This window comes from Cherax quadricarinatus, chromosome 4 (assembly GCF_038502225.1).
Source record: "Cherax quadricarinatus isolate ZL_2023a chromosome 4, ASM3850222v1, whole genome shotgun sequence".
Taxonomy (NCBI): Eukaryota; Metazoa; Arthropoda; class Malacostraca; order Decapoda; family Parastacidae; genus Cherax; species Cherax quadricarinatus.
In genome coordinates, this window is record NC_091295.1 from 18,452,538 (window position 1) to 18,740,895 (window position 288,358).

The following is a 288,358-nucleotide window of genomic DNA, read 5'->3' on the forward strand; positions in this document are numbered from 1 at the left end:
CAGACCGATAGCACTAACATCCCATATCATAAAAATCTTTGAAAGGGTCCTAAGAAGCAAGATCACCACGCATCTAGAAACCCATCAGTTACACAACCCAGGGCAACATGGGTTTAGAACAGGTCGCTCCTGTCTGTCTCAACTATTGGATCACTACAACAAGGTCCTAGATGCACTAGAAGACAAAAAGAATGCAGATGTAATATATACAGACTTTGCAAAAGCCTTCGACAAGTGTGACCATGGCGTAATAGCGCACAAAATGCGTGCTAAAGGAATAACAGGAAAAGTCGGTCGATGGATCTATAATTTCCTCACTAACAGAACACAGAGAGTAGTCGTCAACAGAGTAAAGCCCGAGGCAGCTATGGTGAAAAGCTCTGTTCCATAAGGCACAGTACTCGCTCCCATCTTGTTCCTCATCCTCATATCCAACATAGACAAGGGTGTCAGCCACAGCACCATGTCTTCCTTTGCAGATGACACCCGAATCTGCATGACAGTGTCTTCCATTGCAGACACTGCAAGGCTCCAGGCGGACATCAACCAAATCTTTCATTGGGCTGCAGAAAACAATATGAAGTTCAACGATGAGAAATTTCAATTACTCAGATATGGTAAACACGAGGAAATTAAATCTTCATCAGAGTACAAAACAAATTCTGGCCACAAAATAAAGCGAAACACCAACGTCAAAGACCTGGGAGTGATCATGTCGGAGGATCTCATCTTCAAGGACCATAACATTGTATCAATCGCATCTGCTAGAAAAATGACAGGATGGATAATGAGAACCTTCAAAACTAGGGAGGCCAAGCCCATGATGACACTCTTCAGGTCACTTGTTCTATCTTGGCTGGAATATTGCTGCACACTAACAGCACCTTTCAAGGCAGGTGAAATTGCTGACCTAGAAAATGTACAGAGAACCTTCACGGCGCGCATAACGGAGATAAAACACCTCAATTACTGGGAGCGCTTGAGGTTCCTAAACCTGTATTCCCTGGAATGCAGGCGGGAGAGATACATGATTATATACACCTGGAAAATCCTAGAGGGACTAGTACCGAACTTGCACACGAAAATCACTCACTACGAAAGCAAAAGACTTGGCAGACGATGCAACATCCCCCCAATGAAAAGCAGGGGTGTCACTAGCACGTTAAGAGACCATACAATAAGTGTCAGGGGCCCGAGACTGTTCAACTGCCTCCCAGCATACATAAGGGGGATTACCAACAGACCCCTGGCAATCTTCAAGCAGGCACTGGACAAGCACCTAAAGTCGGTTCCTGACCAGCCGGGCTGTGGCTCGTACGTTGGTTTGCGTGCAGCCAGCAGCAACAGCCTATTTGATCAGGCTCTGATCCACCAGGAGGCCTGGTGGAACTCTCTCCAGGTAATCAGTCCCTCAACCTAGCAGTAGTTGCGAAGAGCACCATAGTTGTGGAATTTCCACGACTATGGTGCTCTTCGCACCTACTGCTAGGTTGAGGGACTGATTACCTCATCTTCTGTACATAGTTCTCCTGTCTTCAAGTTATGTCCTGGAATTTGTATTGAGAAAGCCACTGGGTGGCGAAACGTCTACAATAAAGATACCCAGATGTTGCACATGTGTCTCAATTTCATCTTGTCGGTATTGTATACCATTCTTGTACACAATAAGATTCATCCAACTAGGTAAATTTCTACACCATAGGAAGGTTAGCATAGGCACCACTGTGACCACAAATGCAAGAGTTTTGAGACTCTCAGATCGCGGCCCCTCAAGGAAGGTTCCTTGATGTTGGTGAGGGGCTCTTGATTTAGGGAATTGGATCTGTGCTCCAGTTCCCCGAATTAGAGAGAGAGAGATTTTGTTCGGATTTTTAACCCCGGAGGGTTAGCCACCCAGGATAACCCAAGAAAGTCAGTGCGTCATCGAGGACTGTCTAACTTATTTCCATTGGGGTCCTTAATCTTGTCCCCCAGGATGCGACCCACACCAGTCGACTAACACCCAGGTACCTATTTGCTGCTAGGTGAACAGGACAACAGGTGTAAGGAAACGTGTCGGAATTTCCACCCGCCGGGAATCGAACCCGGGCCCTCCGTGTGTGAAGCGGGAGCTTTAGCCACCAGACCACCGGGCCACCCTGAATGCCTTCCACATCCCCCCCCCCCAGGCGCTGTATAATCCTCCGGGTTTAGCGCTTCCCCCTTGATTACAATAATAATCTCAGATCGCGGGTTCTAACTCCACCCGTGGTATTCAAATTCAAATTCAAATTCAAAGTTTATTCTCTATAAAGATTACAATGTTGAATTTACAGAATTTGGTTGTTGTGTGGTTTACATGTAGTTAAATAATGATTACAGAGTGTACCACTAGAACACCTAGCATGGCTAGGCATTTCGGGCAGACTTAGTTTAATTCTTTATTTTAAAATATTACAAATTATGAGGTAAGTTGGTATTATGGCTAAGTGACTAAATACTAGTTTGTGAGTTTAGCAATGTGAATGCTTTTGTTTTGGCACAGTACATAGTTTCAGTATTGGAGTATCAATTTGTATTTTTTAATTTGTATTTTTATATTATTAGATTAAATTCAGTTGTACCATAGCTCATTCTACCTCAAGGCATAGTCAATACCAAATTCACTATATTAGACCACAGTGCAATTACTAGTGAGAGAATAGTGCTATTTTTAATTTGTACTTTTATATTATTAGATTAAACCTATTGTACTTTAGCTCACTCTAGCTCAAAAACAGAGACTCCACAAAAGTCATTATTAGACCTTAGTGCAATTACAAGTGAGAGTCTTGTTCTATTTTTAATTTGTATTTTTATATTACTAGTTTATACCTAGTTGTACTTTAGTTCATTCCAGCACAACACACAGACAACATCAACTTCATTATGTGTAGTAGTGACTATACCCTACATGACCAAAATACTCTAGCTATATACTTGTCCAAACTTCCAACCACTACAGATATCAGTAGTAGAACTCAACACACAATACAGGATATAAATAACCATAATTTTAAACCTAGAAGATGATTGATCACGTTGACCCTGATCTAAACCTCCATAATCTGACACCCAATCAAAACCTATTGGAAAGTAACTGCCTTTATTACACAGCATCACAAGCCACCACTATCCTAAACAATGCTAAAAGTCTATCAGTACTAAACTACAACATCAGGTCCTTAAGCAAACACTATGATGACCTCCTAGCACTCCTTGAATCACTAAAGACACCCTTCTCCTGCATTATTCTTACTGAGACCTGGCTTAAGCAGGACACAATAGATATCTACCCTCTACCAGGATACACAGCAATTCACAACTGCAGAACAAACCAAGTTGGGGGTGGTATTGCAATCTATTACTCTAACCAATTATCTTGTCTTAGCACCACTTGCTTTAGTGATGAATATGGGGAATACATTTTTGCTAATTTTACTGTAAAAAACCTTAAGACGCCTATAACAATTGGTGCCATTTACCGGATACCTCACACAAACATCCCAAATTTCAGTGAGAAATTAAAGTCACTAATAACAAACAGACAAATGAATAAGCACCACCTTCTCTTAGCTGGAGACTTCAACATCAACCTTGGCTTACTAGATGATCAGCCTGTAACTGATTTCATCAACAATATGAACAACACACTTCTCATACCAACAATAACTAAACCAACCAGGCTCACTGAGACAAGTGCAACCATAATAGACCACATATGGACCAATATACTAGCCCCCCTTAAATCAGGGATAATCACAGCACTACAGACCACTACCCTACCTTCCTCCTGACAAACATTAGTAAACCACCACTTGAATACAACAAAGTCTCATTTAGACTCCATGACGAGGCCTCAGTAAGGAAGTTCACAGCTGACCTAGAGACTGTTGATTGGCCTACAGAATTCTCCAAGGCCAATGGTATTGATGACTGGACAGACATCTTTCTTAACAAATTACTTAGACTATACAACAAACATTGTCCTATAAAAACAAAACAGATCACAAACAAACGGCTTGGTTGCCCATGGCTAACCAGCACCATTCTGAAATCCATTGACAAGAAACACCAATATGAAAAGCAATATAGACAGGGCTTAATACACAAAGATATTCTTAAACACTATTCATCAGCTCTCACCAAAGTAATAAAAAAAGCCAAACAACTATACTACTCCAGTAGATTCACAGACACTAGAGGAGATATAAAAAAGACCTGGAAAACACTCTCTCAGATTCTAGGGACCCACAAACTGAGAAAAACCAAGAATATTGTCCTAACTAAACCTAATGAAACACCACTACATCCCACTGACACAGCTAACAAGATAAACGACTTCTTCTCAAACATAGGATCTAATCTCGCCAGTAAAATCCCACATACCAATGCCCATGTCGGGGACTACCTAGATGGAAATTTCCCTAATTCCTTCTATCTTGCACCAACTGAGCCCACGGAAGTCATCGAGATCATAAAGTCACTTAAAAATAACTCGGGGAATCTGTCTCATGTCCCACCATTACTGTACAAGCGAGCGGCCCATGTCCTTTCGCATGCTATTTCATTACTTTTTAACAAGTCAATAGAGACTAGCACCTTCCCGAAACTACTCAAGATGGCAAGGGTTACACCAATACATAAAGGTGGTGACCCTACAGACTTAAACAACTATAGGCCAATATCTAACTTACCATTGCTATCCAAAATCTTTGAGAAACTTGTGCACAGGAGACTGTATTCATTTATAACGGCTCAAAACATACTCAACCCCTGCCAGTTTGGATTCAGGAAAAATAAAAGCACTAATGATGCAATCATAAAAATGCTAGATCTGCTTTACACAGCACTGGAAAATAAGGAATATCCACTAGGAATTTTTATTGACCTAAGAAAAGCTTTTGACACAGTAAACCACGAAATCCTACTCCACAAACTTGACCACTACGGTATAAGAGGCCATGCGCTTGCTTATTTCAAATCTTACATTACTAATAGGTATCAGTACGTCACCATTAAAGACACAGCATCAGCAACACGGCCACTTGATACTGGAGTTCCGCAGGGAAGTGTCCTTGGTCCCCTGCTCTTCCTCATATACATCAATGACCTACCAAACGTATCCCAACACCTAAAACCCATTCTCTTTGCTGATGACACGACTTATGTCATCTCTCACCCTAATCTTGCCACCCTTAACACCATTGTGAATGAGGAGCTGATTAAAATATCGACTTGGATGACAGTTAGTTTAATATGTTTATTATGCACCCCATACCCATCCTGTGGGCGGTAGTCAAAAGATTACAGAGGTACATAATTGGTCCAGGGACTGGACTCCAAAGTTTTGATAGCTGAGCAAGTTACAGAGGTAATGAACTCACAATTTACAAAGGTAATGAACTCACAATTTACAAAGGTAATGAACTCACAATTTACAAAGGTAATGAACTCCAGGTAAGTCTGGTCACAATCATGACAAGTTACAAAGACATAATATAGTAAGTTTTGTCAGTGTTAAGCGTAAGTTTGTTGGCTGTCATCCAAGTAACTTTGTAACTTGGATGACAGCCAACAAACTTACGCTTAACACTGACAAAACTTACTATATTATGTTTGGTAGCAGAGCAGGAGATGCACAAATTAACATTAAGATTGACAACACTCTAATTACCAGAAATAATGGGGGAAAATTCTTAGGCTTATACCTTGACAATAACCTGAATTTCAGCACCCATATCCAGCATATAGCCAAAAAAGTATCCAAAACGGTTGGGATCCTCTCCAAGATACGATACTACGTGCAGCAAAATGCCCTTCTCACACTATACCACTCACTTATTTATCCATACCTCACCTATGCTATTTGTGCTTGGGGATCAACTGCAGCAACACACCTAAAGCCAATAATAACCCAACAAAAAGCTGCAGTAAGAATAATCACTAAATCCCATCCCTGGCAGCACACCCCCCCACTCTTCAAAGATCTAAACTTACTCCCAGTTCAGTACATCCACACTTACTACTGTGCAATCTATATCTACAGGGCCTTAAACTCTAATATCAACCTTGACCTTAAACGCTTTCTTGATAGTTGTGACAGAACCCACAGGCATAACACCAGAAACAAACATCTCTACGACATTCCCCGTGTCCGACTAAACCTTTACAAAAATTCAATGTATGTCAAAGGCCCTAAAATCTGGAATACCCTACCTGAGAACTCTAGAACTGCAGATACATTCATCACCTTCAAAACTACTGTGGAAAATTTTTTAATTTTCCGAAACTATAGTGCCTAATAGGTGTTTAATGTGTCTATATGGGTCAAAAATGTATTTGAAAATAAGAGTAGAACCAAGAGCTCCCTTTGCGCATGCGCGGATGTGCGGGGGGGAGTGGCGGGTTTGTTTTGAAGGTGGAGAGGAAGCGGAAAAGGCATGGTACCACGAAATTGGCATTCACGGCGGCCTAAGGATTAATATAGGCCTCATTTCGTAATAGGAAGTGTCGTGACTGTTCCTAGTGGAGAGTGAGGGAACGTGATTTACGGGACCACGATAATAGAGTGGTAAAAGGTGATTACGGGTAGGACCGGGGGTGACTGACGCGTCGTCCTGGACTGAGCCCCGGGAAAATTACCCTTGGTTTAATCATCACTCATCGGTCTCAGATCTTAATGGAGTGATCTCTAATGTGTATAATAATTTGAGTCATTAAATCGTCTTGTGAATTGTAATGTAATTAAGGATAATAACGCTAAGTTAAGAGAATATGTGAAGTGAAATAAGTCGTTTGCTCCGAGTGAACACGCTAGACCTCGTTGTTAACGAGACGAGGAAAGGGAAACTCCTTGAGTCACGACGTCTAAAGCAGGACAAACCAGCGGATACCTCGTCCTGCTGGAATGAGAATCGTGTCGGTGTAGCAGGACATCGAAAATGAGATGGTGAATCAAGAAATGAGGAATATCAATCACCCACAGTTAAGTAACCCTTCTAGTTATAGCAACCTTAGACTGGCCAGTGGTGGTATGTTATAATTAGATAGGTTATGAGTGATCCAGCTACATCAAGTGACCACCAGAGAACATCTGGTAAGTAGTGGGATTATGTACAAATGTTTTCCTTGACGGATGTATCCAGGTGTATCCTACCCCCCTCCCCTTCATTCAGCTAAACTAATATAATCTATACAGTCCACAATTAATTAGTAGCACCGTACTTGTGGGTGCTACCCAATCCATACTGGTCTCGGATAGATATGGATAAGATTGTGAGGTCGAGGGGACCACTTGGTGCGACCAGGGGTGGTTAAGTTTTCTCACATGTCTACACGGGGTGACTACGGTAAACAATATGATTGTCTCCCAATGAGATTACTGGTATGTATATAATGTTGAGGTACATACAGGTAAGCACCCTAGAAAATTTTCCATATCTGCCCGTTGGTCCTTCGAACCGGATCAATCAGTGAAAAAATTAATTGAATTAATTACTTAATAATTAAGTGACTGATTGAAGGAAGTGGGTGTAGGGTGCACAAGTTTAATCGATCGTGTGATGGATGACAATTAGCCCAATTAATTGCTAGCACATGTGTGGCTAGGATTTATACAAGAGTAAAGTGCAAGAATTACTCTTATAAGGCGCCTACTTAAGTTGTATAATCAGTGATTAATAATTCTCTAACCATGACTGGATCTAATGGAGTTAATGTGGCTGACAAGTCCGTGAATTTTAGAGTAATGAAAGCATCATTACAGGCTATTAAAAGCCATGTGACGAAGGCATTTGATTTAGTGAATCAAAGAACCGTGAACCCTAATGAATTAAAGTTATATTTAGATGCTTTAGAGAGTAGATTTGATTGGTACAAATTGTGGTTTAAAGACTGTGAAAGAGATCTGCTAGAGAATTGTGCAGATGGAATGGAAATGAATGTTTTAATTAATCAACATTACGAATTGGAAGAAAAACTGTCTTGTAAAAGTAAGGCTTTGAATAAATTAAAGGGTGTAAGCCAGGCAGTTGATCAACCTATTAATGCAAAGGGTGTGTTTGCCAAAACCTCCGTAGTACGGTCTGGAGGAAATCAGACTAGGTCGGCAGGAATTAATTGTTCAATTGCAGACCAGTCAGCCAAACAGTTCTAAGGATATAACACATAATGACTCTGAAGTATCTGTCAAGCCTCAAAAGGGAAAAATAATCCCAGTGGTAATAATCATAGTTAAGAGTTAAATAGGCACATATCAAGTCAGGAATCAGTAATAGTGGTTCCTCACATCAAGGTAAGAGGAATAAGTACCTCAGTAAGTGTAACCCAGTTAATAAGAGGTCAGGCAAGGAAAAGAGAGACTGCCTCTTCTGCCAGGGTACTCATTTCACTAAAAATTGTAATGCCTGTAATTCATGGGATATTAAAGTGGAAAGAATGAAAGAACTTGACAGATTTATCAGATGTCTAGACAATCATAATGTAAAGGATTGTCATACCAAATTGAACAGTTGCTATCAATGCAACAAGGGAAAGCACCATACAGTTATGTGCAGGGTTGTATGTGATTCTTATAATAATGGTGACAATAATGATAATGTTAATAACCCTGACACTACAGTGACTGATGTAAAGGTTGCAGCTAATGGCAATAATGATGGCCTAGCTGAGGTAGCCTTGACGGTGTTGGATGTAAAAATTCAGGATAAAGGGCATAAATCCAAAACCATACGGCGTCACTCTCCTCAACACTGGTACGGGCCATGTAATATATGGCAGACTACCGCCTAGTAATAATGACTAGAGGAAGTAGTGAATACGGTCACGGTGTCTTACTCATGAAAGGTCAACCCAGTACAAGTATTCTTCTATCGAGAATGATGTTGAACCAGTCTAATTTGTGGGAGCTGGACAGCATAGGGATTAATGTAAATGAGGAAAGTCCAAATGATTCCTTTACTCAGGAACAATACCTGAAGGATGTTAAATGTGAATCTGGACATTACTGGGTGCGACTTCCGTGGAAGCTTGACCGTCCAGAATTACCTACTAATTATAGGATGGCGTATGGACAGTTAAAGGGCCCAGCTCTGCGAACTGAGCAAGACACCAAAATTGTTGACTGCTTATAATGATATAATTAATAAGCAGTTAAATAATAAATTGTTCTTACTTCAGGCGACGATAAATGCACACCTTAAATGCACAGGCGGTCCACTGAGCGAAGTAATTGGGTAAATAATCTTATGTGGACAATTTCCGGGTGTGACGTCAACTGAAGAGGAACTAATGAGGATATGTGAAGGGGTTAATGAAATAATGAAGAAATGTGCTGGGACTGACTTGGGATACTGAGAGACTTGTTATTGTTAAAGTCTCAAAATTCCAGTATGCCCAATAAATTAATCCAGGGAGCATAGGCTTATGCCCCTGAGAGAATGGAACACTAATTAGTCCATTTTGAGGGTTCAATAAATATGGATGGCCATGGAGTTGGTGCCTATATGCAGTAATGTGCTGGGGCTGACTTGGGATACTGAGAGACTTGTTATTGTTAAAGTCTCAAAATTCCAGTATGCCCAATAAATTAATCCAGGGAGCATAGGCTTATGCCCCTGAGAGAATGGAACACTAATTAGTCCATTTTGAGGGTTCAATAAATATGGGTGGCCAGTGAAGATGGGAAAATTGTACTCCACATTATGTAAGTCGTCTAGCAACGACCTCCGCCCGGCCGCAGTGTGGAAAATTTTTTAATTTTCCGAAACTATAGTGCCTAATAGGTGTTTAATGTGTCTATATGGGTCAAAAATGTATTTGAAAATAAGAGTAGAACCAAGAGCTCCCTTTGCGCATGCGCGGATGTGCGGGGGGGAGTGGCGGGTTTGTTTTGAAGGTGGAGAGGAAGCGGAAAAGGCATGGTACCACGAAATTGGCATTCACGGCGGCCTAAGGATTAATATAGGCCTCATTTCGTAATAGGAAGTGTCGTGACTGTTCCTAGTGGAGAGTGAGGGAACGTGATTTACGGGACCACGATAATAGAGTGGTAAAAGGTGATTACGGGTAGGACCGGGGGTGACTGACGCGTCGTCCTGGACTGAGCCCCGGGAAAATTACCCTTGGTTTAATCATCACTCATCGGTCTCAGATCTTAATGGAGTGATCTCTAATGTGTATAATAATTTGAGTCATTAAATCGTCTTGTGAATTGTAATGTAATTAAGGATAATAACGCTAAGTTAAGAGAATATGTGAAGTGAAATAAGTCGTTTGCTCCGAGTGAACACGCTAGACCTCGTTGTTAACGAGACGAGGAAAGGGAAACTCCTTGAGTCACGACGTCTAAAGCAGGACAAACCAGCGGATACCTCGTCCTGCTGGAATGAGAATCGTGTCGGTGTAGCAGGACATCGAAAATGAGATGGTGAATCAAGAAATGAGGAATATCAATCACCCACAGTTAAGTAACCCTTCTAGTTATAGCAACCTTAGACTGGCCAGTGGTGGTATGTTATAATTAGATAGGTTATGAGTGATCCAGCTACATCAAGTGACCACCAGAGAACATCTGGTAAGTAGTGGGATTATGTACAAATGTTTTCCTTGACGGATGTATCCAGGTGTATCCTACCCCCCTCCCCTTCATTCAGCTAAACTAATATAATCTATACAGTCCACAATTAATTAGTAGCACCGTACTTGTGGGTGCTACCCAATCCATACTGGTCTCGGATAGATATGGATAAGATTGTGAGGTCGAGGGGACCACTTGGTGCGACCAGGGGTGGTTAAGTTTTCTCACATGTCTACACGGGGTGACTACGGTAAACAATATGATTGTCTCCCAATGAGATTACTGGTATGTATATAATGTTGAGGTACATACAGGTAAGCACCCTAGAAAATTTTCCATAACTACCATTAGAAAACATCTTATCTCCCTGATACACCCCGTCAACTAACTTCACGAATACCACCTGGTGGTTCACACTTACACTCGCACACTCATTTGACCATAAACAGAAATATTAATCTCAGTCTTAATATAATGAATCCTGTGATACTCCAATACTGAAACTATATACTGTGCCAAAACAAAAGCATTCACACTGCTAAACTCACAAAATAGTATTTAGTCACTTAGCCATAATACCAACTTACCTCATAATTTGTAATATTTTACATTTAAGAATAAAACTAAGTATGCCCGATATGCCTAGCCATGCTAAGCGTTCTAGTGGTACACTCTGTAATCTCAATTTTACTACATGTTAAACCAAACAATAACCAAATTTCTGTAAACTCAGCATTGTAATCCTTATAGAGAATAAACTTTGAATTGAATTGAATAGGATTCATTATTTTAAGATTGATTGGTATGGTTTGTTTGCAATCGTGTCATTACGATTTCGTGAGTGATGTTGACGGCTTTGAGGGAACTTGAGCTAGAGTTCGTCACGGCAACGCTAGCTGGAGATTCGTCTGTAAAAACTTGCATTTATGGTCACAGTGGTGCCTATGCTAACCTTCCTATGGTGTAGAAATATACCTAGTTGGACGAATATTATTGTGGCTAGCTGGTCCAGTGGCTAACGCGACGGTCTGGAGTTTTGAGACTGACCGCGGGTTCTATCCCACCCGTGGTATGGTTTATGTTTATTAATGGATATTTGTTGATTAAACTTAATTTGAATTAATATACATAACTGAATACGAGGCTTACAGTCGTAGCTACGAAAGTGACAGTATACTGAGTTTTCTTTATACAATATAATTCATCATAAGTCTGCTGATGAGGGTCCCAGTGTGAGGCTGAAATAAACAATGGTCATATTTTTTTAATATTAGATGGTGCTCTTATGTTTCATCTCCTTCAGATGGATTCATTAGTGGCATCTGGGATAATGTAGACCCCGAGTGTGTGTGACTGAGCACAGTAGATGAATTATGGATGGTGTGGAAGGAAGAGTTGAGACAATATTGATAGTGTTGATGAGTGACCAACTTGCCACGTCCACCACCACCAACACTGCTGCTGCTGCTGCTGCTCTCACTCCCTCGCTGCTACTACTACACTCAATGTACTCTATATACTCCTACTATTTATTATCTGAGGTGAGGCTTGCATGTAGCTTTTACAACGACGTTAAGTAGATAACTTGTGGCAAATATGTTGATGGAGATGATAGCAAATTATAGCCCCAGTGGCACTATGTTAACATTGATATTGTTGGGTTATCCTTGGTTATATCTATATAATTCCTCTCTCATTCATGTACGTAAAACGTACGTTATTAATGCAGCTCTTGTAAAAAATTATAGAATCCGCTGTATTCAATCTGCATAAAGCTTATATTTATCTTCTTTTACTTCTTCCCATCACTAGGGTCCTAGACACTTTAAGGGAGCTACACTGCTGTGAGAGGTTCTAGATCCAAGGAACTGAACCTATACTTACCTATCATATATCTAACCTGAATTTGAATGCCACCTATTCCCCGGGCATTGTATGACCCCTGTAATATACCTGTGACTCGTTTCAAGAGTTCTGCTGCAGCTCAATCTGGGACCCCAATGGAAATGTCACTTTGACTTTTTTTTTTGTTATCCCAGGTAATTTAAACACATTACTATGAATGGTAATTTTTGCAGCTGTATTTGTGTACCTGTACCTAAATAAATTTACTTGCTGGGCTTAGCAGGTCCCTTCTGCTTAAAATAAAGAGTTCCTCAAGTGGTATATGATCCCTTCAAGTTTAACTATTCCCCTTGATTAAAATAAATGGAGGCCTGTAAGTTGCTTGTACAAGGGTATGTTAAGTTAAGCAATTATAAATGCTAGAGGTAATATACATGGTACAGTATTATGGAAGGTGAACATAATATTGCTGAATACATAATAAAATATTACAAGGACCCCAGTGGAAATGAGTTACTTTTTTGGGTTATCCTAGGTAATTTACACATGTTACAATGTATGATAATTATAGTCACCTAAATTTGTGTAACTATACTTGTGTATCTGTATCCAAATAAACTTATGTAGATGATAGACACAAAATCTTTGTAATAATTTCAAACTTTGTTCAACATGGAGAACAACTACTTTGCTTAATTTGTCTATTTATTTTTTAACTTAAAAGCAAAGTATCCAAACCCAGGCAAGAGTAATTATTTGTTGTGCAGATTATTATTTTAAGATATATTAACTGCAAGTACTTTTATGAAATGAAGAATGCGTGTAGCACAGTAAAATGTGTGTGACTTCCAACCAGAGACTAGAATCCAGTCCTCAGCATTTTAATAATATACAGTGGAACCTCGGTATACAACCAGCTCCCTACTTGAACAAAGCTCAGCACTTGACCAAACAAATACGACCTACCAGAACTTTGCTGACAACTATTTCGTGTTTCTTCACATTTTTCGTGTTTTTTTGTATTTCTATAAATAAGTCACAATGGGGCCAATGACAATTAGTGATAGCCAACCAAACAGAAAATTGGTTGGGAAGAACTTGTTCAATACTCAAACGGAGTGGCACTCGAAGAGCCTTCTGGAATAAATTAAGGTCGCATACTGAGGTTCCACTGTATTTGTTTCAAAACAAAACAGTGGTCATTGCACACAGTTGAGTTATTTAGCTGTTGTAAATTTTAGTTATAATAATGACTGACTTCTACTGTATCATACAGCTAGGGTATAAAAAATAAGATATTACAAGGACCCTAATGGAAATAAGTCACTTTGACTTTATTTGGGTTATCCTAGGTAATTTACAAATACAGTGGACCCCCGCATAGCGACCTTAATCCGTGCAAGAGGGCTGGCTGTTATGCGAAATGTTCGCTATGTGAATGAATTTTCCCCATAAGAAATAATGGAAATAAAATTAATCCGTGCAAGACACCCAAAAGTATGAAAAAAAATTTTTTTTACCACAAAAAAATGTTAATTTTAGTACACACAAACTGAAAAAGGCATGCACAATTACATGACACTTACTTTTATTGAAGATCTGGTGATGATTGATGGGATGGGAGGAGGGGAGAGAGAGTGTTAGTGTTTAGAAGGGGAATCCCCTTCCATTAAGACTTGAGGAGGCAAGTCCTTTTCTGGGGTTACTTCCCTTCTTCTTTTAATGCCACTAGGACCAGCTTCAGAGTCACTGGACTTCTTTCGCACAACATATCTGTCCATAGTGGCCTGTACCTCTCGTTCCTTTATGATTTGTCTAAAGTGGTTCACAACATTGTCATTGTAACAGTCACCAGCACGGCTTGCAATAGCTGTGTGAGGGTGATTTTCATCAAAAAAGGTTTGCACTTCAAGCCATTTTGCACACATTTCCTTAATCTTTGAAGTAGGCAATTCCTTCAATTTCTCTCTCCCCTCCTTTGAACCAGTTTCCGCAGGTCTGGCCTCTTGCTCTTGAAGTTGATCTATCAGCTCATCAGTGGTTAGTTCTTCATTGTCCTCCTCCACCAACTCTTCCACATCATCCCCACTAACCTCCAACCCCAAGGACTTCCCCAATGCCACAATTGATTCCTCAACTGGTATACTCCTCTCAGGGTTAGCCTCAAACCCTTCAAAATCCCTTTTGTCTACACATTCTGGCCACAGTTTCTTCCAAGCAGAGTTCAAGGTTCTCTTAGTCACTCCCTCCCAAGCCTTACCTATAAGGTTTACACAATTGAGGATATTAAAGTGATCCTTCCAAAACTCTTTTAGAGTCAATCGAGTGTCTGTGGTCACTTCAAAGCACTTTTGAAACAGAGCTTTTGTGTACAGTTTCTTGAAGTTGGAAATGACCTGCTGGTCCATGGGCTGCAGGAGAGGAGTGGTATTAGGAGGCAAAAACTTCACCTTAATGAAGCTCATGTCCCCATAAAGTCGCTCTGCCACGTCTGTAGGATGACCAGGGGCATTGTCTAACACCAGGAGGCACTTAAGTTCTAATTTCTTTTCAGTTAGGTAATCTTTGACATTGGGGGCAAATGCATGGTGTAACCAGTTATAGAAAAAGTCCCTAGTGACCCATGCCTTACTGTTTGATCTCCACAGCACACACAAATTATCCTTGAGGACATTCTTTTGCCTGAACGCTCTGGGAGTTTCAGAGTGATACACTAATAAAGGCTTAACTTTGCAATCACCACTAGCATTGGCACACATCAACAAAGTAAGCCTGTCTTTCATAGGCTTATGTCCTGGGAGTGCCTTTTCCTCCTGAGTAATGTAGGTCCTGCTTGGCATTTTCTTCCAGAACAGGCCTGTTTCATCACAATTAAACACTTGTTCAGGTTTCAGTCCTTCAGTTTCTATGTACTCCTTGAATTCCTGCACATATTTTTCAGCCGCTTTGTGGTCCGAACTGGCAGCCTCACCATGCCTTATCACACTATGGATGCCACTACGCTTCTTAAATCTCTCAAACCAACCTTTGCTGGCCTTAAATTCACTCACATCATCACTAGTTGCAGGCATTTTTTTAATTAAATCCTCATGCAACTTCCTAGCCTTTTCACATATGATCGCTTGAGAGACGCTATCTCCTGCTAGCTGTTTTTCATTTATCCACACCAATAAGAGTCTCTCAACATCTTCCATCACTTGCGATCTTTGTTTCGAAAACACAGTTAAACCTTTGGCAAGAACAGCTTCCTTGATTGCCGTTTTCTTGGCCACAATAGAAGAGATGGTTGATTTGGGTTTCTTGTACAACCTGACCAGGTCGGTGATACGCACTCCACTTTCATACTTATCAATGATCTCTTTCTTCATTTCTATAGGAATTCTAACCCTTATTGCTGTAGGGTTGGAACTAGAAGCTTTCTTGGGGCCCATGGTCACTTATTTTCCAGAAACAGCACCGAAAACACTGTAATAATACGAAATATTCCGATTGTATGCTTGAATGTTACCGCGGAGGCTGGCTGGTAAACAATGCCACCGGCGGAACATATGAGGCTGGCTCAGGCCGCACATTGGACGCGTCTCGGACGAAGGCCGCTGAGCGGGTTTTTGGGCGCTATGCGGGGCAAAATTTTAGCGATCAAAGCGTCCGCTATGCGGATTGTCCGTTATGCAAGGTGTCCGTTATGCGGGGGTCCACTGTATGTATGTTACTAGGTATGATAATTGTACAGTAGACCCTCGCCTAACGATATTAATTCGTTCCTGAGAGCTCATCGTTAGCCGAAATTATCATTAGCCGAATTAATTTTCCCCATAAGAAACAATGGAAATCAAATTAATCCATTCCTGACACCCCAAAACATGAAAAAAAAAAATTTTACCACATGAAATATAAATTTTCCTACACACAAAAAGAAGACCTGCACAATTACGTACTACTGTACTAAATAAAGAATACACGTCATTTACCTTTATTGAAGATCTGCTGATGAGTGATGGGATGGGAGAAAGGGAGATGGTGGATCTTGTTATTGTTTGGAAGGGGAATCCCCTTCCATGAGGACTTGAGGTAGCAAGTCCTTTTCCGGGGTTACTTCCCTTCTTCTTTTAATGTCACTAGGACCAGCTTGAGTCACTGGACCTCTGTCGCACAACAAATCGCGTTCCTTTAAGATTTGCCTAAAATGGACCACAACATTGTCATTGTAACAGTCACCAGCACGGCTTGCAATAGCTGTGTTAGGGTGATTTTCATTCATAAAGGTTTGCAGTTCGACCCACTTTGCACACATTTCTTTAATCTCTCTTTTTCAGTTCCATACTAATTCTTGCCCTTTTTACCACAGGGTTGACACTAGAAGTTTTCTTGGGGCCCATGGTGATTTATTTTGCAGTTTTTTTTTTTTTTTATTATCACACCGGCCGATTCCCACCAAGGCAGGGTGGCCCGAAAAAGAAAAACTTTCACCATCATTCACTCCATCACTGTCTTGCCAGAAGGGTGCTTTACACTACAGTTTTTAAACTGCAACATTAACACCCCTCCTTCAGAGTGCAGGCACTGTACTTCCCATCTCCAGGACTCAAGTCCGGCCTGCCGGTTTCCCTGAATCCCTTCATAAATGTTACTTCGCTCACACTCCAACAGCACGTCAAGTATTAAAAACCATTTGTCTCCATTCACTCCTATCAAACACGCTCACGCATGCCTGCTGGAAGTCCAAGCCCCTCGCACACAAAACCTCCTTTACCCCCTCCCTCCAACCCTTCCTAGGCCGACCCCTACCCCGCCTTCCTTCCACTACAGACTGATACACTCTTGAAGTCATTCTGTTTCGCTCCATTCTCTCTACATGTCCGAACCACCTCAACAACCCTTCCTCAGCCCTCTGGACAACAGTTTTGGTAATCCCGCACCTCCTCCTAACTTCCAAACTACGAATTCTCTGCATTATATTCACACCACACATTGCCCTCAGACATGACATCTCCACTGCCTCCAGCCTTCTCCTCGCTGCAACATTCATCACCCACGCTTCACACCCATACAAGAGCGTTGGTAAAACTATACTCTCATACATTCCCCTCTTTGCCTCCAAGGACAAAGTTCTTTGTCTCCACAGACTCCTTTTGCAGTTACAACCACTAAAAACACTGGGATAAAGTGAAATGTACCGAATGTATGCATAGATGTGACCGCACTGGCTGGCTTGTAAACACTAGTACCCATGGGGCAGCTGAGGCGCGCTCAGGCCACACGTGACGTGTCCCGGATGAATCGCGCTGGGCGAGTTTTTTATCGTTAGGAGGGCCAAAATTTTTACGCTCATACGCTTCATTAGGCGGATTTAACGTTATGCGATGCATTCGTTAGCCGAGGGTCCACTGTACTTGTGTACCTGTGCCTAAATAAATGTTCATACACATACTTGCATCTTTCAGTGCTTTGCCATATCATGTGGAATTTTTACAGATGTGAATACCACTGTATAATATTTTTTTATGTTATGTAATAGGTTATGTTTAGGAAAGGCAAGGTTAGGTTTGGTTTGGTTACATTGAATTTCATTAGGTTAGGTTCAGTTTAGCTGGGTTGGTTTTGACTGGAGCTGTAGCTATTTGAATAGCAACCAATTGCCTAGACAGATGTATTGTCAGTTATCTTGTTCAATTATTTAAAATTTGTTTGTGGTTACTGTATACATTTTAATAGGTTTATGTAACCTATCAGTAACCTAACCTATAAACTGGTCACTACCCAAGTGGCATGCAAATAACTTAAGCAAACTTCATTACCCTTAATGTAATGCTACAAATTACAGTGGAACCCTGAATTTCGAACTGCTTCCAACTTGCCCAGTTATGTAAGTGTATTATTGTAAGTGCTTTTGTAAGTGTACTTTTGGGGGTCTGAAACAGATTAATCTAATTTACATTATTTCTTATGAGAATAAATTCGTTCGGTAACGGCACTCAAACAGCCTTCTGGAATGAAGAAAGTTCAAAATTTGGGGTTCCACTGTACTTAGACCTTTTGAGGAGCAGCAGGATGAAGACTTGTTATTTTATACATACTATATTTTCTTTTCAGAATTGTTTATGAATTTTGAAATTCTCATGTCAAAGCCAACTGAAGAAATGTTAGATAATAGCAATATGGTGCTGGATATGAGGCAAGCGGTATTTAGCCGAACGCCTCTTTCGTATAGAGTTGGAAACTCCACTCTTCATGTTCAAGTAAGTTTTTTTTATATTGTAACTAGTTTGTGTTGTGCATAATTACCAGTTTATTATCAGAGTAGAGCTATGGCTGATGTCTACCATCTACTTCAATTAATTTTTCATACCTTTTTTTTTTTTTAAATTTTCATTGGCTGAAGAACACACTATTAGAATGGCAAGTTTTTTTTTTATACAAAGTCATATTAACACTTTGATGGGCTGCTTCTCTGGAAAGGGTGCCAGTCTTCCTGCTGGATGCTTTCATGACTAGAACACAGCATTTCTTTCGGCATGAAAGGTGGGATGTTTTCTCTTTTGTTTATATTTGCTGACATGGCCATTGACACAATGAGTTACGGATATGGATCGTGGTACGTGAAAAATACTTGGAATAGTTTTACTTGATTTCTGATTATAATGTATGTACCGAGAGTGAATTGGTCATGACAGTAGCTGTTGATGATTATGTAAATTTGATCATGTCAGACTTACATCCAGTGACACAACCCAGATTATAGATGTGGCTTTCAGAATGTGAAAAATACTTTGAATAGGTGTACTTATAGGTTATGAATGTATGTAATGTACTGTGAGTGTGAATTGGTTATGACAGTAGCAAACTGTTAAAAAAGCCCTTGTCTCCACTCACTCCTGTCTAACATGCTCACACATCTGCTGTATTGTTCTTGTCCACTGTTCCTTCTCATGGCTCTTCAGCTTCTGTTAAATCATTATTAACCCTTAAACGGTCCAAACAGATTGACGTTCAAATTCGTATTTCTAAAAAAGTAGATGTAGTTTTTTTTACATATTTTCAAATATAACAAAAAAATGTAGATAAAAGTTTTTTACACGTTTTCAAATGTAAAACAAAAAAGATCTACATTTTTTTACATACTTTCAGATGTTGAAAAAACGTATATATACGTTTGGACCATTTAAGGGTTAATTGTGTATTTCTTTTTTTCCTTAGAGTGTACTGTTTAATATTATTTCTTAAATGTTGCAGAACTTGTGCAGCTTTGCAGTAACTTGTTTATATCTATTTATTACTCTAAATATTTTATTCCAGTTTGTTTTTCTGAAATACTGTCTTAGATCAACATAATTTCCTATTGTATAATCCCATTTATTTTTTCGTTTATTTTTTCCTCTCTTAAGATGTGTTTAGCAACTTTTTTTTTCTTGTAGAATGTGATTTGTTCCAAGTAAGTTTAGATAGTTTATGTTGAGAATTTCTTCCTCTTTAATATTGAATAATAGGTGCAGTGTTGATGGTGTTTTGCCTTCTCTCATTCAAGGACCCAAATGGAAATAAGTCGCTTAATTTTTTGGGGGGGATTATCCTAGGTAATTTTCACTGTATGATAATTGTACTTATGTGTAACCTGTACTTAAATAAACTTACTTATTCAGTTAAGCAAGTTTATTTGGATAATTTAGTGAGTTCTTGTAATGTGCTGATGCATTAAAAATTAGTAATTATATTAAGGAATTTGGCCTTGTAGTCTGGTTATCTAAATGTATGAGAAATCTCTGATTACAAGAATTTTATTATTTCAGGAATACTTTTGCTTAATTTAATAGCTTTCTTTGTAAATTTTTCAGTGCATCATTTATCCCGTGAAATTCTTCCTTCTCTCATGAGTTGTTAAATTGTGGACTGAATCTTAATCTTTGCAACTTATAATTTGACAATCCAGTGACCTGACCCTCGTGGTGTAGCACTACACAAATAATAATAATAAAAAATGAAATATGTATTGATAATAATAGCTAGCATGTAGCTTGTAATACTTTTTAACAATATTGGCAGATCCTTCCTACTTTGTCTCTTCTCCACGTGGAGAATGCTACCTAAAAGATTTTGTGTATGTTTCACCATTATGGTTTCATTTAGATGCAGTATGTCACTTTTGTCTTAATACAGCCTCTCCTTACTTTGTGACGTACTCGCTAACCGACGACTTGGACTGACTTCTGATGATTTCTGTGGAAAAATATCAGCACTTCAGTTACATAGATGGTTTCTACATCTGCAGCAGGACTCAAATATAAACATGCATATGCATCACCCTGCCTCGGTGGGAGACGGCCGACTTGTTGAAAAAAAAAAAAAAAAAAATATGCATCAGTTATTGCAATGGAGTATTAATTAATTTGTAAGTGTGAGAGTTCTTGTAGTGTACCATACATGTAAGTCCTAATGGTAGAATTGCCAACAGAATTTTAAGTAAATGCACACTGATGCAACTAAAATGACATTTTATTGTGGCAGTGTTTTGCTCTCCAGGAGCTTTGTCAAGCCATTACAAACAACACAGGATTACAGAGGGTATATACAGCCTCTCCTCACTTAGCAATGTACTCGTTTACCGACAACTCGGACTTACGATGAGCTCTCTGACCAGTATGCATACCTATATAATATATATTAGAGCTGATTTCCTCTATTCTGTTTATTACAATATACAGTACACTACTGTATAAACATTTAAAAATTTATTAAAAATGTTATAAATGGTGCAAAGGTAACATTAAAACACTATCAAAGATGGTTGACACAAACCCACTACCAGTATAGTATGCTCCTTGCTTAGCGACAAATTCGTTTACTGATGTCTTAGGAACAGAACTCCGTCGTTAAGTGAGGAGAGGCTGTAATAATGTCTTTTAGTTCTAGACTTTGTGTGCATTTTCATTTATATTTAACTGTTATTTCATTGCCACCTCTGTCCATATTTCAGACAAAGTTTGTAACGTTAGTGGCAGTTGTTGGTCTAATTAGTCTCTTGGTGTTGTTTATGATTGTACCAACCTCTCGAATAGGCACAAGCAACCTCACCAATGATCTGTGGGGGCATGGAGAAGAGCATGGTCATGGTCACCATCATCAACAAAACTGGTTTACTTATTACAACAGGTAAGATTCAAGGATCAGACAGCTTTCCCATGAAGTGATTCATTTAGTTGGTCTGTTGTAGTTTCCATAAAGCTATTAGAATATTAAATCCTTTAAGCTGTCACAACAGTTCTTAGAAATTTTTGCAGATTAACTACACTAGAATAACCTGGGCTTTGTGAGGGTACATCTATGAAAGTTTAGTGGTGTCCTGTGCAGTGAAGCCTCAGTATTCATAGGGGTTAGTTACGTTGTGGTGTGGCAGATACCCTCCCTCCATCATGATAGCAAACATTACTTCCTTCTCCTCTCATGCATAGATCATAATAATAAAAGTTTGCAGATAATTCAGAAGTGTTGGATTATTATAGATGGTGGTTGTGAGTGTATTGTGGGGAGGGCTGTGTTAGGGCATTATGTGAAGGGCTGTGTCAGTGTATTGTGGGGAGGGCTGTGAGGAAATTGTGGGGAGGGCTGTGTGAGGGTATTGTGGGGAGGGCTGTGTGAGGGTATTGTGAGGAGGGCTGTGTGAGGGTATTGTGAGGAGGGCTGTGTGAGGGTGGTGCTTGGTGTACTGGAGCATGTGGGTACCTATTGCCTCCTCCTACTCTCCCTACCACCCAACTTCTCAATTATTATACCCATATTTCATTATCACTCACTACCATACAAATATCAGCCCACCACACATACATGAAATTAGCACATATAGAATATTATTGCATTTGATACTAACCAACCACCCATTATCTGGAGATCTGTTGTTCTGCATCAGTCATTATCTAGATTTGTTTTATTTAATTTTATTCTGTATTCTCCATTATCTGGTGGTCTTATTTGATGTAATTTTATTTATTTTTTAACAGTGAAATATACAGTACTCTTATGAGTCCCTTTTTCATTTCCTTCCTCCCCCATTTCCTCTTTCCTCTTCCCTTACCTCTCTCCCTCTCTCACATTCCCTTCCACTCCTTACATTCCCTCTCACTTCGTCTCATGAATCTGAGACGGCACTACAAGTTATAGCTGGTGGTAGTATTGGTGGCACCTATTAGGTAGGTGATGGTTATAGTGTGTGTGTGTGTGTGTGTGTACCTGACAGTGGTTGTGTGTACTGTTATTGTGACAGGTATTGAGCAATGCAGCTGTTGCAGTGGGGAACAGTGTCAGCATTGGGTGTTTATTCACACGATGCAAATTATAGCTGGTGGAAGTATTAACAGCAACTATATGGTGGGCTGTAGTTTGTTGGTTAGTTAATTGGGCTTAAAGCCTATTGACTACCTCAGAGTTATTGAAGTTGCATGTCATCTGTTCATCACCAGTGTCAGGAATGCTCGAGTCCCTTCAATACAGACCATAAAAATAATCTGGCATTTTAGTAAATCCATGTTCCTTTAACCACTAATAGGATTTCAGCCACCAGTACCCAAAATCATGGCCGAGGTAGCTGAAGATCTTAATTAGGAAACAAAGGGCAGAGCACTGAGTCAGGAAATTCTCAACCTGTTACATGGGTGATTTATGAAACTGAATTGTAAAATAGACCTGTCTGCTTGGATGGAGGCAGAGGATCTATTCTGTAGACTCTGGGCAAAGACTTGCCTCTTGTATCAGGGGTGGTCTTGTCAGAAAATTCCTGCATGCAAATACATGCAGACAGACAGCTGATGAAACATCAAGTACAATATTTCATAATCAAGTGCATGCATTAGGAGCTGAATTATCCTTGTGGAGTCAATATCAGAATTTAGAGAACCATCTGGTCAAGTTTTTTTTTTAACACATCAGCCTTTTCCCACCGAGGCAGGGTGACCCAAAACGAAAAAAAGAATTTAATCACCATTCAACACTTTCACTATCATTCACACATAATCACTGTCTTTGCAGAGGTGCTCAGATACGACAGTTTAGATTCACTCCAAACAGCCAATATCTCAAACCCCTCCTTTAACCCTTAAACTGTCCAAACGTAGATCCACGTTCACTTGCGTGGCACTCCGAATATTTTGAAAAATAAAAAATCGTTTATTTTTTTCTTTTAAAATGAAGAGCACATTTTTCTACATGTTATAGGATTAAAAAAAATTTTAGGGTCAGTACTTACCAAGATATAAGACCATGAAGTTGGCTCTGGATACTCGCCTGACGGCAACATTGACTCCTGCTGCTTGCAGAAGTGTTGCCGATATACCTTTTTTTCTCGTTTTTTAATTTATATATTTTTTATGTTCTGATAATTTCAATTTATAATAGTTCTTGTAATTTCATAGCAAATCTTTGTTCTGACACTAATATTAGGTACTGAAATAGTGCTCAAATAGTCACAATCACATTGACAGATGAACATTTACACTGTGTATAATAACTGTATACTTATGTGTGCATGTGAGAGAGACACAGATAGACAGAGATATAGACAGATACAGAGATATAGATAGACAGCCAAAGCCAGCCAGCCAGCCATGCAAGGTAGGTCCATGTCACCCCCCCCAGCTTAGACCAATGACCCACCTAGTCAGGTCACATCCATTGAAGGAAGGAGCACAACATCAGACCTAGTAGCACAAGCTAGTCAGGTCCAACTCACACCCACCCACACTCACTCTTGTATTTAGCTAACCCTCGCTGTACGTATTTGTTATCACTGTTATACACAAACATGTCTGTCTATCTGTCTGGCTGTCTGTCTCTGCTTATCTGTCTGCCTGGAGTATAGTATATCACACTCCTTGCAGAATGGTGTTATGACATCTGTTGACAGCCCAGTGACATTTGATAAATGGGCACTCGGGGGAACCCTGGCTTTATTTATTTTCACTGATACACACAAACATGTTTGTCTATCTGTTTGTCTGTCTATCTATCTGTCTATCTTTGCCTGGAATTTTTGGGTTATCCTAGATAGTTTACACTATGTATAATAACTGTACTTATGTGTGCATGTGAGACAGAGATGTAGATGGAGATATAGACAGATAGAGATATAGACAGAGAGACAGTCAGAGACAGCCAAAGCAAGCCAGCCAGCCTGCCGAATACATAAGAACATAAGAAAGAAGGAACACTGCAGCAGGCCTACTGGCCCATGCAAGGCAGGTCCATGTCACCCCTTCCCCCCCAGCTTAGACCAATGACCCATCTAGTCAGGTCACATCCATTGAGGGAAGGAGCATGACATCAGACCTAGTAGCACAAGCTAGTCAGGTTCGACTCACACCCACCCACACTCACTTGTATATTTATCTAACCTATTTTTATTTTCCTCTTAAAATGGGAGTGTTAATGCGACATGGCGTCAGTGAATCCCTGGTGTTTGCCACACTAATTGCTCTAACTGGTGCTCCCACAAGGTACTAAGTGCTCCCAGATTATTTTAATACTGCACACACCGAGTACACAGACCCATTCTTTCATGTCTAGGCAACTCAAGCCTATTGTGCCAAATTTGAAGGAATGAAAATAAAACACTGATCTGTGTTTGGAGCGCTACGTGTGCAAACGTAGATCTACGTTTGGACAGTTTAAGGGTTAAAGTGCAGGCATTGTACTTCCCACCTCCGAGACTTGAGCACGGCTAACCGGTTTCCCTGAATCTCTTGACAAAATATTACCCTGCTCACACTCCAACAGCTCGTCAGGTTCCAAAAACCACTCGTCTTGATAAAGCCACTGGATGGCGAAACGTCTACAATAAAGATATCCACATATTGCACATGTCTAAACTTTCATATTGTTGGTATTTTATACCTTTCTTGCACAAGTTGGTTACCACCTATAACCATCAGGCTTGGTTGGTTACACAGACGATAAGTGTAAGCCTTTCCAGTGCCCTGGCCAATGGACACCTTCACTCTTTTACTGTTGGGAACCCTGCTCGCAAACTTGCTCTCGGTGTCGAATTTAAAAAAAAAAAAAATTCTTATGAAATGATAGAGAATCTTTTCCAGATGATAATGACACCAAAAGTATGAAATTTGATGGAAAACTTGATCTCGGTGTCGAATTTAAAAAAAAAAAAAAATTCTTATGAAATGATAGAGAATCTTTTCCAGATGATAATGACACCAAAAGTATGAAATTTGATGGAAAACTTATGGAATAATCCTCTCACAAAGTTAGCAGTCTCGGCGATGTTTACGCATCACCGATTTTGTCCACTTTTGAGCCCTATTTTCGGGCTCGTAGCTATTTTGCTAGAACTCAGTTTGTTCTAGCAACTGAATACAAGAAACTGCCCATTTATAGATTTCAGCTACCCAATAAAGTGATCAGAAATTGGAAATTTGGCCAGTTTCATACACAATTCAAGTAAGGCCAGTTTCAAAGTAGGGTCCAGAATTAACAGTACAAACATTCTTAGGACTAAAATAATGTTTTCTCTGTTCATCAGTCATGTCTCCAGGTCTCTCTTACATTACATTTGCTCTCCATTTTGAATTCTTATTTGTACAAAAAATAGAAAATTTACTGTTATGCAGACTACTGCATTATGTAAAAATGGTGTAAATAATATCAGTACATTTGTGAAAGCATATTAGGCCCACCCGTTGACGTGTATTGGACACGTGACATGATTTGTTTACTCTCGAACATTGGCAAAAATCGAACATTTCCACTACTTTGAGCCCAATTTCAAGTTACTTTTAGTCCATAAACCATTCAAAATTATCTCTATTTCTGTAATGTATCTTCCATTCTGTCAAATGAGATCACAAAAATGAGAATACATTGTGTGTTGTGTGTTGTGTGTTGTGTGTTGTGTGTTGTGTGTTGTGTGTAGTGTGTAGTGTGTAGTGTGTAGTGTGTAGTGTGTAGTGTGTAGTGTGTAGTGTGTTGTGTGTTGTGTGTAGTGTGTAGTGTGTAGTGTGTAGTGTGTAGTGTGTAGTGTGTTGTGTGTTGTGTGTTGTGTGTTGTGTGTTGTGTGTAGTGTGTTGTGTGTTGTGTGTAGTGTGTAGTGTGTAGTGTGTAGTGTGTAGTGTGTAGTGTGTTGTGTGTTGTGTGTTGTGTGTTGTGTGTTGTGTGTAGTGTGTTGTGTGTTGTGTGTAGTGTGTAGTGTGTTGTGTGTTGTACAACTATAAATACCATACAAAAATACACTGCAAAGTCGGTGTTTTAAACCAAAAACATGGAGTTTTTTTTCTCTCATGCACTGCATGCTGCAGAATTTTTTTCATACTGCACTCACTAACCACTCGGATCCATTCTCTTATACATAGGCCTACCAGCTTTCTCCCACAAAATCTGAAGCCAGGATTTTGGCGTAATATTACGGGACCAACACTGGCTTGCAAGCCATAATATTACAGGACCGACAGTGAAAGGGTTAATCCTCACGTGGTAGAGGGAAAGTGATTACCATTCATCCCTAGTACTGTGCACTAATAAATTCAAATTAACACACAAACATTGCCCAAATACGTATATAAAAGGCCTGGTGACAAGCTGTGAGGGCAAGACACCAGAGGATTAGGTAATAATACAAGTCAGTTACCAAGGAAGATATCAGCATTGATATGGAGTACAATATCATATTGTCTGGAGAAGGTAGTTGTAATTGTACTTTATATTCCTCCATGACGTCCAGGGAAATGAAATACCTTTGCTTAGGACCCAGACCACCACTGGTGTTAAGGATCCTCACTTTGGGTGTAAGATATAAGGAATTGTTTCACCTAGCTAGAGACAAGTCTGGAGTAGGTGGTAAGACCTAAAGCCAGAGGAACATGGTGTGGATGAATGATCTGGACTTTCTGATCTTGTAAAGAGGCCTAGGTATTTTTCCTTTCATAAGGATGCAGAGCTTTGGGAATAGCTTGCAAAAGAGACCCTATCCTAGCAGTGTGGTTTGCATCTAAATGGTTTCTTAGAATGCTCCAAATTACAAGATAACTGTGATTCTATTATACCAATGATGTCTACCTTCCCACTACAGCTGTCTCTTATGTTTTGGTAATGTTGGTAGGAATTACGTGTACTTAGTAGCTCATCAGAACCAGTACAAAATACATACTACTGTTTGAAAAATGAAAATCTTTGTGACTCCAAGAAACTGCCACCTCCCTATGGCATCTTCATTCTCAAAAGCTGAAAATTGGTTGCTAAAGTCAAGGAGCATAGCTTTAACCCTTTCAGGGTTTCGGTCGTACTAGTATGGCTTGCATGCCAGGGTTGGTGCCATACTAGTATGCAAAAATTCTAGCACCTTCAAATCTAGTGAGGGAAAGCTGGTAGGCCTACATATGAAAGAATGGGTCTATGTGGTCAGTGTGCACAGTAAAAAAAAAAAAATCCTGCAGCACACAGTGCGTAATGAGGAAAAAAAACTTTGACTCTGTTTTTGGATTAAAACAGCAGCTTTGCACTGTATTTTCGGATGGTATTTATTGTTGTATTCTAGTTTTCCTCTTCTCATTTTATAGAATGGAAGACATATTACAGAAATTGAGATGATTTTGACTGGTTTTACAATGAAAAGTACCTTGAAATTGAGCTCAAAGTAGCAGAAATGTTCAATTTTTACCAAAGTTCAAAAGTAAACAAATCATACTAAGTGTCCAATACACGTCAACTGGTGAGTCTAATATTCTTTCACAAGTGCGCCGATATTATTTATACCATTTCTACACTAATGCAGTAGTCTGCGTAACAGTAAATCTTCTATTTTTTGTGAGAAAAAAAATTCAAAATGGAAAGCAAAAGAATGTAAGAGGGGCGTGGGGACATGACTAATGAACAGAGGAAATGTTATTTTAGTGCCAGGAATGTCTTTCTTGTTTATTCTGGACCCTATTTGGAAATTGGCATCTTTTGAAATTTGTGTGAAATTGGCAAAATTGCTGAATTCTGACCACTGTATTGGATAGTTGAAATCGGTAAATGGGTGGCTTCTTGTACTCTTTCGATAGAAAAATTGGAGTTCTGGCGAAATAGTTATGATTTTTGTCGACTACTACACTGGAATTGGCCGAAAATAGGGCTCAAATTGGGCAAAATCGCCAATGCGTAAACATCGTCGAGACCGCTAACTTCGCGAGAGCATAATTTCCTAAGTTTTCCATCAAATTTCATACTTTTGGTGTCATTATGATCGGGAAAAGATTCTCTATCTTTCCACAAGAAAAAATTATGTTTTTTTTTTTTTTTGAAATTGGGGAGACCCTGAAAACAAGTCTCTGAGAGGGCCTGTGGATCATGAAAGGGCTAATAGGTACATAAAATAGAAATCTATTAGAATTGAAAAGTAGGACGATTTTTGTAGTGGTAAAAATGATATGCTGTGATTCCTAGAGTGGGCCATTGAACCATTCACAGAAAAACTGGAGATGAAACTTAATTGACATTTTAGCCAATCTTGGACCGGTATAAAGTTGCTGCTTGGGTTCAGAATGACCTCAAACTGTGTCAGAATTTTTTATGCACTGGGTTAATTGTGAATTCTTCAAAAATGAAAATGATAATGTAGTATCAGTTGTTGTAATTGTATTTTTTAATGTAAAGTAAATGGACACAAGTGCAACTAATGTGACATTTTATTGTGGCGATGTTTCACTCTCCAGGAGCTTTGTCAAGCCGTTACAAACAGTACATGGACACAGAGGGTATATATAGGCTTAGAGTGAGGTGCAGTACTAGTGGCAGTAATAGTAGTATATCAGTTGTAGTAGTAGTGGTAATACAATATGGTAGAACAAATAACTTGCACATGAGTAAAAGGATATAAAAGCTATTACTTGGGTAACATAAAAATAAGTTAGATATTTCTGTTGGAGGCTGGATTAGAGAAGGCCTGTTTCAATGTTCATCCTCTGTAATGTGCTTGTGTAGTATTAGCAGGAGAGACGGCAGGGTTTACTGTTTTCAGGAGGATTCTTACTAAGACTTCAGAGATGGTGAAGCTGCCTTTTTGTTTAATTGTATTAGAAACGGCGATTAGTGCTGATTCAAGGCACTTGCGTCTGCGGAAATTAGTTTCTTTGACCACTAATCAGGTGTCCCTGAATTTCATGAGATGATTGGTGGAATTTCAGTGTTGTACGCAGGCGTTGTTCAAGTTATCACTCCTACATGCATAAATGTGTTCATTGAGGCGGGTTTTGAGGTTTATTGCTGTGACACCTACATAAATCCTGTTGCAGCCTCCACAGGGTATAGTGTAAACCCCTGCGTTAACTGGTTCATGGTGCTTGGATTTTGTCCTGGTTAGGTTTTTATTGAAGTGCTGGAAGTGATGGTGACTCTAGTGTTAGCTTGTACAAGTACGTGTACTTGAGAAACGTTCAAAGCAACCTGGCTTTGAACGTTGGGAAGAATTATAATTCTGTTAGGAGTGGTGTTGGTGCATGGAGAATTAATGATCTGAAGAACTCTTTCTTACAATTTTTGATGAAAAGGAAAGGAAAATGTAAATCAGTGAAGGTTTGGTGAATGTATGTACATTCCTTGTCAAGAAACTCAGGACTACAAATTCGGAACGTTCTTAGGAAGAATCCGATGATGATGCCTCTTTTGATCTTAGTATCTTGACTGGGATAGAAGTGTGTGAGATCATTTTTATTTGTAGGTTTCTGGTAAACTTAAAATCTTAGGTTATCTACTTTGTGAATGAGGATGTCTAGAAAAGGTAGCTTGTCATTGGACTCTTTTAATACGTCATTATAATAATGTCATTATTAATTTTAACACATTTTTACTTTGTAATTATTTGTAACTTAACAAATAGTAATTTTTTATTTTCAGCACTTACCCTCTAACATCACCAGTGTACAGTGATAGAGGATATATTAAATATCGTATTGCAATAGTTACTGATCTTGACACCAACTCTAAACACCCTACTGAGAAGAACACATGGATCAGTCATATGAAAAAGGTACTGTATTGCTAAACTAACAAATTTACCTGCTTTTTTGTAGCTTTATTTTAACCCTTTGACTGTTTTGGTCCTATATATACGTCTTACGAGCCAATGTGTTTGACGTATATACTATACTCAAAAATTCTAGCGGCTTCAAATCAAGCAGGAGAAAGCTGGTAGGCCCACATGTGAGAGAATGGGTCTGTGTGGTCAGTGTGTGCAGTATAAAAAAAATCCTGCAGCAGAGAAAAAAAAATCCGACTGTGTTTTTGGATTAAAACGCCAACTTTGAGGTGTATTTTCATATAATATTTATGGTTGTATTCTTGTTTTCTTGGTCTCATTTGATAGAATGGAAAACATATTATAGAAATAGAAGTGATTTTCATTGGTTTTTACTATGAAAAGGATCTTGAAATAGAGCTCAGCGTGGCAGAAATGTTTGATTTTTGCCGATGTTCAAGAGTAAACAAATTGTCCAATAAATGTCCAACTAGCCATTCTGATATGCAGTCACGAATGGGTTGACATTATTTATACAATTATTACAATATTGCAGTAGTCTGCATAACAGTAAATCTTCTATTTTTTGTGTGAATAAAACTTCAAAATAGAAAGCAAGAGGATTATATCAGGGGCCTGGAGATGTGACTAATGAATAGAGAAAATGTTATTTTAGTGCCAGGAATGTCTGCATTGTTCATTCTGGACCCTATTTTGAAAATGACATTTTTTATTTTGCATGAAATTGGCCAAATTGCCAATTTCTGACCACTTTATTGGGTAGTTGAAATTAGTAAATGGGCAGTTTCTTGTACTCAATTGATAGAATAAATGAAGTTCTAAAGAAATAGCTATGAGTTTGGTGAGCTGGAAGAATGGAATTGACCGAAAATAGGGCTCAAAGTGGGTGAAATCGCCGATGCGTAAATGTTGCCGAGGTTGCTAATTTCACGAGAGCATAATTCCGTAAGTTTTCCATCAAATTTCTTACTTTTGGTGTCATTACCATCGGGAAAAGATTCTCTATCATTTCATAAGAAAAAATAATTTTTTTTTTCAAATATTTTGCGACACCAGGAGACACCTCAGGATTTGGGGTTGCGACAGTCAAAGGGTTAATATGTACTATCTTTACTTAACAAAGAGCAGTTGCTTTCTGTTGACATACTGTACATGCTAAATATATTTGTGAATGTTTGTATTAAAGCTTAAATTATTATTTTTTTTTTTAACACATCAGCCATCTCCCACTAAGGCAGGGTGACTCAAAAAAAGAAAAACTTTTACCATCATTCACACAATCACTGCCTTTGTAGAGGCGTCCAGATATGACAGTTCAAATGTCACTCCAAACAGCCAATATCCCAAATTGCTCCTTTAAAGTGTAGGCATTGTGCTTCCCACCTCCAGGATTCAAATCTGGCTAACTGGTTTCTCTAAATCCCTTCACAAAATATTACCCTGCTCACACTAAAATAGCTCATCAGGTTCCAAAAACCATTCATCTCCACTCACTCCTATCTAACACATGCATGCCTGCTGTATATTCAAGCCCCCTTGCACACAAAACCTCTTTTACCTCCTCCCTCCATAATTTCCTAGGGTGACCTCTAGATTTATACACCCTCTAAGTCATCCTATTTTGTTCCATACTCTCTAAATGACCAAACCATTCCAACAACCCCTCTTCAGCCCTCTGAATAATACTTATAGTAACTCCACACCTCCTCCTAAGTTCCATACTACGAATTCTTTGCATAATGTTTATGCCACACTTTGCCTTAGACATGCCATTTCCACTGCCTCCAGCCTCCTCCTTGCTGCAATATTTATAACTCATGCTTCACACCCATTGTTGGTACTACTATTCTCTCATACATTCCCTTCTTTGTCTCCACAGATACCTCAGTGCACCACCCACCTTTTTTCCTTTATCAGTTCTGTGGTTTACCTTGTTCTTCACAAACCCATCCACTGACAAGTCTACTCCCAAATATCTGAACACATCAACTTCTTGCATACTCCCTCCCTCCAGTCTGATATCCAATTCTTCCTAATCTAAATTGTTGTATACCCTCATCACCTTACTCTTATCTACATTCACTTTCAATTTTCTTCCTTCACACACACTCCCAACCTTGTCCACTAACCTTTGCAACTTCTTTTTAGAATCTACCAAAAGTACAGTATCATTAGCAAAATGTAACTGTATCAACTCCCATTTTGTATTTGAATCTGCATAATTTAATCCCACCCCTCTCCCCAACACCCTATCATGTACTTCTTTTACAACCCGATCTTCCTTTCAACAAACCAACCGTATCCCACCGAGGCAGGGTGACCCAGAAAGAAAAAAGTTTCTCTTTTGAGCTTTAGTAATGTATATGGGAGAAGGGGTTACTAGCCTCTTGCTCCTGGCATTTTAGTCGCCTCTTATGACACAGCTTACAGAGGAAGAATTCTGTTCCACTTCCCCATGGAGATAAGAGGAAATAAACAAGAACTAGTAAGAAAATAGAAGAAAACCCAGAGGAGTGTGTATATATATGCTTGTACATGCTTGTGTAGTGTGACCTAGGTGTAAGTAGAAGTAGCAAGACATACCTGAAATCTTGCATGTTTATGAGATGAAAAAAATACACCAGCAATCCTACTATCATGTAAAACAATTACAGGCTTTCGTTTTACACTCACTTGGCAGGACAGTAGTACCTCCCTGGGCGGTTGCTGTCTGCCAACCTACTACCTAGACAACCCCATCTATAAATATTTTAAACAACTGTGGTGAAATTACACATCCCTGTCTAAGACCTACTTTTATTGGAAAGTAATATATCTCTCTCCTACACACCGTAACCTGTGCCTCACTGTCCTCATAAAAACTCTTTACATCATTTAGTAACTTAACACCTATTCCATACACTTGCAACATCTGCCACATTGCTTCCCTAGCCACCCTATCATCAGCCTTTTCTAAATCCATAAAATCAACGAAACCTTACCTACTTTTATCTAAATATTGTTCACTTATGTGCTTCAATGTAAACACTGGATCTACACATCCCCTACCCATTCTAAAACTAATAACCGTACCATACACTATACAAGATACGTATACTCAGTAGGCTTATTCCCCAATAATTTTTACTCTCTTGTCCCCCTTCCCTTTATATGAAAGAAATATACATGCTCTCTGCAAGTCCTTAGGCACCTTCCCCTCTTTCACATTTATTGAACAAGAGTACCAACCACTCCAAAACTGTGTCCCCCCTCCCCTGTTTTTAACATTGCTGTTATGATCCCATCAGTTCCAGCTGCTTTACTCCTTCATTATACCCAATGCCTCACACAACTTCCCCACACTCACATCTGGCTCTTCTTCATGCCTAAAAGTTCTTATACCTTCCTGGCCAGTGCATAAAATCACTGCTCCCTCTCTTCATCAACATTTAACAACTCCTCAAAATATTCTCACTAAACTCACAGGGGTTGTACAGTACCTATAGAATCATAAATATATTGGTATCAGTATTTTTCAGCAGTGTCTTTTTTCAGGGGTATCTTACTGTCAGTATAGAAAATCAAGACATCAGCGTGGACTGGGATAAGGACCTTATAACCTTGATGTCCAGCATGGCTTATGGAGGTCGCGGAATGGAACTATCAGAACTGATTGTTTTTAACGGAAAGTTGTATGCGGTGGACGACCGCACTGGCATAGTATATGAAATTGATCTTCACCATAACAAGGCTATTCCATGGGTTATCCTTCCAGATGGGAGTGGCAGAGAAAATAAAGGTAATGTATAATTGAGATGTTTGTTTCTTAAGTTATTTAGCATCATCTCTGTCTTGAAAAAAGGTATCAGTATTATGACATCTTTTAAGGATTTTGTTAAACATTTAACTTTTGTTTTGTTGTTGAACAGTAATAGCTTTTTAGAATTGAATGACTAAAAACTGCCAATAAATGGGGTGACATAAAACCTAGTGTTTTTTTTTTTTTTTCAGGATTATAGAAATTAATCTTTCCAAATGTTTTGCTTAATAGATATGGTACACATTTGTACTTGATATCATCAACACATTTCTTTTAGTACATTTACTGAGGTCAGTCAGGAGTGAATTTTGGTTATAATAACTCTACCCCTCTTACCTTCCACCCTCTATATATACAGTGGAACCTTTACTTACGGGTTTAATCCACTCCATGACCTTGCTCGCAACTGGATTTGCTCGTTTGCAGAGTCAATTTTCCTCATTTAAATTAATTGAAATTAATTCGTTCCAGTGGAATTCCAGGCATGAGAAAATAATTTAATAATTTCCCTAATATCAACTCTACAGCTTATTTATCTATCACAATTCATGTAATATGACATAATAAACAATATTAGTAACATAGAAACATGATGTATACACTAGAATGAATAAAATACGAGTCATTAGGTATGTGGCTAGTGGTGGTGACAGCAGCCATTGTTGTTGGGGTTTATAGAGCCACCACAACGGCCATTCCTGCTCCTGACTACATGTGTAGAGAACCTAGGATAACCCAAAAAAGTCAGACAGAGTGACTTATAAGTGCTACACTCTTAATGCTTCACTTAATTGCTACACTCTTAATGCTACACTTTGCCACTGCTGCTTCATGTTGTCTGTCAATGCTACCTCATGATGTCTGCCACTACTGCTTCATGTTGTCTGCCACTGCTATCTCATGATGTCTGCCACTGCTGCTTCATGTTGTCTGCCACTGCTACCTCATGATGTCTGCCACTGCTGCTTCATGTTGTCTGCCACTGCTGCTTCATGCTGTCTGCCACTCCTGCTTCATGTTGTCTGCCACTGCTGCTTCATGTTGTCTGCCACTGCTACCTCATGATGTCGCCAAATTCAATTTCAAGGTACTTTTCATCGTGAAACCAATTAAAATCATATTTCTTTTTGTAGTATATCTTCCATTCTATCACATGAGACCAAAAGAACTAGAATAACCATAAAACCATATGAAAATATACCGCTAAGGGGAGGCTAATGGCTGTGAAGTGAACTCCGTTATTTATGGTCCGATTTATTTAATTTTTGGTGTACGTTAAGAAGCATCTTTTCATCATGCATTGCCCAAGTGTCAATAAAATAGTCCAACAAACAACTGAGATCCAATTCCTTAGATCAAGAGCAAGAGCCCCTTCACCAGTGGCAATTAACCTCCCTTGAGGCCCGCTCGCATCTGGAAATTTTGCTCGCAACTGGAAGCAAAAAATCGACCGAGCAGCTGCTCGTATCTGGAAAAACTCGCACGTGGACGCACTTGTAAGTAGAGGCTCCGCTGTATATATATATTTTTTTTTTTTTTCAACAAGTCGGCCGTCTCCCACCGAGGCAGGGTGACCCAAAAAAGAAAGAAAATCCCCAAAAAGAAAATACTTTCATCATCATTCAACACTTTCACCACACTCGCACATTATCACTGTTTTTGCAGAGGTGCTCAGAATACAACAGTCTAGAAGCATACACATATAAAGATACACAACATATCCCTCCAAACTGCCAATATCCCAAACCCCTCCTTTAAAGTGCAGGCATTGTACTTCCCATTTCCAGGACTCAAGTCCGACTATATGAAAATAACCGGTTTCCCTGAATCCCTTCACTAAATATTACCCTGCTCACACTCCAACAGATCGTCAGGTCCCAAGTACCATTCGTCTCCATTCACTCCTATCTAACACGCTCACGCACGCTTGCTGGAAGTCCAAGCCCCTTACCCACAAAACCTCCTTTACCCCCTCTCTCCAACCCTTTCGAGGATGACCCCTACCCCGCCTTCCTTCCCCTATAGATTTATATGCTTTCCATGTCATTCTACTTTGATCCATTCTCTCTAAATGACCAAACCACCTCAACAACCCCTCTTCTGCCCTCTGACTAATACTTTTATTAACTCCACACCTTCTCCTAATTTCCACACTCCGAATTTTCTGCATAATATTTACACCACACATTGCCCTTAACCCTTTCAGGGTCCAAGGCCCAAATCTGGAGTCACGCACCAGTGTCCAAGATATTTAAAAAAAAAAATTTGTTATTTTTTCTTATGAAATCGTAGAGAATCTTTTTGTGAAGGTAATAAAACAAAAAGTACGAAAATTGGTGGAAAATTTACGAAATTATGCTCTCGCGAATTTTGATGTGTCAGCGATATTTACGAATCGGCGATTTTGCCGACTTTGACTCCCATTTTAGTCCAATTACATTATTCCAATCAACCAAATTCTTAGCTATTTCACTAGTATTACTTCTATTCTATCGATTGAGCACAAGAAATCGCCAAGTCAACTGTTTCAACTACAAAATAAAGTGATCGGAAATTGTTAATTTGGCCAATTTAACACAAAGTTCAAAATATTCCAATTTCAAAATAGGGTCCAGAATGAACAATGTAGGCATTCCTGGCACTAAACTAACATTTCCTCTGTTCATTAGTTATGTTTTGAGGCTTTACAAATAAATTCCATTTTGTTTTTTTATTCACATAATGAATTTTTATTCACACCAAAAAATAGAAGATTTACTGTTATGCAATACTGTAATAATTGTATAAATATCATCACCATATTTGTGAATGTATATTAGACCCACCAGCTGATGTGTATTAGACGTGTGAGGTCGTTTGTTTACTCTTGAATATCGGCAAAAATTTAACATTTCCGCTACTTTGAGCTCAGTTTCAAGCCATTTCCAATGCTAAAACCAATCAAAATCATCTCTATTTCTGTAATATGTCTTCATTCTATCAAATGAGACCAAGAAATCGCAAATACAACTATAAAAAACATACGAAAAAACACTGCAAAGTTGCTGTTTTAATCGAAAAATCATGATTTCATTTTTTTTCTCTCATTATGCACAGTGTGCTGCAGGATCTGTTTTATGTGGTGCACACATACCACATAGATGTATTCTCTCATATCTAGGCCCAAATGTACCACTCACAGTTTATCAGAGTGAGCTGAGCTCATGGCGTAGATCTACGGTTTGGACCCTGAACGTAAAGCCGTAGATCTACGGGACGGACCCTGAAAGGGTTAAACAGGACATCTCCACTGCCTCCAACCGTCTCCTCGCTGCTGCATTTACCACCCAAGCTTCACACCCATATAAGAGTGTTGGTACTACTATACTTTCATACATACCCTTCTTTGCCTCCATAGATAACGTTTTTTGACTCCACATATACCTCAACGCACCACTCACCTTTTTTCCCTCATCAATTCTATGATTAACCTCATCCTTCATAAATCCATCCGCCGACATGTCAACTCCCAAGTATCTGAAAACATTCACTTCTTCCATACTCCTCCTCCCCAATTTGATATCCAATTTTTCTTTATCCAAATCATTTGACACCCTCATCACCTTACTCTTTTCTATGTTCACTTTCAACTTTCTACCTTTACACACATTCCCAAACTCATCCACTAACCTTTGCAATTTTTCTTTAGAATCTCCCATAAGCACAGTATCATCAGCAAAAATTAACTGTGTCAATTCCCATTTTGAATTTGATTCCCCATAATTTAATCCCACCCCTCTCCCAAACACCCTAGCATTTACTTCCTTTACAACCCCATCTATAAATATATTAAACAACCATGGTGACATTACACATCCCTGTCTAAGACCTACTTTTACCGGGAAGTATTCTCCCTCTCTTCTACACACCCTAACCTGAGCCTCACTATCCTCATAAAAACTCTTTACAGCATTTAATAACTTACCACCTATTCCATATACTTGCAACATCTGCCACATTGCTCCTCTATCCACTCTATCATATGCCTTTTCTAAATCCATAAATGCAATAAAAACTTCCCTATCTTTATCTAAATACTGTTCACATATATGCTTCAATGTAAACACCTGATCTACACATCCCCTACCCACTCTAAAACCTCCTTGCTCATCCGCAATCCTACATTCTGTCTTACCTCTAATTCTTTCAATTATAACCCTACCGTACACTTTTCCTGGTATACTCAGTAAGCTTATTCCTCTATAATTTTTACAGTCTCTTTTGTCCCCTTTCCCTTTATATAAAGGGACTATACATGCTCTCTGCCAATCCCTAGGTACCTTCCCCTCTTTCATACATTTATTAAACAAAAGTACCAACCACTCCAACACTATATCCCCCCCTGCTTTTAACATTTCTGTCATGATCCCATCAGTTCCAGCTGCTTTACCCCCTTTCATTTTACGTAATGCCTCACGTACCTCCCCCACACTTACATTCTGCTCTTCTTCACTCCTAAAAGATGGTATACCTCCCTGACCAGTGCATGAAATTACTGCCTCTGTTTCTTCCTTAACATTTAAAAGTTCCTCAAAATATTCTCGCCATCTACCCAATACCTCCATCTCCCCATCTACTAACTCCCCTACTCTGTTTTTAACTGACAAATCCATAATTTCCCTAGGCTTTCTTAACTTGTTTAACTCACTCCAAAATTTTTTCTTATTTTCATTAAAATTTCTTGACAGTGCCTCTCCCACTCTATCATCTGCTCTCCTTTTGCACTCTCTCACCACTCTCTTTACCTTTCTTTTACTCTCCATATACTCTGCTCTTCATATAACACTTCTGCTTTGTAAAAACCTCTCATAAGCTACCTTTTTCTCTTTTATCACACCCTTTACTTCATCATTCCACCAATCACTCCTCTTTCCTCCTGCCCCCACCCTCCTATAACCACAAACTTCTGCCCCACATTCTAATACTGCATTTTTAAAACTATTCCAACCCTCTTCAACCCCCCCACTACTCATCTTTGCACTAGCCCACCTTTCTGCCAATAGTCGCTTATATATATATATATATATATATATATATATATATATATATATATATATATATATATATATATATATATATATATATATATATATATATATATATATATATATATATATATATATATATATATATATATATATATATATATATATATATATATATATATATATATATATATATATATATATATATATATATATATATATATATATATATATATATATATATATATATATATATATATATATATATATATATATATATATATATATATATATATATATATATATATATATATATATATATATATATATATATAATATATATATATATATATATATATATATATATATATAAATATATATATATATATATATATATATATAAATATATATATATATATATATATATATATATAAATATATATATATATATATATATATATATATATATAAATATATATATATATATATATATATATATATATATATATATATATATATATATATATATATATATATATATATAAATATATATATAAATATATATATATATATATATATAAATATATATATAAATATATATATATATATATATATATATATATATATATATATATATATATATATATATATATAAATATATATATATATATATATATATATATATAAATATATATATATATATATATATATATATATATATATATATAAATATAAATATTATATATATATATATATACTATATATATATATATAAATATATATATATATATATATATATATATATATATATATAAATATATATATATATATATATATATATATATATATAAATATATATATATATATATATATATATATAGTATAAATATATATATATATAATATATATATATATATAATATATATATATATATAAATATATATATTATATATTTATATATATATATATATATATAAATATATATATATATACATATATAAATATATATATATATATATATATAAATATATATATATATATATATATATATATATATATATATATATATATAAATATATATATATATATATATAATATAAATATATATATAAATATATATATAAATATATATATATATATATATATATAAATATATATATAAATATATATATATATATATATATATATATATATATAATATTATATATATATATATATATATATATATATATATATATATATATATGGGAGAGGCACTGTCAAGAAATTTTAATGAAAATAAGAAAAAATTTTGGAGTGAGTTAAACAAGTTAAGAAAGCCTAGGGAAAGTATGGATTTGTCAGTTAAAAACAGAGTAGGGGAGTTAGTAGATGGGGAGAGGGAGGTATTAGGTAGATGGCGAGAATATTTTGAGGAACTTTTAAATGTTGAGGAAGAAAGGGAGGTGGTAATTTCATGCACTGGCCAGGGAGGTATACCATCTTTTAGGAGTGAAGAAGAGCAGAATGTAAGTGTGGTGGAGGTACGTGAGGCATTACATAGAATGAAAGGGGGTAAAGCAGCTGGAACTGATGGGATCATGACAGAAATGTTAAAAGCAGGGGGGGGATATAGTGTTGGAGTGGTTGGTACTTTTGTTTAATAAATGTATGAAAGAGGGGAAGGTACCTAGGGATTGGCAGAGAGCATGTATAGTCCCTTTATATAAAGGGAAAGGGGACAAAAGAGATTGTAAAAATTATAGAGGAATATGTTTACTGAGTATACCAGGAAAAGTATACGGTAGAGTTATAATTGAAAGAATTAGAGGTAAGACAGAATGTAGAATTGCGGATGAGCAAGGAGGCTTCAGAGTGGGTAGGGGATGTGTAGATCAAGTGTTTACATTGAAGCATATATGTGAACAGTATTTAGATAAAGGTAGGGAAGTTTTATTGCATTTATGGATTTAGAAAAGGCATATGATAGAGTGGATAGGGGAACAATGTGGCAGATGTTGCAAGTTTATGGAATAGGTGGTAAGTTACTAAATGCTGTAAAGAGCTTTTATGAGGATAGTGAGGCTCAGGTTAGGGTGTGTAGAAGAGAGGGAGAATACTTCCCGGTAAAAGTAGGTCTTAGACAGGGATGTGTAATGTCACCATGGTTGTTTAATATATTTATAGATGGGGTTGTAAAAGAAGTAAATGCTAGGGTGTTCGGGAGAGGGGTGGGATTAAATTATGGGGAATCAAATTCAAAATGGGAATTGACACAGATACTTTTTGCTGATGATACTGTGCTTATGGGAGATTCTATAGAAAAAACTGCAAAGGTTAGTGGATGAGTTTGAGAATGTGTGTAAAGGTAGAAAGTTGAAAGTGAACATAGAAAAGAGTAAGGTGATGAGGGTATCAAATGATTTAGATAAAGAAAAATTGGATATCAAATTGGGGAGGAGGAGTATGGAAGAAGTGAATGTTTTTCAGATACTTGGGAGTTGACGTGTCGGGCGGATGGATTTATGAAGGATGAGGTTAATCATAGAATTGATGAGGGAAAAAGGTGAGGTGCGTTGAGGTATATGTGGAGTCAAAAATGTTATCTATGGAGGCAAAGGGAAGGAATGTATGAAAGTATAGTAGTACCTAACACTTATATGGACGTGAAGCTTGGGTGGTAAATGCAGCACGAGGAGACGGTTGGAGGCAGTGGAGATGTCTGTCTAAGGGCAATAAGTGGTGTAAATATTATGCAGAAAATTCGTGTGTGGAAATTAGGAGGTGTGGAGTTAATAAAGCATTAGTGAGGGCAGAAGAGGGGTTGTTGAGGTGGCTTTGGTCATTTAGAGAGAATGGATCAAAGTAGAATGACATGGAAAGCATATAAATCTATAGAGGAAGGAAAGAGGGGTAGGGGTCATCCTCGAAAGGGTTGGAAAAGAGGGGCTAAAGGAGGATTTTGTGGGCGAGGGGCTTGGACTTCCAGCAAGCTTGCACAGAGCGTGTTAGATAGGAGTGAATGGAGACAAATGATACTTGGGACCTGACGATCTGTTGGAGTGTGAGCAGGGTAATATTTAGTGAAGGGATTCAGGGAAACCGGTTATTTTCATATAGTCGGACTTGAGTCCTGGAAATGGGAAGTACAATGCCTGCACTTTAAAGGAGGGGTTTGGGATATTGGCAGTTTGGAGGGATATGTTGTGTATCTTTATACGTATATGCTTCTAAACTGTTGTATTCTGAGCACCTCTGCAAAAGCAGTGATAATGTGTGAGTGTGGTGAAAGTGTTGAATGATGAAAGTATTTTCTTTTTGGGGATTTTCTTTCTGTTTTGCGTCACCCTGCTTCGGTGGGAGATGACCGACTTGTTGAAAAAAAAAATAAAATATATATATATATATATAATTTTTTTTTTTTTATTATCACACTGGCCGATTCCCACCAAGGCAGGGTGGCCCGAAAAAGAAAAACTTTCACCATCATTCACTCCATCACTGTCTTGCCAGAAGGGTGCTTTACACTACAGTTTTTAAACTGCAACATTAACACCCCTCCTTCAGAGTGCAGGCACTGTACTTCCCATCTCCAGGACTCAAGTCCGGCCTGCCGGTTTCCCTGAACCCCTTCATAAATGTTACTTTGCTCACACTCCAACAGCACGTCAAGTATTAAAAACCATTTGTCTCCATTCACTCCTATCAAACACGCTCACGCATGCCTGCTGAAAGTCCAAGCCCCTCGCACACAAAACCTCCTTTACCCCCTCCCTCCAACCTTTCCTAGGCCGACCCCTACCCCGCCTTCCTTCCACTACAGACTGATACACTCTTGAAGTTATTCTGTTTCGCTCCATTCTCTCCACATATCCGAACCACCTCAACAACCCTTCCTCAGCCCTCTGGACAACAGTTTTGGCAATCCCGCACCTCCTCCTAACTTCCAAACTACGAATTCTCTGCATTATATTCACACCACACATTGCTCTCAGACATGACATCTCCACTGCCTCCAGCCTTCTCCTCGCTGCAACATTCATCACCCATGCTTCACACCCATATAAGAGCGTTGGTAAAACTATACTCTCATACATTCCCCTCTTTGCCTCCAAGGACAAAGTTCTTTGTCTCCACAGACTCCTAAGTGCACCACTCACCCTTTTCCCCTCATCAATTCTATGATTCACCTCATCTTTCATAGACCCATCCGCTGACACGTCCACTCCCAAATATCTGAATACATTCACCTCCTCCATACTCTCTCCCTCCAATCTGATATCCAATCTTTCATCACCTAATCTTTTTGTTATCCTCATAACCTTACTCTTTCCTGTATTCACTTTCAATTTTCTTCTTTTGCACACCCTACCAAATTCATCCACCAATCTCTGCAACTTCTCTTCAGAATCTCCCAAGAGCACAGTGTCATCAGCAAAGAGCAACTGTGACAACTCCCACTTTATGTGTGATTCTTTATCTTTTAACTCCACGCCTCTTGCCAAGACCCTCGCATTTACTTCTCTTACAACCCCATCTATAAATATATTAAACAACCACGGTGACATCACACATCCTTGTCTAAGGCCTACTTTTACTGGGAAATAATTTCCCTCTTTCCTACATACTCTAACTTGAGCCTCACTATCCTCGTAAAAACTCTTCACTGCTTTCAGTAACCTACCTCCTACACCATACACCTGCAACATCTGCCACATTGCCCCCCTATCCACCCTGTCATACACCTTATCCAAATCCATAAATGCCACAAAGACCTCTTTAGCCTTATCTAAATACTGTTCACTTATATGTTTCACTGTAAACACCTGTTCCACACACCCACTACCTTTCCTAAAGCCTCCTTGTTCATCTGCTATCCTATTCTCCGTCTTACTCTTAATTCTTTCAATAATAACTCTACCATACACTTTGCCAGGTATACTCAACAGACTTATCCCCCTATAATTTTTGCACTCTCTTTTATCCCCTTTGCCTTTATACAAAGGAACTATGCATGCTCTCTGCCAATCCCTAGGTACCTTACCCTCTTCTATACATTTATTAAATAATTGCACCAACCACTCCAAAACTATATCCCCACCTGCTTTTAACATTTCTATCTTTATCCCATCAATCCCGGCTGCCTTACCCCCTTTCATTTTACCTACTGCCTCATGAACTTCCCCCACACTCACAACTGGCTCTTCCTCACTCCTACAAGATGTTGTTCCTCCTTGTCCTATACACGAAATCACAGCTTCCCTATCTTCATCAACATTTAACAATTCCTCAAAATATTCCCTCCATCTTCCCAATACCTCTAACTCTCCATTTAATAACTCTCCTCTCCTATTTTTAACTGACAAATCCATTTGTTCTCTAGGCTTTCTTAACTTGTTAATCTCACTCCAAAACTTTTTCTTATTTTCAACAAAATTTGTTGATAACATCTCACCCACTCTCTCATTTGCTCTCTTTTTACATTGCTTCACCACTCTCTTAACCTCTCTCTTTTTCTCCATATACTCTTCCCTCCTTGCATCACTTCTACTTTGTAAAAACTTCTTATATGCTAACTTTTTCTCTCTTACTACTCTCTTCACATCATCATTCCACCAATCGCTCCTCTTCCCTCCCGCACCCACTTTCCTGTAACCACAAACTTCTGCTGAACACTCTAACACTACATTTTTAAACCTACCCCATACCTCTTCGACCCCATTGCCTATGCTCTCATTAGCCCATCTATCCTCCAATAGCTGTTTATATCTTACCCTAACTGCCTCCTCTTTTAGTTTATAAACCTTCACCTCTCTCTTCCCTGATGCTTCTATTCTCCTTGTATCCCATCTACCTTTTACTCTCAGTGTAGCTACAACTAGAAAGTGATCTGATATATCTGTGGCCCCTCTATAAACATGTACATCCTGAAGTCTACTCAACAGTCTTTTATCTACCAATACATAATCCAACAAACTACTGTCATTTCACCCTACATCATATCTTGTATACTTATTTATCCTCTTTTTCTTAAAATATGTATTACCTATAACCAAACCCCTTTCTATACAAAGTTCAATCAAAGGGCTCCCATTATCATTTACACCTGGCACCCAAAACTTACCTACCACACCCTCTCTAAAAGTTTCTCCTACTTTAGCATTCAGGTCCCCTACCACAATTACTCTCTCACTTGGTTCAAAGGCTCCTATACATTCACTTAACATCTCCTAAAATCTCTCTCTCTCCTCTGCATTCCTCTCTTCTCCAGGTGCATACACGCTTATTATGACCCACTTCTCGCATCCAACCTTTACTTTAATCCACATAATTCTTGAATTTACACATTCATATTCTCTTTTCTCCTTCCATAACTGATCATTCAACATTACTGCTACCCCTTCCTTTGCTCTAACTCTCTCAGATACTCCAGATTTAATCCCATTTATTTCCCCCCACCAAAAACTCCCCTACCCCCTTCAGCTTTGTTTCGCTTAGGGCCAGGACATCCAACTTCTTTTCATTCATAACATCAGCAATCATCTCTTTCTTGTGATCCACACTACATCCACGCACATTTAAGCACCCCAGTTTTATAAAGTTTTTCTTCTCTTTTTTAGTAAATGTCTACAGGAGAAGGGGTTACTAGCCCATTGCTCCCGGCATTTTAGTCGCCTCATACGACACGCATGGCTTACGGAGGAAAGATTCTTTTCCACTTCCCCATGGACAATAGAAGAAATAAAGAGGAACAAGAGCTATTTAGAAAAGGGAGAAAAACCTAGATGTATGTATATATATATGCATGTGCGTGTCTGTGAAGTGTGACCAAAGTGTAAGTAGGAGTAGCAAGATATCCCTGTTATTTTATTTACATATATATATATATATATATATATATATATATATATATATATATATATATATATATATATATATATATATATATATATGTATATATATATGTATATATATATATATATATATAAATATATATATATACACATATATACACATACACACACACACACACACACACACACACACACACACACACACACACACACACACACACACACACACACACACACACATACACACATACACACATACACACATACACACATACATACAGTGGACCCTCGAATTTCATAATCCCTTTTCTGAATGTAAAACTACAGTTATTCTCCATAAAATGTATTTTTTGTTAATATTTTTGGGTGTCTGGAATGGATTAATTGGATTTACATTTTTTCTTATGGGAAATATAAACAAAAAATACATTTTATAGAGGATAACTATAGTTTTAGGTAGTAGGTTGGTAGACAGCAACCGCCCAGGGAGGTACTACCGTCCTGCCAAGTGAGTGTAAAACGAAAGCCTGTAATTGTTTTACATGATGGTAGGATTGCTGGTGTCCTTTTTTCTGTCTCATGAACATGCAAGATTTCAGGTACGTCTTGCTACTTCTACTTACACTTAGGTCACACTACACATACATGTACAAGCACATATATACACACCCCTCTGGGTTTTCTTCTATTTTCTTTCTAGTTCTTATTCTTGTTTATTTCCTCTTATCTCCATGGGGAAGTGGAACAGAATTCTTCCTCCGTAAGCCATGCGTGTTGTAAGAGGCAACTAAAATGCCGGGAGCAAGGGGCTAGTAACCTCTTCTCCTGTATATATTACTAAATGTAAAAGGAGAAACTTTCGTTTTTCCTTTTGGGCCACCCCGCCTCGGTGGGATACGGCCGGTGTGTTGAAAGAAAGAAGAAAGATATATATATACATGTATATATATATACACACACACACACACACACACACACACACACACACACACACACACACACACACACACACACACACACACACACACATACACACATACACACATACACACATACACACATACACACATACATACAGTGGACCCTCGAATTTCATAATCCCTTTTCTGAATGTAAAACTACAGTTATTCTCCATAAAATGTATTTTTTGTTAATATTTTTGGGTGTCTGGAATGGATTAATTGGATTTACATTTTTTCTTATGGGAAATATAAACAAAAAATACATTTTATAGAGGATAACTATAGTTTTAGGTAGTAGGTTGGTAGACAGCAACCACCCAGGGAGGTACTACCGTCCTGCCAAGTGAGTGTAAAACGGAAACCTGTAATTGTTTTACATGATGGTAGGATTGCTGGTGTCCATTTTTCTGTCTCATAAACATGCAAGGTTTCAGGTACATCTTGCTACTTCTACTTACACTTAGGTCACACTACATATACATGTACAAGCAAATATGTATATACACACCCCTCTAGGTTTTCTTCCATTTTTCTTACTAGTTATTGTTCTTGTTTATTTCCTCTTACCTCCATGGGGAAGTGGAACAGAATTCTTCCTCCGTAAGCCATGCGTGTTGTAAGAGGCGACTAAAATGCCGGGAGCAAGGGGCTAGTAACCTCTTCTGTATATATTACTAAATGTAAAAGGAGAAACTTTCATTTTTCCTTTTGGACCACCCCGCCTCGGTGGGATACGGCCGGTGTGTTGAAAGAAAGAAAAGAACTATAGTTTTACACATAGAAAAGAGATTATGAAATTCGAGAGTCCACCGTATATAAAATATCCATCCATCCATCCTCTTAGGTGTCGTGTTTTGCTCTGCCCTCTCTAAATGCTCAAACCACGTCAAGAACCCCTCTTCAGTCGTCTGAATTTGTTATGTAACCACACACCATTTTCTAATGTCTATACGTACTCTGAATTCTCTATGTAACATTCATACTGCCTCCAGCCTTTAATGTTTAAAGTAAATGACTCACACCTATACAAATTTATTGGTACTACTATTCATTGGTACTGTGGTACATTTGCTAATTTATTTCCATAGATGAATTTTTTTTTTTAACAGATGCCTCAATACACTACCAACCTTTTACCCTTGTCTTTCATAGACCTGTGTACTGATATGCGCACCCCCAAATATTTAACCCTTTGGGGGTTTCGGACGTACTAGTACGGCTTATGACCCAGGGTTTTTGACGTACCTGGAGTTTACCTGGAGAGAGTTCCGGGGGTCAACGCCCCTGCGGCCCGGTCTGTGACCAGGCCTCCTGGTGGATCAGAGCCTGATCAACCAGGCTGTTGCTGCTGGCTGCACGCAAACCAACGTACGAGCCACAGCCCGGCTGATCAGGAACTGACTTTAGGTGCTTGTCCAGTGCCAGCTTGAAGACTGCCAGGGGTCTGTTGGTAATCCCCCTTATGTGTGCTGGGAGGCAGTTGAACAGTCTTGGACCCCTGACACTTATTGTATGGTCTCTTTAACGTGCTAGTGACACTAGTATGCATAAATTCTAGCACCCTCAAATCTAGTGAGAGAAAGCTGGTAGGCCTACATATGAAAGAATGGGTCTATGTGGTCAGTGTGCACAGTATAAAAAAAATCCTGCAGCACACAGTGCGTAATGAGAAAAAAAAACTTTGACCGTGTTTTTGGAATAAAACAGCGATTTTGCACTGTATTTTCGTATGGTATTTATTGTTGTATTCTAGTTTTCTTGGTCTCATTTTATAGAATGGAAGACATATTACAGAAATTGAGATGATTTTGACTGGTTTTACAATGAAAAGTACCTTGAAATTGAGCTCAAAGTAGCAGAAATGTTCGATTTTTACCAAAGTTCAAAAGTAAACAAATCATGCCAAGCGTCCAATACACGTCAACTGGTGAGTCTGATATTCTTTCACAAGTGTGCCGATATTATTTATACCATTTCTACACTAATGCAGTAGTCTGCATAACAGTAAATCTTCTATTTTTTGTAAGAATAAAAATTCAAATATAAGAGGGGCCTGGGAATGTGACTGACGAACAGAGAACTTGTTATTTTAGTGCCAGGAATGTCTTTCTTGTTTATTCTGGACCCTATTTGGAAATTGGCATCTTTTGAAATTTGTATGAAATTGGCAAAATTGCTAAATTCTGACCACTGGATTGGATAGTTGAAATTGGTAAATTGGTGGTTTCTTGTACTCATTTGATAGAAAAAATGGAGTTCTAGCAAAATAGTTATGTTTTTTGTCGACTAGTACATTGGAATTGGCCGAAAATAGGGCTCAAAGTGGGCAAAATCGCCGATGCATAAACATCGTCGAGACCACTAACTTCGCGAGAGCATAATTCCATAAGTTTTCCATCAAATTTCATACTTTTGGTGTCATTATGATCAGGAAAAGATTCTCTATCTTTTCACAAGAATTTTTTTTTTTTTTTTGAAATTTGGGGGACCCTGAGAACAAGTCTCTGAGAGGGCCTGTGGACCCTGAAAGGGTTAATGCTTGAAATTATTACTCTTTTCTTCAACATTAAACATTCTCTCCATCTTCCCAGCACCTCCACCACTTAAAATGTCCCCTCTTCTTTTTAACTGCCAAATATATTTGCTCTCCAGACTTTTTCAACTTCTTAATCTCCATCCTAAACTGATTCTTATTTTCAGTAACATCTGCTGATGGAGCATCACCCATTCTTTCATTGGATGTAATACTGCACTCCCTCATCAGTCTCTGATCTTCTCTTCTTCCTTCATATACTCTGCCTTCCAAATATCATTTCTGCATTGTAAAATCCTCTCATATGCTAACTTTTTCCCCCATGCCACTCCTCTTTACCTTATCATTCCACCAATCATTCCTTTTCCCACAAACTTCACTATAGCACTGCATTCTTTAATGTATCATTTCGACATTCTTATAACCTGTATTCTCTCTAGTCCACCTCTCCAAATAGTTGCATATACAGATGTATCTTCCTCCCTTTAGTTCTTTCACTTTCATTTCTTTCTTACCCATTAATACCATTCTTCATGTACTTCATTCACCTTTTACTGTCATTGAAGCTGCTTCTAAATAGTGATCTCACATATCTGTCACCCCTCTACAAAAATTCACATCTAGAAATCTTCTCATGACATATCTCATATACTTGTGTATTCACAAATAATCTTCACCAAAGAGACTGACACTTGTGACATTTCTCTGACTTGGACCATTAACTAGTCCAAGTTGGACCGAAACATCATCATAAGTTTCAGTTTCCTATGTGCAGGTTATTTGTGTATTGTTCCAATCACAGTATTGTCCCTTTTTATTATTTATACTTTTTTTTTTTTTCAATAAACCGGCCGTATCCCACCAAGGCAGGGTGGCCCAAAAAGAAAAACGAAGTTTCTCTTTTTAACTCCTTGACTGTCGCAACCCCAAATCCTGAGGCGTCTCCTAGTGTCGCAAAATTTCCAAAAAAAAAAAAAAATTTTTTTTTTCTTATGACATTATAGAGAATCTTTTCCCGATTGTAATGACACCAAAAAAAACGAAATTTGATAATAAACTGATGGAATTACACTCTTGCGAAGTTAGCGATCCCACTTTGAGCCCTATTTTCGGCTAATTCCATTGTTCCAGTCGACCAGACTCATAGCTATTTCTTTAGAACTTCATTTTTTCTATCGATTGAGTACAAGAAACTGCCCATTTACCGATTTCAACTACCCAATAACATGGTCAGAAATTTGTAATTTGGCCAATTTCATGAAAATTAAAAAATAGACAATTTCAAAATAGGGTCCAGAATGAACACTGCAGACATTCCTGGCTCTAAAATAGCATTTTCTTTGTTCATCAGCCACGTCTCCAGGCCCCTCTGATATTACTCTTGCTTTCTGTCTTGAATTTTTATTCAAACAAAAAATAGAAGATTTACTGTTATGCACACTACTGCAATATTGTAATAATTGTATAAATAATGTCAACCCATTCATGACTGCGTATGAGAATGGCTACTTGGACATTTATTGGAAAATGACATCATTTGTTTACTTTTGAAAATCGGCAAAAATCAAACATTTCCCCTACTTTGAGCTCCATTTCAAGGTTCTTTTCATAGTAAAACCAATCAAAATTACCTCTATTTCTATAATATGTTTTCCATTCTATCAAATGAGACCAAGAAAATGATTATACAACCATAAATACTGTACGAAAATAGACCACAAAATCAGAGTTTTAATTAAAAAAAAACGGTCGGAGTTTTTTTTTTTTCTCATTATGCACTGTGTGCTGCAGGATTTTTTTGTATGGTGCACACTGACCACACAGACCCATTCTCTAACATGTGGGCCTACCAGCTTTCTCCTGCTTGATTTGAAGCCACTAGAATTTGAGTATTTTTTTTTTTTTTTCAACAAGTTGGCCGTCTCCCACCGAGGCAGGGTGACCCAAAAAAGAAAGAAAATCCCCCAAAAGAAAATACTTTCAGCATCATTCAACACTTTCACCTCACTCACACATAATCACTGTTTTTGCAGAGGTGCCCAGAATACATAAGTTTAGAAGTATATACGTATAAAAATACACAATATTCGTCAAAAGCAGTGGCTCATAAGATGTATATATATGACCAAAACAGCCAAAGGGTTAAATTGAGTAATTTATACAAGAGAAAGGGTTACTAGCCCCTTGCGCCCGGCATTTTAGTCGCCTCTTACAACACGCATGGCTTACGGAGGAAGAATTCTGTTCCATTTCCCCATTGAGATAAGAGGAAATAAACAAGAACAAGAACTATAAAGAAAATAGCAGAAAACCCAGAGGAGTGTGTATATATATGCTTGTACATGTATGTGTAGTGTGACCTAAGTGTAAGTAGAAGTAGCAAGACGTACCTGAAATCTTGCATGTTTATGAGAGAAAAAAGGACATCAGCAATCCTACCATCATGTAAAACAATTACAGGCTTTCGTTTTACACTAACTTGGCAGGATGGTAGTACCTCCCTGGGCGGATTATTTATACATGTCTCTTCTTTTTTCTTTAAAGTATGTGTTGTCCATTTCCATATCTTTCCTATAAATAATTCAGTTAGAGGCCCCCTTTTTATTTTTTACCCCTGGCACTCCAACTGTTCCTACTGTGCCATCTGCAGCAGTCTCCTACTTTACCCTTGTGTCTTACACATCAGTTATCCTCTCATTTGGTTCAACATTCTCTTAACACTCCCAAAAATTTCTCACTCCTCCACATTCCCTTAATAACTTGTATGCATATTATTCACAAATCAATTAATTAGAGCAGTAGTTAAAGTTTAAGGCGTGACTTTTAAAACTTCAATGGCATTTATTATGTAGAGGTTACGTACATAATATGTTCTTATACAAAAAATATTGATGGAAAACTTCCAGGTTTCAAGAGTGAGTGGGCAACAGTCAAAGATGAGACTCTGATTATTGGTGGTCTTGGTAAAGAGTGGACCACGAGCACAGGGGAGCTGGTCAACCATAACCCACAGTGGGTCAAGACTGTTACTACACATGGCCACATTGAACACCACGACTGGACCAAGAATTATGAAAAATTGCGGGAATCGGTAGGGATAGCTTTTCCAGGTATGCTCATGACTTCATAGGAAAACTGTAAAAAACTTGTAAGCAGTGATGAAAGGGAAAGAAATTTAGAATGCTTTTATTATCTATTTGTCACATGTTCCCTGAGAATGTGATTGATATACTTTTTTTTTTTCCTTAACATGTTGGCCGTCTCCCACCGAGGTAGGGTGACCCAAAAAGAAAGAAAATCCCCAAAAAGAAAATACTTTCATCATCATTCAACACTTTCACCTCACTCACACATAATCACTGTTTTTGCAGAGGTGCTCAGAACACAACAGTTTAGAAGCATATACGTATAAAGATACACAACATATCCCTCCAAACTGCTAATATCCCGAACCCCTCCTTTAGAGATCAGGCATTGTACTTCCCATTTCCAGGACTCAAGTCCGGCTATATAAAAATAACTGGTTTCCCTGAATCCCTTCAGTAAATATTACCCTGCTCACACTCCAACAGATCGTCAGGTCCCAAATACCATTCGTCTCCATTCACTCCTATCGAACACACTCATGCACACCTGCTGGAAGTCCAAGCCCCTCGCCCACTAAACCTCCCTTACCCCTTCCTTCCAACCTTTTCGAGGATGACCCCTACCCCGCCTTCCTTCTCCTACAGATTTAAATGCTCTCCATGTCATTCTACTTTGAAATAAATACTAATAAATAAATAAATACAGTGGGCCCCCGCATAACGATCACCTCCGAATGCGACCAATTATGTAAGTGTATTTATGTAAGTGCGTTTGTACGTGTATGTTTGGGGGTCTGAAATGGACTAATCTACTTCACAATATTCCTTATGGGAACAAATTCGGTCAGTACTGGCACCTGAACATACTTCTGGAGTGAAAAAATATCGTTAACCGGGGGTCCACTGTACTAATATGTATTGGAATTTTTACTAATCTATGAATAAGAAAGGTAATGAGGAGAGAAAAAGTTGAAAAATGTTTTATTTTAATTTTTATCTAATCATGACGTTACTTGTATTCATTGTACCGTATTGTTGTATAGGAGAATCTTCTGTGTACTTTGCTGTACTTTTCTCTGTACTTATTCCTTCTTCAGGTAACCCATTTTTGTTGAGAAAATCCTAAAAGGCCTTCAGAAAATAATTATTTTATGCAAATATTATTTTTATACAGTACATTCCATTTAGCTATGAATTAATCATAATGTTGCAGTTTTATAACTGTAGTATAAGTGCACCTCTGGCAAAACAGTGATAGAGTGAATGATGAAAGTTTTTCTTTTTCGGGCCACCCTGCCTTGGTGGGAGACGGCCAATGTGCTAATAAAAAAAAATATGCTAATAAACCACAGAATGGGTAGGGTTTGAACCCATGGCAAGTGAGTTGTAAAACTCCATTATGATTACTTGAGTCAGAGTTAGTAATGTATTCATTGGAATGTTTTTACTGGTTCCTGTTGATAATGTACTTTGATTTCTTTCTACCAGACACCAACCATTTGTTAATAAATTCCACATCTTTATGAACAAGATTATTTCAGTCACCAAGCTTTTGTGTCCTTTCTAATATTTTTTTCTTTTAATGGTGAGTTTTATAAACAAAACAGGGTTGTAGCATGGGGAACTCTCTCTCCCTCAATCCTTTCTAAATTATATAAGGAATGTTTTTGACTCCTGTATCCTCCTCTTCATCAAACTAACTTATTTCATTCCAGAATGCTGTTCGAGTGCCAATACCGAACGAATTTGTTCCCATAAGGATTAACATCAATTAGATTAGTCCATTTCAGACCCCCAAAAATACACTTACAAATGCACTTACACAAATACACTTACAAAATTGTTCGAGTTGGGAGCAGTTTGAAAGTCGGGGTACCACTGTAATGCTTTCACTTATGGAAATAATGACTTGAGAAGGTTTGATACTTTTTTCAGTATTGTAATCTTATCCATGAGTACCAGCTATTCATTTCAAAGTTAATTGGGATATCAGTCACAATTACCCTTCCTAGATATTTCCATCACTAAAAACAATAATCAGTCATAATTCACTGTTTACAGAAAATGAATACATTCTGCCAATTATATTAATTTCTTTAGTTATCTTGTCACTCGGTTTAAGAAATGTGCTGTATCTTGTCTATTTTTAACCCTTAAATGGTCCAAACGTATATATACGTTTTTTCAACACCTGAAAGTATGTAAAAAAATGTAGATCTTCTTTTTTGTTTTACATTTGAAAAGTGTAAAAAAACTTTTATCTACATTTTTTTTTGTTATATTTGAAAATATGTAAAAAAAAAAATAATCTACTTTTGTAGCACTATGAATTTGAACGTCGATCTGTTTGGACCGTTTAAGGGTTAATGGTATTGAAATTTTGTGATCTGTACAAATAGGTTTACATAAAGCCAAGAAGAATTTCTGTAAGTCAGAAGACATCACCAAGAAAAATGCAAAGATGCAGTTGATCATTCCATTTTGACAAGGAATAGCACATATAGTTTCATGTGCAGTTTGTGAATCGGCTGCAAATTATTCCAGCTGTGGCACTGTGGCTTTTATTTTTTCATTGCATAGTTATTGTGTATCATAACAGCACATACACATATATGATCTTAAGGCTGTAATTGAGTCGGTGAATAATAAAACAAGTGTAGAACCTGGAAGGCGGGTGACCCCATGGCTTGGCTGGAAAAGCTCGGGTTCGGTTCTCGGCGGGTGGAAACATTTTGACGCGTTTCCTTACACCTTTTGTCCTTTTTCACCTAGCAGCAAATAGATACCTGGGTGTTAGCCGACTGGTGTGGGTCACATCCTGGGGGACAAGATTGAGGACCCCAGTGGAAATAAGACAGACAGTCCTCGTTGATGCACTCACTTTCTTGGGTTATCCTAGGTTGCTAACCCTCTGGGGTTAAAAATCCAAATGAAATCTTATCTTTATGGTAAAACATATCTATGATAAATGTGACATAAAAGTATGTGTTGAGTAGACTTCAGGATGTACATGTTTATAGAGGGGCCACAGATATATCAGATCACTTTCTAGTTGTAGCTACACTGAGAGTAAAAGGTAGATGGGATACAAGGAGAATAGAAGCATCAGGGAAGAGAGAGGTGAAGGTTTATAAACTAAAAGAGGAGGCAGTTAGGGTAAGATATAAACAGCTATTGGAGGATAGATGGGCTAATGAGAGTATAGGCAATGGGGTCGAAGAGGTATGGGGTAGGTTTAAAAATGTAGTGTTAGAGTGTTCAGCAGAAGTTTGTGGTTACAGGAAAGTGGGTGCAGGAGGGAAGAGGAGCGATTGGTGGAATGATGATGTAAAGAGAGTAGTAAGGGAGAAAAAGTTAGCATATGAGAAGTTTTTACAAAGTAGAAGTGATGCAAGGAGGGAAGAGTATATGGAGAAAAAGAGAGAGGTTAAGAGAGTGGTGAAGCAATGTAAAAAGAGAGCAAATGAGAGAGTGGGTGAGATGTTATCAACAAATTTTGTTGAAAATAAGAAAAAGTTTTGGAGTGAGATTAACAAGTTAAGAAAGCCTAGAGAACAAATGGATTTGTCAGTTAAAAATAGGAGAGGAGAGTTATTAAATGGAGAGTTAGAGGTATTGGGAAGATGGAAGGAATATTTTGAGGAATTGTTAAATGTTGATGAAGATAGGGAAGCTGTGATTTCGTGTATAGGGCAAGGAGGAATAACATCTTGTAGGAGTGAGGAAGAGCCAGTTGTGAGTGTGGGGGAAGTTCGTGAGGCAGTAGGTAAAATGAAAGGGGGTAAGGCAGCCGGGATTGATGGGATAAAGATAGAAATGTTAAAAGCAGGTGGGGATATAGTTTTGGAGTGGTTGGTGCAATTGTTTAATAAATGTATGGAAGAGGGTAAGGTACCTAGGGATTGGCAGAGAGCATGCATAGTTCCTTTGTATAAAGGCAAAGGGGATAAAAGAGAGTGCAAAAATTATAGGGGGATAAGTCTGTTGAGTGTACCTGGTAAAGTGTATGGTAGAGTTATAATTGAAAGAATTAAGAGTAAGACGGAGAATAGGATAGCAGATGAACAAGGAGGCTTTAGGAAAGGTAGGGGGTGTGTGGACCAGGTGTTTACAGTGAAACATATAAGTGAACAGTATTTAGATAAGGCTAAAGAGGTCTTTGTGGCATTTATGGATTTGGAAAAGGCGTATGACAGGGTGGATAGGGGGGCAATGTGGCAGATGTTGCAAGTGTATGGTGTAGGAGGTAGGTTACTGAAAGCAGTGAAGAGTTTTTACGAGGATAGTGAGGCTCAAGTTAGAGTATGTAGGAAAGAGGGAAATTTTTTCCCAGTAAAAGTAGGCCTTAGACAAGGATGTGTGATGTCACCGTGGTTGTTTAATATATTTATAGATGGGGTTGTAAGAGAAGTAAATGCGAGGGTCTTGGCAAGAGGCGTGGAGTTAAAAGATAAAGAATCACACACAAAGTGGGAGTTGTCACAGCTGCTCTTTGCTGATGACACTGTGCTCTTGGGAGATTCTGAAGAGAAGTTGCAGAGATTGGTGGATGAATTTGGTAGGGTGTGCAAAAGAAGAAAATTAAAGGTGAATACAGGAAAGAGTAAGGTTATGAGGATAACAAAAAGATTAGGTGATGAAAGATTGAATATCAGATTGGAGGGAGAGAGTATGGAGGAGGTGAACGTATTCAGATATTTGGGAGTGGACGTGTCAGCGGATGGGTCTATGAAAGATGAGGTGAATCATAGAATTGATGAGGGAAAAAGAGTGAGTGGTGCACTTAGGAGTCTGTGGAGACAAAGAACTTTGTCCTTGGAGGCAAAGAGGGGAATGTATGAGAGTATAGTTTTACCAACGCTCTTATATGGGTGTGAAGCGTGGGTGATGAATGTTGCAGCGAGGAGAAGGCTGGAGGCAGTGGAGATGTCATGTCTGAGGGCAATGTGTGGTGTGAATATAATGCAGAGAATTCGTAGTTTGGAAGTTAGGAGGAGGTGCGGGATTACCAAAACTGTTGTCCAGAGGGCTGAGGAAGGGTTGTTGAGGTGGTTCGGACATGTAGAGAGAATGGAGCGAAACAGAATGACTTCAAGAGTGTATCAGTCTGTAGTGGAAGGAAGGCGGGGTAGGGGTCGGCCTAGGAAGGGTTGGAGGGAGGGGGTAAAGGAGGTTTTGTGTGCGAGGGGCTTGGACTTCCAGCAGGCATGCTTGAGCGTGTTTGATAGGAGTGAATGGAGACAAATGGTTTTTAATACTTGACGTGCTGTTGGAGTGTGAGCAAAGTAACATTTATGAAGGGATTCAGGGAAACCGGCAGGCCGGACTTGAGTCCTGGAGATGGGAAGTACAGTGCCTGCACTCTGAAGGAGGGGTGTTAATGTTGCAGTTTAAAAACTGTAGTGTAAAGCACCCTTCTGGCAAGACAGTGATGGAGTGAATGATGGTGAAAGTTTTTCTTTTTCGGGCCACCCTGCCTTGGTGGGAATCGGCCGGTGTGATAATAAAAATAATAAAAAATAAAAGTATGTGATTACTGTATTATGTGCATCTTCCAAATTTGTGGGCTACCTAATTTACACATTTTGAATTTTCCAGTGCACAGTTAACCTGCACATAAGAGAAACTTATGACGATGTTTTGATCCAATTTGGACTAGTTAATGGTCTATGTCAGACCGAAATATTGTCATAAGTTTCTTTGCCTACGTGTGGGTTATTTGTGTATTATTCCAGTCACGGTATTGTCTTTCTACTCTTGATTATCCAATATTTTTGCTGAAAGGCCTCCCCACTAACAGCTTTGATTACTTTTTTTTTTTTTTTCGAGCGGTGCTCTATTTTTCTGGCTTGGCACATGGTCACTAAATTAAAAACTAATTATTCACTTTTGATCAGTATGTACTAAAATAGTTTTTTCATGACTACATCTTTCTCTCTTTCTGAATATTTTTTCTTATGAATGCCAATATGAACCAGATTATTTACTGATTCTAAATTCTTGGGATTTCTAGAAAATTATCCCTAGTGAATTTGTGTCTGATTATATTTGAGACCTGTAGTTAAGGTAATGGATTGTAGGGGAGACTCCTTGAGGGTATGTTAAAGGTCTTGTGTTTGTAAATCCTCGACTTAAACACATTGGGGACCTCCTGAATTGTGTATAATATTCATAATACAGAAGTCTTCAATTTATGAGCACATTGGGGACTTTCTCTATTGTACTTAATAATAGTATATAATAACATTATATACAGTAATGATAAAATAATAATATACACAATACAGAAGATTCTCAACGTACAGTGGACCCCCGGTTAACGATATTTTTTCATTCCAGAAGTATGTTCAGGTGCCAGTACTGACCGAATTTGTTCCCATAAGGAATATTGTGAAGTAGATTAGTCCATTTCAGACCCCCAAACATACACGTACAAACGCACTTACATAAATACACTTACATAATTGGTCGCATTGGGAGGTGATCGTTAAGCGGGGGTCCACTTTATTTGTAAGTTGAGGACTTACTGTATGTTATTTACTTTCTCTGGTTCCACCCCTTTCCCAAGCACCCTATCTACTGCCCCTAACTCCTTCCCAAAGCCTCAGGCCCTACCACCTTCAGTTAGGTGAAATGCTGTGATTATACAGTACATTAATTTAAAAATATTTAAAAAATGCAATGAATAATTAAAGGTAAAAAAAAGGGGAAGGGGGGCACTTTTAAACCATGTAACAACTAAGCATGGGTAATACAGTACCGTTACAAAAATTTTTTTTTTGAAGATAGCAAAGGGAATTGACAACTACACCACCAAGCAGAGATTAAATAAGAGAAATTATCAAGGCACCATGAGGAAAGTTAATTGTCAGTGAAGAAAATGGAAGAATAGATGAATTTATTTTCCTTTTTTTTTTTTTTTTACTCTACATATATTGTAACCCTTGGTGCCTTAATGCAATGCTTTATATCATTAAAGTTTTTAACTGTGCCAGGTTACATGATTCATGAATCATGTGCATGGTCTGAAGGGCTACAACGCTGGGTTTTCCTGCCACGAAGAGCTTCAACTTCTCGTTACGATGAGAATGAGGATGAGCATCGCGGCACAGACCTTATGCTCAAGGCCACTGAAGGATTTGAAAAGATTGAGGTAATTATAAGGTTCTTTATATCTTTAAATACAGTAATTATAATCATGTAAATTATCAACATCCAAAATATTTGAAGGTGACTGCTTATTCTCTCTTTATTTCAGTGTAGTACAGTAAAAGAAAAATAAAGTGGTCCCTCGTTTTTCGTAAGCATCGGAAGTCGTAATTTTAAAAAAATCGCAATTTTTTTTCGCCAAAACATTGACTCACGAATCGTGGTTTGATTCGCAAACAGTCATTTCTCCCAGATGCGTACACACGCCTCGAGTGGCCCCACACTTCATTCCCAGCCAGTGTGCCATTGTTTATTAGTGAGTGAGGACGATCCTATGTGTTCATACGATACATTTCATAATATTCCATTCGTTTTAGTGCTTGCAACTGCTAAATAAGCCACCATGGTTCCAAAGAAAGCTTTTAGTGCCAGCCCTTTGGTAAAGAATATGAGAAACACAATATAATTCAATAAAAAGTTTGTAGAAAAATACAAAAGTGGTAGTGGTAGAGGGTGGTAGTGATTGTGATAGTGGTAGAAGGTGGTAGTGATGGTGGTAGAGGGTGGTAGCGATTGTGATAGTGGTAGAAGGTGGTAGTGATGGTGGTAGAGGGTGCCTTCTTCAGTGATTCTCCTAACTCCTCCAATATTGTTGGAGTTATATAGGGCTACAGAAAACACCGCCGCCTCAGCTGCAGCCTTCACCAACATTATGTACGGCTTGTGCTCACAGTGGCCCTTATACACCCAACAACAACAACACAACACCAATCGTGACATATATAATGACTTGTTTTATTCATTCTGGAGTATATTCCATGTTTCTATGTTATTAATATTGTTTATTATGTCATATTACTGTAGTTGAATTCTGATAGATAAATAAGCCGTAGAGTTGATATTAGTGTCATATTCTCCAACAATAAACTTGCCTCCCCTCCCTCTGCCATGCACCAGCAAGAGTCTTCAGTAAAGGTAAGTGTGATGTTAAATGTTCATTTATACATTTTATTAGTGCTTTTCATTTATTTGTCATTCTTTGCTGCATGTAAATCTATATTTAAGCTAGGACAGTGGGTAGGGAAGTGACCCCTGATAAGGACTTGGTACCTAGAGTCCTTATGGAGGGGGATTTCCCTTCCAAACAATAACCTTTCTTCCCTCTTCCCTCTCCCCTCCTCCCTGTCTTCCATCCATCAACAGCCTTCAATAAAAGTAACTGTCATGTTGAATGTTCATTCTTTCGTGCATGTAAATCTATCTTTAAGGTAAAAAAAATATTTTTTGTTGATACTTCTGGGTGTCTGGAACGAATTAATTTGATTTACATTATTTCTTATGGGGAAAATGGTTTCTTAAATCGTCAGTTTTGATAATAGTCACACTGGAACGGATTAATTACGAAAAACGAGGGACCACTGACACGTATAAACAGAATCTAGGTGAGTCATCATTTGTCTGTGAAATCTTATTTCTAATTATATTCATTGTTTCATGTTACTTTCTAAAATACTGAAAACATATTTGGAAAGTAATGCTCCTTTGTAAAATCATGCAAAAAAGCTGGTATTTTCCTTCAGGTAAAGCATGTGGGAACAATTATAGACACGCACGGCTTCTCAAGTTTCAAGTTCATTCCTGGAACAAAGGAAAACTTGATAGTGGCTTTAAAATCTGAGGAGGTGAATGGAAAGGTTGCCTCTTATATAATGGCCTTCAATATGGCAGGAAAGGTGCTCTTACCAGAAACAAAAATTGGTGACTATAAATTTGAAGGAATTGAATTTGTATAATATTACAGAAGTTATCATGTATTATGATTACTTAAAGATAATGCTTTGTTTACAGTAAGTGATGTGCATTCTATATGAGATATTTAAAGGGGGCAAAGGGGAGTGGGGGGTAATACACAGACACAACATCCATAAAGTTCACTGATTTAAAAATAAAAGCTAACTTTAGTATGTACATGACACCTGAAGTTACAGAGATATCTCAAGAAATAAAATAATTATACTTGAAACGTGGCACCAACTTCTCCAGTTTGATGGGCCGTACTATCACCCTGGATGATATGCAATGTACCATATTAATGTCTTGCATATTATGCAGTCTAGCATATTAATGCCCAGGGCAGTATATGGCATGCCATATAAATTGGACTGTCTTGAACTGCATTAATATCATGTTTATTTTTCAGGAATAATTGCGCTGTCTTGTTTTTCCAAATTAAGATGGATAAAAAATCCTGCAGAAATGTGAAGATATTTATTTTAAAATTGTATCAAAGTTGATAAGTTAAAATTCTGCACTTAGCATGATACAGACCCATGATGCTTCTCTCTTCTCTCTGTTATGTATACATGTATTCAGCTGTATTAATTGCACTCAGTATTAAGTATGTCATACAAAAAATTTAAGGAAGCAAATTTTTATCAGACATGCATGATGCCAGCCCTAGAAAAATGGTGCATGTTCATGCTGTATTGTATTTTATGATTTATATTAACTCTCTTGGCCACGTTATGTGATCTCACGGTTGGCTCTCGATGTGTCATTTCACCATAAGAAAATTAAAGTACTGAATTTAATATTTTCATAGCTTTTTTTTTTAAAAGAAGATACAATAGTTTCTATAATTAGCAAAAATTTTCATTGAAAACATCCTTAGACTGAAAACTATAATATGATAAAATACGATAATTTTTTTTTTTAACACGTCGGTCATTTACCACCAGGAGAGCATATTTAAAAACTAAGTGCTAAACCCATAAATCATACAGCTATATGGACCTAAGTAGCTCATATTATGACTGAAACGTGTTCCAAACACGTATTGCTTCGTTACAAAATTATAGCTTTGTTATACTGTCATCCCCACAAATTCATGGGGTTCCTTATATGTGGAATTCAGTTTTCTTGTTTTATCTGATGGGGAACACACAAATAGATTGTTATCTCATGGTGGCCATTATTTTCTGTCTTGGTGCATGACCCCCATCTTTAAAACTACCATAGGATTTCATGCAGAATTTGCTCAGTGGTTTTCCCAAGCCCAAATCTTATAATTTTGGACATTGTTTCTTAATGTCAATAATTACCAGATTAAGGCAATATTTGAAGAGATATGGCCTTTAAAACTAAACAAAACCAAATCAGAATTTTTTTTTTAATGCACCAGCTGTCTCCCACAGAGATAGGGTGACTCTAAATAGAGGTAACACTTTCACCATCACTCATAACTATCTTGCAAGAAGTGTGCTGATGTCATAGTTCAGATGGCCCTCCAAGCTGCAACATCCTCACCCCCTCCTTTAGAGTGCAGGCACTCTACTTTGCAACTCCTGGACTCTAGTCTGGCTAACTGGTTCCCTGGATTCCTTCATAAATGTTCCTTGCTTACACTCCAGTGGCATGTCATGTCATAAAAGCAACTTGTCTCCTCTCACTCTAATCTAATGCTCACACAAGCCTGAATGTTCAAGCCCCTAGCACTCAAAGCCTCCTTTACTCCCTCCAGTCCTTCATAGGATAACCCCCATTTCCTCTCCCCCCCCCAGATTATATACTCTCTTAATTATCATCTGCCAAGTGCCAAACCCTCCAGGCTCTTGTGGATATGTGGGCTTGTGAGACACTGGCAGTAACAGCCTGGTTTATCATATAAATACCAGGCAAGTCTGGCCTGGGGCCAGGTGATGGGAGTAGGTGAACTTTTGAAATCCTTCAAAGGTATATCTAAGGTACTATTCTGTCCCATCAACAACCCTTCCCCAGCCCTCTGAATAATGCTTTTGGTAATACCATTCCATCTTCTAATATCCAAGCTCCAAATTCTTTGCAATAATATTCATACCACTCATTGATCTCAAACATGACATCTCCACTGCCTCCGGCCTCCTCCTCATTGCAGTGTTTAAAGCCCATGCCTCACACCTGAGATGTTTCAACCTTTTCCTCCCTTTATCTTGAGGCTCAGCTCATCTTTCATAGATCCAGTTACTGACATATCCACTCACAAATGCAGTGGAACCTCAAAAATCAAACTGCTCCCAACACAACCAATTATGTAAGTGTATTTTTGAGGGTCTGAAATGGACTAATCTAATTTACATTATTCCTGATGAGAATAAATTCATTCAGTAAAGGCACTCGAACAGCCTTGTGGACTGAAGAAAGTTCGATATTTGAGGTTCCACTGTATCTGAATGCATTCACTTCCTTCATATTTCTTCCATCTATTCTGATACCTCATCTTTCATTGCCTAGACTTTTGGTTACTTCACCTTATTCTTTTTCTTTCTTCACAAAATTTATTATTCAAGAGTTAATTTTGTATTCGCTAGTTTTCAATTCACAATTCACAAGACCACTAGCAACATAACGCACAGCAAATTTGTGGGGATGACTGTACCTATTATGTCTTCCAATGCTTATTGCTCTTATAGCACTGTATGCATTCTTAACTGTATCTAAAATATCCCAAACTTTTATGTAATTAGGGTAATCTGGATGTCATTGTTTTCAACAAAATTCAAATATGGAAAGAAAAACATTTCTAATGAGCATAAATTAAATGTTGATTTTTATTTCATATATATTATATGAACAAGATATTATATAAATTATCAATGTTGTATACCCATATTATGTTACTTATGGTGTAAAACAAATATGGGTCTTCTGGATAGCATCTTGCCTTCCCTGTGGCCACCAGATGGGCAGAACTGGGTCCCTAATCTCTCTGAAATACACCGAGTTTAAAAAATTAGAGAATCGATTATTATTTTGGGGGGAGGGGGGGCTGTTGCAAAAAATGAGTTTTACTTGCTTAAAAAGAAAAATATTCTCGTCACTTTCACCCAGGAAAAGTGTAAAATTCACAAATCTATATGTTATGAATAATTTTTTTTTAACATCAGCTGCTGCCCACCAAGGTAGTAATATTGCATAAGAATGTATCCTGAATATATCTGTACTGTAATCCTCTTTAAAATCATCATTTGTTACTGAAACACTGCTGCACCATCCTGTTTGATGGTAGTCTTCATATGGAAATGGCAAACTTGGAGGATATAAAGTTAAACTTGTAGATGCTGAATGTAAAGCATTAGACTCAGTGTATGGACAACCACTCAGCAAGATAGGTGTGCAAACTAAATGTAGCTCTTGCTCTGACCTTGTAAAATGTCGTATAGATCAGGGTAACCACATTTTGTGGTGTATAGCACTTGTTTCGTGAGAAACTCGTAAATTTGCCAAATTTCAAAATTTTTAGTATAGTCAAAATCACTGTCATCTATCCTGTATCAATAAAAGAAAGTTTTTAGATTGTGATATTGAGGTTGTGATGTATCTTGATGTTTTATTATTATTTATTTCTATTTCTTAGTACAGACTTAAGCTACTTTAAGGATTTTTTTTACATTACAGGTAATGAGATTTTTTAAGTTCATCTAATGAATTTAAATCTATACCTTAAAAGTTGTATTGTGAAATGAAATGTACCAAGTTTCATAAAATATAATTTGAATTGAAAAGGAATATATTTCAGGATGTTACATAGCAGAGTTATTAACAAAAAGTACTGATAGTACTGAAGTACCGGTGTTCATCCTTATATAGCAGTGTGTGAGTACCTAGTCTCTTGTACTGTTAATAATTTAACAGGTATTCTCACTTTAACTGTTTTGTGTAAAAAATGGTTTGGATAAATTGTGAGATATTTTGCAGTATAATTTTGTAATTTTAAGGAGTTTATGAACCTTTAGAAGGCATTTACAAACCAGTATCCAGAAATATTACCATGGCCAGTTATGAATGGGCTAACTCAGGGCATTGTGTTGCTCCAAATAAGGGGTTAAATCTGTATTACTGGTATTTGATTTTATAGATATACAGTATTTGTCATTTACTGAGAAAATGTAAATTATATTTTGTACCGCTTTAAAGTTCTTCAGGATTTCAAATATTTTTGTATACATTTGAGTGTACTGCTGTTTGTGTTAGTGTGTGCTAATGTGCACTTCACGTAAATTCCAGTAAATCTTTAAAGAACTGTTGGCATACCTAATCAAGAAAACATTAAGTTTGAATTTTTGCACATTAAAGCCAGAAAATGTAATGAACTGAGAAAGTAGTGCACTGTTACCTTTTCAGTGTTTGTGTGTTTGCATTTTTAATCAGTGATTTGTGTGTTGTTAATTTTAGGAATTGATGATACAGTATTTGTAATGAAAACAGCTCTATTTTTTTTATTAGAAAGAAGACCCTTATCAATTGTTATATGTTATTTATGAAGTTTTGGAGGTATTATTTATATACTGTACATCATATTAATTTTAAGAGTGAGATTGTCTAGAGAATATAGAGCACTGATGGCTAAGCTATAATTGGGACAGTATAAGTCTCTCATTTTAAAAGGAAACTCAAGTTATTTCTGTGAAATTCTGTTGGTAGCCTACCTTCAGAGGATTATTGACAATGATTGCTCAGTAACATGCACATAGGTGGCTTATTTATAATAATCTTTTATGTATTCTATTTAAGAGAATTGAATTTTGAAATCTTTATCGCACATCTTTCCTGTACAACATTCACTACTCACCTGTGTTTATCTCACGAGTTCTCTTGGTATTTTACGGTCTACTTTTTTTTAATCAACCCCTCTGATGGCATTATTGATTTAGAGATGTAGTAATTATGAACCCCTCTGATGATACAATTCTTTTTCTTTCAACACACCGGCCGTATCCCACCAAGGCAGGGCGGCCCAAAAAGAAAAACGAAAGTTTCTCTTAAATTTAGTAATATGATACAATTCTTGCTAGAAAATAATGATACAGTATTTTTACATGCTGACTAGTATGAAAATTTTCATTGCAGTTGGCAGAAAAGGAAATAGCAGAAATAGAAAAAAAAAAAATAGTTAAACATTAGAAAATTTTTGGGGGGCAGCTACCTCCCTTGGTAAGGGGGGGTTATAGTCCTTGTAGATGACATGAGCTACACTGGCTGGTGTTTTCTTGCCATTCCTATGACATTTGTTACATCTTTGTTTACCTTTACATTCTGTTTATAGTGCTGTATAGTCCTTGTGGCTTAGCGCTTCTTTTTTTTTTGATTATAATAATCTGTTTATAGTACTTTCCCTTTAATGCAGATGCTGATGTCTTAGATTGATTTATTGTAACAACTTTGACTTTTTTCTTGGGCTCTAAATCTAACCTTTACACTTTCTTACCCTCGCTTCCTTTCCTACCCTGCTGCGCTATTTAGCGCTTCTTTTTTATTATAATAATAATAATTTACACTTTCTAATGACATCACTTAAGGAGAGGGGGGCATTAATGCTGGTGAAAGGATCTTGATTCAGGGAATTAGAGCCAGCCTCCTCTTCCTTGGATCAAACTTGATTACATCCATTCCCTGATCACCCTTGAGACCCTCATTCTTCCTTTCTCCTGATGTCCTTCCTTCAACACTTCTACTATCCATTGCTGTATAGTCCTTGTGGCTTAGCGCTTCTTTTTGATTATAATAATAATAATAATTCTACTATCCATTAGCTGACGAATTTCAACAGTGTATGTAACCCATCCTGTGTGATGGAATATGACAGGTAACTATACCTAGGTTTTGTTCCCACTATGTAACTTGCAGAATAGAATAGCAGCACACTGTTGATGTATCCCATTTTGATAAATAGAAAAATTTTACCTCTGCTGTGCAGTGTTTTATGACCCTTATGAACATCATTTTCTTTGAATACATAATTTCTGAACTTGACACAGATTTGCTACAACTGTAACTCTTCTTCATTCCTCCTTTCAGCTGTCCTTCCCTCAATGCCTCTACTTTTTACCATTTCAAAGGGGATGCCTTGATGCTTGTAAAGGGGCTCTAGATCCAAGAAATTAAAGCTACCCTCTACTTCATTGGATTAACCCTGTTTGCTGTGTATTCAGTCTTCATGAAAGGTTTTGCAATAATTTGAGACTTATTTTACACTATTTTTGCCTTGTGCACAACACACATTCTCTCTACACAGCTAAACTTGATTGGCAGACTTAGTGAAGGTTAATCGCTGTATAGCCCTTGTGGCTTAGCGCTTCTTTTTGATTATAATAATAAGTGAAGGTTAAAAATATAAACAATTATTTCTTAAATGTTGATTGTTAATATATACAAAATCACTATTAACCAAAACAATAAATTGTATTGCGTAATATTTATTGGAGTAATTACTGCTACTTTCACAGAAGAAAATAATTTGAAAACATTCATCGTCTTAAACACTGTATTTTGCTCAAAGTAAAATGATTAACAACAAACTTTTTGTGTAATACTGTAGTATATAGTTATACTGTGCAAATTTAGGATGCAAAAAAAATGTAATTTTTTAACTTTTGTATGAAAATAAAAATATATATATATATGTATACACAGTACATATAGTATTCACTCTACCCCCCCCCCCCCCCCCAGTAAAAAGAAAACTGTCACTGAGGTAAACAATGAATGCATGTACATATGTAACGTGGCTTTCTCTCGACATTTACAACCATATACGGAGTGTGTGTTTCTTATCTGTGCAGCAGGCAGGTTGAACAGCATCTAGATACCTAATTTCTGGGAGTAGACTTGTATGGCAAGATTGTGGCAATACACCAGAAATGCTACGGCAACTATAAGATTATCCATATCATGCATGGATCAAATAAATACTCAGTATATATACATTACATTTTTACAAAATCACACGTTTGCCCTGCCTTGATTATACGTTTTCTGTACTGTGACAACTTTACATATTTAAAATACAAAATTAATAAATAACCTAGTCAAGAAGACTAAAAAATAACTTTAAAAATTCATTTGGTTTATCAGCATGTACCCAGTGTCCTGCTCTTTCTATATAGTGGAAGGAGGAGTGAGGAAAGAGCTCTTGGATAGCCTCTTCATCTTCTCTCCTAGAGGGGGGGAAAAAAAAATGTGATCACATAGAATTATACAAAAACTAGCACAAAAAATTTAATTTGCTTGGTATAAACTGCATAACACTGGCATCAACAAAGCAATTATAGTTAACTATGAAGCTAGGAATACAGTATCTTAAACTCAACACTGTCTATACAATTATTATAATCTAGACTAAGTGCTAAACCTACCAGGATCATACAGTGCTTGTCTATATACAAATAAATGTAGTATGGTCCCTATGGGTTTAATACTTCTTCATAAATATGTAGTAAACCCTCATTATGTATAAGTTACATTCCTGAAAACTATCATGATGCAAGAAATGAACAAGAGAAAAATAAGGTTATGTTCCACTCCACCTCATTCTACTGTACAGTGGAACCCTTAATCCGTTCCAGAAGGTTGATCTAAATCCAAAACAGATGAAAACCGAAGCAATATTTCCCATAAGAAATACTGTAAATACAATTAATCCATTCCAGACACCCAAAAATATTAACAAAAATAAATTTTTTAAAGAATAACTATAGTTTTACATACAGAAAACAATGAGAAAGAAATATAAATGACTAATGAAATGGATAAATGAACATTTAACATCACACTTACCTTCACTGACGACTTGTTGGGGTATGGATGGCAAGGAGGAGAGAGGGAGGAGGAGCAGAGGTTATTGTTTGGAAGGGAAATCCCCTTCTATCAAAGCCCTATCTGGGGTTACTTCCCTTGTCTTTTACTGGCACTGGGCCCCTGTTGCATTAAAAATCTGTCCAGAGAGCTGTTTCTGGCATCTCTTAAGATTTGCCTAAAATGGGACAAGGTATTGTCACTGAACATGTTACAGATACGGCCTGTATCAGCTTGGTCAGGGTGATATTTTTCCACAAATGTTTGCACCTCATTCCACTTTGCACAAATGTCCTTAATCACTGAAGAAGACACTTTCTCCCCTCTCTCTTCCTCCTCTGAAGCAATTTCCTCAGCTGTGGTCTGTTGCTGTCCCAGATGAAGATCTTGCAGCTCTTCAGTGTTAGCTCTTCCCTATGATCCTCCACCAACTCTTCCACATCCTGGCCACTCACATCCAACCCCATGGACTTTCCCAAAGACACAGTACATTCCACAACAGGCATAGGGTCGACAGGGTCAGCCTTAGACCCTTCAAAATCTTTGTCAAGGACACATTCTGGCTACAATTTTCTCCAAACACTCAATAAACAAGCACAAAAAACAATGGATTATTACAAAATGTTTTGGATGAATGCTCACTCAACCAGTGGCAGAACCAGACTGAGACATATACGCATGAGTGGCGGCATCCCGGGTGGGTGGACGTGTCTGATGCGGTCAATTTCTGGGGTGAGGTACGAAATCTGGAGCAAAATTTTGCTGAAAAAAGTGGTCGAAATCTGAATCGTATGAAACCCAGGGTTCCATTGTATAACTAAGAGCTGAATGATCCTCTCTGGTTGAAATGGAAGTAGGGAAGGTTGAGTTAAGCAGCTTTGGTTCTAGTGTTGATGAGGATGCTGTACTGTCAGTAGGTGATGGTTGTATTGGAGAACTAAGTATTTTGAATGCATCTAGGTTTCATGCATTTTTTATTTAACCCTTAAACTGTCCAAATGTAGATCTACATTTTTTCAACATTTGAAAGTATGTAAAAAACATAACCTTTTTTTTTTTTTTTACATTTGAAAATGTGTAAAAAAACTTTGATCTACTTTTTTTTTTTTTGTTATATTTGAAAATATGTAAAAAAACATAGATCTACTTTTGGAGCACTACACATGTGAACGTAGATCTGTTTGGACAGTTTAAGGGTTAAGCACAAACTGGGTCCCCTTTGTTTTTTCCTCAGTACACACATTCAGTAATATTTCTGGCTTATTTTCCTTCAACAGAGGTTTCTTGATAATGATGAGGAGCTCTTGATCCAAGTTGAACCTAACTTGACCTTCCTTGAACTGAGCCTAATAGCCTCCCATTTCCCCGGGTACTATATGACCTCTATGGATGTAGTGCTTCCCTCAAAGTTAATAATAAATCTATTATGTAGCTGTGGTCAACTCTGACATACTTTTGAATAGGTGACAATCTTTACTATTTTTCTCATCATTTATGGTATGAATGGTTGAACAATTCACATAAAATTTATGGGTAAATTCCATTATATGTGCACTACCTCTAGGCATATATGTACATCATACTACCATTTTTTTCAACAAAGCTCAAGATTCACTCTTATTTTTCTTAGCATCTTCAACATCACCAGTGTTCATTTTTGGGTGTTATTTAATAACCCTTTGAGAGTCGGAGCCCCTGATCTGAAACTTGCTCTCAGGGTCGGGAAATTTTCAAAAAACAAAAATTATTTTTTTCTTATGAAATGATAATCTTTTTTTGAAGGTAATTAAACTAAAAGTATGAAATTTGATGGAAAACTTTTGGAATTATACTCTCGCAAAGCTAGTGGTCTCGCCGATATTTGTGCATAGGCGATTTCGCCCACTTTGAGCCGTTTTCAGCGAATTTCATTGTTCCAGTTGACCAAACTCATAGCTATTTTGCTAGTATTCCTTCCAATCTATCAACTGAGTATAAGAAACCACCCATTTACCTAATTCAACTACCTAATAAAGTGATCAGAACTGGTAATTTAGCCAATCTCACACAAAATAAAAAAATTGTCAATTTCAAAATAGGGTCCAGAATAAACAATGTAGACATTCCTGGCACTAAAACATTTCCTCTGTTCTTTAGTCACATTCTCAGGCCTCCTATATTATGCTTGCTTTTCATTTTGAGTTTTTATTCACAGCCACCTAAAGTCAGTACCTGATCAGCCGGGCTGTGGTTCGTACATTGGTTTCTGTGTAGCCAACAGTAACAACTTTGTTGATCAGGTCCTGATCCACCATGAGGCCTGGTCACAGACCAGGCCGCAGGGGCATTGACCCCCAAAACCCTCTCCAAGTACATATACACACAAAAAATAAAAGATTTACTGTTATGCAGACTACTACATTGTATTAATAATGTCGGTGCATTTGTGGATACATATTAGACCGACCAGTTGATGGTGCACACTTACCACACAGACCCATTCTCTCATATCTAGGCCCAAATTTACTGCTCACACCTTATCTGAGTAAGCTGAGCTCATGGCGTAGAACTATGGGACCGACCCTGGCTTGAGAGCTCTACTACTATGGGACTGACCCTCAAAGGGTTAAAATCAAGACACCAGATAGTAGTAAAAAATGTTCAACATAGCTTGATAAACAGTGAGGGAGGCTCAAGATACTTCCAGAATGCAACTCTGGATGGCATGGACTGTCAGTAACAGGGATGGAGCTGTGTACTAGTGTTTAGTACCTAAATTTTGCACTTAATGCTACAGCATGTCATTCCAATATTTTGTGGATTAGTTGATTCTCTAGCATTTTATGATACATATCACTTTCATTGTGCACTATAAAAAATTTTTGGTCTTTTTCAATTGCCAAGGAAAGTGCCAACCTCTTAAGATATTTCAGATGACTCTATCATCAGTGCTATACAAAGAACATGGTGCCAATGAGGTACTCTTGATCCAATGAATAGAATTTGCCATGCCCTTCCTTAGATCAAATCTGAATGCCTCCAATTTCCCCAGATGATGTATGGCCCCTATGGGTTTAATGCTTCTCATGAATGTGATGCAGTAATAATAATATTAAAAGAATGAAAGCTATGTGCTTAACCAAAATTATACAAGTAGTACAGTGGTACTTCGAGTTACGAACTTAATTTGTTCCAGAAGGCTGTTCGAGTGCCGATACCGAACAAATTTGTTCTCATAAGAAATAATGTAAAGTAGATTAGTCAGTTTCAGACCCCCAAACATACACTTACAAAAGAACTTACAAAAATACACTTACATAACTGTTTGAGTTGGGAGCTGTTCAAAACTCGAGGTACCACTGTATACAGTATGTTCATATTAATAAAATCAAGGAACAAATGCAATAAAATACAAATTCTTAAACGTTGTTAGAAAGAAGATTTTCGGCTTCATTATCCAATAGTGGAAAACAATCATTTGGGTTACATAAAAATGTTTACTGTTGTCTAAAGTACACCACTCACTATCAAAATTTAGGTTTAAATTAAGTATTAATATTTAAAGAAAAAGAGCATTAATATATATTACAACACATGACAAGGTAGAATTAGTGAGTGGAACTGTGTGTGTACAAATACAACAATTCAATTATTATTGTATGTATTATATTCTCCTGTATACATTACTAAAAAAGAGAAGAAGAAAAACTTTATAAATTCAAGGATTATAGGGAGTAAAATAAGGGTTGGATGTGAAAAGTGGGTCATAGTAAGCATGTATGCACCTGGAGAAGAGAGGCATGTAGAGGAGAGAGAGATTTGGGGAGATGTTAAGTGAATGTACAGGAACTTTTGAACCAAGTGAGAGAGTAATTGTGGTACGGGACCTAAAAAATTTAGAATTAATGCAAAAAAAATGTAGGATTAATGCAAAAATTTCAAGTTTGACTTAGCACCCACACCACCACAATTTAAAAAATTCTGAAGATAAATTAAAAAAAAAAAAAAAGCAGCTTTGCATAAATAAAAAATGGAATTTCTCAAATTTCAAAAGATCACCAAAACTAGGACTACTGTGAATGCCAAAATATTCCAAAATTCTGTTTATGAAAAATACTGCATGTCTAATGTGCACTCGCAGCTAACGGTTTAACTTGGATTCAAATGCTGTATTATCTTTAGGACCTGCTAAAATACAGGTACCATCCAACTTACGACCGAGCTTGGTTCTGACCAACTGGTCGTAAGTCAAAATGGACGTAAGTCGAACCTTACTACTGAATATCAACATCACATTTTTGTAATGACACTATTTTGTTGTTTTATTTTGGTATTTCATTTTTTACATTACTTTTTATGCTGTTAGTACTGTATTTTATACTGTAAAGTTTAGGATAAACACTGTGTACAACACAAACAGTTGTTTATTTCCCAGAAATTTGGCATACAAAACACGGCCGTAAGTCGAGTGGTCGTATGTCGAGCAGGTCGTAAGTCGGATGGTAGGTGTACACAGGCAAGCCCCACTTTACAGTGTTTCGCTTTACAGCATTTTGGTATTTTAATGTGTGTACTGGATATGCATTTTTTAGGCCTAGCTATATTGCTCATCTTAATACAGTGGTGCCTCAGGATATGAATTTATTTCGTTTGAGAAGGCTGTTCGAGTGCCAATACCGAACAAATTTGTTCCCATAAGGAATAATGTAAGACCCTCAAAAATACACTTGCAAAAGCACTTGCATAAATAGTTACATAAATAACAAAAAAAGGGACAATACCGTGACTAGAACGATACACAAATAACCAGCACATAGAAGAGAGGAGCTTACGATGACGTTTCGGTCCGACTTGGACCCTTTAATATTTGACTGGCTCCTCCTTACTTCCCCACTACTACTTCCCTCCTCCTCCTCCTCCTGCTGCCGCCGCCACCACCACTACTACTACTACCACTACTACTACTACCACCACCACTACTACTACCACTACTACCACTATTTCTACTACCACTACTACTACTACCACCACTACTACTACTACTACCACTACCACTACCACCACCACCATTTCCTGCCGACATATACCCGTCCTGCTCTACTTCTCGTTAGTGTGACTGTAAATGGTCCAAGTTGGACCAAAATGTCGTCGTAAGCTCCTCTCTTCTATGTGCGGGTTATTTGTGTATACAATTACATAATTGTTCAAGTTTTGAGCTGTTTGTATCCTGAGGTACCACTGTATATGACAGTGTAAACATGTTATTAGGCTTCTATATGCATTTGAAAGTGAAAAAAGGCTATGATTCACTTTATAGTGATTTTTGTTTTACAGCAGTAGCCCAGAACCTAACATGCTGTATAAGTGGGTCCCTCCTGCATCCCAATAATAGTATAACTTTCATGCTTAGTCACTTACCTCAGATAATCTGATAATTCACCTCCAATGAAGGCTGTTTCTCCCTCGTACCTTTCATATTCATCTAATATTGGGAAGGTAGATATGAATGGATTAAAATTATTTGCAATAGCTTCAATATTAAGCCGCCATTTGTATCCTTCTTCTGTATTATTAAGATTGGTGAGTAAAAACTGACGGATGCTTGGGTCCTGAAAAGTAGAAAGAACTTTTAAAAACAGAATAGATGGAGGGGTGGATCCATGTTATGAGAGGTTTTGTATAGCAAGACCTCTCGTAAAATGGGGAAGGGGGGTTTTATATTTCTGAAGACAAGAATATGTGGGAAAAATAGATTTACATTCCAGACACTTCCAAATTTGTCAGTCAAATTTCTGATATTGTACTAGGTCAAAATTACTACTACTACTTCATATCCTGCTAGCCTTTACTAGAAGCATTTAAAGCATGGCAAGGGTTAACATGGGTCTACTGGGCAGAGTTAGATGTAGAAATGTTAATCCGCTGATACACATTCGGTGCATGTAAATGTAAAAAATAAAGCCAAATTTCCTTACCAAATTGTACTAGGCTTAATCATGAACATATTCAACTACTGTACAAATGCAGTTACGGTACATACGTAGGTCACTGTTAACCCGTAAACGGTCCAAACGTATATATACGTTCTTACCGCTAGTGCCCCAAACGTATATAAACATTTTATTTTTCCTGCCTTCAAATATGGCATGATTGGCCTGAGATGCCTTGTCAGCACAGAATGGGTCATAACACTCAGTGTGCACTGTATTAAAAAAATCTGGGACCACTTAGTACCTTGTGGGAGCACTAGTTCAAATGAGCGCCAGCTAGAGGAAACAGCTTGGCAAACACCTGGGATTCACTGATTTCACGTAGTATTAACTCCCATTTTAAGAGGAAAGTGATGTTGACTCCGAGTTTAGTGCCTTTGAGGTGGATGTGGCCATAAGTGGTCGAGGAAATATAAAAAAACCTCGATAATAACCCATGTGCAACATTTGTGCAACACCCTTTCAGATTGTCTTATAACCTATGCCCTAAGTAAAGAGAAACAATTCTGGAACGTAATTCAGGTCTCCCTAAACATTCGCGTTTTCAACTTTCACGGGCTTCACACATTCGCGAATTCCCGACCGCCAAATTCCCAACTGCCAAATTCCCAGGCGCCAAAAAATATTTAAGTTTCCCACGACCCGCGAGTTCCTACTACCCTCCCTCCGACCTCAACAGCCCTTCCACCACTCAGTGTGGTGAGTGTTGTGTTTGTTCATTATCTGCTATTGAACTACAGTACGTGTATAAATAATGTCAACCCATTCATGACTGAATATTGGACAGGTACTGGGCAGTGACATCGTATGTTTACTCTTGAACACAGCAAAGAATCAAACATTTTTGCTACTGCTAATAATAATAATAATAATAATAATAATACGATAGAATTGAAGGAAATTGTACAAAAGTACGAGGGTTGAAGCAGTGGTGGAAGAAGTGGTTGACGCACTGTCAGTCAGTGTGCCTTTGTTTATGCTGGAGTGAGCATTAGTCTCCACACTCTTCCAAACATTTCACAATAATTCATTGTGTTTGGTGCTTGTAGATTGAGTGCAACTGGAGTGGTAGAGGCAGTGGTTGAGGCAGTGGTTGAGGCAGCGGTAGAGGCAGCGGTTGAGGCAGTGGTTGAGGCAGCGGTTGAGGCAGTGGTATTTAATAAGATATATGTTATTATTAATAATAATACATGCTATTATTAATTAGTACATGTATTATTATTATTATTAATAACATGTTATTAAAAACCACTCCATCAACCGCTGCCTCAACCACTGCCTCAACCACTGCCTCAACCACTGCCTCAACCACTGCCTCTACCAATGCCTCTACCACTGCCTCTACCACTCTAGTTGCACTCAATCTACAAGCACCAAACACAATGAACTATTGTGAAATGCTTGGAAGAGTGTGGAAACTAATGCTCACTCCAGCATAAACAAAGCCACACTGACGATGCATCAACCACTTCTTCCACCACTGCTTCAACCCTCGTATTTTTGTACTATGTATTTCCATCTTCAATTCTATCAAATTAATAATAATAATAATAATACGATAGAATTGAAGAAGGAAATTGTACAAAAATACGAGGGTTGAAGCAGTGGTGGAGGAAGTGGTTGATGCATCGTCAGTCAGTGTGCCTTTGTTTATGCTGGAGTGAGCATAAGTCTCCATGCTCTTCCAAACATTTCACAATAATTTATTGTGTTTGGTGCTTGTAGATTGAGTGCGACTGCCACATAATTAACCATGGGCCCAAAGAAACTTGCTAGTGCCAGCCCTTTGGTAAAGAAATTGAGAAACACGATAGAATTGAAGAACAAAATTGTACCAAAATACGAGCAGTGTGCCGCAGTGGTTGAGGCAGTGGTTGAGGCACTGGTAGAGGCTGTGGTTGAGGCAGTGGTATTTAATAACATACATGTTATTAAACCATAACATATATGTATTTAGCACAACATTTTACGACATTTTCATGTATATTATGATTGTTCATGGTTTTACAAGTTAAGGAAGCAGTACTGTATTATATTTCCCTACAATATATTGGCGCACCAAACATTCGTGATTTTTCAACATTCGCGAGGTTCTTGATCCCCTAACCCTTGTGAATGTTGAGGGAGACCTGTACTTGTTTAGCAGGCTGGCTGATTGGCTCTGTTCGTTTGTCTGTGGCTATGTCTATTTCTGTCAGTCTCTCTGTCTCTGTCTATCTGTCTCTGCCTATCTGTCTGTCTATCTGTCTCTGCCTATCTGTCTGCCTATCTGTCTCTATCTGTCTCTGTCTATCTCTGTCTCACAGGTACACATAAATACAAGTATACATAGTGCAAATTACCTAGGATAACCCAAAAAATCCAAACAAAGTGCTATACTCTGCTTGAAGATATGAGTAAACGTGATGATGCAGTCTTGTGGCTCTCTCTGAGACAGAGAGCTAGACAGATAGGCATAGACATATAGACAGGGAGCTTGACAGACAGACAAATAGACAGACATATTTGTGTACCAGCAAAAACAAAGGGAGGGTGATGCTCATCAAATGTCACCTCTAATCTTATCTTATCAAGTCTTATCACCGCACCCTAGCATATGCTTATCAAATGTCAGCTCTTATCTAATGTTATCTCATCCTATCACGTCACTGTCAGGGGTGGACTGAGGCTTGTTTTTCATGCTTCTAGGGAACTTATTATTACATATTATTATTATTATTATTATTATTATTATTATTATTATTATTATTATTATTATTATATACAGTGGTCCCTCGCTTTTCGTAGTTCTCGGCAATCGTAAATTTCGCCAATCATAGGGGTATTTTCGTATAAACATGGACTCGCTTTTCATAAGTTGACTCGCGAGTCGTAGTTCGTCCGGGATGCGTACCCATGGCGTGAGCCGTGGTGGCAGCCAGTCTGGCATTGTTTACCAGTGAGCGAAGGTCCCCTCACGTGCTCCAGTGAAATATTTCATAATATTCCATTTATTTTAGTGCTTGCAAGTACTAAATAAGCTACCATGGCTCCAAAGAAAGCTCCTAGTGCCAAGCCTGTGGCAAAGAAGGTGAGAAATACGATTGAATTTAAGAAAATCATCATTGAACAATATGAAAGTGGTACAAGTGTGGCCGAACTGGCCAGGATGTATAAGAAACCCTACACAACCTTATGTTCCATAGTGGCCAAGAAAAAGGAAATCAAGGATGCTGTTGTTGCAAAGGGGGTAACTATGCTGACAAAAATGAGATCACCAGTACTCGAAGAGGTTGAGAAATTATTATTGGTGTGGATAAATGAGAAACAATTAGCAGGAGACACTCTTATGGCTTCGATTATTTGTGAAAAGGCTAGGCAGTTGCATGACGATTTGGTAAAGAAATTGCCTGCAACTAGTGGTGATGTGAGTGAATTTAAGGCCAGCAAAGGCTGGTTTGAGAGATTTAAGAACCGTACTGGCATACACAGTGTGGTAAGGCATGGTGAGGCTGCCAATTCGGACCACAAGGTAGCTGAAAAATATGTGCATGAATTCCAGGAGTACATAGAGGCTGAAGGACTGAAACCTGAACAAGTGTTCAATTGTGACGAAACAGGCCTCTTTTGGAAGAAAATGCCAAAGAGGACCTTCATTACACAAGAGGAAAAGGCAATGCCAGGACACAAGCCTATGAAAGACAGGCTGACGCTAATGTTCTGTGCTAATGCTAGTGGGGATTTCAAAGTGAAGCCATTACTAGTGTACCATTCTGAAAATCCCAGAGTGTTCAGGAAAAACAATGTTATGAAGAGCAAATTGTGTGTTTTGGAAATCTAATAGTAAGGCATGAGTCATGAGGGAAATTTTCGTCGAGTGGTTCAATGAAGTGTTTGGCCCTAGTGTGAAGGAGTATCTCCTGGAAAAGAAATTGGATCTCAAGTGCCTGCTAGTAATGGACAATGCACCTGCTCATCCTCCAAACTTGGATGACCTAATTTTCGAGGAGTTTGGGTTCATCACAGTAAAGTTCTTGCCCCAGAATACCACTCCTCTCCTCCAGCCCATGGACCAGCAGGTCATTGCAAACTTTAAAAAACTCTACACAAATGCAATATTTCACAGGTGCTTGACTGTGACCACAGACACTCACTTGACCCTAAGGGAATTTTGGAGAGAACACTTCAGCATCCACCATTGCATAACCCTTATAGGTATGGCTTGGGAGGGAGTGACTACCAGGACTTTGAACTCTGCCTGGAGAAAATTGTGGCCAGATTGTGTCGACAAGAGGGATTTTGAAGGGTTTGGGACTGACCCTGATGAGCTTACGTCTGTTATGAACTCTTTTGTGGCATTGGGGAGTTCCATGGGGTTGGATGTGAGTTTGGAGGATGTGGAAGAATTGGTGGAAGACCACAACGAAGAGCTCACCACTGAGGAGCTGCAAGAGCTTCAGCAGGAAGAGCAACACATTGCAGCTCAGAATCTTGCTGCAGAGGAGGAGGAAGAGAGATGGAAGAAGGTGCCTTCTTCAGAAATTAGAGATTTTTTTACTATGTGGGGTAAGATGGAAAGCTTTATGGAGAAACATCACCCTAACAAGGTTGTTGCAAGCCATGTTGGCAACATGTACAGTGACAAAGTCTTGGGCCATTTTAGGGAAGTGTTAAAGAGACGCCAGAAACAGAGCTCTCTCTACAGTTATTTTGTGAGACAGGACTCCAGTGACTCTCAAGGTGGTCCTAGTGGCATTAAGAAACAGAGAAGAGAAGCAACCCCAGAAAAGCAATTGGTACCTGAGGTGTTGCTGGAAGGGGATTCCCCTTCCAAACTATAAACAATTCACTCTCTCTCCTCCTCCAGTCTCCCATACACTAAGAAGAATCTCCAATAAAGGTAAGTGTTATGCTGTTAATGTTTCATTCATCATTTCCCATTGTATTGTTTATGTACTACATGTATATTTCATGTAAAAAATTTTTTTTGTTTTAATACTTCTGGGTGTCAGGAATGGATTAATTGTATTTACATTATTTCTTATGGGAAAAATTGATTTGCAAATCGTAAATTTCGTTTATAGTAGCTCCTCCAGAAACGGATTAATTACGAAAAATGAGGGACCACTGTACTTCCAAATATCTAAAACATTGCTGTGACATATAAATACTTCGTATACATTCCAAGACAATAGTAAATGGCCAAGGCAGGTGTATATGTCCACCTGTCAGTGTGTTTGTGACAATTTGAGTACAATTTCAGTACCTAATACTAGTGTCAAAACAAAGATTGGTTATGAAATGACAAGAACTACTATAAATTGTAATTATCAGAACATAAAAAATTATATAAAATAATATGAAAAATAGAAAAAAAAGGTATACCGGCAACACTTCTGTATCCGGCAGGACTCGATGTTGCTGTCACGTGAGCATCCAGTGCCGACTTCTCAGCCTCATATCTCTGTAAGTACAGACCCTAACTTTTCTGTGTAAGTGTTATTGTTGAGTTTAAGGGCTGCCACTGAGAGAAGCCGTGTTGGTGGCAGTGGAGGATTTTGCCAACACCACCATCACACTTGAACAATGTATGTAATTTATAAATAAAAAATATTTACATTTTAATTTATAAATAAGAAATACAGAGGTCCCTCGATAATCGTCGGGCTTGATAGTTGTCCTTTTCGGAAATCGTCGCGTTATTTTAGTCCAAACATTGGCTCGCAAATGGTCGGTTGACTCGCTAATCGTCGTTCGTCCTGGACGCGTACTCACGGCTCTGAGCCGCCTCGGCCTCCCTTCCCAGCCAGTGTGCCATTGTTTACCAGTGAGCGACGGTCCCCTCACTTGTTCATACGAAATATTTCATAATATTCCATTCATTTTAGTGCTTGCAAGTGCTAAATAAGCTACCATGGCTCCAAAGAAAGCTCCTAGTGCCAAGCCTTTGGCAAAGAAGGTGAGGAATACGACTGAATTTAAGAAAAACATCTTTGAACAATATGAAAGTGGCGTACGTGTGGCCGAACTGGCCAGGATGTACAACAAATCCTGTACAACTATATCTTCCATCGTGGCCAAGAAAAAGGAAATCAAGGAAGCTGTTGTTGCAAAGAGGGTAAATATGCTGACAAAAATGAGATCACCAGTACTCGAAGAGGATGAGAAGTTATTATTGGTGTGCATAAACGAGAAACAATTAGCAGGAGATAGTCTTATGACATCGATTATTTGTGAAAAGGCTAGGCAGTTGCATGACGATCTGGTAAAGAAATTGCCTGCAACGAATACTGATATTTGTGAATTTAAGGCCAGCAAAGGTTGGTTTGAGAGATTTAAGAACCGTAGTGGCATACACAGTGTGATAAGGCATGGTGAGGCTGCCAGTTCGGACAAAATTGCAGCTACAAAATTCGTAAGTGAATTCCAGGAGTACATAGAGGCTGAAGGACTGAAACCTGAACAAGTGTTCAATTGTGACGAAACAGGCCTCTTTTGGAAGAAAATGCCAAAGAGGGCCTACATTACTCAGGAGGAAAAGGGACTGCCAGGACACAAGCCTATGAAAGACAGGCTGACGCTCATGTTCTGTGCTAATGCTAGTTGGGATTTCAAAGTGAAGCCGTTACTAGTGTACCATTCTGAAAATCCCAGTGTTCAGGAAAAACAATGTTATGAACAGTAAATTGTGTGTGTTTTGGAGATCTAATAATAAGGAATGGGTCACGAGGGAAATTTTCGTCGAGTGGTTCAATGAAGTGTTTGGCCCTAGTGTGAAGAATTACCTCCTGGAAAAGAAATTGTATCTCAAGTGCCTCCTAGTAATGGACAATGCACCTGCTCATCCTCCAAACTTGGATGACCTAATTCTGCAGGAGTTTGGGTTCATCACAGTAAAGTTCTTGCCCCTGAATACTACTACTCTCCTCCAGCCCATGGACCAGCAGGTCATTTCAAACTTTAAAAAACTTTACACCAAAGCAATGTTTGAAAGGTGCTTTAATGTGACCTCAGACACTCACTTGACCCTAAGAGAGTTTTGGAAAGAACACTTCAGCATCCTCCATTGCATAAGCCTTATAGGTAAGAACATAAGAAAGAAGGAACACTGCAACAGGCCTACTGACCCAAGCGTAGCAGGTCCATGTTTCCCCCCCGGATTAGACCAATGACCCACACCCCGGATTATCCCAATGACCCACCCAGCCAAGGCTTGGGAGTGAATGACTGCCAGGATTTTGAACTCTGCTTGGAGAAAATTGTGGCCAGACTGTGTCCACAAGAGGGATTTTGAAGGGTTTGTGCTGACCCTGATGACCCTATGTCAGTTGTGAACTCTTTTGTGGCATTGGGGAGTTCCATGGGGTTGGATGTGAGTTTGGAGGATGTGGAAGAGTTGGAGGAGGACCACAACGAAGAGCTAACCACCGAGGAACTGCAAGAGCTTCAGCAGGAACAGCAACAGATCGCAGCTCAGAATCTTGCTGCAGAGGAGGAGGAAGAAAGCTGGAAGAAGGTGCCTTCTTCAGAAATTAAGGAGATTTTTGAAATGTGAGGTAGGATGGAAAGATTTATGGAGAAACATCACCCTGAGAAGGATGTTGCAAGCCATATCGGCAACTTGTACAGTGACAGAGTCTTGGGCCATTTTAGGGAAGTTTTAAAGAGACGCCGGAAACAGAGCTCTCTGGACACTTTTTTTGCGAGACAGGACTACAGTGACTCTCAAGCTGGTCCTAGTGGCATTAAGAAACGGAGAAGAGAAATAACCCCAGAAAAGGACTTGGTACCTGAGGTGTTGATGGAAGGGGATTCCTCTTCCAAACAATAACTAATCCAATCTCTCAGTCCTCCTCCAGTCTCCCATACACTAAGAAGAATCTCCAATAAAGGTAAGTGTTATGCTGTTAATGTTTCATTCATCATGTCCCATTGTATTGTTTATGTACTACATCTATATTTCATGTAAAAAATTTTTTTTGTTTTAATACATCTGGGTGTCAGGAATGGATTATCATACACAGCAGCATATGTGTAAAGTACCTAGGCTAACCCAAAAAATTCAGAGTGACTACGTATTTCCATTGGGGTCCTTTTATATTTACACTTCATATATTTACTTTTATGCTTACACTTTTATATTTACACTTACCTTGGAGATGTTAGTTTAATTAGTTAGTTTGATGGAGGAGATGCTGGCAGAGGTTTAGGGTAGTGGAAGATAGCAGACCGGCGTATGTTCAGCGGATGTACACACATCCAACAACATTGGAGAGTTACTTTAATGTTGTGTTTCTATTTCTTACTCGCTTAACTTACTTGCTACACTGTTAATTCTACACTTTATCGCTGGCTGGCACTATAGCCTTTATCGATACCTGCTGCTTTAGTATCGTACATATCATAGAATCACTGAATCACTGCACAAGGCACATTCTCCCCTCTCTTTGGTATTTTTCTACGAGCTTTTTCTTGATTTTATTGTTTCTTTCCTTCTTTATCACACGGCTGGCACTAGAAACTTGCTTTGGGCCCATGGCGGCTTATTTAGCGGTTACAAGCACTAAAACCACTGGAATAATACAAAATATATCGCAGGTACGGTTGGAATCGACCGAAACGGCTTGTAAACATTGGCACACTGGATGTACATGGAGTCTTGGAGTGGCTGGGCCCGCTCAGGCCACGCTCCGGCCCCATGGACAAGTTCGGGATGAATGTCGTTTGATGAGTTTCTCGCCGCCGGTAGAACCATTTTTTATGCCAAAGAGCGCCGTTACACGAATTTGCCATTACTTGATGCCGCCGTTAGTTGAGGGTCCACTGTACTAGTGTACTAAATGAAGAATAAATGACACTTACCTTTACTGAAGATGTGGTGATGAGTGACGAGACACTGTTTGTGTCCTGGGAGTGCCTTGTCCTCCTAAGTAATGTAGGTCCTGTTTGGCATTTTCGTCCAGAACAGGTCTTATCACATTGTGTATGCCACTATGATTCTTAATCTCTCAAACCAACCTTTGCTGGCCTTAAATTCACCAATATGAGCACTAGTTCCAGGCATTTTTTCCTGTTCACCTGGGTGTTAGTTGACTGGTGTGGGTCGCATCCTGGGGGACAAGATTAACCCTTTGACTGTCGAAGGGCCCAATCCTGAAGTGTCTCCTGGTGTCGCAAAATATTTTAAAAAAAAAAAAAAAAAAAAAATATTTTTCTTATGAAAATGTTAAGATTATTTTTCTGATTGGTTTAGTCCCCAAAAAAAAAAATTTCCCATAAGTACTTACCGAGATATAGAGTCCTGAAGTTTGCTGAAATTGATCTGCGAGCGGCAACAGCGGCGACTGCCGGTCACCCGGTAAACTTTGATTTACTTGTATTCGATGGTTTCTTGCTTTTTTCACTATTTTATTTTTTCACATAACTTTTGTGGCCTGTGAGACCAAATTATTGTGCAATGTTCAAATATACACTCGTTGAATGTAACACAATTATAGCAAAAACACTCGTATCATTATAATGTTGCTAAAACTTGTTTACACAAACAAACAATGTAAACAAATGTTTATTACGATTGTTTTATAATATATATACATATGTACAATCACTGGACACTTTTCTAGAACTGCTGCAGCTTGTGGAATTCTTTGAAACATGGGTATAAGCACAATGGTGTCTTACACTCCTCACACATAAAACGAGTGTCTCTGCGTTTTTGTGGGCGTTTTGTGGTATGTCCACAGACAAAACACCTCTTCTGAGCATTTTTCTTGGCAGTAGTAGCAGGCAGTGGTATGGGGTAGTGATCACCAGGCCTCAGACGAGAGGACATGTGTTGATAATTTCGTGGGCGCTGGTCTATTGCAGGTGTTGTTTCTTGGTACTTGAATATTATTTGTCTGATGACTGACAAACAAAATTCACCATATTTGGGTTTGTTCTTGGTCTTCAACTTATACATATTATAAGCATTCAGCATGGAAATGTCAAGAAGATGGAAAAACAGTTTTATATACCACTTATAACTCTTGCGAACACAGTCAGCAAACCCAATCTGCATGTCACATTTGTCCACTAAGCGCATATTGAGGTTATAATCCATCACAGCTGCAGGTTTTACAATGGGTTCATTGGTCTCTCTATTCTGCTTGCCAGTGTCTACCATTTCATGTCGGTGAACTGATGTCAGCAGTGTGACATCATGTTTGTCATGCCACCGAAATGCCATGATGTCATTGGCAGCAAACACCTGCACTTCACCTCTACGACTGCCAGCATCGAACCTAGGCATATGTTTACGATTTCTACGCACTGTGCCACACACATCTGTCATGTTCACTCACAAGAAATCACTGAGTATAGGGCTTGTGTACCAGTTGTCAGTATATAAAATATGCCCCTTTCCAAGATATGGCTCCATCATTGTTCTAACCACATCACCAAAGATACCCAGTAACCTCCTGGTATCTTCCATTGTTTTACCGCCAGTGTACACAATTATATCCAAAATCAGACCAGTTTTGCAATCAAACAGAACAAATAACTTTATACCAAAGCGTTTCCTCTTGCTTGGTATATACTGCTTGAATGAGAGTCTTCCTTTGAACAAAATCAAAGACTCGTCAATAACAAGCTTCCTGAAGGGATAAAAATACATACAGCACTTTTGTTTCAGGTACATAAACACACGTCTGATCTTATATAACCTGTCGCTTCTGTCAGGCCTGGTTTTGTCTGAAAAGTGTAACATACGTAACAGTAACACAAATCTATTCACTGGTATAATGTCACTGAAAGCAGGGGTTGAAATCAGGCGGTCTGTCGCCCAGTATGTGTTGACACTATGCTTATACACATGTGGCATAAGCATTATTGTGGCAAAGAACAGATACATCTCTGCCACAGTTGTGTCCTTCCACTGGTGTAGGCATGATCTTGGTGACAGAATAGTGTTTGCCATGGTGTACTCATAGTATGTATTGCTTTCCCTGACAATAATGTCCATCAGGGGTTCATCGAAGAACAACTGAAAGCATTCCAGTTCAGTGGGATTGTTCCCAAGTGTACATGATGGCCGTATTCCACTTTGTCCTCCATCAAAGTCATGGGGATTGGGAACAAACTCGTCATCTTGCTGCCAATCCCAGATGCGGTCAGCTGGTGCGTTCTGAATATTGTAATGTGGTTGTGGTTGTGCAGGTTGTGGTTGTGGTTGTAGGAGTGTGGGGTCAGGCGAGGCTGGTTGTAGTTGTGCAGAGTCAGCAGCGCGGGTAGTAGCGTGGCCCGCTGCTGGTGTCACATGACTCATGCCACCATCACTATCACCACCACCGCCTGCTGCCTCACTCACATCATTTATACCCATCGTAACAATATCGTCATCTTCACTATCAGGATGTGGTGTAGGGCCACGGGATGTGCTCCGAGATGTATTCCATCCTCTTGGAAGAGCATATGGCACACTACCAGACCGCATGCGACGTCGTATATACTGCCACTTCACTGGGGAATATTCACCCTCACTGTCACAACTAGAACTGCTTTCAATAACCTTGAAATCACTATCACTATCACTTGCACTGCTCATATCTGAGTCTTGTACACGGGCAAATAGTTTCCTCTTTCGTCCTGGTACAGGAGAACATGAACGAGCCGGCCCAGCACCAGAGGTGGAAGGTTGTGGGTCATCTGGGTTTTCATCACTAATTATGTTATCCTGGGTAATTTTCTCGGTCACACCCGCTTCAAAACCAGGGAATTCACTTTCACTGACACTATCATCACTGTTTGAGCTATCACTTGGGAACAAAAGACCTCCAATCCGCCGAGGAGTGAGGAACTTCTTACTGCGAGGCATGGTGAAAATGGACTACCAACACGGCGTTCCCACAATGCACCGCTGAGTCCCAGATTTTTTTCACAGGGTGCACACCGACCACTGAGACCCATTCTCTCTCGTGTAGGCCTACCAGCCCTCTCCCGCTTGATTTGAAGCCGCTAGAATTTATGCGTATAGATACGTCAAACACGGTATCTCCAATGACGTATATATACGACCGCGACAGTCACAGGGTTAAGGACCCCAATGGAAATAAGTTAGACAGTCCTCGATGACACACTGACTTTCTTGGGTTATCCTGGGTGGCTAACCCTCTGGGGTTAATTGTTTCTCGGTATTCTCGATAAGCCACACCAACAACAGTCTCTCCACATCTTCGAGTAGTACAGCTGACTGTGGTGCAGCAGCAGCTGTCCATGGTACAGTAGCAGCAGCAGCTGACGGTGCTACAGCAGCAGCTGACCATGGTACAGCAGCAGCTGACCATGGCACAGCAGCAGTTAACCGTGGTACAGCAGCAGTAGCAGCTGACAGTGGTACAGCAGCAGAAGCAGCTGACTGGTGCAGCAGCAGCTGACGATGGTACAGCAGCAGCAGCTGCTGGTGGTACTGCAGCAGCAGCTGACCGTGGTGCAGCAGCAGCTGACCGTGGTACAGCAGCAGCAGCAGCTGACAGTGCTACAGCAGCAGTTGACCATGGTGCAGCAGCAGCTGACCGTGGTGCAATAGTATTTCGGTAGTATTTCTCACCCTTTTTACCACAGGGTTGGCACTAGAAGCTTTCTTTGGGCCCAAGGTGGCTTATTGAGCAGTTACAAGCACTAAAAATACTGGAATACAAAATTTATCGAATGTATGCGTGCAACCATCCACCCTAGCTTGTAAACAACGTCACACTAGCTCAGCTGAGGTGCTCAGGCCAGAAGGCTGCATTTGGGGACGAATGATGTAAGTCGAGTTTTTCAACGTAGGTCGGGGTCAAATTTTTAAGCTGACAAGCATCGTAAGTCGGTTTTATCATAGGTTGAGGCCATCGCAAGTTGGGGGTCCACCATACCAAGGTACCTTGAATTTGGTGAATTCGTTCCAGAAGGCTGTTCGAGTGCTGTTACCGAACGAATTTGTTCCCACAAGGAATAATGTAAATTAGATTAGTCCATTTCAGACCCCCAAAAATACACTTACAAAAGCACTTACAAAAATACACTTACATAACTGCTGTTCGAAATTCGAGGTACCACTGTAGTTCAATTTCAATTACAGTAGGGTCCCACTTGTACGGCGGGTTAGGTTCCAGGCTATTGCCGGAAAGTAGACATCACCGGAAAGCAGAACGCCCTTTTTTCCATTTATAAATGCATATATATGCCAGACAACAAGTTTACACTAAATTATATTAAATTAGTAACAGAACTAGACATTAAAAACACACAAAGTAAAATACATTCAAAGTGCATTCATTACTTATCTTAGAGTATTTGTAATCTTAATGTAGGGAGAGAGGTGAGTAGTACTTATTTGTAGGAAGTCAGGTGTAGGTAGCCCTGGTTCCCCATCTCATACTTAATATATGATATTTAAAACACCCCAGAGTTAAAATACACATACAGTACACTCACTATTTACCTTAAAATATGTGTAGTCTTAATGTAGGAAGAGTGGTGAGTAGTATTTATTTGTAGGAAGTCAGTGTAGGTAGCCGGTAGGTGTAGCCCGCCTGGGCTACACCTACCGGCTACCTACACTGTGGCCCAGAGCCATATTATTAGCATTGACATACCTTGTTCACTGAATTTAATTGTTTCTAACAACTACCTTTAGATGCCATCATAAACGAAGGGAGAAGTAATGAATAATTCATGCCGAAAATTGTAAACAAAAGCAGAGTGGGGGAGTGGCTGGGCCAAACACAGATTCATACACGTTTTCTCTGGTGGCTGAGCAGAGAAAACGTAATGTCCCTCCGCCCGGCTACCACACAGGTCCACAAGTATTATTATCAGAGTACATATAAAATATGCAATAAATGCCAGACAACAAATTTACACTAACTTATATTAAGTTAGCAATAGAAATAACCCCCCCCAAAAAAAAAAATAAAAAATAAATAAATAAAAAAAATAAATAAATAAAAGGTAAGATACACACAGAGTACACTTATTACTTACCTTAACCCTTTCAGGGTCCGTGCCATAGATCTACGGCTTTACGTTCAGGGTCCAAACCGTAGATCTACGCCATGAGCTCAGCTCACTCTGATAAGCTGTGAGTGGTAAATTTGGGCCTAGATATGAGAGAATACATCTATGTGGTATGTGTGCACCACATAAAACAAATCCTGCAGCACACAGTGTATAATGAGAGAAAAAAATGAGACCGCGATTTTCGATTAAAACAGCGACTTTGCAGTGTTTTCTCGTATGATTCTTATAGTTAATCTTAAGTTAATCTTAAGTTAATTTTAAGCCAGCCCGTAATGCTATGCATAGTATAAGTGGCTTTGGCATGCTGCTCTTATCTGTATTTTTTTGTACCTCTGTATGTGTGCTCAAATTGGAAATAAATAAATAAATAAATAAATAAATAGTTGTATTTGCGATTTCTTGGTCTCATTTGATAGAATGGAAGATATATTACAGAAGCAGAGATGATTTTGATTGGTTTTAGTACTGGAAATGGCTTGAAACTGAGCTCAAAGTAGCGGAAATGTTAAATTTTTGTCGATTTTCAAGAGTAAACAAATGACCTCACACATCTAATACATGCCAGCTGGTGGGTCTAATATACATTTACAAATGTGATGATGATATTTATACAATTATTACAATATTGCATAACAGTAAATCTTCTATTTTTTGGTTTGAATAAAAATTCATCATGTGAATAAAAAATCAAAATGGAATTCATTTGTAAAGCCTGAAAACATAACTAATGAGCAGAGGAAATATTAGTTTAGTGCCAGGAATTCCTGCATTGTTTATTCTGGACCCTATTTTGAAATTGGCCAAGTTACCAATTTCCGATCACTTTATTCTGTATTTGAAACAATTGACCGGGCGATTTCTTGTGCTCAGTTGATAGAATAGAAGTAATACTAGTGAAATAGCTAAGAATTTGGTCGACTGGCATAATGTAATTCACCTAAAATGGGAGTCAAAGTTGGCAAAATCGCCGATTCGTAAATATCGTTGACACATCAAAATTCGCGAGAGCATAATTTCGTCAATTTTCCATCAAATTTCATACTTTTTGTTTTATTACTTTCAGAAAAAGATTCTCTACCATTTCATAAGAAAAACTAATAAAATTTTTTTTTTTTAAAATTCTTGGACACTGGTGCACCCTTTGAAATTTAGCCTCTGAACCCTGAAAGGGTTAAAATATTAATATAAACGTGTGAGAGCAAAGTGGCAGGGTGTTTATTGAATAAAATCAGAATGGCACACTATCATCCTCTAACTTAGCACTTAAAGCAAGAGGCTTACGACTCCTCTTTTTCTCACAGCTAAGCTTAGACGCCATCGTCAATGAGAGCTAACTAGTTAACGAAAGAGTAAACGAGAGAGAGAGAACGAGATACAGAGTTCAGACATTGTAAGAACACAAACTGAACAGGTAGTGGGTGATCACTTTGTCAGGCGAAATAAATGCATATTAATATGTGTCTGCTTTTAGTTCCTTCATGTACATTTGTAAGAGTTTATAAAACTTTTACCTCACAATATTTTTTCATTATAATAATAATTACCTCACAATACAAATACTCTTACAATGTCTACAAGTTGTACAAGTTAGTACAGAATAAACAAACAGCAACACTCCCATTCTCATGCAACATATCATTTTTAGAGTGAAGATGATATTATCATCATCATAATAAAAAAGCGCTAAACCCACAAGGGTCGTGAATTGCTATATATAGAGTGAAAGCATACGAAAGGAATATTTTTCTACAGGTGTCCCCTAGTGTTTGACTAGAGAAAACGTAATTCTTCCGACACTACCTACACAGCCACTTTGTAAACAAATCTCATATTTACATAAATTTTTATTCTGTGAGTGTATGTATCATGTTTATATGCTATGTAACGTGTTTCTTATATAATTTTGAGGAAAATATCATAGATGGATTAATGAAAATGTCTATATCAATGTAAAATAAGACATTTAATGTGCCCAAGAGTGATTATTATGTACTATTGGCATCACGAGTAGAGAGAGACTCTTTGCGATTTTAATGTGTACCTGCACACCAGCACAGTGTGTAAGTATATTTAGGTACATATACACATAAGTATAATTATCAGAGTACACATAAAATACGCAATAACTAAAAAACACTTGAAATTTTGGAAACTTTCCAGACATAACAAATGTGGTCACGGATAATGTAAACAAACCGGGTGGGGCACGCCGCATTTCAAAGACTGCTTGCCGTATAGCAAATTTTGGTCATAATTTGACATCGCTGTATTAGCGGAACACTATAAAGCGGGGCCCTACCGTATTTGTTATTTTAAGTTAAAAATAATAAAAAATAATAAAAATAAAAAAATAATAAAAATAAAAATAATGATTTTTGATATGGCAAGACTTTGGTAAAATTTGTGCCAAACTGTTAACATTTAGGACATTATAGTTGACTTTACATGAACAAGGTTAAAGACGAACTGTATAGAAGGAATTGAATGAAATATCATTATTCTGCATCCCCCAAAATTCTTAATTTATTTTGGGGTATTCTAAAATAAATAAAGCAAACGGTAAAGGCTATTATAAATTCCCTTCATGGGATTGTAAAACCATGATTCCTACCTTTCCTCAATCTCTCCCTAGTATACAACACTGATTTTTCACCTACATATTTTCCACCAATTCTACTCCTCTTTGCATCACTTCCTCACAAATCAATCACTTAACACATCACAATGCCTACACCATCACCTCATTTCATTTCATCATCATAGGCACTGTATCATTGTCGCATCATATCATCACAGCAACAACAAAGAACTGTGAAGCTGGTGAGTACCCACAATAGGCTAAGATATTTTATAATTAAGGAGAGGTAGCCGAGCTTGGGTGGGTATGAAAACCATCAAAAATATTTGGATAATGAGTTAAGGTTACCAAAAAACAGATCAGCAATCTGGCAATATTTAGTGTAAATCTCATACCTTCACCCACACCATCCCGACCAACAACCTACCCCCACACAATCTGTAGATACAATTCTCCCCATGGCCACAGGCTCACACCTATAACATTTCCCCCACAACCACCATTTCCTCATGGCCACATATCCCCTATGACCTTACTTGCACACCTTACCTGACCTTTCACCCTAACATGCTGTCCCCATATCCAATCACTTAGTTACCCACCATGCTCATTACCACCAGCTGTATAACTGCCTGCCCTGCCACCCATCATCCAATCACCACCCACACCAAGCCAAAGACATGCACACCTTTCACCCACATCACTCCCTGACAGCTTCAAGCCCACACCTTACTCATGATCTCACTCACCTCTCCCCCCACAGATTCTAGCCCTCACTGCCCCACTCCCACACCACCATGCCCCCACCTTACCCATGTTTTCATGGTCCACACACCCAAACATGCCATTGAGCCACCAGCCACCCTAATTACTGTCCACACCAACTGCACACTCACCCACTCAGTCTCCCATCTCCACACTACCACCCACATGGTCACCATCACACCACATTGTTGCTTCCAGCATCCATCCCTATACCCCTCCAAACATCATAGGTATGTACGTAAACAAAAAATGACATACAGTGGATCCCCGGTATACGATATTAATCCGTTCCTGAGAGCTCATCATATGCCAAAATTATCGGAAGGCGAATTAATTTTCCCCATAAGAAATAATGGAAATCAAATTAATCCGTGCAAGACACCCAAAAGTATGGAAAAAAAAAGTTTTACCACATGAAATATTAAGTTTAATGCACACAAACTAAAGAAGACATGCACAGTTTGTATTACTCTACTAACAATAGAATACATGACACTTACCTTTAATGAAGATCTGGTGATGATTGATGGGATGGGAGGAGGGGAGAGTGTCGAAGTTGTTAATGTTTAGAAGGGGAATCCTCCTTCCTGGCCATTATAGTAGCGATGGTTGATTGGAGTTTTGTATACAACTTGGCCAGCTCCGACATACGCACTCCACTTTCGTACTTTGCAATTATCTCTTTCTTCATTTCAATAGTCATTAGCACCCTTTTTCTCGAAGGGTTGGCACTAGAAGCTTTCTTGGGGCCCATGGTGACTTATTTTGCAGAAACAAGCGCCAAAAACACTGTGATAATATGGAATGTACCGAATGTATGCTTAGATGCAAGCACACTGGCTGGCTTGTAAACACTGGCAAGCACGGGGCAGTTCAGGCCACATGTGGATGTGTCCCAGACGAATCACGTGTGGCGGGTTTTTTAACGAGTGGCGAGGCAAAATTTTTGCGTTGAAATGAATCGTATACCAGATTTAACATATACCGATGCTATCGTATACCGGGGGATCCACTGTATAGGGTTCGCTGTTATCCGTGGTTTCAGTATCCACAGGTCTTGGAACTTATCTCAAGCGTTGATAAGTTAATTTAAATGAAAATTAAATATTAATATTTCTTGATGATTTACAAAAATTTCTGTGTCAATAGATAAGATTTTTTTTTTATTTTAAAGCCAGTTTTAGTCTCTCTTGCTCATCTTTCACTTTCCAATATATTCATGAAACTTACCATTTCATTTCTGATAGACTTTAAGAACAGATGAAAAGTTGCTCCACCTATGTTCTATTATTTCTTAGATCATAGCCATACCCACCATAAGTTAATTGTCTGCCAGTAATATCTAACTTTATTTTAGCCTTCACAGATGCCGTCTTGTTGAAATAGCCCATATATACAAAATTCTTTGCATAAATCTTTGCCCTGGTAATATTTCTGTTTATACTCGTCTTCCCAGTACACTGTCAAATGCTGTAATCACAGACTTGACCTGATTTTGGCTGCCTCCCCACCTCTTCACCTGACTTATCGTCTGGTTTTCTCTACCTCTTTGCTCTTGCTTGAAACTTAATAATGATCCAGGAAACACGTTCAAAGCGTCCTCTTCAAATTGTGAATTAGTCTTGAATAGTTCTAACATCAGCATTGTGACTTATTTTTTTATTATTATTATTACCATTACTATTATTATTAACAATGACTGGTACATTAAAATACGTAATGGTTATGCAAAATTCAAAAAAAATTGCACGATCTAAATCTGTATGAATCACAATGTTTCAATACTTGTTTTTAAAACACTGTACTAATAATACTGTATTATGATCAAAATATTGTACTGTAGACTGGCACTGATATAATCATGACATGAAAATAAAATTTTATCTTTGAACTGTTATCCGCATATATAAAATTTCACATAAAAAGTTAAACAAGTAAAAATATTACAGCATCATACTCACTGGAACAGCAGGCCTCAGAATTTCATCAGTGTATTTTCGTGCTTCCTGCATAGTAAGGTGCATCGGTACCTCTATTCTTTGCATAATTTCTAAAAATCGTGGCAGAGTTGATATATCCTTTGAAATACTTAAAGGTGATACGTCCAGCACAAACAGTTTGTCCACAACAGATGGCTGGAAAATTAGTTTACTAAAAATATTGTAGAGTACCATGAAGATGAACCAATTTACAAAGTGTTATGGTAATGTGACAACCCACGATCATCCTTGGAAAACATTCATAGAGAAAAGATAAAAATAGTGAAGGCATTCCTTTGAGGTGGGAGGCTAATATAAGCTCAAATGTCGAACTATCATAAAAGTTTAACATACTATCACGTCTGTAGTATGTGGAAAATGAAAGACTAAGTGTTATGAGATGAATTAACAGAGTTAAGAGTTATGCCTCAGTACCAGAAACTCACATCAGAACATAAGGAGGCCAAGTGATGAAATTAACAGTCTGAATAGATGTGTTAGTTCAAGTTCTACTTGAAGCACTGAGCATAAAATGGGTTTTGTATAAAGATTACTATGTAAGGGAAGAAATCACTGGAAAATGTTTGACTAAAAATATGAGAAAAAAAAAATTCAAAACATTAACTGCACAGAACCATCTGAATTCTTTGGTACATTTACAAGTACATCTTCAGAAGAAATAAAGATGTAAACAACTGCTTATGTAATTCATTATTTCCCAATTTCGTGAATTCCCAATTTTCCCAATTACAGTGGAACCTCAGCTTACGAACACTCCACCATGCAAATTTTTCAGGATATGAACTGTTGTTTGGATGATTTTTTACTTCTGGATACGAAGGAAATTTCAGGATGCGAACTTCCCCCTCAAAGGAGGTTCCTTAAATGAATAAATAAATAAATAAATAAATATCTATTTCTTTGCAAAGGTTACAATATGTGTTTACATATAATATGATTGGAGCAAAGAAAGCCACTAACAATGCTGAGGCATTTTGGGCAGACTTAACGTAATACTAATAGACTACTTAAGTCTAAACAGGTGAAAAGTGTACTAGTAGTGGTTACCATTGTTTTGCTGACGGGGGCACCAACTACTGGCAGCCTTTTGAAGTTTCTCCTTACTGTTATTATTATTATTATTTATATTATTATTATTATTATTATTAATAATAATATTATTATTATTATTATTATTATTATTATTAATATTATTATTATTATATTGTATTATACAGAATGGGTCACATAACCAGAGACCAAACAAAACATTACTCATCAATCCTAACCAGCCTGATAAGGGCAAAAAAAATTGTATTATGAGAACAGATTATCCAACTTAAAAGGTGATATAAAAAAGATCTGGAAAACCCTATCAGAAATTCTAGGAACAAAAAAGATGTCACGAAAGGGCGCAATTGAACTAACAAAGCCAGATGAACCCCAACTCCCACCAACTGAAACAGCAAACAGACTCAATGATTTCTTCTCCACCATAGGAAAAAACCTTGCCAATAAAATCCCAAGCTCAAATACCCCACCCAATGACTACCTCACTGGCAAATACCCGAACACACTGTTCCTAGCTCCGACTAACCCAACAGAAGTCTCCCTTATTATCAACACACTAAAAAACAAGCCAGGAGATTTAACTATCTTACCACCTTTTATATACAAAAAAGTGTCGCAAGTGCTGTCACCAATCATTGCAACACTCTTTAACAAATCTGTCGAATCCTCTACCTTCCCTACAGTTCTCAAAATAGCAAGGGTCACCCTGATCCATAAAGGAGGAGACCAAACAGACTTGAATAACTATAGGCCAATATCCAACTTACATCCTCTCTCTAAAATCTTCGAAAAATTAATTCATAAGCGAATCTATTCCTGTCTCATCTCCCACAACATACTCAACTCCTGTCAGTTTGGGTTCAGGCCTAATAAAAATATGAATGATGCTATTATACACATGCTAGAACAAATATACACTGCACTAGAGAAAAAAGAAGTCCCACTGGGAATCTTCATTGATTTATGTAAAGCTTTTGATACAGTTGACCACGACTTGCTCCACATAAAATTGTCGCACTATGGTATAAAAGGGCACTCCCTCAACTACCTAAAGTCATACCTCAGCAACAGAAGCCAATATGTGTACACAAATGGAGCAAACTCTTCTGCACAGCCAATTACAGTTGGTGTCCCACAGGGAAGTGTCCTTGGCCCTCTTCTCTTTCTCGTTTACATAAACGACCTACCAAATTCATCGCAACTACTCAAACCCATACTATTTGCAGATGACACTACATACGTCTTCTCTCATCCGAGCCCAGTCATGCTAGCCAATACTGTGAATACCGAATTACAGAAAATATCTACCTGGATGAGAACTAACAAACTTACTCTCAACATTGACAAAACCTACTTCATTCAGTTTGGTAACAGAGCTACTGATGTCCCCCTTAACATAATGATAAACGGATCACCTATCACAAAGCTCACAGAGGAAAAATTCTTAGGAATCCACCTTGATAACAGACTCAAATTTCAAACACATATACAACAAATTTCCAAGACCGTAGGCCTACTATCGAAGATACAGTACTATGTTCCACAGTCAGCCCTCTTGGCCCTATATCACTCACTTATTTACCCCTATCTCACCTATGGAATTTGTGCATGGGGCTCAACAACAATAAACCATCTCAGACCATTGATTACCCAACAAAAGGTTGCAGTCAGAATGATAACAAATTCCCACTACAGGCAGCACACTCCACCAATATTCAAAACTGTAAACCTACTCACCATACAAAACATCCATACCTATTATTGTACCTACTACATACATAGAACACTTAACTCGGATATAAACCCTCCCCTCAAATGTCTCCTTACCAACCTCAACAGAACACATGACCATAACACAAGGCACAGATCACTCTTTGATATTCCTCATGTCCATCTCACACTATGCAAAAACTCAATGCACATAAAAGGCCCAAAAATCTGGAATTCACTACCTGTGAATATAAAAGAAACACTGTCTGTTTATAAATTCAAGTCTCTTCTTAAAAATCACTTACTCACCCACAACCAAATAAATACTGAATAATTGTATCTCATAAATGTTTAACCTGTAACCCAAATCAAACTTTATTATTGTTAATTACATTATCTAACAGAATACTCCATTCTACTGAATGCACAGCAACACAGTAAATGACCATATGACCTGTCTTTGAAATACTAATTTGTGCTTAATTGTTAACTGTTTACAACAATGTTTACCACTGAATATATCATTGCTTAGTTAATCTTAAGTTAATTTTAAGCCTGCCCATAATGCTCTGCATACAAGGGGCTTTGGCATGTTACACTTAACCACTGTATTTCCTTGTACTTCAGTGTATCATGTTCAAATAAATAAATAAATAAATAGTTATTATTATTATTAGTAGTAGTAGTAGTACATATGTGGTGAGGGGCTCTTGATCTAGAGAACTGGATCTGTGCTCCAGGTCCCTAAATTAATAACAATGTACAGTGATCCCTCGTTTTTCGTAATTAATCCATTCCTGGAAGTATGACTATTATCGAAATTGACGATTTTCGAATCCATTTTCCCCATAAGAAATAATGTAAATCCAATTAATTCGTTTCAGACACCCAGAAATATCAACAACAATTTTTTTTTTACCTTAAAGATAGATTTACATGCACAAAAGAATGAACATTCAACATGACAGTTACGTTTATTGAAGGCTGTTGTTGATGAATGGAAGACAGGGAGAAGGAGAAAGGGAAGAGAGGTTATTGTTTGGAAGGGGAATCTCCCTCCATAAGGACTCTATGTCACTTCAGGGGGTCACTTCCCTAGCTTAAATATAGATTTACATGCAGAAAAGAATGCAAAATAAATGTAAAGTACAAATAAAATGTATAAATGAACAGTGGTAATAGGGGTAGTTGATGAGTGGAATGGTCTGCCTAGTAGGGTGATTGAAGCTAATATATTGGGTAGTTTCAAATTTAGGTTGGATAAATACATGAGTGAGAGGGGTTGGATTTGAATCATGCTTGCACATGAGTAAATAGGTTTATCAAAGCTTATTGTTTGGGTAGCAGTTATGCTGTTAGTGGGTTGGATTTGTGAACGACTAGCCTAGCATGGGCCAACAGGCCTATTGCAGTGTTCCTCCTTTCTTACGTTCTAAAAGCTATGGCTTGGTAGTTTCAAATTTAGGTTGGATAAATACATGAGCGAGAGGGGTTGGATTTGAGTCGGACTTGCACCTGAGCTTATTGCTTGGGTAGCATTTGTTCTGTTAGTGGGTTGGATTTGTGAAGGGCCTGCCTAGTATGGGCCAGCAGGCCTGTTACAGTGTTCCTCATTTCTTAAGTTCCTATGTTCTTGTTTAACATCACACTTACCTTTATTGAAGACTTGTTTGTGTGAGGGAGGCATTGTGAGTTTATTGTTGGAGAATATGATGCTAATATCAACTCTAAGGCTTATTTATCTATCACAATTCAACTAATATGACATAATAAACAATATTAATAACATAGAAACATGGAATATACTCTAGAATGAATAAATTAAGTCATTATGTATGTCACGAGAGGTGTTGCATTGTGTTGTTGTTGAGTATACAAGGGCCACTGAGAGTAAGCCGTCCACAATATTGGCGAAGCAGCAGCTGAGGCGGTGGTGTTTTCTCTAGCCCTATATAACTTCAACAACATTGGAGGAGTTGGTAGAATTGCTGAATCACTGAAGAAGGCACCCTCTACCACCATCACTACTACCCTCTACCACCATCACTACTACCCTCTACCACTATCACAACTGCTTCCACTCTACCACCACCACCTTCGTATTTTTCTACAAACTTTTTCTTCAATTATATGTTTCTCACATTCTTCACCAATGGGCTGGGCACTGGAAGCATTCTTTGGAGCCATGGTGATTTATTTAGCAGTTGCAAGCACTAAAACAAATAGAATACACCTACCATCCGACTTACGACCGAGTTTGGTTCTGAGAAACCGGTCGTAAGTCGAAATGGATGTAAGTCGAACTTTACTACTGAATATCAACATCACATTTTTGTAATGACTTTATTTTATTGTTTTATTTTGGTATTTCATGTTTTACTTTACTTTTTATGCTGTTAGTACTGTATTTTCTACTGTAAGGTTTAGGATAAACACTGTGTACAACACAAATAGTTGTTCATTTCCCAGAAATTTGGCATAAAAAACACAGTCGTAAGTCGAGTGGTCGTATGTCGAGCAGGTCATAAGTCGGATGGTAGGTGTATTATGAAATGTATCGTATGAACTCATGGGATCATCCTCACTCACTGTTAAACAATGGCACACTGGCTGGGAATGGAGTGTGAGGCGGCTTGGGGCTGTGTACATGTCCCAGACAAACAACTATTTGCGAGTTAAACGACGATTCGCGAGCCAATGTTTTGACTAAAATAACGTAACAGTTTTCGAAAATTATGACTATCGAGCCTTACAATTATCGAGGGACCACTGTAATTATTATTACAATAATATAATTATAATAATTATTATTAATTTATTATAATTTTGTTTTTTTTTTCAACAAGTCGGCCGTCTCCCACCGAGGCAGGGTGACCCAAAAAAAGAAAGAAAATCCCCAAAAAGAAAATACTTTCATCATCATTCAACACTTTCACCACACTCGTACATTATCACTGTTTTTGCAGAGGTGCTCAGAATACAACAGTTTAGAAGCATACACATATGAAGATACACAACATATCCCTCCAAACTGCCAATATCCCAAACCCCTCCTTTAAAGTGCAGGCATTGTACTTCCCATTTCCAGGACTCAAGTCCGACTATATGAAAATAACCGGTTTCCCTGAATCCCTTCACTAAATATTACCCTGCTCACACCCCAACAGATCGTCAGGTCCCAAGTACCATTCGTCTCCATTCACTCCTATCTAACACGCTCACGCACGCTTGCTGGAAGTCCAAGCCCCTTGCCCACAAAACCTCCTTTACCCCCTCTCTCCAACCCTTTCGAGGACGACCCCTACCCCGCCTTCCTTCCCCTATAGATTTATATGCTTTCCATGTCATTCTACTTTGATCCATTCTCTCTAAATGACCAAACCACCTCAACAACCCCTCTTCTGCCCTCTGACTAATGCTTTTATTAACTCCACACCTTTTCCTAATTTCCACACTCCGAATTTTCTGCATAATATTTACACCACACATTGCCCCCAAACAGGACATCTCCACTGCCTCCAACCGTCTCCTCGCATTTACCACCCAAGCTTATAATAATTATTATTATTAATTTATTATAATATTATTATTAATTTATTATAATATTATTATAATATTATTATTAATTTATTATTATAATAATACATAAGTACTAATAATAATGATAATAATACATAATAATATACATATAATAATACAGTGGGGCCCCACTTTACGGCGTTCCGCTAATACGGTCATTTCAAATTATGACCAAGACTCGCTATACGGCTCCCCCCACCTGACTTTCTAATACGGTCACCGCGCCCCACCCAGTTTGTTTACATTCTCTTTGAGATCCGTAAGCACTAAGTCTCTCCATTTTGTCTGGAAACTCCAAAATTTCAAGTGTTTTTAAAAGTTATTTCATATTTATATATACTCTGATAATTATACTTATGCATACCTGTACCTAAATAAACTTACATACTGTGCTGGCGTGCAGGTACACATTAAAATCAGTGTCTTATATCTCCAGACGTCATATTAGTAATAATAATAATAATCACCGAGTCTCATTAAATGTCGTATATAACGTTAATATACACATTTTCATTAATCCATCTATGATATTTTTTTGAAAATTATATAATAAACATGATGCATAACATATAAATATGATAAATACACCCCACAGTAGAATAAATAAACATAAATATGAGATGTGGTAGCCAGATAACTTGCACAAGTGACTGCAAGAATAACATTTTCTCTAATCTAACATAAGAGAAAATGTGTTACTGGGGGTAACTGTAGAAAATTATTCCTTTCATATGTATGTAAGTAAGTTTATTCATGTATACACAAATACAATTACATAGATTATCATACATAACAGCATATGTGTAAAGAACCCAAGATAACCCAAAAAAGTCAGAGTGACTTATTTCCATTGCCTTCACTCAGAGTGTCATTTCTTCTCAAAATGATGTTACATGAGAATGGGAGTGTTCTTCTTTATTTATTCTACCGTATCAATGTAGAGACAACTTGTACACAATGTAACTTGTACACAAACCAGACGTGTAAACTTTTTTTTGTTTACAAAACTTACATTCGCCTGGTTTGTTTACAAAACTCTGCGCCTGTCCTCCCTCATGTACTCATTCTCTCTCTCTCTCATTTATTCGTTTTATCTCATTTACTCACCCCTGACCCTACATTAAGACTACAAATATTTTAAGGTAAGTAATGAGTAAACTGTATATGCATTTTATCGCTCTGGGATGCTTAAATGTAATAGAACATTATGTGTAGGTGGAATGGCCTAGTGTGGTAGCCCAGCTGACTACCATACATACCACACTTGATTTCTTACAACAAATACTACTTGTCTCACACTAGATTTAGACTATAAATATTTTAAGGTAAGTAATGATTGCACTATGTGTGTATTGTACTTTTTAATTGTTTTTTGATGCCTAGTTCTATTGCTAACTTATTATATGTTAGTGTAAACATGTTATCTAGTATTTGTATGCATTTTTAAGGGGAAAAAAAGGGTGTTCCACTTTACGGCGATTTCTGCTTTATGGCGGTAGCTTGGAACCTAACCTGCTGTATAAGTGGGGCCCTACTGTACATAATAGTACAATAATAATAATAATAATACAGTGCCTGCACTCTGAAGGAGGGGTGTTAATGTTGCAGTTTAAAAACTGTAGTGTAAAGCACCCTTCTGGCAAGACAGTGATGGAGTGAATGATGGTGAAAATTTTTCTTTTTCAGGCCACCCTGCCTTGGTGGGAATCGGCCAGTGTGATAAAAAAAAAAAAAAAAAAAAAAAAACACTACATATGTACATGATCCCATGTATCAGAAATCTTCCCTATGAGGATAGACCGAGGGCCCTGAATCTGCACTCTCTCGAAAGGCGTAGAATTAGGGGGGATATGATCGAGGTGTATAAATGGAAAACAGGAATAAATAAAGGGGATGTAAATAGAGTGCTGAAAATTTCCAGCCTACACAGGACTCGCAGCAATGGTTTCAAGTTGGAAAAATTCAGATTCAGAAAGGATATAGGAAAGCACTGGTTTGGTAATAGAGTTGTGGATGAGTGGAATAAACTCCTGAGTACAGTTATTCAAGCTAAAACGTTGTGTAGTTTTAAAAATAGGTTAGAGAAATACATGAGTGGGTGTGGGTGGGTGAGTTGGACCTGACTAGCTTGTGCTGCTCGGTCTGGTGCAGTGCTCCATCCTTGAGTGGAGATGATCAGACTGGGTGGGTCATTGGGCTAATCTGGGGGGGCGGGGGGTCATTGGTCTAATCCGGGGGGTGACATGGACCTGCTCTGCATGGGTCAGTAGGCCTGTTGCAGTGTTCCTTCTTTCTTATGTTCTTACTTTAGTTTGAAAACACAACCACAATGGTCACCAGTGCACATGTGCTTATGGAGCTACCCTCGCAGTGCAAGGAATTCTCGTGATTTCCTTACATTTCGTGAAGTTAATTCGCCAGATTTCTTTCTTCTAACCATGGGCCATAAGGAAGCAAGTACAAAGGACACTGCTGAGAAGAAAAAAAGATGATGATGTTCTTGGAATTCAAGCAAGAAATGATTAACCCTTTCAGGGTCCAGAGGCTAAATTTCTAAGTGTGCACCAGTGTCCAAGAATTTTCAAAAAAATAATTTTTTTATTTTTTTCTTGTGAAATGGTAGAGAATCTTTTTCTGAAGGTAATAAAACAAAAAGTGCAAAATTTTGTGGAAAACTGACGAAATTATGCTCTCGCGAATTTTGATGTGTCAGCAATATTTACGTATCAGCGATTTTGCTGACTTTGACTCCCATTTTAGGCCAATTACATTATTCCAGTCAACCAAACTCTTAGTTATTTCAGTAGTATTACTTCTATTCTATTGATTGAGCACAAGAAATTGCCAAATCAACTGTTTCAACTACAAAATAATGTGATCGGAAATTGGTAACTTGGCCAATTTAGTGCAAAGTTCAAAATATTCCAATTTCAAAATAGGGTCCAGAATAAACAATGCAGGCATTCCTGGAACTAAACTAACATTTCCTCTGTTCATTAGTTACATTTTCAGGCTTTACAAATGAATTCCATTTTGATTTTTTATTCACATAATGAATTTTTATTCAAACCAAAAAATAGAAGATTTACTGTTATGCAATATTGTAATAATTGTATAAATAATATCACCACATTTGTGAATGTATATTAGACCCACCAGCTGGCGTGTATTAGACGTGTGAGGTCATTTGTTTACTCTTGAACATCGACAAAAATTTAACATTTTCACTACTTTGAGCTCAATTTCAAGCCATTTCCAATACTAAAACCAATCAAAATCATCTCTATATCTGTAATATATCTTCAATTCTATCAAATGAGACCAAGAAATCGCAAATACAACCATAAAAAACATACAAAAAAACACTGCAAATCGCTGTTTTAATTGAAAATTATGGTCTAAGATTTTTTCTCTCATTTTGCACTGTGTTTTGCAGGATTTGTTTTATGTGGTGCACACATACTACATAGATGTATTCTCTCATATCTAGGCCCAAATTTACTTCTCACAGCTTATCAGAGTGAGCTGAGCTCATGGCATAGATCTACGGTTTGGACCCTGAATGTAAAGCCGTAGATGTACGGCACAGACCCTGAAAGGGCTAATAAGCACAGACTAGGTATGAGGGTTGAGGCCTCGGCGAGTTGAGTACAAGCGTAGCCCCTCTACTATATGTACCTACAGGTCTAGCGCTCCCTATGATTATAATAATAATAATCTACTATATGTGCAATACTAAAGCAGGAGTCTATAAAAGCTATAGCGCCAGCAAAAGGCGCTATAGTAATTGTTGACATGGTTGACGGAGAAACAGCTCACAGGAGATACGTAATGTAGCGAGATAAACATAAAAATTGTGCATAGCAGTCCTTAACCCTTTCAGGGTCCGTGCCGTAGATCTACAGCTTTATGTTGAGGGTCCAAACCGTAGATCTATGCCATGAGCTCAGCTCACTCTGATAAGCTGTGAGCGGTAAATCTGGACGTAGATATGAGAGAAAACATCAATGTGGTATGTGTGCACCACATAAAACAAATCCTGCAGCACACAGTGCATAACGAGAGAAAAAAAAATGAGACCGTAATTTTCGATTAAAACAACGAGTTTGCAGTGTTTTTTCGTATATTTTTTATACAGTGGACCCTCGAATTTAGTCCTGCCTTTCCTGTATGCAAAACTACTTTTGTTATCTATAAAATGTATTTTTTGTTAATATTTTTGGGTGTCTGGAATGGTTTAATTGGATTTACATTATTTCCTATGGGAAATATTAACAAAAAATACATTTTATAGATAATAAAAATAGTTTTGCATACAGAAAAGGCAGGACTAAATTCGAGGGTCCACTAGTTGTATTTGTGATTTCTTGGTCTCATTTGATAGATTGGAAGACATTTTACAGAAATGGAGTTGATTTTGATTGGTTTTATTACTGAAAATGGCTTGAAACTGAGCTCAAAGTAGCAGAAATGTTAAATTTTTGCTGATGTTCAAGAGTAAACAAATGACCTCACACGTCTAATACACGCCTGCTTGTGGGTCTAATATATGTTCACTAGTATGGTGATATTATTCATGCAATTATTACGATATTGCATAACAGTAAATCTTCTATTTTTTGGTTTGAATACAAATTCATTATGTGAACAAAAAATCAAAATGGAATTCATTTGTAAAGCCTGAAAACGTAATGTTAGTTTAGTGCCAGGAATGCCTGCATTTTTTATTCTGGACCCTAGCCTGAAATTGGAATATTTTGAACTTTGCATTAACCCTTTGACTGTTTTCGACGTATAAATACGTCTTACGAGCCAATGTTTCTGACGTATATATACTCAATAATTCTAGCGGCTTCAAATCAAGTGGGAGAAAGCTGGTAGGCCCACATGTGAGAGAATGGGTCTGTGTGGTCAGTGTGCACCACATAAAAAAAATCCTGCAGCACACATTGCGTAATGAGAAAAAAAAAACTCTGATCGTTTTTTTGGAATAAAACGCCGACTTTGAGGTGTATTTTCGTATAGTATTTATCGTTGTATTCGCGTTTTCATGGTCTTAGGTGATAAAATGGAAAACATATTACAGAAATAGAGATGATTTTCATTACTTTTACGATGAAAACGACCTTGAAACTAAGCTTAAAGTAGCGAAAATGTTCGATTTTTACCAATGTTGAAGAGTAAATAAATCACACCACACGTCCAGTACACGTCAACTAGGGAGTCTAATATTCTTTCACTAGTGCACTGATATTATTTATACCATTTTTACAATAATGCAGTCGTCTGCATAACAGTAAATTTTGTATTTTTTTGTATGAATAAAAAATCAAAATAGAAAGCAATAATAATATAAGAGGGGCCTAGAGATGTGACTAATGAACAGAGGATATGTTATTTTAGTGCCAAGAATGTCTACCTTGTTTATTCTGGACCCTATTTTGAAATTGGCATCTTTTTTATTTTGCGTGAAATTGGCCAAATTGCCAATTTCTGACCACCATATTGGGTAGTCCAAATTAGTAAATGGGAGGTTTCTTGTACTCAGCTGATAGATAAAATGGAGTTCTAAAGAAATAGCTATGAGTTTGGTCAACTGGAACAACGGAATTGGCTGAAAATAGGGCTCAAAGTTGGCGAAATCGCCAATACGCATATGTCGCCGAGACTGCTAACTTCGCGGGAGCATAATTCCACGAGTTTTCGACCAAATTTCGAACTTTTGGTGTCATTACCATCGGGAAAAGATTCTCTATCATTTCATAAGAAAAAATAATTTTTTTTTTTTCAAAAATTGAGCGACATAGAATGACAGTTTCAGAGAGGGGCCTGAAACAGTCAAAGGGTTAAATTGGCCAAATTACCAATTTCCGATCACTTTATTTTGTAGTTGAAACAGTTGATTTGGCAATTTCTTGTGTTCAATCGATAGAATAGAAGTGATAGCTAAGAATTTGGTCGACTGGAATAATAATTGGCCTAAAATGGGAGTCAAAGTCAGCAAAATCACCAATGCATAAATATCGATGACACATCAAAATTCGCGAGAGCATAATTTCATCAATTTTCCATCAAATTTCGTACTTTTTGTTTTATTACCTTCAGAAAAAGATTCTCTACCATTTCATAAGAACAAAATAACAAAATTAATTTTTGTAAAATTTTTGGACCCTGGTGCACACTTTGAAATTTGGCCTCTGGACCCTGAAAGGGTTAAGAAAAGTGTGAACTCCTGACAGGATATGCCACTCTGCATTTCTTCTCCAAGATATGTAAATGTCGTATGTACACCAGATCTAATTCAGTTAGCCTCACAAACTCTGTTTTGTCTTATAAGACCTCTGACGTTTTCATAGCTAGAATGTTCGACCACAATCCACCTCCCTCTGCTGTCTACATAATGACACATTTTATTCATTATAGAGTGTACATGTATATCAGATTCCTCTCTTATTTATAATGCTTATTATGTCATATTAGATGAATTCTGACATAAATAAGCTGTAGAGTTGATATTAGGGTTATTTTGTTATGCCTCCTGAGAGCAGGAATTCAGCTGGAACGAATTAATTGCATTTCAATTAATTTAAATGAGGAAAATTGACCCAGCATATGAACAAATCAGGATACGAACAATTCCACAGAACAGATTAAATTCGTAAACCGAGGTTCCACTGTACATGATTTTGTAATAATTACAGTAGAATACAGGTACTCCTCACTTCCATGACCTACCTGTTCAACGACTGCTGGGACTTACAACCAGCTCTCCAACCAGTGTACTGAATGTGTATTTTACTCTTATTGTTTTTCATATCTAGTTCTACTGTACTAAAAATGTTATAAATGGTTCAAAGGTTACATTAACCCTTTCAGGGTCCGTCCCGTAGATCTACGGCTTTACGGTGAGTGTCCAAACCGTAGATCTACGCCATGAGCTCAGCTCACTCTGATAAACTGTGAGTGGTACATTTGGGCCTAGATATGAGAGAATACATCTATGTGGTATGTGTGCACCACATAAAACAGATCCTGCAGCACACTGTGTATAATGAGAGAAAAAAAATGAAATCATGTTTTTTCGATTAAAACAGCAACTTTGCAGTGTTTTTTCGTATGTTTTTTAAAGTTGTATTTGCGATTTCTTGGTCTCATTTGATAGAATGGAAGACATATTACAGAAATAGAGATGATTTTGATTGATTTTAGCACTGGAAATGGCTTGAAACTGAGCTCAAAGTAGCAGAAATGTTAAATTTTTGCCGATATTCAAGAGTAAACAAACGACCTCACACGTCTAATACACGCCAGCTGGTGGGTCTAATATACATTCACAAATATGGTGATGATATTTATACAATTATTACAGTATTGCATAACAGTAAATCTTCTATTTTTTGGTGTGAATAAAAATTCATTATGTGAATAAAAAATCAAAATGTAATTTATTTGTAAAGCCTCAAAACATAACTAATGAACAGAGGAAATGTTAGTTTAGTGCCAGGAATGCCTACATTGTTTATTCTGGACCCTATTTTGAAATTGGAATATTTTGAACTTTGTGTTAAATTGGCCAAATTAACAATTTCCGATCACTTTATTTTGTAGTTGAAACAGTTGACTTGGCGATTTCTTGTGCTCAATCGATAGAATGGAAGTAATACTAGTGAAATAGCTAAGAATTTGGTTGATTGGAATAATGTAATTGGCCTAAAATGGGAGTCAAAGTCGGCAAAATCGGCGATTCGTAAATATCGCTGACACATCAAAATTCGCGAGAGCATAATTTCGTCAATTTTCCACCAAATTTCGTACTTTTTGTTTTATTACCTTCACAAAAAGATTCTCTACGATTTCATAAGAAAAAATAACAAATTTTTTTTTTTGAAAATTCTTGGACACTGGTGCGTGACTCCAGATTTGGGCCTTGGACCCTGAAAGGGTTAAAACAATATCTAAACATGGCTGACACAAACCTACTACTGGTACAGTATGCTTGAAATATCAGTAAAAGCTGGCTCCTAACTTAATGACTAATTTGCTTACTGTCCTACACTTAGGAATGAAACTCAGTTGTTAAGTGAGGAGCACCTGTATATGTTTTTACAATTTGTTTTCAAGATTCTGGTGCAGGATGCTAAGTGGGTGCTTACAGCTCTCACTGTCATCTATTTTTTTACTATTGATGATGAAGATCTACATCACTGAAGCCACTGTCGCTTACTTAGATCTATGTCTTAACCCTTTCAGGGTTTCGGCCGTACTAGTACGGCTTATGTACCAAGGTTTTCGACATACTAGTACGCCTAAATTCTAGCACCCTCAAATCTAATGAAAGCTGGTAGGCCTACATATGAAAGAATGGGTCTATGTGGTCAGTGTGCATGGTATAAAAAAAATCTTGCAGCACACAGTGTGTAACGAGAAAAAAAAAACTTTGACCGTGTTTTTGGATTAAAACAGTGACTTTGCACTGTATTTTCAGATGGTATTTATTGTTGCATTCTAGTTTTCCTGGTCTCATTTTATAGAATGGAAGACATATTACAGAAATTGAGATGATTTTGACTGGTTTTACAATGAAAAGTACCTTGAAATTGAGCTCAAAGTAGCAGAAATGTTCGATTTTTACCAAAGTTCAAAAGTAAACAAATCATGCCACGAGTCCAATACACGTCAACTGGTGAGTCTAACATTCTTTCACAAGTGCGCTGATATTATTTATACCATTTCTACACTAATGTAGTAGTCTGTATAACACTAAATCTTCTATTTTTTTATGAGAATAAAAATTCAAAGTGGAAAGCAAAAGAATGTAAGAGGGGCGTGGGGACATGCCTAATGAACAGAGAACATGTTATTTTAGTGCCAGGAATGTCTTTCTTGTTTATTTTGGACCCTATTCGGAAATTGGCATCTTTTGAAATTTGTGTGAAATTGGCAAAATTGCTAAATTTTGACCACTGTACTGTTGGAAGACAGCTTCAGTGTTGGGAGAACTGTTATGTGCGAGCTGTGACTAAGGATATACCTAGTGAAACACTGGAAATAGTTTTCCTTTTTGCAAAGGCCCTCACAGGCCTCTGCTTCCCCTCTGCCTTTCATTTGACCTCAGCCTTTCGCCTCTATCAACATACAGTGTAGAGGCGAATTTTGCTAGTCCACTGCTACTCGTGCCTCTCAAAATGCTCACAACTCATCGCTTTACCAACCTGAGGAATAACGACGAGTGTGCAGTCCTACGTGAGTTGGTAACCCAGGTGTCCACACACTGAAAATTCGTCTTTCATTCCAAGACACGTGTGCTAGAAGTTCTGCAAGGTTGGAGTAACTATTTGTACGAGTATTGCAGTGTTTGGTAACTCTTGAGAAGTCTGCCTCAGTCAGTGACCTTGAGCGAGGCACTGCATCACCTGCCTGAGACTTTCACCCACATTGACTATGTGAAGAAAGGCGAATGTGCGTGCTCAGTTACCCCTGCTGTTCTCCTGTATCCCCAACTCTCCGCCTTTAAACTCAGCCGTTCGCCTCTATCAAGGTGCAGGGTAGAGGTGTATTTTGCTGCTCCGCTGGTACTCGAATATGCGAGTTCCGCAAGTGCTTCAGATTTGTTGTAACTATTTGCATGAGTGGATTACGCTTACTTAGGACATTGTGCTACCATCAGTACCTACGTAGGCTTAAAATGAGTGAGGAATGTCTGGCCTGCTGGCTGACCTTGAAAATGGCACTATAAGACCCGCATGCCACTTACACCCATACTGCGTGTGTCTAGTGAGGTGAATGTCCCTTCCTCGACTTTCCTATTCACCGGTATCCCTTAACTCGTCGCCATTATCTACATATGGGATACGGGCGAGTTTAGCTGATCCAGGCCAAACAGCTCTCCAAGCCAGCCAGTGAAGGCCAAGGCATTCTGAATCCCAGAATGCCTTTGTGAACGTTCTACAGTGTTCCGGCCGTACCTTCGGTGTTGTGAGAACTAGTTCTTATGTAGTGAAAATTTGTCTGTCATTCCAAGACACGTGTGCTAGATGTGTTAAGTGCTGTGGGTTTGGAGTAATTAACAAGTAGTACAGGGTTGGTAACTCTCGAGACGACTGTGGGCCCAGTGAATGACCTTGAAAATTGCACTGCGACCTGCAGGCCACTACACCCATATTGCCTGTGTCTAGCGAGGTGAATATCCCTTCGTTGTCCCTTCTCCTTCCTCGATTTGGAACTCAGCCATTCGCCTCTATTTACTTATGGTCTAGAGGCGGTTTTTGCCAGACCACATAAGTACTTGAGTGCCCGTGTCCTCTGTGCCGCACTCCACTCATCTTACGAATGTGTCTCCTGTGTGCCTACCTGCCTGCTACAAGCAAATATCCAGGTGGTTGACACGGGCTTAGCAAGCACAGTCAAGCAAGGTTGAAAGCAGCACTAAAAGCTAGCCAGAACAAGCTAAGGCAGCCTGCAGTTATAGCTGTCCTAAGGCCCAGCATGTCTATGTATACATCCTACAGTGCTGCTGGCATACCAGTGTTTCCTGTAGTGGCTTAGTTAAGAACAATTTAACGAGCATTGCAGTACTGACATTTTAAGTGGGACATGCCAGAGGTTCACTTATAAACCTAGTAAGTTTGTGGTGATTGGCTTGTACACAGTGAACATTCATCTGTCATACTTGTGCTAGAAGTGTTAAGTGCTGCTTTCCCCAACAGGTAATTGTCATTTGTAAACCTGTATTAAGACTTTAAAAGGCTCAGAGTGTGCTTCAGTGTAGCGACTCCTTACATTTGATAAATCAGTGTAATACATGCTCTGCTCAGTGTAACTGAACTATTAAATACGGTTACATAATTAAGTTGCTTGTCCTAGTGTCATTGCTGTGTTTTCTAATACATTTTCTCGTTCCAACTGAAACTTTACTGCTAAATTCCCAGTAATATTTCAAATTGCAGTGTTCATCTGTGGTGTGAGTGTGTAATTTATGTTCATCTGTGGTGTGAGTGTGTAACTTATGCTTTGTATTTTTACTGTGAACAAGCTTACTGCTGCATAATGTTCAGTTTCATGAATACTTTCTTACTTGAGTAATTCGGCTACCTTTCAACTGTGTTAAGCAAGAGTCAGCCTGTTAACATCTATGTTCCTTACCATCTCATCTAGTGGGTCTAGCGCCTAGTTAAAATTGTAATAGTAACAATTTGAAATCATTATACTTCTAGTTATACATTGTGTAAATTGTTTTAGACTATTTGATCAACTGGATTGTAGTGTTTAACTTCTGATACACCAATTTAATGACTGCAGACACGCACTGACACATAATAAACACATTAAAACGCTGGTACCTCTCCAGAAGCTGGGCCTAGTGTGTGACCTTGAGAAGTTGAGTGTGTTTATTACGGCCAGCGGTGTACCACTCTCACCTATATTTACATCAACACAAGTGTATTCTAAGTGATAAAGTGTACACTTGGTGTACTTGGTAACACTTGTCATACATAGTAACACGTGTGTAAGTGAGATTGTTTGGGTACTGGTTCATCTATCTACAGCTGCACACTTATGCTTGCATACATGTATAACATAGTAATGTGTGAGTTACCCAGGATGGACCAAGGAAGTCAACCAGAGTGATTTATCTCATTGTCATTGTAACATTACCTTTTTTTTTTTTTTTTTTTTTTTTTTTTTTTTTTTTTTTTAGTAATACTGTTTACAATCTATGGTTAGGGTAAGAGGTTGTCTTCAGCATTCATTGTGATGTCTGCTATATTATTATTTCAGTGAGGTACATTAGGTGGCAGTAGCCTGAACTAACTCAAGTGGAAGTTATCATTGAATTTGAACCTCTTGTTTAATGTGATGTATGTCAGAATTCTAATTTTATGCTCAATATTACCTACTTTGTCTCTCTCTCTCTCTCTCTTTTCATCTTTGTAATTTGTGATAAGGTGTAAGACCTCGCCTGTACCATCCATTATATCATTATATGTACCATATTATTAACACATACAAGAGGTCTCTGAGTGTGTTTTTGGTGGGGTGTGTGTCGTATTGAGTGGTGGTGGTCTGGGTTGAGTATGGTTGGAGGTGTTCATTGAACTTGAGCACTTGTGTCTTGTGATCTATTTTGGACTTCTGACTTTGTAGTGAATATTTGCTCTTGCATAAGCTATAAGGGAAAGATAAGCGAGGAATTCTTGTGTTGTGAGTCTTACACCAGATATCATCACTGGCAAACATGGCAACTGTTATAGAGGAACCTATTTCTGCAGGTGATGGAAATGATGATAGCTTCCAGACCTTTAAAAGTAAACAAAAGAGAAAAAGTGAGAAAGGGCTAGAGCATCGACGTAGTCAGACTCACTTGACTCGTACACAATGTGACACTAAACGTCCTTGGTGCACAGAGGCTGCAAGAAGTCTTTCTTCAAAGGAAGAATGTGTTAAGCTGAACTTCCCTGACAACACCCCGCTGCCCGCTAAGTGTGCATGGCTAATGGAAGCTGTAAACAAGCATCCTAACTCAAGGATCCAATTTAGGAAAAACACACACAACTTTGTGTTTGTGGAACAGAATGCAGAACTGATCAATGATCTACTTAGTACACCTTATGGGGATATTAAGCTGCTCCGACCTCCATCAGACATTCACCACTTTAAAAAATGGGTCAGTATCATAATCTTTGGATACCCTCACTGCATGGACCCATCCCATTTGACTCTCAGTGAGCATATCATCAAGCCTAAAAGACTTAAAAGGAAAATCCCAAATTATTGCCAGTTGGGTGAGTCCTGTGCCCCTCCCCCGGAATATTTGGGTGCATGGTTTACGTTTCCTAAACATCGAAGTGTACCTACCCCCTAAACGTAGGTGTTACAAATGCCAGCACTATGGCCATGTTGCAGTAGACTGTGGAATACTACATTCTTGGTGTGGTAAGTGTGCTGGGAAACATTCCACTAGAGAATGCACAGTAGGCCCTGACAGCCAAAAATTTAAGTGTATTAACTGTAAAGAAGTTGGGGTTACAGTTTCCCACAAGGACTGCAGTCAGAACCCAAACAACCTTCGATGTAAACCTGATAACAGCTCTTTAATGGTAACTGAGGATGAGGCCATCCAGTCTACCACAGCTAGATCTGAGACTGAACCTCTGCAAAGTGTGCAAGAACCCCACCTCACTGCAAATGATTCTGGTGATACCAGAATGCCATCACACACACCAGCTGTGGAGGAGCTAGCCATCCCTGCTAGCACATATGGAACTACTGGTCTGCCACTACAGATACCTATGGCTACACCTGAATATGGGGATGAGTTTGTCATTTCTCCCAATACACACAACTACAACAGTCAGACGGACACCACACAAGTAACCTCCCTGGAAATTGGAGATGAGTCAGATGCACAGGACCTACCTGCAATGAATGATGAAACAGAGAACACTAATGTAACCATGGTACCTGTTAAGGTGATAGGTGTTAAAGAAAGCACTAACCCAGAAGTGCCATCCTCCGGAGAGGCATTGGATTCGCCTGACCTTCCTCATATTATAACAAATTTCCAGAAAAAAAACTGAGCATCTTGAACAGATCCTGACAAGTTTAATAAATATATGTAATCAGGATGATGCTCTTGAGCATGGTGATGATGTCAAAAGTGCAGCAATCTCTGTTCAGCTTCCAGCAATTTGTGAGAAAGAAGCCCATGACTCTTGCCTTCAAGACTTGCCTTTTAACTGGCTGCCAAGATGCCGAAAAATGCTTAAAAATAAAGGTCCTGAAGATAAAGACGTACAAACTATGCTATTTGCTCTTAAGTGTCTGCACACTGTAGTCAAAGCATAATAGTTTTACCATCTTATGAGCAAGAGATTGTAATAACTCACTACAATAGATACATTACAAATCTTTTCATGGAACATTGCTTCCATCAGGAAGCAGTTGCCTGACTTACATCATTTTAGTGCAACCAAGAATATTGATGTCATCTGTTTGCAGGAATGTAGATTGAAAGATGGAGCACCTCCACCAAACTTGCCTGGATATGCAGCTTATAACCTAAGGTCAACCAACCGTTGTGTGATGTATGTCAGAAAGAACTTGCCACATTCACTCCTTTCCTTGCAGAGTTGAGTTAACATGCAGTATCATGGTGTCAAAGTATATGCAGGCGAATTTTCCATAAACATTTTTAATCTCTATGCCCCAGCGAACCAGCTTCGACCTGATGCTTTACCAGATCGCATCAATAGTGAACCTACCATCATTCTTGGAGATTTTAATGCCAGACATAAGAATATTGGTGGGTCTATAACAAACACCAATGGAACTAAACTAGTGAGATTGCTAAATGAGCATGATAATGTTCGAATTGTGGGCATTACTGAGCCTATTCACATATATGGTGGCATACTAGATCTGTGTCTTGGATTTAATACATCATATACGATGCATGACTCTGTCATAGTTGATGATCTTCTATCTGATCACTTCCCAAGACTAACAACTGTCAATCTTGATCACATCTCCAGCAATCAAGGAGCTAAATACAGAAGGAGGAAACTTATTCTCAAACCAGAACACAGAGACAACTTTATTAACCACTTGGATCAATGGTATAAGAATTATGAGCCCATTGGCACACAAAAATTTAATGATGATTTAATTACCACTATTGAGAGTGTTCTCACAGATCAAGTGGGCAGGAATAGGAAACAAAGACCCTCCACTATAAATAACAATAAAAACCAATGTAAATACTATAATGATCCACAGCTACGCAATCTAACACATGCAGCTAGGAGGATTGGTAAAGCATACCGTGAATGTAGAACCCCAGACCTGCTCAGAACGTTCCAAGCTGCACTAACAAATGCAAGGAACAGAAAGGAAGAACTTAGGCAACAGGAATGGGAACAGTTTGTTAGTGGATTAAATAGGTCCACCCCTTTGAGTTTGGCTTGGAAAGGTATAAATAAAATAACCAGGAAAAAGACTGGCAATGTTGCTCATCCCTTTCCTCTTGAAAAAGCAAATGACCTCATAAATGACTGGTCCAAAATATCCAGGCATGAAAGCCTTCCATCTCATATTAGAAAAAATTTAGAGAGTACTTCTGAAGAAATGTTGAAACTGATTAATTTTATGAGCCAAAATATTGATGAGAGTGATTGCCTCTTTACCGAGTATGAATTAGATAATGCATTAACCAAAGGTCGATCAACTGCTCCTGGAGAGGATGGTATAACCTATGATATTCTCAGAACTCTAAGGCACGTGCCTGATAACCCTTTGTTGGCACTGTATAATCTCAGTTACATTGAGGGCGTTCTTCCTACTTCCTGGACCAATAGTCTCATTGTGCCTATCCCTAAGCCCCAACAGCCTGATACATTTAGGCCGATCTCCTTAACTAGTTGTCTTTGTAAAACTTTTGAAAGAATGATGCTTAATAAACTGTACTACAGAATCAGACACCAACTTTCCCCCTACCTCTATGGGTTCATGAAAGGTAAAAGTGTGCAGAACTGTATTTCCACCTTTCTCACTGCACACACCTCTACTAGTTTTACCACTTTTCTTGATCTAAAATCTGCATTTGATATTGCGAACAGAACCGTTATACTACATGAACTAGCCAAAATGAATATTGGTGGTAGCTTACTCTGCTGGATAATAGGATACCTGTCAAATAGAGTATCCTCTGTCCTTTACCAAGGCTTCAGAAGTGATTCTAAAGAAATGTTTTTAGGTACACCGCAGGGAGGAGTTCTTAGTCCCATGCTATTTAATATTCTGATTAATGCTCTCCTAAATGCTCTACCTGCCTCACCTAAACATATAGCTATAAGCTATGCTGATGATATCATGATCCATACAACAGGGCATAAGAAGATGAATACCATTCTTAATGAAGTTCAAGCAATTTGTAATCGACTAGGCCTCATAATATCTTCCTCTAAAACAAAGATATTAACAAGCAAACGACATCCCCCACCCATCTATTTGCAGGGTGAAATCATTAGCTACGTTAAAACTTACAGATATCTTGGTGTAGATGTACCCTTTAACAAATCCACTATACCACAACTAAACAAGAAATGCAAAGCTAGGCTAAATGCTCTCAAAGCTGTTGCTGGCTACAATCCCAACTATGGTGCTAATGTGAGAATCGTGAGAATGATGTACATAGCCTATGTTAGGTCCTTAATTGATTATGCTGCTCCCATGTTGATATCAGCTGGAGAAAGTTCTCTCCGACCCTTGGAGTTAATGCAAAATGAAGCTCTCAGGATTATTCTTGGCTGTCCCAGATCTACAAAAGTTCTTAACATGAGGAAGGAGCTTGGTATTTCTAGTATCAGTGATAGGATTGTTGAAATTAACACTGTACTCGGTATTAGAATGTTGAGAAATGAACCAGACACTGTCACAGTGAATCTTACCAAGTGTCTAGAGGTAAATACACACAGATCTAAATGGATTGTGAAAACGTGCAATTGCATTAAGTTTTATAACCTACATGAACTGTATCACTGTAGGCAACAAGAGCATTTCACCCCTCCATGGAAGATGTGTTCATTTAATATCACATACCTACAAGTCCCTCCCAAGAAGCTCACTGCTAGTAATCCCTTCCTTAAATCTCTTGTTAGAGCAACTGCTCAAGAAGAAATTTCTCACCTAGCCGGTAGTAATAAGTTATCACAAGTTATATACACTGATGGATCTAAACAGGAGTCTTCTGGCAGGGCTGCATCTGCTCTTGTTGCCACCTCCCTAGTTAAGAACGATAATAAATTTGTTGAGTTAGGCATAAGAATTAACAACTGGGCGTCTACACTGCAAACTGAACTGTTTGCAATCCTAATGGCACTAAAGCTAACCTATGACACTGAGCTTGACTCTATCATCATTACTGATTCTATGTCATCATTGAAGGCTCTTGACTCATATAATGACTCCAACAACATGCTCATTGGGGAAGCCAGGTATAGATACTCAAAAATTAGGGACAAAGGAATTAATGTACAATTGCTATGGATCCCATCACACATTGGATTACTCCTTCATGATAAAGTTGATATGTTAGCCAAGAAGAGTACCCAGAAGGAGAATGTAGAATATAACTTTGGTATAACTGTGTCTAGCATTAGGAATAATATTAGGAGAGAAGTAAATAATGAAAATGATTGTTATAGAAATGCAGTTAGAAGCCTGAGTAGATCTATAACCCACTATGATAACATGAACATAGTAAGTATGTTTATGGAGCAACTTGCAATGTGAACAGACTGACTGATGTTGTAGTGGCCAGGCTTAGGCTTGGTTACAAGTACTTCTGGCAGTTTGGGAGACACACAGATGATGATCAAACTAAATGTAAATTATGTGATCAGGCATATGGTCACTCTCTTGAACACTATGTGCTTAATTGTCCACTTATTGAGGAATACAGAGACAGACAGTATAATAACCTATGTGACATGTCAAGATATCTTATTAATGAAAATAAGATACCAGATATACTAAGCAAATTTCCTAAATTTGCTTGTAACAGATAAGTGAACTACAGTGGACCCCCGCATAACGATGGCATCGCATAGCGATTTTTCCGCATAACGATTACTTTTATCGCAAAATTTTTGCCCCGCATACCGATTAAAAACCCGCATACCGATTTTCGTCCGAGACGCGTCCAATGTGCCCTCACATGTGCCGGCCGTCCCATTGTTTACCAGCCAGCCTCCGCGGTAACATCCAAGCATACACTCGGAATATTTCGTATTATTACAGTGTTTTCGGTGCTGTTTGTGGAAAATAAGTGACCATGGGCCCCAAGAAAGCTTCTAGTGCCAACCCTGTGGTAAAAAGGGTGGGAATTAGTATGGAAATTAAGAAAGATTTTGAAGGGTTTGGGGCTAACCCTGAGAAGCCTATGCCAGTTGTGGAATCCATTGTGCCTACTTCAAAGATTAAGGAAATGTGTGCAGAGTGGGTTGAACTGCAAACCTTTATAGATGAAAATCACCCTGACACAGCTGTTGCAAGCCGTGCTTGTGACTATTTCAATGACAATGTTATGGCCCATTTTAGGAAAGTCTTGAAGGAACGGGAGGTACAGAGCTCTATGGACAGATTTGTTGTGCGACAGAGGTCCAGTGACTCTCAAGCTGGTCCTAGTGGCATTAAAAGAAGAAGGGAAGTAACCCCAGAAAAGGACTTGCTACCTCAAGTCCTAATGGAAGGGGATTCCCCTTCTAAACAGTAAGAAGATAATGCTCTCCCCTCCTCCCATCCCATCAATCATCACCAGATCTTCAATAAAAGTAAGTGTCATGTAATTGTGCATGCCTTTTTCAGTTTGTGTGTATTAAAATTAACATTTCATGTGGTAAAAAAAATTTTTTTTCATACTTTTGGGCGTCTTGCACGGATTAATTTTATTTCCATTATTTCTTATGGGGAAAATTGATTCGCATAACGATTATTTCGCATAACGATGAGCCCTCTTGCACGGATTAAAATCGTTAACCGGGGGTCCACTGTATAGATATGTAGATATAAATCCATATGTATTCCTGTTAACCCTTTGGGGCCTAGTTCCTGGGCCTTTTGTGTATCCATATGCTCTCGCACTACCGTCCACAGGATGGATATGGGGTGCACAATAAACTAGCCACTTCGGTGGCAAAATCTAAATCTGTATTGGATAGTTGAAATCGGTAAATGGGTGGTTTCTTCGACAGAAAAAAATGGAGTTCTAGCGAAATAGCTATGATTTTTGTCGATTAGTACACTGGAATTGGCCGAAAATAGGGCTCAAAGTGGGCAAAATCGCCAATGCATAAACATCGTCGAGACTGCTAACTTCGCGAGAGCTTAACTCCGTAAGTTTTCCATCAAATTTCATACTTTTGGTGTCATTATGATCGGGAAAAGATTCTGTATCTTTTCATAAGAAAACAAAAAAAAATTTTTCTTGAAATTTGGGCGACCCTGAGAACAAGTCTCTGAGAAGGCTTGTCGACCCTGAAAGGGTTAATCATAACACCCACAAATATACTGTAAGCGGTAAATTTTGACCTAGACACGAGAGAAGGGGTTTGTGTATTGGGTGTTCACAGTATAAAGAAAAAATTCTGTCCCATACAGTGCCTGATGGGAACAGTCAACCTCTGCCTTGTGTTTGGGTTAACCCGTAAACGGTCCAAACGTATATATACGTTTTTTCAACATTTGAAAGTATGTAAAAAAAGTAGATCTTCTTTTTGTTTTTTTACATTTGAAAATGTGTAAAGAAACTTTGATCTACTTTTTTTTTTTTGTTATATTTGAAAATATGTAAAAAAACGTAGATGTATTTTTATAGCACTACACATGTGAACGTAGATCTGCTTGGACCGTTTACGGGTTAAAATAGCAACATTGAGGCATTTCCTTGGGTGGTTTTCATGGTTTCATTAGCCGTTTCTTAGTGCCATTTGATATACCAGAAGACCTACTAGTGAAATGGACATGATTCTGTTTGGTTTCTGACAGGAAGTGGCCAGAGATAGGTCTCAAAGTGAAAGAAATATTCTAGTTTTGGTGATTTTTCTGAGGAAAATTAAGAGGCTCCCCATAAGGTTTGTTTTGTAGGTTTTTACTAGACCTGTTTCAGTTACTGGTAAGGTCTGAAGCATGACCAAACATTCTTGGTTATATTTCATTTGCTAAGAAATAGGGAAAAACTTCGATTTTTCTGTGTGAAGATGGACTCCAAGAAGGCAGGGGGGTGTTTGGGGATGTGATTCACTGACTGGAATGCCTACACTATTTGTATTAAACTGTTTTTAAATCATTATTTGTTGAATTTTGTATATAACTGGCTAAATTACTGAATTCTGTGCACATTGTGGGTAGTTTTTTCTACTTAATCAAAAGTATAGAAGCCATACTAGTGAAATAGCTGAGAACTGGGTCTGTTTGGGTATTAGAATTGGCCTAACACAGACCTCAAATTGAGCAAAATCATAGTTGCCTAAGGCCAACTTTGAACCTGTGTAATTCTGTAATTTTTTGTGTGTTTTTGGTGTCATTATGTTTATAAAAAGATTTCTACCATTTCAGAAGATAAAATTATTTAAAGAATAAAAAGGCACAATACCGTGACTGGAACAATACAGCCTCTCCTCACTTAACGACAGAGTTCCGTTCCTAAGACCACATTGGTAAACGAATATGTCGCTAAGTGAGGAGAATACTAATATAATGGTAGTGGGTTTGTGTCAACCATCTTTGATACTGCTTAAATGTCACCTTTGCATCATTTATAATATTTCTGGTATACTATTTTTAAATGTTTATACAATAGTGTACTGCATATTGTAATAGAAATCAGCTCTAATATACATTATTTAGGTATGCATACTGGTCAGAGAGCCCGTCATAAGTCCGAGGCGTTGGTAAACAAGTACATCGCTAAGTGAGAAGAGGCTGTACACAAATAACCCGCACATAGGAGAATGAAACTTCTGATAATATTTTGGTCTGGACCATTAACAAGTCCACTGGTTAATGGTCCAATTTGGACTGAAATGTCATTATAAGTTTCATTCATTTATGTGCGGGTTGTGTATAAAATTACAGTAGGGCCCCACTTATACGGCGGGCTAGGTTCCAGGCTGTCGCCGGAAAGTAGACATTGCCGGAAGGCAGAACGCCATTTTTTTCCATTTATAAATCCATATAAATGCCAGACAACAAGATTACACTAAATTATATTAAGTTAGTAATAGAACCAGGCATTAAAAACACACAAAGTAAAATACATTCACAGTAAATTCATTACTTATCTTAAAGTATTTGTAATCTTAATGTAGGGAGAGAGGTGAGTAGTACTTATTTGTAGGAAGTCAGTTGCAGGTAGCCCAGGTGTAGGTAGCCCTGGCTCCCCATCTCATACTTAATATACCATATTTAAAACATCCCAGAGAGGTAAAATACACATACAGTACACTCATTATTTACCTTAAAATATGTGTAGTCTTAATATAGGAAGAGAGGTGCTGGGATGGAGGATATTGTTAGCCGTCTGGATGACATCATGAGAGGTAATGGGAGCAATCCTATTATCTGTCTCAGTGCTGGAGGCAACGATGTTGGCAGACGTAGGAGTGAAGACCTGATTAGCAGGTATAGGTCAGCAATAGAAATAATTAGGAGGAAGGGTGGGAACCCTGTCATATGTGGTATTTTGCCAAGGAGAGGAGTTGGAAATGAATGGTTGTCCAGGGCAATTGGTGTCAATTGCTGGCTGGACAAATACTGTAAGGAAAATGCGGTAACATTCATTGACAACTGGGACCTCTTCTATGGCAGAAATGACATGTATGCCAGGGATGGGGTTCACTTATCTGGGTCTGGGGTGGGAGCACTGGCAACTGCAGTGGAGGGAGCTGTTAGGACTTTAAACTAGGAATAGTTAGTGGTATGGGTTTTGGCAGGAAAACAGTGAAGTCCCAGTGTAGTAATATTATGAGTTCTAGGGGAACTAGTAATAAGCAGAACGAGGTAGATATTGAAAAGCCAGAGACACTGGGTGATAAGGACAGTAATAGGTTTAGTAGAAAAACAGAAATGAGCAGGAAGGGTAAAGAGAAAGGAGAGTCTTTCAATGTTTATTATGCTAATAGCCGTAGTGTTAGGAATAAGATGGACGAGTTAGATTAGTTGCTAGTGCAGGTAACATTGATGTATTTGCCTTAACTGAGATGTGGTTTAATTCAAAAAGTCGGGACATGCCTGCAGAATGTCACATTCAAGGTTTTTAACTGTTCCAAGTAGACAGAAGTATTGGGAGGGGGGGTGGGGTGGCATTGTATGTCCGAGATCACTTGAACTGTTGCATAAAAACGGGTATTAAGTCTGAAGTAACACATACAGAGTCTGTTTGGAGAGAATTTTCAGATGGGCATGAAAAACTGATTTTAGGAGTGATATACCGTCCACCAAACTTAGATAGGGACCAAGGGAGTCTACTATGGGAGGAAATTGTTAAGGCCACAAGGCACGATAATGTAGTAATTCTAGGAGACTTTAACTTTAGTCATATTGATTGGAATTTCTTAGACTGGGAATTTAGAATCATACGACTTCTTAGAAGTAGTTCAGGATTGTTTTTTGAAGCAGTTTGTGACAGAACCTACAAGGGGAAATAACCTGCTTGACTTAGTTCTGGCAAACAATGAATCCCTTGTTAATAATTTAGAAATTTCAGAGGAACTGGGTGCTAGCGACCACAAATCAATTACATTTAGCATTGAATGGAAGTACGATAGTAGCGATAACTCAGTAACAGTCCCAGATTTTCGCTTAGCAGATTACGATGGGCTTAGAGAATACAGTGGACCCCCGCATAACGATTACCTCCGAATGCGACCAATTATGTAAGTGTATTTATGTAAGTGCGTTTGTACGTGTATGTTTGGGGGTCTGAAATGGACTAATCTACTTCACAATATTCCTTATGGGAACAAATTCGGTCAGTACTGGCACCTGAACATACTTCTGGAGTGAAAAAATATCGTTAACCGGGGGTCCACTGTACTTATCATCTGTTGACTGGGGTAACGAAGAGATCTATCAATATGACAGTTTTCTGAACACTATACATGCTGCTCAAAGAACGTTTATCCCATATAAAGAAATTAGATCAAATAGAAATGACCCAAAATGGATGAATAATAGGCTGAAATATCTACTAGGGCATAAGAAAGGAATTTATAGGCATATCAAAAGAGGAGAGGGTCATCTTATGAATCAGTATATTGACATTAGGAGGGACATTAAAAAGGGGATAAGAAAAGCTAAAAGGGACTATGAAATTAAAGTTGCTAGGGATTCTAAAACTAACCCAAAGAGTTTTTTCCAGGTCTATAGAACAAAAGTTAGAGATAAGATAGGTCCCCTTAAAAATAACTATGGGCATCTTACTGACAAAGAGAATGAAATGTGCTCGATTTTAAATAATTATTTTCTCTCAGTTTTTACACAGGAAGACACTAACAATATTCCAGCAATTAATTTTTATAGTGGGCTAGAAGAAGATAAATTATGTAACATCACAATCACTAGTGAAATGGTCGTGAAGCAGATAGACCGACTGAAGCAAAATAAGTCACCGGGTCCTGATGAGGTTTTTTCAAGGGTTCTTAAGGAATGCAAAATGGAACTCTGTGAACCATTAACTAATATTTTTAATTTATCTCTTCAAACAGGTGTAGTGTCTGATATGTGGAAGATGGCTAATGTAATTCCTATTTTTAAAACAGGGGACAAGTCGTTACCGTCAAATTACCACCCAATAAGCCTGACCTCAATTGTAGGCAAATTACTAGAGTCAATTATAGCTGAGATTATAAGAAGCCATCTCGATAAGCATAGCTTGATTAATGATACTCAGCATGGATTCACAAGAGGCCAGTCTTGTCTAACTAATTTATTAACTTTCTTCAGTAAAGCTTTTGAGGCTGTTGACCACGATAAAGAATTTGATATTATTTACTTAGATTTTAGTAAGGCTTTTGATAGAGTTCTGCACCATAGACTGTTAAAGAAAGTGGCAGCTCATGGCATTGGGGGAAAAGTGCTCTCGTGGATCGAGTCATGGCTCACAGACAGGAAGCAGAGAGTGTCCATAAATGGGGTTAAATCCGAGTGGAGATCTGTAACAAGTGGCGTTCCACAGGGATCAGTCTTGGGCCCGTTGTTGTTTATAATATATATCAATGATCTTGATGAGGGAATTACTAGTGATATGAGCAAATTCGCCGATGACACAAAGATAGGTAGGATAATTGATTCAAACGTAGATGTTATGGAACTTCAGGAGGATTTAAACAAACTCTATTCTTGGTCAGAAAAGTGGCAGATGCAGTTCAATGTAGATAAATGCAAGGTTCTGAAGCTCGGGAGTGCCCATAACCCTAGTACTTATAAGTTAAATGATGTAGAACTTAGCCATACAGATTGCAAAAAGGACTTGGGGGTTATGGTGAGCAGCAACCTTAAACCAAGAGAGCAATGCCTAAGCGTACGTAATAAGGCAAATAGATTACTGGGATTTATATCAAGAAGTGTAAGCAACAGAAGTCCAGAGGTTATACTGCAGCTTTACACATCATTAGTAAGGCCTCAACTAGATTATGCAGCTCAATTCTGGTCTCCATATTACAGAATGGACATAAATTCGTTAGAAAACATTCAGCGTAGGATGACTAAATTAATACATAGCATTAGAAATCTTCCTTATGAAGAAAGATTGAAGACTCTTAAGTTACATTCACTTGTTAGACGAAGAATGAGGGGAGACATGATCGAAGTGTGTAAGTGGAAGATAGGTATTAATAAAGGGGATATTAATAAGGTCTTGAGGATATCTCTCCAAGAGAGAACCCGCAGTAATGGATTTAAATTAGACAAGTTTAGATTTAGAAAGGACATAGGAAAGTATTGGTTTGGAAATAGGGTAGTTGATGAGTGGAATAGTCTACCTAGTTGGGTTATTGAGGCTAGGACTTTGGGTAGTTTCAAATTTAGGTTGGATAAGTACATGAGTGGGAGGGGTTGGATTTGAGTGGGACTTGCACATCAGAGCTTATTTCTTGGGTAGCATTGAAAATTGGGTTGGGCAAATGTTTTGTTAGTGGGATGAACTGTAAAGGACCTGCCTAGTATGGGCCAACAGGCCTCCTGCAGTGTTCCTCCTTTCTTATGTTCTTATGTTAGTATTTATTTGTAGGAAGTCAGTGTAGGTAGCCGGTAGGTGTAGCCCAGGTGGGCTACACCTACCAGCTACCTACACTGTGGCCCAGAGCCATATTATTAACATCGACATACCTTGTTCGCTGAATTTAATCATTTCTAGCAACTACCTTCAGATGCCATCATAAACGAAGGTAGAAGTAATGAATAATTCATGCCAAAAATTGTAAACAAAAGCAGAGTGAGGGAGTGGCTGGGCCAAACGCAGATTCATACATGTTTTCTCTGATGGCTGAGCAGAGAAAACGTAATGTTGTCCCTCCACCCGGCTACCACACAGGTCCACAAGTATTATTATCAGAGCACACATTAAATATGCAATAAATGCTAGACAACAAGTTTACACTAACTTATATTAAGTTAGCAATAGAAATAGGCATTAAAAACACAATAAAAGGTAAGATACACACAGAGTACACTTATTACTTACCTTAAAATATTAATATTAATGTGAGAGAGGTGAGTGGCAGGGAATTTATTGAATAAAATCAGAATGGCACACCATCATCCTCTAACTTGGCACTTAAAGCAAGAGGCTTACGACTTCTCTTTTTATCACAGCTAAGCTTAGACGCCATCGTCAATGACAGCCAACTAGTTAATGAAAGAGTAAACGAGAGAGAGAGAACGAGATACAGAGTTGAGACAATGTAAGAACACAAACTGAACAGGTAGTGTACGATCACTTGGTCAGGCGAAATAAATGCGTATTAATATGTGTCTACTTTTAGTTCATTCACCTCCATTTGTAAGTTTGTAAAACATTTACCTCATTATTTTTTATTATAATTATATTTACCTCACAATACAAATGCTCTTACATTGTGTACAAGTTGTACAAGTTAGTTCAGAATAAACAAACAGCAACACACCATTTTTAGAGTGAATGAAGATAATAATAATAATAATAATAATAATAATAATAATAATAATAATAATAATAATAATAATAATAATATTATTTATTATAAAAAGCACTAAACCCACAAGGGTCATGAATTGCTATATATAGAGTAAAGGCATATGAAAAGAATATTTTTCTACAGGTATCCCCAGTTTGACTAGAGAAAACATAATTCTTCGACACTACCTACACAGCTGCTTTGTAAACAAATCTCATATTTACATCAATTTTTATTCTGTGAGTGTATGTATCATGTTGATATGGTATGTAATGGGTTTCATATATAATTTTGAGGAAAATATCATAGATGGATTAATGAAAATGCCTATATTGATGTAAAATAAGACATTTAGTGTGCCCAAGAGTGAATATTATTACATAGTATTGGCGTCATGAGTAGAGAGAGACTTAGCGATTTTAATGTGTACCTGCACACCAGCACAGTGTGTAAGTATATTTAGATACAGGTACACTTAAGTATAATTATCAGAGTACTGTACATATAAAATATGCAGTAACTTTAAAACACTTGAAATTTTGTAAAGTTTTCTGACATAATAGATGAGGTCACGGAAAATGTAAACAAACCGGGTGGGGGCGCCGTATTTGAAAGACCGCTTGACGTATAGCAAATTTTGGTCATAATTTGACATCGCTGTATTAGCGGAACGCAGTAAGGCGAAACACTGTAAAGCGGGGCCTTACTGTATGTATACTTTTCAAAGAACTGCAACACTGATGGGATTTTGAATTTTGGGGGTTGCAACAATGAAAGAGTTAAACATGGTATAGTACCTTGGTTTTGCTTAGCCACGAAGAATTACCTATTTCACACAAGCTGAGAGAGAGGAATTCCCTGACCTCATTTAAGATTTTTTTGCAATTTAACATTACTGTACACAAATCCTGTTTGATAGAAACAATACAGTGCAGCATTTTTAATACATTTCTGGCAACAGAAACGAGTAGGGTTATGTTTCAGATTAAGAAAAATTTTGCACCAACCTGACATTTAAAATGGATTATAATCCTATTACAAAAACAAAAAATTTAATTGTAAAAACAAAACTATTTTGACTTAAATGTTACATATCATATTACAGTACTGCAGCTATTTGCCATAATTTTGCTACAAATTTAAATACCTGAATGAGGTGTTAAATTTGTATAATAAAATGATGAGTACTACTATACCTGCATCAGTGCCACAGACATGACAGCTCGACCTCCCATACTGTGGCCCATAAGCACTGCTTTAGAAATGCTGTGTTCTTCAAGGAAGAACAATATATCTTTGGCTAATAAGGGATAACAAAACTGAGATGTGTGAGGACTGTCACCATGATTGCGGGCATCTACTGTGTAAACCTGAAAAGTAATTTATCACATTACAGAATTTATAAAACACATCTTATGTAAGTTATATGTTATATTACTGCAATCTGATCAAAATTTTAAAGCTAATGAGAAAAACTGTCAGGTTAAGCACTTGTATATATAAATAAACAACAATTCAATATATCTGTTAATGATTGTGGATATCACTGGTCAAGGTTGGTCACAGACAAAGTCTAAGTTGAAAAGGAAATATTATAGCAATAAGAACTGGAAAATAAATATAAGTACTATAGATGTTTATAAGATTTACTTGCCACCTTACATGCTCATGAGACAGGAAAAAGAAGGCCAGCAATCCAGCCAGAGTAGAAAATATTTAGCAGGCTCCCACTTTACACTCATTATTACGGAGTACTGTAAAAAACAATATTTTATAAAATAATGCTCCATACATCGTCATTTTCCATGTAGTATATGGAAAGTGGACATGTAGTATTCCCGGAAAGCGAACCCGTTTTTATTCCTGTCAGTCAGGCAGTGGCCAGGACAGGAGCAGATGTGAGGTGTGTTTATTTCAGTACCAGACGGGTGGTCACGGGGTGAAGTCATCATGTTTGGGCGGTAGTCTGAGAAGGTAATTTTGGCAAGTGTTTTAGTGTGTACTATAGGTGTTTGTGTTTAAGTGCTCTCATGTTTATTTGTAAAGCCCTAGTATGCAGGGGTCTGTGTTTTGGAGAGTACATTTCCACACTAGGCTAAGTAGCCTGCAGAAAGGGGGAGTGTCATGGAGCCTCCCTGTTCATAAATGTTCATTTATTTTGTTTAACTCATTAGCAGCAGTGCTAGTGAGCTAATGTGAACTAGAGTGGTGGTTTATTGTAGTAGTTTATAAGTTGTATGTAAGTTACTTTTAATATATGTATATTTTTGTATAAGTGAGTTTTTGTGCCCTTCCTTATACAACATTAATTATTTGCACTCATGCTTAATTTGTATGAGAACATGCTGGCCCAAGGTTTGCTGTTTTCAGAGTAATTTTATAACCCCTAGACAGCAGTGTAAGCAGCCTTTAGGAGCCAGGAACATTTTATTTAAGTTACAACATCAAAGTCGTAACACTCTTGACAAGACAGTAAAATCTGCCTAGATAATTGCTGTCTACCAACCTACCAAGAGTATACAGTAATGTGAAAAGCATTTCTGCTACAAGTACACTTTCTCAAATTTAGTTTGATTGTTTTTCAATATGCAATACTTCCTCCATATAAAAAAAATAATGTACATTAGAACATCAGTAATCCAGAATCAAGCAAACCATGCCAAGATCACTAATAATTCTGGACAAGCACTCAAACTTAATACAGTAAACTGTACATATAGGAACATCTGAGTACAGTGTAAGTGTACAAAGTACATACAGAATAAAAATATTATACATGTACACATATGGTACAGTATAAGACACAAAACAGTATCAGTTGAAGTTATTTGAACAAATAATCCTTTTCATGTCCACTTTCAGAATACAGGACAAGTACAAAATTATAAGATACCAAGGACAGATAATTTAATTATGTGAAGTGTCGCAAGTGATGTCTTGGAAAACGAAGTGGGTTTAAAAAGTTAAAACCATGAAGCATCTTATCATGGCAGGAATACCCCAAAAATGGCAAAATAATGTGCAGTACTCACATGTCTTCCAGTTTTTGCATTTATAGCCTTGCCTAGTGACTTCCAATTAGTTTTGGAGCCCATCAAGCCATGCATAATAATGACTGGGGGCTCCTTGCTAATTTTTTCAGGTCCAGTTTGTTGAAAGGAAGTGTAAGCCATACTAATTGGTTCATAGCTAGAAAGGAAATGTTGAGATCAGCATAAGTGATTTACACAAAAACAAAGATAATTTGCAAGCATTTTATTAACCAAATACAATAAAGGAACATCTAGTAAGTAAGTAAGTTTATTCAGGTATACACAAATACAGTTACATAGAATTATCATACATAGCAGCATATGTGTAGAAAACCTAGGATAACCCAAAAAAGTCAGACAGAGTGATTTATTTCCATTGGGGTCCTTACTCATCAATTAACCTGCAATGATCAGAAACTCAATCACTTTTGGTGGTCAAATTCTGAGAAAGAGAATCCATGAACCCCAATGGAAAAAAAGTCAGTAGTTTTTCTTGGGCAAGTTAATCTTCCTTGCTTATTGCATTTAAAATTAAAATTATCTGAAAAATTCCATAATTATCCATTTATAATTATCTTCAGTATTTGAGTCTGAAGGTGATGTGAGCATTAACTCTTAAGTCTCTTTTCTTTCATTTCCAATAGTTGACATTCACATTCTTTCAGGTTATATCATTACATCACTGATATACAATACTAACAAGATAATGAATGAACACATGTGCAACCCTGAAGATACCCAGGCATTAAGTAAATAAGTTTATTTAGGTACAATTACACAGATTTTTGAATGATTGCAATTATCTTGCATAGCAACATGTGCAAATTACCTAAGATAACCCCCAAGAAATCAAACAAAGTGACTTATTTCCACTGGTATCCTTGTAATACCTTACTATTTAGCAGCCTAAGTATTGGATAAAGTAAAAATCAGTCACGATCAACAACAATAAATACAAAATAACCAGAGCAAATACTGCACAAAAATAAATTACTGTACAATAAAGAGAGATTCTATAGGAATAAAATATCATAAATATCAGAGAGAAAAAATCAAATGAAAATAACTTATGTTAATGTTAACTATACAAGAAATCATTTTCCTCCCTTTCTGTAGACTCCTCTATTAGGAAATTTTTAGTTTTCTTCCCAAACTGGTTTATACTATGACTGGCCTTGATATGATCAGAAAACCCCTTCCATTCTTTTATGGCTGTATATGATGTTTGAGGCCTGGCCACCTACTGAAGGTACTCCAGTAGGTACTACAGTAGGTGGTCAGTTTATAACATTGACAAAATTTGCAGGAATATATTTTGGACACTGATTGTGAACAATTTTGTAGACATGATTTAATGACTAAACCTATCTTCAGCATTAAGCATTTCCAGTAGTTGTAATTCATCCTGGACCACATGCTCTCTTGGACTCAGGTCCAGGATGAGTCACCAGGCTTGCTGACACTAACAATGCTCTTTTCTGTCACGTCAGAGATCACAGCCATCCTATTGACTGGTCTTCTGCTAAAACTGTCTTCCCTACTTCTAACTTTCACAGTCACCGTCTAGTTGAATCCTCCCTAATACACAACTTTCCTTGTATGAATCTTAGTCCTGGCTTTGTCTCTGTAGATGTCTTACTTTCCCACTACATTGTAAAAATGCTCCAAACTTCAGAACACCCGAAACTTAACCTGATTCCTCGTTTTTTCTTCTTCTCCTTCTTCCCTTTCCTCTTTCCTTTTTTCTTCTCTGGGTTGTCTTTCTTTCTTCTGTCTTGTATTTCTGTTCCTTCATTATTTATTTCATTATTTTCCCTCCCCCCACCTCTGTGTTCTTGTTCTCCCTCTGTGGGCACCTAGGTCCCTTGTGGGCACCTAGGTCCCTTGTGGGCACCTAGGTCCCTTGTGGGCACCTAGGTCCCTTGTGGGCACCTAGGTCCCTTGTGGGCACCTAGGTCCCTTGTGGGCACCTAGCTCCCTTGTAGTGCTCCCCTTTCTTTGACTGGCTCCTCCTTACTTCCCCATCACTACTTCCTTCCATCTCTGCCACTACTACTACCATCACCAGTACTACTACTACTACCTCTTCCTGCCTGCTCTACTTCTCGTTAGTGTGACTTTGTAAATGGTCCAAGTCGGACCGAAACGTCGTCGTAACCTCCTCTCTTCTATGTGCGGGTTATTTGTGTCCAGTACCTGAGTGTTAGTTGACTCGTGTGGGTGGCATCCTGGGGGGTAAGATTGAAGGGCCACAATGGAAATAAAACAGACAATACTCAATGACACACTGACTTTCTTGGGTTATCCTGGGTGGCTAACTCTCCCCCGGATTAAAAATCCCAACAATTCTTATCTTTATCTTATTCTGGGAAATTTACAGTCAATGTAGCACATGTTTTATTCAACAAATTATATACACACGATAATAACTGAAATTCGCACCAACCCTTGTGACTTGGTTGATAACTGCCTGTTTTTTGGCTGAGTGACGGCAAGTCTAGTAATATGGGAGTGAAAGGAGAGACATCTTGATGTGGACCTCAAGACACACTCCATGTTGTTATTGTTGTTGTTAAGGGCTGCCAAAGATTATGGCATATTGAGCCCTGCAGCCTGGGAGTCAAGGAAAAATAAGTTGATCATATATGGATAAACATTATATAGAAACAAAGTTTCCTCCGGAATGAGAAACGGAAACAAAACGTTCCCAATTAGATTAGGTTGATCCTCTTGCCTAAATCCCCAGAGAGCCAGACCCCCACAAACATCTGAGTCAACAGCAACAGACTTTTCAATGGCCTAGAAGCTGACGTATGGCGGCCCCACCAACTGAAAAAAAAACACAAAATATAATAATAATAATAATAATAACATTATTTACTACAGGTACATGTACAAGGTATACAGTCCTAGCTGACATCTGTGACATACTACTATATAGAAAACCTTTTGTTATGCTGTGCATTTCCCAAAAATTAGCTCAGTTTTGTTTTGCCCCAGGATGCGACCCACACCAGTCCATTGAAAAGGATAAGATTCCTTCTGATTGGGGTCCTCAATCTTGTCCCCCAGGATGCGACCCACACCAGTCGACTAACACCCAGGTACCTTCCTGCTTCGAGGTGAACAGGATAACTGGCCCAGTGGCCTGGTGGCTAAAGCTCCCGCTTCACACACGGAGGTCCCGGGTTCGATTCCCGGCGGGTGGAAACATTTCGACACGTTTCCTTACACCTGTTGTCCTGTTCACCTAGCAGCAAATAGGTACCTGGGTGGGGGACAAGATTAAGGACCCCAATGGAAATAAGTTAGACAGTCCTCGTTGACGCACTGACTTTCTTGGGTTATCCTGGGTGGTTAACCCTCCGGGGTTAGAAATCTTATCTGATCTTAACTGGTGTAAGGAAACACGTCGAACTGTTTCTACCCTGCTGGGAATCGAACCCGGGCTCACCGTGTGTGAACCGAGAGTTTGCCAGCCAGGCCACGGGGTTACTAACACCCAGATACCCATTTCACACTGATGGGTGAACAGGGACAACGGGTGTCTTATGGAAACACGTCCCTACTACTGTATTCCACCCGTATCGGAGGAGATTTGAACTCCGGACCTCAGTGTGTGAGGTGGGTGCGCTAACGATCCAGCCACGGACCCGTAATGAAGCATATTCTCTGCCTTTACACCCCTCAGGGAAGGTTCCTTGATGTTGGTGAGGGGCTCTTGATTTAGGGAATTGGATCTGTGCTCCAGTTCCCCGAATTATGCCTGAATGCCTTCCACATCCCTCCCAGGCGCTGTATAATCCTACGGGTTTAGCGCTTCCCCTTGATTATAATAATAATAATAATAATCTGCCTTTACATCCACAATTTACAATCATCACCATAATGCATCAGAAATATTTACAGATGGATCACGAATCCTTAACAATGTTACACCCTCTGGAGCACTGTAGAATTTATTAGGCGCTTATGTTATTATTATTATTATTATTAAAGATTAGCCGGTATTCTCCCGGCCCGGGCCTTTTCCAAGTGGTGGCCCGGCCTTGGCTCCCTCTTTAGGGAGTGTCTGAGACCCAAGTCTCCCATGGGAGGAGGCACAAGTACCTCCTCATCTTTGGGACCAACTGTCCCCAGGCCTAGCCACAAGCTAGGCCTCTCTGGTCTGCCATCCCCGCCCCAAAGGGGCAAATGGGAATGACAGTCTTATGAGCTAAAGGCTCGGGCTCAGGCACCTACCCTACCCTAGAAGGGTTAGGCGTGGTGTCGATGAAAAAAAAGGGCGCTTATGTTAATTAACACACTCTTCCGATAAACAATTATGTAATTTGGAATGACTCAGTAACTACTATACAGAATGTTACTTTAAAACATACAACGAGCTTTCATGACCCTGCGTCACCTAATATGATTAATGTGTCACGTTAAATATATCTATGGAAAAACTAACAAAGGCAGTAGAATGCAAGAAGTTGTTACAACTAGACTAAGGCTGGGTTCAAGTATCTCTGGCAGTACACTTGTATGGAGATGTTAATTATGTCTGGATAGAGACCGGGCCATACACTATCTTAATAATAATTAATAATAACAACAATAATAATAATAGTATCTTTATTTCTACAAGTACATGTACAAGGTATACAGGTCTGGCTGACATCAATGACATATTACTATAGAGAAAGTTGCTTGTTATGCACAGCATTTCCCGCAAATTAGGTCAGTTTAGTCCCAGGATGCGACCCACACCAGTCCACTAACACCCAGGTACCTGTTTTACTGATGGGTGAACATGGACAGCAGGTGTCTTAAGGAAATAAGTTATAATGTTATCACTCGTACTGGGAATCGAACCACGGACCTCAGTGTGTGAGCTGAGTCAGCTAGCAACCGAACTACCGGACACCAAAACTACATTCCAGAAATAATACAGCATATTTATTCCATTGTTTAAATCATCAGAATGTAAGAACCATCTTTGAACATAAACTTAGCAATGCACACCATGCTAGTGGCTTTCTTTAGTACCTAACAATATTTTGTTTCATGTAAACTACATTACCTGTACACTGCAGAAAAGAAATAAATTGTTTCTTTGTTTGTTTAGTGTCCAAACATTCAATTTATGACATATTAGTTCAGCGAGTACCCGCACACTGTGAATAGTACACAGTGAAATAATTAATAAATTAGCTAAGACAATGCACAATGCAACATTCACAACCTAACATAACAACCTGTCGGTATTGTATACCATTTTGATGTTCATTCACAACACAGTTATCAACTTCACATACTGAACGTACACAAACTCTGAAAAATATCATCTGTAACATTTTCATTAAAAAGTGGAAATTCATGTTCATCAGCACCCTCTGGCCCGGTGGCCTGGTGGCTAAAGCTCCCGCTTCACACACGGAGGGCCCGGGCCGGGTTCGATTCCCGGCGGGTGGAAACATTTCGACACGTTTCCTTACACCTGTTGTCCTGTTCACCTAGCAGCAAATAGGTACCTGGGTGTTAGTCGACTAGTGTGGGTCGCTTTCTGGGGGACAAGATTAAGGACCCCAATGGAAATAAGTTAGACAGTCCTCGATGACGCACTGACTTCCTTGGGTTATCCTGGGTGGCTAACCCTCCGGGGTTAAAAATCCGAACAAAATCTTATCTTAATAAGTAGTAGTAATTCGTTCGGGTCTCGAACCCCGGACCCTAGGGTAAGAGTCGCGCCTCTCACCACTGGGGTGCCCCGTGCCCCGGTGGCCTGGTGGCTAAAGCTCTCGCTTCACACACGGAGGGCCCAGGTTCGATTCCCGGTGGGGTGGAAACATTTCGAGGCGTTTCCTTACACCTGTTGTCCCGTTCACCTAGCAGTAAGTAGGTACCTGGATGTTAGCGGACTGATGTGGATCGCATCCTGTGGGACAAGATTGAGGACCTCAGTGGAAATAAGACAGATAGTCCTTGATGACGCACTGGCCTTCATGGATTATCCTGGGTGGCTAACCCTCCAGGGTTAAAAATTTTATCTTATTAAACAAGAGTTTAGACACAGCTCTGATGAAAACTCACACTCACACGAGCTTTTAAATCTCTGCACAAAATTCAATTTAAACCAGCAAATAATAGAGCCTACTAGACTGGAGAATACACTAGACCTCATATTCACTAACAATGATGATCTGATAAGAAATGTCACCATATCAAAAACAATATACTCAGATCACAACATAATTGAGGTTCAGACATGTATGCGTGGAGCCCCAGACCGACAAAATGAGACTAGTCACGAGGGAGCATTCACCAAATTCAACTTCAATAACAAAAACATAAAGTGGGACCAAGTAAACCAAGTCCTAACCGATATAAGCTGGGAAGATATACTAAGCAACACAGACCCAAACTTATGCCTAGAACAGATTAACTCGGTGGCACTCGATGTATGCACAAGGCTTATTCCTCTAAGAAAAAGGAGGAGTAGATGTAAAATAGAAAGAGACAGGCGCTCCCTTTACAGGCGACGGAAAAGAATAACAGAGCGGCTAAAAGAGGTCAATATATCTGAAATGCGCAGGGAGACACTGGTCAGAGAAATAGCAAGCATCGAACTTAAGCTAAAAGAATCCTTTAGGAGTCAGGAATCGCGGGAAGAACTAAAAGCCATAAATGAAATCGAAAGAAACCCAAAGTATTTCTTCTCCTATGCCAAATCAAAATCGAGAACAACGTCCAGTATTGGGCCCCTACTTAAACAAGATGGGTCCTACACAGATGACAGCAAGGAAATGAGTGAGCTACTCAAGTCCCAATATGACTCAGTTTTTAGCAAGCCGCTAACCAGACTGAGAGTCGAAGATCAAAATGAATTTTTTATGAGAGAGCCACAAAATTTGATTAACACAAGCCTATCCGATGTTATCCTGACGCCAAATGACTTCGAACAGGCGATAAATGACATGCCCATGCACTCTGCCCCAGGGCCAGACTCATGGAACTCTGTGTTCATCAAGAACTGCAAGAAGCCCCTATCACGAGCCTTTTCCATCCTATGGAGAGGGAGCATGGACACGGGGGTCGTCCCACAGTTACTAAAAACAACAGACATAGCCCCACTCCACAAAGGGGGCAGTAAAGCAACAGCAAAGAACTACAGACCAATAGCACTAACATCCCATATCATAAAAATCTTTGAAAGGGTCCTAAGAAGCAAGATCACCACGCATCTAGAAACCCATCAGTTACACAACCCAGGGCAACATGGGTTTAGAACAGGTCGCTCCTGTCTGTCTCAACTATTGGACCACTACGACAAGGTCCTAAATGCACTAGAAGACAAAAAGAATGCAGATGTAATATATACAGACTTTGCAAAAGCCTTCGACAAGTGTGACCATGGCGTAATAGCGCACAAAATGCGTGCTAAAGGAATAACAGGAAAAGTCGGTCGATGGATCTATAATTTCCTCACTAACAGAACACAGAGAGTAGTCGTCAACAGAGTAAAGTCCGAGGCAGCTACGGTGAAAAGCTCTGTTCCACAAGGCACAGTACTCGCTCCCATCTTGTTCCTCATCCTTATATCCGACATAGACAAGGATGTCAGCCACAGCACCGTGTCTTCCTTTGCAGATGACACCCGAATCTGCATGACAGTGTCTTCCATTGCAGACACTGCAAAGCTCCAGGCAGACATCAACCAAATCTTTCAGTGGGCTGCAGAAAACAATATGAAGTTCAACGATGAGAAATTTCAATTACTCAGATATGGTAAACATGAGGAAATTAAATCGTCATCAGAGTACAAAACAAATTCTGGCCACAAAATAGAGCGAAACACCAACGTCAAAGACCTGGGAGTGATCATGTCGGAGGATCTCACCTTCAAGGACCATAACATTGTATCAATCGCATCTGCTAGAAAAATGACAGGATGGATAATGAGAACCTTCAAAACTAGGGAGGCCAAGCCCATGATGACACTCTTCAGGTCACTTGTTCTATCTAGGCTGGAATATTGCTGCACACTAACAGCACCTTTCAAGGCAGGTGAAATTGCCGACCTAGAAAATGTACAGAGAACTTTCACGGCACGCATAACGGAGATAAAACACCTCAATTATTGGGAGCGCTTGAGGTTCCTAAACCTGTATTCCCTGGAACGCAGGAGGGAGAGATACATGATTATATACACCTGGAAAATCCTAGAGGGACTAGTACCGAACTTGCACACGAAAATCACTCATTACGAAAGCAAAAGACTTGGCAGACGATGCACCATCCCCCCAATGAAAAGCAGGGGTGTCACTAGCACGTTAAGAGACCATACAATAAGTGTCAGGGGCCCGAGACTGTTCAACTGCCTCCCAGCACACATAAGGGGGATTACCAACAGACCCCTGGCAGTCTTCAAGCTGGCACTGGACAAGCACCTAAAGTCAGTTCCGGATCAGCCGGGCTGTAGCTCGTATGTTGGTTTGCGTGCAGCCAGCAGCAACAGCCTGGTTGATCAGGCTGTGATCCACCAGGAGGCCTGGTCTCAGACCGGGCCGCGGGGGCGTTGACCCCCGGAACTCTCTCCAGGTAAACTCCAGGTAATATATGTGAGTAGGCTCAGTGGTGCCCACAATTCGAATATTATCATGCTCATTTAGCAATCTCACTAGTTTAGTTCCATTGGTGTTTGTTATAGACCCACCAATATTCTTATGTCTGGCATTAAAATCTCCAAGAATGATGGTAGGTTCACTATTGATGCGATCTGGTAAAGCATCAGGTCGCTTCTTGATCACATCTCCAGCAATCAAGGAGCTAAATACAGAAGGAGGAAACTTATTCTCAAACCAGAACACAGAGACAACTTTATTAACCACTTGGATCAATGGTATAAGAATTACGAGCCCATTGACACACAAAAATTTAATGATGATTTAATTACCACTATTGAGAGTGTTCTCACAGATCAAGTGGGCAGGAATAGGAAACAAAGACCCTCCACTATAAATAACAATAAAAACCAATGTAAATACTATAATGATCCAGACCTACGCAATCTAACACATGCAGCTAGGAGGATTGATAAAGCATACCGTGAATGTAGAACCCTAGACCTGCTCAGAACGTTCCAAGCTGCACTAACAAATGCAAGGAATAGAAAGGAAGAACTTAGGCAACAGGAATGGGAACAGTTTGTTAGTGGATTAAATAGGTCCACCCCTTTGAGTTTGGCTTGGAAAGGTATAAATAAAATAACCAGGAAAAAGACTGGCAATGTTGCTCATCCCTTTTTTTTAGTTTAATATGTTTATTGTGCACCCCATACCCATCCTGTGGGCGGTAGTCAAAAGATTACAGAGGTACATAATTGGTCCAGGGACTGGACTCCAAAGTTTTGATAGCTGAGCAAGCTACAGAGGCAATGAACTCACAATTTACAAAGGTAATGAACTCACAATTTACAAAGGTAATGAACTCACAATTTACAAAGGTAATGAACTCACAATTTACAAAGGTAATGAACTCACAATTTACAAAGGTAATGAACTCCAGGTAAGTCTGGTCACAATCATGACAAGTTACAAAGGTATTTACAGATTACAGAGGTACGTAATGGGTCCAGGGACTGGGCCCCCAAAGTTTTGATAGCTGAACTAGGTACAAAGGCAACGAGCTCACAAGTTACAAAGGTAATGAATTCTGTAGAATGGTTACTTACGTTTATACTTTGGCTACAATCATGAACAAATTATAGAGTAATGAGCAATTCACACTTCCACACCCGGTCACAACTGTAATGAGTTATTGGTGCAAATATTGATTGTTGAGTCACACACACCACACACACACACACACACACACACACACACACACACACACACACACACACACACACACACACACACACACACACACACACACACACACACACTTTAGTTTAATATCTTTATGCACCCCATACCCATCCTGTGGGCGGTAGTCAAAAGATTACAAAGGTACATAATGGGTCCAGTGACTGGACCCCAAAGTTATGATAGCTGAACCAGTTACAAAGGTAATGAACTCCAGGTAGATCTGGTCACTAATCATGGCAAGTTACAGAGGTAATGAATCAGCTTCACTCCTATACATGGTTACAGTCATGAACAAATTACAAAGTAATGAACCACTGATACGTCCACACCTGGTCACAATTGTAATGAGTTATAAATACAAATATTAAGTGGATCATACACCCACACTAGCGCGCGCGCGCACATACACACACGAGGGCGCACGCACGGACATGTGCACACGAGCGTACAAATATATGCATACACACAAGGACGCACACCCACACACATACACCCACACACACACACACCAACACCCACACACACACACCCTCACACACACCCACACACACACCCTCACACACACCCACACACATACACACACACACACCCACACACCCACACACGCACACACACACCCACACACGCACACACACACACACACGCACACACACACACACACACCCTCACACACACCCGCACACACACCCTCACACACACCCACACGCACGCACGCACACACACACACACACACACACACACACACACACACACACACACACACACACACACACCCCCTCCCACACACACCACACACACACACACACACACACACACACACACACACACACACACACACACACACACACACACACACACACACACACATGCACACATGCACACATGCACACATGTGGTAATGCTTTATTTACAGCTAGCAAAGTCAGGGTATTTCTCCAGAATGGTCTGCAATATACCACTGTGGATAAAATACTTAGCCATTTCTTGAACACTTCTGAGTGAGTTGTTTCTAAATTCATTAATTTTATCACACTCCAGTACATAATGACGCAATGTGTGACAATAGTCCATCTGGCAAAGTTTACATTTCGTTTGGTCTACATCTGGTGGTGGTGATTTAACCTGCCAAAGATACTTGTAACCCAGCCGGAGCCGGGCAGTAGTGACATCCAAGAGTCTGCTTATCTTGTTGGATGCACCATAGACATGTGGCTCCTCCTGCATGATGGAATGATGATAGATGGACTGACTTGTGTCAATCTCCCTAAGTCTTAAGTCAATAAAGTTCATTTGAAGTTCTTTTCGTATTATTGTTCTCAAACTGCTAACTGACAACCCAAGATTGTAATCTACCCCCTCTTTGAAAGCATACAGCTTAGCCAATTTATCAGTTCTATCATGCATCTGAAGACCAATGTGAGATGGAATCCACAGCATGTGCACTCTGACTCCACTGTCCACAATCTTACCATATCTATGTCTGGCTTCTGACAAAAGCATGCCACAATTTATACTTAATGAGTTGAGAGCATTTATGGATGACAGAGAATCAGTTACAATTAAAGTGTCAACCTTAGATACATGGACACATTTGAGTGCAAGGAGTATGGCAAACAGTTCTGTTTGAAGGGTAGAGGCCCAGTTATTGATGCGTGCTCCAATTTCTTTATGAGAGCCATCACTCTGTGTGACAACAGCAGCACTACCAGCTGCACCAGTGGACTGGTGAACAGAACCATCGACGTAAATAATTTGTGAAAGATTGTTCTGTGTGACTAAGTTATCAATACAGCTTAAGGCATCATGTTTGGCTTCAAGACGAAGCTTTGGTTGTGATTTAAGAAGAGTTTTGGGGGGAAATGGAGGAATGGTAGTTTGGAATGGGGTAATATCCCATGGAGCAGGGAAATGTCTTCCATCTCATATTAGAAAAAATTTAGAGAGTACTTCTGAAGAAATGTTGAAACTGATTAATTTTATGAGCCAAAATATTGATGAGAGTGATTGCCTCTTTACCGAGTATGAATTAGATAATGCATTAACCAAAGGTCGATCAACTGCTCCTGGAGAGGATGGTATAACCTATGATATTCTCAGAACTCTAAGGCACGTGCCTGATAACCCTTTGTTGGCACTGTATAATCTCAGTTACATTGAGGGCGTTCTTCCTACTTCCTGGACCAATAGTCTCATTGTGCCTATCCCTAAGCCCCAACAGCCTGATACATTTAGGCCGATCTCCTTAACTAGTTGTCTTTGTAAAACTTTTGAAAGAATGATGCTTAACAGACTGTACTACAGAATCAGACATCAACTTTCCCCCTACCTCTATGGGTTCATGAAAGGTAAAAGTGTGCAGAACTGTATTTCCACCTTTCTCACTGCACACACCTCTACTAGTTTTACCACTTTTCTTGATCTAAAATCTGCATTTGATATTGCGAACAGAACCGTTATACTACATGAACTAGCCAAAATGAATATTGGTGGTAGCTTACTCTGCTGGATAATAGGATACCTGTCAAATAGAGTATCCTCTGTCCTTTACCAAGGCTTCAGAAGTGATTCTAAAGAAATGTCTTTAGGTACACCGCAGGGAGGAGTTCTTAGTCCCGTGCTATTTAATATTCTGATTAATGCTCTCCTAAATGCTCTACCTGCCTCACCTAAACATATAGCTATAAGCTATGCTGATGATATCTTGATCCATACAACAGGGCATAAGAAGATGAATACCATTCTTAATGAAGTTCAAGCAATTTGTAATCGACTAGGCCTCATAATATCTTCCTCTAAAACTAAGATATTAACAACCAAACGACATCCCCCACCCATCTATTTGCAGGGTGAAATCATTAGCTACGTTAAAACTTACAGATATCTTGGTGTAGATGTACCCTTTAACAAATCCACTATACCACAACTAAACAAGAAATGCAAAGCTAGGCTAAATGCTCTCAAAGCTGTTGCTGGCTACAATCCCAACTATGGTGCTAATGTGAGAATCGTGAGAATGATGTACATAGCCTATGTTAGGTCCTTAATAGATTATGCTGCTCCCATGTTGATATTAGCTAGAGAAAGTTCTTTCCGACCCTTGGAGTTAATGCAAAATGAAGCTCTCAGGATTATTCTTGGCTGTCCCAGATCTACAAAAGTTCTTAACATGAGGAAGGAGCTTGGTATTTCTAGTATCAGTGATAGGATTGTTGAAATTAACACTGTACTCGGTATTAGAATGTTGAGAAACGAACCAGACACTGCCACAGTGAATCTTACCAAGTGTCTAGAGGTAAATACACACAGATCTAAATGGATTGTGAAAACGTGCAATTGCATTAAGTTTTATAACCTGCATGAACTGTATCACTGTAGGCAACAAGAGCATTTCACCCCTCCATGGAAGATGTGTTCATTTAATATCACATACCTACAAGTCCCTCCCAAGAAACTCATTGCTAGTAATCCCTTCCTTAAATCTCTTGTTAGAGCAACTGCTCAAGAAGAAATTTCTCACCTAGCTGGTAGTAACAAGTTATCACAAGTTATATACACTGATGGATCTAAACAGGAGTCTTCTGGCAGGGCTGCATCTGCTCTTGTTGCCACCTCCCTAGTTAAGAACGATAATAAATTTGTTGAGTTAGGCATAAGAATTAACAACTGGGCGTCTACACTGCAAACTGAATTGTTTGCAATCCTAATGGCGCTAAAGCTAACCTATGACACTGAGCTTGACTCTATCATCATTACTGATTCTATGTCATCATTGAAGGCTTTTGGCTCATATAATGACTCCAACAACATGCTCATTGGGGAAGCCAGGTATAGATACTCAAAAATTAGGGACAAAGGAATTAATGTACAATTGCTATGGATCCCATCACACATTGGATTACTCCTTCATGATAAAGTTGATATGTTAGCCAAGAAGAGTATCCAGAAGGAGAATTTAGAATATAACTTTGGTATAACTGTGTCTAGCATTAGGAATAATATTAGGAGAGAAGTAAATAATGAAAATGATTGTTATAGGAATGCAGTTAGAAGCCTGAGTAGATCTATAACCCACTATGATAACATGAACGTAGATAAGTATGTTTATGGAGCAACTTGCAATGTGAACAGACTGACTGATGTTGTAGTGGCCAGGCTTAGGCTTGGTTACAAGTACTTCTGGTAGTTTGGGAGACACACAGATGATGATCAAACTAAATGTAAATTATGTGATCAGGCATATGGTCACTCTCTTGAACACTATGTGCTTAATTGTCCACTTATTGAGGAATACAGAGACAGACAGTATAATAACCTATGTGGCATGTCAAGATATCTTATTAATGAAAATAAGATACCAGATATACTAAGCAAATTTCCTAAATTTGCTTGTAACAGATAAGTGAACTATAGATATGTAGATATAAATCCATATGTATTCCTGTTAACCCTTTGAGGCCTAGTTCCTAGGCCTTTTGTGTATCCATATGCTCTCGCGCTACCGTCCACAGGATGGATATGGGGTGCACAATAAACTAGCCACTTCGGTGGAAAAATCTCTAAAAAAAAAAAAATCTCATTGCCCAACCTGACAGTTACATAAACAGTGTCATACAATTGAGACCTTTTATCCGAGAGAAAATCAGATAATTTTAAAGTTGTGGGATCTCACATCTGTACTTTCATACCATCAAGACATTTACGTTTTATGAACGTACCCAAACTCCTACTGTATGCAGATGACAGTGCTCTGTTAGTGTCAGGTAAAGACCCACAAGATATTGCTAATGTTTTAACACTGGAACTGGAGTCCTGCAGCAAATGGTTAGTAGACAACAAACTATCATTACACCTAGGGAAAACTGAAGCCATTCTCTTTGGCACGAAACATAAACTGAGAAGGGTAAATAATTTTAATGTTCAATGTAATGGGGAGCCCATCACTTTGGTTTCATCAGTAAAATATTTGGGAATCCCCTTTGACCCATGCATGTCAGGAGAATTGATAGGGAACAGTGTAGTAAAGAAAGCGAATGCCAGACTGAAGTTCCTGTATAGACAAGCACAGTGTCTACCTACTGAGGCTCGCAGGACCCTATGTCTAGCCCTTATACAATGCCATATGGATTACGCTTGCTCTTCTTGGTACTCTGCCTTGACAAAAAAACTGAAAGATAGACTGCAAATCACCCAGAACAAAATCGTAAGATTCATCCTGGACCTGGGACCAAGAGAACATGTAGGCCAGGATGAATTACAGCAGTTGGATATGCTGAATGTTGAAGACAGAGTAAAACAACTGAAGCTAAATCATGTTTATAAAATTGCTCACAAACAATGTCCAGAATATCTTGCTGTCAATTTTGTCAAGGTTGGGAACCAAAGCAATCATAGTACTAGGGGGAGAGAACACAACTTTGTAGTACCCACAGTCAGTGGCCAGGCTTCAAACACCTTTTATTGTACAGCAATAAAGAAATGGAACAGACTGCCCGCACATGTCAAAGCCAGTCATAGCATGAACCAGTTCAAGAAGAGTGCCAAAAGGTGTCTGATGAATGTAGCTACAGAAAGGGAGGGGAATGATTTTCTATTTTTTAGCTAACATACGTGTAAATTTTACCTTATTCCTAGAAATGACCCTCGTATTGTAGATAGTCTTAATGACCCTCGTGTAGTAGATAGTCTTTTTAGTATGATAATAAGATGTTATCTTCATTGTAGAATAATAAGAAAATATTATAACCTTTATATTATAATAATAAGGTAAAAGGACCCCAATGGAAATAAGTCACTCTGTCTGACTTTTTTGGGTTATCCCAGGTTCTCTACACATATGCTGCTATGTATGATAATTCTATGTAACTGTATTTGTGTATACCTGAATAAACTTACTTACTTACTTACTAATCAACATTATCATATAGACCCTTACACATGACTATATGGTGTCTTCCTTTGTGACATTGATAACAGTTGTTTAATTTGGCATAGCAATCCTTTACATTGTGATTACCTAAACATCTGATACATCTGTCAAGTTCCTCCAATCTTTCAACTTTATCATTCCATGAATTGTATGCATTGCAATTCTTAGAAAAATGAGTACCCTTGCAGAAGATACAAACTCTCTTTTCTCTGATTGGTTTCTTATTAACTGTGCTACTCTTAGGAGGGTACTTATTCTTCTTACCTTGTGGAGAATCATTATTTCTGATTCTTGCTACTTGAAATGCACCTATGCAACTCTTTTTAGGAAATGAAATTTGATTATTACCATTGGGATAATTTTTCCCTTTGTGAAACTTGACAGATACCTCTGAGTTATTATGTGTTGCATCTTTAAAATGAGTTAGTTGGCTGGTCTGCAACTGCACAATTAATTCTTGTAGACCTAGTCTTATTTCCTCCAGACCAAAATAACCCTTGTGATATTTGTTCGAGAGTCATTCAAGTGTTTTACAGCTTAATTTATTCTGTACCATGGCACTCGATAACCAGTCTGATTCCAAACGAAATCTTATCTTATATTATCTTATCCTTCAGATTATATTTATTACTTAAAGTTTTGAGAGTGCTCTCCAGTTTAACTCTAAACTGCTGTAAACCTTTGTAAGTGTGATCTGGAGATTTTAAATTAACAATGATATTCACTAGATCCAACCTACTTTGTTCTATATTACCATAAGTGACCTTCAACAAGTCAACTGCTTCCTTGTAAGAGTCATCTACATTGGGAAAGGCTTGTATCAGTATGTGAGCATCTCCTCTTACCTGTCCTTTGAGGTAAAATAATTTAGTTACACAGGCTAGGTCACTCCTGTCATGCACAGCTGCTTTAAAAATTGACCAAAATTCCTCCCAATTTTCACCAGGATTAAATACAGGTAAACATAATTCTGGGAGTTTTGGCAAAGACATATTATTTGTTGGAGCAGACTGATTAACTGCCTGGTTTACACATTTTAATTTATTCAAGGCCTGACTTTTACAAGAAAGAATCTTTTCCTCTAATTCATAATACTGATTAATTATGAGATCTACTTCAGTCTCATCTACACAGTTTACTAATAAATCTCCTTCATATTTGTTGTAATATAATTTGTATGAATCATATCTATTACCTAAAGCATCTAAATACAATTTTAAATCATCAGTATTCACAGTTTCTTGATTCATTAATTCCAAACATTTATCGTATGCTTTTGTTACATGACCCTTTCTAGCTTGCAGTGATGCTTTCTTTGCTCTATATTCCATATGTTTGTCTTCTACATTAATTTCCTCATTTTCAGCCATGATGCAATGTATTAAATTCAACTTAATAACACTGGTTATGTACTAAATTATGCACTTTATAAAGGTAAATAGTACAACTTACTTTTAAATAAATTCTAGCTACTTGAGCTTAGCAATTACATGTATAATATAAATTTTAAATGTACATTAATACAAACTTGGCTCATAAAAATTAGTATTATACAAATTAATACTAATTATTACATGTATAATATAAATTTTATTACATGTATAATATAAATTTTAAATGTACATTAATACAAACTTGGCTCATCAAAATTAGTATTATACAAATTAATAAATCCTTGCCAGAATTTGGCATAGCAAAATTAATATACACATTAATAATTAGCTACACATGGCTTATCAATTACACATACACTGATATAAATCTTGGCCAAAATTGGCTTATCAAATTAATATTATACAAATATAAATCCTTGCCAGAATTTGGCATAGCAAAATTAATATTATACACAATATAATCCTTATCCACACTTGTCTTATCAATTACACATACACTGATATAAATCTTGGCCAGAATTGTCTTATCAAATTAATATTATACAAATTAATATAAACTTAGCCAGACTTGACTTATCAAAATTAATATTGTAATAATTATAATCCACTACACATTAAGCAAATTTGTGAACTTAACATCCACCTCCTTCTGTCATTTCATATATAATTATTAAGTAATTAACTAATTAATGACTTCACTAATTACCTCTGGTTCAAGAAGGACCAACGGGCAAATTAATTGTGGAAAATTGCATTTACTTGGATGTATAATTATATACATAACAGTAAATGAACAATGATAACTATTATTTATCAGTTAGACAAGTAGGAATTTGGGACACTTAGGTCGCAAAAAATGTCCCCCTTCGATACCTACCACTGTCATATCCACAAGTTGCTCTGGACCTATTAATTAAATGAAATATACATACACCAGGAATACTGGTAAATATATAAATTTTGTGGACTGTATATTAAAAATAATAAATGATATATATATATATATATATATATATATATATATATATATATATATATATATATATATATATATATATATATATATATATATGATAAATTAGACACATGTGCAACTCTTGGGTATCTTTATTGAGGAAACGTTTCGCCACACAGTGGCTTCATCAGTCCATACGTAGGAGAAACTTGAAGAACAGGAGGAGAATGAGGTAATCAGTCCCTCAACCTTGAGTCGATGTGTTCAGTCCATCAATCTTGAGTAGAATACAAGATTGATGGACTGAACACATCGACTCAAGGTTGAGGGACTGATTACCTCATTCTCCTCCTGTTCTTCAAGTTTCTCCTACGTATGGACTGATGAAGCCACTGTGTGGCGAAACGTTTCCTCAATAAAGATACCCAAGAGTTGCACATGTGTCTAATTTATCAACATGTCGGTTCTCTGAACCATTCATCTACAAAATAAATAAATATATATATATATATATATATATATATATATATATATATATATATATATATATATATATATATATATATATATATATATATATATATATATATATATATATATATATGCACATTTATACAACAGAAGGAGAATATATCTTAGTCATAACACTCACCAATTTGACTGGAGATTAATGTGTATCATACTCAGAAAACCTCACTGTCTATCTATGAAAATAACACTGGCCAGGTTACTACATAAGACTTATCTGAGGTTCCTGGAGCTGTCTTGTCCAGTCGCCTGATATCTCAAGTTATGCAGGAATGCACATCCAACAATTTCGTCTCCTATTTGAGAGGTCTCAGCCTAATTTTAACCTCTAGAGCACGAAAAATTCTTCCCATTACACCAACGTTTCTAATCCAAATTCAAACAAAATGGCGACTGACCCCCCCAGCCGCAGGTTTCTCATTTTCGATAACATACTTCTTTTAAAAATACAATATAGGGCATCTATTTACCTATAAATTACCGTATTTCCGGAAAATATATACAGTATTTTCCACAGATGTGTAGTATTCCCTGAAAGCGAACGCGTTTTATTCCTGTTAGTCAGGCAGTGACCAGGACAGAAGCAGATGTGAGGTGTGTTTAGTTCAGTACTAGACAGGTGGCAACGGGGTCCAGAGGTTCGATCTCTGGACCACGTATGAACGTGTTTTCATAAGACACCTGCTGTCCCTGTTCACCCATCAGTGTAAAATGGGTACTTGGGATTTACATTAAAATGGTATAAAATACCGACAGGTTGTTAGGTAAGACACATATGCAACAGTTAGGTATCTTTATTTCGAAACGTTTCGCCTACACAGTAGGCTTCTTCAGTCGAGTACAGAAAAGTTGATAGAAGCAGAAGAGACTTGAAGACGATGTAATCAGTCCATCACCCTTAAAGTTTTGAGGTGGTCAGTCTCTCAGTCTGGAGAAGAGCATTGTTCCAAAGTCTGAAACAATATGGAGTTGAAGTGACAGGATGGAGCCTTATATAGCGACAGGAGGTGAGACGTAGGTCACTACGTCTCACCTCCTGAGTTTCTTGACGAGGAATGTACATACATTCACCAAACATTCACTGAGTTACATTTTCCTTCCTTTTTCATCAAAGACTGCAAGAAAAGAGCTCTTCAGATCATTAATTCTCCACGCACCAACACCACTCCCAACAAAGTTATAATTCTTCCCAACAGCCAAGTTGCACTGAACGTTTCTAAAATACTTTCACAAGCTAACACCAGAGTCGCCATCGCTTCAAGCACTTCAATAAAGGATCTAACCAGGACAAAATCAAAGCACCACGAACCAGTCAACGCAGGAGTTTACACTATACCCTGTGGAGGCTGTGACAAGATTTACGTAGGTGAAACAGCAAGAAACCTCGACACCTGCCTCAATGAACACATTTATGCATGTAGGAACGATAACTTGAACAACGCCTGTGTACAACACCGAAATTCCACCAATCATCTCATGAAATTCAGAGACGCCCAATTAGTGATCAAAGAAACTAATTTCCGCAGACGCAAGTGCCTCGAATCAGCACTGATAGCTGTTTCGAATTGTGGCATGCAAAGAGTACGTAACCTTTATTCGGCGCATGGACACACCCTCATTTACAGGCTATCTCCCCCAACCAGCGAACCAGGTTGCTAAGAGTTGGTGATGGGGCCCCATCGTTCAACTAGTGACCAGGTTCTAGCCAATAAGAAGGTGGGATTGCCAATCGCAGAGGTTATGTGGATACCGCTCTCTGTCTGCCCTTGTCATTCCCATTCTAGAGCTGGTTGAGCACGGTCTGCTATCTTGTGGCTTCTATTTCTGCCTTGCTTACCGTGACGTGCACTATACTTATTACTGTACATAGTGTACATATTGCTGTTCTAAATTGGTGAAGGATAATATAAGTCTAAACTTTTTCTGCTGTTTCTTTTGCTCCCATTACACCTGGGATAACAGGCCTTTGAAATCCTAGGTTGTAATACGAATACAATTAAACAAAACAACGGCAGCTTCACCATCTCTGAAGTCTTAGCAAGAATCCTCCTGAAAACAGTAAGCCCTGCCATCACATAGTCTCTCCTGTTATACTACACAAAGCACATTACAGAGAGTGAACACTGAAACAGGCTGCCTCTATCCAGTCTATATTTGTCCAACCTATTTTTATGTTACCCAAGTAATAGCGTTTATATCCTTTTACTCATGTACGAATTAATTGCTCTACCATATTGTATTACTACTACTACTACTACAACTTTTGTCACTACTACTACTACTACTACTACTACTACTACTACTACCACTAGTATTGCACCTCACTCTGAGCCTATATATACCCTCTGTGTCCATGTATTTTTGTAATGGCTTGATAAAGCTCCTGGAGAGCGAAAGGTTGCCACTTTTACTTTACATATTGTCGGTAATTCTACCAACTTTATTAGAACCTGACTACGTCGGCGCTCTAGCCCTTTCTCACTTTTCCTCCTTTGTTTACTTTTAAATGTATGAAAGCTATCATCATTTCCATCACCTGCAGAAATATGTTCCTCTATGACAGTTGCCATGTTTGCCAGTGATGATATCTCGTGTAAGACTCAACGCAAGAATTCCTCGCTTACGCAAGAGTAAATATTTACTATAAAGTCAGAGGTCTTGAATAGATCATATGACACAAGGGTTCAAGTTCAATGAACACTTCCAACTATACTTAACTCAGGTTACTACTCACTAAAAATACATTCAGAGACTTCTTGTATGGGTGTTAACAGTATGGTATATATAATGAATGGTACAGACAAGATCTTACACCTTATCACAAAGATGAAGAGAGAGAGACAGACAGAGAGAGAGAATAGGTAATATTGATCATAAAATTGCAATTATACATATATCACATTAAACAACAGGTTCAAATACAGTGATGACTTCCACTTGAGTCATTTCATGCTACTGCCACCTAATGTATCTCACTGAAATAATAATATTGCAGACATCACAATGAATGGTAAAGACAACTTCTTATAATTTGTGGTTGGGTGTAAGAGGTTGTCTTTACCATTCATTGTGAAGTCTGCAATATTATTTTTTCAGTGAGGTATCATATTAGGTGGCAGTAGCCTGAAATGATTCAAGTGGAAGCCATCACTGAATTAGAACCTGTTGTTTAATGTGATATATGTCAGAATTGTAATTTTATGATCAATATTCCCTACTTTCTCTTTCTCTCTCTTGATCAGTTTACGGCTTTCTGTATTTCATAATTCAGACCTTAATCATTTTTTGTGGTGGGGCTGAGGGCATCTCACTCTCCAGTGGACGTTTAACAGAAGTACAAGTTTTCCTTTCTGCATCTAGTAGATGACGTTTAATCACTGACATCAGTACGCTCTTTTGTGGATTTTTGCAGGAAGTAATTATATCATTACTGAATTCACTCAGCATTGACCTGACCAGGTTGATTGCCGTAATATCCGGGAAATACTTCATTCTTATGCAGTATCAGCGCTTGATGTCATCGGGTCCGTGATCCTGGAACTAACAACAATATCCAGGAATGCTAGCGCCGTCTTATACATCGTGTTTAGTTAGTTTAATATGTTTATTATGCACCCCATACCTATCCTGTGGGCGGTAGTCAAAAGATTACAGAGGTACATAATTGGTCCAGGGACTGGACTCCAAAGTTTTGATAGCTGAGCAAGTTACAGAGGTAATGAACTCACAATTTACAAAGGTAATGAACTCACAATTTACAAAGGTAATGAACTCCAGGTAGGTCTGGTCACAATCATGACAAGTTACAAAGGTATTTACAGATTACAGAGGTACGTAATGGGTCCAGGGACTGGGCCCCCAAAGTTTTGATAGCTGAACTAGGTACAAAGGTAATGAGCTCACAAGTTACAAAGGTAATGAGCTCACAAGTTACAAAGGTAATGAATTCTGTAAGAATGGTTACTTACGTTTATACATGGCTACAACCATGAACAAATTATAGTGTAATGAGCAATTCACACTTCCACACCCGGTCACAACTGTAATGAGTTATTGGTGCAAATATTGATTGTTGAGACACATACACACACACACACACACACACACACACACACACACACACACACACACACACACACACACACACACACACACACACACACTCACTGACACTGACACTGACACACACACACACACACACACACACACACACACACACACTCACTGACACTGATACTGACACTCACACACACACACACACACACACACACACACACACACACACTCACTGACACTGACACACACACACACACACACACACACACACACACACACTCACGCACACACACACATCGTGAATAGCTAGATGTCTTGTGAAACAGGGGTGCATGCTGTAGTAGTCATTTACCATTTTGTACGCGCTGCGAGAACGGCCACCATCGTAGAAGAGTAAGGTCCCATCGCAGCAAGCATACAACGCAACACAGTGAGATTATTTAATAATAGTCCATCAATACAATGCGACCTTGGCCCTGGAGTATAGGAGACTTTCGAAGTAGCCTGTCACTGAAGATGAGTTTGGTCCATTCTCTTCAACTCAACACAAAGCTGGGTACTGGCGGGGCCCGAACCCGCGACGCTAGTTTTACAACTCGAGAGGGATATGCTAACCACTTGGCCAGCGAAGTATTAGTAAATATTTTCAACTAAACATATTTATGTGTGTGTGTGTGATGAATGGTTTGAAAAACCGACAAGTTGAAGATTGAGACACTTATGCAACATATGGGAATCTTTATTCCTGAATAAAGATTCCCATATGTTGCATAAGTGTCTCAATCTTAAACATATTTATACAAGATAAGAATGTTCGAATAGGTACCTTATTGTGATAGTCATAATTTAGTACGTTACATAGTGAGTGTCTAACAAGAAAACTTCAAAACCTTCTGTTCAGGTTGAGAAAACTTAAACAGGAAAACAAAATACACCAGTGTTTCACTCGAGATGGGAAAATACTAGTTAGAAAAACATCAACAGGACAACAATACACCATCTCAAATGAACATGATTTCTCTACCTTCCTTAGAAAAGCTGACATTTCTGTAACAGACTAGATAAGTGCCCTTAATACATATATACGTGTGGTGCATATAGTGTACCTTACTATTATATTATTGTGCATTATTATTTTTTTCTTTTACTAGCTAATACCAGCTACCTCAAATACTTTTTACTTTTTAATTGCTATTAATTGCTCATAATTTTTTGTTGCAAGTCAAATCTTACTCCAAATTAATGTTATTCGTGGTTGCTACCTGTCCATTTAATTCTGTTTACCACTACTTTTTTTAGTCCCTTTTATATTGTGTGCGCAATTAGTGTATATTCCAGTTAAATTATTGTGTGAGTCCCAAAACTATCTGTTGCTAGCTAGTACCAACTACCTCATATTTCTCTAATTTTTATAGTGCAATTAATTGCTCAACTTATTTACATTACAAATCAGATCTTACTCCCAGGTCAATATTATATCATAGTGACTATCTGTCCATTGAACTTTGTTTACCATTATTTAATTTAGACCCTTATATATTTTCTCCTTTATTTTAGCTTTATGTAACTACCTTAGTTCATATATTCACAATTGTTAAAATACGTAATCAAAGTGCTATTCTCAGGTGCTAAAGTGTAATAAGTTCACTATTTTGCCATTATATTCCCAAGCTCATTTATTTTCTCTCTCTCTCCTCTTGTCCATATAGTCACATTTATTAAAATACTCCAGGTGCTATTGACTACCTCAGGTGCTATTGACTACCTCAGGTGCTATTGACTACCTCAGGTGCTACTGACTACCTCAGGTGCTACTGACTACCTCAGGTGCTATTGACTACCTCAGGTGCTACTGATCTTGTTTTTAATACATTCTTTTATTATTATATTCATTAGCTCCTTTATTTTAGCTGTAAATATCTACTGTAGTTCATAAACTCACTTGTTAAAATAATTAAGTTGCTATTAGATACTTCAGTGTATAACTGAATTATCAGTTCTGTAATAATTAATTTTTCTTTCAATTTTTTACAAGTTTTAGATTAATCACGGAGTGTTGTTCACTTTGAACTGAGTGTGGTTCACTTTGAACTGAGTGTGGTTCACTTTGAACTGAATGTGGTTCACTTTGAACTGAATGTTGTTCACTTTGAACTGAATGTGGTTCACTTTGAACTGAGTGTTGTTCACTTTGAACTGAGTGTGGTTCACTTTGAACTGAGTGTAGTTCACTTTGAACTGAGTGTGGTTCACTTTGAACTGAGTGTGGTTCACTTTGAACTGAGTGTGGTTCACTTTGAACTGAGTGTAGTTCACTTTGAACTGAGTGTGGTTCACTTTGAACTGAGTGTGGTTCACTTTGAACTGAGTGTGGTTCACTTTGAACTGAATGTGGTTCACTTTGAACTGAATGTTGTTCACTTTGAACTGAATGTGGTTCACTTTGAACTGAGTGTGACTCACTTTGAACTGAGTGTGGTTCACTTTGAACTTAGTGTAGTTCACTTTGAACTGAGTGTATTTCACTTTGAACTAAGAGTGGTTCACTTTCAACTGAGTGTAGTTCACTTTGAACTAAGAGTGGTTCACTTTGAACTGAGTTTAGTTCACTTTGAACAAAGTATGGTTCACTCTGAACTGAATGTGGTTCACTTTGAACTGAATGTGGTTCACTTTGAACTGAATGTGGTTCACTTTGAACTGAATGTGGTTCACTTTGAACTGAATGTGGTTCACTTTCAACTGAATGTGGTTCACTTTGAACTGAGTGTGGATCAGTTTGAACTAAGTGTGGTTCACTTTGAACTGAATGTGGTTCACTTTGAACTGAATGTATTTCACTTTGAACTAAGTGTGGTTCACTTGGAACTGAATGTGGTTCACTTTGAACTGAGTGTGACTCACTTTGAACTGAGTGTGGTTCACTTTGAACTTAGTGTAGTTCACTTTGAACTGAGTGTATTTCACTTTGAACTAAGAGTGGTTCACTTTCAACTGAGTGTAGTTCACTTTGAACTAAGAGTGGTTCACTTTGAACTGAGTTTAGTTCACTTTGAACAAAGTATGGTTCACCCTGAACTGAATGTGGTTCACTTTGAACTGAATGTGGTTCACTTTGAACTGAATGTGGTTCACTTTGAACTGAATGTGGTTCACTTTGAACTGAATGTGGTTCACTTTCAACTGAATGTGGTTCACTTTGAACTGAGTGTGGATCAGTGTGAACTAAGTGTGGTTCACTTTGAACTGAATGTGGTTCACTTTGAACTGAATGTAGTTCACTTTGAACGGAGTGTGGTTCACTTTGAACTGAATGTGGTTCACTTTGAACTGAATGTGGTTCACTTTGAACTGAGTGCAGTTCAATTTGAAATGAGTGTAGTTCACTTTGAACTGAATGTGGTTCACTTTGAACTGAATGTGGTTCACTTTGAAATGAGCGTAGTTCACTTTGAACTGAATGTGGTTCACTTTGAACTAAGTGTGGTTCACTTTGAACTGAATGTGGTTCACTTTGAACTGAATGTGGTTCACTTTGAACTGAATGTGGTTCACTTTGAACTGAATGTGGTTCACTTTGAACTGAGTGTGGATCACTTTGAACTAAGTGTGGTTCACTTTGAACTGAATGTGGTTCACTTTGAACTGAATGTGGTTCACTTTGAACTGAATTTGGTTCACTTTGAACTGAATGTGGTTCACTTTGAACTGAGTGTGGTTTACTTTGAACAGAGTGTGGTTCACCTTGAACTGAGTGTGGTTCACTTTGAACTGGATGTGGTTCACTTTGAACTGAGTGTGGATCACTTTGAACAGAGTGTGGTTCACCTTGAACTGAGTGTGGTTCACTTTGAACTGGATGTGGTTCACTTTGAACTGAGTGTGGTTTACTTTGAACTTTGTGTGGTTCACTTTGAACTGAATGTGGTTCACTTTGAACTGAGTGTGGTTCACTTTGAACTGAATGTGGTTTACTTTGAACTGAATGTGGTTCACTTTGAACTGAATGTGGTTCACTTTGAACTGAATGTGGTTTACTTTGAACAGAGTGTGGTTCACCTTGAACTGAGTGTGGTTCACTTTGAAATGAGGTTTGTTCACTTTGAACTGAGTTTAGTTCACTTTGAACTGAATGTTGTTCACTTTGAACTGAGTGTGGTTCACTTTGAACAGAGTGTGGTTCACCTTGAACTGAGTGTGGTTCACTTTGAACGGAGTTTAGTTCACTTTGAACTGAGTGTGGTTCACTTTGAACTGAATGTTGTTCACTTTGAACTGAGTGTGGTTCACTTTGAACTGAGTGTGGTTCACTTTGAAATGAGGTTTGTTCACTTTGAACTGAGTTTAGTTCATTTTGAACTAAGTGTCGTTCACTTTGAACTGGATGTGGTTCACATTGAACTGAATGTGGTTCACTTTGAACTGAGTGTGCTTCACTTTGAACTGAGTTGAGTTCACTTTGAACTGAGTTTAGTTCACTTTGAACTAAGTGTCGTTCACTTTGAACTGGATGTGGTTCACTTTGAACTGAATGTGGTTCACTTTGAACTGAGTGTGGTTCACTTTGAACTGAGTTGAGTTCACTTTGAACTAAGTGCGGTTCACTTTGAACTGAATGTGGTTCACTTTGAACTGAGTGTAGTTCGCTTTGAACTGAGTTTAGTTCACTTTGAACAGAGTTTAGTTCGCTTTGAACTAATTTTGGTTCACTTTGAACTGAATGTGGTTCACTTTGTACTGAGTGTGGTTCACTTTGAACTGAGTATGGTTCTCTTTGAACTGAATGTGGTTCACTTTGAACTGAGTGTGGTTCACTTTGAACTTAGTTTAGTTCACTTTGAACTAAGTGTGGATCACTTTGAACTCAATGTGGTTCACTTTGAACTGAAAGTGGTTCACTTTGAACTGAGTGTAGTTCACTTTGAACTGTGTGTGGTTCACTTTGAACTGAGTGTAGTTCACTTTGAACAGAATGTGGTTCACTTTGAACCGAGTGTGGTTCACTTTGAACTGAGTGTGGTTCACTTTAAACTGAGTGTGGTTCACTTTGAACAGAGTGTGTTCACTTTGAACAGAGTGTGGTTCACTTTGAACTGAGTGTAGTTCACTTTGAAGTGAATGTAGTTCACTTTGAACTGTGTGTGGTTCACTTTGAACTGAGTGTAGTTCACTTTGAACTGTGTGTGGTTCACTTTGAACTGAGCGTGGCTCACTTTGAACAGAATGTGGTTCACTTTGAACAGAGTGTGGTTCACTTTGAACTGAGTGTGGTTCACTTTGAACTTTCTGTGGTTCACTTTGAACTTTCTGTGGTTCACTTTGAACTGAGTGAGGTTCACTTTGAACAGAGTGTAGTTCACTTTGAACTTTGTGTGGTTCACTTTGAACTGAGTTTGGTTCACTTTGAATTTTGTGTGGTTCACTTTGAACTGAGTGTGATTCACTTTGAACAGTGTGGTTCGCTTTGAACTTTCTGTGGTTCACTTTGAGCTTTCTGTGGTTCACCTTGAACTGAGTGTGGTTCACTTTGAACAGAGTGTAGTTCACTTTGAACTTTGTGTGGTTCACTTTGAACCGAGTGTGGTTCACTTTGAACAGTGTGGTTCACTTTGAACTTTGTTTGGTTCACTTTGAACTGAGTGTGGTTCACTTTGAACAGTGTTGTTCATTTTGAACTTTGTGTGGTTCACTTTGAACTGAGTGTGGTTCACTTTCAACGGAGTGTGGTTCACTTTCAACAGTGTGGTTCACTTTCAACAGTGTGATTCACTTTGAACTGGGTGTGGTTCACTTTGAACTTTCTGTAGTTCACTTTGAACAGATTGTTTTTCACTTTGAACTGAGTATGGTTCACTTTGAGCAGTGTGGTTCACTTTGAACAGTCTGTGGTTCACTTTGAACTGAGTGTGGTTCACTTTGAACAGTGTGGTTCACTTTGAGCTTTGTGTGGTTCACTTTGAACTGTGTGTGGTTCACTTTGAACTGAGTGTGGTTCACTTTGAACAGAGTGTGGTTCACTTTGAACAGTGTGGTTCACTTTCAACAGTGTGGTTCACTTTCAACAGAGTGTGATTCACTTTGAACATTGTGGTTCACTTTGAGCTTAGTGTGGATCACTTTGAACAGAGTTTGGTTCACTTTGAACTGAGTGTGGTTCACTTTGAAATGAGGTTAGTTCACTTTGAACTGAGTTTAGTTCACTTTGAACTAAGTGTCGTTCAATTTGAACTGGATGTGGTTCACATTGAACTGAATGTGGTTCACTTTGAACTGAGTGTGATTCACTTTGAACTGAGTTGAGTTCGCTTTGAACTGAGTTTAGTTCACTTTGAACTAAGTGTCGTTCACTTTGAACTGGATGTGGTTCACTTTGAACTGAATGTGGTTCACTTTGAACTGAGTGTTTTTTACTTCTTAACTGAGTGTGGTTCACTTTGAACTGAGTTGAGTTCACTTTGAACTAAGTGCGGTTCACTTTGAACTGAATGTGGTTCACTTTGAACTGAGTGTGGTTCGCGTTGAACTGAGTTTAGTTCACTTTGAACAGAGTTTAGTTCGCTTTGAACTAATTTTGGTTCATTTTGAACTGAATGTGGTTCACTTTGAACTGAATGTGGTTCACTTTGAAATGAGTGTGGTTCACTTTGAACTGAGTTTAGTTCACTTTGATCTAAGTGTGAATCACTTTGAACTCAATGTGGTTCACTTTGAACTGAATGTGGTTCACTTTGAACTGAGTGTAGTTCACTTTGAACTGTGTGTGGTTCACTTTGAACTGAGTGTAGTTCACTTTGAACAGAATGTGGTTTACTTTGAAACGAGCGTGGTTCACTTTGAACTGAGTGTGATTCACTTTGAACTGAGTGTGGTTCACTTTGAACAGAGTGTGTTCACTTTGAACAGAGTGTGGTTCACTTTGAACTGAGTGTAGTTCACTTTGAACTGAGTGTGGTTCACTTTGAACTTTCTGCGGTTCACTTTGAACTTTCTGTGGATCACTTTGAACTGATCGTGGTTCACTTTGAACAGAGTGTAGTTCACTTTGAACTTTGCGTCGTTCACTTTGAACTGAGTTTGGTTCACTTTGAACTGAGTGTGATTCACTTTGAACAGTGTGGTTCGCTTTGAACTTTTTGTGGTTCACTTTGAGCTTTCTGTGGATCACTTTGAACTGAGTGTGGTTAACTTTGAACTGTGTGTGGTTCACATTGAACTGAGTGTGGTTCACTTTGAACTGAGTGTAGTTCACTTTGAACTGAGTGTGGTTCACTTTGAACTGAGTGTGGTTCACTTTGAACTGAGTGTGGTTCACTTTGAACTGAGTGTGGTTCACTTTGAACTGAGTGTGGTTCACTTTGAACTGAATGTGGTTCACTTTGAACTGAGTGTGACTCACTTTGAACTGAGTGTGGTTCACTTTAACTTAGTGTAGTTCACTTTGAACTGAGTGTATTTCATTTTGAACTAAGAGTGGTTCACTTTCAACTGAGTGTAGTTCACTTTGAACTAAGAGTGGTTCACTTTGAACTGAGTTTAGTTCACTTTGAACAAAGTATGGTTCACTCTGAACTGAATGTGGTTCACTTTGAACTGAATGTGGTTCACTTTGAACTGAATGTGGTTCACTTTGAACTGAATGTGGTTCACTTTGAACTGAATGTGGTTCACTTTCAACTGAATGTGGTTCACTTTGAACCGAGTGTGGATCAGTTTGAACTAAGTGTGGTTCACTTTGAACTGAATGTGGTTCACTTTGAACTGAATGTATTTCACTTTGAACTAAGTGTGGTTCACTTGGAACTGAATGTGGTTCACTTTGAACTGAGTGTGACTCACTTTGAACTGAGTGTGGTTCACTTTGAACTTAGTGTAGTTCACTTTGAACTGAGTGTATTTCACTTTGAACTAAGAGTGGTTCACTTTCAACTGAGTGTAGTTCACTTTGAACTAAGAGTGGTTCACTTTGAACTGAGTTTAGTTCACTTTGAACAAAGTATGGTTCACCCTGAACTGAATGTGGTTCACTTTGAACTGAATGTGGTTCACTTTGAACTGAATGTGGTTCACTTTGAACTGAATGTGGTTCACTTTGAACTGAATGTGGTTCACTTTCAACTGAATGTGGTTCACTTTGAACTGAGTGTGGATCAGTTTGAACTAAGTGTGGTTCACTTTGAACTGAATGTGGTTCACTTTGAACTGAATGTAGTTCACTTTGAACGGAGTGTGGTTCACTTTGAACTGAATGTGGTTCACTTTGAACTGAATGTGGTTCACTTTGAACTGAATGTGGTTCACTTTGAACTGAGTGCAGTTAAATTTGAAATGAGTGTAGTTCACTTTGAACTGAATGTGGTTCACTTTGAACTGAATGTGGTTCACTTTGAAATGAGCGTAGTTCACTTTGAACTGAATGTGGTTCACTTTGAACTAAGTGTGGTTCACTTTGAACTGAATGTGGTTCACTTTGAACTGAATGTGGTTCACTTTGAACTGAATGTGGTTCACTTTGAACTGAATGTGGTTCACTTTGAACTGAGTGTGGATCACTTTGAACTAAGTGTGGTTCACTTTGAACTGAATGTGGTTCACTTTGAACTGAATGTGGTTCACTTTGAACTGAATGTGGTTCACTTTGAACTGAATGTGGTTCACTTTGAACTGAGTGTGGTTTACTTTGAACAGAGTGTGGTTCACCTTGAACTGAGTGTGGTTCACTTTGAACTGGATGTGGTTCACTTTGAACTGAGTGTGGATCACTTTGAACAGAGTGTGGTTCACCTTGAACTGAGTGTGGTTCACTTTGAACTGGATGTGGTTCACTTTGAACTGAGTGTGGTTTACTTTGAACTTTGTGTGGTTCACTTTGAACTGAATGTGGTTCACTTTGAACTGAGTGTGGTTCACTTTGAACTGAATGTGGTTTACTTTGAACTGAATGTGGTTCACTTTGAACTGAATGTGGTTCACTTTGAACTGAATGTGGTTTACTTTGAACAGAGTGTGGTTCACCATGAATTGAGTGTGGTTCACTTTGAACTGAGTGTGGTTCACTTTGAAATGAGGTTTGTTCACTTTGAACTGAGTTTAGTTCACTTTGAACTAAGTGTCGTTCACTTTGAACTGGATGTGGTTCTCATTGAACTGAATGTGGTTCACTTTGAACTGAGTGTGCTTCACTTTGAACTGAGTTGAGTTCACTTTGAACTGAGTTTAGTTCACTTTGAACTAAGTGTCGTTCACTTTGAACTGGATGTGGTTCACTTTGAACTGAATGTGGTTCACTTTGAACTGAGTGTGGTTCACTTTGAACTGAGTGTGGTTCACTTTGAACTGAGTTGAGTTCACTTTGAATAAAGTGCGGTTCACTTTGAACTGAATGTGGTTCACTTTGAACGGAGTGTGGTTCGCTTTGAACTGAGTTTATTTCACTTTGAACAGAGTTTAGTTCGCTTTGAACTAATTTTGGTTCACTTTGAACTGAATGTGGTTCACTTTGAACTGAATGTGGTTCACTTTGAACTGAGTGTGGTTCACTTTGAACTGAGTGTGGTTCTCTTTGAACTGAATGTGGTTCACTTTGAACTGAGTGTGGTTCACTTTGAACTTAGTTTAGTTCACTTTGAACTAAGTGTGGATCACTTTGAACTCAATGTGGTTCACTTTGTACTGAAAGTGGTTCACTTTGAACTGAGTGTAGTTCACTTTGAACTGTGTGTGGTTCACTTTGAACTGAGTGTAGTTCACTTTGAACAGAATGTGGTTCACTTTGAAACGAGTGTGGTTCACTTTGAACTGAGTGTGGTTCACTTTAAACTGAGTGTGGTTCACTTTGAACAGAGTGTGTTCACTTTGAACAGAGTGTGGTTCACTTTGAACTGAGTGTAGTTCACTTTGAAGTGAATGTAGTTCACTTTGAACTGTGTGTGGTTCACTTTGAACTGAGTGTAGTTCACTTTGAACTGTGTGTGGTTCACTTTGAACTGACCGTGGCTCACTTTGAACAGAATGTGGTTCACTTTGAACAGAGTGTGGTTCACTTTGAACTGAGTGTGGTTCACTTTGAACTTTCTGTAGTTCACTTTGAACTTTCTGTGGTTAACTTTGAACTGAGTGTGGTTCACTTTGAACAGAGTGTAGTTCACTTTGAACTTTGTGTGGTTCACTTTGAACTGAGTTTGGTTCACTTTGAATTTTGTGTGGTTCACTTTGAACTGAGGGTGATTCACTTTGAACAGTGTGGTTCGCTTTGAACTTTCTGTGGTTCACTTTGAGCTTTCTGTGCTTCACCTTGAACTGAGTGTGGTTCACTTTGAACAGAGTGTAGTTCACTTTTCACTTTGTGTGGTTCACTTTGAACCGAGTGTGGTTCACTTTGAACAGTGTGGTTCACTTTGAACAGTGTGGTTCACTTTGAACTTTGTTTGGTTCACTTTGAACTGAGTGTGGTTCACTTTGAACAGTGTTGTTCATTTTGAACTTTGTGTGGTTCACTTTGAACTGAGTGTGGTTCACTTTCAACAGAGTGTGGTTCACTTTCAACAGTGTGGTTCACTTTCAACAGTGTGATTCACTTTGAACTGGGTGTGGTTCTCTTTGAACAGTGTGGTTCACTTTGAACAGATTGTTTTTCACTTTGAACTGAGTATGGTTCACTTTGAGCAGTGTGGTTCACTTTGAACAGTTTGTGGTTCACTTTGAACTGAGTGTGGTTCACTTTGAACAGTGTGGTTCACTTTGAGCTTTGTGTGGTTCACTTTGAACAGTGTGGTTCACTTTGAGCTTTGTGTGGTTCACTTTGAGCTTTGTGTGGTTCACTTTGAACAGAGTTTGGTTCACTTTGAACTGAGTGTGGTTCACTTTGAAATGAGGTTAGTTCACTTTGAACTGAGTTTAGTTCACTTTGAACTAAGTGTCGTTCAATTTGAACTGGATGTGGTTCACATTGAACTGAATGTGGTTCACTCTGAACTGAGTGTGGTTCACTTTGAACTGAGTTGAGTTCGCTTTGAACTGAGTTTAGTTCACTTTGAACTAAGTGTCGTTCACTTTGAACTGGATGTGGTTCACTTTGAACTGAATGTGGTTCACTTTGAACTGAGTGTGGTTTACTTCTTAACTGAGTGTGGTTCACTTTGAACTGAGTTGAGTTCACTTTGAACTAAGTGCGGTTCACTTTGAACTGAATGTGGTTCACTTTGAACTGAGTGTGGTTCGCTTTGAACTGAGTTTAGTTCACTTTGAACAGAGTTTAGTTCGCTTTGAACTAATTTTGGTTCACTTTGAACTGAATGTGGTTCACTTTGAACTGAATGTGGTTCACTTTGAACTGAGTGTGGTTCACTTTGAACTGAGTTTAGTTCACTTTGATCTAAGTGTGAATCACTTTGAACTCAATGTGGTTCACTTTGAACTGAATGTGGTTCACTTTGAACTGAGTGTAGTTCACTTTGAACTGTGTGTGGTTCACTTTGAACTGAGTGTAGTTCACTTTGAACAGAATGTGGTTCACTTTGAAACGAGCGTGGTTCACTTTGAACTGAGTGTGGTTCACTTTGAACTGAGTGTGGTTCACTTTGAACAGAGTGTGTTCACTTTGAACAGAGTGTGGTTCACTTTGAACTGAGTGTAGTTCACTTTGAACTGAGTGTGGTTCACTTTGAACTTTCTGCGGTTCACTTTGAACTTTCTGTGGTTCACTTTGAACTGATCGTGGTTCACTTTGAACAGAGTGTAGTTCACTTTGAACTTTGCGTGGTTCACTTTGAACTGAGTTTGGTTCGCTTTGAACTGAGTGTGATTCACTTTGAACAGTGTGGTTCGCTTTGAACTTTTGGTGGTTCACTTTGAGCTTTCTGTGGATCACTTTGAACTGAGTGTGGTTAACTTTAAACTGTGTGTGGTTCACATTGAACTGAGTGTGGTTCACTTTGAACTGAGTGTAGTTCACTTTGAACTGAGTGTGGTTCACTTTGAACTGAGTGTGGTTCACTTTGAACTGAGTGTGGTTCACTTTGAACTGAGTGTGGTTCACTTTGAACTGAGTGTGGTTCACTTTAAACTGAGTGTGGTTCACTTTGAACTGAGTGTGACTCACTTTGAACTGAGTGTGGTTCACTTTGAACTTAGTGTAGTTCACTTTGAACTGAGTGTATTTCACTTTGAACTAAGAGTGGTTCACTTTCAACTGAGTGTAGTTCACTTTGAACTAAGAGTGGTTCACTTTGAACTGAGTTTAGTTCACTTTGAACAAAGTATGGTTCACTCTGAACTGAATGTGGTTCACTTTGAACTGAATGTGGTTCACTTTGAACTGAATGTGGTTCACTTTGAACTGAATGTGGTTCACTTTGAACTGAATGTGGTTCACTTTCAACTGAATGTGGTTCACTTTGAACTGAGTGTGGATCAGTTTGAACTAAGTGTGGTTCACTTTGAACTGAATGTGGTTCACTTTGAACTGAATGTATTTCACTTTGAACTAAGTGTGGTTCACTTGGAACTGAATGTGGTTCACTTTGAACTGAGTGTGACTCACTTTGAACTGAGTGTGGTTCACTTTGAACTTAGTGTATTTCACTTTGAACTGAGTGTATTTCACTTTGAACTAAGAGTGGTTCACTTTCAACTGAGTGTAGTTCACTTTGAACTAAGAGTAATTCACTTTGAACTGAGTTTAGTTCACTTTGAACAAAGTATGGTTCACCCTGAACTGAATGTGGTTCACTTTGAACTGAATGTAGTTCACTTTGAACGGAGTGTGGTTCACTTTGAACTGAATGTGGTTCACTTTGAACTGAATGTGGTTCACTTTGAACTGAGTGCAGTTCAATTTGAAATGAGTGTAGTTCACTTTGAACTGAATGTGGTTCACTTTGAACTGAATGTGGTTCACTCTGAAATGAGTGTAGTTCACTTTGAACTGAATGTGGTTCACTTTGAACTAAGTGTGGTTCACTTTGATCTGAATGTGGTTCACTTTGAACTGAATGTGGTTCACTTTGAACTGAATGTGGTTCACTTTGAACTGAATGTGGTTCACTTTGAACTGAGTGTGGATCACTTTGAACTAAGTGTGGTTCACTTTGAACTGAATGTGGTTCACTTTGAACTGAATGTGGTTCACTTTGAACTGAATGTGGTTCTCTTTGAACTGAATGTGGTTCACTTTGAACTGAGTGTGGTTTACTTTGAACAGAGTGTGGTTCACCTTGAACTGAGTGTGGTTCACTTTGAACTGGATGTGGTTCACTTTGAACTGAGTGTGGATCACTTTGAACAGAGTGTGGTTCACCTTGAACTGAGTGTGGTTCACTTTGAACTGGATGTGGTTCACTTTGAACTGAGTGTGGTTTACTTTGAACTTTGTGTGGTTCACTTTGAACTGAATGTGGTTCACTTTGAACTGAGTGTGGTTCACTTTGAACTGAATGTGGTTTACTTTGAACTGAATGTGGTTCACTTTGAACTGAATGTGTTTCACTTTGAACTGAATGTGGTTTACTTTGAACAGAGTGTGGTTCACCTTGAACTGAGTGTGGTTCACTTTGAAATGAGGTTTGTTCACTTTGAACTGACTTTAGTTCACTTTGAACTGAATGTTGTTCACTTTGAACTGAGTGTGGTTCACTTTGAACAGAGTGTGGTTCACCTTGAACTGAGTGTGGTTCACTTTGAACTGAGTTTAGTTCACTTTGAACTGAGTGTGGTTCACTTTGAACTGAATGTTGTTCACTTTGAACTGAGTGTGGTTCACTTTGAACTGAGTGAGGTTCACTTTGAAATGAGGTTTGTTCACTTTGAACTGATTTTAGTTCACTTTGAACTAAGTGTCGTTCACTTTGAACTGGATGTGGTTCACATTGAACTGAATGTGGTTCACTTTGAACTGAGTGTGGTTCACGTTGAACTGAGTTGAGTTCACTTTGAACTGAGTTTAGTTCACTTTGAACTAAGTGTCGTTCACTTTGAACTGGATGTGGTTTACTTTGAACTGAATGTGGTTCACTCTGAACTGAGTGTGGTTCACTTTGAACTGAGTGTGGTTCACTTTGAACTGAGTTGAGTTCACTTTGAACTAAGTGCGGTTCACTTTGAACTGAATGTGGTTCACTTTGAACTGAGTGTGGTTCGCTTTGAACTGAGTTTAGTTCACTTTGAACAGAGTTTAGTTCGCTTTGAACTAAGTTTGGTTCACTTTGAACTGAATGTGGTTCACTTTGAACTGAAAGTGGTTCACTTTGAAGTGAGTGTAGTTCACTTTGAACTGTGTGTGGTTCACTTTCAACTGAGTGTAGTTCACTTTGAACAGAATGTGGTTCACTTTGAACCGAGTGTGGTTGACTTTGAACTGAGTGTGGTTCACTTTAAACTGAGTGTGGTTCACTTTGATCAGAGTGTGTTCACTTTGAACAGAGTGTGGTTCACTTTGAACTGAGTGTAGTTCACTTTGAAGTGAATGTAGTTCACTTTGAACTGTGTGTGGTTCACTTTGAACTGAGTGTAGTTCGCTTTGAACTGTGTGTGGTTCACTTTGAACTGAGCGTATCTCACTTTGAACAGAATGTGGTTCACTTTGAACAGAGTGTGGTTCACTTTGAACTGAGTGTGGTTCACTTTGAACTGAGTGTGGTTCACTTTGAACAGAGTGTAGTTCACTTTGAACTTTGTGTGGTTCACTTTGAACTGAGTTTGGTTCACTTTGAATTTTGTGTGGTTCACTTTGAACTGAGTGTGATTCACTTTGAACAGTGTGGTTCGCTTTGAACTTTCTGTGGTTCACTTTGAGCTTTCTGTGGTTCACCTTGAACTGAGTGTGGTTCACTTTGAACAGAGTGTAGTTCACTTTGAACTTTGTTTGGTTCACTTTGAACCGAGTGTGGTTCACTTTGAACAGTGTGGTTCACTTTGAACTTTGTTTGGTTCACTTTGAACTGAGTGTGGTTCACTTTGAACTGTGTTGTTTATTTTGAACTTTGTGTGGTTCACTTTGAACTGAGTGTGGTTCACTTTCAACAGAGTGTGGTTCACTTTCAACAGTGTGGTTCACTTTCAACAGTGTGATTCACTTTGAACTGGGTGTGGTTCACTTTGAACAGTGTGGTTCACTTTGAACAGATTGTTTTTCACTTTGAACTGAGTATGGTTCACTTTGAGCAGTGTGGTTCGCTTTGAACAGTTTGTGGTTCACTTTGAACTGAGTGTGGTTCACTTTGAACAGTGTGGTTCACTTTGAGCTTTGTGTGGTTCACTTTCAACTGTGTGTGGTTCACTTTGAACAGAGTGTGGTTCACTTTGAACAGAGTGTGGTTCACTTTGAACAGTGTGTTTCACTTTCAACAGTGTGGTTCACTTTCAACAGAGTGTGATTCACTTTGAACAGTGTGGTTCACTTTGAGCTTTGTGTGGTTCACTTTGAACAGAGTTTGGTTCACTTTGAACTGAGTGTGGTTCACTTTGAAATGAGGTTAGTTCACTTTGAACTGAGTTTAGTTCACTTTGAACTAAGTGTCGTTCAATTTGAACTCTATGTGGTTCACATTGAACTGAATGTGGTTCACTTTGAACTGAGTGTGGTTCACTTTGAACTGAGTTGAGTTCGCTTTGAACTGAGTTTAGTTCACTTTGAACTAAGTGTCGTTCACTTTGAACTGGATGTGGTTCACTTTGAACTGAATGTGGTTCACTTTGAACTGAGTGTGGTTTACTTTGAACTGAGTGTGGTTCACTTTGAACTGAGTTGAGTTCACTTTGAACTAAGTGCGGTTCACTTTGAACTGAATGTGGTTCACTTTGAACTGAGTGTGGTTCGCTTTGAACTGAGTTTAGTTCACTTTGAACAGAGTTTAGTTCACTTTGATCTAAGTGTGGTTCACTTTGAACTGAGTGTATTTCACTTTGAACTGAATGTGGTTCACTTTGAACTGAGTGTAGTTCACTTTGAACTGAATGTGGTTCACTTTGAACTGAATGTGGTTCACTTTGAACTGAATGTGGTTCACTTTGAACTGAGTGTGGTTCACTTTGAACTGAGTTTAGTTCACTTTGATCTAAGTGTGAATCACTTTGAACTCAATGTGGTTCACTTTGAACTGAATGTGGTTCACTTTGAACTGAGTGTAGTTCACTTTGAACTGTGTGTGGTTCACCTTGAACTGAGTGTAGTTCACTTTGAACAGAATGTGGTTCGCTTAGAACCGAATGTGGTTCACTTTGAACTGAGTGTAGTTCACTTTGAACAGAGTGTGTTCACTTTGAACAGAGTGTGTTCACTTTGAACAGAGTGTGTTCACTTTGAACAGAGTGTGATTCACTTTGAACTGAGTGTAGTTCACTTTGAACTGAATGTAGTTCACTTTGAACTGTGTGTGGTTCACTTTGAACTGAGTGTAGTTCACTTTGAACTGAATGTAGTTCACTTTGAACTGTGTGTGGTTCACTTTGAACTGAGTGTAGTTCACTTTGAACTGTGTGTGCTTCACTTTGAACTGAGTGTGGTTCACTTTGAACGGAACGTGGTTCACTTTGAACAGAGTGTGGTTCACTTTGAACTGAGTGTGTTTCACTTTGAACTTTCTGTGGTTCACTTTGAACTTTCTGTGGTTCACTTTGAACTTTCTGTGGTTCACTTTGAACTGAGTGTGGTTCACTTTGAACAGAGTGTAGTTCACTTTGAACTTTGTGTGGTTCACTTTGAACTGAGTTTGGTTCACTTTGAATTTTGTGTGGTTCACTTTGAAATGAGTGTGATTCACTTTGAACAGTGTGGTTCGCTTTGAACTTTCTGTGGTTCAATTTGAACTGAGTGTGGTTCACTTTGAACAGAGTGTAGTTCACTTTGAACTTTGTGTGGTTCACTTTGAACCGAGTGTGGTTCACTTTGAACTTTGTTTGGTTCACTTTGAACTGAGTGTGGTTCACTTTGAAGTGTGGTTCACTTTGAACTTTGTGTGGTTCACTTTGAACTTAGTGTGGTTCACTTTGAACAGTGTGGTTCGCTTTGAACAGAATGTGGTTCACTTTGAACAGTGTGGTTCACTTTGAACTTTGTGTGGTTCACTTTGAACTGAGTGTGGTTCACTTTGAACAGTGTTGTTCATTTTGAACTTTGTGTGCTTCACTTTTAACTGAGTGTGGTTCACTTTCAACAGTGTGGTTCACTTTCAAAAGTCTGGTTCACTTTCAAAAGTGTGGTTCACTTTCAACAGTGTGGTTCACTTTCAACAGTGTGATTCTCTTTGAACTGAGTGTTGTTCACTTTGAACAGAGTGTGGTTCACTTTCGACAGTGTGGTTCACTTTCGACAGTGTGGTTCACTTTGAACAGTGTGGTTCACTTTGAACTTATGCATAACTTTTTTTTAAACTCGAATGCTGGTTTAGCGTCGGCCGCTGGTAAGGGGCTCTTGATCTAAGGAACTGGATCTCTGCTACAATTCCCCGAATTAAGCCTGAATGCCTTTCATCTTCCCCCCCCCCCCCCGAGGTGTATAATCCCTACGGATTTATGACTCCCAAATAGTAATAATAATAGTAATAATAATAATAATAATAATAAGCATCTAGCGTCAATTCATATAATATTTACCACGAAATAAGTATCATTATGTTCATGGGGGGGGAGAGGGGGGGCTGAACCTCACAAAACAAATAACAAATCTGTGTTTGTTAAGTTTTATTTTCACAGCCTAAACAACACAATTTATAGATAATAAAACATACATCAAAAAAAGTTGAATGCCAGAAATTAGCTCGTACGTATCAACAGTTATTTTGGCGGGAACTGAACTGGAGTCTGACATTGGCTAGTCCACGACGCTACCACTGAGCCACTGGGATATTATTTCTAGTTTGTTATATTATACGAGCGTCAACGAGAGCGCAGTACACCTGCACAATACTCTTATTGAAAACCCCGCCGGGGTGTATATACACATGATATATATGCAGAGACAGATATAAATCTCGGAAGATATACAGTGAATATACACTGTTTTATCAATTTCAACTTAGTTTTAAATAACTATATACATCTGAGATCAATCAGCTGAGAGGTCTACCACTGGCCTGACCATAATTTTAATATTAAATGTATATATATATATATATATATATATATATATATATATATATATATATATATATATATATATATATATATATATATATATATATATATATATATATATATATATATATATATATATATATGCTAACCTATGTCCTCAAAAAAGAAAGTCATTAGCATAAATCGTTTAGAATGAAAGCGAAGAATTTAACTGACTCGTTAAAAATCGAACAATGTGCTTAGATGATGAGTTAAGTTGTGACTCATTTAAGAAGCCACAAGTGTGTGGTAGGTTATAGTTACATTATATCTGGTAGATTTATCCAGAGAAAGTAATGAATTATGTCTTGTGGAAGTGAGGAACATTTTGCAGCAATTGAATTATCTGCATTAGTTTGTGTAGGTAGAGAATAAATTTTAAACTGTATTTTTTGGGAGTGTAATACAACTACAAATTATACAGTGAGTAATGCAACAGTGCATTAAGTAAAGGAAAGGTAAGTCTTAACTGTATAGCAATCTTGTGGAAGTACCACTTGCTAAAAATTTTATAATAATAATAATATCAATGATAATAATAATAATAATAATAATAATAATAATAATAATAATAATAATAATAATAATAATAATGAGTGAATCTGATCAAGAGGTGCAAACCGAGGTCATCAAGGGTCAATTTGCATCAATGACGTCACATTTGCGTCAGACGTCACGTTTGCGTCAGACGTCACGTTTGCGTCAGACGTCACATTTGCGTCACTCACAAAAATACGTGAAGCTGTTGCACTTGTCTGAAACAAACGAAAGTGATCATATAAGCACCAAAAATAAACTTATTGTAAACCACACATGTTAGAAATCCACACAGAATTTAAAATGACGGGTTGTGAAGAGAAGATCAAGGAAGCCATGATTACGACATACAAGATACTCAGATGATGTGACAGTGCGGATAGGGACAGGATGTTTATTCAGTGATAGATGTAATCTTGTGTACCACCTATGACATTATTATATTACTGAGCAGTGTACCTGGTAACACAATAACAGTACCATACAATATTTCCCATCGACTAGATAAACACTGTCTTTATAGAGATTACAACCCAGCTATGACCATTTTTTTTTTTTTTCAGATTATTTTAGTGGTAATACGAATTCATTTTTTTGAGATTGTATTCCTTGCTGTACTGTGTATAACAACTATATGAATTAATTGTTAAATACAACATGACTAATATTTCTTTCTAGAGATGTAGCAATGTTCAGTGGTGTCTGACAAAGACCCATTGTGACCTCTGTAATACTGTTTCTTGCGCTGTATAATCCTCCGGGTTTAGCGCTTCCCCCTTGATTATAATAATAATACTGTTTCTTGTGCTACCAGTCACAGGATGAGCTGCGGGTGTACAATAAACTAGCCGCTCCAGCCACACAACTAACGAAGCACAGGGGTGTAGATGGAAGTTGAAACCACAGATGAGCCATACGGATGTTAGGTGAGTACACACACACACACACACACACACATAGACCATAGACATTGACCCTTGCAACCACAAATATGATTACGCACACCTCACCTCACTGGCCGAAGAGTTGGTGATATTTGTCAATCGCTAGTGACACAGTGTTGGCCACCTGGTCCATATCCACGCTGGCCAAGACTTGTCCCAGTTGGTCCACATCAAAATTGGCCAGAGCTCGGCCCAGCTTGTCCTTGGTCACCCTGATGGTGATGGTAGATTATGGTGAAGTGGCAGTGATGGTAAAAGGGAAAACTACGACCGTAAGGAAAATTAATTTTGAATCAATAACCTAGCAGTTATAAACTAGTAATCAAACTGATTCTAAACCATTATCTTAGTTCACTGAAAACCAGTATTCCAATTCAGTCACAACGAGTAACACAAGTGAATCTAAACCAGTAAACCAATTTACTCCCACCCAGGGCACAATATACGAGTGTGTGTGTGTGGTTACCTGAACGAGGTGAGACTGGGTACGTTGACGAGGCCCAGGGCAGTGAGGATAATGATGACGATGATGACGGAGATGGTGACAGGTAACAGCTCCGTCAACGCCCGAACTCCTTTCTCTGCCCAGCGGATGAGCGGGGCGTCCTGCTGGGCTGGTCTTACCTCCCACGCTGTTCAACCCAAGTACGAGTGACTTATTGCCAAGATTGCAACATATACTTAGAGTGTGTGAATAAATCAACTAGATAAAATAGAGGTTACTCACACTCATCTCCCACCATCTCGCAAAGGAAAAAGCTAATTTAAATTATGCAATTGCGCTCATAGGTTAGGTAAACAAAACTGTTTAATTTAGGTTTAGGTATCTTTTAAGATTACGTTACGTTAGTTTTTGAGCAAAATTACAAATTAACACAAAAATGGCACAACATTTCTAAGTTGCTATGCTTAGGAAAGGGTCAAAATTTCTTAATCAAACCGAAAATGAAAAAAAAGGCTTAAGAGTCTTGCTTAGGAATAATTTAAAGCCAAAACACTGCATAACAGATGGAAATAAGGTTAACATCTTTATATAATAAAATATAAGTAACAAAATTCCTTAGTTCATGAAACTATTTGTCATTAGTAATGTCTCCTTTAGATTATATGTTCTAGAAGAACATTTTTTTTATTATCACACTGGCCAGTTCCCACCAAGGCAGGGTGGCCCGAAAAAGAAAAACTTTCACCATCATTCACTCCATCACTGTCTTGCCAGAAGGGTGCTTTACACTACAGTTTTTAAACTGCAACATTAACACCCCTCCTTCAGAGTGCAGGCACTGTGCTTCCCATCTCCAGGACTCAAGTCCGGCCTGCCGGTTTCCCTGAACCCCTTCATAAATGTTACTTTGCTCACACTCCAACAGCACGTCAAGTATTAAAAACCATTTGTCTCCATTCACTCCTATCAAACACGCTCACGCATGCCTGCTGGAAGTCCAAGCCCCTCGCACACAAAACCTCCTTTACCCCCTCCCTCCAACCTTTCCTAGGCCGACCCCTACCCCGCCTTCCTTCCACTACAGACTGATACACTCTTGAAGTTATTCTGTTTCGCTCCATTCTCTCCACATGTCCGAATCACCTCAACAACCCTTCCTCAGCCCTCTGGACAACAGTTTTGGTATTTGTGGGAACAAAGTGTCTCCATGATGTCCGTAAGAATATAATCATTTTACCTCAGGATACACTACTATGTGGTGATCCTTTGTTTCTTAATGTGGTGTGTGTAACCTAGCAGCTAGGCTAGCGTAGTGGATGCTGGACGAGTGAACAGGTCGTCATCTGATCAAGGACCGTGTCAGTAGACACTGTCCTGTTTCCTGACTGATAAAACACCAATATATTTATCAGGAATCTTTCCTTACGTAGATCTATCTCTTTGTGACTTCATAAAGCCCACTGTATGGGTGAAACGTCATCAATAAAGAATCACATTATGCTCTGTCTCTTTTCTTCCCTGGTGTTGGTACTTTATAATGTTTACTCATGATCCTACTCTCTCTTGAAAGATGTTGAATGATGGGAAGAAATATAGCTACAGACTAAAGGTAATACATATATATATATATATATATATATATATATATATATATATATATATATATATATATATATATATATATATATATATATATATATATATATATATATATATATATATATATATATATATATATATATATATATATATATATATATATATATATTGCATATATATATATATATATATATATATATATATATATATATATATATATATATATATATATATATATATATATATATATATATATATATGCAAAACAACCACTCTGAAAGAATAGAGAAATTCCAAGAGCTTTCGTGACTACTCACATTATCAAGGAACTATGAAAGTAAAGCATCCAAGGAAGCTATATAAGGGGTCGGCCAGCACCTCACTATCAGATCCCACAACGGTTAAACACCTGACGCGCGCCGACCCAACTTGGTTGGATAGGTCCTTTGCACAACTCACCCCACAAACTATTCTACCCAAGAAAATTTAAAAATTATTTGTCCAGTGTATTATTAAATTCTTCCCAAATTCTATTAATTATAAATGGATCTAATTTATATAAACCAAAGGAAATATTCATATTATTGTCAAAACTGCTTTTTATGAAACAAGATTCAATTATATTCCTGTCGACCATGGACTTGCTTGATACTACTTTCTCAACTTTTTGAAAATCAATTGGATGGTTAAAATCTCTTACATGAATAAATAGAGCATTGGAATCTTGTCCAGTTCTAATGCTATATTTATGTTGTTTTAATCTTAGTTCGAGATTTTTACCAGTTTGACCGTAATAAACTTTATCGCAAATTTTACAAGGAATCTTATAGACACATCCATCAGCATTTTGGGGGGAATTCTTTATCAAAAGTTTTTTTTACTGTATCAAGATTTTTGAATACAACTTTAATATTAAAAGTCTTAAGAAGAGAAGGCATATCAACCAAGTTTTCATGGTAAGGGAAAACCAACATATTTTTAGTTGAATAAGGCTGGTTGTCCCTTTTTGGATTGTAAAAAGTATTTCTAGCAACTTTAAAAGATTTATCAATTACATTTCTTGGGTATTTTAAATCATTACCTATTTCATAAATTTTGGATATTTCCTCATCTATGAACTCAGGACTACAAATTCGTAAAGCTCTCAGAAACATTGATGAGAAAACAGACAGTTTGACTCTATCTTGATGCGAGGAATAATAGTGGACATAGGAACAGTTATTTGTAGGTTTTCTGTAAATTTTAAATCTGAATTCATTATTACCCTTAATAATTAAAACATCTAGAAAAGGCAATGAGTTATTTTCTTCAAACTCAACAGTAAAGTTTATAGAATGGGCTAAGCTATTTAATTTTCCTAGGAAATGGTGTATATCTACATTTTTGGGCATAAGACACAAAATATCATCAACATATCTGAACCATTTAGCTCTATTAGGGAGGATTGTGTTAAGTAACCTTGTTTCAAAAAATTCCATGTATAGGTTACTAAGAACAGGTGAAAGAGGGTTTCCCATTGCCATACCAAACTTCTGAGTGTAAAACTTATCATTAAATACAAATTTTGCATCAACAATGCAAAGTTTAATAAGTTTAATGATAGTAGGAACTGGCAATGGTAAATCATAGTTAACGAGTTCTTCAGATAAGAAACTTAATAAATCATCAACAGGAACTTTCGTAAACAAGGAAGTAAAATCAAAACTAACCATTTTAAAATCATTTAAGTCAGTCAAGGAGCTTAATTTATCAACCAAGTCTATGTTGTTTTTAACATTAAAGTTAGAAATTTTGCCAACAATAGGGCTCAAAATATCAACAAGCCATTTGGATAATTTATATGAAACTGACCCTATGGAGCTAATAATTGGTCTGACTGGATTCCCTGGTTTGTGTGTTTTTATGTTAGTTTTGATGTTACTTCCTTGTTTACGAAAGTTCCTGTTGATGATTTATTAAGTTTCTTATCTGAAGAACTCGTTAACTATGATTTACCATTGCCAGTTCCTACTATCATTAAACTTATTAAACTTTGCAATGTTGATGCAAAATTTGTATTTAATGATAAGTTTTACACTCAGAAGTTTGGTATGGCAATGGGAAACCCTCTTTCACCTGTTCTTAGTAACCTATACATGGAATTTTTTGAAACAAGGTTACTTAACACAATCCTCCCTAATAGAGCTAAATGGTTCAGATATGTTGATGATATTTTGTGTCTTATGCCCAAAAATGTAGATATACATCATTTCCTAGGAAAATTAAATAGCTTAGCCCATTCTATAAACTTTACTGTTGAGTTTGAAGAAAATAACTCATTGCCTTTTCTAGATGTTTTAATTATTAAGGGTAATAATGAATTCAAATTTAAAATTTACAGAAAACCTACAAATAACAGTTCCTATGTCCACTATTATTCCTCGCATCAAGATAGAGTCAAACTGTCTGTTTTCTCATCAATGTTTCTGAGAGCTTTACGAATTTGTAGTCCTGAGTTCATAGATGAGGAAATATCCAAAATTTATGAAATAGGTAATGATTTAAAATACCCAAGAAATGTAATTGATAAATCTTTTAAAGTTGCTAGAAATACTTTTTACAATCCAAAAAGGGACAACCAGCCTTATTCAACTAAAAATATGTTGGTTCTCCCTTACCATGAAAACTTGGTTGATATGCCTTCTCTTCTTAAGACTTTTAATATTAAAGTTGTATTCAAAAATCTTGATACAGTAAAAAAAACTTTTGATAAAGAATTCCCCCCAAAATGCTGATGGATGTGTCTATAAGATTCCTTGTAAAATTTGAAATAAAGTTTATTACGGTCAAACTAGTAAAAATCTCGAACTAAGATTAAAACAACATAAATATAGCATTAGAACTGGACAAGATTCCAATGCTCTATTTATTCATGTAAGAGATTTTAACCATCCAATTGATTTTCAAAAAGTTGAGAAAGTAGTATCAAGCAAGTCCATGGTCGACAGGAATATAATTGAATCTTGTTTCATAAAAAGCAGTTTTGACAATAATATGAATATTTCCTTTGGTTTATATAAATTAGATCCATTTATAATTAATAGAATTTGGGAAGAATTTAATAATACACTGGACAAATAATTTTTAAATTTTCTTGGGTAGAATAGTTTGTGGGATGAGTTGTGCAAAGGACCTATCCAACCAAGTTGGGTCGGCGCGCGTCAGGTGTTTAACCGTTGTGGGATCTGATAGTGAGGTGCTGGCCGACCCCTTATATAGCTTCCTTGGATGCTTTACTTTCATAGTTCCTTGATAATGTGAGTAATCACGAAAGCTCTTGGAATTTCTCTATTCTTTCAGAGTGGTTGTTTTGCATATATATATATATATATATATATATATATATATATATATATATATATATATATATATATATATATATATATATATATATATATATATATATATATATATATATATATAAAATATATATATATATGTCGTGCCGAATATGTAAAACTGGTCAAATAGCAAGAACTCATTTAAAATTAAGTCCTTTCTATACACTATACTACTTAATTTTGAATGAGTTCTTGCTAATTGATCAGTTTTACCTATTCGGCACGACATATATATATATATATATATATATATATATATATATATATATATATATATATATATATATATATATATATATATATATATATATATATATATATATATATATATATATATATTATATATATATATATATATATATATATATATATATATATATATATATATATATATATATATATATATATATATATATATATGTATATATATATATATACCTTTGATGAGTTTCGAGAGTTTTTCATACTCCCGGAGTCTGGCTAAGGGCCAGGCTCGTCTGATGCTTGCCTGATCAACCAGGCTGTTGCTGTTGGCGGACCTCTGGCCAACACATCCCTCACAGCCATGTTGATCTGGCAACAATGGGTTTATGTAAAATAAATACTGAGTAGGATAGTATATAGGAAAACATTGGTTCTTCCAGATGATTGATTAGGTATGAGTAAAACCTGCCCAGCATGGGCCAGTAGCACCTTCCCAGTATGGGCCAATAATAGCAGCCTAGCATGGGCTAATAATACCTATCTAGCATGGGCCAATAATAGCAGCCTAGCACTGGCTAGTTATAGCATAGGCCAGTAGGCCTACCGTTTTTCTGGTTTTATAATTGGTGGCGAGGGACGGGATATAAATAACCCATTGTAGAGTAATTAAGTTGTTACTCACCTGGGTCAAGGCACTTCATGGGTAACTTGACTGAATCACCATAACTAATGAGTAACTCATCTTAACTTCCGAAATTAAGGCGTAACTCACCTTAATTAATGGGTAACTTACCTGACTCACTGAAACTGGGTTTGTAGAAGTGTTGTGGAGGAGAAAGACCTGGAAAGTCGAACTGGACGGACGGGTCGAAGGGCGGTTGTTCGTAGACAGTCTGTGGTGGCTGTGGGGAATTATCGTTACTGAGGGAGGGCGGCACCACCACCAACAGCAGCAGCAGCAGCAGGGTGAGGGTGTTCATGGTGACGATGAATGACCTGGAGTGTGCTTCAAAGGACCCCCGTCACTGTATATGACCTCGCCTCGGCCTGACCTGACCTCACCTGGGATATTATATTTTTAGCGCCTGGACCTCCCCTTGGTTAAAATTAAGGGTCAACAACAGGCGATAACGGAACACTTGGCCCATAGCTGGTTCCCCACAGGATGGAGGAAAGGAGTGGGAGAGGAAGGAGAGAAGGGAAGATGGCGGGGAATGAGAGAAGGAAAGGTGGCGGGGAATGAGGGGAGAGAAGGGAAGGTGGCGGGGTATGAGAGAAGGGAAGATGGCGGGGAATGAGGAAAGGGAGAGAAGGGAAGGTGGTGGGGTATGAGGGAAGGGAGAGAAGGGAAAGTGGCGGGGTATGAGTGAAAGGAGAGAAGGGAAGGTGGCGGGGAATGAGGAAAGGGAGAGAAAGGAAGGTGGTGGGGAATGAGGGAAAGGATAGAAGAGAAGGTGGTGGAGAATGAGGAAAGTGAGAGAAGGGAAGGTGGCGGGGAATGAGGGAAGGGAGAGAGAGGAGGTGGCGGGAATGAGGAAAGGGAGAGAAGGGAAGGTGGTGGGGTATGAGTGAAAGGAGAGAAGGGAAGGTGGCGGGGAATGAGGAAAGGGAGAGAAAGGAAGGTGGTGGGGAATGAGGGAAAGGAGAGAAGAGAAGGTGGTGGAGAATGAGGAAAGTGAGAGAAGGGAACGTGGCGGGGAATGAGGGAAGGGAGAGAGAGGAGGTGGCGGGAATGAGGAAAAGGAGAGAAGGGAAGGTGGTGGGGGATGAGGAAGGGGAGAGAAGGGAAGGTGGTGGGAATGAGGAAAGAGAGAAAAGGGAAGGTGGAGGGGAATGAGGGAAGGGAGAGAAGGGAAGGTGGTGGGGACTGAGGGAAGAGAGAGAAGGGAAGGTGGTGGGGAATGAGAAAAGGGAGAGAAGGGAAGGTGGTGGGGAATGAGGGAAGGGAGAGAAGGGAAGGTGGTGGGGAATGAGGGAAGAGAGAGAAGGGAAGGTGTTGGGGAATGAGGAAAGCGAGAGAAGGGGAGGTGGTGGGGAATGAGGAAAGAGAGAGAAGGGAAGGTGGAGGGGAATGAGGGAAGGGAGAGAAAAGAAGGTGGCGGGGAATGAGGAAAGGGAGAGAAGGAAAGGTGGTGGGGAATGAGGGAAGGGAGAGAAGGGAAGGTGGTGGGGAATGAGGGAAGGGAGAGAAGGGAAGGTGGTGGGGAATGAGGAAAGAGAGAGAAGGGAAGGTGGCGGGGAATGAGGGAAGGGAGAGAAGGGAAGGTGGTGGGGAATGAGAGAAGGGAATGTGGTGGGGAGTGAAGAAAAGGAGAGAAGGGAAGGTGGTGGGGGATGAGGAAAGGGAGAAAAGGGAAGGTGGCGGGGAATGAGGGAAGGGAGAGAAGGGAAGGTGGTGGGGAATGAGGGAACGGAGAGAAGGAAAGGTGGTGGGGAATGAGGAAAGGGAGAGAAGGGAAGGTGGTGGGGAATGAGGGAAGGGAGAGAAGGGAAGGTGGTGGGGAATGAGGGAAGGGAGAGAAGGGAAGGTGGTGGGGAATGAAGAAAGGGAGAGAAGGGAAGGTGGTGGGAATGAGGGAAGGGAGAGAAAAGAAGGTGGAGGGGAATGAGGAAAGGGAGAGAAGAGAAGATGGCGGGGAATGAGGAAAGGGAGAGAAGGGAAGGTGATGGGGAATGAGGGAAGGGAGAGAAGGGAAGGTGGTGGGGAATGAGGAAAGGGAGAGAAGGGAAGGTGGAGGGGAATGAGGGAAGGGAGAGAAGAGAAGGTGGCGGGGAATGAGGAAAGGGAGAGAAGGGAAGGTGGTGGGGAATGAGGAAAGGGAGAGAAGGGAAGGTGGCGGGGAATGAGGAAAGGGAGGGAAGGGAAGGTGGCGGGAAATGAGGGAAGGGAGAGAAGGGAAGGTGGCGGGGTTATGAGAGAAGGGAAGGTGGCGGGGAATGAGGAAAGGGAGAGAAGGGAAGGTGGTGGGGAATGAGGGAAGGGAGAGAAGGGAAGGTGGTGGAAAATGAGGAAAGGGAGAGAAGGGAAGGTGGTGGGGAATGAGGAAAGGGAGAGAAGGGAAGGTGGTGGGGAAGGAGAGAAGGGAAGGTGGTGGGAAATGAGGAAAGGGAGAGAAGGGAAGGTGGTGGGAATGAGGAAAGGGAGAAAAAGGAAGGTGGTGAGGAATGAGGGAAGGGAGGGAAGGGAAGGTGGTGAGGAATGAGGGAAGGGAGAGATGGAAAGGTGGTGAGGAATGAGGAAAGGGAGAGAAGGGAAGGTGGCGGGAAATGAGGGAAGGGAGATAAAGGAAGGTGGCGGGGTTATGAGAGAAGGGAAGGTGGCGGGGAATGAGGAAAGGGAGAGAAGGGAAGGTGGTGAGGAATGAGGGAAGGGAGAGAAGAGAAGGTGGTGGGAATGAGGAAAGGGAGAGAAGGGAAGGTGGTGGGGAATGAGGAAAGAGAGAGAAGGGAAGGTGGCGGGAATGAGGGAAGGGAGAGAAGGGAAGGTGGTGGGGAATGAGAGAAGGGAAGGTGGTGGGGAATGAGAGAAGGGAATGTGGTGGGAATGAAGAAAGGGAGAGAAGGGAAGGTGATGGGGAATGAGGAAAGGGAGAAAAGGGAAGGTGGCGGGGAATGAGGGAAGGGAGAGAAGGGAAGGTGGTGGGAATGAGGGAAGGGAGAGAAGGAAAGGTGGTGGGGAATGAGGAAATGGAGAGAAGGGAAGGTGGTGGGGAATGAGGGAAGGGAGAGAAGGGAAGGTGGTGGGGAATGAGGGTAGGGAGAGAAGGGAAGGTGGTGGGAATGAGGAAAGGGAGAGAAGGGAAGGTGGTGGGAATGAGGGAAGGGAGAGAAGGGAAGGTGGAGGGGAATGAGGGAAGGGAGAGAAGAGAAGATGGCGGGGAATGAGGAAAGGGAGAGAAGGGAAGGTGATGGGGAATGAGGGAAGGGAGAGAAAGGAAGGTGCTGGGGAATGAGGAAAGGGAGAGAAGGGAAGGTGATGGGGAATGAGGAAAGGGAGAGAAGGCAACCTGGTGGGGAATGACGGAAGGGAGAGAAGAGAAGGTGGTGGGGAATGAGGAAAGGGAGAGAAGGGAAGGTGGTGGGAATGAGGAAAGGGAGAGAAGGGAAGGTGGTGGGGAATGAGGGAAGGGAGAGAAGGGAAGGTGGCGGGGCTATAAGAGAAGGAAAGGTGGCGGGGAATGAGGAAAGGGAGAGAAGTGAAGGTGGAGGGGAATGAGGGAAGGGAGAGAAGAGAAGGTGGCGGGGAACGAGGAAAGGGAGAGAAGGGAAGGTGGTGGGGAATGAGGGAAGGGAGAGAAGGGAAGGTGGTGAAGAATGAGGGAAGGGAGAAAAGGGAAGGTGGCGGGAATGATGAAAGGGAGAGAAGTGAAAGTGGTGGGGACTGAGGAAAGGGAGAGAAGGGAAGCTGGTGAGGAATGACGGAAGTGAGAGAAGGGAAGGTGGCGGGGAATGAGGAAGGGGAGAGAAGGGAAGGTGGCGGGGAATGAGGAAAGGGATAGAAGGGAAGGTGGTGCGGAATGAGGAAAGGGAGAGAAGGGAAGGTGGCGGGGAATGAGGAAAGGGAGAGAAGGGAAGGTGGTGGGGAATGAGGAAAGGGAGAAGGGAAGGTGGTTGGAATGAGGAAAGGGAGAGAAGGGAAGGTGGAGGGGAATGAGGAAAGGGAGAGAAGGGAAGGTGGAGGGGAATGAGGGAAGGGAGAGAAGAGAAGGTGGCGGGGACCGAGGAAAGGGAGAGAATGGAAGGTGGTGGGGAATGAGGGAAGGGAGAGAAGGGAGAAAAGGGAAGGTGGCGGGGAATTAGGAAATGGAGATAAGGGAAAGTGGTGAGGAATGAGGGAAGGGAGAAAAGGAAAAGTGCTGGGGACTGAGGAAAGGGAGAGAAGGGAAGCTGGTGGGGAATGAAGGAAGGGAGAGAAGGGAAGGTGGCGGGGAATGAGGAAAGGGAGAGAAGGGAAGGTGGCGGGGAATGAGGAAAGGGAGAGAAGGGAAGGTGGTGGGGAATGAGGAAAGGGAGAGAAGGGAAGGTGGCGGGGAATGAGGAAAGGGAGAGAAGGGAAGGTGGTGGGAATGAGGAAAGGGAGAGAAGGGAAGGTGGAGGGGAATGAGGAAAGGGAGAGAAGGGAAGGTGGAGGGGAATGAGGAAAGGGAGAGAAGGGAAGATGGTGGGGAATGAGGTAAGGTAGGGAAGGGAAGGTGACGGTTCCTGGGGTGCAGTGTCTCGAATGTGTTCTGCAGGTGTAAATTTGCCACCGTTGGCAAAGTGTGATACATCGCGCGTTTCAAAGTCTTCTGCAGCACCACTAGAGGCATTTTATGAGTTTCCACGGCGTTCAATAGGTGCATGATCAGACCCAGGGTTGGAGTTTGAGTAAGAAGCATTAGGGGCCCGGAGAACGCTCTACTGGGGAACTTGTCAATGTAGAGATGAATAACGCTGACGAGGAGCTCAACTAGAGATGAGCGGAAGAACTTGAAGAGCAAGTTAATAGCGAAGGTGATGAGGATATGTGTCAGAGCCACATCCAGGTGTTGCCTGTGGGCTACCGTGGACGTGAGAACGCTCATCATCCCGCACATGGGCTGGCTCCACTTTTAGGTTGCTTTCCCCAAAAGCCATCTGAAAAGAACTTTTTTTAAGTGTTCATTACCTCAGAGAATTGAATGATTCTTATTTCTGTAGCAAAAATCCGAATCTAGTATTCTAAACGAGCCGATCCTACCCCATAGCAAAGGCCAACTGAAGAAGAACGTACTTCGCGTACAGTAAATACCATGATGTAAGTAAGTAAGTAAGTAAGTAAGTTTATTCAGGTATACACAAATACAGTTACGTAGAATTATCATATATAGCAGCATATGTGTAGAGAACCTAGGATAACCCAAAAAAGTCAGACAGAGTGACTTATTATGGACTGTTATATACTGTTGAATACCAGTAGAGTCAGTGTCTGGTGCAGCACTCTAGGTTGAAGAATGAGGCAGAGACTGAGACCAGCAACAGTGTGGTCTCCCTCGACCTCAACAGCTGTTCACACCTCCATGAAAGACGATTAAATACCAGATGCTGAGTTTTATTATGGATGGATTTAAGGGTCGCATCTGTCCTAGTCCGGTGGCCGGTACCTTCACCCCTGTTGTTGTCGTGTTCACATCACACACACACACACACACACATGAGGGATCCATACATAACTTTAAGAAGAGGTATGATAAAGGTCACGGAGAAGGGAGAGAGTGGACCTAGTGGCGACCAGTGAAGAGGCGGGGCCAAGAGTTATGAATCGATCCCTGTAACCACAGTTTGGTGAATACACACAGACACAGACACAGACACAGACACACACAGACACAGACACACACACACACACACACACACACACACACACACACACACACACAAAAAAAAAAAAAAAAAAAAAAAAAAAAAAAAAAAAAAAAACAAACACAAAAAAACAAAAAGAGAATAGCGTTCCGGTACCTCAGTAAGGAATCGTTCAAGACTTTATACACTGTGTACGTCAGGCCCATACTGGAGTACGCAGCACCAGTTTGGAACCCACACCTGGTCAAACACGTCAAGAAATTAGAGAAAGTGCATAGGTTTACAACAAGGCTAGTTCCAGCGCTAAGGGGAATGTCCTATGAAGAAAGGTTAAGGGAAATCGGTCTGACAACACTGGAGGACAGGAAGGTCAGGGGAGACATGATAACGACATACAAAATACTGCGTGGAATAGACAAGGTGGACAGAGACAGGATGTTCCAGAGATGAGACACAGAAACAAGGGGTCACAATTGGAAGCTGAAGACCCAGATGAGTCAAAGGGATGTTAGGAAGTATTTCTTCAGTCATATAGTAGTTAGGAAGTGGAATAGTCTGGCAAGCGATGTAGTGGAGGCAGGAACTATACATAGTTTTAAGACGAGGTATGATAAAGCTCGTGGAGCAGGGGGAGAGAGGACCTAGTAGCAGTCGGTGAAGAGGCGGGGCCAGGAGCTGAGTCTCGACCCCTGCAACCACAAATAGGTGAGTACACTTTCATCACTCCATAAGATCTCCAGTGGGATCCCTCTATTTTTTGTATTCCTAGAAAAAAAAACCATGCCAGGAGAACCCATAAGTTGTAAGAAATGTTGAAGGATAACGAAAACGACTCAAAGGACCTGGAATGAATTAAAGGAATTTAGGAAAATTGCAGAAGAAACACTGAGACTAGGGAGGATTTAGGAAAAACAAGGAGGATCCAGAAACAAGGACCAAAAAAAAAAAAATACGGAGGAATTAGGAAGACTAGGAAGTTCTAAAAAGTGTGAAGGAGCCAGGAAGACGGGAAGATTAAGAAAAACTACACATGAACCAACAGGACAACAGAGGATCTCGAAAAAAAAAAGAAACAAAAAATTCAATTAAGGATCGAGATCAACACAGGAAGACAATACATGACTTTAGAAGACCCAGAAGAATCCACGAAGAGTCACGAAGACCAAAGAAAAATCCAAGAGGACCAAGGGCCTAGTCTCAGACTGGGCTACGGGGGCGTTGACCCCCGAAACCTTCTCCAGGTAAACTCAATGTAAGGGAGATCAAAACAACAGGTGGAGGGCGAAGCCAGAATCTCTACGCTGCGGAGGGGGACGTGGGGGTCGCTATCTGATTTTAAGATAGGGCTAGGAGACTTATTTTGAAGCCGTGTTATCATTTTTACTGCATCCGTTTGAGGGGGCTTTGGGGCTGGGGAAATTTTGGAGGGAGTGGAGCCCCCTTAGCCTCCCTTGGCGTCCCTACTCGCGTACAGGAAACACCTAGCAGAATCAAACAAAAGTTTAGGAGGATCTTGGAAATATTATGACTACCTACAGTCGAGATATTGAACACCAGTGAAGAGAAATGGTATAAAATACCTATGCGATGGAAACAAAGATACAGTTGCCGTGTAACGGGATTCTTCCTTGATAACGCCCACTGCGTGAGCGAAAAGTTGTCAATAAAGGATCTCATTATACCGAATTTGCGTCTCTGCATTTATCAGTTGTATAAAGTAATCCCCTTCCTTCGCAAGTCAGACAATTACTGCGCTGCTTTGAAAACAGAGGTGAATGGGAAAGGTGGAAGCAGAGTTTGGATAGTTAGTGCTATAACTACCATGAATACTAGTTATTCCTACTACTACTACTGGTAAAGTCTGACCTAGCTAGTTGATCCATAGTCAGTCAGTTCTGGAATGTTAATGAATTAACGCAAAGTTGGTAATAACCACAGTTGACTCCTGAGGCCAGCACTTGCAGGAGAAGAGAGAGAGAGAGAGAGAGAGAGAGAGAGAGAGAGAGAGAGAGAGAGAGAGAGAGAGAGAGAGAGAGAGAGAGAGAGAGAGAGAGAGAGAGAGAGAGCGGGGGATTAGACAAACAGGCTCAGGCAGATAGAGGTCAAGTGACTTACACTAAAACCGAAAAGTTTGTTCCAACAGAGCAGAAAAGCTAAGGTCAGATCCTCTCTCATCCGGGGGTTGCACAGAGTTAAAGGCATCAGGTAAAGTCAGGTCAGGTCGCGCAGGTCACTTTAAAAACACCTTCATTAGAGGCTCGTGTGCGAGTCAAATTATGAGTCAAATATACTCGCACCAGTAACTTAGCTAGACACAGTCCCTGAAGGAGTCAGGAGCAGCCAGGGTGATGGAACACAGGAGGAAATAGGAACTAGAGTGGTGGAACACTGGATGAAGAACAACCAAAGTGGTGGAACACTGGAGGAAGAACAACCGGGGTGATGGAACACTGGAGGAAGCAGCAACCAGAGTGGTAGAACACTGGAGGAAGAACAACCAGAGTGGTGGAACACTGGAGGAAGCAGCAACCAGAGTGGTAGAACACTGGAGGAAGAACAACCAGAGTGGTGGAACACTGGAGGAAGAACAACCAGAGTGATGGAACACTGGAGGAAGCAGCAACCAGAGTGGTGGAACACTGGAGGAAGCAACAACCAGAGTGGTAGAACACTGGAGGAAGAACAACCAGAGTGGTGGAACACTGGAGGAAGAACAACCAGAGTGGTGGAACACTGGAGGAAGAACAACCAGAGTGATGGAACACTGGAGGAAGCAGCAACCAGAGTGGTAGAACACCGGAGGAAGAACAACCAGAGTGGTGGAACACTGGAGGAAGAGCAACCAGAGTGATGGAACACTGGAGGAAGCAACAAACAGGTTGGTGGAACACTGGAGGAAGCAACAACCAGAGTGATAGAACACTGGAGGAAGAACAACCAGAGTGGTGGAACACTGGAGGAAGAACAACCAGAGTGATGGAACACTGGAGGAAGCAGCAACCAGAGTGATGGAACACTGGAGGAAGCAACAACCAGAGTGGTGGAACACTGGAGGAAGCAACAACCAGAGTGATGGAACACTGGAGGAAGCAACAACCAGAGTGGTGGAACACTGGAGGAAGAACAACCAGAGTGGTGGAACACTGGAGGAAGCAACAACCAGAGTGGTGGAACACTGGAGGAAGCAACAACCAGAGTGATGGAACACTGGAGGAAGCAACAACCAGAGTGGTGTAACACTGGGGGAAGAACAACCAGAGTGGTGGAACACTGGAGGAAGAACAACCAGAGTGGTGGAACACTGGAGGAAGCAGCAACCAGAGTGATGGAACACTGGAGGAAGCAACAACCAGAGTGATGGAACACTGGAGGAAGCAACAACCAGAGTGATGGAACACTGGAGGAAGCAACAACCAGAGTGATGGAACACTAGAGGAAGCAACAACCAGAGTGATGGAACACTGGAGGAAGCAACAACCAGAGTGATGGAACACTGGAGGAAGCAACAACCAGAGTGATGGAACACTGGAGGAAGCAACAACCAGAGTGATGGAACACTGGAGGAAGCAACAACCAGAGTGATGGAACACTAGAGGAAGCAACAACCAGAGTGGTGGAACACTGGAGGAAGCAACAACCAGAGTGGTGGAACACTGGAGGAAGCAGCAACCAGAGTGGTGGAACACTGGAGGAAGCAACAACCAGAGTGATGGAACACTGGAGGAAGCAGCAACCAGAGTGGTGGAACACTGGAGGAAGCAACAACCAGAGTGGTGGAACACTGGAGGAATAACAACCAGAGTGATGGAACACTAGAGGAAGCAACAACCAGAGTGATGGAACACTGGAGGAAGCAACAACCAGAGTGGTGGAACACTGGAGGAAGCAGCAACCAGAGTGGTGGAACACTGGAGGAATAACAACCAGAGCGATGGAACACTGGAGGAAGCAGCAACCAGAGTGATGGAACACTGGAGGAAGCAACAACCAGAGTGGTGGAACACTGGAGGAAGCAGCAACCAGAGTGATGGAACACTGGAGGAAGCAACAACCAGAGTGATGGAACACTGGAGGAAGCAACAACCAGAGTGATGGAACACTAGAGGAAGCAACAACCAGAGTGATGGAACACTGGAGGAAGCAGCAACCAGAGTGATGGAACACTGGAGGAAGCAACAACCAGAGTGGTGGAACACTGGAGGAATAACAACCAGAGTGATGGAACACTAGAGGAAGCAACAACCAGAGTGATGGAACACTGGAGGAAGCAACAACCAGAGTGATGGAACACTGGAGGAAGCAACAACCAGAGTGATGGAACACTAGAGGAAGCAACAACCAGAGTGGTGGAACACTGGAGGAAGCAACAACCAGAGTGGTGGAACACTGGAGGAAGCAGCAACCAGAGTGGTGGAACACTGGAGGAATAACAACCAGAGCGATGGAACACTGGAGGAAGCAGCAACCAGAGTGATGGAACACTAGAGGAAGCAACAACCAGAGTGGTGGAACACTGGAGGAAGCAACAACCAGAGTGGTGGAACACTGGAGGAATAACAACCAGAGTGGTGGAACACTGGAGGAAGCAACAACCAGAGTGATGGAACACTGGAGGAAGCAACAACCAGAGTGATGGAACACTGGAGGAAGCAACAACCAGAGTGGTGGAACACAGGAGGAAGCAACAACCAGAGTGGTGGAACACTGGAGGAAGCAACAACCAGAGTGGTGGAACACTGGAGGAAGCAACAACCAGAGTGGTGGAACACTGGAGGAATAACAACCAGAGCGATGGAACACTAGAGGAAGCAACAACCAGAGTGATGGAACACTGGAGGAAGCAACAACCAGAGTGGTGGAACACTGGAGGAAGCAACAACCAGAGTGATGGAACACTGGAGGAAGCAGCAACCAGAGTGATGGAACACTGGAGGAAGAAACAACCAGAGTGGTGGAACACTGGAGGAAGCAACAACCAGAGTGGTGGAACACTGGAGGAAGAAACAACCAGAGTGGTGGAACACTAGAGGAAGCAACAACCAGAGTGGTGGAACACTGGAGGAAGCAACAACCAGAGTGATGGAACACTGGAGGAAGAAACAACCAGAGTGGTGGAACACTAGAGGAAGCAACAACCAGAGTGGTGGAACACTGGAGGAAGCAACAACCAGAGTGGTGGAACACTGGAGGAATAACAACCAGAGTGGTGGAACACTGGAGGAAGCAACAACCAGAGTGATGGAACACTGGAGGAAGCAACAACCAGAGTGATGGAACACTGGAGGAAGCAACAACCAGAGTGGTGGAACACTGGAGGAAGAACAACCAGAGTGGTGGAACACTGGAGGAAGCAACAACCAGAGTGGTGGAACACTGGAGGAAGCAACAACCAGAGTGATGGAACACTGGAGGAAGCAACAACCAGAGTGGTGTAACACTGGGGGAAGAACAACCAGAGTGGTGGAACACTGGAGGAAGAACAACCAGAGTGGTGGAACACTGGAGGAAGCAGCAACCAGAGTGATGGAACACTGGAGGAAGCAACAACCAGAGTGATGGAACACTGGAGGAAGCAACAACCAGAGTGATGGAACACTGGAGGAAGCAACAACCAGAGTGATGGAACACTAGAGGAAGCAACAACCAGAGTGATGGAACACTGGAGGAAGCAACAACCAGAGTGATGGAACACTGGAGGAAGCAACAACCAGAGTGATGGAACACTGGAGGAAGCAACAACCAGAGTGATGGAACACTGGAGGAAGCAACAACCAGAGTGATGGAACACTAGAGGAAGCAACAACCAGAGTGGTGGAACACTGGAGGAAGCAACAACCAGAGTGGTGGAACACTGGAGGAAGCAGCAACCAGAGTGGTGGAACACTGGAGGAAGCAACAACCAGAGTGATGGAACACTGGAGGAAGCAGCAACCAGAGTGGTGGAACACTGGAGGAAGCAACAACCAGAGTGGTGGAACACTGGAGGAATAACAACCAGAGTGATGGAACACTAGAGGAAGCAACAACCAGAGTGATGGAACACTGGAGGAAGCAACAACCAGAGTGGTGGAACACTGGAGGAAGCAGCAACCAGAGTGGTGGAACACTGGAGGAATAACAACCAGAGCGATGGAACACTGGAGGAAGCAGCAACCAGAGTGATGGAACACTGGAGGAAGCAACAACCAGAGTGGTGGAACACTGGAGGAAGCAGCAACCAGAGTGATGGAACACTGGAGGAAGCAACAACCAGAGTGATGGAACACTGGAGGAAGCAACAACCAGAGTGATGGAACACTAGAGGAAGCAACAACCAGAGTGATGGAACACTGGAGGAAGCAGCAACCAGAGTGATGGAACACTGGAGGAAGCAACAACCAGAGTGGTGGAACACTGGAGGAATAACAACCAGAGTGATGGAACACTAGAGGAAGCAACAACCAGAGTGATGGAACACTGGAGGAAGCAACAACCAGAGTGATGGAACACTGGAGGAAGCAACAACCAGAGTGATGGAACACTAGAGGAAGCAACAACCAGAGTGGTGGAACACTGGAGGAAGCAACAACCAGAGTGGTGGAACACTGGAGGAAGCAGCAACCAGAGTGGTGGAACACTGGAGGAATAACAACCAGAGCGATGGAACACTGGAGGAAGCAGCAACCAGAGTGATGGAACACTAGAGGAAGCAACAACCAGAGTGGTGGAACACTGGAGGAAGCAACAACCAGAGTGGTGGAACACTGGAGGAATAACAACCAGAGTGGTGGAACACTGGAGGAAGCAACAACCAGAGTGATGGAACACTGGAGGAAGCAACAACCAGAGTGATGGAACACTGGAGGAAGCAACAACCAGAGTGGTGGAACACAGGAGGAAGCAACAACCAGAGTGGTGGAACACTGGAGGAAGCAACAACCAGAGTGGTGGAACACTGGAGGAAGCAACAACCAGAGTGGTGGAACACTGGAGGAATAACAACCAGAGCGATGGAACACTAGAGGAAGCAACAACCAGAGTGATGGAACACTGGAGGAAGCAACAACCAGAGTGGTGGAACACTGGAGGAAGCAACAACCAGAGTGATGGAACACTGGAGGAAGCAGCAACCAGAGTGATGGAACACTGGAGGAAGAAACAACCAGAGTGGTGGAACACTGGAGGAAGCAACAACCAGAGTGGTGGAACACTGGAGGAAGAAACAACCAGAGTGGTGGAACACTAGAGGAAGCAACAACCAGAGTGGTGGAACACTGGAGGAAGCAACAACCAGAGTGATGGAACACTGGAGGAAGAAACAACCAGAGTGGTGGAACACTAGAGGAAGCAACAACCAGAGTGGTGGAACACTGGAGGAAGCAACAACCAGAGTGGTGGAACACTGGAGGAATAACAACCAGAGTGGTGGAACACTGGAGGAAGCAACAACCAGAGTGATGGAACACTGGAGGAAGCAACAACCAGAGTGATGGAACACTGGAGGAAGCAACAACCAGAGTGGTGGAACACTGGAGGAAGCAACAACCAGAGTGGTGGAACACTGGAGGAAGCAACAACCAGAGTGGTGGAACACTGGAGGAAGCAACAACCAGAGTGGTGGAACACTGGAGGAATAACAACCAGAGCGATGGAACACTAGAGGAAGCAACAACCAGAGTGATGGAACACTGGAGGAAGCAACAACCAGAGTGGTGGAACACTGGAGGAATAACAACCAGAGCGATGGAACACTAGAGGAAGCAACAACCAGAGTGATGGAACACTGGAGGAAGCAACAACCAGAGTGGTGGAACACTGGAGGAAGCAACAACCAGAGTGATGGAACACTGGAGGAAGCAGCAACCAGAGTGATGGAACACTGGAGGAAGAAACAACCAGAGTGGTGGAACACTGGAGGAAGCAACAACCAGAGTGGTGGAACACTGGAGGAAGAAACAACCAGAGTGGTGGAACACTAGAGGAAGCAACAACCAGAGTGGTGGAACACTGGAGGAAGCAACAACCAGAGTGATGGAACACTGGAGGAAGAAACAACCAGAGTGGTGGAACACTAGAGGAAGCAACAACCAGAGTGGTGGAACACTGGAGGAAGCAACAACCAGAGTGGTGGAACACTGGAGGAATAACAACCAGAGTGGTGGAACACTGGAGGAAGCAACAACCAGAGTGATGGAACACTGGAGGAAGCAACAACCAGAGTGATGGAACACTGGAGGAAGCAACAACCAGAGTGGTGGAACACTGGAGGAAGCAACAACCAGAGTGGTGGAACACTGGAGGAAGCAACAACCAGAGTGGTGGAACACTGGAGGAAGCAACAACCAGAGTGGTGGAACACTGGAGGAATAACAACCAGAGCGATGGAACACTAGAGGAAGCAACAACCAGAGTGATGGAACACTGGAGGAAGCAACAACCAGAGTGGTGGAACACTGGAGGAAGCAACAACCAGAGTGATGGAACACTGGAGGAAGCAGCAACCAGAGTGATGGAACACTGGAGGAAGAAACAACCAGAGTGATGGAACACTGGAGGAAGAACAACCAGAGTGGTGGAACACTGGAGGAAGCAACAACCAGAGTGGTGGAACACTGGAGGAAGCAACAACCAGAGTGATGGAACACTGGAGGAAGCAGCAATCAGAGTGATGGAACACTGGAGGAAGCAACAACCAGAGTGATGGAACACTGTAGGTAGAACAACCAGAGTGGTGGAACACTGGAGGAAGCAACAACCAGAGTGATGGAACACTGGAGGAAGAAACAACCAGAGTGGTGGAACACTGGAGGAAGCAACAACCAGAGTGGTGGAACACTGGAGGAAGCAACAACCAGAGTGATGGAACACTGGAGGAAGCAACAACCAGAGTGGTGGAACACTGGAGGAAGCAACAACCAGAGTGGTGGAACACTGGAGGAAGCAACAACCAGAGTGGTGGAACACTGGAGGAAGCAACAACCAGAGTGGTGGAACACTGGAGGAATAACAACCAGAGCGATGGAACACTAGAGGAAGCAACAACCAGAGTGATGGAACACTGGAGGAAGCAACAACCAGAGTGGTGGAACACTGGAGGAAGCAACAACCAGAGTGATGGAACACTGGAGGAAGCAGCAACCAGAGTGATGGAACACTGGAGGAAGAAACAACCAGAGTGATGGAACACTGGAGGAAGAACAACCAGAGTGGTGGAACACTGGAGGAAGCAACAACCAGAGTGGTGGAACACTGGAGGAAGCAACAACCAGAGTGATGGAACACTGGAGGAAGCAGCAATCAGAGTGATGGAACACTGGAGGAAGCAACAACCAGAGTGATGGAACACTGAAGGTAGAACAACCAGAGTGGTGGAACACTGGAGGAAGCAACAACCAGAGTGGTGGAACACTGGAGGAAGCAACAACCAGAGTGATGGAACACTGGAGGAAGCAACAACCAGAGTGATGGAACACTGTAGGAAGAACAACCAGAGTGGTGGAACACTGGAGGAAGCAACAACCAGAGTGGTGGAACACTGGAGGAAGCAACAACCAGAGTGATGGAACACTGGAGGAAGCAGCAACCAGAGTGATGGAACACTGGAGGAAGCAACAACCAGAGTGGTGGAACACTGGAGGAAGCAACAACCAGAGTGGTGGAACACTAGAGAAAGCATCAACCAGAGTGATGGAACACTGTAGGAAGAACAACCAGAGTGGTGGAACACTGGAGGAAGCAACAACCAGAGTGGTGGAACACTGGAGGAAGCAACAACCAGAGTGGTGGAACACTGTAGGAAGAACAACCAGAGTGATGGAACACTGGAGGAAGCAACAACCAGAGTGATGGAACACTGGAGGAAGCAACAACCAGAGTGGTGGAACACTGGAGGAAGCAACAACCAGAGTGGTAGAACACTGGAGGAAGCAACAACCAGAGTGATGGAACACTGGAGGAAGCAACAACCAGAGTGGTGGAACACTGGAGGAAGCAACAACCAGAGTGGTAGAACACTGGAGGAAGCAACAACCAGAGTGGTAGAACACTGGAGGAAGCAACAACCAGAGTGATGGAACACTGTAGGAAGAACAACCAGAGTGATGGAACACTGGAGGAAGCAACAACCATAGTGATGGAACACTGGAGGAAGCAACAACCAGTGTGATGGAACACTGGAGGAAGCAACAACCATAGTGATGGAACACTGGAGGAAGCAGGTTTGACATCATAGATAATAATAATAATAATAATAATAATAATAATAATAATAATAATAATAATAATAATAATAATAATAGCTACAGTGTGGGAACACATAATAGCTATGTAACAATGGAAGACTTTGGGGTGATAGTAAGTGGATTTTGTTAATCAAAACTGTGTACGAATGGTATATAATACCGACAAGATGAGAGTAAGACACATGTGCAACATCTGGGTATCTTTATTGTAGACGTTTCGCCATCCAGTGGCTTTATCAATACAAATTCTAGGACATAACTTGAAGACAGTAGAACTATGTACAGAAGATGAGGTAATCAGTCCCTCAACCTAGGAGTAGGTGCAAACAGCACCATAGTCGTGGAGATTCTGAAGCAGAAGAAAGAATCCTGGCGCTTATATAGTAACGTCAGGTGAAGCAGACGAGGAACAACCAGAGTGGTGGAACACTGGAGGAAGCAACAACCAGAGTGGTGGAACACTGGAAGAAGAACAACCAGAGTGGTGGAACACTGTAGGAAGAACAACCAGAGTGATGGAACACTGGAGGAAGCAACAACCAGAGTGATGGAACACTGTAGGAAGAACAACCAGAGTGGTGGAACACTGGAGGAAGCAACAACCAGAGTGATGGAACACTGGAGGAAGCAACAACCAGAGTGGTGGAACACTGGAGGAAGCAACAACCAGAGTGATGGAACACTGGAGGAAGCAACAACCAGAGTGATGGAACACTGGAGGAAGCAACAACCAGAGTGATGGAAAACTGGAGGAAGCAACAACCAGAGTGATGGAACACTGGAGGAAGCAACAACCAGAGTGATGGAACACTGGAGGAAGCAGGTTTGACATCATAGATAATAATAATAATAATAATAATAATAATAATAATAATAATAATAATAATAATAATAATAATAATAATAATAATAATAATAATAGCTACAGTGTGGGAACACATAATAGCTATGTAACAATGGAAGACTTTGGGGTGATAGTAAGTGGATTTTGTTAATCAAAACTGGATGAATTAATCGTGTGTTTGTGTTTCATTTGATAGTAAGACAGTGGGAGCAAAGTGTTTCCTTGTGGTGTTGCATCACACATGTTGGGTAAAATGGTGTTAAGATCTGTCAACCTGAGTTCTGGGGAGGAGGATAAGGGAAGAGGGCAAGGAGAGGGCAGGAAAAGGGAGGGGGAAAGGAGAGGGGAGATGAGAGGGGGAAATAAGAGAGTGAAGAAAACAGACGGTGGAAAAAGAGGGGAAGGAAAGGAGAGGGAGGAAAGTAGACGGAGTAAGGAAGGAAAGGATAAGGAAGGAAAATGGGGAAAGGAGGGGAGGAAAAGGAGAGAGTGAGAGAGGAGAGGGAGAGAGATAGATAGATAGATAGATAGATAGAGAGAGAGAGAGAGAGAGAGAGAGAGAGAGAGAGAGAGAGAGAGAGAGAGAGAGAGAGAGAGAGAGAGAGAGAGAGAGAGAGAGAGAGAGAGAGAGAGAGAGAGAGAGACAGAGAGAGAGAGAGAGAGAGAGAGAGAGAGAGAGAGAGAGAGAGACAGAGAGAGAGAGAGAGAGAGAGAGAGAGAGAGAACAGAACGAGGTGAGGAGTCCACACGCACAACCTGGCTATGGGAAAGAGGTAATTGGCCAGCCCTTTGCTCTGAGCTCGCCCCCACCGATTGGAATGCTGTTCTTCAAGGGGATGTTGAGAACCAAGTGAAAGCCTTCACTGGACACATCCTTAATCTACAACAAGAACACATTCCTCACCGGCAATATGTGTGGTTTGGCTTTCGCTGTAGAGAGGCTACTACTGCTAAGTCCAAAGCATGGCGAAGGTATAAGAGACATCCTACCACCTATAACAGGAACTTGCACAGGCAAGCCTGTAGGCATATGGGTGACATTCAAAAGTGAGCCATTGCTAAATGGGAGGGGGACACAAAAAGAAAGCTAGCATCAGGTAGGGTAGGCTCCAAAACCTGGTGGTCCCTGGTCAGGGACAGACAAGGTTATCTGCCTGATGAACTCATTCCACCTCTAAATCGTCAGGATGGGACCACCTCTACTAGTAGTCAAGAGAAGGCGGACCTCTTTGCCGAACACTTTGCTACCAAAATGCAAGTTCCTGATCCAGTAAGGGACCCTCCTTGGCTAGCTGCAAGAACTGTGTCAAAACTGCCAGTGACAATAAGGCAGGAGGAGGTGCATTTCCTTCTTAAATCGCTTGACCAAGAAAAGGCTGTAGGCCCAGGCAAGTTGAGTTCAAGATTGCTGAGAAGATGTGCAGACCAGCTAGCAGCACCTCTAACTCGCATCTTTCAGCACTGCCTAGTACAGTGTAAATGGCCCTCTCTGTGGAAAGAGGCAAATGTAGTCCTTGTTCACAAAAAGAAGAGCAGAGCAGAAATCAGTAACTACAGGCCAGTGTCACTCCTGTCAATCACTGGTAAGATTCTTGAGACAATAATCTCAAGACAAATGACAGAGTTTTTTGACTACCACTCACTACCTTGTGATCGTCAATATGGCTTCAGAAAAGGTTACTCTGCTGCTGATCTGTTGTTAAACCTCTCAACTAAGTGGCACCAGTCACTGGATGAATCCAAAGTCAGCTGTGTGGTAGCACTGGACATTGCTGGTGCTTTCGACCGGGTGTGGCACCAGGACCTCTTAACCAAACTTCAAGCACTGGGAATTGCAGGTTCTACGCTATGTCTCCTCAGTGATTACCTTCATGGTGGATCTCTAAGTGTAGTTCTCAATGGAACGGAATCAGCAAGACATCCTATTGGGGCAAGTGTTCCACAAGGAAGCGTGCTGGGACCATTGTTATGGAATGTCTACTTCAACGACCTTCTTCATCTCATCCCAGAATCCCATGCATATGCAGACGACTGTACACTGACATTCACTTATCCAAGAGAAGAAATGCCAGCTGCTCTAACCTACATCAATCACCAGCTAAGAGCTGTATCAGCTTGGGGAAATAGATGGCAAGTAACATTTGCACCTGAGAAAACGCAAATGATGATAGTCTCTAGGCACCATGATGGTAATGCTGGTGCAGTAGTAAGGATGAATGGGAGGGTGTTGGCACCTGGAGAAGAAGTTGATATCCTTGGGGTGAAATTTGACTCCAAAATAACCATGAAGAACCATGTTGTAAATCTTGCAAACAAGGCAGCCAGGAAGCTTACAGCACTTCGCCGTATCTCGCATCTGCTTGACAGTAGGGGTTGCAAGATTCTGTATGAGGCACAAGTACGCTCACATCTTGAGTATGCTCCACTTTCTTGGTTTGCCTGCCCCCCTCTCATCTGCAACTGCTTGACAGAGTAGAGAACAGAGCAAGACGTCTCATCTCTCTCCTGGACCCATCCTGGATAGATCTGTCATTTCAGCAGAGCCTTCAACACAGGAGGGATGTGGGTGGCCTTACTGTTATGTACATGGCCAATATTGTCAAAGTACCACACTTGGATCCACTTCGAGGACAGCGTGAGACAAGCTTTTATGCCACAAGACGGGCAGAAAGCAGCAACTTCACTCTGGCTGTACCCTTCTCCAGAACATCACTCCATCTGAGATCATATATACCCAGGATGACTCGAGTATGGAACACATTCGTACAGCATAATGATGTCAACGAGATAAAGTCAGTTGATCAAATAAAAATGCTGGCCCACAGATGGCTCCAACTTCATCCTGTTTCCTACTTGTATGTCTCATAACAATAAAAATGCTTTCAAATGAGCTGATGTAGGTAACAGCTCTTAGCGTGTCAATAAAGTTAGGAATCCTTAACCTGTAAATAGCTTGTCAATGCAGCTAGGGATCCTTAACCTTGTCAAACCCTGTGTAAAAAAAAAAAGAGAGAGAGAGAGAGAGAGAGAGAGAGAGAGAGAGAGAGAGAGAGAGAGAGAGAGAGAGAGAGAGAGAGACAGACAGACAGACAGACAGACAGACAGACAGACAGACAGACAGACACAGACAGACAGAGAGAGAGAGAGAGAGAGAGAGAGAGGCAGGCAGACAGACAGACAGACAGACAGAGACAGACAGACAGACAGACAGACAGACAGACAGACAGACAGACAGACAGAGCTGTATATAAAAACAAGTACAGAACACTGCTATGTACTTTCACGGTCACAAAGACAGGTACCTGGAAGGTGGTCAGTTATTTACGCGATTAAGATCACTCGACCCTCACCCTGCCTTGACCTGCGTGACCCAGCTCTCTGCTCTCCATATCCTGCTATTTTGGGACCCTTGTCTTGCTTATTCCCTAAGAAAAGTAGTTGAAGAAATTTCCCCTGGGACACCTCTTTTCCGCCGCCCCTTTCTCACCATTTCCGTCCTTTTCTACAGCTCCTGGGTAAGTGAGGTCAGACGAGGTCAAATGTTAGAAGAGTGACCTTAGTGAGCATGACAAATATAGTCAGATGAAGCAGGTTGTGATGGATATGTGAGTCGGCACACCAGCAGCAGCAACAGCCTGGATGGCCAGGCAAGCACAAGACGAGCCTGGCCTATGGCCGTTCTCTGGGAGTAGAAAAACTATCGGAACTCATCACAGGTACAGCAGTGGTAAAGGTTTACAGCTGTTGAAAACACAAGAGGATAATCTAACATGTTAGGTTAATAAACATCGGTCAGTGACACAAATGAAAGCAAAGTTACATCAGTTATACAGAAGGGCCCCGCTTATACAGCAGGTTAGGTTCCGGGCTACCGCTGTAAAGCAGGTACAGGTACAGGTTACAGGTGCAGGTAGGTTCGCCAGGACATCCTGGCCCGGGTCTTCTCCATTTTGTGACCCGGCCAGGATGTCCTGGCGAAATTTATTGTAAAGTAAAATATGGCCTTTTTTCACTTTCAAAATATGGCCTTTTTTCACTTTCAAAATATGGCCTTTTTCACTTTCAAAATATGGCCTTTTTCACTTTCAAAATATGGCCTTTTTTCACTTTCAATTACATATAAAAGCCTGATAACATGTTTATACTATCATATATTAAGTGAGCAATAGAGCTAGACCTAAAAAATGCATATACAGTACACACATTACTTACCTTAAAATATATTCATCCTTAGCTTATAGTGAGTGGAGAATATATGTATTGTAGGAAGTCTGAATAAATGAAGAATGGGTATAACTAAAAACCGCCGTATTAACGAAATGCTGTAAAGCAAAGTGCTGTAAAGCGGGGCCCTCCTGTGTATAGAAAAAGTTATGTATGTTAAAGCAAAAATCCTCGTATTGTCTGACTGCTTTACGACAAAATTTTAACATCTCTCTAGGTCAGTGTTTATGTTTATTAATCGTGGGGAAACAGCCTATCTACCTGGATTTTAGTCTCATGATGGAGCAAACTCCTGAGTAGCTTCACTAAAGTGACGTTTAGATAAGTATATGAGTGAGTGTGAGCGGTTGAGTATTAGACGTACCTAGTATGGCCCAGAAGGCCTACAGCTGTACTCTTCCTTTCCTATACATATACATTTTTTTTTATCAGATTCTAGACTCTGTGAATGCGGAGAAATGAGGACACCGTTAATGTCCACGTTGCTGGGTCTCGGTATGTGACAGCACAGGTTGCTGTCTACTGTCTTCTTGTACAGACATGGTGTAGTCAGTGGCTACTAGCAGCGATACGCTGGTGATGTCTTCGTTCTGGTAGACAATGATGGCTCAGCTCTCTCAAAAATCAGCTCCATTCAGTGAGTTGTTTGCAGTCAGGTCACTGTGACTTCACAAGTCCTTCATTAATAATAATAATAATAATAATAATAATAATAATAATAATAATAATAATAATAATAATATTAATAATAATAATAATAATAATAATAATAATAATAATAATAACAACAATAATAATAATAATAATATAATAAAATAATAATAATAATAATAATAATAATAATAATAATAATAATAATAATAATAATAATAATAATAATAATAATAATAATAATAATAATAATAATAATAATAATAATAGTAATAATAATAATAATAATAATAATATAAAATAATAATAATAATAATAATAATAATAATAGGCCTGAGCTTGCTGCCATCTGCAGCTCATAAGACTGCCAGCCCCACGAGCCCCTTTGGGGCGGGGCAGATGGCAGACCACAGGCCAAGCTTCTCCCTACGAGCCCCGTGAGAGCTGGGAATGTGGCTAGACCTGGGGACAGTTGGTCCCAAAGATGAGGGGGTACTGTACCTCCTCCCATGGGAGACTTACGTCTCGAGACACTCCCCAGATAGGGAGCCAAGGCCGGGTCACCAGTATTTGGAAAAGACCCGGGCCGGGAGAATACCGGCGAATAAAAAAAAAATAATTGTAATAAATAATCGACACCATGCCCAGCCCTTCTAGGGTAGGGTGGGTGCCTGAGCCAGAGCTTGCAGCTCACAAGACTGTCATTCCCATTAGCCCCTTGGGGCGGGGATGGCAGACCAAAGGCCTAGCTTCTCCCTACGAGCCCCGTGAGGGCGGGGAATGTTGGTCCTGGGGACAGTTGGTCCCACCGGTGAGGGGGCACTTGTACCTCCTCCCATGGGAGACTTAGGTCTCAGACACTCCCTAGACAGGGAGACAAGGCCGGGCCACCACTTGGAAAAGGCCCGGACCGGGAGAATACCGGCGAATCAACAAGAATAATAATATTAATAATAATAGTAATAATAATAATAATAATAATAAATATAATAATAATAACATTAATAATAATAATAATATCTTTGTTTACTACCAGTACATGTACAAGGTATACAGACCATAGCTGACATCAGTGACATCCTACCATATAGAAAGCCCCTTGTTATAAGAACAAGAAAGAAGGAACACTGCAGAAGGCCTACTGACCCATGCGAAGCAGGTCCATGTCCCCCCTCCTGGATTAGTCTAATGACCCACCTAGTCAGGTCACTTCCACTTAGGGAAGGAGTACGGCACCAGACCTAGTAACACAAGCTAGTCAGGTCCAACTCACACCCACCCACACCCACTCATGTATTTATCTAACCTATTTCTAAAACTACACAACGTTTTAGCCTGAATAACTGTAATCGGGAATTTGTTCCACTCATCCACAACTCTATTACCAAACCAGTGCTTTCCTATATCCTTCCTGAATCTGAATTTTTCCAAATTGAAACCATTGCTGCGAGTCCTGTCTTGGCTGGAAATTTTCAGCACGCTATTTACATTCCCTTTATTTATTCCTGTTTTCCATTTATACACCTCGATCATATAGCCCCTAATTCTACGCCTTTCTAGAAAGTGCAGATCCAGGGCCCTCAGTCTGTCCTCATAGGGAAGATTTCTGATACATGGGATCAACTTTGTCATCCTCCTTGTACGTTTTCCAGAGCATTTATATCCATTCTCTAATACCGTGACCAGAATTGAGCAGCATAATCTAAACTAGGATATATAGAGTTGAAGAACAATCTGAGGACTTCTATTATTTATACTTCTAGATATGAAGCCAAGGATTCTGTTAGCTTTATTGCGAACACTAATGCACTGTTGTCTCGGTTTCAGATTACTGCTAACCAGAACTCCTAAATCTTTTTCGTAATCCACAATAGTAAGAACTACATTATTTAGTTTATATGTGGCATGGTTATTTAACTGTCCAACATTTAGAACTTTGCATTTGTCTATATTAAACTGCATCTGCCACTTCTCCGATCATTGCATCAGTCTATGCAAATCATCCTGGAGTGCTCTAGTGTCCTCATTAGAATGAATTGTACGGCCTATTTTGGTATCATCAGCAAATTTGCTTATGTCGCTATTTATTCCCCCATCTATGTCGTTTATGTAAATTGCGAACAACAAAGGGCCCAACACTGACCCCTGAGGAACACCGCTTGTGATGTGCCCCCATTCTGATTTCTCCCCATTTATGCAAACTCTCTGCTGCCTATTTGTCAGCCATGCCTCTACCCAGGAAAAAATTTCTCCTCCTATTCCGTGTGCCTTAAGTTTCCTCAATAGCCTCTGATGTGGAACTCTATCGAAAGCCTTACTAAAGCCCATATACACAATATCATATTCACTACCATGATCTACCTCCTCAAATACCTTAGTGAAAAAAGTTAGTAAATTCGTAAGACAGGAACGCCTCTTTGTAAAACCGTGTTGAGATTCATTAATCAATTTATGCCTGTCAAGATGGCTACGAATTGCTTCGGCAATTATTGATTCCATAAATTTTCCCACTGTGGAGGTAAGGCTTATTAGTCTATAGTTTGAAGCCAAGGACCTGTCACCTGCCTTGTAAATAGGTATTACATTTGCCATTTTCCACTTATCAGGCACTATGCCAGTTTGTAGTGATATGTTGAAAAGATTAGCCAAAGGTATGCTAAGTTCCTCTTTACATTCCTTTAACACCCTTGCAAACAGTTCATCAGGGCCTGGGGATTTGTTAGGTTTTAATTTCTCTATTTGTCTGAGGACCATGTCACTAGTTACCGCAATCGTACATAGTTTATTATCGTCCTGTTCTACATAATCTATTATTTCAGGAATTTCGCTAGTATTTTCCTGGGTAAAAACTGAGAGGAAGTAGGTATTAAAAATTTCACACATATCCTTATCACTGTCAGTGATCTGACCTGAGTTACCCTTAAGTGGGCCTATCTTGTCCCTTATCTTACTTTTGTATACCTAAAAGAACCCTTTTGGGTTAGTCTTGAAATCCTTTGTGACTTTAGCCTCATAATCCCTTTTTGCTTTTCTTATTCATTTTTTCATTTCTCTCTTTAATTGAATATATTGATTTCTTAACTCCCCATCCCCTCTTTTGATACGCCTATATATATATATATATATATATATATATATATATATATATATATATATATATATATATATATATATATATATATATATATATATATATATATATATATATATATATATATATATATATATATATATATATATATATATATATATATATATACATATATATATATATATATATATATATATATATATATATATATATATATATATACATATATATATATATATATATATATATATATATATATATATATATATATATATATATATATATATATATATATATATATATATATATATATATATATATATATATATATATATATATATATATATATATATATATATATATATATATATATATATGCCTCTCTTTTGACCAATGAGATGTTTTAATCTATTGTTCATCCATATGGGATCATTTTTGTTAGATCTAATTTCCCTACTCGGAACAACAGTTGTCTGGGCAGCTAGAACTATGCTTTGGAAAACGTCATATTGGCAACCTAGACCACCTCCCTCACCCATAATCAGGTCATTCCAAATTAGCCCACACAGGTAATAATAATTATAAAAATAATTATTATTATTATTATTATTATTATTATTATTATTATTATTATTATTATTATTATTATTATTATTATTATTATTATTATTATTATTATTATTATTATCATTATGCTGAGCATTTCCCGCAAATTAGGTCAGTTTTGTCCCAGGATGCGACCCACACCAGTCCACTAACACCCAGGTACCCATATTATACTGATGGGTGAACAGGGACAGCAGGTGTCTTATGGAAACACGTCCCTAATGCTTTCCAGCCTTACTGGAGATTCGAACTGCGTACCTCAGTGTGTGAGGGAAGACTAGTCACTCAGTCTGGGAGGGCCAGTCACTCAGTCAGGGAGGATCTGTCACTTATTCAGGGAGGACCAGTAACCCAGTCAGGGAGGTTCAGTCACTCAGTCAGGGAGGACCTGTCACTCAGTCATGGAGGATCTGTCAGGAAGGAAGGAGCAGCCACTCAGTCAGGACCAGTCACTCAGGACGAGTCACTCAGGGAAAACGAGTCACCCAGGGAGGACGAGTCACTCAGGGAGGACGAGACACTCAGGGAGGACCTGTCACTCAGTTAGGGAGGACCAGTCACTCAATCAGGGAGGACCAGTCACTCAGTCAGGGAGGACCAGTCACTCAGTCAGGTAGGACAAGTCACTTAGTCAGGGAGGACCAGTCACCCAGTCAGGGAGGTTCAGTTACTCAGTCATGGAGGACCAGTCACTCAGTCAGGGAGGTCCAGTCACTCATTCAGGTAGGACCTGTCACTCAGTCAGGGAGGACCAGTCACTCAATCAGGGAGGACCTGTCACTCACTCAGGGAGGACCAGTCACTCACTCAGGGAGGACCAGTCACTCAGTCAGGGAGGACCAGTCACTCAGGGAGGACCAGTCACTCAGGGAGGACCAGTCACTCAAGAAGGACCTGTCACTCACGCAGGGAGGTCCAGTCACTCAGTCAGGGAGATCCAGTCACTCAGCCAGGGAGGTCCAGTCACTCATTCATGGAGGACCTGTCACTCAGTCAGGGAGGCCCAGTCACTCAGTCAGAGAGGACCAGTCACTCAGTCAAGGAGGACCAGTCACTCAGTCAGGGAGAACCAGTCACTCAGTCAGGGAGGACGTAACTCAGTCAGAGAGGTCCAGTCACTCAGCCAGGGAGGACCAGTCACTCAGGGAGGACCGGTCACTCAGTCAGGGAGGACCAGTCACTCAGTCAGGGAGGTTCAGTCACTCAGTCAGGGAGGACCAGTCACTCAGGGAGGATAAGTCACTCAGTCAGGGAGGTCCAGTCACTCAGTTAGGGAGGACCAGTCACTCAGGAAGAACCAATCACTCAGTCAGGGAGGATCAGTCACTCAGTCAGGGAGGACCAGTCACTCAGCCAGGGAGGACAAGTCACTCAGTCAGGGAGGCTCAGTCACTCAGTCAGAGAGGACCAGTCACTCAGGGAGGATCAGTAACTCAGGAAGGACCAGTCACTCAGCGAGGACCAGTCACTCAGTCAGGGAGGACCAGTCACTCAGTCAGGGAGGACCAGCCACTCAGGGAGGTTCAGTCACTCAGGGAGGACCAGTCACTCAGTCATGGAGGACTGTAACTCAGTCAGGGACGACCTGTCACTCAGTCAGGGACGAATAGTCACTCAGTCAGGGAGGACCAGTCACTCAGTCAGGGAGGACCAGTCACTCAGTCAGGGAGGAAATGTCACTCAGTCAGGGAAGACCAGTCACTCTGTCAGGGAGGACCAGTCACTCAGGGAGGACCAGTCACTCAAGGAGGACGTGTCACTCAATCAGGGAGGACCAGTAACTCATGTAGGACCAGTCACTCAGGGAGGACCAGTCACTCAGTCAAGGAGGACCAGTCACTCAGGGAGGACCAGTCACTCATGTAGGACCAGTCACTCGGTGAGGACCAGTCACTCAGTCAGGGAGGACCAGGCACTCTGGGAGGACCAGTCACTCAAGCAGGTCCAGTAACTCAGGGAGGACCTGTCAATCAGTAAGGGAGGACCTGTCAATCAGTAAGGGAGGACCTGTCAATCAGTAAGGGAGGACCTGTCACTCAGTCAGGGAGGACCGGCCACTCAGTCAGGGAGGATCAGTCGCTCAGGGAGGACCAGTCACTCAGGGAGGACCAGTCACTCAGTCAGGGAGGACCAGTCACTCAGTCAGGGAGAACCAGTCACTCAGTCAAGGAGGTCCAGTCACTCAGTCAGGGAGGTCCAGTCACTCAGTCAGGGAGGACCTGTCACGAAGGAAGGAGCAGTCACTCAGTCAGTACCAGTCACTCAGGGAGGACGAGTCATTCAGGGAGTACCAGTCACTCAGGGAGGACCTGTCAATCAGCCAGGGAGGACCAGTCACTCAATCAGGGAGGACCTGTCGCTCACTCAGGGAGGACCAGTCACTCAGTCAGGGAAAACCAGTCACTCAGGGAGGACCAGTCACTCAGGGAGGACCTGTCACTCAGTCAGGGAGGACCAGTCACTCAGTCAGGGAGGACCAGTCACTCAGTCAGGGAGGACCAACCACTCAGGGAGGATCAGTCACTCAGGGAGGACCAGTTACTCAGTCAGGGAGGACCGTCACTCAGTCAGGGAGGACCAGTCACTCAGTCAGGGAGGACCAGTCACTCAGTCAGGGAGGAAATGTCACTCAGTCAGGGAAGACCAGTCACTCAGTCAGGGATGACCTGTCAGGAAGGAAGGAGTAGTCACTCAGTCAGTACCAGTTACTCAGGGAGGACGAGTCATTCAGGGAGGACCAGTCACTCAGGGAGGACCTGTCAATCAGTCAGGGAGGACCTGTCACTCAGTCAGGGAGGACCAGCCACTCAGTCAGGGAGGACCAGTCACTCAGGGAGGACCAGTCACACAGGCAGGACCAGTCACTCGATGAGGACCAGGCACTCTGGGAGGACCAGTCACTCATGGAAGATCCAGTCACTCAGGGAGGTCCTGTCAATCAGTCAGGGAGGACCTGTCACTCGGGGAGGACCAGCCACTCAGTCAGGGAGGATCAGTCACTCAGTCAGGGAGGACCAGTCACTCAGGGAGGGCCATTCACTCAGGGAGGACCAGTCACTCAGGGAGGACCAGTCACTCAGGGAGGACCAGTCACTCAGTCAGGGAGAAACAGTCACTCAGTCAGGGAGGACCAGTCACTCAGTCAGGGAGCACCAGTCACTCAGTCAGGGAGGAGCAGTCACTCAGTCAGGGAGGACCAGTCACTCAGTCAGGGAGGACCAACCACTCAGGGAGGATCAGTCACTCAGGGAGGACCAGTCACTCAGTCAGGGAGGACCGTCACTCAGTCAGGGAGGACCAGCCACTCAGTCAGGGAGGACCAGTCACTCAGTCAGGGAGGACCAGTCACTCAGTCAGGGAGGAAATGTCACTCAGTCAGGGAAGACCAGTCACTCATTCAGGGAGGACCAGTCACTCAGGGAGGACCAGTCACTCAGGGAGGACCTGTCACTCAGTCAGGGAGGACCAGTCACTCAGGGAGGACCAGTCACTCATGTAGGACCAGTCACTCAGGGAGGACCAGTCACTCAGGGAGGACCAGTAACTCAGGGAGGACCAGTCACTCATGTAGGACCAGTCACTCAGTGAGGACCAGGCACTCTGGGAGGACCAGTCACTCAAGGAGGTCCAGTCACTCAGGGAGGACCTGTCAATCAGTAAGGAAGGACCTGTCAATCAGTAAGGAAGGACCTGTCAATCAGTAAGGGAGGACCTGTCACTCAGGGAGGACCAGCCACTCAGTCAGGGAGGATCAGTCACTCAGGGAGGACCAGTCACTCAGGGAGGACCAGTCACTCAGTCAGGGGGGACCAGTCACTCAGTCAGGGAGAACCAGTCACTAAGCCAGGGAGAACCAGTCACTCAGTCAGGGAGGTCCAGTCACTCAGTTAGGGAGGTCCAGTCACTCAGTCAGGGATGACCTGTCAGGAAGGAAGGAGTAGTCACTCAGTCAGTACCAGTCACTCAGGGAGGACGAGTCATTCAGGGAGGACCAGTCACTCAGGGAGGACCTGTCAATCAGTCAGGGAGGACCTGTCACTCAGTCAGGGAGGTCCAGCCACTCAGTCAGGGAGGACCAGTCACTCAGGGAGGACCAGTCACACAGGTAGGACCAGTCACTCGATGAGGACCAGGCACTCTGGGAGGACCAGTCACTCAAGGAGATCCAGTCACTCAAGGAGGTCCTGTCAATCAGCCAGGGAGAACCTGCCACTCAGGGAGGACCAGCCACTCAGTCAGGGAGGATCAGTCACTCAGTCAGGGAGGACCAGTCACTCAGGGAGAACCAGCCACTCAGTCAGGGAGGACCAGTCACTCAGTCAGGGAGGACCAGTCACTCAGTCAGGGAGAACCAGTCACTCAGTCAGGGTGGACCAGTCACTCAGTCAGGGAGGTCCAATCACTCAGTCAGGGAGGTCCAGTCACTCAGTCAGGGAGGACCTGTCAGGAAGGAAGGAGCAGTCACTCAGTCAGTACCAGTCACTCAGGGAGGACGAGTCATTCAGGGAGGACCAGTCACTCAGGGAGGACCTGTCAATCAGTCAGGGAGGACCTGTCACACAGTCTGGGAGGACCAGTCACTCAGGGAGGACCAGTCACTCAGGTAGGACCAGTCACTCAGTCAGGGAGCACTAGTCACTCAGTTAGGGAGGACCAGTCACTCAGTCAGGGAGGACCAGCCACTCAGGAAGGACCAGTCACTCAGAGAGGACCAGTCACTCAGTCAGGGAGGACCAGTCATTCAGCCAGGGAGGACGTGTCACTCAGTCATGGAGGACCAGTCACTCAGTCAGGGAGAACCAGTCACTCAGTCAGGGAGGACGTCACTCAGTCAGGGAGGTCCAGTCACTCAGTCAGGGAGGACCAGATACTCAGTCAGGGAGGTCCTGTCACTCAGTCACTGAGGACCCGTCACTCAGGGAGGATAAGTCACTCAGTCAGGGAGGTCCAGTCACTCAGTCAGGGAGGACCAGTCACTCAGGGAGGACCAGTCACTCAATCAGGGAGGACAAGTCACTCAGTCAAAGAGGTTCAGTCACTCAGTCATGGAGAACCAGTCACTCAAGGAGGGCCATTCACTCAGGGAGGACCAGTCACTCAGGGAGGAACAGTCACTCAGGGAGGACCAGTCACTCAGACAGGGAGAAACAGTCACTCAGTCAGGGAGGACCAGTCACTCAGTCAGGGAGCACCAGTCACTCAGTCAGGGAGGACCAGTCACTCAGTCAGGGAGGACCAGTCACTCAGTCAGGGAGGACCAACCACTCAGGGAGGATCAGTCACTCAGGGGGGACCAGTCACTCAGTCAGGGAGGACCGTCACTCAGTCAGGGAGGACCAGTCACTCAGTCAGGGAGGACCAGTCACTCAGTCAGGGAGGACCAGTCACTCAGTCAGGGAGGAAATGTCACTCAGTCAGGGAAGACCAGTCACTCAGTCAGGGAGGACCAGTCACTCAGGGAAGACCAGTCACTCAGGGAGGACCTGTCACTCAGTCAGGGAGGACCAGTAACTCAGGTAGGACCAGTCACTCAGGGAGGACCAGTCACTCAGTCAGGGAGGATCAGTCACTCAGGGAGGACCAGTCACTCATGTAGGACCAGTCACTCATGTAGGACCAGTCACTCGGTGAGGACCAGGCACTCTGAGAGGACCAGTCACTCAGGGAGGACCTGTCAATCTGTAAGGGAGGACCTGTCACTCAGGGAGGACCTGCCACTCAGTCAGGGAGGATCAGTCACTCAGGGAGGACCAGTCACTCAGGGAGGACCAGTCACTCAGTCAGGGGGGACCAGTCACTCAGTCAGGGAGAACCAGTTACTAAGCCAGGGAGAACCAGTCACTCAGTCAGGGAGGTCCAGTCACTCAGGGAGGTCCAGTCACTCAGTCATGGATGACCTGTCAGGAAGGAAGGAGTAGTCACTCAGTCAGTACCAGTCACTCAGGGTGGACGAGTCATTCAGGGAGGACCAGTCACTCAGGGAGGACCTGTCAATCATTCAGGGAGGACCTGTCACTCACTCAGGGAGGACCAGCCACTCAGTCAGGGAGGACCAGTCACTCAGGGAGGACCAGTCACTCAGGGAGGACCTGTCAATCATTCAGGGAGGACCTGTCACTCACTCAGGGAGCACTAGTCACTCAGTCAGGGAGGACCAGCCACTCAGGAAGGATCAGTCACTCAGGGAGGACCAGTCACATAGGTATGACCAGTCACTCGATGAGGATCAGGCACTCTGGGAGATCCAGTCACTCAGGGAGGTCCTGTCAATCAGTCAGGGAGGACCTGTCACTCAGGGAGGACCAGCCACTCAGTCGGGGAGGATCAGTCACTCAGGGAGGACCAGTCACTCAGGGAGAACCAGCCACTCAGTGAGGGAGGACCAGTCGCTCAGTCAGGGAGGACCAGTCACTCAGTCAGGGAGGAAATGTCACTCAGTCAGGGAAGACCAGTCACTCAGTCAGGGAGGACCAGTCACTCAGGGAGAGCCAGTCACTAAGGGAGGACCTGTCACTCAGTCAGGGAGGACCAGTAACTCAGGTAGGACCAGTCACTCAGGGAGGACCAATCACTCAGTCAGGGCGGACCAGTCACTCAGGGAGGACCAGTCACCCATGTAGGACCAGTCACTCGGTGAGGACCAGGCACTCTGGGAGGACCAGTCACTCAAGGAGGTCCAGTCACTCAGGGAGGACCTGTCAATCAGTAAGGAAGGACCTGTCAATCAGTAAGGGAGGACCTGTCACTCAGGGAGGACCAGCCACTCAGTCAGGGAGGATCAGTCACTCAGGGAGGACCAGTCACTCAGGGAGGTCCAGTCACTCAGTCAGGGGGGACCAGTCACTCAGTCAGGGAGAACCAGTCACTCAGTCAGGGAGGTCCAGTCACTCAGTTAGGGAGGCCCAGTCACTCAGTCAGGGTTGACCTGTCAGGAAGGAAGGAGTAGTCACTCAGTCAGTACCAGTTAATCAGGGAGGACGAGTCATTCAGGGAGGACCAGTCACTCAGGGAGGACCTGTCAATCAGTCCGGGAGGACCTGTCACTCAGTCAGGGAGGACCAGCCACTCAGTCAGGGAGGACCAGTCACTCAGGGAGGACCAGTCACACAGGTAGGACCAGTCACTCGATGAGGACCAGGCACTCTGGGAGGACGAGTCACTCAAGGAGATCCAGTCACTCAGGGAGGTCCTGTCAATCAGTGAGGGAGGACCTGTCACTCAGGGAGGACCAGCCACTCAGTCAGGGAGGATCAGTCACTCAGGGAGGACCAGTCACTCAGGGAGAACCAGCCACTCAGTCAGGGAGGACCAGTCACTCAGTCAGGGAGGACCAGTCACTCAGTCAGGGAGAACCAGTCACTCAGTCAGGGAGGACCAGTCACTCAGTCAGGGAGGTCCAATCACTCAGTCAGGGAGGTCCAGTCACTCAGTCAGGGAGGACCTGTCAGGAAGGAAGGAGCAGTCACTCAGTCAGTACCAGTCACTCAGGGAGGACGAGTCATTCAGGGAGGACCAGTCACTCAGGGAGGACCTGTCACTCAGTCAGGGAGGACCAGTCACTCAGGGAGGACCAGTCACTCAGGTAGGACCAGTTACTCAGTCAGGGAGTACTAGTCACTCAGTTAGGGAGGACCAGTCACTCAGTCAGGGAGGACCAGCCACTCAGGAAGGATCAGTCACTCAGGGAGGACGAGTCACTCAGTCAGGGAGGACCAGTCATTCAGCCAGGGAGGACGTGTCACTCAGTCATGGAGGACCAGTCACTCAGTCAGGGAGAACCAGTCACTCAGTCAGGGAGGACGTCACTCAGTCAGGGAGGTCCAGTCACTCAGTCAGGGAGGACCAGTCACTCAGTCAGGGAGGTCCTGTCACTCAGTCACTGAGGACCCGTCACTCAGCGAGGATAAGTTACTCAGTCAGGGAGGTCCAGTCACTCAGTCAGGGAGGATCAGTCACTCAGTCAGGGAGGACCAGTCACTCAGTCAGGGAGGACCAGTCACTCAGTCAGGGAGGTTCAGTCACTCAGTCAGGGAGAACCAGTCACTCAGGGAGGGCCATTCACTCAGGGAGGACCAGTCACTCAGGGAGGACCAATCACTCAGGGAGGACTAGTCACTCAGTCAGGGAGAAACAGTCACTCAGTCAGACAGGACCAGTCACTCAGTCAGGGAGCACCAGTCACTCAGTCAGGGAGGACCAGTCACTCAGTCAGGGAGAACCAACCACTCAGGGAGGATCAGTCACTCAGGGAGGACCAGTCACTCAGTCAGGGAGGACCGTCACTCAGTCAGGGAGGACCAGTCACTCAGTCAGGGAGGACCAGTCACTCAGTCAGGGAGGACCAGTCACTCAGTCAGGGAGGAAATGTCACTCAGTCAGGGAAGACCAGTCACTCAGTCAGGGAGGACCAGTCACTCAGGGAGGACCAGTCACTCAGGGAGGACCTGTCACTCAGTCAGATAGGACCAGTAACTCAGGTAGGACCAGTCACTCAGGGAGGACCAGTCACTCAGACAGGGAGGACCAGTCACTCAGGGAGGACCAGTCACTCATGTAGGACCAGTCACTCGGTGAGGACCAGGCACTCTGGGAGGACCAGTCACTCAAGGAGGTCCAGTCACTCAGGGAGGACCTGTCAATCAGTAAGGAAGGACCTGTCAATCAGAAAGGGAGGACCTGTCACTCAGGGAGGACCAGCCACTCAGTCAGGGAGGATCAGTCACTTAGGGAGGACCAGTCACTCAGGGAGGACCAGTCACTCAGTCAGGGGGGACCAGTCACTCAGTCAGGGAGAACCAGTCACTAAGCCAGGGAGAACCAGTCACTCAGTCAGGGAGGTCCAGTCACTCAGTTAGAGAGGTCCAGTCACTCAGTCAGGGATGACCTGTCAGGAAGGAAGGAGTAGTCACTCAGTCAGTACCAGTCACTCAGGGAGGACGAGTCATTCAGGGAGGACCAGTCACTCAGGGAGGACCTGTCAATCAGTCAGGGAGGACCTGTCACTCAGTCAGGGAGGACCAGCCACTCAGTCAGGGAGGACCAGTCACTCAGGGAGGACCAGTCACACAGGTAGGACCAGTCACTCGATGAGGACCAGGCACTCTGGGAGGACCAGTCACTCAAGGAGATCCAGTCACTCAGGGAGGTCCTGTCAATCAGTCAGGGAGGACCTGTCACTCAGAGAGGACCAGCCACTCAGTCAGGGAGGATCAGTCACTCAGGGAGGACCAGTCACTCAGGGAGAACCAGCCATTCAGTCAGGGAGGACCAGTCACACAGTCGTGGAGGACCAGTCACTCAGTCAGGGAGGAAATGTCACTCAGTCATGGAAGACCAGTCACTCAGTCAGGGAGGACCAGTCACTCAGGGAGGACCAGTCACTCAGGGAGGGCCTGTCACTCAGTCAGGTGAGGACCAGTAACTCAGGTAGGACCAGTCACTCAGGGAGGACCAGTCACTCAGTCTGGGAGGACCAGTCACTCAGGGAGGACCGGTCACTCATGTAGGACCAGTCACTCGGTGAGGACCAGGCACTCTGGGAGGACCAGTCACTCAAGGAGGTCCAGTCACTCAGGGAGGACCTGTCAATCAGTAAGGAAGGACCTGTCAATCAGTAAGGGAGGACCTGTCACTCAGGGAGGACCAGCCACTCAGTCAGGGAGGATCAGTCACTCAGGGAGGACCAGTCACTCAGCGAGGACCAGTCACTCAGTCAGGGGGGACCAGTCACTCAGTCAGGGAGAACCAGTCACTAAGCCAGGGAGAACCAGTCACTCAGTCAGGGAGGTCCAGTCACTCAGTTGGGGAGGTCCAGTCACTCAGTAAGGGATGACCTGTCAGGAAGGAAGGAGTAGTCACTCAGTCAGTACCAGTCACTCAGGGAGGACGAGTCATTCAGGGAGGACCAGTCACTCAGGGAGGACCTGTCAATCAGTCAGGGAGGACCTGTCACTCAGTCAGGGAGGACTAGCCACTCAGTCAGGGAGGACCAGTCACTCAGGGAGGACCAGTCACAGAGGTAGGACCAGTCACTCAGTCAGGGAGGACCAGTCACTCAGTCAGGGAGGACCAGTCACTCAGTCAGGGAGAACCAGTCACTCAGTCAGGGAGGACCAGTCACTCAGTCAGGGAGGTCCAATCACTCAGTCAGGGAGGTCCAGTCACTCAGTCAGGGAGGACCTGTCAGGAAGGAAGGAGCAGTCACTCAGTCACTACCAGTCACTCAGGGAGGACGAGTCATTCAGGGAGGACCAGTCACTGAGGGAGGACCTGTCAATCAGTCAGGGAGGACCTGTCACTCAGTCTGGGAGGACCAGTCACTCAGGGAGGACCAGTCACTCAGGTAGGACCAGTCACTCAGTCAGGGAGCACTAGTCACTCAGTTAGGGAGGACCAGTCACTCAGTCAGGGAGGACCAGCCACTCAGGAAGGATCAGTCACTCAGGGAGGACCAGTCACTCAGTCAGGGAGGACCAGTCATTCAGCCAGGGAGGACGTGTCACTCAGTCATGGAGGACCAGTCACTCAGTCAGGGAGGACCAGTCACTCAGTCAGGGAGGACCTATCACTCAGTCAGGGAGGACCAGTCACTCAGTCAGGGAGGACCAGTCACTCAGGGAGGACCAGTCACTCAGGGAGGACCAGTCACTTTGGGAGGACCAGTAACTCAGTTAGGACCAGTCACTTAGGGAGGACCAGTCACTCAGTCAGAACCAGTCACTTAGGGAGGACCAGTCACTCAAGTAGGACCAGTCACTCTGTGAGGACCAAGCACTCTGGGAGGACCAGTCACTCAGGGAGGTCCAGTCACTCAGGGAGGACCAGTCACTCAGGGAGGACCAGTCACTGACGGAACACCAGTCACTCAGGGAGGCCCAGTCACTCAGGGAGAACCAGTCACTCAGGGAGGATCAGTCACTCAAGGAACACCAGTCACTCAGGGAGAACCACTCACTCATGGAGCGCTAATCACTCTGGGTGGACCAGGCTCTCTGGGAGCACCAGTCACTCAAGGAGCACCAGTCACTCAGGGAGGACCAGTCACTCTGGGAACACCAGTCACTCAGGGAGGACCAGTCACTCTGGGAACACCAGTCACTCAGGGAGGACCAGTCACTCTGGGAACACCTGTCACTCAGGGAGGACCAGTCACCCAGGGAGGACCAGTCACTCAAGGAGCACCAGTCACTCAGAGAGGCCCAGTCACTCAGGGAGGACCAGTCATCCAGGGAGGACCAGTCACTCAAGGAGCACCAGTCACTCAAGGAGCACCAGTCACTAAGGGAGGACCAGTCACTGAACCACCAGGAAAACAGTGCGCATTTAGGGTTATCGCTGAGGAAAACCCGGTCATCATTCCTCTTCTTTCTCTTGTTTCGAGAATTGTTTAACCAATTTAATAGTGACGAGATGACCAACGATATAAAATAAATCGGAAAAAATCCTCCATTGGTATAGTCAAAAATCTTTTGATGCCAAGTTTTGGGTGTTTCTTGTCTCTATATTTAGCACCACCTGAGCATTTTCCTGGACTGGTGGCGTCCGAAATCGCATCGCTTAAATATTTTCAAAGTTAATGCAAGAAGGTCCATATTACGTCCATTTACATTGAAGAGTTTGCAGGTATTATTTTCTGATATGTAGACGCTTCCTTACCTGAATATAACAGTGCAATTAGACACTATTTGTATTTTCTGATGATTGAAGGGATTGTAGTGTCTTTAGTACGGGAAAAACGTGAAGCAGTCTTGGTATAGCTGTGTTCGGAGACTTGTGCATCTCACTCTTGTAGTATTTAAGAGACACTTGAGGAAGGTCGACGTGCAGTTAGTTCCTCGAGCAAGGTTGGTGATGTTCTCTCAGTTGGTGCAAAATTAGTGGTTGAGAAATTGGCTGCAGCTAGTGTCGGTGGCAGAGGTAAAATTGTTTTAAGTATCAGGGAGACTGGAAGGAGAAAGACCGTTAACCTTCACTCACTTCATCGCTCTTTTCAGATGTGGACACACATCATTATTCAAAAGACCCTAAACGCAACATGTCCACTCTTTTCCCTGAGCTCAGGCACTGATGAATCCCATGACTCATGAAATCGTAATGACACGATGGCAAACAAACCATACCAGATATTACCATGACTTCACTCAAACAACAAGTCACATTCCAAAAGCCACTTTCCTCCATTCACTCTGACCTGACACTCACATCCTATACCATGTACTTAATCCTGGGCCACTTAGAACCTTCACAGATCTCCCTCCATTCCTTTACGGAACGGCTCCTACACCTTCCAACCCGACCCAGGTTTAAACACCTTCTTTTTCACCCTGTCTTAGAGCGTCTCTACCATACCATCTCAATAATATCTCTCTTGCTCTCTGGGTAATACCTTTTATACCACCACATCAACTTCAAAATTCTTCACTCTTTCATTTTTTTTTTTTGCATTATATTCATACCACCGTCTTCAGTCTCCTCACTGCAACATTCAAAACCCATACCTCACACCCAAGTAAACAGTCTTAATATCAATACTACCTGACTTGTCCCCTCTATTTACGCCCACTGATCAACCTCCTTCTTTACAAAGACACTTTATAACTCCATTTAACTTTCTTTTCCTCCTCCATTCCACGATTGCTCTCGTTTTCCAAATTCCTGTCCGTTGATATGCTCTCTCATATATCTAAATACATTCACTTTCTCCGTACTTCTCTCTTCCAGTTTTACACCACCTAGACACTATCTTACGGTCATTACTGAAAAATTTAGATTAGTATGAGATCAGCATCCGTAATAATCTCCACAAATATTGTAGCGATACTATAGCGAATTGTCTTACTAAAACTTTCAACAAATTATTCTGGCAAAAAATCCAATTTGTATTAATATAATAATAATAATAATAATAATAATAATAATAATAATAATAATAATAATAATAATAATAATAATAATAATAATAATAATAATAATATCCTCCTTGTTACTCTTCAGTCTTATTCTGTTCTTTGCTCTATCGACGTATATTCTACCATAAATTTTACTCAGTGCATTCAACAAACTTAATTCCCTGTAATATTAACGTTCTCTTGACCTCTTCATTTATACGGAAAAATTACGAATTATCTTTGTCAATCTTTGGTGCCTTCTCTTCCAGGCATAAATATTAAACAAATACACTATCCACTGCAAAACAATATAGGCACTTGCAATTAAAGTCTTAATTCCATCTGTCGTGCACTCACTGGTTCCTCTGTACTCCTGAGTCAGGAGTACAGAAGAACCAGAGGTGAGTGCACGAGAAGAATAAGATCTGTCAGGAGTCCTGACAGATCTTAATCTTCTCTGTTCTATGTATGTGATCCCCCATCTGTCTCTTTGCAGGGTGAAAACATCAGCCATGTTAAATCTTACAGATAGTGTAGACGCACCCTTCAATAAATCAACCCAAACGAAACTAAATAAGAAATGCAAAGATAGGCTAAATACACTCGAAGCTGTTGCTGGCTACAACCCCAACTATGGTGCTAATGTGAGAGTGATGTACAAAGCCTGTGTTAGGTCCTTAGTTGATTATGCTGTTCCTATGATGATATAACTTAGAGAAAGTTGTCTCCGACCTTTGGAATTCATGCAAAATGAAGCTCTGAGAAATATTCTTGGCTGTCCCAAGTCTACAAAGGCTCTTATTATGAGGAAGAAGCTTGGTATCTCTAGTATCAGTGATAGGATTAATGAGATGAATCAGGGGCCCAGTCGGTTTCTCTGAAGGAAAACAAGATTGAAACTGAAAAATTATGGAAAACAATGTTTTCTTACCAAAAAAATAGCGCATAATTCTGGTAATATGTTGATGCAATCAGCTTGTTTCTGTCGTATTTCTAAATATGTTTTTCCAAAAATGTAATTTTTTTGTTGTTGCTGTCATCAAGATGACATGTTGGTAATTAGTGTTTTTTTTTACTCCAAAAATTACGATTTTTATGATTGTTTCATTCTAAATATACAACCTGGCAACTTCTCTGAGGACTAAAGTGAAGAGCACAGAGTTGTTGTTACTCAGGTGCCTCAGGGTTAATAAATAACAAAAAGGCACAATACCGTGACTGGAACGATACACAAATAACCCGCACATAAAAGAGAAGCTTACGACGACGTCGTCGTAAGCTTCTCTCTTTTATGTGCGGGTTATTTGTGTATTGCCTCAGGGTTGTCAACAATGATAGAGGTGATGTAACATGCTTAAATTCGGCGCGCCGTGTCCCTCGAGTTTTATAGAAAATAAAAATATGAATAACTCAGGAATAAGTTATTGACATTTGTTTTCAGTTTTTGCGAAGAGTATTAATAGGAGTGCCATGATTTTTTCACACATTATTGAGGAATAATGGTTCTATTCAATTTCAGAGTTGATTTGCAATATGTTTTATCATTTTGTTTTCATTAAATTTTATTCTCCCAAAAAACTCCTTAAAACAAGATAAAAACACATTTCAACATTTTTGATAATGCAGTCTTGATATTTCTCTCAAAAGACTTTGAAATTAAGATTATCGAGCTGTTTATCTTTCATCTGATGTTGACGAGAACATTGTGCATCTTATCAATTTTGTAGGTCAGGGTGGATTTTTATGATATATACAATTTTGCAGTATCCTGCAATTTTGCAACATGAGTCAGTACAAACAGTGTGTAGGCCGCAAAATGCTGGTTAAATCACAGTATAAAATTTCATTGAAGTTGGACCATAAACAACAAAAAAATTAAATATGTCCAGGCCCCTTATTAATTTATTAAATTAATAATAAGGGGGCCAGTCGGTTTCTCTGAAGGAAAACAAAATTGAAACTGAAAAATTATGGAAAACTGTTTTCTTACCAAAAAATAGTGCATAATTCTGGCAACATATTGATGCAGTCAGCTTGTTTCTGCCATATTTGTATGTTTTTCCAAAAATGTAATTTATTTGTTTTTGCTGTCATCAAGAGGACATGTTGGTAATGAGCCAGACACTGTCACCATGAATCTTACTAAATGTCTAGATGTAAATACACACAGATCTAAATGGGTTGTAAAAACATGTACTTATATTAAGTTTTATAACCTGCATGAACTGTGTCACTAGACGACAAGAGCATTTCACCCCTGCAAGTCTCTCCCAAGAAGCTCATTGCTAGTAATCCCTTCCTTAAATCGCTTGTTAAAGCAACTGCTGAAGAAATTTCTCGCCTAGCTGGTAGTAATAAGTTACCACAAGTTATTTACACTGATGGATCTATGCAGGAGTTTACTGGCAGGGCTTCATCTGTTCTTGTTGCCACCTCCCTAACTTTGTTGAGTTAGGCATAAGATTTAACAACTTGGCGTCTACATTGCAAACTGAATTGCTTGTCATCCTCATGGCGCTCAAGTTAACTTATGACACTGAGCTTGACTCTAAAATTATTACTGATTCTGTCATCACTGAAGGCTCTTGACTCACATAGCCCTTATAACATGCTCACTGGAGAAGCCAGGTACAGATACTCAAAAATCCGGGAAAAAAATTAATGTAGAATTGTTATGAATTTCGTCATACACTGGATTACTCTTTTATGATAAAGTTGATATGTTAGCCCAAAAAAAAAGTTCCCTGGAGGAGAATGTAGAATATAACTTTGACATATCTGTGTCTAGCATTAGGAATAATATTAGGAGAGAAGGAAATAATAAAACTGAATGTTATAGGAATATAATTGGAAGTCTGAGTAGATCTATAAACCACTATGATAACATGAACGTAGATAAGTACGTTTATGGAGCAACTTGCAATGTGAACACTGACTGATGTTGTAGTGGCCAGACTTAGGTTACAAGTACTATGGCCACTATCTTCAACACTATGTGCTCAATTGTCAACTTATTGAGAAATATAGAGACAGACAGGATAATAACCTATATGACATATCAAGATAATAATGAATATAAGATACCAGATATATTAAGCAAACTTTCTAAATTTGCTTGTAACAGATAAGTGAACTGTAGATATAAATTCAAATGTGCTTCTGTTAACCCATATGGAGCCTAGTTCCTACACCTATTGTGTATCCGTATGTTCTTGCGCTACCCTCCACAGGATGGCTAAAGGGTGCACAATAAGCTAGCCACTTCCGTGACAAAATCTAAATCAGATCTGTATGTGATCATCGAATTTCTTTCATCATCAACATTTAATACTACTGAATACTCTTACTGAGTTAGTAGACTGTGAGAGGTTCTGTACCTTAACCAAAGTTCATGTTGACCACTTCTCCCATCCAAGTGCCGTAGCATATAAACTGGATGTTCCACTCGTAGAAGGCCTGAGGTGGTACTCCAGTACGTCTTGTTTGTTCATATCTGTAGTAAACGATAACTCGGGGCCTCGTACGAGTGAAACATTGTATATCAAATCAATGCTTCCACTCAATGCTAACTGAATGCCATATTGTGCCATAGTTGTTAACTTGTTTTGACCAGAGCCCCATGGCTTTGTTGATGACCACACCTGACACTTATACCATGTGTTTATTGATGACCACACCTGACACTTACACCGTGTGTTTGTTGATGACCACACCTGACACTTACACCGTGTGTTTGTTGACCACACCTGACACTTACACCGTGTGTTTGTTGATGACCACACCTGATACACCGTGTGTTTGTTGATGACCACACATGACACTTACACCGTGTGTTTATTGATGACCACACATGACACTTACACCGTGTGTTTGTTGACCACACCTGACACTTACACCGTGTGTTTGTTGATGACCACACCTGATACACCGTGTGTTTGTTGATGATCACACCTGACACTTACACCGTGTGTTTGTTGATGACCACACCTGATACACCGTGTGTTTGTTGATGACCACACATGACACTTACACCGTGTGTTTGTTGATGACCACACCTGATACTTACACCGTGTGTTTGTTTATGAATACACCTGACACTTACACCGTGTGTTTGTTGATGACCACACCTGACACTTACACCGTGTGTTTGTTGGTGACCACACCTGACACTTACACCGTGTGTTTGTTGATGACCACACCTGATACTTACACCGTGTGTTTGTTTATGAATACACCTGACACACCGAGTGTTTGTTGATGACCACACCTGATACTTACACTGTGTGTTTGTTGATGACCACACCTGACACTTACACCGTGTGTTTGTTGATGACCACACCTGACACTTACACCGTGTGTTTGTTGATGACCACACCTGACACTTACACCGTGTGTTTGTTGATGATCACACCTGACACTTACACCGTGTGTTTGTTGATGACCACACCTGACACTTACACCGTGTGTTTGTTGATGACCACACCTGATACTTACACTGTGTGTTTGTTGATGACCACACCTGACAATTACACTGTGTGTTTGTTGATGACCACACCTGATACTTACACTGTGTGTTTGTTGATGACCACACCTGACACTTACACCGTGTGTTTGTTGATGACCACACCTGATACTTACACTGTGTGTTTGTTGATGACCACACCTGACACTTACACCGTGTGTTTGTTGATGACCACACCTGACACTTACACTGTGTGTTTGTTGATGACCACACCTGACACTTACACTGTGTGTTTGTTGATGACCACACCTGACACACCATGTGTTTGTTGATGACCACACCTGACACACCATGTGTTTGTTGATGACCACACCTGACACTTACACCGTGTGTTTGTTGATGACCACACCTGACACTTACACCATGTGTTTGTTGATGATAACATCTGACACTTACACCGTGTGTTTGTTTGATGACCACACCTGACACTTACACTGTGTGTTTGTTGATGACCACACCTGACACACCATGTGTTTGTTGATGACCACACCTGACACTTACACCGTGTGTTCGTTGATGATCACACCTGACACTTACACCGTGTGTTCGCTGATGACCACACCTGACACTTACACCGTGTGTTCGTTGATGACCACACCTGACACACCGTGTGTTCGTTGATGATCACACCTGACACTTACACCGTGTGTTCGTTGATGACCACACCTGACACTTACACCGTGTGTTCGTTGATGACCACACTTGACACACCGTGTGTTCGTTGATGACCACACCTGACACACCGTGTGTTCGTTGATGATCACACCTGACATTTACACCGTGTGTTCGTTGATGACCACACCTGACACACCGTGTGTTCGTTGATGACCACACCTGACACACCGTGTGTTCGTTGATGACCACACCTGACACACCGTGTGTTCGTTGATGACCACACCTGACACACCGTGTGTTCGTTGATGATCACACCTGACACACCGTGTGTTCGTTGATGATCACACCTGACACTTACACCGTGTGTTCGTTGATGACCTGGCTTGATTTTCCAATTTACAGTGCCTTTTAATTATCAATTTCTTTCTGTTAAAAGCTTTCCCGTCATAGACTGACCTGATGTTACTGACCTCTTGCAGATGAAGGCGGCTTTCCCCATGCTGGCGCTGCTGCTGCTGGTGACCTCGGCTGCTGCTGCTACTCATACTGACGATGGGGTGAGAGAGGAGCGACTCTTTGGAGTGATTTCCACAAGTTCTGTGACAAGAATTGCTTCCACCACCATCACAGCCCTCACCACCTGCCTCTCTGTCTCCTCCACACCCTGCCTGGGCCGCAGGAAGAAGAGCGTCATGAAGCTCTTGTAAGGAACCTCTTACAGGAGGATTAAGTTTATGACGACGTCTTGATCCGTCTTGGACCATTAACTATCCACAGCGGGTAACCAGTTAATGGTCCAAGCCGGACCGAAACGTTGTCATAAGTTTTATTCTTCTATTTGCGGGTTATATGTGTATTGTTCCAGTCACGGTATTGTGATTTTTTGTTATTTAAGGAGCACTGGTGTGTACACCTGCTGGCACGAGACTGTTCCGTGAAGTGTAGTAATACACTGATACATTACACTCAGTGTGGCAATGACACACAACGCGAGTTATGGTATTTTACTGTGAAAACGTTTCCTTCACCTGGTGCGAAACGTCCTCACGATAACATGCCTCAACCCGCATTGTGTATCTTTTTTATATATACATTGTGAGGTGTATGTCTGTCAGTTGAATTTTTTATATTTTTTTTAAACAGCACTAAGTGTCAGTTGAAGAATGAGACACCTGTGCAACGTTTGGGAATCTTTATTGAGGAAACTTTTTGCCAGCCAGTGGCTTCTTCAGTCCAATACAGAAAAGAACAGTGTAAGATGAGGAGAATAAGGTAATCAGTCCCTCAGCCTGGAGCCGATGTGTTCAGAACATCACTTTTGAGAAAAGTACAAGATAACAGCTCTTAGCTTGTAAATGAAGTGAGGCAGGATAACAGCTGCTGACTCGTACAATCAAGAGTGCCCCCCCAAAAAAAAAAAAAAGTAATTGGAAAATTTGGAGAGAGTTGCCGAATAATAATAATAATAATTGTAATTTTTATAATTATTCTCTCAGGCTGGCGCAGACTGATGAAAATGAAACACCGTTCTTCAGTTTGGAGAGCAGCAAAGCAATGGAGTTCGATGTTGATGAACAGCGCCATCAGGAGGACGAAGAGGAGGAACGAGGTAATGGTGGCGAGGATGCAGAGGAAGAGGCGGATGAATCGAGCAAGATAAGGAAGAAAAGGGGTGCGCTGACCATCTGGTCGTCCGTTTTCACGACCATTACCGTCACCAGCACCGTCGCCCAGGCCGGCACCACCATCACTGCCAGCGCCCTCTGCAGCGCCCCTGGCATTGTTGCAGGATGTTTCCTGGGTTAACTGTAGTGTTTGATCTCTCTCTCTCTCTCTCTTGCCTCTCTCCTTCTCTCTCTCTTTCACTCTCTCTCCTCTCTCTACCCTCTATATTCGTTTTGGTTGAGAATTTATAGGGCTACCACAACAAACACCGTATGAAGCCTTGACTGATTCGAACAGCGGACGGAAGATCAAGCCTCTGCCAAGCCTTCCTCTGAGTGGCCTTGATGGGTATGGAGACTCATGAAATACAATTTCTCTCTCTCTGAATCACTCTGCTCACTTGAGCTCTCATAACCGTACAGCAGAAAGACTGACCATATATAAAGCTAGCGTTGTTATCCAGAGGACAGCTGCGTACATCCCATCTTTTCATATCTCAAATACCTAAATAAGATCTTTATTATATTTCTTAAGAACGTTCTCGTGAATTTTGAGGTACTCGAAAAAAGATGCTTAATACAAAAAAATGAAGGGTTGTGTGTACGTTCGTAGTAAGGTGTCAGCAGCACCAGGTCCAGCGGCACCAGACCCAGGAACACCAGGTCTAGCAACATCAGGTCCAGAAGTGCCAGGTCCAGGAACATAAGGTCTAGCAACACCACGTCCAGCAGTGCCAGGTCTAGGAACATAAGGTCTAGCAACACCACGTTCAGCAGTGCCAGATCCAGCAGTGCCAGGTCCAGGAACACCAGGTCAAGCAACACCACGTCCAGCAGTGCCAGGTCCAGGAACATAAGGTCTAGCAACACCACGTCCAGCAGTGCCAGGTCTAGGAACATAAGGTCTAGCAACACCACGTCCAGCAGTACCAGGTCCAGCAGTGCCAGGTCCAGGAACACCAGGTCAAGCAACACCACGTCCAGCAGTGCCAGGTCCAGGAACATAAGGTCTAGCAACACCACGTCCAGCAGTGCCACGTTCAGGAACATAAGGTCTAGCAACACCACGTCCAGTAGTTCCGGGTCCAGGAACACCAGGTCAAGCAACACCACGTCCAGTAGTGCCAGGTCCAGGAACATAAGGTCAAGCAACACCACGTACAGCAGTGCCAGGTCCAGGAACATAAGGTCTAGCAACACAAGGTCCAGCAGTGCCAGGTCGAGGCAGTGACAGGTTCAGCAGTGCCAGGTCTAGCGGCACCAGGTCCAGTGGCACCAGGTCCAGTGTCACCAGGTCCAGCGGCATCAGATCCAGTAGCAACAGATCCAACAACAACGTCTCAATTTTTTCCTGACTTGTCACTATTTTTCCTTCCCAAAACAAACAGGACAACTTCGTGTGTGTGTGTGTGTGTGTGTGTGTGTGTGTGTGTGTGTGTGTGTGTGTGTGTGTGTGTGTGTGTGTGTGTGTGTGTGTGTGTGTGTGTGTGTGTGTATAATATAATATCTCTACAATAAACAGTAATATTAAAAAGCATCTCTCACGTGTGTACAGTTTAGCATAATAAATAAATAAAAATATACAGGAAAGTGGACTTTTCTTAATGAACTTTCCTTCATGTACACCTTCCAGAAGGTGTACACACAGGAGATGTATGTGTCTGGGAAGTATACACACAGTAGATGTATGTGTCTGTGAAGTATACACACAGTAGATGTATGTGTCTGGGAAGTATACACACAGTAGATGTATGTCTCTGTGAAGTATACACACAGTAGATGTATGTGTCTGGGAAGTATACACACAGTAGATGTATGTCTCTGTGAAGTATACACACAGTAGATATATGTGTCTGTGAAGTATACACACAGTGGATATATGTGTCTGTGAAGTATACACACAGTGGATATATGTCTGGGAAGTATACACACAGTAGATGTATGTGTCTGGGAAGTATACACACAGTAGATGTATGTGTCTGGGAAGTATACACACAGTGGATATATGTGTCTGTGAAGTATACACACAGTGGATATATGTCTGGGAAGTATACACACAGTAGATGTATGTGTCTGGGAAGTATACACACAGTAGATGTATGTGTCTGGGAAGTATACACACAGTAGATGTATGTGTCTGGGAAGTATACACACAGTAGATGTATGTCTCTGTGAAGTATACACACAGTAGATGTATGTGTCTGGGAAGTATACACACAGTAGATGTATGTGTCTGGGAAGTATACACACAGTAGATGTATGTGTCTGTGAAGTATACACACAGTAGATGTATGTGTCTGGGAAGTATACACACAGTGGATATATGTGTCTGTGAAGTATACACACAGTGGATATATGTCTGGGAAGTATACACACAGTAGATGTATGTGTCTGGGAAGTATACACACAGTAGATGTATGTGTCTGGGAAGTATACACACAGTGGATATATGTGTCTGGGAAGTATACACACAGTAGATGTATGTGTCTGTGAAGTATACACACAGTGGATATATGTGTCTGTGAAGTATACACACAGTGGATATATGTGTCTGGGAAGTATACACACAGTGGATATATGTGTCTGGGAAGTATACACACAGTAGATATATGTGTCTGTGAAGTATACACACAGTAGATGTATGTGTCTGGGAAGTATACACACAGTAGATGTATGTGTCTGTGAAGTATACACACAGTAGATGTATGTGTCTGGGAAGAATACACACAGTGGATGTATGTGTCTGTGAAGTATACACACAGTAGATGTATGTGTCTGGGAAGTATACACACAGTAGATGTATGTGTCTGGGAAGTATACACACAGTAGATGTATGTGTCTGTGAAGTATACACACAGTAGATGTATGTGTCTGGGAAGAATACACACAGTGGATGTATGTGTCTGTGAAGTATACACACAGTAGATGTATGTGTCTGGGAAGTATACACACAGTAGATGTATGTGTCTGGGAAGTATACACACAGTAGACGTATGTGTCTGTGAAGTATACACACAGTAGATATATGTGTCTGGGAAGTATACACACAGTAGATGTATGTGTCTGTGAAGTATACACACAGTAGATGTATGTGTCTGTGAAGTATACACACAGTAGATGTATGTGTCTGTGAAGTATACACACAGTGGATATATGTGTCTGGGAAGTATACACACAGTAGATGTATGTGTCTGTGAAGTATACACACAGTAGATGTATGTGTCTGGGAAGTATACACACAGTAGATGTATGTGTCTGTGAAGTATACACACAGTAGATGTATGTGTCTGTGAAGTATACACACAGTAGATGTATGTGTCTGGGAAGTATACACACAGTAGATGTATGTGTCTGTGAAGTATACACACAGTAGATGTATGTGTCTGGGAAGTATACACACAGTAGATGTATGTCTCTGTGAAGTATACACACAGTAGATGTATGTGTCTGGGAAGTATACACACAGTAGATGTATGTGTCTGGGAAGTATACACACAGTAGATGTATGTGTCTGGGAAGTAAGACTCATGTACAGTGTTATTATATAGTAATGAGGAAAAGTGTCTCCTTCAGTATGTTCTTCCTTCCTACAGAGATAAACACAGTTCATATAGCCTATCCATGCTAGGCGTTCTAGTGGTACACTCTGTAATCATTATTTAACTACATGTAAACCACACAACAACCAAATTCTGTAATTTCAACATTGTAATCTTTATAGAGAATAAACTTTGAATTTGAATTTGAATTTGAACTAGCGTGAGGCTTCTTGCACTCCACTGTGTGGCCTAAACGTTGTCAACAAACGAATGTATTATGCTGCATTTGCATCTTTTTTTTATCATTTTCGTCATCTCGGGTCTGATAGTCTTTCATGAGGATTTTTCAGGAACATATTTTAGAGTTTGTGGTTCACGTGAACAAAGGCCTAAATATACGTTATGGACAGCTATAAGACGGAAGACCTTTCAAGGGGCACTCACAGTGTCAATGCTGGGGAAGGAACAAATATGGGCGTCCAAAAAAAAAAAAATGATGCTGAAGGAGGTTAATTCCGCGTCCATAACATCCCCGCACTACAAATGCTTCTAATTCCACATTTGTCGGTATTTTCTACCCTCTCTCACCCAATAAACCTGCTTAGAAGAAAGTCTTTATTACCTACTATGTTTTGCCTGTCTGGAGACTCTGGATTACCTCCAGGTCAGACTGAACTACCATCTGTTAAGCCTCAGTAGTTAATCAGAGCTACCTCGTCGCTCTCACAGTTTCTAGTTTTTTCTTAAGCATTCTCCTCACAACCGGAGGGTTCAGGGTTCGATGCACAGGCATTGTGAAATGCATGGATGAGTTTCCTGGTAGCACCTCAGCCTCTGTGCACCTAGTGATCAAACTGTATTACCCAACTCTTTTGTGTCACGATCAATGAACAATGTGTAAGGAGCTTCAATGGCGCTGCAAGTTATACTCTGTGTAAGGTACCTTAGTGGTACTGGAAGTTATACTCTGCGTAAAGAACTTCAGTGCTACTGAAAGTTATATTCTGTGTAAAAAACTTCAGTGCTCCTGGAAGTTATGCTCTGCGTGAAGAACTTCAGTGATACTGGAAGTTGTACTCTGAGTAAAGAACTTCAGTGGTGCTGGAAGTTATACTCTGTATAAAGAACTTCAGTGGTGCTGGAAGTTATACTCTGAGTAAAGAACTTCAGTGGTATTGGAAGTTATACTCTGAGTAAAGAACTTCAGTGGTGCTGGAAGTTATATTCTGCGTAAAGAACTTTAGTGGTGCTGGAAGTTATACTCTGCGTAAAGAACTTCAGTGGTGCTGGAAGTTATACTCTTTGTAAGGAACTTCAGTGGTGCTGGAAGTTACACTCAACGTAAAGAACTTCAGTGCTACAGGAAGTTATGCTTTGTGTTACGAACTTCCTTGGTGCTGGAAGTTATACCCGGCGAAAAGAACTTCAGTGGTGCTGGAAGTTATATTCTGCATAAAGAACTTCAGTAGTACTGGAAGTTATACTCTGCGTAAAGAACTTCAGTGGTGCTGGAAGTTATACTCTGTGTAAGGAACTTCAGTGGTGCTGGAAGTTATACTCTGCGTAAAGAACTTCAGTGGTGCTGGAAGTTATACTCTGCGTGAAGAACTTCAGTGGTACTGGAAGTTATACTCTGTGTAGAGAACTTCAGTGGTACTGGAAGTTATACTCTGCGTAAAGAACCTCAGTGGTGCTGGAAGTTGTACTCTGTGTAAGGAACTTCAGTGGTGCTGGAAGTTATACTCTGCGTAAAGAACTTCAGTGGTGCTGGAAGTTGTACTCTGTGTAAAGAATTTCAGTGGTACTGGAAGTTATACTCTGTGTAAGGAACTTCAGTGGTGCTGGAAGTTGTACACTTGAGGAAAGGTGGTGGAGTAGCGATGTATGTCAGAGACAATTTAAATTGTTGTGTTAGACAAGATATTAAATTAGAAGCGTCAGCCACTGAATCTGTTTGGTTACAGCTTCTCGAGGGCCGAGAAAAACTAATTTTGGGTGTGATTTACAGGGCCCCAAATCTTGATAGGGAGTGCAGTAAACTTCTATGGGACGAAATTCGTAAGGCATCTACATACGAAAATGTTGTGCTAATGGGAGATTTCAACTATAGACAGATTGACTGGAGCAATTTGACAGGAAATTTAGAGTCAGGTGACTTTCTTGATACAATCCAGGATTGTTTTTTAAAACAGTTTGTGACAGAGCCAACTAGGGGAAATAACCTCCTTGACTTGGTTCTTGCCAGTAGGGAAACACTAATTAATAATCTTGAGGTTAATGATGAGCTTGGGGAAAGTGATCACAAATCACTCAGTTTTAATATATCATGGAATTCCCCTAATAATGGCAATCAAGTCTCCGTCCCTGACTTTCGCTTGGCTGATTTCATAGGACTGAAAAATTACTTAGGTGGGCTGAACTGGAATGACCTGACTAAGGGTCAGGTAGGTGGTGATGGTTGCCGATATGATGCTTTCCAGGGCATAGTTCTAGCTGCTCAGTCAAATTATGTTCCAAATAGGGAAATCAGATCAAACAAAAATGATCCTAAATGGATGAACAATAGATTAAAATATCTGATTGGTCAAAAGAGAGGCATATATAGGCAAATCAAAAGAGGAGAGGGGCAATTAAGAAATCGATATATTCAGTTAAAGAGAGAAATAAAAAGGGGAATTAGAAAAACAAAAAGAGATTATGAGGTTAAAGTTGCAAGAGAATCGAAGACTAACCCAAAAGGATTCTTTCAGGTATACAGAAGTAAGATCAGGGACAAGATAGGCCCACTCAAAAGTTCCTCGGGTCAGCTCACTGACAGTGATAAGGAGATGTGTAGAATTTTTAACACATACTTCCTCTCAGTTTTTACACAGGAGGATACCAGCGATATTCCAGTAATGATAAATTATGTAGAACAGGACGATAATAAACTGTGCACGATTAGGGTCACAAGTGACATGGTCCTTAGGTAAATAGATAAATTAAAACCTAACAAATCCCCAGGCCCTGATGAACTGTATGCAAGGGTTCTAAAGGAATGTAAAGAGGAGCTTAGCACACCTTTGGCTAATCTTTTCAACATATCACTACAAACTGGCATGGTGCCAGATAAGTGGAAAATGGCAAATGTGATACCTATTTTCAAAACAGGTGACAGGTCCTTAGCTTCGAACTATAGACCAATAAGCCTAACCTCCATAGTGGGAAAATTTATGGAATCAATAATTGCCGAGGCAGTTCGTAGCCACCTTGAAAAGCATAAATTAATCAACGAATCTCAGCATGGTTTTACAAAGGGGCGTTCCTGCCTTACGAATTTATTAACTTTTTTCACTAAGGTATTTGAGGAGGTAGATCATGGTAATGAATATGATATTGTGTATATGGACTTCAGTAAGGCTTTTGACAGGGTCCCACATCAGAGACTATTGAGGAAAATTAAAGCACATGGAATAGGAGGAGAAATTTTTTCCTGGATAGAGGCATGGTTGACAAATAGGCAGCAGAGAGTTTGCATAAATGGGGAGAAATCAAAGTGGGGAAGCGTCACGAGCGGTGTTCCACAGGGGTCAGTGTTGGGCCCCCTGCTGTTCACAATCTACATAAACGACATAGATGAGGGCATAAAGAGCGACATCGGCAAGTTTGCCGATGACACCAAAATAGGCCGTCGAATTCATTCTGACGAGGACATTGGAGCACTCCAGGAAGATTTGAATAGACTGATGCAGTGGTCGGAGAAGTGGCAGATGCAGCTTAATATAGACAAATGCAAAGTTCTAAATGTTGGACAGGACAATAACCATGCCACATATAAACTAAATAATGTAGATCTTAATATTACGGATTGCAAAAAAGATTTAGGAGTTCTGGTTAGCAGTAATCTGAAACCAAGACAACAGTGCATAAGTGTTCGCAATAAAGCTAATAGAATCCTTGGCTTCATATCAAGAAGCATAAATAATAGGAGTCCTCAGGTTGTTCTTCAACTCTATACATCCTTGGTTAGGCCTCATTTAGATTATGTTGCACAGTTTTGGTCACCGTATTACAGAATGGATATAAATTCTCCGGAAAATGTACAAAGGAGGATGACAAAGTTGATCCCATGTATCAGAAACCTTCCCTATGAGGATAGACTAAGGGCCCTGAATCTGCGCTCTCCAGAAAGACGTAGAATTAGGGGGGATATGATTGAGGTGTATAAATGGAAGACAGGAATAAATAAAGGGGATGTAAATAGTGTGCTGAAAATATCTAGCCTAGACAGGACTCGCAGCAATGGTTTTAAGTTGGAAAAATTCAGATTCAGGAAGGATATAGGAAAGTACTGGTTTGGTAATAGAGTTGTGGATGAGTGGAACAAACTCCCGAGTACAGTTATAGAGGCCAGAACGTTGTGTAGCTTTAAAAATAGGTTGGATAAATACATGAGTGGATGTGGGTGGGTGTGAGTTGGACCTGATAGCTTGTGCTACCAGGTCGGTTGCCGTATTCCTCCCTTAAGTCAATGTGACCTGACCTGACTAGGTTGGGTGCATTGGCTTAAGCCGGTAGGAGACTTGGACCTGCCTCGCATGGGCCAGTAGGCCTTCTGCAGTGTTCCTTCGTTCTTATGTTCTTATGTTCTTAAGAAGCTTCACTGGTCCTGAAAGTTATTCTCTATGTGAAAAACTTCAGTGGTGATGGAAGTTATACTCTGTGTAAAGAACTTCAGTGGTACTGGAAGTTATACTCTGTGTAAAGAACTTCAGTGGTACTGGAAGTTATACTCTGAACATAAGAACATAAGAAAGAAGGAACACTGCAAGAGGCCTACTGGCCCATGCAAGGCAGGTTGAAGTCTCCCACCGGCCCAAGCCAATGCCCCAGCCTAGTCAGGTCAGGTCACATTCACTTAAGGAAGGAACACGGCAATTGACCCAGCAGCACAAAGCAATCGGGTCCAACTCACACCCACCCACACCCACTCATGTATTTATCTAACCTATTTTTAAAAATACACATTCTAGCCTCTATAACTGCACTCGGGAGTTTGTTCCACTCATCCACGACTCTATTACCAACCTAGTGCTTTCCTATATCCTTCCTGAATCTGAATTTTTTCAACTTAAAACCAATGCTACGAGTCCTTCTAGGCTAGATATTTTCAGCAAGCTATTTACATCCCCTTTATTTATTTATTCCTGTCTTCCATTTATATACCTCAATCACATCCCCCTTAATTCTACGCCTTTCTAGAGAGTGCAGATTCAGGGACCTCGGTCTGTCCTCATAGGGAAGATTTCTGATACATGGAATCAACTTTGTCATCCTCCTTTGTATGTTTTCCAGAGCATTTATATCCATTCTGTAATACAGTGACTAAAACTGTGCAGCATGATCAAAAAGAGGCCTAATCAAGGATATATAGAGTTGAAGAACAACCTGAGGACTCTTATCATTTATGCTTCTTGATATGAAGCCAAGAATTCTGTTATCTTTATTGCGAACACTAATGCACTGTTGTCTTGGTTTCAGATTACTACTAACCAGAACTCCTAAATCTTTTTTGCAATCCGTAATATTAAGATCTACATTATTTAGTTTATATGTGGCATGGTTATTGTCCTGTCCAACATTTAGAACTTTGCATTTGTCTATATTAAACTGCATCTGCCACTTCTCCGACCACTGCATCAGTCTATTCAAATATTCCTGGAGTGCTCTAATGTCCTCGTCAGAATGAATACGACGGCCTATTTTGGTGTCATCGGCAAACTTGCTTATGAAGCTCTTTATGCCACTTCTGTGGTACTGGAAGTTATACTCTGTAAAGAACTTCAGTGGTATTGGAGGTTATACTCTGTGTAAAGAACTTCAGTGGTGCTGGAAGTTATACTCTGTGTAAGGAACTTCAGTGGTACTGGAAGTTATACCCTGTGTAAAGAACTTCAGTGGTACTGGAAGTTATACTCTGCGTGAAGAACTTCAGTGGTACTGGAAGTTATACTCTGTGTAAAGAACTTCGGTGGTGCTGGAAGTTATACTTTGCGTAAAGAACTTCAGTGGTACTGGAAGTTATACTCTGTGTAAAGAACTTCAGTGGTGCTGGAAGTTATACTCTGTGTAAGGAACTTCAGTGGTGCTAGAAGTTATACTCTGTGTAAAGAACTTCAGTGGTGCTGGAAGTTATACTCTGCGTAAAGAACTTCAGTGGTGCTGGAAGTTATACTCTGTGTAAAGAACTTCAGTGGTGCTGGAAGTTATACTCTGCGTAAAGAACTTCAGTGGTGCTGGAAGTTATACTCTGTGTAAAGAACTCCAGTGGTACTGGAAGTTATACTCTGTGTAAAGAACTCCAGTGGTGCTGGAAGTTATACTCTGTGTAAAGAACTTCAGTGGTGCTGGAAGTTATACTCTGTGTAAGGAACTTCAGTGGTGCTGGAAGTTATAATCTGTGTAAAGAACTTCAGTGGTGCTGGAAGTTATACTCTGCGTAAAGAACTTCAGTGGTGCTGGAAGTTATACTCTGTGTAAAGAACTCCAGTGGTACTGGAAGTTATACTCTGTGTAAAGAACTCCAGTGGTGCTGGAAGTTATACTCTGTGTAAAGAACTCCAGTGGTACTGGAGTGGTACTGGTACCTATCCTACGTCCTTCCCTCTTACAGCAGGAGAAGATGTAGCAGTAGCAGCAGCAGCAGCAGCAGCAGCAGCAGCAGCAGCAGCAGCAGCAGCAGCAGCAGCAACAACAGTAGTAGCAGCAGGTAGGCGGCGGCAAGGCAGCAGTAGGCAGGCGGCAAGGCAGAGTAGCAATGGCAGCAGCAACAGCGGAGCAGCGGCAGCAACAGCGGTAGGCAGCGGCAGCAGCGGTAGGCAGCAGCAGCGGCAGCAGGCAGCAAGCGGCAGCGGTGGCAGCAGCAAGCAGCTTGGCGGTAGCAGCAGCAGCAGCGGCGGTCAGCGGCAACGGCGGTAGCGGCAGCAGGCAGCGGTGGCAGCAGGCAGCGGCGGTAGGCAGGCAGCGAGCGGCAAAACGGTGAGGCAAGCGGCAGTGGCAGGTAGCAGAGCACGGCGAGGCAGGCAGCAGCGGCGGTAACAGCAGGCAGCAGGCGGTAGGCGGCAGGCAGCAGCGGTGGCAGCAGGCAGCAGGCCGGTAAGGCAGCGGCGGTAGCGGCAGCAGCAGCGGTGGCGGCAGCGGCAGCGGTAGGTAGCAGCAGGCAGGCGGCGGTGGCAGCGGCAGGCAGCGGTAGCGGCAGCGGCAGAGGTAGGTGGCAGCGAGGCAAGCAGCGGTAAGGCAGCAACAGCAGCGGTAGCAGCAGGCAGGGAACGGCGGAGCGGCAGCGGTGGCAGAACAGGCAGCGGTAGGCAGGCGGCGGTGGCAGCAGCGGAGCGGTGGCAGCGGCAAGCAGCGGTGGCAGCAGGCGGCAGCAGGCGGTAGCCGGCAGCGGCAGCAGCGGTGGCAGCGGCGGTAGGCAGCAGGCAGCGGTAGCAGCGGCAACAGGCGGTAGCAGCAAGGCAGCAGCGGTAGCAGCAGCAACGGCAGTGGCAGCAGCAACAGCGGTAAGCAGGCGGCAACGCAGGCGGCGGTGGCAGGCAGGCAGCAGCGGTAGCGGAGCAGGCAGCAGCGGCGGTCCAGCGGCAGCAGCAACGCGGTAGCGGTAGCGGCAGCAGCGGTAGGCGGCGAGCAGCGGTAGGCAGCAGCGGAACAATGTAGGCAGCAACAGCGGTAGCGGCAGCGGCAACAGCAGGCGGCAGAGCGGTAGCCAGCAGGCAGCGGCAGGCAGCGGCAGCGGTAGGCCAGCGGCAGCAACGGTGGCAGCAAGCAAGCGGTAGCAGCAGGCAGCGGTGGCAGCAGCAGGCAACGGCGGTGGCAGGCAGCAACAGCGGTGGCAGCGGCAGCAGCGGCGGCGGTAGGCGGCAGCAGCGGCGGTAGGCGGCGGCAGCAACGGCGAGGTGGCGGCAGAGCAGCGGCAGCAGCGGCAGCAGGCACCGCGGCAGCGGTAGCGGTAGGCACCGGAAGCAGGCAGCAGGCGGCAGCGGTGGCAGCGGCCAGCAGCAGCAGCGGTAGCCAGGCAAGCAGTATGGCAGCAGCAACGGCGGTAGGCAGGCGGCAGCGCAGCGGCGGCGGCAGCCAGGCGGTAGGGCAGCGGCAACCGGCAGTAGGCGGCAGCAGCAACGGAGCGGCAGCAGGCAGGCGGCAGCAGTAGGCAGCAGCAGCGGAGCAGGCGGCAACAGCGGTAGCGGCGGCAGGCGGCGGCAAGCAGCGGCAGCGGCGGCAGCGGTAGCTGGCAAGCAGCAGCGGTGGCGGAGCAGCAGCGGCGGTGGCGGCACGGCGAGCAGAGCGGTGGCAGCGGCAAGCAGGCACTAAGCGCAGCGGCAGCGGTGGCAGCGGCAAGGCAGGCGGTAGCGGCAGGCGGCAGCAGGCGGTAGCAGCAGCAGCGGTAGGCAGCGGCAAGCAGCGGTAGCGGGGCGGGGCAGCGGCAGCAACAGCGGTAACAGCAGCAACAGCGGTAGCAGCGGCGCAGCAACGTAGGTAGCAGCAGGCAAGGCGGTAGCGGACGGCGGTGCGGCAGCTTAGCAGTAGCAGCAGCAGCAGCGGTACGGCAGCAAGGCAGCAGTGGCAGCAGCAGCGGTAGCAGCAGCAACAGCAGTGCGGAAGACGGCTGGCAACAGCGGTAGGCAGCATTGCAGCAGCAACTGGCGGTGGCTAGCAGCAACAGCAAGGCGGCAGCAGCGGCAGGCGGTGCCAGCAGCAGCAGCGGTGGCGAGCAGTGCAGCCAGTGCGGCAGCGAGGCAGCAGCAGCATTGGCCGGCAGCGGTAGCAGCAGGCGATAACGGGCGGCACGGTAGCAGGCAGCAGCAGCAGTAGCAGGCAGCAAGCAGCAGTGGCAGCAGGCAGGCGGAGGTAGGCAGCAGCAAGGCAACGGTAGCAAGGCGGCCAGCAGCGGTAGGCAGAGCAGAAGCAGCAGCAGCAGCGGTGCCAGCGGCAGGCAGCAGCAGTGGCAGCGCAGCACTAGCGGCAGGCAAGCAGCGGTAGCAGCACGGGGCAGCAGCGAGCAGCGGCAGCAGGCAGCAGCAGCGGTAGGCAGCAGCAGCAGGCACGCAAGGCGGTAGCGAAGCAGAGCGCAGCACAGCGGTAGCAGGCAGGCGTAGCGGCAGCGGTAGCGGCGGAGCAGCAGTAGCACCAGCCGGCAGTGGCAGCGGCGGCAGTAGCGGCAGCAGCGGCAGCAGCAGGCAGCAGGTGAAACAGAGCAGCAGCACGGCAGTAGCAGCGGCAGCAGGCAAGCAGCAGCAGCGGAGCAGCAGCGGGGCAGAGGTAAAGCAGCAGCAGGTGGCAAAGAGTGGTGGCAGGGTAACGAGAACGGCGAGCGTGGCGGTAGCAGCGGCGGTAGCGGCGCAACGGCGGTAGCGGCAGGCAGTGGCAGAGCAGGCAGCAGCAGCAGCAGCGTGGCACCAGGCAGCAGCGGTGGCGGCGGCAGCGGTGCAGGCAGGCAGCGGTAGCAGCAACAGCGACGAAACGAAGCAGCGGCAGCAGCGGTAGCAGGCAGCGGTAGCGGCTGCAAGGCGGCAGGTAAGGCAGCAGCGGCAGCAGTCGAAACAGAGCCCAGCAAGGCAGCGGTAGCAGCAACAGCGGCGGTGGCAGCAGCAGCCCAGCGGCAGCAGTAGCGGAAGGCGAGCAGGCGGCAGCGGTCCAGCGGCGGCGGCGGTGGCCCAGCCAGGGGGCAGTGGCGAGCGAAGCAGCGGCAGGCGGCGGCAGCAGCGGTGGGTAGCAGCAGCAGCAGTAGCAGCAGCAGTAGCAGCAGCAGTTTAACATTAATAAACATACACAGAAAGTTGTTTTAGAAGCCTTAAACACCATTAAATGTTAGGTCTCGAGACACTCCCCACATAGGGAGCCAAGGCCGGGTCACCACTACTTGGAAAAGATCCGGGCCGGGAGAATACCAGCGAAAAAAAAAAAAACATTAAATGGTAGTTGGGTTCAATTTGTGGGCAATACCAATACCACTCCTGTGGGCAATAGTCACCCCATACCACTTCTTTGGGCAATAGTCACCCCATGCCACTCCTGCGGGCAATAGTCACCCCATACCACTCCTGTGGGCAATAGTCACCCCATTCCACTCCTGTAGGCAATAGTCACCCCATACCACTCCTATGGGCAATAGTCACCCCATACCACTCCTCTGGGCAATATTCACTTCATACCATTCCTGTGTCTACCTGGAAGGTCTACCTGTAGGGTATTCCGGGGATCAACGCCCCCGCGGCCCGGTCCATGACCTGGCCTCCCGGTGGATCAGGGCCTGTTGGCCGCACGCAATCCAACGTACGACCCACAGCCCGGCTGATCCGGCACCGACTTTAGGTATCTGTCCAGCTCCCTCTTGAAGACAACCAGTGGTCTACTGTGGCCAATACCCACTTCATACCCATCCTGTGGCTGCAGGAAGTGGGCACTAGACATTCTACTTGAGGTCTGATTGATAAACGATAACAGAAGCATGCAATAATATATTCACGGGAGAGCGCTAAATCCGTAAGGGTTAAGTTGAGGTTGTGTGTAGCCAAGTTACGACAGGTCCAGACTCGTACCTGTATGTAGCAAGGTAACGACAGGTTAAGCATCATACCTGTGTGTAGCCAGGTGACGACAGGTCCAGCATCGTACTTGTGTGTTGCTAGGTCAAGAAAATTACAATGTAGAGAACAATGGTGGTGGTCGCTGGCTGATACCTTTCAAAATCGTACTCAAGTGATGACCAGGAAATGTTGTATTATCTCACTCAATGTTTAACACATTATTTTTTTTCCTATTTATTCATTTGAAATTAATGCCATTTTATGGATATTTTTGTGTAAATAATGTAGAATGAAACGCTACAAAGAGATAATTATAATTTATATCCATGAAGAGAATGGATCGAGTCGATTTCTCTTAATATGATAAATATTGATGGTTCTTCCGTGAGCCAGAGGCGTTGTAGGTCCCTCTAGCAGAAGAAAACAATGTGAGGATATATAAGAGAGAGAGTCAGCATGTGTCTTCCTTCTGAAGGTATGTAAGTCAGTGCTGGCATCAGTGTCGTGTTTCCTCAGCACTCAGTACGTCAAGGTGGGTGCCTCAGCACACTCAGTACGTCAAGGTGGGTGCCTCAGCAAACTCAGTACGTCAAGGTGGGTGCCTCAACACACTCAGTACACCAAGGTGGGTGCCTCAACACACTCAGTACGTCAAGGTGGGTGCCTCAACACACTCAGTACGTCAAGGTGGGTGCCTCACACTCAGTACGTCAAGGTGGGTGCCTCAACACACTCAGTACGTCAAGGTGGGTGCCTCAACACACTCAGTACGTCAAGGTGGGTGCCTCAACACACTCAGTACGTCAAGGTGGGTGCCTCAACACACTCAGTACGTCAAGGTGGGTGCCTCACACTCAGTACGTCAAGGTGGGTGCCTCAACACACTCAGTACGTCAAGGTGGGTGCCTCAGCACACTCAGTACGTCAAGGTGGGTGCCTCACACTCAGTACGTCAAGGTGGGTGCCTCATCACACTCAGTACGTCAAGGTGGGTGCCTCACACTCAGTACGTCAAGGTGGGTGCCTCAACACACTCAGTACGTCAAGGTGGGTGCCTCAGCACACTCAGTACGTCAAGGTGGGTGCCTCACACTCAGTACGTCAAGGTGGGTGCCTCAACACACTCAGTACGTCACGGTGGGTGCCTCAACACACTCAGTACGTCAAGGTGGGTGCCTCACACTCAGTACGTCAAGGTGGGTGCCTCACACTCAGTACGTCAAGGTGGGTGCCTCACACTCAGTACGTCAAGCTGGGTGCCTCACACTCAGTACGTCAAGCTGGGTGCCTCACACTCAGTACGTCAAGGTGTGTGCCTCACACTCAGTACGTCAAGGTGGGTGCCTCACACTCAGTACGTCAAGGTGGGTGCCTCAACACACTCAGTACGTCAAGGTGGGTGCTTCAACACACTCAGTACGTCAAGGTGGGTGCGTCAACACACTCAATACGTCAAGGTGGGTGCGTCAACACACTCAATACGTCAAGGTGGGTGCTTCAACACACTCAGTACGTCAAGGTGGGTGCTTCAACACACTCAGTACGTCAAGGTGGGTGCGTCAACACACTCAGTACGTCAAGGTGGGTGCGTCAACACACTCAGTAAGTCAAGGTGGGTGCGTTAACACACTCAGTACGTCAAGGTGGGTGCGTCAACACACTCAGTATGTCAAGGTGGGTGCGTCAACACTCAGTACGTCAAGGTGGGTGCGTCAACACACTCAGTATGTCAAGGTGGGTGCGTCAACACACTCAGTACGTCAAGGTGGGTGCCTCAACGCACTCAGTACGTCAAGGTGGGTGCTTCAACGCACTCTGTACGTCAAGGTGGGTGCCTCAACACACTCAGTATGTCAAGGTGGGTGCCTCAACACACTCAGTACGTTAAGGTGGGTGCGTTAATACACTCAGTACGTCAAGGTGGGTGCCTCAACACACTCAGTATGTCACGGTGGGTGCCTCAACACACTCAGTACGTTAAGGTGGGTGCGTTAATACACTCAGTACGTCAAGGTGGGTGCCTCAACACACTCAGTATGTCACGGTGGGTGCCTCAACACACTCAGTACGTTAAGGTGGGTGCGTTAATACACTCAGTACGTCAAGGTGGGTGCCTCAACACACTCAGTATGTCAAGGTGGGTGCCTCAACACACTCAGTACGTTAAGGTGGGTGCCTCAACGCACTCTGTACGTCAAGGTGGGTGCCTCAACCACTCATTACGTCAAGGTGGGTGCCTCAACACACTCAGTACGTTAAGGTGGGTGCCTCAACGCACTCTGTACGTCAAGGTGGGTGCCTAAACACACTCAGTTTTAACTCTTGTGGAATACAAATAACTTTTTAGGTATTTATACCTGTAGTTTAATACTCAGAATTTAGCAAAGGACTGTTTTAACCACAAATATCCAGCACTACATTACAGATCATTTCAAGCTCTAAGAATGTGAGTCTAGTCGAGGCAATGTTGAAGAGTCTTAATATGTGGGAGACTTTCATAAAAAACTAAAACAACTGAAATGTGGACATAGCTGTGTGGTATTAGTGTGGTACTACTGGTCAGCAGCACCACGTGTGGTATTACTGGTCAGTAGCACCACGTGTGGTATTACTGGTCAGCAGCACCACGTGTGGTATTACTGGTCAGCAGCACCACGTGTGGTATTACTGGTAAGCAACACCACGTGTGGTATTACTGGTCCGCAACACCACTTGTGGTATTACTGGTCAGCAACACCACGTGTGGTATTACTGGTCAGCAGCACCACGTGTGGTATTACTGGTCCGCAGCACCACGTGTGGTATTACTGGTCAGCAATACCACGTGTGGTATTACTGGTCAGCAGCACCACGTGTGGTATTACTGGTCCGCAACACCACGTGTGGTATTACTGGTCAGCAACACCACGTGTGGTACTACTGGTCCGCAACACCACGTGTGGTATTACTGGTCAGCAATACCACGTGTGGTACTGCTGGTCAGCAGCACCACGTGTGGTATTACTGGTCCGCAACACCACGTGTGGTACTACTGGTCCGCAACACCACGTGTGGTACTACTGGTCCGCAATACCACGTGAAGATGAACTGTTTTTGAGCGCCTTAATTCACCAGCCTATCATAAAAATCTTTATTATCTTTGACCTAATAGAGATTTTGAGCATTGTCGAGACGAACCTAGTGTCTAGGACCCTGACTGGATGATGTTTCTTTTATTTAGACCCCAACTGTCATTACTAATGATTCTGGTATTGAAACTATTAATGTGGGAGCGATTCTGGTACTGAAACTATCATGGGAAGGTTTCTGGTATTGAAACTATCATGGGAGGGATCCTGGAGTGAGACAGTGAAGAACAGCAACTTACTACAGAGATGTAACAGGTTGTGTTGCAGATGCAGGCGAGTGTGGCCAGCATTGTGGGTGTGTTAGCGGTGTTGGCGGCCGCTGGAGAAGTCGGCCACGGTCTGGGGGAGCCAAAGGAGGTCTCCCCTGCGAAGCTGATGGAGGGAGCAGCCGACGCTGAGAGACGTGAAGAAAGACTCATCGTGACGCTGAGCAGTTCTACTGTTATAACCCTATCTACCACCACTCTCAACGTGCCATACACCTGCCTCTCAGTGGCGGCTACCATATGTATTGGACGCAGGAAGAGATCCCAACTTGAAACCAATCAGTAAGTTATTTTAAATATACTTTTTGTGTAAATAACAAAAAGGCACAATACAGTGATTGGAACAACACACAAATAACCGACACATAAGAGAGAGGAACTTATGACGACGTTTCGGTCTGACTTGGACCACTTATCACTTTGTAACTTCCATCGTTTCACTACACCATCAACTCATATTCTTAGTCATTATACAATGAGTTGAATCTATTTAGAATTATCCAAATCATATTATATGTTTATTTAGCCTAAAGTTTATCAGGAAAATTCTTTCTGTTGAATAAACTAATATTTTGTAAAACAATGTAGATGTTGTTGAGTTGATAAAGGGATGTGTGCTGATATAGGGATGTGTGCTGATATAGGGATGTGTGCTGATATAGGGATGTGTGCTGATATAGGGATGTGTGCTGATATGAGAAGGTGTGTTGGTATAACGGCCATACCGAGTGATATGCAATGCTTGTCTTCCGATTAGAAAAGTTAAGCCACGTTGATTTTGGTTAGTACTTGGATAGGTGACCGCCTCGGAACACCGAATGCTGTTGGCATCAATCTTTTCAAGAAGCCCCAACGGAAATAAGTCATTTTGTCTTAGGCAATCTACACATATACTGCTCTGCATGATAATTTATATAACTGTATTTATATGTACCAGTACTTAAATAAACTTACAACGATATTAGAATTAACATTTTTTTTTTAGTCTTTCGTGCTTAAGATATAGACATTTTTATCTCTCCAACAGAGAACTAGCGAATGGAAGCTCACCTCTCCTGACAGGGAGCTGGGACTATGAGGAAGGAGGGAAGTACTACCCAGATGTAATCATGAGGGAGGTGTTGTTTGATGATGACAGTCGAAATGGCCGGGCCCTCAGAGTTATCTCCACCACATTTAGTACCCTCACCCTCACCTCTACCTCCTACCTCTCGGGCACCACCGTTACCATCAGCGCCCTCTGTTATGCCCCAGGCATCTCAAATAGATGCTTCGGCAAGTAACACCAAGTGCAAGCCACGTACATGCACTCCTGTACGTTCAAATGGATCCACACACATTAAAGGCAACATGGAATACGCAAAAGCTGTCTAATACGCAAAAGCTGTCTAATACGCAAAAGAGCCCAGAATTACGTTTGGATGCATCCACGTACATTAAATACGCTAAGAAGTACCCAAAAGCTGTCTAAAACGCAGGAAGGTGACCAATATTCATCCAGCTTACTTAGAATAAACTCAGTTACATTTAAATTTATCCCGATACTAAGGAATGTTCTACATAAAATAACATTACATTCTATTGCAGAGAAACATGACAGACGCAGAGGGCAAACACTAATGACTCATTGCCTCGTACACTTTAATATTTTCTCATGTTCACCTGCCTGTTTAGATATGTTATCATGTTCACCTGCCTGTTTGGATATGGTATCATGTTCACCTGCCTGTTTAGAAATGTTATCATGTTCACCTGCCTGTTTAGAAATGTTATCATGTTCACCTGCCTGTTTGGATATGTTATCATGTTCACTGCCTGTTTGGATTCACTTTCTCATGTACACTAAAGTTATCATTAAAATATACAAACTTTCTTAATATTTGTGTTGTTCTTTCCTTAACCTTTTTTAAGCTCTGAAAAAAACTGACGAGGATCTTAGTAGTGTTAAAGTGAACAAATTGATGAGAATTTTAGTAGTGTTCACGTGAACAAATTGACCAGAATCTTATCAGTGTTCAGATGTACAAATACGAAGCAGTGGAAGTAACATCGGGTCGATACCGGCATTAAATACTGGATTCAATTCATATTATGATAATATATTTTAAAGGAACCAAGGAACAGGTGGAGTTTGAACCGAGTGGCTCACTGGCCTGGAGTTTTACGACTCTCGCCGTGGGTTGAAAACTCACCCGTTCCATGGTTTGTTTACAATCAAGTAATTTGGATTCCGTGACTCTTAAAGGACAACATGTAATGTTCATGATGTTGGTGTAATGATCATGATGATGGTGTGATGTTCATGATGTGGGTGTGATGTTCATGATGTTAGTGTGATGTTCATGATCTTGGTGTGATGTTCATGATATTGGTGTAATGTTCATGATGTTGTTGATGTTGGTGTGATGTTTATGATGTTGGTGTGATGTTTATGATGTTAGTGTGATGTTTATGATGCAGGTGTGATGTTCATGATGTTGGTGTAATGTTCATGATAATGGTGTGATGTTCATGATGTTGGTGTGATGTTCGTGATGTTGGTGTGATGTTTATGATGTTGGTGTGATGTTTGTGATGTTGGTGTGATGTTCATGATGTTGGTGTGATGTTCATGATGTTGGTGTGATGTTTGTGATGTTGGTGTGATGTTTATGATGTTGGTGTGATGTTTATGATGTTGGTGTGATGTTCATGATGTCGGTGTGATGTTTACGATGTTGGTGTGATGTTTATGATATTGGTGTGATGTTTATGATGTTGGTGTGATGTTCATTATGTTGGTGTGATGTTCATTATGTTGGTGTGATGTTCATGATGATGGTGGGATGTTTATGATGTTGGTGTAGTGTTCATGATGTTGGTGTGATGTTCATTATGTTGGTGTGATGTTTATGATGTTGGTGTAGTGTTCATGATGTTGGTGTGATGTTCATGATGATGGTGGGATGTTTATGATGTTGGTGTAGTGTTCATGATGTTGGTGTGATGTTCATTATGTTGGTGTGATGTTTATGATGTTGGTGTAGTGTTCATGATGTTGGTGTGATGCTCATGATGTTGGTGTGATGTTCATGATGTTGGTGTGATGTTCATGATGTTGGTGTGATGTTCATGATGTTGGTGTGATGTTCATGATGTTGGTGTGATGTTCATGATGTTGGTGTGATGTTCATGATGTTGGTGTGATGTTCATGATGTTGGTGTGATGTTCATGATGTTGGTGTGATGTTCATGATGATGGTGAAGCGTTCATGATGTTGGTGTGATATTCATAATGTTGGTGTGATGTTTATGATGTTGGTGTGATGTTCATGATGTTGGTGTGATGTTCATAATGTTGGAGTGATGTTTATGATGTTGGTGTGATGTTTATGATGTTGGTGTGATGTTCATAATGTTGGAGTGATGTTTATGATGTTGGTGTGATGTTTATGATGTTGGTGTGATGTTCATGATGTTGGTGTGATGTTCATAATGTTGGAGTGATGTTTATGATGTTGGTGTGATGTTTATGATGTTGGTGTGATGTTCATGATGTTGGTGTGATGTTCATGATGTTGGTGTGATGCTGTCATGTAGGGGGGTAATGATTGGGGGAATATGGGGGTAAGAGGAGGGAGTCAGTAGGTAGGGGACAGGCGAGGCAGTAGGAGGGATGAGTGCGGAGGTAGGTAGGTAATGTGAGGTCACTGGTGACCACCTTCACCTCTCATTACTCTACTCACCACACTACACTCACCCTCTCACTGCTTTAACTGAAATATACTAATGAATAAATAATGGGGACAGTGAATATTACTATTCTACTCAAACACAGTTTATTATTAAGTCTTTGTACAATAATATATTTGGGAACAGGAGAACATTATTGTGGTTTAGACAAATGGGGTGGTACATATAAGCAGTGAGACAGGGAACACAATCAACTTGACGAAAATTAATATAACTTACAATATAGTACAGAGGACAGTTCACTACAGGAACTAAGCCACAGGTCCCAAGACCTACACAGCACGAGTACTTATACAAGCCAGTACTCTGCCCAATGTCTCCAACAGTCTCTCCTCCCGAGACTCTCCAGCTCAGCTCTGCTTCCAGGCCAGAGCTCTGCCCGAATCTCCTCTGCTCAGCTGTTCTTTGGGTTTATATCGTGGTCCAAGCACCCCCCACAACCACGTGTACGACCTGACGCCTAGGTCTGACGCCGTCAAGAACAAAAGACCTAAGACGTGGGCGTGGCTACAGACGTTTGCCAAGGCAAGGTGTGACCATATAATTGGTTAAATTAGGTCCCCCCAGAGACCTCACAAGCCCAGCTGAACTACATCACATCCTCCTTTCTCCCCCAATTTAAAATATCTGAGAACTAGGACAATTTGTCCTAGTTATTAGACTATTTTAATCCTAACCATTTAAATCTATTACAATACAAAGACAAAATTATACATAATACAAAATTATTCAATTACATATATTTCCCTCAACCTTCTCAACTCCCACAAGGCAGTATAATCAGTACACCTGGCAGTTGACCAGCATAACAGTTGCTCTCTGGTGCAAAGCCTTCTTACCAGTCATTTCTCCTTAAACCTAAATATCGGGCTCCAGTGCCTTCCCTACTTCTACTAGAAATGCACTAGCCAATGCTAGTCACCCTCGCACGTTATCCATTGGGCCAAACCTCTCTAGGCTTCTATGGCGTGGAAAACTGCTCCAACGGGTTGCATTCTTTCAAGTAACTGCAACTGGACCACTTCACGACCACCAAGGTCGCATTTTCGGCACACTTCACATGCACACTACAACATCTGAAAATCGAGACAGGGCAGGCATCGCAGCTAAGACCCTCCATTATCCTATGCCACTACTAGGATTCACTGGCCTCATAAAACAAGGCGGCCATAATCACTGGACCGTATTCAAGGTCACCTTATTCCACCCAGGTAACACTAACACTTCTGGCAAGTCAAAGTAGGCTGGGGACATCTCACACTCTTAACTGTCTCTCATGGCTGGCAGGACATCCCCGCATACCGTTCGTACAGGTTGACCAGCAAGGCAGGATACACCTCCATACCACCCTTGATAGCAGGCTGGTCCCAGCAGCTGGAGTCCATCTCCGCGGCTCGCGCCCTTCCACATCTCTGAGGATGGCAGCTCCTTCAAAGCAGACTCTTATCCTGGCACACCAGCCAGAATCCCCATACACCACTGCAGCATCACCGCCATCGTCTCCTATTGAGCTAGGCAGCATCACAGCACGGCCACAGCATCGCAGCACGGTCACAGCATAGCAGCACTGCTACAGCATCCCAGCACGGCCACAGCATCTCAGCACGGCCACAGCATCGCAGCACGGTCCCAGTATCTCAGCATCACAGTACGGCCGCAGCACTGCAGACAGCATCACAGCAGCCGACATCAGCAGTGGCAGGCTATGGTCAGTTGCTCGAGGTGAGGTGAGGTGAGGTCACTTCAGGTCATCAACAGCAGGTGCGGTCACCCATCCCTGACAACTGCGGGTAACTGGCGGTCCGCAGGTGATGGTCACAGAGGCTGGGTGACGCAGACAGACACCCACTACACTGGATGACAGACCAGGGCAGCAATACATCTACCGGGGCATATCAGCTGGGTGACTGGGCACATCAGCTGGGTGACTGGGCACATCAGGTGGACAGCAATCATAGGCAACTCTTCAATGGGTGACAGTTGTGGGTTAGTCTTCCAAGGCGGGCTGGGTGACTTCTCATTCCTCTGTAAATATTCAATTTCGGCCAGTAATTGCTTCCCCCAAAAGTCTCACCCAAATACTGATATTCTCCACCATTTATCTCAAACCAACAACCAACTCCACCAAATATAATATTACATCCAAACAATTATTCAGACCCACAGTCTGAAAAAAGGTCAGTTAAGGTCACTAGGATTATAATATCACACTGATATTTACTTTAACTTTACACACACAAGAAAAAAAAATGGGAGCATAACATAAGTATAACCGAGCAGTCAAAAATAAGGCACATGGGACTGGTTCCTACTATAAAAATAAGAAGAACCACCACCGCTTAGACACCATGTCATGTAGGGGGGTAATGATTAGGGGAATATGGGGGTAAGAGGAGGGATTTAGTAGGTAGAGGACAGGCGAGGCAGTAGGAGGGACGAGTGTGGAGGTAGGTAGGTAATGTGAGGTCACTGGTGACTACAACTTCACCTCTCATTACTCTACCCACCACTCCACACTACTCACCCTCTCACTACTTTAACTGAAATAAACTAATGAATAAATAACGGGGACAGTGAATACTACTATTCTACTCAAAAACAGTTTGTTATTAAGTTCTTGTACAATAATATATTTGGGAACCGGAGTACATCATTGGGGTTAGATAAATGGGGTGGTACACATAAGCAGTGAGACAGGGAAATACAATCAACTTGACCAAAATGAATATAACTTACAATATAGTTCAGAGAACAGTTCATCACAGGAACTAAGCCACAGGTCCCAAGACCTATACAGCACGAGTACTGCTCCAAGCCAGTACTTTGCCCAATGTCTCCAACAGTCTCTGCTGTTCCTTGGGCTTATATTGTCCCGAGAGCACCCCCCACAACCACGTGTACGACCTGACGCCTAGGTCTGACGCCGTCAAGAACAAAAGACCTCAGACGTGGGCGTGGCTGACAGACGTTTGCCAAGGCAAGGTGTGACCATATAACTGGTTAAATTAGGTCTCCGCAGAGACCTCACAAGCCCAGCTGGACTACATCACAATGTTTATGATGTTGGTGTGATGTTCATGATGTTGGTGTGATGTTTATGATGTTGGTGCGATGTTCATGATGTTGGTGTGATGTTCATACTGGTGGTGCGATGTTCATGATGTTTATGTGATGTTCATGATGTTGGTCTGATGTTCATGATGTTGGTATGACGTTTATGATGTTGGGGTGATGTTCATGATGTTGGTGTGATGTTTATGATGTTGGTGTGATGTTCATGATGTTGGTGTGATGTTCATGATGTTGGTGTGATGTTCATGATGATGGTGAAGTTGAAGATGAATGGTTCACAGAACCAACACGTTGATAAATTAGACACATGTGCAACTCTTCAGTATCTTTATTTAGGAAACGTTTCGCCACATAGTAGTCTCCCTTGGTCCCTATGTAAGTTTGGGGGACGGTATATCACACCTAAAATCAATTTTTCGTGCCCCTCTGAAAATTCTATCCAAACAGACTCTGCATGTGTTACTTCAGACTTAATACCCGTTTTTATGCAACAGTTCAAGTGATCTCGGACATACAATGCCACCCCACCCCCCTTCCCGATACTTCTATCTACTTGGAACAATTTAAAACCTTGAATGTGACATTCCGCAGGCATGTCCCGACTTTTTGAATTAAACCACGTCTCAGTTAAGGCAAATACATCAATGTTTCCTGCACTAGCAACTAATCCCAACTCGTCCATCTTATTCCTAGCACTACGGCTATTAGCAAAATATACATTGAAAGACTCTCCTTTCTCTTTACCCTTCCTGCTCATTTCTGTTTTTTCTTCTAAACCTATTACTGTCCTTATCACCTAGCGTCACTGTCTTTTCAATAGCTACCTCGTTCTGCTTATTACTAGTTCCCCTAGAACTCATAATATTACTACACTGGGATTTCACTGTTATCCTGCCAAAACCCATACCACTAACTATATGTGGAATTTTGCCAAGGAGAGGAGTTGGAAACGAATGATTGTCCAGGGCAATTGGTGTCAATTGCTGGCTGGACAAATACTGTAAGGAAATTGCAGTAACATTCGTTGACAACTGGGACCTCTTCTATGGCAGAAATAACATGTATGCCAGGGATGGGGTTCACTTATCTAGGTCTGGGGTGGGTGCACTGGCAACGGCAGTGGAGAGAGCTGTTAGGTCTTTAAACTAAGAATAGATAGTGGTATGGGTTTTGACGAGAACACAGTGAAGTTCCAGTGTAGTAATACTATGAGTTCTAGGAGAACTAGTAATAGGCAAAATGAGGTGGATATTGGAAAGTCAGTGACACTAGGTGATAAGGACAATAATAGGTTTAGTGGAAAAACTGAAATGAGCAGGAAGGGTAAAGAGAAAGTAGGGTCATTAAATGTACATTATGCAAATACCCGTAGTACTAGGAATAAGATGAACGAGTTGAGATTAGTTGCTAGTGCAGGTATTATTGATGTATTTGCAATCACATAGACGTGGTTTAATTAAAAAAGTCGAGACATGCCTGCAGAAAGTCACATTCAGGGTTTTAAATTGTTCCAAGTAGACAGAAGTATCGGGAAGGGGGGTGGGGTGGCACTGTATGTCCGAGATCGCTTGAACTGTTGCATAAAACGGGTATTAAGTCTGAAGTAACACACTTCCCACCACACTCCCCACCACACTTCCCACCACACTTCCCACCACACTTCCCACCACACTTCCCACCATACTTCCCACCACACTTCCCACCACACTTCCCACCACACTTTCCACCACACTTTCCACCACACTTCCCACCACACTTCCCACCACACTTCCCACCACACTTCCCACCACACTTCCCACCACACTTCCCACCACACTTCCCACCACACTTCCCACCACACTTCCCACCACACTTCCCACCACCTGTATGAACCAATGGCCCTTTGACGTAGCTAACAGACAGATCCCAGGAAAAGCGTCGTGCCTGTGTGTGGTCAGGCCATAGCAGGACGACCCTCGTACCTGTGTTTAACCAGGTCATAACAGAAAGGCTCTCGTACCTGTGTGTGGCCAGGTCATAACAGGACGACCCTCGTACCTGTGTGTAGCCAGGTCATAACAGGACGACCCTCGTACCTGTGTGTGGCCAGGTCATAACAGGACGACCCTCGTACCTGTGTGTGGCCAGGTCATAACAGGACGATCCTCGTACCTGTGTGTGGCCAGGTCATAACAGGACGACCCTCGTACCTGTGTTTAGCCAGGTCATAACAGGACGATCCTCGTACCTGTGTGTGGCCAGGTCATAACAGGACGATCCTCGTACCTGTGTTTAACCAGGTCATACAGGACGATCCTCGTACCTGTGTGTGGCCAGGTCATAACAGGACGATCCTCGTACCTGTGTTTAACCAGGTCATAACAGGACGATCCTCGTACCTGTGTGTGGCCAGGTCATAACAGGACGATCCTCGTACCTGTGTGTGGCCAGGTCAAGAAAATTACTAGGTACATAACAATGGTGGTGGTCGCCGGGTGACACCTCACAAAACGTTGACTTTTGTAGCATAAACGAAAATTTTGTGGTAATAACTTACTGTACTGCTCATATATTATTTATTTTCCTGCTTATGCGTTTGAGACTCAGGCCAATTAAACATATTTTTGGGTAAATATCATACGAGAAATACGGACGAAATAGAGATAGATCAAATTTATGTTGATGAAAAGAAGGCTGTGAGTCGATGCTCAGTGACACTAATGAATATTTTTACGTGTTTTCCCTTTAGCCAGAGGGTTCACATAGAGGTTCATTCACCTGAGTGGAGAACTCAGAAAATTTAGCTGTATATAAGAGTATCTGAGGTTCTCCCGACGGTATATAAGAGGCTGCTACTGGTGTTAGTGTTCTTCCTCACTCGGCACGTCAAGGTGGGTGCTGGGACCCACTCAGTTTTAACTCTCAGGGAAGTAAAACAAAACATTTCTTATGAGTATAAGATATTTTTTTTTTTACTGTAGATCTAATATTCGTAAATTAGTAAGTAATAATCCACGTTAACCACCAGTATTGAGTATTGCATTCACGGGTAATTTTAAATTTAAAGAACCTCAATTTAGGTTTACCTGGAGAGAGTTCCGGGGGTCAACGCCCCCGCGGCCCGGTCTGTGACCAGGCCTCCTGGTGGATCAGAGCCTGATCAACCAGGCTGTTGCTGCTGGCTGCACGCAAACCAACGTACGAGCCACAGCCCGGCTGATCAGGAACTGACTTTAGGTGCTTGTCCAGTGCCAGCTTGAAGACTGCCAGGGTTCTGTTGGTAATCCCCCTTATGTATGCTGGGAGGCAGTTGAACAGTCTCGGGCCCCTGACACTTATTGTATGGTCTCTTAACGTGCTAGTGACACCCCTGCTTTTCATTGGGGGGATGGTGCATCGTCTGCCAAGTCTTTTGTTTTCGTAGTGAGTGATTTTCGTGTGCAAGTTCGGTACTAGTCCCTCTAGGATTTTCCAGGTGTATATAATCATGTATCTCTCCCGCCCGCGTTCCAGGGAGTACAGGTTTAGGAACCTCAAGCGCTCCCAGTAATTGAGGTGTTTTATCTCCGTTATCTGGAAACGTTTCGCCAGCCACTGCAGAGAAAGGTGGAACACGAGGAGGAGTTTGAGGTAATCAGTCCCTCAGCCTGGAGTCGATGTTTAGTCCACCAGACTCCTCCTTATCTTCCACTTTTCTCTGTATTGGACTGAAAAAGCCACTGGCTGGCGAAACGTTTCCAGAATGAAGATACTCCTATTGAAAGCTTATTGAAATGTTACCCAGTTGAATCATTTCTCAACTTGTTGCTTTTCTAAACCATTTATTCACTTTCAGTAGTAATGTTGAAACAAATGAAATATAGAATTCTTTGATGAAAAATAAAATTAGGTGGAAAAAAAAGTGTTGCATTATTCGTCAGCAGCGTCAAGTGATGTTGAAGACTTTTGAACACTTCACAAAGAACACTTCACAAAGAACACTTCACAAAGAACACTTCACAAAGAACACTTCACAAAGAACACTTCACAAAGAACACTTCACAAAGAACACTTCACAAAGAACACTTCACAAAGAACGTTTGTGCAACACTTTGGTAACATTGTAAACGGTTTATCCTACTCAGTAGACTCCTAGAGACTAATATCAGTAGTATTCAATATTAACAAGATGATATATTAGACAAGTGCGACATCTGGGTATCTTTACTTGTAGACGTTTCACCATACAATGACTTGTAGACGTTTCACCATCCAGCAGACAGTGGCAGATGAGGTAATCAGTCCCTCAGCCTAGGAGCAGGTGATGACCACCGTAGTCTTGAAGAATCTGAAGCAGCGGAGAGGTAAAAAGTATGTGATCAGTCCATTAATTTTGAAAAAGTACTTTTGGAGTGGTAAGTAATTCAGCCTTGAGAAATGCTCCTTGTCTTGATCAAGGTGAACAATTTAATAATTGTTCAAGACTGTGGAGCTGAACTTTTCTCAAGACTGAGAGACTGAGCACCTCAGAACAACAGCTGGTGAAGACTACGGAGTTGAACATTTCTCAATCATTATTATTATAATAAAAAAAGAAGCGCTAAGCCACAAGGGCTATACAGCAACATTTCTCAAGGCTGAGGGACTCACTGCCTCGAAACTACTTGAAGGCTGAGGGACTGAGCATATCATTTTTACCTCTCGTTTCGGAAATTAAGATACATTACTATTACAAAGTTTCTTACTCAGCTACCATATTATAAAGCCTCACGTCGGCGAAACATCGCACTATTAAAGCTGTATGTCTTTTTACTACAAGTTCAGAGTTGTAATGGAAGACATAAGCTCTGTGTTATAAGTGTAAATAATAGGTCTCTTACCACACAGCTGTGATGGGTTGTTTGTTATAGATGATGATAGTTGGGGTGTTGGTGACCGGCCTCCTGGTACTGACAGCAGTGTTGACGGCTTCAGATCCTGGTGAGAGTCTCTGGCACCCGAAGGAACTCTCGCTGGCGACGCAGGCGGATGGAGAACCCGAAGAGACGCCGCGAGAAGGCAAGATCTTCGTCTTTAGGACCATCACGTCAGTAAGAACTCTGGGAACCACCACAATCTCCATCCCTTCAACCTGCTACACCCCGGTAGCTGCGACCTGCCCAAGACAAAAGAGGAGACAGCAGCGCACAAAGCAACAGTAAGTTATTTAAAAATATGCTAAAGTACCCTATTTTCCAGCATATAAGACGCACGACAGAAGTATTACAACGGTGAATAGGTTATCATATTCAAGGGTTAATTACCGTCTTACTTTGCACTAAAGTGTAACCCAGAGCCTACCCTTGACCCCCTGACCTTGACCCCTGACCTTGACCCCTGACCTTGACCCCTGACCTTGACCCCTGACCTTGACCCCTGACCTTGACCCCTGACCTTGACCCCTGACCTTGACCCCTGACCTTGACCCCTGACCTTGAGCCCTGACCTTGACCCCTGACCTGGAGCATATCAGGAGCTACGTTCTTCGTGTGGCCTTATTTTACTTTCTACCATCTTCGTTACATCGCAAAATAAAAAATAACGTCACAATATTTTGGCTGGAAGAGTTCAAACCAGGACTGTCACTAATAGCTGAAATTTTATTTGGCATCTATGGTCTGTCCAAGACTTAAAAACTACTACAGTACTACTGTTACTATTGTCTCTCTTCACTACCATTTCTATATCTTGTGAAACTACCACTACCCCCCCCTTCTACTTACTACTACCTCTATTACTACTACTACTTCTACTACTGCTACTACTACTACTACCACTACTACTACTACTACTACTACTACTACTACTACTACTTCCACTACTAGCATTCCCTCTACCATACTTCTCTATTTCTTCCTCTCTCTATCCTGTCCCTGTCCCCATCTATATATACTGGCTCCCTCACCTTCGTGTGTTAATGTGATTTGTAAATAGTACAAGACGGACCGAAACGTCGTCATAAGCTTGTCTCTCCTGTGTGCGGGTTGTGTATTGTTCCAGTCACAGTATTGTGCCTTGGTGCCCTTAATAGCACCAGCTCCTAAGGTAGCACCAGCTCTCAGTGTAGCACCAGCTCTCAGTGTAGCACCAGCTCTCAGTGTAGCACCAGCTCTCAGTGTAGCGCCACCTCTCAGCGTAGCACCACCTCTCAGTGTAGCACCACCTCTCAGTGTAGCACCAGCTCTCAGTGTAGCACCACCTCTCAACGTAGCACCACCTCTCAGTGTAGCACCACCTCTCAGTGTAGCACCACCTCTCAGTGTAGCACCAGCTCTCAGTGTAGCACCAGCTCTCAGTGTAGCACCAGCTCTCAGTGTAGCACCACCTCTCAACGTAGCACCAGCTCTCAGTGTAGCACCAGCTCTCAGTGTAGCACCACCTCTCAGTGTAGCGCCACCTCTCAGCGTAGCACCACCTCTCAGTGTAGCACCACCTCTCAGTGTAGCACCAGCTCTCAGTGTAGCACCACCTCTCAACGTAGCACCACCTCTCAGTGTAGCACCAGCTCTCAGTGTAGCACCACCTCTCAGTGTAGTACCAGCTCTCAGTGTAGCACCAGCTCTCAGTGTAGCACCACCTCTCAGTGTAGCGCCACCTCTCAACGTAGCACCACCTCTCAGTTTAGCACCAGCTCTCAGTATAGCGCCACCTCTCAACGTAGCACCACCTCTCAGTGTAGCACCAGCTCTCAGTGTAGCACCACCTCTCAACGTAGCACCACCTCTCAGTTTAGCACCAGCTCTCAGTGTAGCACCAGCTCTCAGTGTAGCGCCACCTCTCAACGTAGCACCACCTCTCAGTTTAGCACCAGCTCTCAGCGTAGCACCACCTCTCAGTGTAGCACCAGCTCTCAGTGTAGCGCCACCTCTCAACGTAGCACCACCTCTCAGTGTAGCACCAGCTCTCAGCGTAGCGCCACCTCTCAACGTAGCACCACCTCTCAACGTAGCACCACCTCTCAGTGTAGCACCACCTCTCAGTGTAGCACCAGCTCTCAGTGTAGCGCCACCTCTCAGTTTAGCACCAGCTCTCAGTGTAGCGCCACCTCTCAACGTAGCACCACCTCTCAGTTTAGCACCAGCTCTCAGTGTAGCACCAGCTCTCAGTGTAGCGCCACCTCTCAACGTAGCACCACCTCTCAGTGTAGCACCACCTCTCAGTGTAGCACCACCTCTCAGTTTAGCACCACCTCTCAGTGTAGTACCACCTCTCAGGGTAGCACCAGCTCTCAGGGTAACACCAGCTGTCAGGGTAGCACCACCAGCTCTCCGGGTAACACCAGTTCTCAGGGTAACACCAGCTGTCAGAGTAACACCAGCTGTCAGAGTAATACCAGCTGTCAGGGTAACACCAGCTCTCAGGGTAACACCAGCTGTCAGGGTAACACCAGTTATGTTGTCTCAGTATTTCCTCTCAGAGTATTAATATTCATTGTAGAATACATATAAATAAATTATATATATATATATATATATATATATATATATATATATATATATATATATATATATATATATATATATATATATATATATATATATATATATATATATATATATATATATATATATATATATATATATATATGTGTGTGTGTGTGTGTGTGTGTAAATAATTATCGGCTCATTTAGCTTAAATGTTAATTACAGTTAAATAATTGTAATCAATACTCAATATTTATCCACTTTAATCTTTATTACTTAAGTTATGGGTGTGTGATCACCTGTCCTTGAAATGGATTGTATTATAGCCACTGTTGTCTCTCTCAAACACAGAGACCTCACAGAGGGAACCTTGTTGTCGACCTCCCTGATAGGGAGTTGGGAACACCAGGAAGAATTGGACGCTTCAGTGGTAAGCAAGAGGAGGGTGGTGGCTGGGGGTGACGGTGCTCGGGATGGCCGGACGATCACAGTCTTGACCACTCAAATCACTAACCGCATCCATACTTACACTTCCTTCATGAGCAACAGCACCGTGACCATCAGCGTACAATGTTTCGCCTCTAGCGTCACGTCAGCCTGCTTCGGCTGAGTCCAGGCCTTTCCGAAATCATCCCGATACGTTCGGATGTATTCTGGTATGTTTTAATGTGCTCTGGTTGTATTTGAAGGCATTCCGATGCGCTCTAAATTATTATTATTATAATCAAGGGGAAGCGCTAAACCCGGAGGATTATACAGCGCCTGGGGGGGGGGGATGTGGAAGGCATTCAGGCTTAATTCGGGGAACTGGAGCACAGATCCAATTCCCTAAATCAAGAGCCCCTCACCAACATCAAGGAATCTTCCTTGAGGGGATGCGCTCTAAAGGTTTCCGATTCCCTCGATCGCGTCCAGAATGCGTCGCGGTACTTTTCGATAAACTCCTGTACATTCAAAAGCATTCAGATAAATTCGAATGTTTACAAGTTCTCCATTGAGTATCCTGGTACTCAGGAATGCATTCAAGTACACAGAAATGCATTCCGTTATAGAGGAATAGACTCCAGTACCATTATTATATTATATTATTGTCACCTATGTGTTTGGACTCTCATGTACACTAATAAAGTTAGCAATTATAAAATACAAATATCTTGAAGATTTATGGGTTTTTTTCCTAGCCTTTATAAACCGTGGAGAAATTGCTGAGGATCTTGGCATTGTTCAGATAAATAAATATGAAACAGTGGAAGCAGGTGGAGACTAAAACAGGTGTAAGGGGACTAAAACCCAGGTACCTACTTACTGTTAAGTGAACAGGGACAGCAAGTGTAAGGTGCCTAACATCCAGGTACCTACTTACTGCTATGTGAACAGGGACAGTAGGTGTAAGGTACTATGCCCAACGTTTCCACCAGAGCCGGGGGTCGACCCCGGGCTCAGTATGTGAGCTGAGGACGCTACCAACTGAGCCACGAGCACCCACAGTACTGGTCACCAGGTTCGGTACCAGGACGTGGGAAATGTACTAGTGAACAGAATCCATGTCAACTCCTCAACAACGTTACAACTGTTACAATGGTGTCCCGTAGATCGGATGGAAACACTGGGCATGTTTCCTTAAGAAACTTTGTGTCTCGGTTCACCTAGCAGTAAGTAGGTATCTGGGTGTTAGCCGACTGGTGTGGATCGCATCCTGGGACAAAATTAACCTAATTTTCCCGAAATGCTCTTATTATTATTATTATTATTAAAGATTAGCCGGTATTCTCCCGGCCCGGGCCTTTTCCAAGTGGTGGCCCGGCCTTGGCTCCCTCTTTAGGGAGTGTCTGAGACCTAAGTCTCCCATGGGAGGAGGCACAAGTACCTCCTCATCTTTGGGACCAACTGTCCCCAGGCCTAGCCACAAGCTAGGCCTCTCTGGTCTGCCATCCCCGCCCCAAGGGGGCAAATGGGAATGACAGTCTTATAAGCTAAAGGCTCGGGCTCAGGCACCTACCCTACCCTAGAAGGGTTAGGCATGGTGTCGATTCTCCCGGCCCGGGTCTTTTCCAAGTAGTGGTGACCCGGCCTTGGCTCCCTATCTGGGGAGTGTCTCGAGACTTAAGTCTCCCATGGGAGGAGGTACAAGTACCCCCTCATCTTCGGGACCAACTGTCCCCAGGCCTAGCCACATTCCCCGCCCTCACGGGGTTCGTAGGGAGAAGCTAGGCCTCTGGTCTGCCATCTGCCCCGCCCCAAAGGGGCTCGTGGGAATGGCAGTCTTATGAGCTGCAGGTGGTAGCAAGCTCAGGCCTTCAAACCCCTTTTTTGTGCGAAATGCTCTGCAGAACAAGAGGCTTTCAATATGTGACTGATGTCAGATATGGTCTTTATAAGTACTTATGTAAATAATAATAATAATAATATTAATAATAATAATAATTATTATTATTATTAATTTTATTATTATTATTAATTTTATTATTATTATTATTATTATTATTATTATTATTATTATTATTATTATTATTATTATTATTATTATTATTATTATTATTAACTGTTCGTGTCGTGAAGCGGCGGCTGTCGAATCGAATTTCATGATATAAACACACTATCCAGCTGAGATCTAATTTATTTATTTTACAAACACCATTTGGATAGTGTTACAAAAAACGCGATTCTAAAAGCTTAGAGATCTCCAGGTAATACTAGAAAGGACTGCCCTTCTAGCATCCAGCCTGTTACTGAGTTTTCGTAACAAATAGTCAGTATCCTTGTCCAATTATCCATTAGAATTCAGTATGATTCAATAGTGCTTCAGGATTACAACTGGTAGGCTACTAACTAGAGAAAATAAAATTTAATAAATTTATTAAGTATCGTCTAGAGGTATATTATCAAATTAAATTAATCAATTCAAACAAATTAATAATAATCACTTCTCTCGTGTGCAATAGTATTGTGCTGTAGGCACATATCACATTTATAAGTCTTAAGTACCGTCTGGTACATTAACATTTAATAAGATATTACATATATGTACAAGTAAGTGTGTATGTGTGTAAGTGCTCTAAGTAGTTCGCTATGTCTCAAGACTCGACTAGACTTAAACAAGTGACTGACAAAGTCCTCAAATAAACTAACTTCTTGACCAACTGGCAGTCAGAACAGTCTGCTTGAACAATAAAAAGAATGCTAAGCCCAATAGCAATATAACAAGCAACTGCGACACAAAATCAGGAACAAGGAGATAATAAGACGACACTAAGTAGGGACCATCTGCAGATCCTCCACAAAAGTCACAAAACTCCCATACTACTGAATCTAAGACCAGCATAAGAAAATCCCCAACTGTGATAATACACAGATACCAGTACAAGTTAGGTCAGAAGCTCAGGACCTGAGTTGTTTCGAGTGTCTATGCGACACACAACCTCAGTACAAGGTCGAAAATCACTAAGTCTATACAATGTTCTGTGAACAGAGTCTCACAGAACTAACAATGAGACAAGAGATGGTCTTCCAACAAGGGCCTAAAAGGGAGATTTAGGCACTTTGTCTGGAATACGTCCAACCACCCAGCGAGTCTAGACCAGACTGAATACTTCAGGCGAGGTGAGGACACCCCCCCCTAGATCACGTGATAGCTCCGTGGACAGCTGCAGCTCAGAAACAGAAGCCGGCAGTCTAACGAGCAAAGAGCGATAATTACAGTAGTTAGACAATCAAGACTTGAACTGAGCACATAATATGTTACATCCTACCTAACCAAAGGAAGCTAAGTCAAATAACAATATAAAGCAATACATTTGCGATTTAGCTATTATCGCAAATACAAGCAATATAAAATTATATGAAAAGGTAATAATTATATATATATATATATATATATATATATATATATATATATATATATATATATATATATATATATATATATATATATATATATATATATGCAACAGACAGTGACAGAGGGGAATAATCGCCCTCTTGAAGACAAAAATTGGTCAAATGACTGACTTTTAGTAAAAATTTAACGACGGATTATAATTTTGACTTTAAGATCATCTTAGAACAGTATTAGAATTAGAATTCTTTAAATTCAATCCTCTTTTCGTTTACTATGTTTACAGTGTTACCCTAAATATAAGGAACAATATACAAACAACCCGCATATGAAACTTAAAACGACGTTTCGGTCCCATTTAGATCATTAACTAGACATTCTAGTTGGTAATAAATTAGACACAAGTGCAACTCTTGGGTATCTTTATTGAGGAAACGTTTCGCCACACAGTGGTTTCATCAGTCCATACTGATGAACGTAGTTCCTGAAGCTATCTTATTGTGGCAACGTTTCGCTCTCCTGGATAACGTGGTTCCTGAAGCTATCTTATTGTGGCAACGTTTCGCTCTCCTGGATAACGTGGTTCCTGAAGCTATCTTATTGTGGCAACGTTTCGCTCTCCTGGATAACGTGGTTCCTGAAGCTATCTTATGGCAGTTATTATTTTTAATATTTTTTACATAAATTGTATAAATTTTGATATAAGTGTTTATATATTATTAATATGAGTAGCATAGAGACATAAAACCAAAAGGAGACATAATGAAACAAAGAATGAAGCGGGAGTTGTATATTTCGGCCTTCAATTGAGACCCTCTTCAGCAGGTAAATTAGAAAAGAGGAAAGACAAATATTCTTGAGAGGATGGAACTCGGTGGTGTGGGGTTTAACTTCCAGGGCACAGGTCAGGGACCTCCACACACTTACGTTTTAATTATTTTTTAATGTATGGCTTGGCAATAGAGTTGTAATGCTGAGGTACTGGTCAGTCTCATAGGTCAGTTTTCTATTACAGGGAGTTTCACTCGTAGGAGGCCCCGAGTTATCGTTTACTACCACTACTGGAGTACCAACTCGGGGCCTCCTACCAGTGGAACACCCTGTAGATGTCGGTTTGATAAGGACCTGCCTCGTATGGGCCAGTAGTCCTTCTGCAGTGTTCCTACATTCTTATGTTCTTATGTTCTTATTACCTCCCACATAGGACTGGTTAGAACCTCAGAGTTACAAAAGGTTACTGGTTCGGATAGCAGATATTTTGCAGGCTGAGAGGGTTGCTTCCTACTACTATCACCTCTCCTTCTACTTCGTGTTTGTTGACAGTGTCCGACACGCTCCATCAACTGCTGTAGCTTCATTTCCTTTCAATCCAGGTATACTTGCACTGACCAAGGGGCTACCATGATTGGGCACTGTTTACTCTGGCAATACTTAACGACACTCTGAAAATTTGCCATCCATTCTGATTTCTCCTCTCCTCTTTACACTCAATAATAGCTATAATCTCCCGTGTCATCTTCCTTTTAGGTGAACCATAGGCTTCCTCAGTTATATAGATGTAATTAAAACAGCGACAAGCAGTACAGAGCGGCCTGGTCACAGACCGGCCCGCGGGGGCGTTGACCCCCGGAACTCTCTCCAGGTAAACTCCAGGTAAACAGAGCCTGGACAACAAGCTGTATTCACGTCCCACAGATAATACTCAGAGAAATGTACAATATATAGGGCAGCAGCTCAGGTGAACAGAGAGGACGAGGAGAGAGGGTGCGGTGAAACCTGTTATCAGTTAACTAAGCGAAAGACTGACGAGAGGTTCAAGGGGTTTAACGAGTCGACAGTTTCCCATAGTGTGTGTGACTGTGTTTGTGACGTTAGAACTGACTGTAAGCATCTCCGTTTGTCTCTGTCTTTTGAAATGATTATTTTGGCTTCAGTTCATCTCATAAGGTGGTGGTGGGTGTCCTACGGTGATTGGTACACGGATTCAAAATGTTAGTTGAACAAGCGTATTCGTAAATAACTATTTCGGAGAACCGACTGATAGAAAAATTAGACACTTGTGCAACACTTGGGTATCTTGACTGTTGAAAAGTTTCGCCAATCAGTGGCTTCATCAGTCCATTACAGAGAAGAATGGTTGAAGATCAGAAGGAGTTTGGGGTAATCAGTCCCCTTTCAAAACTGACGGACTGAACCCATCGACTCCAGGCTGAGGGACTGATTACCCCAAATTCCTTCTCATCTTCAACCATTAGTCTATGTTACTGTTTGTCTCTTCGAGTGTAACCCCAGTAGAAGGTTTAATGGCATTCAGTTCGTTCTGGGAAGCATGAATGTTTAGTCGTTTAGGGGTGTCCCGTATCTCGGCTGGTAGCGCACTCAGCTCACACACTGAGGTTCTTGGTTCGATCCCCAGTACGGGTGAAAACATTTGGACATGTTTCCTTAAGACACCTGCTGTCCATATTAACCTAGCAGTAAACAGGTACCTGGGTGTTAGCCGACTGGCGCGGGTCGCATCCTCGGGACAAAATTAACCTAATGTGCCTGAAATGCTCAGCATAACAAGGAGCTTTCTACACAGTATATGAGTGATGTCAGCTATGGTCTGTTTAAGTTGCATCACGTACTTATAGAAATAAAGATTATTATTATTATTATTATTATTATTATTATTATTATTATTATTATTATTATTATTATTATTATTATTATAGTATGGTCTCAGCATAACCAGGAGACACTGGCAGGTATGATGTTCTGTAAGTCTGCTGTCTGTGAATACTTCCTCATGTACATGTTGAGACGGAGCGTAGTACTGGGCGAGGCTGATGCTCCTCCACAAACTGTTGTTTTCACAGAACATTATTATAACAAAAACAGTTGAGGTAGGTCGAAGATTTCCTGACGTGTTCCAGCTTCCTGAGTCACTGGCGACTTGTCTGCCAAGAACACTGATAGCTTGGTCGTAGGTACTCACGCTGATAGCCTGGTCCGTAGGTACTCACGCTGATAACCTGGTTCGTAGGTACTCACGCTGATTACCTGGTTCGTAGGTACTCACGCTGATAACCTGGTTCGTAGGTACTCACGCTGATAGCCTGGTTCGTAGGTACTCACGCTGATAACCTGGTTCGTAGGTACTCACGCTGATAGCCTGGTTCGTAGGTACTCACGCTGATAACCTGGTTCGTAGGTACTCACGCTGATAACCTGGTTCGTAGGTACTCACGCTGATATCCTGGTCCGTAGGTACTCACGCTGATAACCTGGTCCGTAGGTACTCACGCTGATAGCCCGGTCCGTAGATACTCACGCTGATAGCGAATATAGAAACAACAATCCAGATCAGCAAGTTTTTTCCTCTTCATATTTCTTACTCTTGATCCAAGAAAGTGGGTCAGTTGAGAGTATTACTTGTGTCACAGTAACTACACCTGCTGCTCTGGATGACCATCTTCCCATTAGAATAAGAAATGATTATACGTATAACCATAATTTTTAAAGGGGTGGGACGGTAAGCCAGCGGAAGGCCTCGGTCAGATGACCAAAAGCTCCAATGGCGGGTCATCACCTAAGACCCGCGTCAGGAAAAACTGGTCCTGTTTCCTGACGAACCTTACCTAAGGATTTGGTTAAGACGCTGCTTAATTTGGTTAAGACGATGCTTAATTTGGTTAAGACGATGCTTAATTTGGTTAAGACGCTGCTTAATTTGGTTAAGACGATGCTTAATTTGGTTAAGACGATGCTTAATTTGGTTAAGACGATGCTTAATTTGGTTAAGACGATGCTTAATTTGGTTAAGACGCTGCTTAATTTGGTTACTGTATCTAATATCTAAGATTTTGTTGTACTTTTCACAAGATTTAAAAAATATATACATGTAAAATATTGCATTCATTGTCCGTGTTTGAGATAATAATTAATAATAATAATAATAATAATAATAATAATAATAATAATAATAATAATAATAATAATAAGGGTTGTGGATAATTGCATTATATACAAGTTTGTATGTTTTATGTAGGTCAGACGCCCTTCAATAAAGAAGAGATTAATGAAGGGGAAAAGAAGGAAGAAGGAGAGACAAGAAACGAAAAAGAGAATAGAAAGAATATAAAATTAAAGATATATACTGACAGCTTGTAGACTAACTTGTCATGTATATACTGACAGCTTGTAGGCTAACTTGTCATGTATATACTGACAGCTTGTAGACTAACTTGTCATGTATATACTGACAGCTTGTAGGCTAACTTGTCATGTATATACTGACAGCTTGTAGACTAACTTGTCATGTATATACTGACAGCTTGTAGACTAACTTGTCATGTATATACTGACAGCTTGTAGACTAACTTGTCACGTATATACTGACAGCTTGTAGACTAACTTGTCATGTATATACTGACAGCTTGTAGACTAACTTGTCATGTATATACTGACAGCTTGTAGACTAACTTGTCATGTATATACTGACAGCTTGTAGACTAACTTGTCATGTATATACTGACAGCTTGTAGACTAACTTGTCATGTATATACTGACAGCTTGTAGACTAACTTGTCATGTATATACTGACAGCTTGTAGGCTAACTTGTCATGTATATACTGACAGCTTGTAGACTAACTTGTCATGTATATACTGACAGCTTGTAGACTAACTTGTCATGTATATACTGACAGCTTGTAGACTAACTTGTCATGTATATACTGACAGCTTGTAGACTAACTTGTCATGTATATACTGACAGCTTGTAGACTAACTTGTCATGTATATACTGACAGCTTGTAGGCTAACTTGTCATGTATATACTGACAGCTTGTAGGCTAACTTGTCATGTATATACTGACAGCTTGTAGACTAACTTGTCATGTATATACTGACAGCTTGTAGGCTAACTTGTCATGTATATACTGACAGCTTGTAGGCTAACTTGTCATGTATATACTGACAGCTTGTAGGCTAACTTGTCATGTATATACTGACAGCTTGTAGACTAACTTGTCATGTATATACTGACAGCTTGTAGGCTAACTTGTCATGTATATACTGACAGCTTGTAGACTAACTTGTCATGTATATACTGACAGCTTGTAGGCTAACTTGTCATGTATATACTGACAGCTTGTAGGCTAACTTGTCATGTATATACTGACAGCTTGTAGACTAACTTGTCATGTATATACTGACAGCTTGTAGGCTAACTTGTCATGTATATACTGACAGCTTGTAGGCTAACTTGTCATGTATGATGTATATATTGACAGCTTGTAGACTAACTTGTCATGTATATACTGACAGCTTGTAGACTAACTTGTCATGTATATACTGACAGCTTGTAGACTAACTTGTCATGTATATACTGACAGCTTGTAGACTAACTTGTCATGTATATACTGACAGCTTGTAGACTAACTTGTCATGTATATACTGACAGCTTGTAGGTTAACTTGTCATGTATATACTGACAGCTTGTAGACTAACTTGTCATGTATATACTGACAGCTTGTAGACTAACTTGTCATGTATATACTGACAGCTTGTAGGCTAACTTGTCATGTATATACTGACAGCTTGTAGGCTAACTTGTCATGTATGATGTATATATTGACAGCTTGTAGACTAACTTGTCATGTATATACTGACAGCTTGTAGACTAACTTGTCATGTATATACTGACAGCTTGTAGGTTAACTTGTCATGTATATACTGACAGCTTGTAGGCTAACTTGTCATGTATATACTGACAGCTTGTAGACTAACTTGTCATGTATATACTGACAGCTTGTAGGCTAACTTGTCATGTATATACTGACAGCTTGTAGGCTAACTTGTCATGTATATACTGACAGCTTGTAGACTAACTTGTCATGTATATACTGACAGCTTGTAGGTTAACTTGTCATGTATATACTGACAGCTTGTAGACTAACTTGTCATGTATATACTGACAGCTTGTAGGTTAACTTGTCATGTATATACTGACAGCTTGTAGGCTAACTTGTCATGTATATACTGACAGCTTGTAGACTAACTTGTCATGTATATACTGACAGCTTGTAGGCTAACTTGTCATGTATATACTGACAGCTTGTAGGCTAACTTGTCATGTATATACTGACAGCTTGTAGGTTAACTTGTCATGTATATACTGACAGCTTGTAGGCTAACTTGTCATGTATATACTGACAGCTTATAGGTTAACTTGTCATGTATATACTGACAGCTTGTAGGTTAACTTGTCTTATGTATATCTCACGAGTTATATGATTTATATACCCCTCCGCCCCTCCGGTGATATGCTTGGAGAAATGTTTACTCCCAGATCTTTCCCCTTGCACGTTGAGTGCAGCATCTTTCCTCCCAGCTTCTGTGCCCTACCTGGTCTTTTCAATCTCCTATTTTTATTGCATTGCATTTATCAGGATTGAAAATGAATTCAAGAAGGTATCTTCTTGATCTTGCTGGTACCATCTTCAAGTCTTCTTGATCTTGCTGGTACCATCTTCAAGTCTTCTTGATCTTGTTGGTACCATCTTCAAGTCTTCTTGATCTTGTTGGTACCATCTTCAAGTCTTCTTGATCTTGTTGGTACCATCTTCAAGTCTTCTTGATCTTGCTGGTACCATCTTCAAGTCTTCTTGATCTTGTTGGTACCATCTTCAAGTCTTCTTGATCTTGCTGGTACCATCTTCAAGTCCTCTTGAACTCTCTTCCGCTCCTCTTTGATGATAATCTTAATTCATTCCACATTATCTGCAGATCTGCAGACAATGAGAGGTATCATTCACTGTATTCTGACAAATTATTTAAAAGCATTATCTCTCAGTTCATAGCAGGATTCGAACCTGCACACTGAAAATGCAGGTTCGAATCCTGCTATATACTGACAGATAATGTTTATGAATACATATACATGTATATATATATATATATATATATATATATATATATATATATATATATATATATATATATATATATATATATATATATATATAAAGAGAGAGAGAGAGAGAGAGAGCCGAGCACTGAGTCTTGGGGGCACCTGTCGTTACCAGTGTCCACACTGGCAGCTGTTATTACCAGTATCGACACTGACAGTTAGGTCATTACCGGTATCCACAGAAACAACTCTGCCATTACCACTTTTGTCTGTCTTTTTCTCACCTAACAATACTAAAGTCACTGTTGTACCTTCTCTGTTGCTCCTTCCTGCTGCTTCACTCTGTATAGAGTCGTCTGTATGGTACTGTATTACACTGTATGGTGCTATATAGAGTCGTCTGTATGGTACTGTATTACACTGTATGGTACTATATAGATTCGTCTGTATGGTACTGTATTGCACTGTATGGTACTATATAGAGTCGTCTGTATGGTGCTGTATTACACTGTATGGTGTTATATAGAGTCGTCTGTATGGTACTGTATTACACTGTATGGTGCTATATAGAGTCGTCTGTATGGTACTGTATATTATATCTTTTGCTTTATGGCCATAAAACTACGAGATTCATAAAATAAAATAGTGACCTTAAAAGCATATTACGTATCTCTCATGTGTCCATTTCTTTCAAACTGCTGAACTGTTCTGTTTCTGAAGTTTGAGACACTTTTGCAGTATTTGTGGATCTTTACTGAGGAAACGTGTCGCCAGCCAGTGGCTTCTTCACTCTGACACAGAGAAGAACGTTGGAAGATGAGGAGGAGGAGTTTGAGGTAATCAGTCCCTTAGCCTGGAGTTAATGTGTTCAGTCCATTTATCTTTTCTACCCCTTGAACCAATGTGCTACTCAGCAAGACTGTCCAGTATTGATAAGCTCCTTATCTTTCCCGCTTTATATTGGGAGCACATTTCCAGCTGTTTGGTAGCTGTTGTTTCCACCAACTTGCTGTATGTCCTTGTTAAAGGGTCACACAGTTCCTCTGCTCCTGTTCCTACTTCTTTGAAATTTCTTCAAATCAATGCTGTTCATGCCTTTCTCCAACTCCTGGCAACTACTCGATTCCTTGTGAGGGAAAAGTTTAATAGATAGGAGTAGCGATATAGTAACAGTTTCATTACCGGCTACTAGTTAAGGTAGGGTAAGTCAAGCTCCCGTTTTTCCCGCCTTTTTTCCCCTCCCTGAAAGTGATAGTTTGACTGTCGGCTGCTTGTTAAGGTAGGGTCAGTCTAGCTCCCTCTATCCCTTCCCCTCCCTCTTCTCCCCCCCCCGAAAGGTGACGTGTGGGGCTCTGGTCAAACAGTAAATCACTCGACTCACAGCTCCCAACACTACTGTAAGTACATGCCTGCCTTGTGTTCTAGTGGATTTATTGGTTAAAAGCTTCACTTTTGACAATAATAAACTTAGTCCTTTCAGTCTTGCTCTAGGTTGACTGTTGTAATAATCACCACGTCTTTTGAGTATTGTACACTGCCATGGAGAGTGATTATTTAAGCAGTGGGTAACCTGTCTATCTTTTCAGCTTGGATGACAGTGAGGGTCACCTGTCAATCAACGAGCAGAACAGGAGAAGGACTAACGTCCAGAGACTTCCCCATTTTGCATTTAAGTATCTGTGCACCTGTATGAAATTGCAGGACGTAACCCCACATCATTGCAGCTGTAAAGAACCTGCTTTCCTGTCATCGAGAGAGATTACTCACTGGTATACTGTGAAGAACTAGCCAGTGGATGGTCACAAACACCTGCGACCCCCCACCCCATCATCAGCAACGGCTACGATTTCAAAAACAGTGTCACCAACACCAGACACCCCTGTAGATATTAGCGTTGAGTTCAAATGTTATTTTATTCATTTCATTTTTCATTTTTCTTTCAAATAGGATATACCTTTCATGTTTTATTGTTTTATGTTTGATTTAATAAATAATAAAGTGTTTATCTTTGTGAATTATTATTTCTTTTTCTATTCATTAATTTTCCTGAGGAGGAGCCAGCCTGAGTAATACTGTCTGAAGTTGTTACAGGGCTGAGTAAGCCTTCACATTCCTATTCATTCTCATTTCAATACTTCCCTGATATTTGCTGGTAGTTCATTCTTCATCTTTCTTGAGTCTTGTAACTGGTCGCTCTTTGTTGTTTTCCGTGGTGTGCGGCCGTATAACAGCATTTTCTGATTCTTGTCGAATGGAGTTTCTACGGCGTTGCGTTGTCTATGTGTAGCCTGGTGATGACAGGACAACCACCGTACCTGTGTGTAGCCTGGTGATGACAGGACAACCACCGTACCTGTGTGTAGCCTGGTGATGACAGGACAACCACCGTACCTGTGTGTAGCCTGGTGATGACAGGATAACCACCGTACCTGTGTGTAGCCTGGTGATGACAGGACAACCACCGTACCTGTGTGTAGCCTGGTGATGATAGGACAACCACCGTACAAGTGTGTAGCCTGGTGATGACAGGACAACCACCGTACCTGTGTGTAGCCTGGTGATGACAGGACAACCACCGTACCTGTGTGTAGCCTGGTGATGACAGGACAACCACCGTACCTGTGTGTAGCCTGGTGATGACAGGATAACCACCGTACCTGTGTGTAGCCTGGTGATGACAGGACAACCACCGTACCTGTGTGTAGCCTGGTGATGATAGGACAACCACCGTACAAGTGTGTAGCCTGGTGATGACAGGACAACCACCGTACCTGTGTGTAGCCTGGTGATGACAGGACAACCACCGTACCTGTGTGTAGCCTGGTGATGACAGGACAATCACCGTACCTGTGTGTAGCCTGGTGATGACAGGACAATCACCGTACCTGTGTGTAGCCTGGTGATGACAGGACAACCACCGTACCTGTGTGTAGCCTAGTGATGACAGGACAACCACCGTACCTGTGTGTAGCCTGGTGATGACAGGACAATCACCGTACCTGTGTGTAGCCTAGTGATGACAGGACAACCACCGTACCAGTGTGTAGCCTGGTGATGACAGGACAACCACCGTACCTGTGTGTAGCCTTGTGATGACAGGACAACCACCGTACCAGTGTGTAGCCTGGTGATGATAGGACAACCACCGTACCAGTGTGTAGCCTGGTGATGACAGGATAACCACCGTACCTGTGTGTAGCCTGGTGATGACAGGACAATCACCGTACCTGTGTGTAGCCTGGTGATGACAGGACAATCACCGTACCGGTGTGTAGCCTGGTGATGACAGGACAATCACCGTACCTGTGTGTAGCCTGGTGATGACAGGACAATCACCGTACCTGTGTGTAGCCTGGTGATGACAGGACAATCACCGTACCTGTGTGTAGCCTGGTGATGACAGGACAACCACCGTACCTGTGTGTAGCCTGGTGATGACAGGACAACCACCGTACCAGTGTGTAGCCTGGTGATGACAGGACAACCACCGTACCAGTGTGTAGCCTTGTGATGACAGAACAACCACCGTACCTGTGTGTAGCCTGGTGATGACAGGACAACCACCGTACCTGTGTGTAGCCTAGTGATGACAGGACAACCACCGTACCAGTGTGTAGCCTGGTGATGACAGGACAATCACCGTACCTGTGTGTAGCCTGGTGATGACAGGATAACCACCGTACCTGTGTGTAGCCTGGTGATGACAGGACAACCACCGTACCTGTGTGTAGCCTGGTGATGACAGCACAACCACCGTACCTGTGTGTAGCCTGATGATGACAGCACAACCACCGTACCTGTGTGTAGCCTGGTGATGACAGCACAACCACCGTACCTGTGTGTAGCCTAGTGATGACAGGATAACCACCGTACCTGTGTGTAGCCTGGTGATGACAGGATAACCACCGTACCTGTGTGTAGCCTGGTGATGACAGGATAACCACCGTACCTGTGTGTAGCCTGATGATGACAGCACAACCACCGTACCTGTGTGTAGCCTGGTGATGACAGCACAACCACCGTACCAGTGTGTAGCCTGGTGATGACAGGATAACCACCGTACCTGTGTGTAGCCTGGTGATGACAGGATAACCACCGTACCTGTGTGTAGCCTGGTGATGACAGGACAACCACCGTACCTGTGTGTAGCCTTGTGATGACAGGACAACCGCCGTAAGAGTGTGTAGCCTGGTGAGGACAGGATAACCACCGTACCTGTGTGTAGCCTGGTGATGACAAGATAACCACCGTACCAGTGTGTAGCCTGGTGATGACAGGACAACCACCGTACCTGTGTGTAGCCTGGTGATGACAGGATAAGCACCGTACCTGTGTGTAGCCTGGTGATGACAGGATAATAACCGTACCAGTGTGTAGCCTGGTGATGACAGGACAACCACCGTACCTGTGTGTAGCCAGGTGATGACAGGACAACCACCGTACCTGTGTGTAGCCTGGTGATGACAGGACAACCACCGTACCAGTGTGTAGCCTGGTGATGACAGGACAACCACCGTACCTGTGTGTAGCCTGGTGATGACAGGACAACCACCGTATCTGTGTGTAGCCAGGTGATGACAGGACAACCACCGTACCTGTGTGTAGCCAGGTGATGACAGGACAACCACCGTACCTGTGTACTTTGTACTTGTACTTTGTACCTGTGTACCTAGGTACTTTACACATATGCTGCTATGTATGATAATTCTATGTAACTGTATTTGTGTATACCTGAATAAATTTACTTACTAGCCTCGTGATGACAGGACAACCACCGTACCAGTGTGTAGCCTGGTGATGACAGGACAACCACCGTACCAGTGTGTAGCCTGGTGATGACAGGACAACCACCGTACCAGTGTGTAGCCTGGTGATGACAGGACAACCACCGTACCTGTGTGTAGCCTGGTGATGACAGGACAACCACCGTACCTGTGTGTAGCCAGGTGATGACAGGACAACCACCGTACCTGTGTGTAGCCAGGTGATGACAGGACAACCACCGTACCTGTGTACTTTGTACTTGTACTTTGTACCTGTGTACCTAGGTACTTTACACATATGCTGCTATGTATGATAATTCTATGTAACTGTATTTGTGTATACCTGAATAAATTTACTTACTTACTAGCCTCGTGATGACAGGACAACCACCGTACCTGTGTGTAGCCTGGTGATGACAGGACAACCACCGTACCTGTGTGTAGCCTGGTGATGACAATTACTAACGAGAGGGAAAATCCTAGTTGTCACGGGGTGATATTTTTCATACAAGTATGACAACCAGGAAATTTTGTGACTATAATTCATCCTGTTGTTTTATATCATGATTTTTTCCTGCACCACGAATTTGAGATTTACGGCGATTTATGAATATTTTCTTATCAATATCGTAGTAGGAAAAGGCACAAAGACTAGAAAATTATTATATATATATACTTTCGAAAAGTAATGAAAGTCGCTACCCTTACAGAAGATAAATATTGATGGTTCTTCCGTGAGCCAGAGGGGTTGTAGATTCCTCTAGCAGAAGAAAACAATGTGAGGATATATAAGAGAGAGAGTCAGCATGTGTCTTCCTTCTGAAGGTATGTAAGTCAGTGCTGGCATCAGTGTCGTGTTTCCTCAGCACTCAGTACGTCAAGGTGGGTGCCTCAGCACACTCAGTACGTCAAGGTGGGTGCCTCAGCACACTCAGTACGTCAAGGTGGGTGCCTCAACACACTCAGTACGTCAAGGTGGGTGCCTCAGCACACTCAGTACGTCAAGGTGGGTGCCTCAACACACTCAGTACGTCAAGGTGGGTGCCTCAGCACACTCAGTACGTCAAGGTGGGTGCCTCACACTCAGTACGTCAAGGTGGGTGCCTCACACTCAGTACGTCAAGGTGGGTGCCTCACACTCAGTACGTCAAGGTGGGTGCCTCACACTCAGTACACCAAGGTGGGTGCGTCAACACACTCAGTACGTCAAGGTGGGTGCCTCAACACACTCAGTACGTCAAGGTGGGTGCCTCAACACACTCAGTACGTCAAGGTGGGTGCCTCAACACACTCAGTACGTCAAGGTGGGTGCCTCAACACTCAGTACGTCAAGGTGGGTGCCTCAGCACACTCAGTACGTCAAGGTGGGTGCCTCAATACACTCAGTACGTCAAGGTGGGTGCCTCAACACACTCAGTACGTCAAGGTGGGTGCCTCAACACACTCAGTACGTCAAGGTGGGTGCCTCAACACACTCAGTACGTCAAGGTGGGTGCCTCAACACACTCAGTACGTCAAGGTGGGTGCCTCAACACACTCAGTACGTCAAGGTGGGTGCCTCAACACACTCAGTACGTCAAGATGGGTGCCTCAGCACACTCAGTACGTCAAGGTGGGTGCCTCAACACACTCAGTACGTCAAGGTGGGTGCCTCAACACACTCAGTACGTCAAGGTGGGTGCCTCAACACACTCAGTACGTCAAGGTGGGTGCCTCAACACACTCAGTACGTCAAGGTGGGTGCCTCAACACACTCAGTACGTCAAGGTGGGTGCCTCAACACACTCAGTACGTCAAGGTGGGTGCCTCAACACACTCAGTACGTCAAGGTGGGTGCCTCAGCACACTCAGTACGTCAAGGTGGGTGCCTCAACACACTCAGTACGTCAAGGTGGGTGCCTCAACACACTCAGTACGTCAAGGTGGGTGCCTCAACACACTCAGTACGTCAAGGTGGGTGCCTCAACACACTCAGTACGTCAAGGTGGGTGCCTCAACACACTCAGTACGTCAAGGTGGGTGCCTCAACACACTCAGTACGTCAAGGTGGGTGCCTCAACACACTCAGTACGTCAAGGTGGGTGCCTCAACACACTCAGTACGTCAAGGTGGGTGCCTCAACACACTCAGTACGTCAAGGTGGGTGCCTCAACACACTCAGTACGTCAAGGTGGGTGCCTCAACACACTCAGTACGTCAAGGTGGGTGCCTCAATACACTCAGTACGTCAAGGTGGGTGCGTCAACACACTCAGTACGTCAAGGTGGGTGCCTCAACACACTCAGTACGTCAAGGTGGGTGCCTCAACACACTCAGTACGTCAAGGTGGGTGCCTCAATACACTCAGTACGTCAAGGTGGGTGCCTCAACACACTCAGTACGTCAAGGTGGGTGCCTCAACACACTCAGTACGTCAAGGTGGGTGCCTCAGCACACTCAGTACGTCAAGGTGGGTGCCTCAACACACTCAGTACGTCAAGGTGGGTGCCTCAGCACACTCAGTACGTCAAGGTGGGTGCCTCAGCACACTCAGTACGTCAAGGTGGGTGCCTCAGCACACTCAGTACGTCAAGGTGGGTGCCTCAACACACTCAGTACGGCAAGGTGGGTGCCTCAACACACTCAGTACGTCAAGGTGGGTGCCTCAACACACTCAGTACGTCAAGGTTGGTGCCTCAACACACTCAGTACGTCAAGGTGGGTGCCTCAACACACTCAGTACGGCAAGGTGGGTGCCTCAACACACTCAGTACGGCAAGGTTGGTGCCTCAACACACTCAGTACGTCAAGGTGGGTGCCTCAACACACTCAGTACGGCAAGGTGGGTGCCTCAACACACTCAGTACGGCAAGGTTGGTGCCTCAGCACACTCAGTACGTCAAGGTGGGTGCCTCAACACACTCAGTACGGCAAGGTGGGTGCCTCAACACACTCAGTTTTCACTCTTGTGGGTAAAAAATGCATTTAATTTTTCTGCTAGAACTTAATTTAATATTGAGTTTAGTTAGGGGTTATTTTAACCACAAATATTTTGCATAGCATTTCAACATATTTTTTTCGAGTTTTAAGAACAGTGTAAATAGCAGCACTGTTGATAGTCTAATGTGTGGGAACTTTTTATGAAAAAAAAAAAACGAGAAGTATAATTTATGTATGTGTACTCACCTATTTGTGGTTGCAGGGGTCGAGTCACAGCTCCTGGCCCCGCCTCTTCGCTGCGTGTGTGTGTGTGTGTGTGTGTGTGTGTGTGTGTGTGTGTGTGTGTGTGTGTATGTGTGTGTGTATGTGTGTGTGTGTGTGTGTGTGTGTGTGTGTGTGTGTGTGTGTGTGTGTGTGTGTGTGTGTGTGTGTGTGTGTGTGTGTGTGTGTATGTGTGTGTGTGTGTGTATGTGTGTGTACTCACCTATTTGTACTCACCTATTTGTGGTTGCAGGGGTCGAGTCCTAGCTCCTGGCCCCGCCTCTTCACCGGTTGCTACTAGGCCCTCTCTCTCCCCGCTCCATGAGCTTTATCAAACCTCGTCTTAAAACTGTGTATGGTTCCTGCCTCCACTACGTCATTTTCTAGGCTATTCCACTGCCCTACAACTCTATGACTGAAGAAATACTTCCTACTATCTCTCTGACTCATTTGTGTCTTCAACTTCCAATTGTGGCCTCTTGTTTCTGTGTCCCCTCCCTGGAACATCCTGTCCTTGTCCACCTTGTCTATTCCACGCAGTATTTTATATGTCGTTATCATGTCTCCCCTGACCCTCCTGTCCTCCAGTGTCGTCAGGCCGATTTCCCTTAATCTTTCTTCATAGGACATTCCCCTTAGCTCTGGAACTAACCTTGTTGCAAACCTTTGTACTTTCTCTAGTTTCTTGACGTGCTTTATCAAGTGCGGGTTCCAAACAGGTGCTGCATACTCCAGTATGGGCCTGACATACACGGTGTACAGTGTCTTGAATGATTCCTTACTAAGGTGTCGGAATGCTGTTCTCAGGTTTGCCAGGCGCCCATATGCTGCAGCAGTTATCTGATTGATGTGTGCTTCCGGAGACATGCTCGGTGTTATACTCACCCCAAGATCTTTCTCCTTGAGTGAGGTTTGCAGTCTTTGGCCACCTAGCCTATACTCTGTCTGTGGTCTTCTGTGCCCTTCCCCTATCTTCATGACTTTGCATTTGGCAGGATTAAATTCGAGAAGCCATTTGCTGGACCAGGTGTCCAGTCTGTCCAGGTCTCTTTGAAGTCCTGCCTGGTCCTCATCAGATTTAATTCTCCTCATTAACTTCACATCATCTGCAAACAGGGACACTTCTGAGTCTAACCCTTCCGTCATGTCGTTCACATATACCAAAAATAGCACTGGTCCTAGGACCGACCCCTGTGGGACCCCGCTCGTCACAGGTGCCCACTGTGATACATCATTACGTACCATGACTCGTTGTTGCCTCCCTGTCAGGTATTCTCTGATCCATTGCAGTGCCCTTCCTGTTATATGCGCCTGATGCTCTAGCTTCTGCACTAATCTCTTGTGAGGAACTGTGTCAAAGGCCTTCTTGCAGTCCAAGAAGATGCAATCAACCCACCCCTCTCTCTCTTGTCTTACTTCTGTGTGTGTGTGTGTGTGTGTGTGTGTGTGTGTGTGTGTGTGTGTGTGTGTGTGTGTGTGTGTGTGTATGTGTGTGTGTGTGTGTGTGTGTGTGTGTGTGTGTGTGTGTGTGTGTGTGTGTGTGAGTGTGTGTGAGTGTGTGTGTGTGTGTGTGTGTGTGTGAGTGTGTGTGTGTGTGTATGTGTGTGTGTGTGTGTGTGTGTGTGTGTGAGTGTGTGTGTGTGTGTGTGTGTGTGTGTGTGTGTGTGTGTGTGTACTCACCTAGTTGTACTCACCTAGTTGAGGTTGCAGGGGTCGAGTCCAAGCTCCTGGCCCCGCCTCTTCACTGGTCGCTACTAGGTCACTCTCCCTGAACCATGAGCTTTATCGTACCTCTGCTTAAAGCTATGTATGGATCCTGCCTCCACTACATCGCTTCCCAAACTATTCCACTTCCTGACTACTCTGTGGCTGAAGAAATACTTCCTAGCATCCCTTTGATTCATCTGTGTCTTCAGCTTCCAACTGTGTCCCCGTGTTGCTGTGTCCAGTCTCTGGAACATCCTGTCTTTGTCCACCTTGTCAATTCCTCTCAGTATTTTGTAAGTCGTTATCACGTCCCTCCTATCTCTCCTGTCCTCCAGTGTCGTCAGGTTGATTTCCCTTAACCTCTCCTCATAGGACATACCTCTTAACTCTGGGACTAGTCTTGTTGCAAACCTTTGCACTTTCTCTAGTTTCTTTACGTGCTTGGCTAGGTGTGGGTTCCAAACTGGTGCCGCATACTCCAATATGGGCCTAACGTACACAGTGTACAGGGTCCTGAACGATTCCTTATTAAGATGTCGGAATGCTGTTCTGAGGTTTGCCAGGCGCCCATATGCTACAGCAGTTATTTGGTTGATGTGCGCTTCAGGAGATGTGCCTGGTGTTATACTCACCCCAAGATCTTTTTCCTTGAGTGATGTTTGTAGTCTCTGGCCCCTTAGACTGTACTCCGTCTGCGGTCTTCTTTGCCCTTCCCCAATCTTCATGACTTTGCACTTGGTGGGATTGAACTCCAGGAGCCAATTGCTGGACCAGGTCTGCAGCCTGTCCAGATCCCTTTGTAGTTCTGCCTGGTCTTCGATCGAGTAAATTTTTCTCATCAACTTCACGTCATCTGCAAACAGGGACACCTCAGAGTCTATTCCTTCCGTCATGTCGTTCACAAATACCAGAAACAGCACTGGTCCTAGGACTGACCCCTGTGGGACCCCGCTGATCACAGGTGCCCACTCTGACACCTCGCCACGTACCATGACTCGCTGCTGTCTTCCTGACAAGTATTCCCTGATCCATTGTAGTGCCTTCCCTGTTATCCCTGCTTGGTCCTCCAGTTTTTGCACCAATCTCTTGTGTGGAACTGTGTCAAACGCCTTCTTGCAGTCCAAGAATATGCAATCCACCCACCCTTCTCTCTCTTGTCTTACTGCTGTCACCATGTCATAGAACTCCAGTAGGTTTGTGACACAGGATTTCCCGTCCCTGAAACCGTGTTGGCTGCTGTTGATGAGATCATTCCTTTCTAGGTGTTCCACCACTCTTCTCCTGATAATCTTCTCCATGATTTTGCATACTATACATGTCAGTGACACTGGTCTGTAGTTCAATGCTTCATGTCTGTCTCCTTTTTTAAAGATTGGGACTACATTTGCTGTCTTCCATGCCTCAGGCAATCTCCCTGTTTCGATAGATGTATTGAATATTGTTGTTAGGGGTACACATAGTGTCTCTGCTCCCTCTCTCAATACCCATGGGGAGATGTTATCTGGCCCCATTGCCTTTGAGGTATCTAGCTCACTCAGAAGCCTCTTCACTTCTTCCTCGGTTGTGTGTACTGTGTCCAGCACCTGGTGATGTGCCACACCTCTCCGTCTTTCTGGAGTCCCTTCTGTCTCCTCTGTGAACACTTCTTTGAATCTCTTGTTGAGTTCCTCACATACTTCACGGTCATTTCTTGTTGACTCTCCTCCTTCCTTCCTTAGCCTGATTACCTGGTCCTTGACTGTTGTTTTCCTCCTGATGTGGCTGTACAACAGTTTCGGGTCAGATTTAGCTTTCGCTGCTATGTCATTTTCATATTGTCAGTGTGCCTGATCCTCTGTGAGTAGACCTCAGTGTGCCTGATCCTCTGTGAGTAGACCTCAGTGTGCCTGATCCTCTGTGAGTAGACCTCAGTGTGCCTGATCCTCTGTGAGTAGACCTCAGTGTGCCTGATACTCATATTTCTATTACTTCAACAAGAATAATTTTTAGTGTACATCACAAGGAGTGATTCTGGACTGCCTGCGCCACTCTGAAGGAGTTCAAAGTTGTGAGTAACTACATTAATATACAAGAATCTCCTTACTACAGATGTATGACGAGTACTGTATTACAGCTGAAGGTGAGTGTAGTGTTGATGTGACGAGTACTGTATTACAGCTGAATGTGAGTGTATTGTTGATGTGACGAGTACTGTATTACAGCTGAATGTGAGTGTATTGTTGATGTGACGAGTACTGTATTACAGATGAAGGTGGGTGTAGTGTCCGTATACTTTTGATATACCTTTGATGAGTTTCGAAAGTCTACTCCTGGAGCCCGGCCATGGGTCAGGCTTGTCTGCTGTTAGCCTGTTTAACCATGCTGTTGCTGCTGGAAGTTGAACGGGGCCGTCAACACTGAGCAATATTCTAAATGAGGGAGCACTAGCAATTTGAGTGTCACCACTGGCATTATTTCGCTTGTTTTGAAAGTTCTCATTACCCACCCAGTCATCCTCCTGGCTGTCGTGACCTTTATCTTACTATGTTCTTGGAGAGAAAGGTCAGCTGACATAATTATTCCCAAGTCTTTCACGTGTTCTTGTCATTCTATTTGACGATCCTCTTGAGTTTTTTATACAGTCTTCCTTTTGAGTTCCTCATTCTTTCCATATATAAGCAGTTGGAACTTATCACCACTGAACATCATGTTCTCCCCTGTCCACTGGAAAACATTACTTATATCTTCCTGAAATGGTGTGACGAGTACTGTATTACAGATGAAGGTGAGTGTAGCATTGGTGGCCGGGATCCTAGTGGTGTTATCCGCCGAGAAAAATGCTGGTGAGAGTCTCATGAAGAGCCCTATGGAGCTACCACTACCAAAGATGGCGGAGGAAGGCCAGGAGGTTCAGAGAAGAGAGGGCAGGATCTTCGCCTTCATTACCACCACCTCCATAAAACGCTTGGCTACTACCACTATCTCAGTCCCCTACACCTGCCTCTCCGTAAAAACCACCACCACGTGTACTGGACGCAAAAAGAAGTCAACGCTCTCCCAGCTACTGTAAGTTACTATCATCCCGCTAATCGTGAGTCTACCTTGACGGTGAGCATCAAAATGGTATACAATACCGACAAGTTTGTAAGATATATCAGCAACAGTTACGCATCTTCATTGTAAAAAGTTTCGCCTACACAGTAGGCTTCTTCAGTCAAGTACAGAAAAGTTGGCAGGAGCAGTAGAGATGTGAAGACGATGTAATCAGTCCATCGCCATTGAAGACGTAGTTTTGAGGTGGTCATCCCTCAGCCTGGAGAAGAGTATTGTTCCATAACTCTTCTCCAGGCAATTTTTTCCATAAAATGTCTCCAAAAACCACCCTGCGTCCTATAAACTGAAGGTCAGTGACGGGAGCTATAAGTCTGGGGTGTAGGGTGAATTGTAGCTCTCCCAGTTACGTCCGATCCCGACCCATTGAAATTAAAACAAGTCTTATAAGTAGTGTCTTATAAGCCGGGAAATACGGTACATCGTCTTCACATCTCTACTTCTCCTGACAACTTTTTCTACTCGACTGAAAAAGCCTACTGTGTAGACGAAACATTTCAGAATAAACATGCCTAACTGTTGCCTAACTGTTGAGGGTGTGCCGGGGGGTCAGCGCCCCCGCGGCTCGATCCTTGACCAGGCTTTCTCAATACACCGGTAACCACTACTAGTACACTTTTCACCTGTCTAGATTTAGTAGTCTATTAGTATTAGGTTAAGTCTGCCTGAAATGCCCCAGCATGATAGTGGCTTTCTTTGCTCCAATTACATTATATGTAAACACACACTGTAACCTTTGCAAAGAAATAAATATTTTATTTATTTATTTAGGGAACCTCCCTTGAGGGGTTTGTTCGCATCCTGAAATTTCATTCGTATCCAGAAGCAAAAAATTGACCAAACGACGGTTCGTATCCTGAAAAATTCGCATGGTGGGGCGTTCGTAAGCCGAGGTTCCACTGCATTCTTCTTCCATGGAGAATAAATTCCCTATTGAATAATCTACTGTATATGACATTATGTACAATTTATTTTAAATATTGTGATGTAAATCACACTCCGGTGTTTCGGTTTTAAAAACCAGAATAATGGTGCCTTGCCAGAGAACAAGTACAGAACAAGTATGTCAGCAGAGATAAATGACATGCTGTACCGACACGATGGAAAAGTAGACACAAATGCAGTATATTGCGATCCTCATTGACAACTTTTGCAACTTGATAAAATCCACCGTGCGGGCGAAAAGTTGTCAGCAGAGGATCGCATTACACTTCTTCGTTTTTACTTTTTCATGTTAACAGAGAACCAAATAATTATTTATACAGAAACAGAGAACCGAAGAATTATGCAGACATAGACGCACAAGTATGCCAAGACACATTTAAGAAAGGATTTTTGTCTTGACCACATAAATGTGGAGGTGTAAGTCATCCAACCAGTCCACTGAATTTTGGATCACCCAGAAACTCTCTCCACACACACATACACACACACATACACACGTGTGAAGACCCACCTGCTTTTCAGTCCCGCATTCATTCTAGGAAGGCATTCCAGCATTGCATAAGCCCAGCCTCCTCTACTTCAATACACTCTAAAGGAATAGTGGAGGACAGTCATGAAATGACAGTGCGGCGAAATATGTATGTAAAAGCATAGGTATGTGTGCGTAAATATTTATTTATGCATGCACAATTTTTAATATATATGTACAAATGTATGTATGCACACACACACACACACACACACACATATATATATATATATATATATATATATATATATATATATATATATATATATATATATAATCACTTACCAAACTGCGGCAGGCCAGGATTCGACCCCACGACACACTTTCCCCCCTCAAGAGGCCAAACATTGTACATGTCACCCTACCATCTGAGCCATCGATCCTACAATCAACATGAGCCTAGCACACTAAACTTGCTTCATGTTGCGAGGACACTGGTGGCAGATGTATGTTAAAGGATTAATTTCAGCCTCCTGTTTGAATACCCACCTCCACAAGCAGTCTATATAGCAATGAAACCACGAACCACCTTTGTCCTCGCAACATGAAACAAGTCTAGTGTGCTAGGCTCATGTTGATTGTAGGATCGATGGCTCAGATGGTAGGGTGACATGTACAATCTTTGGCCTCTTGAGGCGGAACAATGTGTCGTGGGGTCGAATCCTGGCCTGCTGCAGTTTGGTAAATGATTCAATAGACCCCTGGCTGTGTTCAAGAGGGAACTGGACAGATACTTAAAGTCAATACCCGATCAGCCGAGCTGTGATTCGTAAATTGGGCTACGTGCGGCCAGCAGTAACAGCCTGGTTGATCAGGCCTTAATCCACCGGTAGACGTGGTCAAGGACTGGGCCTGGGGGGCGTTGACCCCTGGAACACCCTACAGGTATACTCCAGGTGGTCAATGGAAAAGTTTGAAATTTAAAAGAGTTAACTAAAGTATATGTTGCTTGATGATTGAGACACATGTGCAACAGTTAGGTATCCTTATTGCTGAAACGTTTCACCTGCACAGTAGGCTTCTTCAGTCACAGAGGCAACAGGTGTAGTAGTGAATTAAAGATGATGTAATCAGTCCATCAACCTTGGAGAAAAAGTATTTGAGGTGGTCAGTCCCTCAACCTGGACAAGAGTTAAGATTTCGTTCGGATTTTTAACCCCAGACGGTTAGTCACCCAAGAAAGTCAGTGCATCATCAAGGACTATCTGTCTTATTTCCATTGGGGTCCTCACAATCTTGTCCCCCCAGGATGCGGCCCACACCAGTCCACTAACACCCAGGTACCTAGTTGCTGCTAGGTGAACAGGACAACAGGTGTAAAGAAACGCGTCGAAATGTTTCCACTCCGCCGGAAATCGAACCCGGGTTCTCTGTGTGTGAAGCGAGAGCTTTAGCCACCAGGCCACCGGGCCACCGGGCCACCGGGCCACCGGGCCACCGGGCCACCGGGCCACCGGGGCGCCCGTGGAATTGAATTCTTCATAACTTTGAACTTTCTGCATACACAACTAAATATTACCCATTGTATCATACTGAAATAAATTATAATAATTATTATTGCAAGAATGCTGGAGTATTCTATATAACAGTGACCAGAGTTAATCTTCACTTCACTAATAATGGGTACACAAACGTTTACCTAGTTACAGTAAACTAGAGTAGATAGTTTCAAGCTTATCTGATAAACCGTAGATAATATATTATTGTTGATGTCTGTGGCTGGCGAGATGGATAATACAGGGACAGGAAGATATTTAAATATTATTTTATAATCTTCCGTGCACGAGTTACAGAAGCGTCTTGTTTCATCACTGGTTCCCTTCCCTTCGCGCTTCTGTGTGACTAGTTAATGGACCAATGGTATACAAGACTGAAACGTCGATATAAGTTTCTTCTGTGTGCGTGTTATTTGTGTATTGTTCCAGTCACGGTATTGTGACTTTTTTTACTTCTTAATCACTGAAGCCTGGAGACTTATTTTGTCATAACTTTTATTGTCCGCACAGAGACCTGATCCAGGATAGCCCGCCCTCTCTGGCAGCGAGCTTGGACTACGAGAAGGAAGAGAACCTCGATGTAGCCAAGAGGGAGGTGACGGTGGACGGTGATGGTCGAGTGGGGCGGAAACTGACCATCTGGTCCACCTATGCCAGTACTCTTACCGTCACCTCTACCTCCTACATTACTGGCACCACCGTCACCATCAGCGCCCTCTGCACTGCTCCTGGCATCACAGCTGGCTGTTTCGGCAAGTAATGCAGAGTTCAAGGCTTGCCGAATGCATGGCGATACGTTCAAATGTACCCTGGTATGCTCAAATGTATCCTGGTACTTTCAAATGTATCCGGTTACGTTCAAAGCATCCAGGTACATTCAAGTATACCAAGGTTTGTTTGAATGTATTCTGGTGCATTCAGATGCTTCCTCATACTCTCGAATGCATCTCAACTACGTGCTGGTATTTTCGAATAAGCCTCTCCATATTCGAACGCATCCAGGTATATTCGAACGTGTGCAAGTAATCCCGAACGCATTTCGGAACCCTGAACTCTATTCTGACACAGTGAGGCACATTCCGAGACACTGGAATACATACTTGTGTCATTATGTTCACCTTCGTGTCTGGACTCTCTTTCTCATGTACTAAAATTAGCAATATAATATATAAATATTCCAAAGAATCGTTTTCTTCCATTGTCCATTGGAGCAAATTGTCGAAGACCTCGTCTTGTTCTGGTGAAACATGAAGCAGATCATCAGAAAATGTACAAACACACCAAAGAGCTGTGACTCGACCCCTTTAACCACAAATAAGTACAAATAGGTGAGTTTACACACACACACACACATACACGCACACACACACACACACGCACACACGCACGCACACACACACACACACACACACACACACACACACACACACACACACACACACACACACACACACACACACACACACACACACACACACACACATCTAGTAGTGGTCGGTGAAGAGGCGGGGCCAGGAGCTGAGTCTCGACTCCTGCAACCACAATTAGGGGAGTACAATTAGGTGAGTACACACACACACACACACGTATCATTTATTACATATCCTACATGGGATAATGTAAATATTAGTGCAGAATTCACTCTGCTGCATGTTACTCTTTATAACAGATTATTAATTGACCCTTTAACTGTCATGACGTTAATCTACGCATCTCCGTTAGCGCTCTGGTGCGCTGCTCCGTTAGCGTTGATGGTGCACTGCACTATCAGCACTGCCCCAGTCAACCTTGGCATATATTTTGTATTTGTTCACACTGTTCCACACACATAAGCATGATTGTCTCTGCCTCTGTCTATCTGTTTGTGTCTCTTTCTCTCTCTGTCTCTCTCTCAGAGAGAGCCACTCATGAAGCTGATCGTCAGCTAAACAAACAGGTATTATACGTGTTGTAGAATCTTCACGTCTGCACAAGTGGAAGGATACAACTGTGGCCGAAATGTGTATTACTTACCACAGTAATGCTTAGGCCTCATATCTACAAGCACAGTATGGCACTTCGTTTGGCTTCAAGGAATTAGCTGTCATTTAAACAATTACGTCTGCTTGGTATTTATTTTCTTGAAGGACAGGCGTCCCTTGAACAGAATCAAGGACTAAGTAATTTCATTTAGGTACAGGTACACTAATTACAGTTATCATACATCGTATAAATTACCTAGGATAACCCCCCAAAAAAGCCAAAGTGCTTTACTGTGTTTGTAGATATGAGGCATAAGCATGACTGTGACGAGTAATACACATTTCGACCACAGGTCTTTCCAACCCAGGGTACGGGCGGGGATTGAACCCGCGTTAAGTCGTTGGCTAACACGAGTTCAATCCCCGCCCGTATCGTGATTTGTTTGTTGTCTTGCCATTACAAAGTATCTTCCCACTTGTGCAGACGTGACGATTCAGCAACATGTGTAATACCTGTCCGTCTAGCTGACGACCAGGTTCATGAGCAGCTCTCTCAGAGCCAGCCAGAGCCAGTCAGCCAGCCAGCTAGAGCTAGCCAGCCAGAGCCAGCTAGCCAGTTAAAATCACCCAAAGTCAGCCAGCCAACCGGACATGCATTATACATGTTGCAGAAATATTTCTCTCTCTACTAACTCATGGTATCGGTTATAGAACATTCTGACAGGATGCCATTACTTGTGGCACCAAAACTGAAAGAATATGGCACAAATGTTGCACATGGATTATTATTGAAGTTTTTTATATTTGCTCGACCACTTGTGGTCACATCCATTTCAAAGCCACTAAACTCAGGGGCAGTATCACTTTCCTCGAGAAAAGAGTGTGTTAATACGGCATGGCACGTTGTTAGCTCTAGTTGGTACTCAGTTGGCACGCTGTTAGCTCTAGCTGGTGCTCAGTTGGCACGCTGTTAGCTCTAGCTGGTACTCAGTTGGCACGCTGTTAGCTCTAGCTGGTGCTCAGTTGAACTGATGCTCCCACAAGGTGATAAGTGGTCCCGGATTTTTTAATACTGTGTACACTGAATGTTAGGACCCATTCTATACTGTCAAGACCTATCAGGCCTCTAGTGCCAAATTTGAATGCAGGAAAAATAGTGCATTGATCTACGTCTGGAGCACAACCAATAATGTGTAGTTCTACGGTTTGAAAAGTCAAACTATAGGTAAGGGAAAAGATATTAGGAGCTTCAGATAATGCAACAGCGAATATAATTTCGCTTGAGAAAATGCTGACTTAACGCCTGTACCATGAACCACAACACCAACAACCCTCTCATAATAATAATAATAATAATAATAATAATAATAATAATAATAATCTTTATTTCTACAAGTACATGATACAACTTATACAGACCATAGCTGACATCAGTGACACTACTATATAAAAAGCTCCTGGTTATGCAGAGCATTTTGGGCAAATTAGGTTAATTTTCTTCCCCAGGATACGAACCACACAAGTCGACTAACACTCAGGTACCTACTTGCTGCTAGGTGAACAGGGACAGGTTTATCAAAGAATCAGACCTACGTAGCAGACACTGTTTAAAATATATTCTCTTTACTACTTACAACCCCGTCGCTCAAAACACATTAAATATCTACAAAAGACAAAGTAATCAGGCAGAAGACAGCCATCACCAGGTTCTGCCCTCCAGCCCGCACAACACCTCACCTCCTTCACCAGGTTCTGCCCTCCAGCCCGCACAACACCTCACCTCCTTCACCAGGTTCTGCCCTCCAGCCCGCACAACACCTCACCTCCTTCACCAGGTTCTGCCCTCCAGCCCGCACAACACCTCACCTCCTTCATCTTTTTATCAATACTGCTTTTTCTGTGATGAATGGTTTGAAAAACCTTACGCCTTCCTCTTTGTATTGGACTGATGAAGCCACTGTGTGGCGAAACGTTTCCTGAATAAAGATTCCCATATGCTGCATAAGTGTCTCAATCTTCAACTGCTTTTTCTGTATATGACTGATGAATTCACTGTTGGGACAAACGTTTCTTTAATGTGTTTTAATTAGCCATTCGGCATCTTTCTTGAATATTTATCGGTGTTAATCACTGTTCGTAACAACAGAAGGTGCAGGTACTGCCGCCTTGCATTAATTATCCATATAACAAACATGATAAACAATATTCACTATATACCATAAATGAAGTTATATATATATATATATATATATATATATATATATATATATATATATATATATATATATATATATATATATATATATATATATATATATATATATATATATATATATATATATATATATATTACTCAACTCACATATGATATTAAAGTGTAAGTCATACACTGCACTAATCATATAAGAAATATATAAAAAAATATAAAATATCGTTGTCATACATATGAAGATGTTGAACTCATGAACACACGACCCCACGTCAGCACAGTACATGTGTATGTAGACACTGTGTAATCAAGACTAAGTTCACACAACACAGTGTGTAGATAAAGGAGTCTTGTGCTTGTGAGGTGCACACCTTGAAACTTGTGTGACCAGATGGTACTGCACTCTAGCTCATTAATATTCCTTTTTAATTTTTGAAGAGTAGACACTAAATGGTGTGCACTCCTAGAATAGTGCACCTATATTTTTCAAGCGTTTATGGAACTTTAGTTTCCTCCTTTCTTTGTACATAACCGTAGACAAAGGGTGAAGACCCTCAACACGACACCGAGGGAACAAACACCCAAGTGGTACTTGGTGTTCTCCTGCGACAATAGAGCCAACAATGTCACATGCACTGGCTAGGAGCAATATCCAGGAAGCTACTTCAGCTTCCACATCCATCAGGAAACTTATTGGGAAGTGGACCAATACTCACTAACCCAGTGGTTCCCAAACTTTTTCAGCTTGTTACCCAATTTAACATGCCACATAAAGCATGTTACCCCTTTCACAAAATGTTGTTATTATTGATATATATGGCTAAATGTGAACGTATACAGCCTCGCATACTCTGCTAATCCTAGCAAAACCATTGAAAACGTAAGAACCACACATACATTATATATAAAATTAATAATAGCTACAAATTCACAGTAACAGTGGGTAAATACTAACTATATACTGCACAGCGCAGTACACATACATACCAGCTTATGTCTACCTCGGCTGATGCTCACAGATAAACTGACAGTGTGAAATAGAGGCAGCCTCAGGAAGTGAGTGACGCGTACTGGACAGGTCGATCTGGGCTACTGAGTGACTTTTGTCCTGAAGCATACTTGTCAAAATACTTTTGGGTTTCCACACACTTAGCTATATATTTCTTCTTTTCTAATACTGTATATTAGTTTTTGATGTTTATTGTTATTTGGTTTAACTTTATTACTTACTTATAATAGGTTTACTTTACAACTTTATATACTAAGACAAAGTTAACAATAATCCTCATACCGGGTACCGCATTGTTTTCTTGATTGTCAGAATTCATAACTTTTTTTCTGTCACCCCTCCATTACCCCCCAAAAATGGTTAAATTACCCCCAGGGGGTAATTTACCCCCAGTTTGGGAACCACTGCGTGACTAACCACTTTCAGTCACCAGAATCTATATAATCCCATGTGGTCTCTGTGAAAAGAAGCACGTATGAGCAACAGGTTGTTTGCCTGACTCTGACTGGGGGAAGGGATGGCTTTCAGGTTTGTGGGTAAGCTGGCTGGCTGGCTGGTTTGTTTGCTTGTCAGGCTGGCTGAGTAGCTAGCAGACTAGTTGTTTACTTGCAGGCTGGCTGACTAGCTGGCAGCCTAATAAATAACTGTTCATATGCAGCACTTGTTATCCAGTGAATAACGAAACACATAACAACTGACATAACTGGATAATGTCAGTGATTTCATCAGGTATCATTGAGATGAATTTAGCTTGTTATATCTCTTGTTTTTCATTTCTTCAGGTATAACATATGACACATTCTTTTGGTTTAGTTTCTTAAACTGGACACCACAAAAAGTTACACAAGACTTGTCTGACACAGCAACACCGGTGTCTTGGTACAGGGAAGTCGTTTACAACTTCTTTGTTAAACTTGACCTACTTCCACTAGTGGTCCACGCTCACTTGTTACCTTAACTCCAGCTACTTCATCTCAAGACTACTCTGGCTGCTTGCCTATGCTTAATAAGGCTTGAGGGACTGACCACCTTCCACCCAGAGTGACTGATTGATCACGACAATATTACTTTTACTGCTGCCAGTGCTGCCTCTACCTGTATCCAACTGAGGAAGCCTGTTGTATAGGGGAAACGGTTTGTCAATAAAGATATTCAAGTGTTGCAAATGTGTCTTATTTATCTTCATGGGAGTTAAATGACCCTGGAACACAAGTTCACCCTGTCAAGGTATACTTCCCAGTCTCGCTTCTATAGTGGCAGGTTCCAGGACTAATTTTACGTACAAGTATTAAAACTATTAAAAAATTAATGAGAGTTAAGGCTTTTAACAGGGGTATCCATACCCTTTGGGGGTATGGGAAACAATGTGGGTCTGGGACTCGAACTCCGAACAATTAAAAAAAAAGTTGTAAGATTAGAATAAACTATCAGCTATTCTGTTGCTAGTTGTCGATATGTACAGTAAAACAAAGTTACTGACATCATTTGATGTCACACTGGTACCGAACAGGTCTATCATGTGGGAGTTCGACACGTGGATTAGGTAAGAAATACTCACGTAGGCTGGTATTACGTATAATTACAGATA

The 288,358-nt window shown here is 41.2% G+C and overlaps 4 protein-coding genes across 7 annotated transcripts; 3 read left to right on the forward strand and 1 right to left on the reverse strand.

The window, feature by feature from the left end:
* Window positions 1–11,455: 11,455 nt before the first annotated feature.
* Window positions 11,456–68,315, forward strand: LOC128684196 (soluble calcium-activated nucleotidase 1). Its single transcript, XM_070094860.1, has 9 exons — window positions 11,456–11,666; window positions 11,901–12,138; window positions 18,536–18,681; window positions 21,414–21,589; window positions 30,308–30,440; window positions 33,984–34,227; window positions 52,507–52,710; window positions 59,682–59,839; window positions 61,416–68,315. Exons 3-9 carry the CDS (start codon window positions 18,544–18,546, stop codon window positions 61,626–61,628), a joined length of 1,266 nt encoding a protein of 421 aa, XP_069950961.1. The 5' UTR covers window positions 11,456–11,666; window positions 11,901–12,138; window positions 18,536–18,543; the 3' UTR covers window positions 61,629–68,315.
* A 2-nt stretch (window positions 68,316–68,317) lies between these two features.
* LOC128684195 (sn-1-specific diacylglycerol lipase ABHD11) lies at window positions 68,318–132,454 on the reverse strand. Of its 4 annotated transcripts, none has more exons than XM_070094867.1 (6): window positions 132,305–132,454; window positions 129,859–130,015; window positions 128,023–128,196; window positions 94,740–94,913; window positions 74,842–75,032; window positions 68,318–68,807 (listed from the first exon to the last, which is right to left on the reverse strand). In XM_070094867.1, exons 1-6 carry the CDS (start codon window positions 132,412–132,414, stop codon window positions 68,675–68,677), a joined length of 939 nt encoding a protein of 312 aa, XP_069950968.1. In that variant the 5' UTR covers window positions 132,415–132,454; the 3' UTR covers window positions 68,318–68,674. The 4 variants fall into 4 exon arrangements, with proteins under 4 accessions (XP_069950968.1, XP_069950975.1, XP_053626324.2 ...); XM_070094874.1 differs by having other exon boundaries at window positions 132,301–132,430; XM_053770349.2 differs by lacking the exon at window positions 128,023–128,196.
* An 83,095-nt stretch (window positions 132,455–215,549) lies between these two features.
* On the forward strand, window positions 215,550–225,007 carry LOC138854071 (uncharacterized). The gene is made up of 3 exons (XM_070094901.1): window positions 215,550–215,582; window positions 222,243–222,466; window positions 223,260–225,007. The coding sequence occupies exons 2-3, from the start codon at window positions 222,243–222,245 to the stop codon at window positions 223,567–223,569; spliced, it is 534 nt and encodes a 177-aa protein (XP_069951002.1). The 5' UTR covers window positions 215,550–215,582; the 3' UTR covers window positions 223,570–225,007.
* Window positions 225,008–271,479: 46,472 nt separating this feature from the next.
* LOC128684399 (uncharacterized) lies at window positions 271,480–282,740 on the forward strand. The gene is made up of 3 exons (XM_070098455.1): window positions 271,480–271,526; window positions 278,290–278,576; window positions 282,102–282,740. Exons 2-3 carry the CDS (start codon window positions 278,290–278,292, stop codon window positions 282,349–282,351), a joined length of 537 nt encoding a protein of 178 aa, XP_069954556.1. The 5' UTR covers window positions 271,480–271,526; the 3' UTR covers window positions 282,352–282,740.
* Window positions 282,741–288,358: the final 5,618 nt, after the last annotated feature.

Coding starts and splice junctions, on each gene's coding strand:
- LOC128684196 (XM_070094860.1), top strand. CDS start 18,544: ATGAATTTTGAAATTCTCATGTCAAAGCCAACTGAAGAAATGTTAGAT. Junction 18,682..21,413: donor ACTCCACTCTTCATGTTCAA/GTAAGTTTTTTT, acceptor TCCATATTTCAG/ACAAAGTTTGTAACGTTAGT. Junction 21,590..30,307: donor TGGTTTACTTATTACAACAG/GTAAGATTCAAG, acceptor TTTTATTTTCAG/CACTTACCCTCTAACATCAC.
- LOC128684195 (XM_070094867.1), bottom strand. CDS start 132,414: ATGGAGTGTGTCTTGAGGTCCACATCAAGATGTCTCTCCTTTCACTCC. Junction 94,914..128,022: donor TGTCTGTGGCACTGATGCAG/GTATAGTAGTAC, acceptor CTAATTTTCCAG/CCATCTGTTGTGGACAAACT. Junction 68,808..74,841: donor GAATTATCAGATTATCTGAG/GTAAGTGACTAA, acceptor CCCCCCCTCTAG/GAGAGAAGATGAAGAGGCTA.
- LOC138854071 (XM_070094901.1), top strand. CDS start 222,243: ATGAAGGCGGCTTTCCCCATGCTGGCGCTGCTGCTGCTGGTGACCTCG. Junction 222,467..223,259: donor AAGAGCGTCATGAAGCTCTT/GTAAGGAACCTC, acceptor TTATTCTCTCAG/GCTGGCGCAGACTGATGAAA.
- LOC128684399 (XM_070098455.1), top strand. CDS start 278,290: ATGAAGGTGAGTGTAGCATTGGTGGCCGGGATCCTAGTGGTGTTATCC. Junction 278,577..282,101: donor TCAACGCTCTCCCAGCTACT/GTAAGTTACTAT, acceptor TTGTCCGCACAG/AGACCTGATCCAGGATAGCC.